General features: G+C 52.3%; 13 protein-coding genes and 3 long non-coding RNA genes across 49 annotated transcripts; 6 read left to right on the top strand and 10 right to left on the bottom strand.

The window, feature by feature from the left end:
* Positions 1-9392: 9392 nt before the first annotated feature.
* LOC115615270 lies at positions 9393-15225 on the bottom strand. Of its 2 annotated transcripts, none has more exons than XR_003994008.1 (5): positions 14739-15225; positions 14366-14530; positions 12108-12280; positions 11372-11579; positions 9393-9486 (listed from the first exon to the last, which is right to left on the bottom strand). It is a non-coding gene; the product is annotated as an uncharacterized LOC115615270 (long non-coding RNA). The 2 variants fall into 2 exon arrangements; XR_003994007.1 differs by having other exon boundaries at positions 11372-11734.
* A 98-nt stretch (positions 15226-15323) lies between these two features.
* Positions 15324-22254, top strand: DBNDD2 (dysbindin domain containing 2). Of its 2 annotated transcripts, none has more exons than XM_030503211.1 (4): positions 15324-15531; positions 20105-20260; positions 20735-20878; positions 21657-22254. In XM_030503211.1, the coding sequence occupies exons 1-4, from the start codon at positions 15489-15491 to the stop codon at positions 21866-21868; spliced, it is 555 nt and encodes a 184-aa protein (XP_030359071.1). In that variant the 5' UTR covers positions 15324-15488; the 3' UTR covers positions 21869-22254. The 2 variants fall into 2 exon arrangements, with proteins under 2 accessions (XP_030359071.1, XP_030359072.1); XM_030503212.1 differs by lacking the exon at positions 15324-15531 and adding an exon at positions 19838-19964.
* LOC115615269 lies at positions 18120-20837 on the bottom strand. Of its 3 annotated transcripts, none has more exons than XR_003994005.1 (3): positions 20709-20794; positions 20429-20534; positions 18120-20238 (listed from the first exon to the last, which is right to left on the bottom strand). It is a non-coding gene; the product is annotated as an uncharacterized LOC115615269 (long non-coding RNA). The 3 variants fall into 3 exon arrangements; XR_003994006.1 differs by lacking the exon at positions 20429-20534 and having other exon boundaries at positions 18120-19746; positions 19835-20238; positions 20709-20793; XR_003994004.1 differs by lacking the exon at positions 20429-20534 and having other exon boundaries at positions 20709-20837.
* Positions 22255-23826: 1572 nt separating the features above from the next.
* Positions 23827-29316, top strand: PIGT (phosphatidylinositol glycan anchor biosynthesis class T). The gene is made up of 12 exons (XM_030503214.2): positions 23827-24154; positions 24497-24674; positions 25515-25642; positions 26106-26206; positions 26363-26449; positions 26721-26808; positions 26896-26993; positions 27261-27426; positions 27531-27731; positions 28245-28410; positions 28546-28629; positions 28765-29316. The coding sequence occupies exons 1-12, from the start codon at positions 23971-23973 to the stop codon at positions 29015-29017; spliced, it is 1734 nt and encodes a 577-aa protein (XP_030359074.1). The 5' UTR covers positions 23827-23970; the 3' UTR covers positions 29018-29316.
* Positions 29317-32406: 3090 nt separating this feature from the next.
* BLCAP (BLCAP apoptosis inducing factor) lies at positions 32407-40702 on the top strand. 3 transcript variants are annotated; one of them, XR_003993958.1, is made up of 2 exons: positions 32407-32682; positions 39034-40699. XR_003993958.1 is itself a non-coding variant. In XM_030502947.1 (2 exons), the coding sequence occupies exon 2, from the start codon at positions 39122-39124 to the stop codon at positions 39383-39385; it is 264 nt and encodes an 87-aa protein (XP_030358807.1). In that variant the 5' UTR covers positions 32537-32686; positions 39034-39121; the 3' UTR covers positions 39386-40702. The 3 variants fall into 3 exon arrangements, 1 of the variants encoding a protein (XP_030358807.1); XM_030502947.1 differs by having other exon boundaries at positions 32537-32686; positions 39034-40702; XR_003993959.1 differs by lacking the exon at positions 32407-32682 and adding an exon at positions 32922-36281.
* Positions 40703-45389: 4687 nt separating this feature from the next.
* Positions 45390-75098, bottom strand: SRC (SRC proto-oncogene, non-receptor tyrosine kinase). Of its 4 annotated transcripts, none has more exons than XM_030502950.1 (14): positions 75045-75098; positions 61407-61482; positions 57582-57831; positions 57280-57379; positions 56825-56842; positions 53433-53531; positions 52398-52501; positions 50851-51000; positions 50419-50574; positions 50089-50268; positions 49934-50010; positions 49397-49550; positions 49118-49249; positions 45390-48679 (listed from the first exon to the last, which is right to left on the bottom strand). In XM_030502950.1, the coding sequence occupies exons 3-14, from the start codon at positions 57820-57822 to the stop codon at positions 48471-48473; spliced, it is 1620 nt and encodes a 539-aa protein (XP_030358810.1). In that variant the 5' UTR covers positions 57823-57831; positions 61407-61482; positions 75045-75098; the 3' UTR covers positions 45390-48470. The 4 variants fall into 4 exon arrangements, with proteins under 4 accessions (XP_030358810.1, XP_030358809.1, XP_030358811.1 ...); XM_030502949.2 differs by lacking the exon at positions 75045-75098 and adding an exon at positions 74434-74730; XM_030502951.1 differs by lacking the exons at positions 61407-61482; positions 75045-75098 and adding an exon at positions 74434-74728.
* A 7714-nt stretch (positions 75099-82812) lies between these two features.
* On the bottom strand, positions 82813-92075 carry MANBAL (mannosidase beta like). Of its 8 annotated transcripts, none has more exons than XR_003993963.1 (6): positions 92025-92043; positions 90254-90302; positions 89319-89483; positions 88821-88903; positions 88280-88474; positions 82813-85284 (listed from the first exon to the last, which is right to left on the bottom strand). XR_003993963.1 is itself a non-coding variant. In XM_030502965.1 (5 exons), the coding sequence occupies exons 4-5, from the start codon at positions 88427-88429 to the stop codon at positions 85177-85179; spliced, it is 258 nt and encodes an 85-aa protein (XP_030358825.1). In that variant the 5' UTR covers positions 88430-88474; positions 88821-88903; positions 90254-90302; positions 92025-92075; the 3' UTR covers positions 82813-85176. The 8 variants fall into 8 exon arrangements, 6 of the variants coding, with proteins under 6 accessions (XP_030358825.1, XP_030358829.1, XP_030358827.1 ...); XR_003993962.1 differs by lacking the exon at positions 92025-92043 and adding an exon at positions 91257-91948; XM_030502965.1 differs by lacking the exon at positions 89319-89483 and having other exon boundaries at positions 92025-92075.
* A 9470-nt stretch (positions 92076-101545) lies between these two features.
* Positions 101546-106358, top strand: GHRH (growth hormone releasing hormone). The gene is made up of 6 exons (XM_030502972.1): positions 101546-101631; positions 102391-102522; positions 103383-103487; positions 104085-104222; positions 104556-104652; positions 105469-106358. The coding sequence occupies exons 1-5, from the start codon at positions 101552-101554 to the stop codon at positions 104617-104619; spliced, it is 519 nt and encodes a 172-aa protein (XP_030358832.1). The 5' UTR covers positions 101546-101551; the 3' UTR covers positions 104620-104652; positions 105469-106358.
* Positions 106359-108652: 2294 nt separating this feature from the next.
* RPN2 (ribophorin II) lies at positions 108653-128945 on the bottom strand. 2 transcript variants are annotated; one of them, XM_030502961.1, is made up of 18 exons: positions 128654-128945; positions 128374-128573; positions 126655-126750; positions 125788-125963; positions 124514-124589; positions 123993-124127; positions 121227-121403; positions 120726-120844; positions 120215-120320; positions 118307-118398; positions 117359-117473; positions 116505-116699; positions 115906-115992; positions 115274-115369; positions 114030-114105; positions 112981-113110; positions 111103-111188; positions 108653-109034 (listed from the first exon to the last, which is right to left on the bottom strand). In XM_030502961.1, the coding sequence occupies exons 1-17, from the start codon at positions 128727-128729 to the stop codon at positions 111137-111139; spliced, it is 2004 nt and encodes a 667-aa protein (XP_030358821.1). In that variant the 5' UTR covers positions 128730-128945; the 3' UTR covers positions 108653-109034; positions 111103-111136. The 2 variants fall into 2 exon arrangements, with proteins under 2 accessions (XP_030358821.1, XP_030358822.1); XM_030502962.1 differs by lacking the exon at positions 111103-111188.
* Positions 128946-130368: 1423 nt separating this feature from the next.
* FSIP2 (fibrous sheath interacting protein 2) lies at positions 130369-136398 on the bottom strand. Of its 2 annotated transcripts, none has more exons than XM_030502963.1 (7): positions 134829-136398; positions 134417-134542; positions 134053-134214; positions 133609-133698; positions 133143-133282; positions 132764-132896; positions 130369-131217 (listed from the first exon to the last, which is right to left on the bottom strand). In XM_030502963.1, exons 1-7 carry the CDS (start codon positions 134946-134948, stop codon positions 130492-130494), a joined length of 1497 nt encoding a protein of 498 aa, XP_030358823.1. In that variant the 5' UTR covers positions 134949-136398; the 3' UTR covers positions 130369-130491. The 2 variants fall into 2 exon arrangements, with proteins under 2 accessions (XP_030358823.1, XP_030358824.1); XM_030502964.1 differs by having other exon boundaries at positions 134859-135314.
* LOC115615140 (centrosome-associated protein CEP250-like) lies at positions 135406-165455 on the bottom strand. Of its 8 annotated transcripts, XR_003993961.1 has the most exons (31): positions 165221-165455; positions 164500-164556; positions 163749-163828; positions 163005-163170; positions 162180-162286; positions 161009-161236; positions 160312-160408; positions 159733-159831; positions 158580-158741; positions 158102-158280; positions 157583-157765; positions 156403-156547; positions 155987-156133; positions 155573-155803; positions 153967-154160; positions 152654-152781; positions 152294-152463; positions 151622-151765; positions 150861-151162; positions 149477-149636; positions 148509-148821; positions 148151-148278; positions 147772-147892; positions 146003-146157; positions 142363-145083; positions 141177-141329; positions 140677-140763; positions 140475-140525; positions 139372-139483; positions 139152-139252; positions 138080-138112 (listed from the first exon to the last, which is right to left on the bottom strand). XR_003993961.1 is itself a non-coding variant. In XM_030502955.1 (30 exons), exons 1-30 carry the CDS (start codon positions 165335-165337, stop codon positions 137825-137827), a joined length of 7008 nt encoding a protein of 2335 aa, XP_030358815.1. In that variant the 5' UTR covers positions 165338-165455; the 3' UTR covers positions 135406-137824. The 8 variants fall into 8 exon arrangements, 6 of the variants coding, with proteins under 6 accessions (XP_030358815.1, XP_030358814.1, XP_030358813.1 ...); XM_030502955.1 differs by lacking the exons at positions 139152-139252; positions 139372-139483 and having other exon boundaries at positions 135406-138112; positions 142363-144541; positions 144647-145083; XM_030502954.1 differs by lacking the exons at positions 139152-139252; positions 139372-139483 and having other exon boundaries at positions 135406-138112; positions 142363-144312; positions 144409-145083.
* A 1442-nt stretch (positions 165456-166897) lies between these two features.
* On the bottom strand, positions 166898-181665 carry LOC115615145 (sacsin-like). The gene is made up of 7 exons (XM_030502973.1): positions 181613-181665; positions 181161-181248; positions 180887-180989; positions 179895-180041; positions 178203-179529; positions 177879-177967; positions 166898-177227 (listed from the first exon to the last, which is right to left on the bottom strand). Exons 1-7 carry the CDS (start codon positions 181633-181635, stop codon positions 167116-167118), a joined length of 11889 nt encoding a protein of 3962 aa, XP_030358833.1. The 5' UTR covers positions 181636-181665; the 3' UTR covers positions 166898-167115.
* Positions 181666-183927: 2262 nt separating this feature from the next.
* Positions 183928-186519, top strand: LOC115615148 (osteoclast-associated immunoglobulin-like receptor). 2 transcript variants are annotated; one of them, XM_030502985.1, is made up of 5 exons: positions 183929-184368; positions 184459-184494; positions 184694-184963; positions 185201-185485; positions 186029-186519. In XM_030502985.1, exons 1-5 carry the CDS (start codon positions 184335-184337, stop codon positions 186238-186240), a joined length of 837 nt encoding a protein of 278 aa, XP_030358845.1. In that variant the 5' UTR covers positions 183929-184334; the 3' UTR covers positions 186241-186519. The 2 variants fall into 2 exon arrangements, with proteins under 2 accessions (XP_030358843.1, XP_030358845.1); XM_030502983.1 differs by having other exon boundaries at positions 183928-184494.
* Positions 185447-212312, bottom strand: L3MBTL1 (L3MBTL histone methyl-lysine binding protein 1). Of its 7 annotated transcripts, none has more exons than XM_030502976.1 (23): positions 212142-212312; positions 209291-209474; positions 208881-209043; positions 206538-206761; positions 205668-205812; positions 205379-205517; positions 204596-204719; positions 203919-204006; positions 201495-201586; positions 200774-200878; positions 199761-199896; positions 199163-199263; positions 198005-198156; positions 196999-197075; positions 196502-196587; positions 195887-195997; positions 195495-195609; positions 195154-195253; positions 194078-194275; positions 193707-193753; positions 192649-192806; positions 191425-191487; positions 189416-190455 (listed from the first exon to the last, which is right to left on the bottom strand). In XM_030502976.1, exons 3-23 carry the CDS (start codon positions 209017-209019, stop codon positions 190321-190323), a joined length of 2535 nt encoding a protein of 844 aa, XP_030358836.1. In that variant the 5' UTR covers positions 209020-209043; positions 209291-209474; positions 212142-212312; the 3' UTR covers positions 189416-190320. The 7 variants fall into 7 exon arrangements, with proteins under 7 accessions (XP_030358841.1, XP_030358836.1, XP_030358837.1 ...); XM_030502977.1 differs by having other exon boundaries at positions 209291-211473; positions 211656-212310; XM_030502974.1 differs by having other exon boundaries at positions 209291-211730; positions 212142-212245.
* Positions 208094-215941, top strand: LOC115615149. Its single transcript, XR_003993965.1, has 2 exons — positions 208094-208128; positions 214485-215941. It is a non-coding gene; the product is annotated as an uncharacterized LOC115615149 (long non-coding RNA).
* A 2498-nt stretch (positions 215942-218439) lies between these two features.
* Positions 218440-223169, bottom strand: SRSF6 (serine and arginine rich splicing factor 6). Of its 2 annotated transcripts, XR_003993964.1 has the most exons (7): positions 222899-223165; positions 222528-222676; positions 221445-221712; positions 220976-221103; positions 220539-220747; positions 220122-220211; positions 218443-220001 (listed from the first exon to the last, which is right to left on the bottom strand). XR_003993964.1 is itself a non-coding variant. In XM_030502982.1 (6 exons), exons 1-6 carry the CDS (start codon positions 223003-223005, stop codon positions 219638-219640), a joined length of 1047 nt encoding a protein of 348 aa, XP_030358842.1. In that variant the 5' UTR covers positions 223006-223169; the 3' UTR covers positions 218440-219637. The 2 variants fall into 2 exon arrangements, 1 of the variants encoding a protein (XP_030358842.1); XM_030502982.1 differs by lacking the exon at positions 221445-221712 and having other exon boundaries at positions 218440-220001; positions 222899-223169.
* Between the last annotated feature and the right edge of the window lie 39187 nt (positions 223170-262356).

Below are 262356 nucleotides of genomic sequence, written 5' to 3' on the forward strand. Positions count from 1 at the left end.
GGTGGAATTCAGCCCTGCCCGACCTCAAGATGCCAGCGGCAGCAGGACACGGCTGCGTGGCCACGTCTTAGAGCCGGGTCCTTCACGGGTGAGCCCGTGCGAGAACCTGCGTCCCACGTGCAGCAAAGGCAGCGAGGGCAGGACAAGATGTGCTGCCAGCAGTGCGTGGCGAGGGCTGCCTGCTGGACTAGGGCTCTGCAACAGCTCCGGACCCTGAACTAGCATGTCCCAGTCTGCATTTGCACGCACACCTCATGCACAAAGTAGCACCCTCTGCACCCCGTCACCATTCTCCTGCTGGCAGCTCCCCCTCCCTCCCCGCTTGCCAGGTCCCCACGGGTCAGCACCAGCGGGTGACCCTGGCTGCAGCTACCGAGCTCTGGTGTTCCCAGCCAGCTCTAGCCCCAGACCCTCTTCCATCCTGCGGGACCAGGACCAAGGGTCTCCCAGGGAGGAGGGGAGGGAGGGGGTCAAAGACTTGGTTTGGGCAGCAGGATCCAACAGGATGCTGGGTGCAGGCTGCTCCCTGCAGCGACCTGGCCCTGGGCACACTGTGATTCTGTGAATCCATGACTGATTCCTCATCTGTGGACATGTTTTCCCCCAGCTTGAGGAGCAACCTAGGAAGCCTTGCTCAGCGCTGGTGCAGGCGGTGCCCAATGGCAGCACCAGACAAGGGGCCCTGCATCCACCGAGGGGTCGGTATGAGCGCCCAGATCTCTGGTCCCTTGCCCGTGCCCAGCCGTGCCCGCAGCTGCAGAGAGCCTGCAAGAGCCGCTCTGCTGGGGCAGGGTGCCCGTGTGAGGACAGTTGGGGTGCCCCCACACCCAATGCCAGCATCCCTGTCCCCCTCCACCCCTGGGAGCCTGGAGCAAGTGGACGCCATTTGACTGCCAACCGCATGTGTGCTCACACCAAAGGCAAAGAGAGACTGAGTCAGAAAAACATTAAGAAATGTATTTACAAAACAACAAACAAAACAACAAACCAAAAAACACAACAAACTACAACTCCTCTACTTAACACTACAACTATTCTACTTAACACTGCAACTATTCTTCGAAAAACAACAATCTTCAAAAAAACCAACAATCTTCTGCAAAACCCAACAGTCTTCTAAGAAAAACAATCTTCTACAAAAAACAACTCTTCTCTATAAAACTCCATCCATTGCCGCCAATTCCCGATGTAGATGAGCCCTGGAAAAAAGCAGCACAAGGTCGTTTCAGTGAGGCTACTGATGGTCATTGTATTTGCCCCAGCCCTGGGACACGCTGGGAAGAGCGGAACTCTGCCGCAGGGCTCATCCCTGGCGGGGCTGGAGCCGGGCTCTACACGATGAGACTTGGCTCACGTGTCCCAAAGGCAGTGCAGGGCAGCGCGGTGGTGGCGCCTGTGCCACCACGATGAGGCCACCGGGCACCGTGTCCCTGAAGCGGGGCAGCCGCACACAGCCCCAGCCCAGCGCGGCAGGAGGGGTCCCTCCCTCAGTGGCAGCAGGGGATGGGGGCACGTGCTGCCTTACCACTCCTCAGTCCACCTCCATCGCCTCCTCCTCCTCCGCATCCACCTCCATCGCCTCCTCCTCCTCCACCTCCACATCGACTTCCATCTCCTCCTCCTCTTGCAGCCCCACTTTGGTCCTGCTGGCAGCCTCATCCTCCAGCTCCAGCACATGTTGGAAAAGCCTAAGGCAAAAGGCAAGCAGAAGAGTGCATTGGTGCTGCCCAGACCAGCCAAGCACAGCTGTGAGACGGGGGTGTGGGCACCCCGGTCCCCTCTCGCTGCCCGGGCAGAGCCGTGGGGCGCTGGGGCCCCGGGCACATCCCCATCAGGAGCTGTCGGGAAGCAGCACCCACCAGCTCTGACAGGCTGGCGCGTGCAGCTGGAGGATCCTGCGCCTGCTGCGCTTCAGCACCTTGCGGAGCGGTAAGGGCTTGAGGACCTGCCAGAGCAGAGAGGGCAGGGGTGAGCGGCCGTGCTCCCTGCCTGCGGGACCCGGGCACAGACCCGGTCCCGCACCTGCCTCGGCACCCACCAGCCCCTTACTCTCTGTAGGCAGCTCTTTTTGTCCTCGCTCCGGCAAGGGCTGGGCTTGGCCACCAGCAGGACGAAGGAGGTCTTCTTTTGGGGCTGCATTTGGTGGTGCCACGATAGATTTCAAGGGTCAGGGAATAAGGGAGTGGGGCAGGGACCAATCGGAAAAAGCTGGGACTAGGAAAGAAGGGCTGGGACCAGGGCAGAAGGGATTGGCATAAACAAGCGGGAGCACGGGAGAAGTGTGGGGTTCAGGGACGAAGGGCTGTGTTGTTCTCTGGGCACGGGCGGTTGCCGGTGTAACGCAGCCGCGACATCACACCGGAGTTCCGGAACTTCTGCACATCAGGGGATGGGAACGAGCCCTGAAGTGGCTGTGGGTTTATGGGGCACATTGGGCAATCGTTACGTTACCCCCTGGGATGACGGAGACACACTTTTCTGCTTAAACAGTCAATAAAATGGGTGAAGGCTGCGCTGGCCAACTGGTTGTGGCCAAGAACATCTCCTTTGCTCTTTCACTGTCCTGCAAGCAGTGAGTGAGCGACCTGAGCAGTGCTGATGTGCTGCAGGTGGGATGCAGCAACGGGGGTGGAATTCAGCCCTGCCCGACCTCAAGATGCCAGCGGCAGCAGGACACAGCTGCGTGGCCGCGTCCTAGAGCCGGGTCCTTCACGGGTGAGCCCGTGCGAGAACCTGCACCCCACGCGCATCGAAGGCAGCGAGGGCAGGACAAGATGTGCTGCCAGCAGTGTGTGGCAAGGGCTGCCTGCTTCAGGAGGGCTCTGCAACAGCTCCGGACCTTGAACTCTTATGTCCCCGTCTGCGGTAACATGCACACCTCATGCATGCAGTAACACCCCCTGCACCCCATCACCGTTCTCCTGCTGGCAGCTCCCCCTCCCTCCCTGCTTGCCAGGTCCCCACATGTCAGCACCAGTGGGTGACCCTGGCCCTGGCTGCAGCTACCAAGCTCTGGTGTTCCCAACCAGCTCTGGCCCCAGACCCTCTTCCATCCTGCGGGACCGGGACCAAGTGTCTCCCAGGGATGAAGGGAGGGAGAGAGGTAAAAGATTTGGTTTGGGAAGCAGGATCCAACAGGATGCTGGGTGCAGGCTGTTCCCTGCAGCCACCTGGCCCTGGGCACACTGTGATTCTGTTATTCCATGACTGATTCCTCATCTGTGGCCGTGTTTTCCCCCAGCTTGAGGAGCAGCCCGAGAAGTTTTGGTCAGCTCTGGCGCAGGCGGTGCCCGATGGCAGCACCAGTCCAGGAGCGCTGCATCCACTGAGGGGTCGGTGTGAGCGCCCAGATCACTGGTCCCTCGCCCGTGCCCAGCCCTGCCCGCAGCTGCAGAGAGCCTGAAAGAGCCGCTCTGCCAGGGCAGGGAACCCATGTAAGGACAGTTGGGGTGTCCCCGCACCCAGCGCCAGCACCCCTGTGCCCCTCCAGCCCTGGGAACCCAGAGCAAGTGGACACCACTTGTCTGCCAACACCGCGTGTGCTCACAATAAAGGCAAAGAGAGACTGAGTCAGAAAAACATCAAGAAATTTATTTACAAAACAACAAACAAGAGAACAACACAACAAAACAACACAACAAAACACAACAACCAACAACTCTTCTACTTAATACTAAAACCCTATTACTTAAATCTACAACTCTTCTACATAGAACAACAATCTTCTAAAAAAAAACAATCTTCTGTGAAAACAGCAACTCTTCTCCAAAACACTCCATAATCGCCAGAAAATCCCGATGTAGATGAGCCCTGGAAAGAAGCAGCGCAAGGTCATTTCAGTGAGGCTACTGATGGTCATTGTGTTTGCCACACGCTGGGAAGAGCGGGACTCTGCCGCAGGGCTCATCCCTGGCTGGGGCTGGGAGCCGGGTTCTACGAGATGAGACTTGGCTCACGTGTCCCAAAGGCAGCGCAGGGCAGCGCGGTGGTGGCGCTTGTGCCACCAGGGCGAGGCCACCGAGCACTGTGTCCATGAAGCGGGGCAGCCGCACACAGCCCCAGCCCAGCACGGCAGCAGGCGTCCCTCCCTCAGTGGCAGCAGGGGAAGGGGGCACGTGCTGCCTTACCACTCCTCAGTCCACCTCCATCGCCTCCTCCTCCTCCGCATCCACCTCCATCGCCTCCTCCTCCTCCACCTCCACGTCCACGTCCATCTCCTCCTCCTCTTGCAGCCCCACTTTGGTCCTGCTGGCAGCCTCATCCTCCAGCTCCAGCACATGTTGGAAAAGCCTAAGGCAAAAGGCAAGCAGAAGAGTGCATTGGTGCTGCCCAGACCAGCCGAGCACAGCTGTGAGACGGGGGTGTGGGCACCCCGGTCCCCTCTCGCCGCCCGGGCAGAGCCGTGGGGCGCTGGGGCCCCGGGCACATCCCCATCAGGAGCTGTCGGGAAGCAGCACCCACCAGCTCTGACAGGCTGGCGCGTGCAGCTGGAGGATCCTGCGCCTGCTGCGCTTCAGCACCTTGCGGAGCGGTAAGGGCTTGAGGACCTGCCAGAGCAGAGAGGGCAGGGGTGAGCGGCCGTGCTCCCTGCCTGCGGGACCCGGGCACAGACCCGGTCCCGCACCTGCCTCGGCACCCACCAGCCCCTTACTCTCTGTAGGCAGCTCTTTTTGTCCTCGCTCCGGCAAGGGCTGGGCTTGGCCACCAGCAGGACGAAGGAGGTCTTCTTGTGGGGCTGCATTTGGTGGTGCCACGATAGATTTCAAGGGTCAGGGAATAACGGAGTGGGGCAGGGACCAATCGGAAAAAGCTGGGACTAGGAAAGAAGGGCTGGGACCAGGGCAGAAGGGAATGGCATAAACAAGCGGGAGCACGGGAGAAGTGTGGGGTTCAGGGACGAAGGGCTGTGTTGTTCTCTGGGCACGGGCGGTTGCCGGTGTAACGCAGCCGCGACATCACACCGGAGTTCCGGAACTTCTGCACATCAGGGGATGGGAACGAGCCCTGAAGTGGCTGTGGGTTTATGGGGCACATTGGGCAATCGTTACGTTACCCCCTGGGATGACGGAGACACACTTTTCTGCTTAAACAGTCAATAAAATGGGTGAAGGCTGCGCTGGCCAACTGGTTGTGGCCAAGAACATCTCCTTTGCTCTTTCACTGTCCTGCAAGCAGTGAGTGAGCGACCTGAGCAGTGCTGATGTGCTGCAGGTGGGATGCAGCAACGGGGGTGGAATTCAGCCCTGCCCGACCTCAAGATGCCAGCGGCAGCAGGACACGGCTGCGTGGCCGCGTCCTAGAGCCGGGTCCTTCACGGGTGAGCCCGTGCGAGAACCTGCACCCCACGCGCATCGAAGGCAGCGAGGGCAGGACAAGATGTGCTGCCAGCAGTGCGTGGCGAGGGCTGCCTGCTGGACTAGGGCTCTGCAACAGCTCCGGGCCCTGAACTAGCATGTCCCAGTCTGCATTTGCACGCACACCTCATGCACAAAGTAGCACCCTCTGCACCCCGTCACCATTCTCCTGCTGGCAGCTCCCCCTCCCTCCCCGCTTGCCAGGTCCCCACGGTCAGCACCAGCGGGTGACCCTGGCTGGCTGCAGCTACCAAGCTCTGGTGTTCCCAGCCAGCTCTAGCCCCAGACCCTCTTCCATCCTGCGGGACCGGGACCAAGTGTCTCCCAGGGATGAAGGGAGGGAGAGAGGTAAAAGATTTGGTTTGGGAAGCAGGATCCAACAGGATGCTGGGTGCAGGCTGTTCCCTGCAGCCACCTGGCCCTGGGCACACTGTGATTCTGTTATTCCATGACTGATTCCTCATCTGTGGCCGTGTTTTCCCCCAGCTTGAGGAGCAGCCCGAGGAAGTTTTGGTCAGCTCTGGCGCAGGCGGTGCCCGATGGCAGCACCAGTCCAGGAGCGCTGCATCCACTGAGGGGTCGGTGTGAGCGCCCAGATCACTGGTCCCTCGCCCGTGCCCAGCCCTGCCCGCAGCTGCAGAGAGCCTGAAAGAGCCGCTCTGCCAGGGCAGGGAACCCATGTAAGGACAGTTGGGGTGTCCCCGCACCCAGCGCCAGCACCCCTGTGCCCCTCCAGCCCTGGGAACCCAGAGCAAGTGGACACCACTTGTCTGCCAACACCGCGTGTGCTCACAATAAAGGCAAAGAGAGACTGAGTCAGAAAAACATCAAGAAATTTATTTACAAAACAACAAACAAGAGAACAACACAACAAACACCACAACAAAACACAACAACCAACAACTCTTCTACTTAATACTAAAACCCTATTACTTAAATCTACAACTCTTCTACATAGAACAACAATCTTCTAAAAAAAAAACAATCTTCTGTGAAAACAGCAACTCTTCTCCAAAACACTCCATAACCGCCAGAAAATCCTGATGTAGATGAGCCCTGGAAAGAAGCAGCGCAAGGTCATTTCAGTGAGGCTACTGATGGTCATTGTGTTTGCCACACGCTGGAAGAGCGGGACTCTGCCGCAGGGCTCATCCCTGGCTGGGCTGGGAGCCGGGTTCTATGAGATGAGACTTGGCTCACGTGTCCCAAAGGCAGCGCAGGGCAGCGCGGTGGTGGCGCTTGTGCCACCAGGGCGAGGCCACCGAGCACCGTGTCCCTGAAGCGGGGCAGCCGCACACAGCCCCAGCCCAGCGCGGCAGCAGCCGTCCCTCCCTCAGTGGCAGCAGGGGAAGGGGGCACGTGCTGCCTTACCACTCCTCAGTCCACCTCCATCGCCTCCTCCTCCTCCGCATCCACCTCCATCGCCTCCTCCTCCTCCACCTCCACATCGACTCCATCTCCTCCTCCTGCAGCCCCACTTTGGTCCTGCTGGCAGCCTCATCCTCCAGCTCCAGCATGTGTTGGAAAAGCCTAAGGCAAAAGGCAAGCAGAAGAGTGCATTGGTGCTGCCCAGACCAGCCAAGCACAGCTGTGAGACGGGGGTGTGGGCACCCCGGTCCCCTCTCGCTGCCCGGGCAGAGCCGTGGGGCGCTGGGGCCCCGGGCACATCCCCATCAGGAGCTGTCGGGAAGCAGCACCCACCAGCTCTGACAGGCTGGCGCGTGCAGCTGGAGGATCCTGCGCCTGCTGCGCTTCAGCACCTTGCGGAGCGGTAAGGGCTTGAGGACCTGCCAGAGCAGAGAGGGCAGGGGTGAGCGGCCGTGCTCCCTGCCTGCGGGACCCGGGCACAGACCCGGTCCCGCACCTGCCTCGGCACCCACCAGCCCCTTACTCTCTGTAGGCAGCTCTTTTGTCCTCGCTCCGGCAAGGGCTGGGCTTGGCCACCAGCAGGACGAAGGAGGTCTTCTTGTGGGGCTGCATTTGGAGGTACCAATCTGGGATCCAAGGGACAGGGAATAAGGGAGTGGGGCTGAGAGCAAGCGGAAAAAGCTGGGACTAGGAATGAAGGGCTGGGACCAGGAATGTAGGGATTGGTGGACAAAAGCAGGAGCACGGGAGAAGTGTGGGGTTCAGGGACGAAGGGCTGTGTTGTTCTCTGGGCACGGGCGGTTGCCGGTGTAACGCAGCCGCGACATCACACCGGAGTTCCGGAACTTCTGCGCATCAGGGGATGGGGACGAGGCCTGAAGGGGCTGTGGGTTTATGGGGCACAATGGGCAATCGTTATGTTACCCCCTGAGATGAGAGAGACACGCTTTTCTGCTTAAATAGTCAATAAAATGGGTGAAGGCTGCGCTGGCCAACTGGTTGCGGCCAAGAACATCTCCTTTGCTCTTTCACTGTCCCGCAAGCAGTGAGTGAGTGACCTGAGCAGTGCTGATGTGCTGCAGGCGGGATGCAGCCACGGGGGTGGAATTCAGCCCAGCCTGACCTCAGGATGCCAGCGGCAGCAGGACACGGCTGCGTGGCTATGTCCTAGAGCCGGCTCGCTCATGGGTGAGCCCGTGCAAGAACCTGCGCTCCATGTGCAGCAAAGGCAGCGAGGGCAGGACAAGATGTGCTGCCAGCAGCGTGTGGCGAGGGCTGCCTGCTTCAGGAGGGCTCTGCAACAGCTCCGGGCCCTGAACTAGCATGTCCCCATGTGCATTTGCACGCACACCTCATACATGCAGCAGCTCCCTCTGCACCCCGTCACCATTCTCCTGCTGGCAGCTCCCCCTCCCTCCCCGCTTGCCAGGTCCCCACATGCCAGCACCAGCGGGTGACGCTGGCCCTGGCTGCAGCTACCAAGCTCTGGTGTTCCCAACCAGCTCTGGCCCCAGACCCTCTTCCATCCTGCGGGACCGGGACCAAGGGTCTCCCAGGGAGGAAGGGAGGGAAGGAGGTCAAAGACTTGGTTTGGGCAGGTGAATCCAACAGGGTGCTTGGTGCAGGCTGCTCCCTGCAGCGACCTGGCCCTGGGCACACTGTGATTCTGTGATTCCATGACTGATTCCTCATCTGTGGCCGTGTTTTCCCCCAGCTTGAGGAGCAGCCCGAGAAGTCTTGGTCAGCGCTGGCGCAGGCGGTGCCCGATGGCAGCACCAGACAAGGGGCCCTGCATCCACCGAGGGGTCGGTGTGAGCACCCAGAACTTTGGTCCCTCGCCCATGCCCAGCCCTGCCCGCAGCTGCAGAGAGCCTGAAAGAGCCGCTCTACCAGGGCAGGGAGCCCGTGTGAGGACAGTTGGGGTGCCTCCGCACCCAGCGCCAGCATCCCTGTACCCCTCCAGCCCTGGGAACCCAGAGCAAGTGGACACCACTTGTCTGCCAACGCCGCGTGTGCTCACAATAAAGGCAAAGAGAGACTGAGTCAGAAAAACATCAAGAAATTTATTTACAAAACAACAAACAAGAGAACAACACAACAAAACAACACAACAAAACACAACAACCAACAACTCTTCTACTTAATACTAAAACGCTATTACTTAAATCTACAACTCTTCTACATAGAACAACAATCTTCTAAAAAAAAACCAATCTTCTGTGAAAACAACAACTCTTCTCCAAAGAACTCCATAACCGCCAGAAAATCCCAATGTAGATCAGCCCTGGAAAGAAGCAGCACAAGGTCATTTCAGTGAGGCTACTGATGGTCATTGTGTTTGCCACACGCTGGGAAGAGCGGAACTCTGCCGCGGGGCTCATCCCTGGCTGGGGCTGGGAGCCGGGTTCTACGAGATGAGACTTGGCTCACGTGTCCCAAAGGCAGCGCAGGGCAGCGCGGTGGTGGCGCTTGTGCCACCAGGGCGAGGCCACCGAGCACCATGTCCCTGCAGCGGGGCCATCGCACACAGCCCCAGCCCAGCGCGGCAGCAGCCGTCCCTCCCTCAGTGGCAGCAGGGGAAGGGGGCACGTGCTGCCTTACCACTCCTCAGTCCACCTCCATCGCCTCCTCCTCCTCCGCATCCACCTCCATCGCCTCCTCCTCCTCCACCTCCACATCGACTTCCATCTCCTCCTCCTCTTGCAGCCCCACTTTGGTCCTGCTGGCAGCCTCATCCTCCAGCTCCAGCACATGTTGGAAAAGCCTAAGGCAAAAGGCAAGCAGAAGAGTGCATTGGTGCTGCCCAGACCAGCCGAGCACAGCTGTGAGACTGGGGTCTGGGCACCCCGGTCCCCTCTCGCCGCCCGGGCAGAGCCGTGGGGCGCTGGGGCCCCGGGCACATCCCCATCAGGAGCTGTCGGGAAGCAGCACCCACCAGCTCTGACAGGCTGGCGCGTGCAGCTGGAGGATCCTGCGCCTGCTGCGCTTCAGCACCTTGCGGAGCGGTAAGGGCTTGAGGACCTGCCAGAGCAGAGAGGGCAGGGGTGAGCGGCCGTGCTCCCTGCCTGCGGGACCCGGGCACAGACCCGGTCCCGCACCTGCCTCGGCACCCACCGGCCCCTTACTCTCTGTAGGCAGCTCTTTTTGTCCTCGCTCCGGCAAGGGCTGGGCTTGGCCACCAGCAGGACGAAGGAGGTCTTCTTGTGGGGCTGCATTTGGAGGTACCAATCTGGGATCCAAGGGACAGGGAATAAGGGAGTAGGGCTGAGAGCAAGCGGAAAAAGCTGGGACTAGGAATGAAGGGCTGGGACCAGGGCAGAAGGGATTGGGCATAAACAAGGGAGCACAGGAGAAGTGTGGGGTTCAGGGACGAAGGGCTGTGTTGTTCTCTGGGCACGGGCGGTTGCCGGTGTAATGCAGCCGCGACATCACACCGGAGTTCCGGAACTTCTGCGCATCAGGGGATGGGGACGAGGCCTGAAGGGGCTATGGGTTTATGGGGCACATTGGGCAATCGTTATGTTACCCCCTGAGATGAGAGAGACACGCTTTTCTGCTTAAATAGTCAATAAAATTGGTGAAGGCTGCGCTGGCCAACTGGCTGCGGCCAAGAACATCTCCTTTGCTCTTTCACTGTCCCACAAGCAGTGAGTGAGCGACCTGAGCAGTGCTGATGTGCTGCAGGCGGGATGCAGCCACGGGGGTGGAATTCAGCCCTGGCCGACCTCAGGATGCCAGCGGCAGCAGGACACGGCTGCGTGGCCACATCCTAGAGCCGGGTCCTTCACGGGTGAGCCCGTGCTAGAACCTGCACCCCATGCACAGTGAAGGCAGCGAGGGCAGGACAAGATGTGCTGCCAGCAGTGCGTGGCGAGGGCTGCCTGCTTCAGGAGGGCTCTGCAACAGCTCCGGACCTTGAACTCGCATGTCTGCATTTGCACGCACACCTCACACACACAGCAGCTCCCCCTGCTCCCCGCCGCCATTTTCCTGCTGGCAGCTGCCTCTTACTCCCCACTCTCCGGTTCCCCACATGACCACATCTTCCAGCCGGGCCCGTCCCAGGGGAGCCCGTGCAAGAACTTCAACCCCATGTGCAGTGAAGGCTGCGAGGGCAGGACAAGATGTGCTGCCATCCCCAAGGCAGTGCAGGGCAGCATGGTGGTGGCAGTTGTGCCGCCAGGATGAGGGCACCGGGCACCATGTCTCTGCAGCAGGGCCCACCTCTGCTCCAGGCCCAGCCCCAGCTTCAGGCCCAGCTCTCCCTGCATCCCTTCCAGCACTTCTTCCTGGTAGCTCCTCCTATTCCCTGCTTGCCCTGTGTACCCCAGCTGCCTCTTGCCCTGGGATGTGGCCATCGTGGCTCACACCAGCCATCCATGGCTCTCAGGCAGTGGGAGGACAGGCCAGTAAGTGCATTCACTGCAGAGGCAGAGCGGGAGTGTTCTTGGCTGCATGTCTAGGGAGTGGGGCCTGGGAGCCAACTACCCTTATCCCACTACCAGAGTCCCTTGGGAATGGGAGTGAAGGATGCTCTGCATGGCAGCACCTTCCGGCTGCTCTTAGACAAGAGGACAGCCAAGCTGGCCCTGCTGCAGGGCTACTAGGCTGGTAAGAAGCAGCATGGCAGAACAGACCATTGTCCTTACCTAGAATGGTGGGTCAGCACCTCCTCTTGTCCTCCACAGTGCTTCTGGTCCTGGGCATCTATCACAGCCCTGTCTTGTCCTCAGCACCATGCTGGGCATCTCTCAGAACCTTCAAGCTGAGGTTTGGTGCTTGCTGTCAGTCATGCTTCTCCCTGGTCTGGCACTTGTTCCATGTCACTGTCTCGGTGTGCTTCCCTGCTGCCATTCCCTGCTTGCAGTACCAAGACGACTGTGAACAGCACTTCGCCAAGACAGGAAAGGTGTTTTCCTCCAGCCACGTTTAAGCACAGAACAGAGGCAGAGCATGTGCTGTAGACATCAGGGGCTGGAGGCACTCGGTGCTGACAGCACGGTGAGCACTGCCTGTGGGGCAGTACTAGGCTCAGGGCAGCCTCCAGGCACAGCGGCTACCTGCAGAAGGGGCTGGGGCACCTCTGACCCTGAGGGCATCCCCCCAACCAGGAATATTATGGACTGCTTGCCCCTGGCTTGGTAGCGGCTACAAACGAGCTGAGCTGAGATGGGGCCAGTCTGCAGGATGCTGGGGCTGCCCCCAACATGCTGCCTGTGCCCGCCTTGGCAGCCAGGCACTCCTCCCAGCCCCTCACCTCTGCCTTCAGGCAGCACTGACCCTCTGCAGCCATGTCCCGAGGCTGGTTCTGCAAGGAACGGCAAGGAGAAGCCAACTGCCAACACAAGGGGTGTCCCCACGATGCCCACACCTGTCCCTACCCACCTTTTTGCCTCCATTGTGCTGTCTCCCACAGGACCGTCCCATGTGTTGGTCTATTCCTGGCCACTCTGCACAGTGGTCACGTACTGACAGCGCTGAGACGCATCCTGTGCCGGTGGGCTCTGGTCCCTTCTGCTGCATGGCCTTTCCACTGCTCCTACAGCACTGCCCAGGGACTGAAACAGGAGATTGGAGGAGCTGCAGGTGGAGGATTTTGTAGAATCATAGGATCAACCAGGTTGGAAAAGACCTTTAAGATCATCAAGTCGAACTGTTGACCCAGCACTGCCAAGGCCACCACTAAAGCATGTCACTAAGGGCCTTGTCTACATGGTTTGTGAACACTTCCAGGGACAGTGATTTCCTGGGGTGCACGGCAAGTGCAGAGCTGCACCTCAGCCTCTGTCTGGCGCAGGGCATCTGGAGGAACCTGTGTGCTGGCTTCGCCTACCTAAAGGTCTACCTTGGGGACCAGGACAGGCAGGTGCATAAAGTACCATCCTATGGAGAAAAGGGAACACTATGGGAGCTGGGGACCGTCTGACCACCCTGCCCAAACACACAGAGTACATGGCAGTCACCAACACAACCAACCACCATTTGCACTCCCACAGCTCTTGTTACCCAAAGCAACTCCATGGACTCTGCAAATGTTGTTGCAGAGCGGGACCAGCCAGCCCTGAGCAGCTCCTGGCCTCTTGATGGCTGCATTGGTGCCATTTCTCAAGGCCATGTACGGAACAGCGCTGCAAACCCCGGCCAAGCAGCACCTCGGCGCAGCCCGGCTCCCCCTGCCTCCACTCTGGCCCTGCTTGTTTCTCAACAGCCACATTCCTCTGAGGGTGTTTATGGCTTTTCTGTCTCCCCACTGTCCCAGGCTAAAATCGACCCTTTTAAGGGAGCCACAGGACCACGGGTTGCTGGAGCCTTGCCTGCTGCAGGCTGCTCCCTCGCAATATATTGCCTCGTTCACTGGGAAAGCAGCCTTGCCTTGTTTTTCTCTTGGCTCCACAAGTTACTGATGGCGTCAAGCTGCGGCTCACTCCCAGCCCCATCCACACACGCCTCCTAGAGAATAAGATCTATTTTCACCAGCAAGTGATTCACCTGCCTGGCACTGGTTCACCTTTCCCTTAGCAGCCAACTCCTCCCCAGCTCCATCCTCAAAGACAGCTCCCTGACTCACCACCCAAACCTCTAATAGATGAGAAACCTGACCGGGAAGGGCAGGAGGAACAAGTCGCATTACATTTTCTCCTGATGACGGGTGTACTTTGATGCTGGCTCCCCTGGGGACTTTCAGCAGCAGCTGAACTCTGTCGCGGAGAGAAGAGGCATCATTCCTACCTGGGCTTGTGACCTGGATCTCCAGGGGACACCTCCCAAGGACCTGGTCATTTGTGGTTAGGGCAAGGGCTGTTGACACAGGACAGTGTGCTGTCAGCCTGCGCTGGAGGCACAAGGGAGGCAGGGGTGCTGCGTCGGCTGAGGCAGACCCTGCAGGTGCCTGGCAAGGCTTATTCTTAGAGCTCCTCACTACAAGGGGAGACTCTCCACTGACTTCAGCATCACCTCTGTCTTCTCTCGCCTTTTAGCCAGGAGCAGGCACACTTGGCCACAAGCAAAAAATCATTATGTGGAGCTGGCTTGCCTGTGTTGGGTTAATTGGAACAAAATGTGTACCCTGCTGAGCAGCACGGCTTGTGCTGAAGAGCTGGGATGAGTCAGGCTCCGTGCCGATGCTATCGCTGCCTCTCCAACCCGCTCCCACAAGGCAGGACGGAGGGGCTGCAGCAGTATGGGTGCATGTCACCCTGAGCAAGCAGCACCCACACACCCCATCCCGCAGTGGGGGCCACAGTGAGTCCAAGGGAACTTGGGGTGCTCCACGGGACACAGGAACAGTCTCCACGCCTTGCAGCAGTAACTGGTGCCAATTGACACAGACGTGTCACATAGCAGAGACGTGAGGTAGTTCCCCAGTCCTTGCCTCCCCGCCGACAGGGCAGGGGGTCAGCAGGGAATGGCTGATGCTGCCCAGAGGCCATGGCAGACCACACGGGGCTGTGAGCAAGCCAGAGCCGGCAGGTACCGGGTGGAAATTTGCTCCTGCAGCTCCTCAGAGACCATGAGCCCCTCTGCACTACACCAGCCCTGGCTCCCTAAGCCCTCCAGGACTAAGCCATGGTGCTGGCAACACACACTCAGGGGGAAACCATCAGACAGGAAGAGGGTGCTTCTGGGTACCGATAAACACTCACATGGGCAAAGTTCGTCCCTTGTAATCACCACGTGAGCTGAAGCCAGCAGCTACGGACAAGTGCACAGGGTGAGGGCACCAGGTCCCCAGCACAAAGCTGGGTTTCAGCAGCAGAGCTCCCAGGGGAAATGGAGGGGACAGCAGAGCAACAGTAGCTAAAACAGAGCTGGGACACAAACAATAGCCAGTTATCTTTAGTCATCCAGACAGCGAGAGAAACACACTGAGAACGGGGCAGGCGGGACACGCCACAGACACTGGAAACTCCCTATCAGCCAGAGAAAAGGGCAGAGTGGATGTTCCCCCCCGTCCCGGCTTGGCAGTGAGCGGCTGCGGGCAGAGCTGGCGCTGGGCACGGCGAGGCACTGACTCACCCTGCTGAGATACAGGAAGGAGGCGGGCGGCCAAGTCCACTTCTCTGCCAAGGAGCAGCCCTGATGTGCAGAGCTGAACGTGGGAGAAAACACCCCGGAGTGGGATCTGCTGGGGGATGAGGGTCTCAGAAGGCTGGAGGTGGGCTGTGAGGAACCCCACGGCCCATCCACGCAGTGTGCTGTTGTCTCTCCCGCATGATTGCGTGAGCTGGGCATTTAGAGAAGAAAAGCATAAAAAAGAAACCCAAGCAAGAACGGTGACAGTGCTCCCTACCCAGACAAAGCCCCCTGCCTCCAGCGCTGCCCACCCTGCCCAAACAGCACCTTCAGCCGGGCACTGCGGGGCACAGAGCGCGATGCATGGGGAGACCCCTCTTTGGGGACCACGGACCCTGCATGGGGACGCTCTGTGTGCCCCGGGAACGCAGAGACGCTCCGTGAGGACCGAGGACTGCGCCACGGACTCTGCTCTCCGCGGGGACCCTGCACGGACACACCCCCCCCCCCCCGAGGACCGGAGCTTTCCCCCACGCAGGACGAGCGGCCGTGGGCCGGGGTCGCGGCCGGGCAGCAGCCGGTAGGCGCCGCCGCGATGCCGCGGGGTTGGGCGCTCTGGCACCGCCCCGCGCAGCGCCGAGCACCGCCCCGCAGCGCGCAGCATGGGCGAGCGGCGGCCGGTGGCGGGGGGGGGCTGAGCCGAGCCCGACTGCCCCGGCCCGGTCCGGTCCGGTCGCAGCAGCCACCCGCCGCATGTCGGGGCCCGGGGCGCAGAGCCGCAGCCGGCGGCTGCCCGGTAAGTGCCGGCGCGGGGTGTGCTCGGCGGGAGGAGAGCGGGGCGCTACATCGGGCGGGCAGGGCTCGGGCTGCCCATGGCCCCTCGCATCCCCCCCGCAACACCCGCCCGATGCCCCCTGCAAAGCAGCCGGGCCCCTCTTTCCACCCCGGAGCCCCCCGACCCCACCTGCTCCAACCTGCTGCTTCCCGGCCGCTCTGGGCAGGAGCTGCCCGGGAAGCTCTGTGCCTGGGATGGGGATGCTGGGACGGGGAGACACCTGCCTGGGATCTGAGCTGGGGACCTGTTGGGTAGCAGGCTTGTTGTGGAGTGGCATCGTTAGCCCTCGAAGCCCTGAGCCCTCCGTGGGGTGTAGGGAAAGAGGAGGCTGAGCAAACCCAGCAAGCAGGGGGGGTGAGGGCAGCCGAGGTAATGGGGGCTCGCATGGGGACAGCCTGCCACGATCCGGGCCCAGGCTTAGCACACCGTGCCCTGGGCATCATGCTGCCCTCCTGGGTTTCTTGTCTTCATGCTTCTTTCTGCAGGAATCGAAGCAGGGCCCCGTAATGGCAGGGTCTTGTGACACAGCCTCTGCCACTGGGGAAGGAGCTCTGGGCGCAGGGATATTTTTAGTGCTGAGACTCAGGGGATTTGATGATCGCCCGGAGGAGTGCAGGCGATGAAACCATGGCACAGACAGGGGTTACGAGGTGCCATGTCCTCCCTCTCTCGTTCCCCCTTTGCTTTTTCCCAGCAAGTGGCTCTGCCAAAACCGCTGCCTCCCTCGCACTTGCCTGGTGCATTTCCTCTCACGGGTGCTACGGTTATTTTTTGCTGTGCTGCAACACGAGGTCAGATGTGCTGATCGAGAAAAGACTGTGCAGGGAATTAACACTCAGGCAGCCGGCATGTCCGGGCATCCTGTCTCCACACAGCCCGCTCCTGCCTTATTCTTTGGGGCATTCCCAGTTCTCCACACCAGCTGCTTCTCCAAGGGCTAAAGAAGTTCAAAGCCCTTGGGATTTACCCTTGTCCAACAGCGGTTTTGCTGGGGCAGGGCAATAGGGAAAGGTCTGCGATCTCAGCAGAGCCTCCTGGAAGATGCTGTGGCAGCTGAGGAGCTGCATCTTCCTCCTACCCGACCTTCTCTTAGCATTGCACACAGGGACCGGGAGGGCAGGATGCAGTCCGGCAGCAGTGGGGTGCCCCACTTTGGAGGAGCGGAGTCAGGGATTTCGGCTCTGGGAAAGCACAGGGAGGACAAAAGCTGGCAGGGCCAGACTGCCCCAGCTCTTTCATGCACCGGGGAACTGGACCATGCTTGGAGTGACCCCTCACTTGAACTTTGCTCACCTCCCCATCAACCCCTGGAGCTTGCCACAGCCCAGATTATATTTTAGGACCTCCTTTAAATCCCTGCCGAGCTGTGGCCTTAAGAAAAGGCCATCCCCATTCTCTCTTGGCCTCGTGCCTCCAGTAACAAACCCTCTCCCACTCCTGAATACACCCCTCCTGTTTGCCAGCACAGAGGGGGTTGTACTGGGATCCCACGGGCCAAGGAGGAATGAAAAACACATCCCCTCCCAGCGGAAACGCACACAGATAATTGAACCGTGCTCCGCTCCTAGCCTGGATGCTGGGTCGGCAAACACCCTGAGCTGGAGCTCCCAAGCACCCTCAAGCCCTGTCTTACCCTCACCCCATGCTAACTGCACCCCAGGAATGCTCCTCTCCCAGCCTGCTTCAGCAAGGGTGCAGATGGGAGAGCTCACAGCAGTTTGCTTCACAGCCTTTCCCTGCTGCGGCGGTGGCTGTGAGCCCAAACCATGCAGGGGCAGAGGGACCAGCGGGGCTGGTATCCTCACCCACAGCCCACCCTGGCAAGGAGGAAATCCCTGTCTGCACCTCCTGGAGGGATTCTGCCCTGCCCGCCCAACCTCTGCACCAGCGCCTGGCCCTGGTTCCTCTCCAAGCTGCGCTGGCTAATAAGCTGTGAGAGCCGGAAGGATCTGAAGGCAGCGGGGCGCTCGGTGCTGTGGCAGCCGCGCTGGGCGGTTCAGCCAGCGGGGAAGAGCCTGGCTCTGAATGCTGATCAGCCTCGGCCCCTTTGCTGTAGTAATAACCATGACAATAGTAATAAAAGCCAGGCCACCAGCAGGTACCAACAGATCCCCCACAGTGCACAGGGGCCGCATTGTGCGTGTGAACGTGTCCCGCGGTGGGAACATGCCAGCGGGATGAGACAATCCCCACGACTGACAGCCCGGGACTGTGAGCGGCCGTCACATGGGGAAGGGCCGCGGCAGGGAACGCCACTCTCCTTTATTTCCCCGGCAAGGGCTGCTGAGAGGTGGCTACACTGGCAGGGCTGTTCGCATCCCCCAGGCCCGGAAGAGCCTCGGGAGGGGGGAAGGCTCCATCCCCAACTCTCACCGCAGTCATGGGTCAGGCAGGGCCAAGCACAGCCCAGCTGCCGGCGTTCCTTACATAATGGGATCTCAGTGCTCGTGCCTGACTCCCCAGCGAGAGCTCAAAAACAAGTTCATAAACAGGTCCTGCTAATTTTTCCTGCAAGAGAAATCCTGGCGCCCACAGGAATGCGGCATTCCTGACTCTCCCCAAGCACACTTACCCTGAGTATCGGTCACGTGCTGGGGAGAGGTGGACAGTAAGAACATTAATGGCACAGCTCAGCCACGCTCACGGCGCTCGGGACAGCACCTGCCAGCATTTTGGTTTATTTTGTATTTGCACTGCAAGAGGATTTAGAGCCTCTCCTCCTTACCTCCACACTGCCGTCCCTTTGGCACGATGCTGCACAGAGAGCCGGTCTGTCGCCCCAAATCTGAAGCCAGCACAGCCTCTGCCAAGTCCAGCCTTCCTGCAGCTGGAGCCTGATGGAATCCCCTCAGTGTGGTGAACTGCTACAGTTTGCCATGGATTTGGCACAGCTGGGCTGGGAAGCAGAGCTCTGCCTGGGACAGTTACAGGGGTGGCTCCAGCTGCTGAAGTGAGCCACGTCCGTAATCAGTGCTCTGGTCACCTGCTCCTTGTCCTGGTTCCATTCTCTTGCAGATAGCACAGGGGAGGTAGGAGTTTTTTGCTGTACCCCAGTGGCACTGGGCTGCAGCTGCTGGTCAGCCTTGTGAGGAAAGCTCCACCAGCACAGTGTGTCCCTCACCGCAGCCATCAGCCTGCGCGCTGCACAGCACACCGAGCCTCTGCACCAGAGCAGGCACCCAGTGCTTAGGTCAGACGTGCCAAGGCAAAGGCCCCTTCAGGCAGCCCAGATTGCTGCCCTGGGCATCGCAGGAAGACACTGAGCAGCCAGAAGAGGACCAGAATCTCTTCAAGAAAGGACATGGTGACTGGCCCTGAGTCACGGCGCATCCCGGCGCTGTGCTGCAGGCACAACCCAGCCTCCTGGGGCAGGCGCCTGCAGAAGATGGGGTTTAGCTGAAGGATGCCCCAGAAACAGGGTCCAGAGGAGCCCTGGGGAGGGCTCTCAGGAAAACGTGACGTTGTTCTCCAGGACACCTCACCAGGCTCACCACCTATCTCCCATTTGGGTCCTGTGCTGCTACACACCACTGACAGGCAGCCCCCCTGCTGTCCTCACCCCACTCCTGCCAGACAGGGTGGGGATGCTGCTCCGGCCTGGAGGAGCAGAGCGTTTGGGCCATGCTCAGGCAGAGCAGAGGATGTTTGTTTGGTTTCCTTAGTTACTGCACTGCCTGCTCCACTAATCACATTTTCCTTGTGCCGCTAGGCCAAGAGCAGCAGAGAGGAAACCGGGAATGGCTGAGGTCAAACACCAGCCTGGGAACAGCCGGGGCCACCAGCTCTATGTCATTTGGGTCCTCACTGTTGTGGGTACCCAACCCGAAAGGGAGGTACAAGGCCCAGGGATGCAGCAACAGCCCGAGGGCTCCCATCACTCCCTCTGGTGTGAGCCGGGCCACAGGCACCGGCGTTGAACTGCAGGAGGAATTACAGGAATGAAAATGTTTGTAGAGGCAGAAGCCAAGCTGGCTGTGCGGGCGGGGATGTGAACAAGGAGCCTGCGAGCGTGGGTGCGGCTGTATTTATAGTGACGGTGGCGGCAGGGGTGTGCGTGTGCGGGGTGATGGGTTGCTGATGCCTTTTATTCCTTAATACATCCCAGAAAGCCTTGGAGCACTAATGCCAGTTGTCCCTGGGAGTTTCCTCAGCTTGTTAGCATTCACAGACAACCCTCTGTTTTATAGCAAGGAAATTGAAACTTGAACATGTGCAAACCATGGCTGATCTCATAACACCACCCTTTGACCCCTTGATAACTCACTTCAACAGTTGTGAACGCAGCATATGAGCTCCTGACTTCTGGCTGCTCTGCATTTCAGAAGCGAGATCTGCGGCTCCAGCACAGCAAATGCTGGTGATGCTGCCATTCCACCGAGTAACATCTATTCATGGTGACTAAATCCATGTGCGCTCATAAAGCTGAGCAGAAGGGACTCACCTACCCCCAGCACAGCCCTATTGCATGAGCTGGGACAAGCAGAAGGGCTCGGACAGCCCTGCCTGGTCCAACCCTCCTCACCTTTCTCCCCAGCCAACATGGAGCAGGCACAGCGGGGCCTGGACACCGAGCAGATGCAGCAGCAGCAGCTGAAACTACGTGACCGGCAGAAGTTCTTTGAGGAGGTTTTCCAGCATGACGTGGATTTCTTCTTCCCTATGTCTCACCTGCAGATAGAGCATCGGAGACGTAAGTGCTGGGGGCGCCAGCACGGGGCCGGGGGTGTTTCAGGGAACAGTGACACAGGTGATAGAGATCGGTGGGACGTCACCAGTCTAAAGGCAGCTGGGGACACGCATGTCTTGCACTGAGACAGGACCACACAGGCTGCCTGTGGGTGTGCTGTGCATTACTCACACCACTTAACTGAAGTCACTGCACATGGGTACCCAGGCTGGCACCCCGCATAGTCACTGGCTTCAGACAGGCTCCTCCAGACAGCAGTTTGAGGCAGGGACAAGGACTGCAGTCAGACTGCAGGAGGTGATTCCAGAGCAATGTTTTAAGGAAACATGATTTTTCTGGGGGCCCCTTGCCAGCAAATAGGATTCAGTTCCCCAGGGCAAGGCTGGCCTCCCTCCTCAGGGTCCTGCCTGCACAAGGCTCATGGTGCCCTTTGCCTGGCACTAGCACTCACCTTTTTGCTGGCCTCTGTGTATTCAGCCCCCTTAGGCAGCATTTCCTCCATGGAGGTGAACGTGGACATGCTGGAGCAGATGGACATGATGGACCTGTCAGACCAGGACACCATGGATGTGTTTCTGGGCTGTGGGACAGAGGAGAGCAGTGTTGCTGGGCCCCTGCCAGGTACGTGCAGTCTCGAGCCTTTTGTGGGCCAGACTGGGAGCCTTTCCAGTGCCCACATCAGCTTGTTCCTTAGCCCTGGCCACCCTGCGTACAGATACACACACACTCATGCAAAGACACTTGGTGCTGGCGTCTGTGAGGCTGGAGGGACCTCAGCCTGGGCTGATCCATGTCAGTATCTGCCTCCACAGCCCAGAGGTGCCGACCCCTGTAAATACCTTATGCTGCAGAAGACAGGAAAGCCCAGGCACTTCCCAGAGTTTGTGGGTCAAGTTCTCTTGTCCTGAAGCTCCTCTGGAGCAGCCAATGCCTTGTCATGATCTCCCTGGTCCCCACCGCACTGCAGAGCTCCCTGCAGCGAGTGCGAAGGCTGCAGGACCCCTCCACCTCCCAACCAGATCCGAGGGAGCTGGGCTCGGGTCCCACAGGGTGCAGCACCTTCCTCCACACACACACAAGCTGTAGTGATTCACTGAGGTCAAGCCGAACATCCCCTTGCCTGCTGCAGCCAGTGGCCTCACACAGCGTGGCTCCAAGCAGTGTTTCACGGCAGATGGAAAAGGCTCCATTGCCAAAACCAGGGAAGGAATGTGCAGCACTACCCAGAGCCAGGCTGAGGGTGTGAGGTGGGGAACAGCTACAGCAGCCGCATGGGGAGCACCCAGGAAAGCATATCCTGCCAGGGAGTAAGACACGTGTTGAAGGCGCTCTCCATGAAGCTTCGGGAGCAATAAGCCTCCAGAAGCATTTTTCTTTCTCTTACCACACTCTCTTCCAGGGGCAGATGCCAGCCAGTGCCCAGAGGAAATCACCCTGCAAGTGCCCAACGCAGCCGAGAGCAAGTCACGCATTTCTTCCACATCCTCGGTCTCCACGGATCTGAATAGCCTGGACACCAGCGAGGAGGGGGCCGAGACCCCGGTGGTGCAGTCAGATGAGGAGGACCTGCAGGAGGACAGTCCCAAAGAGCAGGTGGCAGCAAGAAGCTAGCAGCCAGCTCTGCCCTGCTCCCAGCCTCCTCGTATGGACCTGCCAGCCCAGAGGAAGGAAAGCTGCTGGCACCCAGTAAACCCCTTGCTGGACTGCTGCCCTGCAGGACGGGAGGGATGGTTTTCCCCTCCTCTCCCTCTGCAGGTTCTCCTGGCAGCCAATGGAGAAGGAAAACGGGGTATTGTAGGTTCCCAAAATTAACTCTTCAGGCTTTGCTGCTAACACTCCCCGCTTCACTCCCCTGAAATGCTCAGCAACCCACAGCCCCACCATTCCCAGAAAGCCATCCCTTGGGATCCCAGCTCCCCCTGTCCTACTGACAAAGATCCTGTCCAGACAAGCATTTAACGATGGCATACAGAGAAATAACACTCCAGTCTAACCAACCAGTGGGTGTGTGTGTTCTTGGGAGGAAACAGCACTGGGGGTGAGGGTTAGGTGGGGATTGCACGAGGGAGAGTGGTGTCAATCCAGCGTGCAAAGGGTGCCACGCAGGAGCAAATGAAGCCGCCTGTTGCACAGCTGAGCTCTGGCACGGGGCAGGAGCAGACAGCACGGGCCTCGACAGAGAAGGGTGGCTGTTAGCAGAGCAGGTCACTGTGCTGAGCAACTCGGGTGCTGCCTCCAGGAGGGAGAGCACCAGCAGCTGCAGTACAGACACAGCTGACCTCCACAGGACTGCTGGTGGTCTGTGACTACTGGCCATGAGCACATTGCGGGGAGAACATCAGCATTTAACGATGGCATACAGAGAAATAACACTCCAGTCTAACCAACCAGTGGGTGTGTGTGTTCTTGGGAGGAAACAGCACTGGGGGTGAGGGTTAGGTGGGGATTGCACGAGGGAGAGTGGTGTCAATCCAGCGTGCAAAGGGTGCCACGCAGGAGCAAATGAAGCCGCCTGTTGCACAGCTGAGCTCTGGCACGGGGCAGGAGCAGACAGCACGGGCCTCGACAGAGAAGGGTGGCTGTTAGCAGAGCAGGTCACTGTGCTGAGCAACTCGGGTGCTGCCTCCAGGAGGGAGAGCACCAGCAGCTGCAGTACAGACACAGCTGACCTCCACAGGACTGCTGGTGGTCTGTGACTACTGGCCATGAGCACATTGCGGGGAGAACATCAGCATGCACAGCACCAGCAGCCACTGCTCCCCCAGTACAACATGATGGCAGCAGCCCCGGCTGGAGGAACAAAGGAAAAGCCATCAAATGAAGCCACTTTGTAGCCCACTACACTTGCTCCCTGCAGGACAGGTCAAGAGGAGCCAGGCACAAAACTGGCAGAGGCCTGCTGCTGCTATCAGTGGCTGCAGGCCAGGAAAGTGCTGTTCCTGCTCTGGCTGTATCAGCACAACCATGGTCACCCCCTCGAGGAAAAGAGCCTGGGAGATAAACGACAGGAGCCAGGGAATGAGCTCCTCATCCTGGCTGCTTCCCAGGGGGGTCAGACCTTACTACACTCCTTCCTGCACAGCCCACCCTCGGTGAGACCGGCTGGAGCACCCCGGGTTGTCCGGGAATGACTGACTGGAGTGAGGCATGAGCTCCACCAGCTGACCCCCAGCCCTGCCTCGCTGCTGTCTGCTCCCTCCCGCGGTGGCCCCAGGCTGGCAGCTGGTGGAAGCGGGGTGCTTCCAGATGGCTCTGCGTCCGGAGATAAGCGCTGCCCTCCGGAACGGAGACGTCAAGGGGCGAGTGAGAGCAGACAGCGGCGGGAAGGGCTGAGATAGGGAATTCACCCTGGGATGGGCACGGTGGTGACAGAGCCCTCGTGCATGGCAAAGCCTTGCAGCGAACCGCCCGAGCTCGGGCCGCACCGGAGCCTCCCCTGCGGCACCCGGAGGAGGGAGCACCCCACGAAACACCCTCGCTCCCGAGCCGGGGGCAGGCACAGCCGGGCAGGCGATGCCCTCCCGCCGCTGGCCGGGGCAGGCTCCAGCTTCGCTCCCCGCCGCGGGACGGGGACCCTGAGCCGCGGCCAGGCCCTCCCCGTGCGGGAGGAGACGAGCCCGGGCTTGCAGCGCCGCGGATCCTTGGCAACCCCGGAAGCGGCCGCCATCGGCCGTGCGGCAGGAAGCGGAAGTCGGCGGCGGTGCGGTGGCGGGATGCTGGCGCTGGCGGTGCCGCTGCTGCTGCTGGCGGCAGCGGGCCGCGGGCGGGCGGCGGCGGCGGGGCCCGGGCGGGACGCGCTGCGGGAGGAGCTGCTGCTGAGCCCGCTGCCCGCCGGCGACGTGGCCGCCACCTTCCAGTTCCGCACGCGGTGGGACGCGGACCTGCCGCGGGGCGCGGGTAGGGCGGGGCCCGGGGGGGCGGAGCTGTGGAGCGGGGTGGCGGCGCGCACGGGGGTGGTGACGGGGGAGGCGGGGTGCGGTGGCGGGGTGCTGAGCGGGGCAGGGCGGTGGGGCGGAGCTGAGGGCTGCGGTGGCACCAGCACGAGTGACATCCGTGCGGTGATGCCATCGGGCTGCTCGCGTGAGCAGGGGGTGACGTCATGTTTGGCTAGGTCCTGGTGTGACGTCAGGGGGATGAGGTGTCCCTGCTCATGGCAGAAGGTTGGAAATGGATGATCTTAAGGTCTTTTCCAGCACAAACCGTTTCTATGAGCTGGACAGGGGCTGATGCTGGCTGCAGTCTCTCACTACAGGCTCTTCCCGAAGGCGCTGGGGCGGCTGGTGGCGGCGCTGGGCGTGCGGGAGCTCCACCTCGCCCTCACCCAGGGCTTCTGGCGCACCCAGGCCTGGGGGCAGCCGCCCCTCCAGGCACCCGCTGGTGCTGAGCTCTGGGTCTGGTTCCAGCCCAGCGTCACCGAGTAAGTATCCCGGCCACAGGTCTGTCCCTCCGGGTCCCCTCTACACCCACTGCTCTGGGGAGCTGTCTCCCTCTCATGTCAGGCAGCCAGGGTGCGTGCTGAGGGCTCCTGAGTTGCAAAATGTCTGCTGGAATAAAGAGCCTGGAGTGCGAGGAGTAGCTCTAACAGAAAGCAGAATGTAGCCCCCAGCTCAGTGCATGGGGCAGGGTGTGGTGCTGAGGGCAAACCCTTGTTCACTAAAGGAACAAATAACTCCCTTATGGGCTCTGTTATGACAACCCTCTTGCTGTGCTAATATGACTGGGTTATATGTTAACCTCTCATCGGTGACTCACTTCCTTTGGCTCCCATCCAATGCCTGGCACCATCTCTCTTATCACTCAGCCCCTCTTCCAGCCCCAGCAGCTCTCTGTGGACTCAGAGCTCTCTCATCCCTACAGATGGCCTGTTCTAGGTCTGCTGGTTATGTCAGCCTTCAGAGCTGCACCATGGTGTTGCTTTAGGTCTCACAGCCCCCTCCACATACACCATATGTCACCTCCCGCATGCTTCCTGCTCCCCTAGCCTCTCACCTCACATACCAGCTGCACCCACTACTGTGTCCCTGGCTGAAGCCCTGCCAGCCCAGGGGCTGCCCCTGTCCCCCAGATCTCACACATGAGAATAAAATACCAAGAGAGCCAGAAAGTACATGACGTGCAGCCTCTACCTGCATGCTCCTTGTACCTTCTGAAAGCCAGAGTGGGCTCCCCAGTGTATTTATTGAATGTTGCTAATTTCACGCTTGTAGTTCCAAGGATTTGAGCTGCTGAGTAATCTCTGGTATCTGTTCTCACACAGTGTTGACAAAGCCTGGAAAGAGCTGAGTAACATCCTCTCAGGAATATTCTGTGCTTCTCTCAACTTCATCGATGCAACCAACACAGTCACTCCAACAGCATCCTTCAAACCCCTGGGCTTAGCCAATGGTGAGCCTGGCGCTGCCCTCTCACTGTTGCCTCTAGCTTTAGTTCTGCCCTATGCCATTGCAAGGAGTCCAGGTCCTGCAATAGGTCTGGGGCTGTACAATCTCCAACCTCTTCCTGGAAGCATTTCCTCTCCCCACAAGTGAGGCTTGGATTTGAACAGAGAAAACCCACAAGCAGTACATGGCAGATGCTCCCAGGCCCTTGTCTGTGTCTGAAAAATATTTTATGAAACAGGACTAGAGGATTTAAGGACTCATGAAAAAAACCTGATAGAATATACCCTTATCTGTTCTTTCCAAATCACTCTGAACATAGTGGGATCTATGCCTGATTGAGCTCATGGCATTTTGGGCACATTGAGAGGGTTGTGGGCTGTGGGGTTCACTGAGAGTGGAAGAGGTCCTGCTTCTGTTCTTATGCCTGTAGCAGTACCAGCATGTTGACCCTCCACCTCCCTGCCCAGGGACAGACCACCATCTCCTGCGATACGCTGTCCTGCCCCGGGAGGTCGTCTGCACTGAGAACCTCACACCTTGGAAGAAGCTGCTGCCATGCGGCTCAAAGGTAACAGCAAGTCCTGCTGCCTCGCTGGGCCACTCCTGATGGAGCTGGGTTCCCTCCAGCGATCCAGGAGTGTGCACTGAGAAGTTTCAGCAGGGCTTTTCTCTCAGTGGGAGCAGAGGATAGACCTAGGCTGAGTTTCTCCTTCTCTCCCTGCAGGCTGGGCTGGCTGTGCTGCTGAAAGCAGAGCGCTTGTTCCACAGCAGCTACCACTCACAGGCAGTGCACATCCGCCCTATCTGCAGGGTAAGCACAAGGCTCAGGGCTCCCTCCTTTAACAACACCAAGAGAAAATGCAAAGCCTTCTTGTGGCACTGTAAGCTGGGCAAACACACTGGTTTGCCCAGCTCTCCTGTGGTGTGTTCATCACTGTGTCTAACACAACTGTTGTCCTGCTTCGCTGGTCTCACCTGCGTCCCGATGGGATTCTTGCAATCCTGGTGGAGTTCCAGCTCCATCCTGCTTTCCTGCCCCTTTGGAAGGTGTGATCAGAGCCACCTATCTCTCTCTTGTCCAGGATGCCTCCTGTCTGGCTGTGTCCTGGGAGCTCAGACAGACCCTCACTGTGGTTTTTGACACCTTTTCTAGCGGCCAAGGAAAGAAAGGTAAGCTTGGCAGCTCTGTGCTGTGCTCCTCCGGTGCCCCAGCCTGCAGCACATCACTCTGCCTGCCACTAACTTTGCTTCCTGCAGACTGGTCCCTCTTCAAGATGTTCTCTCGCACACTTACTGATGCATGTCCTCTGGCATCGCAGAGCAAAGTCTACGTTGACATCTCCCCTAAGAACAAGGTAATGCTTACAGACTAGAGAACACCCCTGCTTCTCAGATCAGCCACTTTGCGTGGCTCAAAATCCCTCCACCCAGCATGGTGGGGCCCCCCAGAAGCCCTCCAGGGGGGTTCCCTCAGGGCAGTGGGGATGAATGTGGGGTATAGTAAGACCACTTGAGCTGGCTGTTGGGTGGGAAAGCTCAGGGCTGGATGGAGTGGCTTTGCCCCAGTGCTGCCAATTCCTTCAAGGGGCACTTTTCCTTTAATGGTCCATTTGTTTTCGTAGGAAAAGGAGTTACTGGAAGTAACCCCCCTTCCAACATCTGTATACGAAGCTATTGTCCAGGGAGACAAGAGATCCTATGCCGTCTACGACCTACTGAGCCCCTCACTCTTTAATACCTCTCGCAGCCTCAATGTGCAGTTCAAGTGGAAGCGTCCCGAAGACAGCTGTGAGTGACCAGAACTCCGTTCCACCTGCATCACTGGCCAGGGCTTCAGGCCTAAAACTCACGTGGAATGGCCCCCCATTCCCATCTCCTTTTCTCCCTTGCAGCGGAAATGCCGATACCTGTACTCCATGCTCAGCGCTACGTGAGCGGGTACGGGCTGCAGACCGGAGAGATCAGCACCCTCATCTACAACACCCACCCATACCGGGCCTTCCCTGTCATCCTGCTGGAGACTGTGCCCTGGTATCTGCGACTCTATGTGCACACTCTGACCATCATCACGAAGGGGAAGGAAAACAAGCCAAGTAAGTAAACCCTGCCAGGAGCACATGCCACCCAACTGATTCCCTTGGCACAAGTGGCTCATTCCAGAGATGGTTTAGTCCCTCCCTTGGGCCTCAGTGATCAGGGGGAAACTGGACTGGGAAACAAAACATCTTAGGATGTTTTCCTAACCTTCCCTTCAGTGCTCACAGCAGATGAGACTTTATTAAGTCTGTTTTATAAGAGGCTCATGGATTGTGTTTCATAATCCAACAACGGTCTAAACCAAAATGAATTAATTTTTGTAGTAAAGGAGACTAAGTTTAAAACTGATGACTTATTTTCCATTTGCATCTTTCCTTATGAACACCTGACTTTGATGGATCATCACATTTAGCTTTAACACATGTTTTTTGAGCTGTTCATCTTCACTTGCCCAAAAAACCTTTCCCAGGACAGTGGAAGCAGGAGCTCCCATCCCATGGGAGATGTCTGGGCAATGCGAAATGGGACAAGGTCTCCCTGGTGCCACTGACACATCTCTTTGGGGTTAGGTTACATCCACTACCAGCCAGCTCAGGACCGGAGACAGCCTCACCTTTTGGAAATGCTCATCCAGCTGCCAGCCAACTCTGTCACCAAGATCTCAATCCAGTTTGAGAGAGCCTTATTGAAGTGGACAGAGTACCCACCAGATCCCAATCACGGCTTTTATGTCGGGTAACACATACCTCAGCTCCTCATCCCCTTCTAGGCCTGTGTAGGACTTGCTGCCCAGGTCTCTGGGGACAGGGAAAAACTCTTGCCATCTCTTTGCTGACAGGACTGACACTAACATGTCCTTTCTCTCCCTAGTTCATCTGTGCTTAGTGCCCTAGTGCCCAGCATCATTGCTATGAAGGACATGGACGTGGAGGAGAGCCCTCTCTTCACCTCACTGTGAGTGTATCTGTGCTGGGGAATGGGGCTGTACTTCAGCACTGGTGAGCTGCTGGCTGCTGTCATCCCATCTGGGGAGCACGAAGCAACACTCCTGTGTGGGCTGACACTCCCTTTCCTGCTTCCACCTTTCAGGTTTCCTTCCTCCGATGGCTCGAGCTATTTTGTGCGCCTGTACACAGAGCCTCTGCTGGTGAACTTGCCGACGCCAGACTTCAGCATGCCCTATAATGTCATCTGCCTGACCTGCACCGTGGTGGCAGTGTGCTACGGCTCCTTCTACAACCTGCTGACCAGAACATTTCACGTGGAAGAGCCGAGCCGGGGCGGGCTGGCCAAGTGGCTGGCCAACATCATCCGCAAGTTCAGGGGGGTGCCCCCTCTTTGAGAGAAACCAGGGCAGCCAGTGCTGGCTGTGGGGCTCCATGGGGAGATCCAAGGAGCAGAGCGCTGCTGTCCCTTGTCTTTGATCGAAGCAGCCTGCTCCATTCTTCTGCTTGGATCTCTCCTCAGGATCCAGCAAGCTGAGAGATTGGTTCCATCGCTAAGATGGGAAATGGCTCTAAGCCCATTGACTACTGAACTGCACTGCTGTGGGATTGGGAAAGGTGTAGGACTTCTGTTTGGGAGAGGGGTAACTTATATGCTGTGAACGATGCTGGAAGTAAACTTGACCGGTTTTGTACATTTGTGCTGCTCTTGTATGGTTTTACTTTCTCAAGCCTACATGCAGATCTGACCCTCTAAGACTCTGTGAGCCACTAAGTCTCCAGCATGCTACCCAAGCCAGCTGGGAGGAGATGCAGACGTGGGAAGGGATGTGACTGCAGCAAAGAGATGGGTTCATCTGTCCTACCACTTCACCTTGCACAACTGCCACATTTCACAGCTCCCTCCTTCGATGCTTCACCACATTTGAGCCAGTTTAAATTAATTGTTGGCCATGGCGTGTACGTGTGTCCCCTCTTTCTCAGGAAAAAACTTCCCTAGCAGCATTTTGAAACCCCTCCACCTGATCACCCCTCTGCAGCACAGGATCCTCCTTTGCCCCCTTGGTATCATTTCTGCACATCTCCCCAATGGCTCCCCTGCACCCTCAGTGTCCTCAAAGCTTTCAGGGAGCCTCTGGGCTCAGCAAAGCCCAAGTGCTGAGCTGCAGCCAGACAGCTTTTTTTGGTAGGGACACACAGCTGCCTACAGGCAGATAAACAATGCACAAGGAGCCCATTAGAATAAATATTACTCAGAATCAAAGCAAAGCACAGCCAGAGGTCCTTTAAAAGCTCCCATTTGAACAGAAAGACCATAAAACCCCCACTGCCTCCTGTCCTGCATAGAACAGTCTGTTCTCACTGGCCTGGGATTACCTTTCCCTTCCCTACCAGAGATGCCCTTCTCTCTGCAGCTCCTTATGGATCCGCTCCACTGGATGGCTCTCTGCAGCCTGCAGAGCTGCCAAAATATCAAATATGTGAGTTCAGGAGGATCCCTCTGTCCCTGCTTGCTAAGCAGGATGCCATGGGCCTGGGAGCTCACGCTGGTTCCAGCCACGGGACTGCTGCTATGGCTCTGCCAGCCAGGCTTCAAGTGCTAAACGGAACTTCTCTATATAGAAACTAGAATTCAAACCAAACCAACCCCAAGCCAGTGTGCAGCTCCTGCAGAAGCAGAGGGGAAAGCAGCCAGGAATCTCGGCCCACACTGCAGTTTGCAAAAGGAGTTGAAGACCTAAAGTTGTTTCAGGTTGGGTCCAGTATAAATCATGCAGACTGCAACCATCAGCATGGACCAGCCAAGGTCCCACCAACCTGGCTCCCAGAGCATTAGGTGAGATCTGGCAAAGCCCCCCAAGCACTGAGGCCAGTGCCCACGGGCACAGCTGGCACCACAAGCCAAAAGAGACAAAAATAGTGCAAGAAACACAGCACTGCTGCAGGAAACAGCATCCCTGAGTTGAGGAGGATGAGACAGCCTGTGCCAGGGCCAGCTGGGAGCTGCCATAGAGCCGGCACCAGCCAAAGGGTTTGTGGCTGTTCATGTGCAGTGCCATAAAACAGGAATTTAAACAGCCTGTAATGAGCTCAGCTCAAAATAACAGCAGGGCAGGAGGGAAACCATCCAGGTGGGATTCCTGCCTGTTGGGCCATTGAGGGAGTTGGTCTTATCACACTCATCAAACGCAGGGAACAGCCAAGCAGAAAGCCCTACGGGACATGCAGGTGGCTCTGTAACCACGGCTGGGTGGGTTTTAAACAGCTGGGGAAAATCCAGATCTTAGTGTTCAGGGTTTTTTTCATGGACTATTTCACTCCTTCCCCTGCATGATCCCCTTGGGTCAAGCTGTGCCTGGTAACCTGCTGCTGGGTGTCTGCAAAGGGAAGGGCTGGAGCACCCGCAGCAGCCCAGGCTTTGCTGCCAGCACAGCGATACTCAGCCAGTGCCACAAATAGAAGTGTTTAAGGGAGCTGTGTCTGCTCTATGTCTCTTTGAGACCTAGCCTTAGGAAGGGTGCAGGTGCCCACCCTACTGCACCACTGAAAACTGGGGCCCTTAGGGCTGGATGGGGCTAAATCAGCAACTGCATGCGCGACAAGGAAGCAGCATGTAAGCAACCTAAGAATGTATGTGATGCAATGCGAGAAAGCATGGACTTGGCGTGGCACGCCAGTACAACACTGTGAGCATGCGGGTACAGTGTGCAGTGGTGTGCAAGGACACATGCCAACTGCTACACAAGGAAAAGTCTGCAGCCAGCATGCAGCCACATCACAAGAGAGCCAACACAAAAGCAGGCCGCCCAGCAGAGAACCATGAGCTGCATGCAGACATGCGGTGCCCTTCCACATGCAAGAAAGCAGGTGAACAGTGTGTAAAACCCCACGTGCGGCGCGCCATGCAGCCAAGGTGCCAGAGCCACACTGTGCCATGCAGCTGCAGCAAACCCTGTGTGAGGGAGCGTGAAAATGGTACTTTAAATTTAAAAGGGGGAGGGACGAAAAAGCATAAATACATATATTTGCTGTGAGGCTGTGAAGGCGCTGGCACAGGGTGCCCAGAGAAGCTGTGGCTGCCCCATCCCTGGCAGTGTTCAAGGCTAGGTTGGATGGGACTTGGACAACTGGTCTAGTAGAAGGTGTCCCTGCCATGCAAGGGGTTGAAACTGGATGAGCTTTAAGGTCTCTTCCAACCCAAACATTCCATGGTTCTGTAATTGTTTAGAAAGGAAGGAAACTGGTGAGGCCACACCTCGACTCCTGTCTTCAGTTCTGGGCCCCTCAATACAAGAGACATTGAGTCCTGGGCAGGTCCAGGAAAGGGCAACGAAGTGGAGCACAAATCTGATTGAGAAACGGCTGAGGGCACTGGGGTTGTTTAGTCTGAGAAGAGAAGGCTCAGGGGGGACCTTATCGCTCTCTACAACTGCCTGACAGGAGGTTGCAGTGAATGTGGGGTCAGTCTCTTCTCCCAAGTAACAAGTGACAGGACAAGTGAACAGCCTCAAGCTGCACCAGGGGAGGTTTAGATGGAGCTGAGGAACAATTCCTGCCCCAGAGGGTGCTCAGGCATTGGAAACAGGCTGCCCAGGGCAGTGCTGCAGTCACCGTCCTGCAAGTGTTCGCACACCGTGTATCCGAGGCCTCAGTGCCATGGGTTAGCGGTGGCCTTGGCAGTGCTGGGGAACGTTGGACTTGGTGACTTGAAGCTCTTTCCATGCACGCTGGACCATAAGACACAACCCCGCCGCTCGCGGCGCGCACCGCTCCGCGCACGCGCACTGCCCCCTCCCGCGCGCACGCGACTGCGCGCCGCGGGGCTGCCCACGGCGCCGCCTGACGGACCGGCGCGGCCCTCCGCCGGAGCGTGGCCGGTGCGGGCGAGCGGCGGGGCCCGGTGGACGCGGCGCCCTGCCCGGGCGCGCAGGCGCGGGCGTCCCCTGGGCGGCCTCTCCCTTCCCTTCCCTTCCCGTCCCCGTCCCTCCTCAGGGCGCGGCGCGGACAGGCCCGGCGGCGGAGGCGGCCCCGGGATGGCGGCGTGAGGCGGCGGCGCCGCGCCGTGAGTACGGGCCGCGGGGGGCGGAGGGGAGCGGCCGAGGGTTTGGGGGGGGGGGGGGGGGGGTGTGCTGGGGCCCAGCCTGGCCGCGGCCGCCGGCGGCGACGGGGAGAGGAGCCCCCGTGGGGCGATCCGCATCCCGGCTGGCCTCGGTGCCCGGGGGGGACAGTCGGTAAGTCTGGGGCCGGGAGGCAGCGCTCGGGGGTGCCGTGCGGGGGGAGCCGCGCTCCCGTAGCAGAGCCGGCTGCAGCCCATGAGAGCACCGCCGCGGCGATGTGCCCCCTGCCACAGGCTCCTCTTCCTCCCTACCACCTCTGCCCTCGTCAAGCACCTTCCCAAAAGCAGACCCAGGCCCGTTTCCTCCCAGAGCAACACAAACTCACCTGACGTCCTTCCATCCAGCAGCGCGCTGCTGCGCCCGGCCAGGCACCCTCCCTGCGGATGCTTTGGCCCAGCGTACAAGCCCTTTTGTTGTACAAGCATTGCTTATTACTCCCAAACGTGCAAGAGAAGGTGAAAACAAAGCTCTTAGATGCAGCCCCACAACACGTCAAACCCTCCTGTGCTTTATTTCCCCTGTACTCAGACATTGCAGTTGATCTTGAAAATACTGGATAGCAGAGTAACCTTTGCCTTTCTTAACTTACATGTTATAACGCCCCAGAACCTCTTGGGCAGTGCTGCATTTTTTGCCTTTCTTTACCTGAGATGCAGAAAACTGGCCTTTATCAGGCTGTATTCAGGCTTCTAAAGCCCATCAAAGGCACAGAGAAGAGATCCAAATTAAAACGAATTATGTTTTCCAGGGAACTTGGAATAGGCCTGGAATTGGTTTATCTCTGGCAGTTAAACAAATTGCAGAGGGTGGGAATGAGGACCACTGAGAATTAGTAAAATTAGTACAAAGGAAGTAGTGGAGACTTCAGATGACAGCTGTTGATGTTGACATCTCTTCCCACCACAGAGCTGGATGACTTCAAGTTCTGCTCCTGTGATTTACTGTGCAGAGAAACAAGGATCATACCCTGCCTTCCTGCTCACAGGTGGGGTTTACTCACCCCAGTGCTGGCAGGGCACTGCACTACCTTGGACACATGCTGATCAATCCCCAGTAATGGAGCTCATGAGAGCAGCTATGGAAGCAGTGAAGACAGTGGCTCAGCAGAGCCTCTGCTTTTCATGAAACAAGTTGCTTTGGCTTGTCTCTAACTTGAGAAATCAGAACACTTCGTAACCCCAAGGCTTGGTTAGCCAAGGATTTGCCGCTCCTTTGGAAACTGTCTGCAATTGTATTGCACCATTTCTGAGCCTACATCTAATGTTCAGGGCACAAACTTAACAGAGACTGGGCTGAGGCCTTTGCTAAAAATTGAAGACTCGCTTTTTCCAGCTGAGTCATACCAGCAGATAAAGCTTAAAAAAAAAAATAAATAGAATAAATAGTAGCAAGGCCAAAAATCCTGATACTGCAAATAGGTCTTAAAGTTTGACCAGTTATGGTGCTTGAGTTTTATTTGAGAGAAGGGGTTGGCATGTGGAAAGCTGGTCTGCTGCTGAGGTTCAGCTAAGAAAAGCAACCTTGTCACTTGATAGCTCTTTGACCTCTTCCCCCCCAAATACTGTTGATATTGTGTATTTTTAGTAGGTTTTTGGGTGCTACGTGGTGTTTGAACACATGCTGGCAGTGTGGAGCACTGCCCACACACATTGGTTCACAGCATGTGGCTGTGACAGGGTTTTTGATTTAAGCAAACTGTACTACAGGTGAGCCTTATAGGTAAGAAACTCAGTGCCGGTCCCTGAGGCTTACTCTTGCATTTATGTGCATTGTGTAACCTCAGAGATTTTTATCTAGACCATGTGGCAGAAACTTCAGCTTCTGGGAAAGGGGGAGATTGGCACCCCCCAATAAACAGGTTACTCAGTCTTTTATCACAGCCCTTTTGGGCTGCCAGCCTGGGTGACTGTTTCTGTAGCATCTGCTGGGGAGGTGCCTTGTGGACAGTACTGGCTTAACAGCTGCCTTGGTACGGTCTGAACAAGCTTATCTTCTACGTGCTTAGTGAAAGCTGGTTGATTATTCTTCCCTATCAGGGTAAATGGACTGCTAAGGAATTAAGACACTCTGAGAAAGGTACAGACTTGGTGTTGACATGCTGATGTATAAAAGCTGTGGTGTAGGAACACTTCTTGGCCTCTTAATTGCTGAATTATCTTGTAGAATATCAAGGAACAGCTTGTGAGTTCCTCAGATGGATTTACACTAAAGTGTGACTGATGCATTGCAAAGCACTACAGACTCAGGCTGTGCTGCTCGCTTTTGACTTGTCATAATTAAAGTTTAGTTTCTGTCTAGGAAGGGTTTGCAGCTACCCTCACACTGGGATTGGAAAATCCTCCCACAAACATATGCCAGTGGGACTTGCTGGATTTGAATGAGTTTGGGAGGGAAGATGACAGAAAGAAGGGCTGTCAACACGAGGGAAGCTGATTAATAAGCATGTGGAAAAGTATTGGTGTTTGCTTACTAGTGAGGTGAGCAGGGAACCTCCCTGGAACGCCTGCAGGAGCTGGCAGGGAGGAGGCTCTGGCAGCACATGGAGGTCAGGGAAAGCAGCGGGAGTGTCGCCTGTTCTGTGCTGCTGAGGGGTCTGAAGTGAGTTCAAGTGGCTCCGAGAGCTGCAGAGGAGCAAGAGGAGGCAGCAGTGGGGCGGTGAAAAGGAGCTGTCTGGTAAACATGAGTGGCCGCCAAGTCAGATGATTGAGCGGGAGCACGAGAGCAGTCTGGAGGATAGCAGGACACCAGCCTGGCCAAGGAAAGGGATGATGAGTCAGGCAGGGGGAGAACAAGAGCAACTGGTTGAGGAAAAGCAGGATGTGGTTGTGAAACAGGGAGCTGGTAGAAGTACTGTTGGGTGACAGGTTATTATTTGCTGTGGCATATGGTAATCTTTAGCCTGGATCATCAGGAGGGGACAGAGACAACAAGGTAGGAATTTTTAATTTGCAGGTTTCACCTTGCTTGAGAATGGAGGCAAAACTGGATGTTGTGTGGCTTCAGGAAGGGACTGCCTATCCTGGACACCAGGGAGACCAATGGTTCCCTGCTCAGTAAGAGTTATAGCAGGAGATGCTGCTTCTCTTTGATTGATAGCATGGAAAGAGAACTCTGTCTCACTGCTAGGTGTATAAAGGAATCTTGAGTGAGTAGCTCGGAAGACTCTGTATGTTACTAATGGAAAGTACATGAGGAAGATAGAGCTGCAGACGTCTCTAGAAGTAGGTACCTTGTCTAGGAACAGCTGTGGGATACAGCAAAGGCTCCTCAAGCTTTATATGGTGGATAGTGGAGAGGCACATGAAAATACAAGCAAACTGGCTATAGATACAAGACTAACTTCAAACATTTGCATTTGTCAGAAGTCCAAGAGGTTTGAACGGCATTAGCGTTGAGACTCAGTAAAAATAACCACTATTAAATGGTTCTTTCTTCTGCAGTGGTTGTACTGATTGCTACAAGCAACTGACTCTGGCAGAAAATACCAACATTTCAAAGTGTGTAACTTGCGTGAGAGAGCTTCGTGTTTGTAGGAAGTGTTCAGGTAATTTTACATGCTTAAAATAGAATTATCACTTCAGCCTTTGCTGTGATGAGGAGGCCAGACTGGAGTGAAATGCAGCTGCATCTCAAATTATAATTACACTCTTAAACTGTAATCAGTTGTAAAGTTTAGGGGCTAAAGGCTCAGTAATGACACGTTGCCTTATTAAAGCTGGCTGATTTGTGACATTAGGCCTGGAAGATTCTAGAGCTATGTTCCAGCCTCGTGCTCTTCTGACACATTGTCTTAGGTTGTTTTTTATCCATTTCTTTAGAGACAGAAAGCCCAAAGCAATTGCCTGTGGGCACTTTAAAGCTTCAAGAACGGGTGATGCAAAGACTGCCACACGTGTCCAGCTACAGAGTCAAGCTGATGTGACTTCAGGGCTGGACCTAGCAAGAGTGTGACATGATGTTTAGGCAGTGTTTGTAGTGCTAAGTGTTTGGAGCACTTGGGAGAGAAAGACTGTAGGAAACTTCAAGGAGGGAACATTTCAGGAGGATTAAGGCAGCTGCAGATCATTGACTTGGTACAATCTTGTTGTATTCAGTTCAATCTGAACTAAGAAGCTGGGTGGTGGGGTTTAATTACCTCCCTGTTCAAATGTTTGTTGTTAAATCTTTTCTCTCCATTATTCCCCTGGGATAAAAAAAGTTACTTAATACTTCTGCAGTACTTTTACTCCAGAAACATCTCAGCAGTTCACAGAGGCTAGCAGACAGGATGGTTTGTTATGAAATAAGTAACTCATATTTCCAGTTTATAGATGGCAGAAACAAGCTCGGGACTAGACTTCCCCTTAAAGCGAGTGACCTGCATAAAACAGGACAAACATTGGGAGTTTTATTCCTTTGACTCGATCCATATTTCAGCATAAAGTGACTTCTTACTCTTTGGCTGCCTTAACTGCAGCTTAGTTTTACTAATTGAACCCAGGCTGCCCTCTCTGCTGTAAAACACTTTCTTGCAGGAGCACCAGCACACCACTTTCCCCAAATACTCTTAATCTGTTTGCCTTGGTGGAGATCCTGGCCTGCATTCTCTCTGACTAATATTAAAATAGCTCCTGCCGCTAAGAACACAGTGCATGGCAGCGTGGTTCCTGCTTCTGACAACAGAGCTGCTTCGTACCTACGAGCTCACAGAGCTGTGAGACGAGTCTGACCTCAGTGGTTTTTTGGAAGAGAACCACGTGTGGTTTTCTCTTGGCTTTTCTGTGCAATCCCTCCTTCTCCCTCCCTTGGCCAGGAAATCCCTTCTCCTGCCAACAGGAGCCAGTGGAATGTGCTGTTTGTTTACCTTCTCACTCTTTCATCCTACTAACCTTCCCACCCCCCAGATGTAATCCTGACAGGCTTGGCTCAGCCCTGCATCCTTCTGACAGAGCACTACTCACTCGAGTATTTCAGGGAAGGGATTGCTACAAGAAGCTGTTGTGCCCAGACCCTGCATAGTGAGGGTGAGGCCGTGGCATTCTGCAAGGCTGGCACTGTCCTCTGCCTGTCTTTGTGTCCTGCCTGGCAACTTCTTCCTTCAGCACTGCTGATGCCATCATGTGCTACAGCATAGAAGGGAAGAGCTTCCCGAGCTCTTTGCTTTTCCAGCATTCCCTTGCATGGTTTTTCCTTTCTGAAGTAATAAACTAGGAGTACCCTCTTCTAGTGGTTTCCCTCCAGCTTTAACTGAGGGAAAATTGCCAGTTATTCCCTCCCAACAGTACTGGTATCTTCTAAGCTGGTATTGCTACCCCAGACTGCAAAAATCCACTCTTCTGCCCCCTTTGAATAGTTCTTGCTCTGTATAAACACCTTTGTAAGGCATTAGTATTTTTAAAGCCATCTGAAATTCCTGGATGAAGGTGTTTGTACTGCTTAGAAGAAAACCGCACATGCTTGGTGTAGTTGATGTGGTTGCTAAAGGCAGAAGCATGTTTTCCGGACCTGTTGTGTGCTGCCATCCCTGCCACAAGCCCTTAAAGCCCACTGTTTCCACAGGGGTTTATAATAATCCAAGTGAGGAAATCCTGTGTTTATAGCACTTACGAAAATTGCCATTTTGAGACTGTCCCCTCTTTGATCTATTCACATACTTTGTCTTATCTGACTTTAGCTAATTGGCAAGGACTATAAATCCTTAAGCAGGGACTGGCCTGCCTTTTGTTTTGCAGCCTGGACACTGTTGGGGCTTTCCTGGGTAGCTACATGCATAGCTTGAATTTTATGCTGTCCTGCTGGAAGACTTTATAAGGGGTACGTGCCTGGGGAGGAAGCAGTTTGTGCACTTCACACTTCCTAGACACTTCTTACACTAATGCTGCCCTAACACTTCTTTGTAGCACCTCATAGTTTACCCCTCGGTTACGTTGCTTTATACATCACACAGGTCTTTGGATGGTCTTGAATGAATACAAGTGTAAGGCAGGTTGTGGTAGCTTGTTTTCTTTTCCATTTCCCCCTCTTCCTTTCTGTTCCTGCCGTATACTAAAGAAAAGGGTCTCAACTGTCAGCCTGGGTAAAAGCCTGAGGAATTAGCACAGAGGGGATACATTTCTACACCAGCAATAACTCTGTCCCCAGCTGAGTGGTTCAAAAAGCAGGAAACTTTCCACCAGCTCTCAGACACATCAGAATTTAGCACTGGGAGTTCAAGCATCAGCATATGATGCTTGGGAGGAAATGAAGTGTAGGAGAAGAATGTCTGTTGATTTTTTTGCTGTATTTCTCTGACAGTGTGACATTTCCCCCCTCTACAGAACAACCTGTCCATCAGGGGAGTTGCTGGAGACTGCTCTGGAGCACATCTGATCACTGCTGCCACAAGGCCCCAACCAGCCAGCCACAATGTACTGCCTTCAGTGGTTGCTACCCGTCCTGCTCATACCCAAGCCCCTCAACCCAGCCTTGTGGTTTAGTCACTCAATGTTCATGGGCTTCTACCTGCTCAGTTTTCTCCTGGAACGGAAACCATGCACAATTTGTGCCTTGGTCTTCCTGGCAGCTCTATTCCTCATCTGCTACAGCTGCTGGGGGAACTGCTTCTTGTATCACTGCACAGGATCCCAGTTGCCGGAATCAGCTCACGATCCCAGCATTGTGGGCACCTAGAAAACGATCGTCTTCCAGTCTGCTGAGGGCTCGTGTTTTGCTTTTCAAAAGGGGTTAGGGCTAGGGAGGAGGGAGGGGGTGTTAGGCATGTGACTGGAGTAAAGACAGCCTGTTTCCTGTAACTGTGTATGGACTGGAGTGGTAAATTCCTCCCACTCTGCCTGTGAAATTCGACTTGTTTACTGTGTGAACTCTGGCAGCACCACCTGCTTTTTTAGAAGCAGATATCTTTTTTTTCCTTTCCTTCCCATATCACTGGGAAGGGACACCAGCCCCTTCTGACTGAGCACTGGTGCAGGACCGAGCTGCTGGCCTCTGCCCAGCTGTGTGTCACTCACTTGTCTGAGTTAGGCCATGGTGGTCTAACTCAGGGCTCTCGACCCGCTGATTCTGCTCAAGTAGCTACAAGATTCTCTCCATCTTTGTGGGGAGCCAGTCTTCCCACCTTGCTGCTGCAGGGCAAGCTCGACAGCTCACTGATGCACTTGGCCAAAAGCTGCTGGAGCCAGAGGCAGTTGAGTCACCTCCTCCTGCTCAGCCTGCCAAAGAGATGCATGCACTGCCGAAGTGCTTTCTGAACTACTTATGCTCCAAGATCATAGCCTGAAAGCCTCAGTTATGCTGCTGCTTTTATAAAGCCTCACAGGTAGTGGAGACTGACTTTTTTCCCTCCTTCTAGATTTCCAGGGTTTACCAAGGCATCGGCTGTTGGGACGAATAACGAGTATGCTGCAAGATGCAGGGTTTTTTGAAAGCCACTGTGAACCTCACCCTGTAAAACTCATGCTAGTCCAAAAGGCCAGGCATGGGCAGGGCCGGAGAGGATCCCAAGGTGGAGTCATGGCTTGAAGCAGTAAATGCTTCAGCCATTTTCAGTGGTTTTGGGCCGGGGATGACAAGGTGCTACTGACTGGAGAGGAGGCCTGAGGAGTGCCCAGTGTCTCCACCTCCCTGGCAGAAGGGCTTCAAGAAGCCATGGTGGTGGTGATGGGTCAGTCCTACAGCCACAGCTGTGCAGAGCCCCATGCTGTGTGCATTGCTCTGTGCAGCCGTGGCTCCTGGGGAGCCCAGCCTGGAGCAGAGATTGGTTTGTGAGAAGCCTTAGAGGGTAACACAAAACACTGTCTCTAAACTTTAAAGGTTTCCCTCCCCTTTGCCATCTGTTTGTCTTTACTTCAGCCTCGGAGTGGAGAGCAGCAGAAGTGGCTGTTGCTGTCCTGAGGAAGTTCAAGCTATGAGGTTGTGAAACTTCCAGAGTATTGTTTGTTCATTGCACAGCTGTTCAAAATGTTTAATAAAGCTTTATAAACTTTGGTCTGTGGCCTCCTGCCCAGCATGATGCATTGGCTGCTCATTGCGAATGCCTTAGCCCAGCAATCATGTGTCTCTATTGTTCTGTTCCCAGTACAGTAACCCCTCTCCAGCAAGAGGCAGAGCCTGTTTGCCCTGTAGCTCCCAGTACCCACTCTCCTTGTTGACTGTTTAACCTGACCATGGGTAGACTGAGAACCATACTGGTGATTCTAAACCAGACTCATCTTGCACACAACACAGGAGGTTGCTTCTGGTTGTATCTCTGCACTTGAGTGACACATTCCCCCTTTGCTTACTGCTAAGTTAAACAACAGTTTAATTGCTGTGCCCTGGACACTGCTAATCTCCGATGCCAGCTGTAAGAGTGTTACCTACCCAGCACCTACGTGGTGTGAGCCCGTCCCACAACGCCACGTTGTCCTGACCTGTCCCCTGCTGTGGGCAGAGGCCTTGAGGGCACCCAGGAACACCTCAGAATGTTAAGAGAGTGTGGGAGCTGTGCTGCTGGAGCCGAAACCAGCTTCCTCTACCTTTGCCCCAAAGCCCTGAAGACCAAGTCCAAGTTGGGAAGGTTCAGGGTATATTAGTGTTTACATGCTTAAAAACAAGTGTGTGCCACATCACCAAGAATAGAAGTGGCAGCTCTGTCACCTGCCAGGCCAAGGGAAGTCCCAATAGCTGTCGTATCAGCTACAGCATAAGTAACAAACAGGAATGGAGAGGGCATCTCATTTGCAAGCTTCAGCAAGACTCTGGTTTACACTGAGCAACTTCTAAGTTTAAATCTAATTCAAGCTAATGCAGTCGGTTCCTCAGAGTGCATTTTGGGTGCTAACTAGCCAGATTGCACTCTGCAGTGATTTAAATAAATCCTAGTCAAGAAGCCAGACAGTGCTTTGGCTGAGAGCTTTGTGCACAGGGTTCAGGACAAGGCTGTGAGCTTTCCCTCTCCAAGACCCATCTTGAAGACAAAAGCGCTTCAAAACAGGGAGGCTGCCAGTGACAGGAGAGATCTGGGCAGACTGATGGGCAAGAAACCTCTTTTGCAGCCCTCCCACACAAGTGTAGATAAAGAGCACTCTTTGATACACACGCAGCCCTCCCAGCACACTGTCTTACCCTCTTTAGGGCACTGAGATACCATCTTTGTTTTAAAGATAGAAAATTAAAGCCACTTCATCATGGTCAAGACAGAAAGCCTCAGGCAGAGTGAGGAACCCAGCCAGGGCTCTCATCCCATGCTAATGCCCTGCTCGTCCTTCTGTATAAAGGGACCATGAAAAACCAGCCTGTGACTGCAGAACAGGTCAAACCCGATGGCTTTTGCAAAGGAGCATCAACAGCTTTCCTGCTCGTGCACCACAAACTGGGCTGAGCCCGCACAGACGCAGCACTTGTGCTCTCGGGCAGGCATTTGCTGGCTATGTGGAAGAAATGAGCTGTTAAGGAGAAATGAGATGTTTTGCCTTGGTCTCTGCCAGAAGAGCAATGGGGGGCTCTGTCCCCCAGTATCCTGGAGGCATCAAGGGGTCCCTACATGGGGACTGCACCGGTGGGCAGGCACTGCAATGGCTACACTAGTGAGGCAAAGCAGTGGGGTCTAAAACACAACCATGTTGTGTCAGGTCCCATTGAGCGTGGACACTGCCCGCAAGGGCTTTGGCACAGAGTGAGTCTCATCTCCTTGCTGTATTATAAAAAGCATCCATCTGCCTGATGCTCCCTAGATACAGAAGCCTTAAGCTGTTCCTTTGTCCTTCCATTTGAAGGAGAGATCATTTTCTTTTCTAGGTCACACAACAGATCAGTGGCACAGCAGGGTCAGGAAAGGAAAAACAAACCAAACCCAGGCTCAGATCCCTAGAAACAGACACAGCTTAGCTCAGGCAGTGCTGGGCTCCTCACTGCAGCCTCGAGGTCTGGGGTCTTGTCACTTCCCTCCTCACCACTTGTCAGACAGAAGCAGCATCCCCAAGATGAACAACTGGGACATCACAAGGCTTCCCATGGAGAAGGTTTGGCCGTGACTACCAGGCTGGTATGGCTTTTGGAACCCTAGATCTGCAGGACATCCATGTCTCAGGGGCTAATATTTGGCAGTCAAGCTCTCCGGCTCCAGCCCGCTCTCCCAGCATCTGCCAGTCCATCCCTGGATCTTGCTAGGCGATTAGTGCCTCCTGTCTGAATGCTCTCCCTGCTTACCCTGAGACAAGCCAACAATATGGCCTTATTACTTAGCAGCAGGTAGAGCAGAGAGGTTGATGCCATTGAGGAGCTGTTTGGGCTGGAGGCACCCACCAGCCAGCTCAGAGGCTGCTTAGTCCAGAGGTGCAGCCCTGCTGGCGATAGTGCCAGGCTCCCACAGCCTCTAACCTCATCCTCTTGTGCTGGTCCAGCCAATGCCCCCAGCCAGGGAAGCCACAAACATCACTCAGGGCCACGGAGAGCCCTGCCCTTCCAGCATCCTTTGGTCTTTGTGGTTTCCTAGCCCTCAGCCGCCATAGAGGTAAGATACACATCAGGTAAGGACTTCAGTCCTTCCCTCTGGAGCCTGGAGATTAACTCTTGGCAAGAGGGTTTTGCTACTCCTCTGAGCAAAGGTAAATCCTCTGGTAGGAGGGCAAGGGAGGACAGATGGCTTAGGTGCCACCCAGACCTGCTGCTCAAGGGGATGACCCAAGCGCCTGGTGCTGGGGCTGTGAGCAGCCCTTCAACAAACACCACCCTGCTCCTGCCCCAGAGGCCTGCTCCTGGGTCTAGGCTGTGTGAGAGACCGCAGAGCTACACCACAGCCCAGGATTTTTGCTCTGGGGGATTCCTCAGCACATGGAGCAGTTTAGGGCTGCCCCTTCCATACTCAAACACTTATCCTCTGGGAGCCTGGATCAAGAGCCAGGACTTTATGGCGTTGGGGAAAGTGAAGGGGATGTTCAGACTCACCATTTTAGAAACCCATTGCCAGCACAAACTGCCTAGCACAGGACCCCCACTGCCTCGCCAGGCCTGGGGGTAGCCACAGCCCCCAGCCTAACACCCAAATCCTCTCCCAAGCACGAAGCAAACAGCAAGATTAAGTCGGTTGAAGGAGGCACGTGGTGTAATCCCCCGGCGCATCTGCCCGGCTCAGGCTGGGGGTGCCTGGCAGGGGCTCCTGCTGGTCCAAGCAGATCCCAGGAGCGATTCCCACCTCCCTCCTCCTGGCTCAGCAAGCCTCTGCCCCTCCAGGCTACCATCACTGACCCCCTTCCCACCCTGTTTCACAGGGCTGGCTTCTGCAGAGTGCTTATAGCAGAGAGGGGTGTCACCAAGGGGCTGACTCGATAGCACAAGAGCCACGAAGCATAGCCAGGGTGGGCTGCAGGTACTGCCAACTGCCCTGACCATCTTTTTAAGATGCTTCAGCTGCCACCGAGGCTGAGGAGCAGATATGGAGCAAAAGGGACAGCGAGAGAAGGAAGCAAGCGATGCCTTAAGCAGTGCTTGGAAGTACTGAATCCATCCACCTCATCCCTTGGGCATGACCCACTACAGACACTCACGTTGCGCCAGGGCTCGGGCTGGACTGCAGCACCCTGCCCTCCCCACAGCACCCCTGCCTCTTCCTCCTCCTCTGCACACCCTCCCCATGGCTGCCCTGGTCCCCAGCAGCAATGCCAAAGGTGCAAAACCAAAAGCTGGAGGAGCCTTGGCTGCAGCTCCTCTCCCAGGCATGACCTCACCAACCCACCCCTGCCCGCACATCACACGCAGATAATCCCTCAGTCACTCAATTGCTTTAGAGAGAAGCAAAACATAAAGCATTAAACATTTAAGGTAATAAGACTGAGTTACTTACCAGACTGAGGAGGAGGAAGGAGCAGCCAGACCCAGGAGTTTGGAGCACTGAAACCACCCTAGACCGTGGTGGTGGTGGTGGTGATGGAGGAGAAACAGCAGCAGCAGCCACCACCCTGCTTTCAGAGGGGCTGTTCCCCCCACACTCTGCTATATATCAATTACTTAATCACAGACTGAGGGATCCCAATCAGCACCTAATTACCCTGCCAAAGCAGGCCTGCTCCTTGTAGTTGCTGATGAAGCAGATTGTGCTGAAGGGAGGGCTGCCCCTCATCCTCTCCCCCCCCAGCCCAACTGATGTGGGTTGGCAGCCAGGCCTGCTACCTATTGTCACCTTGTCACCCACAGCCCTGTGGGGCTATGGGCAGGAACCCGGGTGTCCCAGCGTGCAGAGGCTGGGAAGCACCTATGGATCCCTCGTGGCTAATGCTATGTGCTGGTGATGTGTGCCACAGCATTGGCACTGCGGCTGGAATCCCATCAGTGATGCAGGCTGCACCCTAGCTCAGCTTGGAACACATTGGCTCGATTCTGCGCCCACCATGGCAGTGCTTCCCCACCGGAGCAGTCCAGGAGCTGCCCCTGTCCCTCAGAGCAGGAGGGACATGAGGGATGAGGCTCCTCTTGCAGGAGCAGGCACTGGGGCTTTTCCAGACCACAAGCCCATGTGGGCAGATGGGAATGGTTCCAGCAGCACAGAAGGGGCACCAGATCCCAGAACCATTGGCCAGAAAAAACCATCTGAAGCACCAGGAGCCACCCACAGGCAGTGCACATGTCCCGAGAACCACCAGCTCCCCTCACAGGGATGCTGAGACATCCTCTCATACATGAGCTACACTTTTTTGCTGTGTGTGTGAGGTCTGTTTGTATTTAATTATCAAATTGCAAAGTATTTACATCAACATTAGAGTTTCAGAGCATCTCCACCCACCACCCACAAAGCTGGACCTTTCTTATAGGTTTTTTTTTTTTTCCAAAATTTTATTATTATCCAAAAAAAAAAAAAAAAAAAGCTAAATATTTTACGTAGACACCAAAAAAGGCAGGTGGGGGGAGAGGGGAGCTGGGGAGAGAGATACAGATCCACATGTTCTCTGCATAGTCGGTTGGAGATCTTACAAAACACTGCTTAAAAAATTGCTATCAGCAGAGGAGAGTAACTTGTAGGACATTATTGACCCCGGGAAGCCAAAGAGCATCCTCAGTTTGGGGCTCCCCTCTGGAGTTTGTTGGCTTAAAAAAGAAAGTGGCAGACATCAATGGTGATGGAGCAGAGGCCCTCAGTCCCTGGAGCCTCTGGGTCGTGCCGGCTGCAGTGGCGAGTCCGGAGATGCTGGGTCCCACAGAAGGATGGATGGACACACGGACATGCAGACACGCAGCCCCAGCCTCGCACAGGAGGGCTCCTCCAGGATCACTCTGCTGTCTTCAGCCCCAGCACATCTCCTTCGTCAGAGCTTGCTGAAAGCCATGGAGAATTAAGCCAGCGCGGGGTGTTCCTTGCGCCAAGGCTGTGTTCCTGCTCTGCTGCTTGCTGGGAAGAGCCAGAGAATGAAACCACCGGATTCAGCCCGCTCCCATCCCGCTGCGCTCGTGCCAGACCCTGTATGTGCTGCAGACAACCAAAGACCAAACTTAACATGTGCGTTTGCCTTCTCTCTCCCCAGCTTTCAGGTCAAATCTGGCTTCCATACGTTAGTTTTAAGAGGTTTCTCCCAGGGATGGGGATTTTGTGTCATTTAGGCAGAGCTATGGCACAGCCACCCCTCGGGACAGGGCTTCTCTGGCAGCGCTGATGGGGATGCGGCAGCCGCCTGTCCCAGGGATGCAAACATGGAAAGACCCGGAACATCTTGATTTGGAAGATCTCTGCCCAAACACGGAAACACAGGCACAGCAAACCTGTGAGCAAGTGTGGGGAGAAAAGGCTCCAGGTCCCCAAATGATTAAAAACCAAAAATCCATTAAACCAGTCACTCTTCTCCAAGCCAGCAGGATCTCTCTGTCCTGCTGAAGTCTGTTCAAGCTGATTTTGAAGGTTTTACTCATTAAAAAGGAGACACCAACCAACCAACCAAGCGAGCACTTGGTTCATAAATAAGTGGCGGGGGAGCTGTGGGAGCAGTGGTGTGCCTGGACCCTGCTCTGGTGCAGGTCTGGGAGGCGGTTTTGGCCACCCCCCTGCCCATGCTCAGCTCCTACCTGGCTTTCATGGGACACTGGCACTGCAGCAGGGGTGAGTGAGCGGTGGTTTGGGGTTTGCTGCCTGCAAGGAGGCTGTGCTGGAGGGAAACCTCATCCCACAAGCAATGGGGAGGCGAAGAAAGCCCAAGGACCAAGAGGTAGGTAAAGCTGCTGGCTTCCCTCCCTGGGTCCTTCCCACCAGTGCGTGCCAGCACCTCCTCTAGTCCCCATTCCACCCCTGGTCCACGAGAGCATCCGAAGAGCACCCAGGCTGTTTCTGAGCCAGGATGCCCAGGACCCAAGAGGTGTGGCAGCAAAGCCTTGTGAGCCACCATGGTGAAGGGTTTCCAGCTGGGAATAGCCACAGGAGAGGGGAAGAAACAACACATGCAACGAAGTCAATGTCTGGGAGGGTGCAGGGACCGCTCGGGGGCTATGTACAAGCAGGTGCTGGACAGAAGAGCGCAGGGGCTGGTGCCACCCCACCGGGGTTCAGCCCCATGGGATGTGTGCCCGGGGGCGAAAGCATGGCGAGCCACCGACCACCGAAACAGGGCTGAGGCCTTTGGGAACAAGCAGTGGGAAGATGAGGATGCAAATGGTGCAGCACAGCATTCCCCGGGACTCTCCTCCAGGATGGCAGCCCATGGCTGGGGATGCTCCTGCTGCATGGGAACTGCAGCCCAGTGGTTGAGATGTGAGGGGTAGAGGGAAGGCAGCTAAAAACATACGGCGTGGACAAAAGCATCTGTGAAAGATGAGTATTTCCCCCAAAACACTCGCACACCCTGAAGAGCCACACGTGCCATGCACCCAAGCCTGTGGTGGCACCGGATTTGGTGGCAGGGCCAGCCCAGGGGATGCTGCTGGTGGCAGAGCTGGTGGCAGAGCTGGGGAGGGCGGCTGGGGGGGCTGTGGTGAACTTCCCAGGGACGGCTGGAAGACCAGGAATGCTCAGTGGGATAAAATGCCACCAGGGTGACCAGGCTGGCTGAGGGTGAGGGCTGTGCTGGCACCCCCCTGGTGCTGCTCCCAGGAGAGACAGACGGGTCCCTTGGGGGAACAGATGCAGCTGGAAGATGTGAACATGCACCTGGGTGCTCCCATGGGATGGTGTCGGTCACCGGAGCCATGAGCAGCCACATTTCATACTCCCAGTGCCAGAGGATGCCCGAGGAACGGGGACCACCAGTGTTCCGCTGCCACCCAACACCGATACATCACCCCATCCAAACCAGCCCGGGGTTGTGTCTTCCCTGTGGTGAAACATCCCTGCCAGTGCCCTCAGGAGAACCGGAGCCGAGGATGGGGGTGGTGGGGTGGGTGAAGGGGCAGGGAAATTTGTGCTGATTTAAAAAGGGGGTGCAGGAGACCGGGGCCATGTGTCCGAGGTGGGGTGATGTTGTCCCCCAGTTCCTCCAGGCTCACCCCAGAGCTGCTGGGGTGGGAAAGGTCTCCCAAAAGCCAAGTCTCTCATCAAGAGATGCTCCACTTGCCCTCCAAGCCGGCTCTGCCGGCACCCACAGGCTCCTCTTGCCAGCGGGACGGCGCCGCTTCATTAAACATGGGCCAGAAGTCTTAATGAGCGATGGGGGGACCCAGCACCTCCCCTGGCCGCATCCGGACATGATGCCCCATCCCGCCTCAGGGCTGCTCCACAAAAATCCAGCCCCTTGTTGGGGAGGCCAGCCCTCGGCGCCCCGCGGCGAGGACGACAGCGTCCTTGGTGCCAGGAGGAGCTCCGGGTCTATAGGTTCTCGCCGGGCTGGTACTGGGGCTCTGTCGAGGTGAAGTAGTCCTCCAGGAAAGCCTGCAGGTACTCAAAGGTGGGTCGCTCCTCTGGGTCCTTCCGCCAGCACTGGCACATGAGGTCGTGCAGGGACTCAGGGCACTCGGGCGGGCAGGGCATGCGGTACCCCCGCTCTACCTGGTCCAGCACCTCCCGGTTCACCATCCCTGAATGCGGCCAGAGGAGATGTGGCATTGATTAGAGTCAGGCCAGATCCTGCACCACACCTTTCCTGGAGGGCATCATGCTGAGATGAGCCTTACAGGAAACCCTGGTGACCCCCCAGCCCAATAGCACTCATCCCTGCCAGCCCATCACCTTGCTTTGGGATTGTAATCACGTTGCTTGGGGATTACAATGGGACAGGGTGGCTGTGACCCTGCTCACCCTGTCCCAGCAGAGGAGGATGTGACCTGGGCAGGAGCAGCTCAGCCCCGAGCCCATCATCCCTGCCCAAAGTGCAGGACAAACTTTGCACCAGCTTGTTCCTCTGCAAAGATGGCTCTGGGGCCACCGAGTGCTGGGGGCAACTGCTGGGGACAGGCAGCCAGTGCTGGGACACTGCAATGGGGATGGGGCTTCCACCAGCAGCTACCAGCCCTCACCTGGGTATGGCACTCTGCCCTTGGTTGTCAGCTCAGTCAAGAGGATGCCAAAGGACCAGACGTCCGACTTGATAGTAAACCTGCCGTACAGAGCAGCTTCGGGGGCTGTCCACTTGATGGGGAACTTGGCACCTGCAGGAGAGGCAGGGTGAGGGGCTGCAACCAGGGCCATGCGCTGCGTTGAGATGCAACACACACCCCTGGGAAGCAGGGACCAGTGGCCACTGCTCCAGTGCCAGGGCATGGTGCTGGTACCCCCCTGGAGCGCTGGGCACGCACCTTGCCGAGCAGTGTACTCATTGTCCTCGATGAGCCGCGCCAAGCCAAAGTCGGCCACTTTGCACACCAGGTTCTCCCCCACGAGGATGTTGGCCGCCCGCAGATCCCGGTGGACATAGTTCATCCTCTCCACGTAGGCCATGCCAGATGCAATCTGTGGGGACCAACACATGGGGCACCGAGGCTGGGGGGATGACACGAGGGTCCCCAGGGAGCACCCAGCACTGCCAAGGTGAACAGCTCTGCAGCAGGACCCCACCTCACATGTGGGAACAGCCAGTTGCTCAAGAAAACCCACATGGATACAGGTTTGCTGGCCAGGGAGAGCTGGCAGCAACAGGAAAGGGCAAAACGATGGTCCCTGCCTGCAGCCTGGCTCTAGGCTGAGCACCCATTGGGGACAGTGGCACCCACCCCAGGGAGGCTGCAGAGCACCCCACCACCCAACAGGCCATAGCCACAGCAGCCCAGCGAGGTGCTCGGGCAGCCAGTGCCCTTGGAAGGGGATGCGTGAGGCCTGGGGATGCACAAACCCACCTGAGCCGCCATATCCACGAGCTGGGGCAGCCGCAGGTACTTGCCCATCTCACCCTTCAGGAAGTCCAGGAGGCTCCCTGTGGGGAAGACCATGGTCACAGCAGTCCAGAGGAGCAGAGCCCCTCAGCCTCCCCTGGCATCCCTCCTGCGCTCACCCTTGCTCATGTACTCAGTGACAATGTAAATGGGCTCCTCTGAAACCACGGCATAGAGCTGAACCAGCTTCTCATGCCGGAGCTTCTTCATGACCTGGGCTTCCTGCAGGAAGGCCTCTGGGGACATGGTGCCAGGCTTCAGCGTCTTGATCGCCACCCGGGTGGTGCCGTTCCAGGTCCCTATGGCACAGGACACGCTGCTCAGGACACGTGTATGGGGCAGGGGGCCCATCCCTCGCCTGCTCCCCCACCCCACTGCAGGCTCTGGGCACCTGGGGAGAGGATGCGGGTGGTGACACTGGGGGACAGTGGGGTGGGAATGGTCCTTACCCATCCACACCTCTCCGAAGCAGCCCTGTCCCAGCTTGACCTCCAGCCGCAGCGATTCCCGGGGGATTTCCCAGGCATCCTTGGCAAGGCCTTGGGTCTGCGGCTTGGAAGTGGGGCAGACATTGGTGAGACGATGGCACAAGCCGTCGGCGTGTTCTAGCACAGGAGGGGACAAGACCAGGGTGACACTGGGGCATTTAGGCACATGACATCTTTACCCCCCATTTCCCTGTGAAGCACCTCAAAGACCCATACCCAAACCCTCACCCTCTTCCCTAAAACTCAACCAGCTTTTCACCAGCATCCCCCTCAACTGCTTTGGGGTCCCCCAACCCCACATTGGCTTCCCAGCAGCACCTATCCTGCAGTGAGGGCAGGCACAGCACCCAGGGTGTCACCCAAACCCCAAGGGGATCCCAAGTGACTACTCACTGGAGTAATAGGCCACGAGCTGCTGCAGGCTGTTGAACTGGGTGCGGGAGGTGATGTAGAAGCCACCACTGTCCAGCTTGCGGATCTTGTAGTGCTTCACGTTGAGCCCCTTGGCGTTGTCGAAGTCAGAGACAGAGAGGCAATAGGCACCTGTGGGGAGGACCAAGGGGCTGGGGGAATGCACCACAGATGGGTGCTCCCCATGGGGTCCTGCCGGGGGATTGGTGCAGGGGGGTAGGACCATGCGTGCAGGCTGCTGCTTCCCCCCAGAAGCAGAGGTTGGGGAGCAGCTCCTCATGCCAGGGAGGGATGGCACATACCCCCGGCTACAGCCATACCAAGTAATCACAACCTTCAGCTGCGCCCCCTGCACAGCAGCTCTGCCAAGCCTTGCCCCCAGCCAGGCTGGCACAGAGACGAGGGTCTCCTGCAGACTCCCCACTGCAGAAGGAGGTGGCTGTTGGGTCATTCATCTGGGCACGGGTGATCCCCACTGCTCCTCCAGCATCCCCATGGGCCATGCTAACACGAGGCATCATCCCCTCTGGTCCCCAGAGCCCTGCCAGGTCCCTCTCCCCAGTGCACAGCACCACAGACACTTCCTCCACAAGGAATGCTGCTCCTGGCCAGAACCCACTCTCAGAGGAGCCAGCATGCAGGGATAGAGCATGTCCCTCACACTGGCACCAAACCCACTGGGTTTGGGGGGGCCCAGCAGGAAGGTGAGCAGCTCCCAGGACACAGGGATGAACACGGCTCTGACAGCAATGAGGGGACACAGAAGCAGGGGACAGGACCAGGCTGGGGGGAGCTGCTGACCCACAACCCCAACATCTCAGAGGGGAGCCAAGGGGCTGAGGGGCCAAATTCCCTCCTCCAAATCCCACTGATGGCATCACTTTGGCAGCTTGTCTCTCCTCTGGCCACAGGAGAGCAACACTGCACTCCACAAGTAACAGAAAGGAAGATTTATGCCACTGCTTGAATGAGCTGTTTCCACCAGGATAAAATAAATAGTGGCAAGCTCAAGGCATCAAAACAGAAAGGAACATCAAGAAGCTTTTCCCAAAGGTGCCTTTTGGAGACAAACTAAACCACATTTGCAGGTAAGAAACAGCATCCTCAGGCAGCTGAACCATGAAGAACACAACTTGCACTTTTGGGGAGCACAAAACAACTATGAAGAATCATTAGACTTGAAAGAAGGACCTAAAGATTCAGCAGTACTTCTGCCTGGTTGCCCAGGAAGCACATACCCAAGATTTTGCCACTGAGGACTAGGAAAAAACAAAAACCATCTACTTGGGGGTGTAAAAAAACACCTCCCAAACCCCAAAATCAAACAAACATCACAAAACCCCACCAAAAAACAGTAAAAAGAGCATCCTGCCTGCTGGTTTTGTCTACAAGGTTCGACACTTCCTCTCCCTCGCTGTGCGCTCCAAGACCTGGGACTATGCAGTGACCGAGGAGACTGGTGTCTCTGTGTCGTGCTCCCCATCCCCTGGAGGGGGGCTCCTCAGGCTGGTCACCCCATCCCCGCTCACCTTTCGTGGTCTCGCTCTCCCGCACCAGGAAGGTTCCTCGGGGGTTTTCGGGGTTCAGCAGCAGCCGCTCGGACTCGCGGCGAGTGATCTTCCCAAAGTACCACCTGCAAGAGCAAAAGCAAGGCAATGGCTCAGCCCCGGCACCACCCGCCTGCCCATTGCCTGCCCAACAGCAGGCTCAGCCCTGGCCTGCCCACTGCACATTTCAGAGACCACAGGCTGCATCTCTGGGCTCGGGATCTGGGTACCCTGGTGTACCATAGGGGGTACCATGTTGGGGTGCACCGTGCCCACATACAGCATCAACCAAGGAACAACCTGCACCACACACCACAGAATGCCTGCATGACAAAAGCCTCCCCAAATGAGGGGCTCCAGGGACCCCGGAAGCCCCCTGAGATCTTGCTGGGGGGATGGCATGCTGCTGCCTGGGGATGGGTGAGGCGCTGGCACAGGGTGCCCAGAGAAGCTGTGGCTGCCCCATCCCTGGCAGTGCTCAAGGCCAGGTTGGACACAGGGGCTTGGAGCAACCTGCTCTAGTGGAAGGTGTCCCTGCCCGTGGCAGGGGGTTGGAACTGGATGAGCTTTAAGGTCCCTTCCGACCCAAACCATTCTGTGATTCTACGACATAGGTGGCACCTCCTGCTTTGGGAGTTAGGGCCCCTGCCTGCTCTCCTGTGTGACAGTCACCTCTGTGCCCAGCCTGATCTACACAGGCAGAGCCAGCAGCATCCTCATACACGGATGCGTGTCCATGCAGAAGAGTAAAAACCAGACCAAAAGCATAACAGGTCCGCCATGGCCCCTGCCATGCCACTGCTCATCCCTCCACCGCGCAAGCTCACTGCACCTCTGTGCTATGGGTCTTAAAGAAAGGCTGGAAAACATTTAAGGGGGTTGCAAATTCCAAGCAGGTAAAAATAATAAAAAGGAAGAACCCAGGGGCCTTGCCCAGGAGAGGGGCAGGGGGAGGAGGAGTGCTCAGGGTATGTTTGCTATCGCTTGTCTTTAAACTGTCTAAAAGATGGCAATTACTCTTCAGCCTGGATGGAGTCTGAGGGTGCGACATAGTTACTGGGGATGTAGCCCGTCTGTCCTGTAGTGAGGGAATGAGCCAGCCACCAGTCACCTTCCCTGCAAGAGAACCAAAACACACTCAGTGTGAAGCCAGGAGCCACTCTGGCCAGCCCCGCAGCCCCCAAACCCCGGCCAGGAAAGCTCCTCCTGCCAGCCTCTGCCTGTGGCTCCGTTTGGTCAAGCTCTGGTATTGGGGCCACCCATCCACGTATGGGATGCTTTAAACTTAAATCAGGCAGGGCAGCCAGTGAGCCAAAGTACCTCCAGAGCCACGTGAATGCCAGCGGGGTCTGGCTGGAGGTTGAGAAGCATTGGGGATCCAAGGCAGCAGGGAGCAGCAGGCAAGGGGAGGAAGGGGCAACAGAGAAAAGCAACAGAATGATGGCAATAGTTAAAAAAAGCACCAGGAAACACCAAGTTTGTTAAACACAGGCTGCAGAAAAGCCACAGACAGGGCAGAGGTTTGGGCAGGCAGGTGAGACCTGCCCTGCAGTGATGCCCCGTGTGGATGCAGTGAGCTCCATCCAGCTCGGGTCCCACTGGGACAGGCCCCTTGCATGGCTGCAGCCCCTGACGAAGGGCTGCCCCGCAGCTTCAGCAAGGGCTGCGCTTGCACAATCGTGAATGCAGCTCACACGGAGCCACGCACTCCACTGCGCTGGTCCTGAGCACGGCTCTGCCCTGCAGGAGCCCCTCTGCCATCCCCAATGGCCGGGGCTGACCCACCATCCCTCCTGCCCCAGGCACAACAGCCCCAAGCATGTCCCCAGGAGCTGGCAGGGTGTGGGAGCCTTCTCACTGCTCTGCCCTCCTCACTGCAGGCTCCTGCACAGCACAGGGCAGGAAAGGACAATAAATAAAGAACAACAGGACAGCAGGAGGTGGCTTCCCCTTCCCCATGGCCAGCAGAGCTTCCTCCCACCACCTGCATCTGCTCGCCCATCAAAGACAGAGTCAATTTATCCTGACCAGGAGGGAGACGAGGCTACGGGAAAACTGCATTTGTGGGAACAGCACCACAAGGATGCAAGAACTTGGCAGGACAACCTCCACGAACACTCCGCAGAAAAGCCTTAATAACCTCTATCACCACTAAAAGATTCAGCAGATCCCACATCCAGACCCATCCCCAACCCCTCCATCCTCGCTCCAGACACACCAACAGCTTGTGACTTTTGCTTATCCCAGCTAAACCAGTGATGCTTTGAAGCAGATGGGAGAAGCTGGACACAGCTCCCAGCTCCCTGCGATGGTGTCGAGGTGGTGAAAGCGGGGACCCTCCAGGCACCATCTCCCCCCCAGAGATCAGGGCTCTGCTGCCATCCTGGAGCCCACTCCCAGCCCTGCAATAGCCCCAGATGGTGTTTTAGCTTCTTCCAGCCCCAGCACATCTTGTGGCAGGTAGCTCGGGCTCCCTAGCCAGAGCTGCTGCCCCAGCCACCTTCACTGAGGTGGCTCCAAAGGGGACAGGAGGCTGTTTGGGCTCCATTCCCATGGGACCAGAGCAAACCTCTGCTTGAGAAATGTCCAGCTTTTGACTTGTGGCTTTATTCCAGCTTGGGCTGCGGGGCTGCAAGCTGGGAATTCACAAAAACAAACTATTCCAAAAATGTCTCAGCAGGGAAAAAAATAATAAATAATCATCATCATCAAAACAAAGCATTTCAACAATTCCCTGCACAATCTTACCCAAAATACCCCACCACATCCCTGCTGGCTGCCAGCTGGCTGGGAGGAGACCTCCTCCCATTGGAAATGGTACCATGAGAGCTTTTCTGCCCAGGGGGTGTATGGATTCAGCCCATCCAGAAGGCTGAGTGAGGGTCACTGCAGACAGATTGAGCTTTGCTGGATTGCTGCAGCGACACAGAGGCTTCTCCTCTTGCTGAGCACAACCCCAGCCCTGTTAGAGCATCCAAAACCTGCAGCCTCCCTGCAAAGCTGCTGGTGGCCGGTCACCCCCATGGCCATAGGCTCCTGCAGCCCTTCCCAGGCTGACCCCAAGCACTCTTGGACAGCCCAGGGCACCCACTGTGCCTTGCCATGGAGCCCAGAGGAAGGGTACATCCATCCCATGCCTGCCTTTTGCTGTCCCCAAAGCACAGCAACCCAAGCGGCTCTAGGACCACCTCCAGGCACTCAGTGAGAAGAGACATTCACCCCCCTGAGCACTGCAGCGACTGCACAGCTTCCTGCACCGCCTCTCTGCCTGTGGACATCCCACCCGCACAGCCATAGCAGACACCAGGAAGGTCAGCAGCCAGATCTGCACCTCCACTGATGGGCTGCATTGCCAAAAAGAGCCCTTTTGCTCACCAGGGTGCTGCAGAACCCATCACATCCCAACCCTTCCCTCTGACTGGCCTTTGACAAACAGTAACAGAGAAAAAAGAAGGATGGAAACCCCAGAAATGGTATAAGGCATAAAGAAAAAACGCTCATATACAGGCCCAATCTGGACCCCCAATGGGCAAAGCTCACTTTGTAACAGCCCAAACCAGAACCCAAGCCTGGGGCCAATACGCTGCTGAGGCTATGAAAGCAAGACACACCAAACCCCCAAATCCAGCCTTTTCCTGAAGCGTTGAAGCCCTGCACATCCTGGACTTCATGGATTAGATGAATCACCATTAATAAACAGCATTGAAACAAGGAGAACAAGGATCAGATTGAAAATATGTTTGTGCAACACTGCCCAACCATTGCAGAAATATCACCCCCGGGATGTTCCCTTGTCTTTCCAACCTTTGGCCGTGCAGAGCTGTTTTGGGTGCCCAGGTTGGAAGGAAGCAGTGGAGGGGCCAGCAGGAGCTGCAGACCCCATGTATGCCATATGCCAGGACTGAGCACATGTGGGTTTAATACAGGATCATGTTTAGGAGCATCTTCCAGCCCTGCTCTACGAAGCAAGTGATGGGTGTGCTGCTACGACCAGGATGGAGAGCAAACAGGCAGGAGCCAGATCCCTAAGGAAGTGCTTGAGTCCCCTGAGCCACTCACAAAAAATTGAAGTAACATTAAAAAATGCAAAAATAAAAGCAAAAAAGGCCAGGAGGGAGCAGAGAGCCAACTGAAAAGGGACTGCAGCGGGGTGCCAGGCACAGACAAGGAAAGCAGGCCAGGTTCAGAGCTCCTGGACACAGTGCTGGATGAAGCAACTCCCTGGCACAGCAAGGGGCTCCCTGCTCTGCCCTGGTTACTCAGGGGGGACAAACCAACCAACCACAAAACCATTGGGCAACCATCTCCTCCCAGCCCCGCTGCACCCAACCTCGCCCTATGGGCAGCAGAAGGGCTTTTAGCATTTAAGATTGCTAACAATAATAATAGTAATAATCTGCAATACACACCTGACATCCACTTTTCTCCTAAACGACAGCATGGCACAGAGAAGAGAAAGAAGAGTCAAGGCTGAGATCGGAGACACCGTGCAAGCACAGGGGAAAGCACCCGCGAAGCTGAGAAGTGTCCAGGCAAAGGAGAGGGAGCTGAGCGCTGATGGGGACAGGGGACCAGTGGGTACATTGGAGGGCACAGACTGGCCAGCCAGCAGAGGAGGTGGCTTGATCACAAGGCTGCAAGGCAACAGTGACCAGCAGCAGGGCTGGGAGGATGTGGGAGCAGGTGAATGATCGCCTCCAGCACCGGCATCCTTGGACAAGTCACTGTGTCTGTGCGAGTTTCAGCACATCCCTCTTTGAGCACCCATCCCTGGGAGGGCTGGGGCCGGGCTCGGGACTCCGCAGGAGGGAGGAAGGTGGCAGCTCATCCATGCGGGCTCTGCTGCAGGGACAGGGACACTCACGTGTTGTTGACAATCTGCAGGCGCTCTCCCTTCTTGAAGGACAAGTCCGTTTCGGTCCGGGACTCATAGTCATACAGGGCCACGAAGGTGGTGACTCCACCTGTGACAGAGAGCAGTCAGGACAGGCACAGCCACCAGACCCTCCTCTCCCACCATCCCCCCACCAGCCAGTAAGACACAGATCTGCTCCCCCTCCAGCTCAAAAGCAGGAGACCCCATCATCACAACAAGCAGCCGGAACCAAACCCACAAAGACCCAACCGAGACCCTCCCCACTGTGCCGAGCCCCAGCCCACACTGACCCGCCAGCGCCCCGGCACGCTGCGGTGAGGTGACCGTGTCGGAGGTGTTGAAGCCCCCAAAGAGCTTGGACTCGGCAGCCATGGTCCCAAAGGAGCGGCTGGGTGTGCGATGGGCATCGGGAGCAGCCGCCTTGCTGGGGGTCTGTGAGGCTGGGTAACCCCCATGGTGGGTGTTGTCGGTGGGCTCTAGGCTGCGCCGGCGCTGGCTGGGGTCTTTGGGCTTGCTCTTGCTGCTCCCCATGGTCCCGGGCTGGAGGAGACAGACATGCAGAGGACTTATTACTATTATCATTATTATTATTATTATTATTATTATTATTATTGTTATTAAGAAGTTGCTTCCCAGGACTTGCATGACAGACACCTGCCCACTAGGAAACAAAACAATCTCTGGAGTCTGTTCAAGCACCAGCTGCCGGGCAGTCTGGCCATCCTGCCCTTGCCCTGGGATAGCATCGTTCCTCATTAACACCAAGCCACCTCCTGCATGGCCACAGCAGCCAGGAAAACACTGGGAGCAGAGAGGGAAGCATGCTTAGCTGTGGGAGTGCAGAGTGAGGATGCTGAGTGTGGAGCATGGACCGGTGCTCGGGAGCATGGCTGCTCCAGGGCCAGGCACTCACCACGGGATGGAACTCAGCATCCCATATAGCCACCCTTCCTCCTACACGAGGGTTTCTACCAAGGCACAGACAGGAGAAGACAAAACCCAGGCAAATATTCATGAGTTTGGATTACTCCAACTGCAGATATTTGGAGAACCCATAGCTGCATCACTTTGCTTGCTCAGGATGGGGATTTAAATGCTGAGGATGTCCCTGTGAAGTCCAAAACATGAAGCAACTGGGATAAAAGTTGAAATCAGGAGCAGTTTCAGGCAGTTAGCAGCTGGGATCTTGTCTTTATATATAGACATGCCTTCCTTTCCACTCAAGATCATGCTCTATAAATACCTTCAAGGTAATGATATAAATGAAGGAAGGGAATTATTTGCAGTCTCTAAAGATGGCAGGATACCCAGCAGTGTCCTGAAGCTATGGAAGGAAATATTTACGCTACATCACGCATGGCAGGAGGGAAAAGGGAGGTGGAGACAACCAGGGAGGAAAATGTCTCTGATAAGAAAAAACAAGCAGGGAAGGAACGGAGGAGGCAACCGCTGCCTGCGGGGTGCAGACCTGGATGCAGCCACCTGTGAGGCTTTGCCAGGGGCTCAGCCTCACCCAACAGATGGTTCTTCTAACCCAGCTTTTGACATAGGCACAGGCTCTGAGTGGGGCTGGGGCCATGGGGCAGCTCCAGCAGATTCCACAGCCCGGCAGCAGTGGGGCATAGCCCCATGGCTCCTGCTGCGGGGAAGCTTAGGGGTGCCAGGCACAAGCTCTGCTCCCCTCCCAGCTCCCCTGGGACAATCAGGGCTTATTCCCAAAAGACCCAACTTCCATGTGCTGTTTTCCAGCTCCCAAATTGCACAGGGGACCAGCAGCATTCCCTGTCCCCTTTCCACACAGGTTCACTTCATCTGCAAGCATGCTGATGGGATCAGACCTTGCCAGGATCTGGGAATCAGAACAAAGTGATTTTTCAGGCTGGGGAGTCACTCCAGTGAGGAGCAGAGCTGCCCTTCCTCTTACGCATGCAGGCAACGAGGAGGGACTGATGCCTCTACCTGCCACGGGACACGGCCCACGTGTATCTGTGCTGGGCTTTGGGAACCTCGGAGCAAAGGGAAGGTCAAATATAAGCTTTATGCTTGCAAATCGTCACTGCCAGCAATCCAGAGACAGATCCCGTGGCAAAGAGGAAGGGTTTGTCCCATAAATAAACATGCTTTTAAAAGCCTGGTGCAGAAGATGCTAAAGCAGAACTGCAGAGGGAAAGCAGGACCTTAGAAACAAAAAGACAAAGCCCCCACTGGTAAGGAATGCGATCCTCCCCATGGAATCCTCCCCTTCCCTTTGCTCACCTCCACCCTGGGCTCCGGTACCCGCTGGTGCTCCCGGGATGCGCGGGGAGGAAAGCAGGACACGGCGCAGCTGTGACCGTGCAGCTTGTGACTGCCCACGCGACCGTGAGCAAGGGGCAGAGCTGCTCAGAGTTTCCCCTGAAAGCAGCACTTCCCCAGGCAGGAAAACACCCAGCCCGGGCGGTGGATTTAGCAGCACTTCGGGGACACGAGAGTCCCTTGAGCGCACCCTGCGGGGCTGCCAGCCTGGGCCAGCAACTGATTTACCAGTGTCATGAGACAAATCAATAGTATAAAATAGTCATTATAAGAGATTAGCCAGGAGCAGAGCACAGGAAAGGGAGAGTGGATCCCCCAGGCACTTCCCCAATGTCCTCAAAGGAGGGGGGTGCTCCCTACACACCCATTAGCCTGCAGGCGCAGAACATGCATCTTTCAGGCATGTCGTGGCCAGGGACATCACAGACTGTGAGTTCATCCCTCCTTGCACAGCGGTTTTGGGAAGGGACAGCTCTCTACGCACATCACAAGCTCTCAGCTTGTGCCTCCTTGGCAAGGGCTTTGCTGGGTCTGTGCTGGTCACCAAACCCTTGGGGCTTTGGCTGCAGGAGCCCAAGATGGGAGAGAAGGAGGAGGCACAATCCCATGGTCCTCTGGGGAAGGGGCTGCAGAGCAGCGATCCCTGCTCTGAGCTCTCCTGTTCCAAACAGCTTTGCACCTAAACACCTGCACACACTTGCTTCAGTTTGGCTGGTGCAAAATGCAGGCTGGCAACCCCAAAATGTGCCCAGAGGCACTGGCAGCCTCGCACCATCCCCGCTCTGAGTCCCAGAGAACTCAGCCAATGTGACCATGTAGCTTTAGCCCTGTGGCTGCCCCAGGGAGAACATTCCCAACCTTCACCTAGGGAGGAGTGGGGGGCCCCAGAAACCCCCTGCAGTCCCCACATCGCTGCATTGGCAGCTGGCAAGGAAAGGGTGCAAATTCCTCCTGGAGGACTCAGGGGGTCGTGCAAGAGCCTGGCAGAGGAGTTATTAAAGACAGCAGGAATGTGCTGTGCAGTCAGGTCCCTGGGGGGGCACCAAGGAAAGACCCCCCTGCCTCCAGCAGAGCTGGCAATGAGCCCCCCCAGAGCCAAGGGGCAGAGAAGGAAGTTAGTAAACCCACTGCCTGGTGTGGCAGCTCCCAGCACACTCCAGCAGCATCACTGGGAGCTGTGGACTGCAAAAGATACTCACCATCAGCGGCTCCACTGTATTTATGTCTAATGTGGGGTATTTCTATATGTAACAGGCTGCAGGCATGCCCAGCCAGGGCAGCCCAGCCAATGCCTGGTGGGATATTTCCCTGCTCCCAAGCTTTCCACAGCCAACAGTGCTGGGATGGGGGGCTCAGCATCATTCCCATCCCGGCCAGTGCCTCGGCTTTCATCAGGGCTTCCCCTTGCAAGGCTTGTGTGGAGACAGGCTGGAGCTCAGCCAGCATTCCCGGTGCTCGCCTCTGACTGATGCGAGGCGGCGGAGGGAGCAGCGTTCCTGCGGTGGGGATTAGCACCCCGGGCACGTCGCAGCCTGCAGGAACTCCCCTGCTTTCCACTTCGGGGGTCAGCGCCAGCGGCAAAGCACAAACCACCGCGGCGCTGCGTTGTGAGGCCTCAGCTCTGTCCCCCATGCCGGGGGGAGCTCCGAGGGATGGGAAGGATGAAGGGAGGGTTGTGTCACCCAGCACCCAAAGGGACTGTTGCAGAGCACCCGGCACCCCAGACCGGAGCCCCCCAGAGGGCGTGGAGAGGGTTTCCCTTTGCTCATTCAGCAAAGCAGCCTGGTCCCCCCCTTCCCGGGCCGTCGGAGATGTCTTACCAGTGCTTCCCGGCTACAGCCTCGCCGCGGGGTGGGGAGGGGCCGCCGGCAAAGTCAGCGCAGCTCCCGCTGCAGCCTGCGAGACAGAGGGGACGTCAGCGCCCGCAGCGCCCGCAGCGCCCGCAGCGCCCGCAGCGCCCGCCGCCCTCTCCCCCCGCGCCACGGTCTGGCGCCCAGGGCTCCCGCTGCCTTCCTCCTCCTCCTCCTCCTCGCCATCCCTCCAGCGCGGGGCCGGCAGCTCACACCAGCGCGCTCTGATCTCTCATGTGTGAAGAGGGGACAATTCTCTGCTCCACTTCATCAAACCCACCCGGGGATGGGAGAGGAGGCGGCTGGAACTACCCCGAGTGATGCCCTGGGGTGAGAAGGGGAGCGCAAGGCACTCCCAGCCCACCGAGGGGTTTTCTGGGGGGGGAGCGAAGCCAGTTCCTCTGGACACACCAGCATTCCCAGCCCTGACTCTTCGGACAGCCAGGACCGGTGGCAGAGAGGGTCGGCCACTAACCGGGGACCTTGTCCCCAGGGGTGAGAGTCACCTTCTCCATCCCCAAGAACACACACAGATGCTACAGCAGGCACCATGCAGCTCGTGCTGCTCAAGCTCTGACTCAGCCAGAAAAGCACGTTTTAACCAAATTTTTCAAAAAGGAAAGTTTTGTGCCACAAACGTGCGCGATGGGGGGACGCTTCTCAGCAGCAGTGGCTCAGGGCAGAGATTCAGGTAGAAAGCAGAGCAAGGTAATCACTCATCTGGCTCTGCCATCCCCTCCCAGCCCCCAGATCCTGCAGGAACTGCCCCTTCTCCCCCCTATCCTACCAACAGCAAGATCTCTCCAGCCAGCCCTGCTCACCCAGTGCTGGGCAGAGGCTTCAGCTTGCCTGGCATAAGGGGATCCAGCCCCTGTGGCACCCCAGCTTCACATCCCCAAGCAGCATCCCACAGGCTCTTGTCCCAGCTGCAGCCCAGGTTTCACATCTCACCCAGGGGGAACATCCCAGACAGATGGGGACAGGGCAGGCAGGTTTTTGCTGCCCTGCCATCTAACCCTGCAGGGAGCAAGCCTGGAAGCAAAAGCAGCCGCAGCCTCCTGCCTTCACGCAAGGGCCATCAACCTTGAAGGCGTAGCAAGGAGAGGGCTCATACAGAGACAGTAGCAAAGAAGAAGGAGCTGCTGCTCCCCCAGCACCTAGAGCTGCCATCGCTGCCTCCCCTACTCCAGCCCAACCTGCTCAGCCTGTGCATTACCCAGATCACAGCACACAGCCCCACAGCACACACCCCAGGCTTGTTATGCTGCAAACACCGTCAGGTGACGGTGGAAGCCACCAAGCAGACCTCCGTGGGGTCAGTGCCATGCCAGGCAGCCCCCCGTGTCCCTCTTGCTGGGTGGGTGCTTGGGGTGGTGGCTGTCACACAGAGGATGTGCCACACCACAAGTTTATTTTGATGAGCTCCCCCTGCCCCCTGCTAATAAGTTTTGTCACTATTTTTGGTGCATTTGATTAGGATAATAAGCAGCAGCTGATTGACAGCTCTGTAAGACTTTGTATGGTTTGTAATTTGTACTTGACTAATATTCAGTGGCAATAATTGCACAGCAGGGTGGGAGGTGGGGGGGAAGCTGCAGTCTCAACTCTGGGCTGCAGCACATACAAATAAGGCTGCGCTGCGTATGCACGTGGTGCTCGTGTCCCCGTCACCCCTGCACGCTGTGCCACTGGGCTCCCGAGCCTGTGTTTAGATAAACTAGGACCAAAAAAAGCCACGAGACAAACCCAAATATGCCACATGTTGGGGTGGTGAGGTGCAAGGTCCTCCGAAGGGAAAGGGACAGGTCCTAGTGTGGCTGCCAGGCGGATGGATGCAGTTGGCTCTGAATGGGAGCATGAGGGATGCAAGTGAATCCGTCCACCCGGCAGCCACGGTATTTAGTAGCTGAAAGTGACTGCTGTGGCAGAGCAGCCTGCCAGCACTGCCATCCCCACCTCTGCTGCTGCCTTCTGCATCCAGAGTCTTCCAGGTCCCCCATTCCTATGGGATGAGCTGCAGCCAGAGGGGAGAGTGCCAGGGCTGAGCCCAGGGCAGAGACCGCAGCAAGGAGGGAGCTGCAGCAAGAGGCCACCACCGCCCTCCCCTCTCCAAAGCAATTAAAAATGAAGCACACTCGGCTGCACAACTCAGCTCTGATCAGACCACGGCACATGAGACAGCGGCATCCCTGCCAGGCGCTGGGAATGCCGCCTGACCTGCCCAGCATCCCCACTCCTCCGGCACCCGCATCCGCACAGCTTGTCCCCCCCCCCAAAATTAACTGCAAGTTGGGATGCAGGAAAAGGCTTGATCCTCTGCCCTACCTCCCCACAGCAGAGATGCTCTCGCAAAGGCACAGTGAGGGAACCAGCTTCTCCCTGGCAAATCCCACTCTGGCTGTTTTCCACTGCGCCTGGATCGGATCGCTCAAGGATACTGGCCATGGTAACGCCAGGCTGATAGTGGAGCTGGCGGCGGAGGGGGAAGCGATCTTATCTTCTTTTCAAAGACACTAACAAAAGACACTGATTGGGAGCAGACACAACACAGCAGCACGGCTTCTGAGAGACAGAAGCAGAAACCTTGGGAAATGCTGCGACAGGCTGGGGCCCAACACCAGACACCAAGCCTTGGGGAGGGAGATGTCTCTGGCAAAACAGGCTCCATCCTGGGGGCTGCAAAGGAGCCAGTGGGTGCTGAGCAGGTGGGATAGGGTGCTGGGGGAGAGGTGGGCGAGGGGCTGGGGGCACCAGTGTTCACCCACTGCTGGTGGGAGCCGAGGCTTGCAAAGCCCCAGCGAGATTAATAACATCAACTGTCTCACACCAGACTGAAAAATGAAGCGTGCAGGATGGCAGCGAGACAAAGCAGCCTCGCAGCACCCAGCCCACAGCAGCCCACAGGCACCGGCGATGGGAAGCAGCAGAGAGCGGCGATCCCAAACCCACCCAGACCCACTCCACGTCCCTGTGCACACAACCGACCCCCTCCCAGCAGATGCAGGGTCCAGCCAGGGCAGATCCATGCAGGACAAACAGAAGTCATCTACGAGGTGTGCCACTAACAGCAGAGATGCCAGGTCAGAGGCAGGCAGCCAAGTGCCAAAGGGCACTTCACTGCCCCCTGTGTCCCCCAGCACAGGCAGCACAAGGCGGCAGTGATGCCCCTGCACCCAGACAGCAGGTCAGCACCATGGCAGGGGTGATAGACTGCTGCTTGGTTGGCACTGCCATAACCACAGTGAGATGGTACCTGAACAGCCAACACCACCCTGTCCCCCTCCTCACATCACCCCCTGCTCCCTCCCCACATTTTGGTAGGAGACGCAGCCCCGGACATGCTCGTACAGCAGCCTCCCCTTTGGTCCCAGGGGATGCTACTGAAGTGTTGCCTTTTCCCATGGCAAACATCATGGTTGGGGCACCGGCTCAGGCACCAGCCCCTCCTGCTACCCAAATACAGCAGGTCACCGTGTCCCCCACGGAAAAAGCAATTCCTGCCCCATGCTATTGGGCTTCTCTTGATACAAGAGGGGGAACACAGAGGCACATCTCTACCAGCCCCACTGCAGTGGGGCACCACTGCACCACCTGAGTGGTGCTGGTGGAAAAGGGGGAGCTGCTCCTCCAGCCCCACAAATGAGGGTTTGATGCTGCAGATCCTCTCTGGGCCCAGCTGACACAGCGAGGGCACGCCTGGGTTGTGCCTCCAGCCCTTTTCCTCCACAAGGACACTCATTTCTAACTTGCATTGACTCAGAACAGAAGGAGAGATGCAGAGATGCTCAGTTCATCTCCCAGCTTCAATTCAGGGACCAAGGAAGCCGCAGGCAGGTGACACCCACTTTGCCCAATGACTGCATGTCAAAGGAACCTGGATTAAGGCATCCCAGCTCATGGAAAACTCTCCCAGAGGAAAGGAATCACTGGTGGAGGACAGCAGCACAGCTGCTGCATGGGGCCCAGTGACACACTCCCCACATATGTAAGTCCCAGCCCCTCCCATTGACCCTGTCAACTCCCGTTAAATTTAAAACCATCTTAATTAAAGCTCCACAGCCCAAGTAGCTGGGGCCACTGGGTCACGAGAGGGGAAAGGATAATTAAGTCAACCACCCAAATTCACCCCCTTAAGCATGGGGGAGAGTCACGGTCAGGAGAGATGCAAAATGCCTCCGAAAAGACATGTCAAAACAGGGAGTTTAAAAGACCAAACCAAACCCCTGAGAAGCACAAAAGCAGGTTCTGGATGTTCATCTGGCCAAGAAACTGGGAAACACCAAACACAAACAAAGCTGTTTTCTCGCCCAAGGGACGAGGAGGAGGAGGGAGGGTGACCATTGCTGTGTCACATCCCCATCACCGCACTGCAGCAGACCTGGGGACCTACAGGGCTACATCTTCAGTCCCCCGGCGTGTGGATGCAGACAGCCTGGGCTGACCCACCACAACGCTCACCCAAAGCCCTGCACAGCAGGTCCCTGGGAGCTGGCAAAGCTTGGCATGCTCACAGCTCCCTCCAAGGCAGTGGGGTTTTAATGTACATCGATCCCCAAGCAGCGTGGAGGGCTCTGGAGGGAGCTGGGAGTCACCTTTCCTGACTGGCATGACACCAAGCACAGCTTGTGGGAGCTCCCGGCTCTCCATCCTTGGCATTGCACACAGAGCTGTGCTGTGGGGCTTACCAAGGGCTGCATGGGGAGCCCCTGCTGCAACATGGGAGCCCCATCACCCCTTTCCACCCCTGTGCAGCAACAAAGCCACCCCCAAAATCAGGGCTCCCACAGCTCTGCCAGCCCCATGCCTGGATCCAAAGGAGAACCCCCATGTTCATGGTGCTGCTAGAAAGTGTTTGGGGTCAGGGAGGAAATGAAAGACAATTGAAGGCTCCTGGAGCCCCCACTGTCCCCTGTTATCCATGCAGGAGCTTTGGGACAGGCGGAGAACGAACACACAGGTCCCGCAAACCCAGCCAGAGTCTGCTGCTTGCACACAGGGAGGAAAGGGAAGCACCTTGCTTCCCGGCCAACATGTACCCCCCATCCCTTTGTGCACTGCGAGGGCATCCTGGCAATTAGAGATGGGGAAATAAAAGCTCTCTCACCAGGAGGGTGGTCCAGCACAGGACCAGGGCTGGAGAAGTGATGGGATCTCCACAGGAGATGCTCAAAGCTGGCTGGGTGCTGTGCAGCCTGACCTTGCTGGTGCTGCTCCGGGTCGGAGCAGGGATGCCTACAGGTGCCTCCCAGCCTGACTCAGCCTGCACTTCCAGCATTCCCACCAGGACACCAGCCAAAGCCAGGAATTGCCCAACCAGCTCCAGGAAGTGCTTTCCAAAGGCACACAAAGCCTTTGGCCTGGGTTAACCTGAAGCCGGCTTCTCCCAGACAGGTGATGAGGGCACTGCTCTTCTCCTGCCAAGTCCAGGAGAAGGAAACAGAAAGGAAATGCTTCCAAGGGCAGGAGCGCCTGCGGGGCCAGGAAGCACCAATGCGGAGCAGGGAAGCACCAATATCGAGCCAGGCCAGCACTAGATGCTGGAGCTCCTACCCACCAGGAGCCATGGGGCGATGCTTCCCCAGAACAGCCTCTAGCTCAGCACTGGGGGTTCAGAACCCCTCAAAATCTGCCTTTTTAACATTAGCCCCGCCATGAGCTCCCACTGCCTGCCATCTAATTCTACAGGTTCCCACAGCCCCATCGCATAAACACTGTTCCCATCCTCCTCCAGGAGAAGCACTGGGATGAGGGACCAGCCCTGCTGAAAGGGGTGACAGGGACGCGGTGACGTGAGCTGGCCTGAGGAGGAGGAAGGAGGATTTCTGTTCCTCATTTCTGCAGCAGCTCCTGTGGCTTCAGGAAATGGAGTTTGCTTCTGCTTTCTGGAAGGGGACATCTGCCCAAGGTGCTCCCTGGGGATGGGCATAGCGCAGCACCCAGCCCATGCCCGGCTCCCAGGGAAGGGGCAGCGGGAGCGGGACGTTGATGTGACTCACGGGTGGCTCAGATCAAGCCAAAACACCAGTGCCACCAGCGTGAGGGCTGCCGCACCCAACAGCACCCAACAGCGCTGCAGCAATTTCACCCCCCAGGTGAGGATGGCAGCGCAGGCAGGCGGCAAATCTCCAGGGGAAGGGGAGGAAAGGGGCAAGGAACAGGCAGGAGGCAGAAAAGCTCCGGATCTGAGCAAGTTCCAACCTCCCGTGGCCACGCTGGCGTCACTGCTAAAACATTTCCACCTTCAGAGAAACCAGCCCATCCAGTCCAGCAAGGAGAGGAGCTCACCCGGCCCCCCGGGATGGAGCTGCAGCCCCACCGGCCCTGCAAAGGGGTCCTGCCAGACCCCCGTGGCAGGAACCTCCCATCAACCCTCCTGACATGGAACAGGAACTGAAACACTCACTGGCAAAAAAGGGACAATGCAGGGGTGGTATTTGCACCCTCAACACAAACTCTGTGCATGGGGCCGGGCATCGTCCCGCTCGCAGCTGGGAGCCACAGGGACTCAGCAGGACACATGTCAGGGTTCACTGCAATGGGAGGGTATGAAGGAGAACCCAAGCAGAGGATCCTCCACCACCAATTTCCAACACTTCCCACTTTGCAGACCCCTGAACAGTTTCAAATAAGCAGGATCCCAAGCAGCAAATTTATGTCAATTACAGGCTTATTTTCCTTGGTTACTCTGGGGCATCTGCCCAACACAAGCCACGTGCTCCAGGGAACTGTGGGGCCACCAGCCCTAAGGCACACATGCTACGGGGACAGTGGCTGACTGTGGGTCAAGGCTGAGTGATCAGGATCAGCCTCCAGCAATGCACACTTGCCTCCTGCTTTCACCTCCACAGGCATGATGAGACCAGGAGCAGCTCCTGCAGCAGTGGGCACAGCTCAGGACCATGGCTCTGGTCTCAGCACCGTCAGATCCCACATTAAGGCATGCCCGGAATGCCTGGACTTCACAGAGCCCCAAGAGATGCTGGTCCCCACACGTGCCACTCCCATCTGCACCACCAAAACAAAGCAACTCGCTCAGGATGCGTCAGAGGAAGCAAGCAGGGAGGGTCTTGAGGGGCAAACGGAGAAGATCAGCATTTCCATACCCAAAAAGCTCTGCCAGATTCACCCCATCACTCCTGAGGGGAGTGAGATGCTCAGCAGCTCCGCCGGGAGAGGAGCCGGGCGGGAGGTGCAGCCCCAGACAGTGCTTGTGATAAACAGCCTGAGCAGATGAAAAACAAAGAAAAACGCTGAGCTGGTGTCTTTTATCCCTGCCTTTCCCGGAGGGGAGAGCCCGGCTCCACACACCTCCTGGTCCTGCACCGTGCTGCCGTGGTGGTGGGGAATGGACACCAGCTATGGGTGAGGTGGATGGGACCAGCCATGGGCTGCAGGCACCGGGCAGTGGCATGGGATGAGCTGCACGTGGACCTTGCACTCTTTCACAGCATCTCTCGTGCTGCTCTTCCTACCTGGAATAACCATATTGAGCTGGAGCTGCCCCCCTCCCCACCCTTGGGCAGAGCCTGCAGGGATGTGATGAAGGGACAAAGGGATGAAGGGATGAAAGAACAAAGGGATGAAGGGCATCTCCTCTACTTTCCATCACTTGTGGCTCAGACGGCTTCAGCACAGCCCAGATCACAGCACGAGAGCTATCCCCATCCCCAAGCACTACGAAGGGCTCAGATGTGTACATGCACACACGGCTGTGCACGTGTGAAGGCAGGAGGGGTGAGCAGGCAGCTCCTGGCAGCTGCCCCCATGTCTCCCTGCCCGGCCCCTGCACCCTTTCCACCCCACACACTTCCAAACTCAACTATCCATGATGTTGGAGCATGAAACTCATCCTGCTGGCAGTGACTTTTGCAGTTGCACATGCACACATCCCTGTCCCATGACACCCTCCCTGCCCGGCGCAGCAGGGTGCTCACTGGCAGCTTCCCCTCAGCCACATGGAGCCTTCCCGACTCCTTCCCTGCAACGTTCCCCTGATGGGCAGGGGAAGGAAAGGGCCCAGCTGAGCAGGGAACAATTCCAACAGCCCTTTCATGGTGGTTTATTTTGCAGAAGTCACCAAGCTCACGCTTCCTCCCCGGGAGCTTCCAGAGCCCCACGGCACAGCCTGACCCCAATGCCACCAGCTGCCACTCGGCAGCACCACCGAGCTGCAAGGGCTGGTTTTGGCTGGAGAAGTCAGTGCTCAGCCAGGCCACGATCTGAGGAGGAAGCCCTCAAAAGCACCGTCCGAGAGCCTACAGCCAAGCAGGTGAGAAGGTGGTGGCACTTCATGGAGATCAGATCGTATTTGCCATGCCTAAAGAAGAGCTTTGCCCATGGTGCGTGCACAATGTAGGGCAGTGCAGCTGGGGCTGGTGGGAGAGGGGGAAGCCTCGGTGTAGAGCCTCACCAACCTCTGACAGCAGCTTCCCAGGCATTCCCTGGGGAAACTGAGGCACGTGATGCTCCTTATGAGGTTGGGAAGCAAGTTGGAACAGTGAAACCCAGACATGGTGCTGCACCTCCAATCCCAGGACCCTGCTAAAGGATGCCCCGAGGTCAGTTTTAGGATTGATTTAGCACCAATCCCACCCCATCACACTGCTCCCAAACCGGGGCATGGCATGGGAAAGGGGGCACATGGCTCAGGAGAGCCTGGACTTGTCAACCTCACCCATGGAGGAGAAGGCAACAAAGCAGTGACCATCATTGCCCAGGTTTTTGGTGGCTGAGATTGCCAAACACCACTGGGAAGGCCGGTAGCAGCCACACTGGTGGAAGCTATTTTGCAGCACACAGTCAGGTTTTCCTCCATCCATTCAGCCCTAACACAGCAGGCTCGGGGCCAGCCGAAACCTCACGGTCACGGGAGCAAGACCACAGCAGGTCAACCATGGGACGGGGCTGGGAAACTTGGGGCCAGCCTCCAAGACTTGCAGTGTGGGGAAGGAAGCACAGCACAGCCCGGGTCACAAGCGTCCCCCTGTCATGGGGGGGCAGAGGTGCTGACCCAGCAAAGCCCTTCACTGCAGACCCCAGAGCCACCGCGGTGCCCTCCTGGCACTGGCACCAACATCTGCTTGGACACACATTCCCCACTGTAAGGCGAGGGCAGGCTCGCTACACATCCCCTATTTCTTGTATTTTTGCCTTAAATGCTCAGTTCTGTTCCCCAAATTCCTCCAGATGACCCCATCGATCCCACACACCAGGCTACGGGTTACCTTGGATGCTGCACCTCCACCGAGACCCCCTGGAGCCAAGGGGCTAGGGCAGATTTCTTTAAGGTCTAAACTAAAATCAATGACGAGCCCCCCCCTTGCCAGCCCTGCCAGCCCCCAGCCCTCCCCACCACCTCCCTGCTCCGCAGCCAGATCCATAGCCTGAAGGGAAGTCAGTGCAAGACGCAGATTTGCAGGTCCTGGTTCCTGGCCCAGGTTCAAACCACGTTTGTTCCTGAAATCTGTTTCAGGGCTCTATTTTCAAAGCACGTGTGTGCAGAGGCATGTGCAGAGCAGAGCTGGTTCCGCTGCAGCCAGCACCAAGGTCGCCTGTGCCAACACGGGGCCAAGTCGGGGGCCTGGGTCAGGCAATTCATGATACTATTTTTTCCCTCCTAAGCACACTCTATACCAGCCTATCTCACAGCTTCTGCCCGTTTAAAAGACGAAGGACCAAAGGCATGACTATTTTTGCGAGGCCTGCCTGACACACTGCACATTTTTTTGCTCCCTGGGGGAGTTTGTCCCCACCACCCGCAGCTACAGGCGGTTGAAAAGAGGAATTTGGACTGGAAACAGCAACAATCCACACTCCTGTCCCGGGAACAGCCATGCAGGGATGGTTGTTTCCATGCAGAGGTCCGAGCTGCTCTCTGGGCATCACATTAAAGGGATGTCTCCCACACGGAGCAGCACGGGGATGTTGGTCTATGGGATGGAGGCTGGACGTGTCTCCAGGGCGAGATGTGGAGCACTGCGGAAGTGAGCTCAGATGGGAAATTGTTCCGTGAGATAAAGGAACAAGTTGGAAACCGAGCTGCAAAATAGACAGTACAGGAAACAATAGCACTTCAGATAGGCTTTCCAGTTTCCCCCAGCGATGCCAGGAGCTCGGCGCGTTGTCCAGTGATGCTCAGGGGTTCCCCCCCCCACTTAGAGGCACTGGGAGGAAGCTCAGACTGTTTGCTCACTCCTACCTTCTCTCTTTCAAGATGTTACAGGCATTTGCTGGTTGTTAAAATGAGAGGTTAAGGACCAAGTCCTTCAGGTCTTGTTAGATAAAGAGTTTTAGCTCTGCAATGACTTCAAAGGCCAGGCGTGATCCTGGCACCAGCACCAAGGAGAGGCAGGCGGGATGTCAGAGGCACAAGGAGCCCCACAGTCCATCCCCTCCTCGCCTTGGTGAGCCTGTGATGCTGCTTCCCACACTGGCTAAAGGCCATCATCCTCTCTGAGCCAGTGATGTCCCCTCTGTGCTCCCAAGGCAGCAAAGGAGCCTCTTGCCTCTGCAGCAGAGCCCCCACACAGGTCAGTCACCACAAACCACAGCTCTTCTCTTCGTTTGGTCCCCCAGGGACGGCCCTTTCTGCCTCCCCATGGTACCTCCATGATTTTCCATCACTCTGGCACAAAGTCATTAAATGGGCAGAGCTATCGTTAGGGCATCTCCATCAACACAGGGAGCACTGCAAGGCCACTAACGATCGAGACAGGGAACATTGGACCTCCCTTAGCTGCTGCTGCGCCAGCCTGTAAATAACCCATCTCCCAAATAAATAAACACAAACACAGGGCTGTGTTTTGGCAGAGCCCCCAATGTGGGGTGTTTGGAGAAGCCTCTGCCCTGCTGCTCCCGGGTCAAAGCGTGGAACCAGGAACCGACCCTCGATCCCTCAAGCAAAGTGCCCTTCTCTGACAAACCAGCATTAACTGGCTAATGATTACAGAGACGCAGCTCCCTGGGGAGCCACGCAGGAGGCTCCTCTCAGAGACACCCAATGGCCAAGGTTTTGCTATGGGCCGGATCCTGAGCCAGCACAAAGTGGTGCAGAACAGTTGGCTTAGCACAGGGCAGCCCAGGATCACCCCTCTGGCTGAGAAGGTGTCAGGAGCAGCCTCAGTGGAAAGAACAGACAGGATATTGCTTGAAGTGCAAGACTGTGGATATGCCCCTGCATGTCCCCATCCTCACGCCTCCCTGGAGAGCCCTGCCAGCGCCTGCCCTTGTCTGACCAGCATGGGGGGTCTGGGTGTGTGTTGAGGTGCTGGGTGCTGAGAGGGTCTCCTCCTGGCAGGGATGAACAGTTTCCCACTGTTAATGGGGTTTGCCATGACTCGGTTCTCCCACCAGCACACTGGTCACTGCGGGCAGTGCGGATCTCCTCGGCTGACAGCCCTGCAGCTCCCTCCTGCCATAACCCTCCTGCTCTGGGGAGCACCAGCCGAGTGGGAGGAAGAAAACTCAAGTGTTTATTGCCACCTTCCCGCAGCTCGCTTCACACGCAGCACTGCTGGGTATGTCCTGTCCTGGAACACGTGCTCGCTCCAGGAACACCCCGGGCTCTGAATCCTCCACTGCCCCCAGCTCCTAGTGCCATGGGGCAGTGGGTCCTGTCCCAAGGGACACACCGACACTTCATGTCCCTTCCTTCACATGGCTCCTGGGGAGCCAGGAGGATGAGCAAGCCAATGGCACACAGGGCAGCACAACCCACTCCCTACCAGCTCCGACCTTTACTGCTGCTCCACAGCAGTGGGACCAGGATGGGGATTGAGACCTCCGGGCTCCGAGTCCAGGGGGCTGAGCCCTGGCACGCCACAGCAGCCCCGGGGCTGAGGGAGGGCTGGGGAAGCAGCGCACTGTGCAGGGCCAGCAGAACGCAGGGAGCTGCAGCAGATCTCCACTCGTTCCCAGCGGGCTCGCAGGAGGCTGCACAGCTCCCCGAGACGATGCTCAGCACCAGACAGGACCACACCAGGGTCAGCGCCACGAGATGCCACCTCTACTCCAGCCCCTATCCCCAGCCCTGTGCAGTGGGCCCAGCCCCACAGGCTGCCCCTCATGCCCGACCCAATGGCCCCAGGACGCAGCACAGCCTGCCCGAGCTCCTACAGAGCTCCTGGGCAGCGAGACAGGATGAAAGCCCACCCTGACCCCACGGTGCTCTTCCGTGGTGCCAGGGACTGTGACAGGGACAGTGGGGACATGCCAGTGCCACCACTCACAGCCACACATGGGGGTTGTTGGATCGCCCAGGCTGTGACGAGGGAACTTCCCGGGTGGATAAATCCTTTAATTAGGCAAAGCAGAGCTCTGCAACCCCCCAGTTCCAGTGAGGGGCACAGCGAGGCGCCCGGCCGGACACAGCTCCCCTGGCCCACCGGGGCTGGACACGAGCCCCAGAATTACCGGTGAGCAAACACAAGGGAAGCAGATCAGGAGACATCAAAGCAGGGGGGCGATGAATATTTCATGTCCTGGCCTACATACAGCCCGGCTGTCCCCGCCCTGCGCTCCCGGGGGTCCCCCACAGCCCCCGATCACAACAAAGGGGAGTTGCGGGCAGGCGGGGCCGCCCCGCCGGACCCTCAGCATCTCCGGCCTGGCCCGTGTGCGCCGCGCTGTACAGCGGCATCCCCCGCCAGACCCACCGCTGAACCCTCCCAGAGCATGTTCACCCGCCGCTGGACCCACCGACACCCAGAGCCAGACCACGAGCATCCCCGCCGGGACGCACAGCCGGCTCACGGGACTGCGGGCACCCCCCCGCTGCCAGACCCACAAGCTGCCCCACCGGAGCTCGGGCATCCTCGGCTGGACCTGCAGCCTCCTTGCCGAACCGCCAGCATCCCCGGCCGGACCCACAACCAGCTCACCCGCTTGTGGGCATCCCCCCGCCAGCCCCACACCCGGACCCGGTGCAGTCCCCGCCAGCCCTACACCCGGACCCGGTGCATACCCCCCTCCCCTCCCGCCGCTGCCGCCGCCCGCTCACCTCCCGCCTGTGCGCGCAGCGGGGCCGACCCCGCCGCTCGCCTCCAGCGCTCGGCCCCGGCTTTGTCTCCGCGCCGGGGGCGCGGCCGCCGCCCCCCGCCGCCGCCGCCGCCGCCGCCGCGCTGGGAGCCCGCCCCGGGCCGGGCCGCGCCGCGCCGGGCGCTCAGGGTAGCGCCGGCGGCAGCAGCATCGCGCAGCGCCGCGGACCCGGCGCGCTGCTGCCTCACCCCTTGCACCGGGGCGGGCGGGCGGGGGGGGGGGGGAGCCCACGGGGAGGGGAGGGAAAAAAAAAAAAAGAGGAATATGGCAGCAAACCGGAAACGGCGGATGGGGGAGAACAGGCGCAGCCCCTCCCCTGCGCGGGTTTGTTTTTAAGGGAGAAGGCTCCGGGCAGCCGGGCTCCGCGGGGCGCGCAGGGGCCGAGCCTCCGCCGGCGCAGGAACCGTCTGGTCGCGGCGGGGACACGCGTAGGAGCGGCGGCGGTCCCGGTCCCGGTCCTGATCCTGGTCCGGGTCCCGGTCCTCTGAGCGTGAGGTGCTGGAGGGGACTCGGGGCTCCCCGCGGCCGTGGGGTTGAAAGCAGCGCTCCCCGCCCCGGCGCTGTTGTGTTTACCTGGAAGGCAGAGCCGGTGACGGGAGAAGGGATTTTCGGGAGGTTAAAGCCCGGCTGGTCTGGGGTTTGCTTTTTTAAAGAGATCTGACACACTGCGAATAGCAGGGAGAAACGCTGCGCTTCAATCTGTGCATCGCCATCCCCAGAGGGACACCTCGCTGCGGTCCCGGGGGCTGCAATAAACGTACCCCCGTCTCTGAAGTCAGAAGAAGGCAAAACTTAAGCGTTGAGGAAGAGCAGGGCAAGACGGACTGTGTCCAGGGCCTCCCTGGAGCACCCCGACTTGCCACGGGGCCCTTTGGAGGCAGCAGTGTGTCCCGCTGGGGCATCTGCCCCGTCTTTGGGTTAAAGCACCCCCAGGTCACCCCTGCAGCCAGTGCCAGCCCCTGAAATGAGGCAGAATGGAGCTGCGGGTGTCACTGGGGTGCCCCGTCCCTGGCTGAGAGCACCCCCATGTGCAGGGCTGGGTGAGGCGTGTGTGGGTCCCCCCACAACCCACTCAGGCAGGTGGGCATGTGGGGACAGTTCCAGCCATCCCTCCCCTTGCTCCTCAGCACCTTCCCCTTCCAGCACTGGGAGGACGTGAAAGGTGCTCAGCTCTCCCCTGGCACAGAACAGTTCTGGAGTGCAGAGAGCAATGCCGGGGTGCACAGAGCAGTTCTGGGGTGCACACACAGGCTCAGGGCTCATCTGAGTGTCCCAACACCTGCACTGAGCCCGTCGGGGCTGTGTGACCCGCTCAGTGGCGCTGCCAGCCCTCCCACCTCTGCTGTTAGCGATCCACTGAGCGATCCCTGTCACTTCATCCTCCAGGAAGAAATGGGGTGAAGAGTCCGCTCCTCAAGCCCCCATTAACCAGTTTCTGAGGCACGCTCGGCCGCTGGCCGGCTCCAGTGACCCTTGGGCTGCATTCCTACAGCCAGCACTGCCTCCATCATCCCCTGCCCACTCCTGTGACCAACCCTCGGAGCCACTCCGCAGGGATGTCTTTAAAACCCCATTACTCTGAGCACGACCCGACACTTCAGAAACCATTGGGGAAGTTAACAAGTCGCAGGGAACTATGTGCTGGAGTTTTTGTTTCAGTTTCCCACCCCCTCCTTGACTTATTAACAAAATATTTCCCATGACACTGGCGAAGGCCAACGAATCCATGAGTCACCCGGAACAAGGAGTCACGCACACACCGATCCATCAGCCCTGGCCAGCACTGCGGAGGGGCCCTTCCCTGGGAGGAGCTGCTGATAAGGGCCCTACAGCCGGGCTGAGCCGATGGTTTCACACTTTCCTTCCAGCCTCTCGGCTCCTTCCCGGGCCTGGGAGAGGGAGTCCAAGCTCCCCACACCCGTTGTGGGTAGCAGCCCTGCTTGCTCCTTGCTGGAGCATCAAACTGCAGCCTGGTTTGTACTGAGGCTTTTTGGGGGTGTTAATTCACAGGCAATCCCTCTGCTATCCGGCTAGCATGGGGATGTGTAGGGAGGGATTCCTAACAACCAACATGGGATTAAGGAATTAGCCACACAGTGTGGGTACTGCTCTGCTCATTCATACTTTGGACATACTGTAGGGCAAAGAGGGGGCATGCCGGTGCCTGGGGTCCCCCGTGCCTCCTCCTGCTGTGCCTGCACAGGACACGGGACCCTCCGCTCTCGCTCCTGGTCCAGCAGCACCCGCTCCCGCAGTGCCAGAACTGGAGCGAGGAGCCGCTGCCGGAGGGGAGCGTGCCCCAGGGGAGCAGGGACCTGGCCCCAGCTGGTTGGGATGACTCAGCCTCGCCTGGATCCAGCCCCACGTCTAAGATACAATTATGACTTATAAATATTTGAATTTTGTTTTCCTCTTTTGCAGCCAGCTCCCTTTCCATAGGCTACAATCGTTGTGTTCCTCTCTGGTGGCGCTGGAGACAGCAGAGGCCTTCTGCCTTCAACACACCGGACCCAGTCCACCACATAGTCTCTTCCTCAAAGAAGAAGATGCCAATGTGCAAAACGGCAAATAGACAGTCTGTAAACACCAGCCTCTTATCTTTTGGGCTTGGATTCAGGAATGTGCCCTCACAGGACTCTGACATTAAACATGCAGTGCTGGCGATAATGCGATTTAAGACCATTTAAGTTTAAGCAACTCAGTGCCCTTGGGTGCAGTGACAACACTCCCCAGCCACCCGCTTTCCCTCCTGCCCCACTCTATGTACCTTTAAACAGTCTAATGCACAATGATTCTACCAGAGATTTCACTGTCTTACTTCAGAAACTTATTTTCTTGAGATGATTCTTCCTTTCACTCTTAAATAGCACCGATACAACCCACCGCGGGGAGAGGAAGAGGCCACAGAAACTGAAAGCCAGGTACTTTCAAATTAAAACCAAATTATTTCTGGTGGCTCAGTTGAGCACGTCTTGAAATGATATTCTAAGAAGAAATCAAGATGGACTAAGGTATTTCTGTGCTTCCCTGCTGACTTTTACACAAGTTCCATCAGGGAAAAGAAGACTGAGAGCACAGGCAATGCACTGTCACGTCATGAGTAAGTACGTGACTCCTTCCCCTGCCGGGTGAGTAGATCAGACTGCTCCACAGGGCTCCTGAGGTGTTTTCTGGATCCAGTAATTGATCTGAGCCCTGACCTCTCCAACGTAGCTGTGGATTTACAACAAAACATCTATTCATCTCCAGCCAGATTTATTTTTAAGCATCCCCTTGGCAAGCGTGAATACGTTTTGTGTAATGGGTTCTGCTCCTGAGGCGAGCTGCGCTTGGTTCACTGCAGATTCCAAATATATTTGCACAAATTATTACTATTAATAATTTAATGGTTGTGTTTGAGATGCCGGACAGATGCAGAAGCAGCCCCGGCTCTTGCCCTGAGATTTTACAGTCACTGAGCTTTACCACCCTGCAAACAGTGAGGGTGTGATGGCAAACCATCAACACCAGCAGCCCCGTGAAAGAAGCTGCTGTTACAAGCTCAGGAGCTGATTTCCTAAGGGGGATTGACCAGAATAATTCATCCACTATGAGCCATTTGGCAATATTTCATGGTAGAAATGCTAATTCTGGCCATTCTCTCTCACGCTGAGCATCGGGGATGCCGGAGCCGAGCGGCAAACACCAGCGTCCTGCAGGTTATAGGATACAAAGGGGCAGCTGAGAAGTCACTGGTGGGGGGGCTCAGGACAGCTCAGGCCAATCTGCCGTGCAAGAGGGGCCCTTTGCCTCAGCACCGAGATGGCCCCAGCCAGGAAGTGTCACTACAAAACTCCCTGGGGGAAAGGACTAGAGAAAACCACTGGCTGGTGGTGTGCCGATGTTTGATAAGGAGGCACCAAGTTCAACAGCTGTGGGAGGAAATGATCCGCATGTTCAACAGAGGCCCAACATTTCCCATCAGGTTTCTGACTGATAAAATAGGATGTTTCAATATAATATGAAATAGGTATCTTGGAATAGCTCATTTGGGCAAAAATCCAACACTTTCTGCCTCTTGCCTCAGCTCCACAGAAAAGCCACACGCAAAATATCACCATTTCCCAGCGGTGGAAATTCTGCTTTTTGGCCAGTCTTAGTATCAATAGAAAAGAGCAGCTCAGAAAAGCCCAGGAAAACTTGTCCAGATGAGATTTATAGCCCTCGTTCCAGCTTGCTTTGCCGACAGAGGGATCACTGGCTGGCACAAAGCTCTGGTAGCCACATCCAGGCGGCTCTGCCCAGGGGCTGCAGCATTCCCTGGAAGCAGAGGTGTCCCAGGCAGTCACCCCAGCAGCATCCCGCTGCTCACCGGCCTGTGAGCGGCTGCAGCCTGGGCCGAGCTGAGCTGTGGCAAACACAAGGGTGTTTCCTCTTCATTCATCCAGTCTTGGTCCTTCCAGCGAGGGATGGGCGAGGGAGGCCAAAGTCTGAATCTGAGAAATTTAAACCATACGACGTTTGGGTCTGAGCTCAGTTTGAAGTGAGCTGACTAAAGGGGAGCAGAAATGGTTGCGGCTTCTTCTCTTCTCTCAAAACCTGCTCCCCCTGCTATTCCCATCACTGCAGAGGCCTGAATCTGTGGGAGCATCTGCTTCAGACACCCGAAGGAGCCACCGCAGCATCACAAGTAGCTGCTCTGTGGGGACCACAGCCATGAGGACCCTCCTCTCCCGCGCAGACCCCGGCAGCCACGGTCCAGCCATTCACTGCAGAGAGGCCCCTTGATGTGCAAGAGCTGCCCTCAGGAGCCAGGGGGACACAGCCCCACCAGCTCCATGCGAGTTCCTGCCTGCGCTGCCAGAGCCGAGGCACAAATACCAGCAGGAAGCGTCTGGAGCGGGTTCCCTGAGGGAGGGAGCGGCTTTGCCCTGCGAGAGCTCACTGGTGCCTGTTGTACTCTGGACTTTGGCTTTTGGCAAGGTGAACTCGCAAGCTTGGGCTGGCTTTTGCAGAAGCAGCAGCCAAAGGGAAGGCAGTCGGGACAAGCCTTGGAGCCAGGGACTGCTGGGTTGTAGCCTCAGCTTCAGCAGAGTATGAGACATCTCAGGCCATTGCTGATGCCTTTCCATGGCCCCAGTCCATGAACTGGGACTGGCTGAACTTGACACTTAGAGGAGCGGGCACCTCAGAGGCTGGGACAGCCTTCTGGCAAGGAACAGTGTGGGTTTCATAAATAACGAACACTGCTTTTAGCATGTAAATAGGACTTCTAGTAGAACACGGTACTAGGGACACAGCTCCCTGCCGAGAACTGAAGAAGTGAAAGCCCTTCAACCCCCTCCATCCACAGCATCCCCCATTCGGGAGTTGAGCTCTGCAAGCACGAAAAGAAACATGAACCAGGCAGGAGTTGGGTTTAAAAAGCAAAGCAGATGTGATCCAAAGGAGGTTTACCTTGTACCTAGCAGCCAAAAAGGCTGGACTTAAGCCACGGAGGAACCTGTCAGCTTCTCTCCTCTGGTCTACGTCATTGTGGTCCCGGTAGGACTGCGGTTTCCTGGTGCATGGCTGCTCACGCCTCCAGCAAGCAGGGTGCAAGGAGCATCAAAGCCACATCAGGGCCTCCAGGCACTAAATAAAAGCAGGGAAGCTGGGAGAAGCGAGCACTGCAAGAGGTTTGGGATTGCACAAGACTAATCTGTCTGTGCTGGCAAGGAGGAGCAGGATGTGAATGGGTGAAGGACGCGCAGCACTAGAGCACTCACTCATCACAAGAACTTGGAATCATAGAATCGTATCAAAGAATGGTTTGGGTTGAAGGGACCTTAAAGCTCATCCAGTTCCAAACTCCTGCCATAAGCAGGGACACCTTCCACTAGAGCAGGTTGCTCCAAGCCCCATCCAACCTGGCCTTGAACACTGCCAGGGATGGGAAGTATAATATTTAATTGCTTTAATTCCTCTTGGCTGAGAGGGAGGCTGACGTGCATGGCACAGCTCCCCGGGTAGCCCTGGGGCTTCCAAGGCGGAGGAGAGATGTCCTTCCCCAACAGTTACATCTGCTGGTTGAAGAAATCATCAGGGAAGAGAAACATGCTAAAGGGGCTGATTACAAGGGGACACCTTTCTCCATTCTGGGTGCTTCTCCACATGTTCCTTCTTTGCTTCGGTCCTTGTGACAGCAGGTGAGATCCACTGTCCGCCACTGGCAGGTAAAATTTGGCTGCAAGGACACAAGAACTGCAATGGACATGAGTATACGGAGTGGAAGCATCAAGAGGGGGCATGAGGGGCAATTATGGTGACAGAAAGGCCATAAACTGGGAAGAATCATAACGAAATGAGGAAATCAGCTGAATTTCAAGGGAGAGGCACGAAGCTGAGTTCATTGCCCTGTGATTGCCAGTCCCAAGCAAGAGACATTTTGATCAGCTACTGCACACTGGCCCATGTACCAAAAGCCAGAGAACATCCCCCAAAAAACACTCAAAAGCCACAAACTACCCGAGGAGACGAAGAGGACCTTGGACCCGCAGTAACTGTCAATTTAAGAAGAAATGCAAGCACTGATTACAGCCCGTGTCTCTTGCCAGAGAGAAAGGGAATGTTTCCCAACCAAATCATCCCTTCTGGCTGGAGGAGGAGGAAGAGGAAGGTCAGATCCCTTCCCGGTGCCAAAGCTGGCAATCAACCTTATCACCAACCAAGCAGCCATGCTCTGTACTCCAGCACTCTCCATTCATCATCCCATTTTCTCGCTGCAGTCAGTCTCTGATGCCTCATGAGATTAATAAACAAACAACTAAATCAATACAGTCATCTCGATCCCTGCAGGCCACAGGCTGTGAACAACATAACTTCTGCCTGAAAGAAGTATCAGCGTAAGAGAGGCTCCCAAGAGAGAAGTCCAGCACTCCAGATCTGTCCAAAAATCAACACATGCACACAGGTGAACAGTTCAGCAGTGCCCTGGGAAACAGGGATACTGAGCAGGTCCTCCCCTCCTACAGCTTCCTTATTTTCTCCTCAAGCATCATCAGATCCAGCCCTGACCCTCTCTGAAGTCCAGCCACTGAAGGAATATTTCCACATTCTTCATGACAGGCTGGGAAATAATCTTAGTTATTGACTCGACAAGGGCGCTGCTCTGCAAACATCAGTCCTCCTCAAAGACAGCCTTGGGCTCGCCAGTTCCTATCAATAGGGAACCTCACCAGGACCTCTCAAAAGCAGAGAAGCGTGTGTGTGAGAATGAAAGTAAATTAGGCCTGAACAAGATTAACAGGGATTTAATTGAACTGTGTGAACTGGAACTCCAGTCACAAGCTACTTATTAGCCTGTCTCAAGGGACTGTGCTGCTTGTGCCAGAGGAGCACAAGGATGCATTGTGAGCGTGGGACAGCTCAAGGGGATAGCAATGGCCACAGCTCTACAGATGAGCGTGGCCAGAGAGGCAGAGCTGTAGGAATGTGATCAAAAACGAAGCAAGGAATTCTCAACTCCCCATCATGTTTCTTCAGAGCTGAGGCTTGGCCTGTGGAGGGAGCAGAACTTCATGACACACATTAGCAGATGAAACTCAGCTCTCAGCCCAGCTCCTGGGCCTTGGGTGGCAGAGCAAGGTGCTGCTCGTCCCATGCTGCCAACTGGCTGGTATCTGGAGGCAGACCTTTGAAAACCTCCCCTTCACTAAAATTGACTTAAGGAGGCCTTCAACTCCCTTTGGGATGTTAATTACAAAACAGCCTGGAGAAAAATGCTGGGGAATTAAAGGAGTCACCACACTGGTCCTTCTCTAGCTTTGGTTTTCTGGTGAGGAAACCAACAGACGCTTGCCAGAGCTTGGCTCCCCACTCTGGTCTTACCACAGCCAAGAAGAGCCACCAGCCAGCTCCACACTCCTGCATGTAAACCTGAGCTACAGCCGAGGGGCTACTGAAAATCCCTATTACCAACCTACTGAATCCCATCTAATCCCCTGCCTGCATTATTAACAAATGATGCCTTTATTACTGCTACCTTCATGGGGGCTCTTGGAGCCAAAATCTCTCATGAGAGGCAAATTCATTTAGTCCTTGCACCACTTCCTCCTTCCTTCCCAAGAAGGTGAAGCTGTACTGGGAGCTAGTTGCCTACTTCCACGTCAAACACAGATACAGATGCACACATGCCTGACAGTATTAACTAACCAATTTCTCACAGATTAAAGGATCTGAAAGGCTTTCCCTTAATGGATCATTTTTATGAATAGGTTATTTATGTCCCTGTGTTCCTATAGTGTGAGTTCTGGCAGCTTTCACAATGAATGCATGGAAAAGGCAGCACAACTTTAAGAAGAGATTTCTTTTTAAACAAAGAGATTCTGATTGTATTTATTACACATGTCAAGAGAAACTAAAACACAGGGGATATTCATCATCTCTAAAAACACACTATAAATTCAGCTAACAAAAGCATTCAAATAGGTATAATACTGTTAGGAACAGACTAAGACATTTATCTTAATCCCTCCTCCCCCAACAAAACCAAACGCCAACATCCACGATTTCTACTTAGCAATGAGTAAACCAGCCTGCAAGCAGCTAGATGTAGAGGTGGATGTAGTAGCCTGCTATTTCAGGTAACAACCACACAGTGCTCACTGCTAACTGGTTCTTAGCTGTAGAAGCACTTCTATATTTTGGGTAATGTGTGTGCTACTCTTTCAATAGTTGCAGTTCCCGTTAAAACATTAACCCCTGCCTTCAGGCAACCTGCAGAAAACCAGAGTCTTTTAGATAAAACCACCACCATCCTCTTTCATTAAAATGCAAGAAATGATCTGCAGTACCTGTCCAGGGCAGTGGCCACACTCTTCTTTCCCCTGCAGATTCCAGACAGGAACACAGGTCCGTAATGGAAACTTATAACACAATATTGTTCTTTGTTATTTGCCTGGGAAATGTCTGTAATGTTTCTTTGTACTGACAACTCAAAGCAACTGTAGACTGCTTGTGTCTCCCATGCTTTGTTCTGTCCTCCTAGTATTGCCTTTATGTAGCTCAAGAGAAGGAAGAAAAAGAAAATGCTGAATTTAAAGCAGAACTCTAAGCTGGATTTTAAGCAGTGCACCTTGGTGTCAGCGTTCTGGTTAAGGGAAGCAGAGAGCCTGGAGCAGAGGAAGCAGTGAGAGGTTAATCAAACTGGTCCTGGGATCCATCTGTCTCACCCACCAAAACCAAGAGTGAGCAGAGGACATGGCTGTTCGAAACACTGATGGTGTAACTGTGGTGTTCAACTCCTGTTAAAGAACACCCAGCACAACACTGCTACCATATCTGGGCTCCCAAGGCATTTGTAAATTGAGGATGGGAGGCTATGTATGCAAAAAGGATCGCAGACTTCCAGCCCTGCTAGAGAGAAGCCTGTCCTTCAAAGCTGCTCTGAACCCTGGGTGTGCCTACAAGAGCAGGTTCTCCTCCCATTGACTCATTCGTGATCAAACAAACCAAGATGTGAGCTGGCATCAGGAAGCTCGAGCTGCCCTGCAGAGACTCTGTGGCTATGTCACCACCTATCTCTTTCCAGTCCTGTCTAGCCATATTTAAATCTAATACTAGGTTGTCCCTGGGCCTGGAGAGCTAGAGCCTGAAGGAACATTGTGTATATGTCTCTTGCCATATAGTCATGGTACACAGGCAGCTTGCCACCCCTTCTACCTCCTCAGGCTGAGATCATATTTAACTTCAGGGAGAATTCAGCAAGAGGAGATGCAGCAGACTGCAGCAGGTAAGGCTGGGAGGGAGATTGCAAATGCAACAAGCCCCAGCCATGTTGAAATGGAGCATGTGGTTAGCACTCAGCTGCCTGACAGGAGGTTTATCAACAGTACAGCCAGGCAGTGCTGTTTGATACACAACCAATTCCCTGCTCCAAGACTCCCACCTCAGAGCAGCTTCTCTCCAACACACAGTACTTGGGAAATGAAACTTGAGAACCCCATTAACACACACATTAAATTTTGCACCTTCCAGAATCAAACTGTTCCCTGCTTTTTGTAGTCCCCACCACAGCCTCAACTCCCTGAATTGTACCTGCTTTCCAGGGTGGGAATGTAAAGGAGAAGTGCATGGGTGGGGAGTGAGAAAGGCAGCGACGCTGGGGAAATGAAAGCTTTCATCTACTGCAGTCTGGGATCTGATGAGTTATTACCTAAAGAATTAAAGAATATGACAAAGACATTATTATTAAGCCATAAAATGCAGCTATGTATTTCAGACTAGATGACAACAGAGATGAATGAATACAAAGCTGTGTATTGTGGTATCCTTGATCCATTTGATCCCTCCGCCTTCAAAAAATACAACACAAACCAGTATCCAAAGGAGCAACCTGTGCTACACCTTCCCCAGGGACTGGACCAGGAACCCCAGCCAGCGTGGTGGAGCGAGGACAAGAGGCCTCTCTACCCAGCAGAAATGACAGAAGTCACTTTAATGGTGATTGACACATTAATCATGTCAAATGAAGTCCTGGACATATGAAGTCCTCTTTGCTTGTACGAAATCTATGGTAGAATCCCACCCCTTCCGCTCTTCTAAGTTCCTTCTCTCTTGTCTCCAAAAGGTAAAATGTGGCAATGCCAGAGAACCATTTAATCTAGTTAGTTGCCTTTGATGTCATCTCCGAGGAAGCGTGATTATAGGTGATTATTTTGCCTTTTGAGGCTCATTGGTCATGCCTTTATCGTTTCTTTTTGGTTTCCTTCTTAGGTTTCTTGCTTATCTGTGGAGCAGTCGCCTTTGGCTTCTTCACTGTCTCTGAATTCTTGGGCTCAAAACTGTCCGAGTCCTACAAGAATCAATTGAGAAACAGTCAGTAACTTGTTCTTATGATTTGCTGACAGCTCACTTTGGGAATCTGAGTACAAGCCAAAGGAAGCAAGTGCTGGGTATCCCTGTTGGAACACTTCTGTACCAAACTGAGTCCACATTTAATGAGACACAAGTGGCACCATCTCTGCTTCTCCTGCATGTGCTTTTTGATGTGTGAGTTTATGCACACAAGCAGCTTGTTACCAGAGAAGCCGTTAAAAGCTGAAGTGTCTAAACCAGCATTTGGAAAAGAAAAACAAAACCAACTTTAAAGGCAAGAAAATCAACACTAAATGAAAACTATTCAAATTAGGAAAGAGAGAAGATACCACATAATCACCAGTGTGCATGGAAACATTCACGGGTATTTCTGCTAAATGTTAATCATTATCATGGGCAAGACAAAAAAATCTTCCCCCACACAGTAGTAAGAATGCAAAGTTCAAAGCCTCCAAACTGAGCCCCAAATCCAGGGAGGGAATTGCAGGCAAAGCTTTTTTCACCTGGACTAACAAGGATTGCTTAGATATGCTGCTTGTTTCCTTCAGGGAAGATGACAGATAGTATTTCAGCCCTGGGAAATAAAGTCTAGTTATCTTGTAAAAACACAAGGGAACAGCGCCAGTCTCATCTGAGAAAGCACACACATGCAGATTGCCTCCTTTCATTAAATGCATTTGAGTATAAATATTGCTTTAGCATCTTGGTTTCTATCAGTCAGTGTGTGCCAACTGGAAAAGGACACACAAAAAACGGCTGAGCAAGACGTGCTAGTTTCAGGCTTCCAAGACAGCGCTCCAGATAATGGAGGGGGAGGCGAGCATCTGACAGTATCCTTTTAATCAAAGAGCTTGGTTCAAACGTCTCTCAAGTTACTGGGCTATTAAGAGTTCACATCTGTGTGGCTTTCCAAGGAAGGAGACTTGGCTGGCTTTCCAAGGGCTGTAATCAGCACACGGGGAGCCAGTAGGCTCTGGAGGAATGGAGCAATATGCAGTTATTGCCCAGGGATGCGGCTGCCGTAAAGTGAACACTGCTGCCTTCTAACGTTCAAACCAAGGTAGACTTCAAAGCCCAAAGCCTCCAAGACAGATCCTACTATCCTACCCAGACACAAGCATCATTCCCAAGATCTTGAGGGGGAGGCTTTGGAGTTCACAGTCTTGTAAATTAGTCATATGGACAGTAAATCTGGAGAAGGTAAAAAGGAGAGCAAGCAAACATCAAAGCACACTTGCAAACTCAAACAGTAACAGGTCTTTGAGCTTTAGCGGTTTCACTGGGGGCCTGGTCTTCGCTTTCACACTTCAAATTAAAGCTCTCACTCTTCCCAGCTTTCAAGAATCAGGCTCCTCAGTGTTTCACCAATGTTTATCAGGGGAAACCCTGATAACAGATGGGTGCAGGTGGCTGTAGAATAACAGTGGAAGACTTGCAATGCCACAGCATCGTGACCAGCAGCCGTGACCATCATCTCCCTGCTGGGAGCTGCAGCTCCTGAGCAGGACAGAACATTACCCATGCTGGGGCAGTGTCACTAATCCAGTACATCACTGCAACTTCACATCACACCAGCAGTTAAAGGTGAAAAAGTTGGGCCATGAACTGCATCCTTCACCCCATGCCTCGCCCTCAGGCATTCCGTTCCCCACATAGGCTGAAAATTTCCATGCTTCCTTCTGCACAGGAGGCAATAAAGACAGCCTGAAAACCACTTCCCATGCTGAGTTGTTACTGAAAATACACCACAAGCATTTAGACAAAATCTGTACCAAACCACCAGACTTGCAGCCTGATCACCAACACTGCAATCCCTGTCCCCAGCACCACAGGCACATGGAGCTCTTTGATCTGAAAAGCCCGGGGGATGCAGGTCATCCCAGTGGGGCCCAGTCTAGAGGAACAGGAATCCTGTAGCTCACTTCAACCTTTCACTTGAACCTTCTCCTGTACCAGCTGCATCAAAGCACCCTCCACTTGCTGGCATGGGATTGGGTGTCAGTACTGAAAACTGCCTTGCTCACTTTGGAACGACAGACTGGTTTGGGTTGAAAGAGGCCCTAAAGATCATCTAGTTCCAACCCCCTGCCACGGGCAGGGACACCTTCCACTAGAGCAGGTTACTCCAACCTGGCCTTGAACACTGCCAGGGATGGGGCAGCCACAGCTTCTCTGGGCACCCTGTGCCAGCGCCTCAGCACCCTCACAGGGAAGAACTTCTGCCTAAGAGCTCATCTCAACCTCCCCTCTGGCAGGTTAAAGCCATTCCCCTTGTCCTGTCCCTACAGGCCCTTGTCCAAAGCCCCTCTCCAGGTTTCCTGTAGCCCCTTTAGGCACTGGAGCTGCTCTAAGGTCTCCCCTTAAGGAGCCTTCTCTTCTCCAGGCTGAACCAGCCCAGCTCTCTCAGCCTGTCTCCAGAGCAGAGCTGCTCCAGCCCTCAAAGCATCTTCGTGGCCTCCTCTGGACTCCCTTGAGCGGGTTCATGTCCTTACATATCTTAGATATCTTGTATATCTTAGAATATATGCGAAATATCCCCTGTATCTTGTTCCCAACAACTGGACACAAAATAGAGCCCAAAGTCATTTCCTGAAGGGCAGGTCCTGCAAAGGGGATGCTCTGGCAATTAATAAAGCAAATCAGCAGTAGGACAGCCTGGTGTTGGGACTAAAGCCACTTCCTGCACAGTCAGGAACATCATGCACATTTAGCACACCTTGCCAGTGCTTCAGGTCACTTTTTTCCCTGATATTTAGAGAGACCCTGGCTCAGGTCTTTGTTCCTGACTTTCTGATATGGGGGTAAATCACAGGACAAAAGCTGGAGGTGGGAAAGCTGGAAGGAAGGAAATAGAACAATGAAGCTGTCATCAACCCCAGGGGCAGACCACTGTGTCTCCATTAGCTACTCAAAGTTCCCTCCCATCCTACTTTCTCCATCTCTGCCCATCAACATTAAAGAGCACTGCTTACTGTCTTATGGGACTTGGACACTGGCAGGATTATGGCTAGCACACAGATAAGCTGGAAAATGGCTCCAAAGAAGAGTCCGTAGCGTAGCACGTTCTCCATGAATGTGGGCTCAGGGATTTCAGGTGGGGAGAAATCCAACTCAGCAGCCATGGTGGGTGCACCCTTCTCCTCTAATGCTCTCAAGAAGACTGGTTACTACAAGGACGGAAAAAAAGAGCAATTATTTGCATCATGCCTTCTGGTATTCACTTGCCATTATCAAAAAATGACAGACTATCTCATGCAGGTTTGTTGAAGATACCCTTGATCTACAGAACCAATAACAAAGAGGGAAATGAGTGTTACATTTTATTTGGATGCTTCTTTTACCACCCGCCTATGTAAATAGTGCTTCAATGCTAGTATCAGTCCATTTGCAGGTGAGGGGAAGACAAACAGAATACGAACAATGTTCATGAAACAGTAAAGGAAGAGCTTAAGAAGTAAGAATATATTTCTCCCCGACTTATATGCAAGATGATTATTACCCATTTTCACTTACATTGTATATGTGGTCACAGCCTTGCTGGTTTAGATGGTGTACAAAGCCGACTGCTACTTAAATAAACCACACAGAAGGTAGAACTGTTGAAGAGAGAGGATGAGTTATGTGGTTAAAGTTAAGCATGGCTTTAGTGGCCGGTTACACAAAGCCCCATATACCTTGAGATGGTCACACAGGTAGTTTGTGGCAGAGTTAAACATTGACCTCCTGGGTCCCAAGCTAGTTTCTCAGCCACAGGAGCATCCTTTCTTCCTTCCTTTATCTTTTGCTAATGGAGTTGTCAATTCATTCTATGAATGAGTAATGGCTTTCTACATTAAGGGAGAACTCTCCTGCCACAATTGCTGGAGCACACCACAGAAAGCCCCAAAAGGGAAATTCGATTAGTCTGAGATGCCATCAGAGCTCAGCTGTGATTACTGTCTGAATCACTTCTCCTGACCTGTATGAGCCTGGTGCATACTTATTGAATCAGCACTGCTTATTGATACTTACAATCCTCTGTATCACTAAAGTTTGGGTGTGAGATTGTGCTCATGCACGTTTCAGCTGAATGGTGGTGATCTGCCTCCTAGAAATTATCTCCAAAGCAGGCTCTGTATTTCTCAGGCGAGGAGGAGATTTCTACACGCTGCAGATGTGACCCAGCTCAGAAAGATGCTAAATTTAAGAGTATAATTTGAGTAAAGTTACAGTTGATAAATTTAAGACGATTTAAGACAATTTGATGCTATTGCATAAAAGGCAAATGTCATTTGGCAAATGTCATCATATACTAAAAGGAGTGGTACATAAATGGCAAGAAATTATTTTAATTCAGCTGAAATACAGGATATTATTTTGAGTTTTAAAAGACAGGGGAAAATTCCAAGCTGCACAAGCTGCAGCCACTGGAAAGCAGAGACTGTGGAACCCCTGTTAGTGGTGATTCAGAAGAGCAGATCAGATCAGCCTTTGCCTGGGATGGGGTATGAGTGTATATAATCCTGCCTCTGAATCAGGCCCTAAGAACAAGTGTCTTCTCCTGGTCCCTTCAGGTCTGGACTTCAGTGAAAGGGCTGGGTTTTTTCAAATCCTGATTAAAACTCAGTAAGCAAGAGCCATGTGGGACCTGTGCATGAAGCCAGAATACACACTGGGCCACTGCGGCTCAGCAAGTCCCAAAACAGACCCAAAGACTGCACAGGACATACCACAGTGTCAACAAAGCACAAATGTGGCTCTTCCCTAACTCCTTTTAAAGTTAAAAAGGCTCTCTCCTCCAATCCACTAAGGCAGCAGTTCCTCAGCAAGAAACAGAACCATGAAGAACTTCACCCTTGAGTTGCATTTTATCACAACGTTATTTATTGGGCTCTCTCTTGAAAACATTATTCTTGCCCACCCCCTTCCTCAAACAGCACAGGAAGGGATGTGGCTTCATTCCTCACCTGGAGTTTTCCCAGGACAAACTCCTGCTGAGAATCCTGACTCACACACCTGAAACACAGCACACAAAAATAAACCAGAACAGGAAACTGATACAGTGAAAACAAATAATCCTCATCTTCTGCAAGTCTCCTCGTCCTTTCCCCTTTTCTGTTTCACTTCCCTTGAGGGGATTAGTAATTCTCTAACAAATCCCAGGTGACGTGACCAGCATCAAGAGCTCTCAAGCAGGCTGGGAGCAGCTGCCACTACCATTTTAAGCATTACCCTGTGAAATATGCTCAGAGAAGACCTGACATCATGCTCCAACTAGTCACAGAGTGTCCTTGCTTGCACAGGAGCCACAGCAGGCAACCCACATTCTGACCTATCAGTGGAGCTGAAGTAATATTAGCAAAATTCTTCCCTGTTTTAAAACTCCTGTGGTTAACACAGCACCCAAACCTGCCCAGGCAAGGAGGCTGAAGCTTACACACACAAGCAGGCCAAAGCTGAACCTGGGGGAAGCAGGGCTCAGCCTTCCCCACTGAACCCAGAGCGTGCACAGTGTGTTTCCTCACTGCAAGCACAACCTTACACTGTGCCTTGCAGTTCATCCAGCAGGTCCCTGGATGATAATGGAGTTTTCCTCTCTGTTCCCAAGAAGCTAACAGTTTCACCACCTCTTCCTTGGCTGTTGCTTCTTCTCCACAGGTTGTCAACCACCTTTTCCTCAGACCACCTCACCTATTAACATGGTTAAAGTAATTATTCTTAAATTGCATTTCAAGACGGGTACTCCTATGTCAGACCCTGAGAGGACACTTCCCTCTCACCCCTCCAGCTTACTCATGTGGTCTCACAGCAGCTACCACCTCTCCCCACAAGCCTGGTCATCTCACTGGAACATTACAGCAGAAACAGGTCACAAACACTTGCACTTCGCTACGGGAATTGATTTTGACTATTTGTTTAAAAACAGTCTTGCCTTCATCGGGGTTTTACAGCAAACAAATGGACATTTACCCTGCACAAAAGGACTCTCTCCTCAGGCAAATATCTTCTGTCCTCACCACAGGACCAGTGACGGGCTACAGGCTTGGGCTGCTCCTCCTCAGTAGGGTCCTGTGCACAGGATCAGACCCTATCATACATAACTGTGTGTTTTCAGGATCAGGGCCATAAACCAGACACCTCAATAGAGCCAGGGCACACCCAAACCTTTCTTTTTCCTGCCCTGTATTTCCCAGCTGGCATCTTCAAGACCTAGCACTATATAGATAATCAGTGTAGGACAAAGCTACAGGAGCACTTCAAGGGATAGACATTAGTTTCCTGCTGGGGTGGAAATAAAGAGCAACGGTATTGCTGCAGAACATAAAAGCTGCTGTCAAAGGATAAGGCAAGAAATGATTTAGTAGGTGCTGGGATGGAGACTGGTCATTATCGCCCTCAGGGGGGTCTGCGTGTGCTCAGCACCGCTGCGAACAACCATCACCGGGGCCGAGCAGCCCGTCCGCAGGCTCCCGGTCCCGGTGCCACCGGCCATACCAGGGTCCGAAAGGAGACGCAGCCGTGCGGCCTCAGCGCAGGGACACCCACAGCTCCTCCTCCCCTCCCGAGGGCACCGCGCTGTGCCGCTTCCCCCCGCGCCCAGCCCGGCTGCGGCAGCAGGAGCGGCCGCCACGGAGCCGGCGAGGCTGCCCCCGGTGATGCTGGAGGCAACGCTTCAGCACAACCCCTTCCACCGGCACCGCCGCTCCGCACCTCCCGCCCCGGCCCCGGCCCGCTCACCGCCCCGCTCGGCCAGGCCTCACCGTCCCGGAAGTGCTCCCCGCCCAGCCGGAACCGCGCCTCGCCCCTAGCAACCGCCCCGGGCACCGCGTTGCTAAGGGCGGCCTGCGGGCAGGGTCCGCCGTCCGGTTCCTCCCGAAAGGGTCCCCACAGCAGCCAAGCACCCCATGGTCCATGTACTCACCCCCTAAATCAATGCATTTTAATCCCCACCATCAATAACGTGGCCTTTCAGTCCTGGCGGGTTTCTCTTTATCCACGAGGTTTTGCTCTGCTCCCTTGAAGCGCTCTGGCAGTAATAATTAAGACACACTTTGGTCTTGCCAGAGATTAGTTTTATTTTTAATGTTCCGATTTGGTTTCCAGCTCTGAAATGGAGATGTCTTGATAAGATGGAAAAACAGCTTGTGCTCTGTTTGGCTCGTTTGTGGTATTTAAAGAATCTGATTTGTTTTGCCCTTTTCCCAACCCTAAAATGTCAGGAGTGCCAGGTTAGTTTTGCTGCAGAGCTCTACTATCAGAAAGCCTAAATACTTTGGGGAAAACCTAATCGGTTGCTTATCTACCGAAGGGAGTGAGGTTTGGCATTTGAAATGAAAGGCTTATCTAGGCTGTTACCAAGCATTTGAATTAAATGGGTATTAATGAAAACTATTTTCAAAGGTTTTGAGCAATTGGATTAAAAACCTTTCATCCCTTTTACTGCAGAAGACTTTACGGACAACTGGAGAATGCACAGGGCTGCAAGTTGCAGAGGCCAGAGACACTTGTACAATGAAACTCTTCTAGCATAAAAACACTAAGAAGAAAATGACTCTTAAATAATTACCAGAGCTTTCACTGCCCCTGGTGAGCGGCTGCACTGGGTGAGGGATGAATGCAGAGCTCAGGGAAGGTGGTAAATCCTGCCCTTTCAGCTCCCAAACACTGGCTGTTCAGGGCACAAAGATACTGGGGAGGGAGAAATAAATCTTGTGAATATCTGGAGAGATCCTATCAGTTTGGATTAAATGGCCAGATTAAATTCCTCCCAGTGCACTGAATTTGGTGGTGCTGCTGTCCACACACACCTTCTCACGGGCTCTGATCTTCCCACTTTGACGTCTGCCCACAAAGGGGAAAACACACACTTAGATTGCAACTGATACTGCATGTTTTCCTCATTCTCCTCCTCTCCCCCAACAGAAACGACACTACTTTAAGTAGAAATAGGTTAAGTGAAATTTGGAGATTTTATACAGCTCTTGCCCATTCCCTCTGCTGCTACCCAGCCCCTGAGGCTGTGGATTCCAGCAACACCAGCTCTGCTCAGGAGACACTCACCCTTCCAACCGCAAGCAGGTGGTGCCATTAGCCTGCTACGGCTGCCTGTCACCAGCACCCCACTGCCCCATTCCGTTCACCTGCCTGGGGAATGATAAAAAAGGAAGCTATTTATACAAAAAAAAGAGAAGATATTTTTCCAAAGCCCACGAGATGTGGGTGGGTTTCAAAGCTCAGACTGATTCAACAGGCAGAAATGTCCATTTTGCCAGCACTCAATTTGACAGAGCTTAGGCACAAAGTGTATCTCCACATCCAAATCACCCTTAGCTTTTTTAGTTCTTTCTACAGTTCTTCTTTTGTTTGCACTGCAGTGTTTCCTGCATGTCTTTGCAAAGAGACCTATTTGTTATCATTCCTTAAACATGTACCATATCTTTGTGCACCACAGTCTTTTCATCCTCAGGATGCATCTTATTCAGCCAGGAAAAAATTAGTAACAACTGCTTTCACTTTTCAGCCCTTACTGGAAACGTGGCCTTCCTCATTCCCTCTCCATGACCAACATTTTACTTTCTTGGTACCAGTAACACATCTCACTCAAATTTTGTTTTTTATCAGAAGCTTTCAAAGCACGTTCCCAAGGTGAGCAGTAACAGCAGCATTTGGATTCTGATGGGAAACCAAGTCAGAAAACACACAGACCAACACCCAGGTGGGAAGTGGTGGCGCTGGGGTAATCACTACAGCTCTCTGAGCAGAGGGTGGGTGTTCACAGACCCTGCCCTACTCTGCTTCTCCATCCCAGAATACAAAGGTCCCAGTGATAGGCCTGAGGCTGGCTCTCCCTGGCTGTAATGTGCTCTGTGTTACCTTCTGGCCAAGGCTCCTTTCCTGACTGAAATGAGAGTGGTAAGACCAAAGAAAAACTCCTTAGTTACTGAGATTCACTTCTGCCATCTGAGGTCTGGCAGCTGGGATTGCAAGAGGAAGGAGGTGGTATTTAGAGAGCCAGAAATTCAGGAACCAGTAACTCTTGAGCCTACAGCTGAGTGTAACATGCTGATGTCTGGCTGAAAGTCTTGGCACTGCACTTGGGCGATGCTGAAATGCTCCAGCAGCAGTGCTAGGAAGTAAACAGCGCCAGGCAGGTACGAGCTCTATAAATGGATCTCACCCACAGAGCTCCTCAGGCCTCCTGACAGATACACACCTCGCAGGCTGGTGCCATTTGTTCCATTGTACTCTCAGTGACACGTTAATGTTTGAAGATGAAGTAGGCTTTTCAAGCAGGCTTTAAGCACTATGAGACAGTCCTTTCTAACAGCACTTCTTGCACATTTTAAATTACCGATTTATTTTGCCTATTTTAAATCTGATCCCTTGCTTCAGACTCATCCAGAGGGCCTCCCTACTTGAGATTATTTTGATAAATGTTTGTATTCAGCTTCCGACCAATCTGAATTCCTCAAGGGAAAATTCTCCCCAGGAAATCTACTGATCTTCAAAGGGTTGAGTCAGGAGGATCTGAAGATCCAAATCCCCACACTTTATCCTTCCAAGGTGAAGAAACCAAGCCTCATATGATTTTCTAATGGCAAGTCTCACCTGCTGGGTTTAAATGTTGGGTCTTCTGCTTCTTTCTTAGAAGAAATTGGCAACATGTGACAAATCCTGTCTTTCTCATTTTATATTTCCACAGAAATCACAGAATCAGAGACTGGTTTGAGTTGGAAGGGACCTTAAAGTTCATCTAGTTCCAACCCCCTGCCACGGGCAGGGACACCTTCCAGGTTGCTCCAAGGCCCATCCAACCTGGCCTTGAACACAGCCAGGGAGGGCGCAAAAGTGATTGCAAACCTAGGAAGGGAAGCTCCTGTGTATGCACTGGTGATGGACAATGTAATCAAGTGACTGATGATCAACTTACTTATGCCTTAGTTTTGCCACTTGGGATAAGATATTTGAACCAAGATGTGTCCTATCCTTCCTCTAAGATGGCAAACCTAGGCAAAAATGTAACTTTAAATCTTAAGCAGTTCTGTTTAATTTACCATTAGAGCATTTGTTAGTAAGTTAGTCACCACTACATCTCTCACGTAAAGAAAACCAGAGAGAACAGTTGTGTGGGGCTCTACCAGGAGTGGTGGAGACTGGAGGAGCTGGGGACCAACAGCCACCATCTGTGCCATTTTGGAGAAGTGTAGAAAAGCTTTTGATAGCTGAGAATATGGAATAGTTTTTTTGCCAATTGATGAGTTACTTTTTGCTGTCATTAGTTTCACCTCACAAGGTGACCAGGACCATTTCACATCCTGCTCAGCTTATCTGAAGCTCTATGTTCTGCACCTGGAATAGACAGGGGCCATTTTTTAAAGCATGGCATGGAGGCTGGAGGAGGTAAAGCTAAGAGGAAATCAATACATGGGAAATTGCTGCAGGATCCTCACACTGTCCTTTGTCAGCAAAGGATTGGCACTGAAATAAAAGGAGCTGGTATGTGCTTCACCCAAGGACCCTACAGAGGTTAGGTCTGCATGGATGTGACTGTGATCCAGCAGTTCCAGCAGCAGAAGGTGCCTGTGGCAGCTCGTACCTCGCTGTAGACTCCATTGGGCTTGCACCCGGTCTGGGCTTGGGTTAGAGGGCAAATAGACAGTTATCCACCATGTGTTGCTAACCTGAGGATCTGTGGGAGGTAATCTGAGTTACATACCTGTGTTTTGGGAGCCAGTGGATGCTACCAGAACCAGCTGTGGTAGAGACCATGAGAACCAAGACCACAGTTGCCACCTCAAATACACACTGCAACATGGATGGATGGATGGATGCAAAACTGACTTCAAACAGCGCTGGATCCTATCACAGTCTGTAGCATCTTCATGCAGAGACATTAGCAGCCAGAGCACCCGCTGTGGGACTCAAGCAGAGGCTGAACGGCTGGCAGTAGTGGTGATCACAGCCGTTCCTGCTGCAGCAGAAGTAGCCTCAGTAGCCAGAGGAAGAGCTCATGGCATCTGCTGGAGGAGCTCCACAAACGACCCTTCTGGGTCCTGGGAAGATACAAAGGTTTCGCCTGAAGCTGGGACAGGAAATCCCAGGGACAGAAGAGCTGCTCTATTTGTGCTATTTCAGAACTCCTAAGCTGGATACACCCGACAGAGCCTGGAGGGGTTTTAGACATTTCTGCTGCCTCCTGCAATTAATGAGAAGTCATAAAGAGAGCTTGTTGTGTGAGTCTTGCTGGGTCCTGCTGTGCATGACAGGGGCCCAGCCCAGGCAGCACAAGGAAACCCCTAGCATGATGGAGCTTTACACAGCCGCCTTTGAAAGCAGCTCACTTGAGACATGAATGTGGATCACAACAAGCTGGGCAGCAGGCAGCTACAAACAAGTCCATTATAGACTGATTCTCCTTAATCTAACAGATATTGCCCAGTATCTCACAGCAGCTTTGTGTAAGGCCAGGCAGCGAGAGATTTAGCTCAAAACCACACTAGAGGATAATACCTTGAAATAGTGTTTGCTCTCGACTGGTTTAACAACATGGTCTGATTCATCTGTTCAGCCAGTGTAGCACCAAGACAGTGGAAGAAAAATAAGTCATGCTGAAAAATTGGTGCAGCTGACCTCACACATGAGAGAACATGAACAGATTGCTTCCAAAAAGCAGTTTGCAGAGACAGAGCACAGGGATTTTGGAAAACCGCCTCTGTGCTACCCAGAAATCCCCTTTTCCGGTGCTCACGAGTAGATGATACAAATGCTATACCTGCCTGATCTGCGTGGTAGATCCTCTCCCCATGAACAGGCTGGTGCCATTCCTTTTATCAGCTGGAGGAAGGCAGCAGTTCTTGCTTCTCTTCCGCTTGTTGTTCTGTTTCTGGATTCCACTAGAAGGGCCCTGGTCAGCTGCTCAGTTCAGGGTCAGCTCGAGCTCCTGCTTTGATCCATTCAACCTTTTTTCATGATTTCTCTGCAAAGTGGCCTGCTCCTGACTTGATACCAAAGGGAACGCAAGCCCTTGGAGCACTCAGAGCAGGGAGAGCCCGAAGGCATTGGTGCACAACTGTTATTTAACACCAGAGTCATCTGGCATGCTGAGCTCACTCAAGCCTTTCCAACTGTTGGGTTATTGCTTACTGAGAGCCCATGGTTTGGAAGGAGGATGTTGCTGCCCTAAGGAGTGAGCCATAATCACAGTGCTGATTTCCCATCTCAGCAAGCAGCAAAGGGGCAATGGCAGAGGGTTAGAGCAGCGCTGATTGCTTCTGCTCCCCTGCACACACAGGCAGCCACGTGCACACCAGAAGCATCATCCTTCCTTACAGCCCATCTCTGCCACTGATAGCTGTGATGAGCGCTCTGGTGCAAGATATGAGTCAGCTCACCTGCTGAAACTTCTTCCCAACATCGAGTCACGCAAGCCCCGAGACAGGAAGGTCTGGGTTCCCATCAATTCTGGGCATTATAAAGCCAATATGAAAAATGTAGCAGGTGGAGCTCATGCTTCCACCTCATTTTTCACTCCTCTGAACCATCCTGGTCTTCTTGGCACCATGGCTATGTGTTCTTTTTAATGGGGCTTTCACAGACCTTGTTCCAGGACTGAAAACAGCCGCCAGCGCATGCAGCACCCCAGGGAAGACCCCTGCCTTTTCCCAGAGCACATGGAGGGAGCAGGGCTCTCCAGCTGCTCCGTGAGCTTGATGTGAAGCCGTGATGTTTGTGAGGGACTGAAGCATGAACTGCCCCGCTAACGCTGCAGGTGTGAGTAACAAAGGAGAAGGAGGAAAAGGCTGATAATCAAAGAAAAAGAAGACAGCAAAAAGATAAACCCTCCCGAGCAGGCAGTGTGAGAAAGTATTAATGGTTAACACACTCTCATTGTGGAATAAAGGGAAAAAATGCAATTGCAAAGGGAAAGAGAAGTTTACGTTGCAAAGCAAGTTTGCCATTCACTCCACCACATTATTGTTGTTATTTGCTCTTCCCCCTTTGAACGATAAAGCATGCAAATGACCCTTGACTACAGGCATAACCCTCTGCCCACAACCTCCCTGCCTGTGTCCCTGCACACACACAACAAGAGGATGCTAAACACAGCATGGAAATGCAGGAGGACAATTGATTCTCTGACGTGTAGAAGCCCACAGGACTCCTGAGGGAGCACAGGTATAAAAGGAGGAGATGCACCTCGCTGGCAGCCAGAGGACAGGGGGGGAGATCCGAGAGTGTCCTCCCTGCTCAGCACGTGTCTGGTCCCCAAGACCCCCCAGGACCCACAGAGGCAGCTCTAGAGAAGAAGAAGTTGTATTTGCAACAGGGGAAGGAAGCACCTGGGCAGGAGCCGACCGAAGAAGCGCCTGTTTTCTAAGGGTAAGTGTGAGCCTCTGTACGTGCATGTAACAAGGTAATGGCTATTTGGAAATTGGAGACAGTGAAATTACACTGAAATGCAATCAAATTGGCATCAGTAATCAGCTTTGGCAGGTACAACAGCCTTTGGTGACAGCCTGTTGTACTATACAAGACTTCTCTGTACCAAGTTGAATGAACGAACAATAATTGAAACGATACGAAACAAGAACGAAACAATAATTGAACTATAGGATAAATGCAAACAAATAGAATTATAATACAGATGAGCCTTGTAAAAATGTTAGATGCTTACTGCCTGCAGCACAGTTCTCCTCTCTTGCTATACTGATGCAAGTTCCTTTTACACTGGAAAATGAAGAGTGTTTTACTCACCTGCTGATAAAACTGTGTTTGAGCCAAACCAAAGTACGAGGAGAAGCACAACAGTGTTGTTGCAGGTAACGTGAAGCCAGCTACAACGAGGCAGAGCAAGGCACTGAAAAGGATTTCTGCTTTTCTAATGTAGGATTTCATACTATAAAAGTCTGGACTTTACAAAACAGCAGGCATGGTAAATGCTTCGTTTCATCTACACAGTGGTATTTTTAAGAGTGATCAGATCAGGGTTTCAGAACCAGTAAGACAGAAGTTATCCACCTCTCCGACATCATTTCCACAATGCTGCTGTTAGTGCTGCACAGGGTGGGATGAAGCTATCACGCTTTATCTGCTGGAATGGTGCTAAAAGCTCTTCATCTTAAGGGGAATTTATTTATTAATCATTTTTGCACATGCTGCCAGAAAGGAAAGGAAGGTGTCCCTCACCTCAGGAGAATCGTGAAGGTAACAAGGTTTTGCAGAGCTGTCAAGTTGCAGGAGACACTTCAATTCGCAGTGTCTCCTCTGCAACAGCAGACAGCTCTGGGAAGGGGGTGCAGGACCCTGATTTCAGACTCCTTCCCAAGGGAAAAAAGCGGACAGAAATACCTCAAAAGCTGGGATGAGAAGCAGACTGTAGAGTTAAGGGAGAGAAGCCAAAGAGAGAGAAAACAGGAGGAGAAAGGCAAAGCCAGAAACAATTAAAAAGAAAAAACCAAACAGTAGAGAAAGAGAAAAGATCTCAAAGGGACAAAAAGTGGTTCTGGAGAAAACCCAGCAGGCAAAGCTGAGAAACCAGATACAGAGAGGAAGTGGTAATTGGGGCTGTATCCTAGGAAATAAAAAGGACTAGGTTTGCATTTACATGGATACTTCTCAGCTCACACAGCAGCTTTCCTGGGACTGATTAAATCTCCTGGTTGACGCTTTCTACAGATGCAGGTGCCTGAGTCTCCTGGTATCCCCCAACAGATGCTTTAGATCATCTCCTCTATGTGGAAAGATTGCATTTGGGATTTATCTTAGAGCTTTTTAGGGGAGAGCACAGAAGAGGCATGTCTTTTCAAGTTCAAATGAAAAAGAGGGCAAGCAGGAAAAGTGCACATTAAACCCAGAAGCCCTGCAGGTCTCTTAAAGTCACTTCTTTTGCTTCTTCTGAGCATTCCTCGGCTGTCTGAGGCAGCCAGAGCAATTCCATAACAGACCAGGTATCAGAGGGAGCCAGGAGTTAACAAGAAGCTCTGCTGGAGCCAGGAGCAATGGTGCTGCTCCCAGGGGAGCAGACAGGGAAGCTGCTAGTCTAATGGCTGAGAGCACAAGCAGCAGGAGGCAGGCTGAGAATGAGTTTGTGATAAGAAAGCCCATTTCTTAGTGCACTGCTTTTCCCCGTGGCTGTCCCTGCACTGCTGACACTGCCACTAATTCTGTTCTCTTTCACGGTACCAAGATCAGACCCACTTGCAAGACCCCCAGTTCCTTACTCAGCCTTCCCCTACAGTCAGGAGAGTGGGCAGCTGTGTCGGAGCAGTAGAACAGAGCTCACTGCTGATGTTTTCCATCAGAAGGGGTCCCCTCCTACCATCACCATCAGTAAAACCCACTGCTTGGAAAGTCTGCTTTGGGCAATTAGAAGCCCAAACAAACCCTTTCCATTTGGAAGCTGCTCTTTTTGAAAGAAAGTATTGTTATACATTTGGAAGGTTGTTTTTCTTTTCTCTTACGGAGATCAAACATCTTTCTGCTCCTTTCTTCTATAAAATAAGACAGAGAACAGTGAAACTTGATATTTTAAAGATTTCTATCCACATTCTTAAAGAATCTTTTTTTTTTTGAGCAAAAGATCAATCGCTTTCAGTTGAAACTCAGGAAGAGCATTCACTGAAATATTTTCCTCCCGTCCTTCGCTTCCAAAGACAAAAGCTCCTGGGGGTGTGCAACCTCAGCCCACTGTCCTGAGTCATTCCCAGCCCCAGGACACGAAGCACAGCAGTGTCTAGCAGAGGGCAGACACGGCTCAATTCCATCTCACCTTCCACCAAAGCTGGTGCTCAGGGCTGCGTAGGCACCTCACCAAGTGGTGGGGGGGCTCCTCTCAACACAGCAGCAGTCCAGCTCTCCTGAAGGGATGTGTTTTCTCCAGTCCCCCCCCCCCTACCCAAACACAGTGACTGAAGTTATGGTGGTTGGTTTGGCTAACCAAGCTCAGCCCTTTGATAAATGGGTTTGCCAGGGTTACCTGCGGGCCAGGATTATCCCTCTGCCCAGGGTTTTTACTTGGATTTCACTGTTTCTCCCCCATCTCAGGACATCCACCAAGGCCGCCCAGGCAGCTGTTAGGCACAGACCTGTGCCGTAGCCATGTGAGCAGACACACAGCCCTGGCAGAGCAGAGGGCAGGAGAGGTTCCAAAGGCTGCTCACAGATGGTCCTGTGCAGGCAGTGAGTGGCACAAAGGTGGCACTTGGCCTCCCCTCATTGCCACTGACTGACTGCTCTGCATTTCAGGTGACTCCAAAGGGTGGAAGATGCTGGATAAGGCCACCCTGCTCCTGTTCCTGCATTTAGTCACATGCTCCATCTCCTCTCCTCTCTACCCAGCTCTCAGGTAAGCTGCTGAGTGTTTTGGCCACGCTGCCACTCCTGCCTCAGCTCTGACTTGGTGCAAAATAAGCATGTGCCAAATTAAGGTTGCCAGCACTTTGGATGAACTCTGTGTGTGTTGGTGAAGCCTGTTTCTTTGGCCTGGCTTAATTTTCTGGGTACATTACTAGCCTAAGGGTGGTTTCCAAAGGCAGCAGGCACCTGATGGAATATTTCAGCCCAGTTGGTTTTAGAATTGAATGCTGGGTTCTGTAAAGGGAACTCTGGCAATCTCCAGAGCAGGCAGCACCTCCAGCTCCATCACTGGTTACAGCCTGTGCCTGCAGGTCACCCGCACTGAAGTCAGAACTGCAGATACTCTCATCCATGAACTCAGCAGCTGCCTAGTGTTCTTCCCACTACAAATCAATGGAAGCACAGGGTCCTATAATGGGGATTTGCAACATCCCATAGCAAATGCTTTAGCCTTGTGCAAAGCCATGGCATAACAATACCAGAATTGCTGGAATTTTGCTTGAGGGCGCTGGGAAGTCAGCGAGGGGGAAGTGTGTTTGAGGCAGCTCTATCAACCATCTTTTCACTGCTGAAATAGCTTCAGGGCAGATTCTAGTTGAGGAGAGTGACAACCACCAGTTGCATTACTAAGGAAATGGGGATGGCAGAAGGAGAAAGAAAAAGCAGACCAGGGAGCAGTGGTCAGGAAGACTGACCCCTGACTGGCAACTGAGCACATCTCACTGCATGCCTTGGGTTCCTCTTGCAGGTACAGTCCAGGGCTGGTTGCTGGCACGGCCGTGAGCTTCCAGCCACAGCACAGCAGCCCATTGCAGAGCCATAACCCCTCGGCAGAGGAACAGGAGGAGGAGGGTTTATTAACAGACCCCACTGAGAAAAGGTTTGTACCTCACCTCTCAGCCCTGCTGCAGCAGGAGTACGCTGGTTACAATCTTCCCCCAGCCCAGGAGTAGGCAGAAGGTTGCTCAGTCCCACCAGCACCGAAGTCCAAGCTCCAGCTGGGCCCTGCAACTAGAGCAGGGACTCAACCCTCACCATCACCCATGTCCAGCATCCTGCTGTCCCCGAGCAGCAGCGATGTACTGACGGGCATGGTCACAGACCCAGGGCTCCTGCAAGAACAGAATATCCAGCCAGGCCCTGGGAATCCATCTGCAGGTTGTTAGAGCCTGTCCCTTCCACCCCTGCCAGGAGATGGAGGATGGTTCATTCTCTCTAAAGCAGAGGACTCATTCTTACAACAGCAAGACCAGCCAAGTGGCTTGTGCTCCCCTTACCTGTGGGTATTTAGGAATCTGGGTCTAACCACAGGCTAGAGACCTGCTGGAGGCTCCTGTCACCCTGTCCCAGGCACAGCCCTCCCAGGAGGTAACGGTGCTGCTGCAGAGCACTGTAATGTCCCAGCCCCAGCTCTGCCCTCTCCCAGCCGGGGGTTCTCCTCTTTTCCACTGCTTTTCTGACCTCACCTTTGGTTTTTGGGCACTTCTCCTTCCTTGTTTTAGCATGGATACTGATTAACAGACATTTTATTTCACCTGCTGCCTCCATGCGAGAACTGAGCTCCCTCAAATCCTTTCACCCTCCAACACTAACGCAGTCCAATACCAAAAAGCATTTGCTGTGGTTTCCTGTCCCTGACAGCAGCAGTGTTCCATCTAGTGCATTTGGTTATCTGAAATACCCATTTCTCACGGTGTGCCTAGCTCAGAGAGCACACCCTGTGCTTGTCTTTCCCCGCAGGACGCAGCGCCACGCTGATGCCATATTCACTGACAACTACCGCAAGTTCCTGGGGCAGATTTCAGCCCGCAAGTTCTTACAGACCATCATTGGCAAACGCCTCGGGTAAGCCACAGCCCTTTGCTGGCCTAGGGCTGATGTTCTGCTTATTACACTGAGAGGTTTCTTTCATCCATGTAGCAGAAATAGGTGCCTTCTACTGCAACAGAAGCAAGCTCTCCTGCTGTTCCATATCCCAAAGAGCATCCTGCATCCCTATGTCTCAGATCCCCCTAATCACAACTATCATTAAGCAGCTTAATTAATCCTTTCCTCCAAGGCTGTGTCAGATCAGCTAAGAGCTCTACCGTAATACCAACAAGCACAAATAGTTGCAAAGCTCATTCACTAGCAGGAAACAGGTATCCCTGGCCTGCTTTGAAGACAAAAAACAGCCTCTCCACAACCACTCGGGGAGCTCTGGCTGGATAGATCAGTTCCTGCCACTAAATAAGACCAACTAACCACTCGAAAGCCAGCTTCACTCCCCCTTCTAACACAGGAGCAAATAGAGCTGACAATTCCATACTGAAATTCAGCAGAATGGCCCCAGGCTCAGACCCAGCAGGTTTCCTCACTGCGCTGCTCAGCCTGAGCCAATCTCTGAGCGAGGCACTAAAAAGCATCTCTGAAACCAAGATGTTTCTCATCTTTGCATGACAGAAGCAGTGCGAGCAGCCCAGGAGAAGGGGTGCACGAACTCCTGACAAGGCGCCAGTCTGACAGCATCCTGATGGACAGCCGCTACCACCAGCACATGGTGCTGCTGGACTTCCTGGGAGCCATTCTGCAGAACCAGAGGTAGGTGGGAATCAGTTTGTTATCTGCTCCCTGCAGGAAGAGGACATGGTCCTTATTGCTGTCTGGCTTCCAGGTATAAAGCTACTGGATTAAGTCTCATCTTTCAGGTACACTCAGGAAAAGAATAAAGCTCTTACCTGACCCCATAACCCAGCCCATCCCTTATGTGGGCAAGTAGGGTGCAGATACGAACATCCTGCTCTGAGCCAGCCTGCACCACATCACTGTGCTGTCTTCTCAACCCCATATTTCAGTAAAATACCAATGGAAAGATGAAGAATTTCTCCCTCAATCCCAATTCTACCATCACTGTCCCATTCTCTTCTTCCACAGGCCTCAGGACATCTCCAGCAGCCGGTTAGAAGGCTTTCCCAGCACCCTGGCTAAGCTCATGTAAATATTTCTCCCTTGTTCATCTCTCCATGCTCTGGTGAGTACCATTCCCTGCTCAATTCTGTACATAACACGCTGCTTCTGCACTGCTCAAGCTGTTTAAAGGCTCTCCTTCAGAGATACCAACTCCCACTGCTGCCCATGAAAGAAGGTGCTTGCTGCAATTTAAGGGGAAAAAGCTCCCACTCAATTTTGTCAAGTACCTTAAGTCCTGTTAGTCTGAACAGACAGTGTTGTGAAGTGCATGTGGATGGGTGGTAACAGGCTTGCAGCCTTGTAAAGCTATCTAAGGCTGTGTGCCCAAGTGTTTAAGCTGGCTAAAGGTAGACGAAAGTCTTCGCCCCGGAGCAGACTCTGCCTCTAGATCCCTGGGACATCTCAGGTTTTCCCTGCACTGAACAGGAGAGGAATTCTCACTGTTTTCTGTACCCCTCACGCCTGAAAGTCATCACCTGAACTTGAATTACACTCCAAACCCTGCCAGCCCTGGGGGGCTGAGAACTGGCAGACAGTCCAACCTTGGGAAAACCTTCACTCGTACAAACATCAGTTGTTCTGATTGAAGCAACCTCATCTTACTCCTCTGTCCCATAGAAATTAAGCCTGTCCAACCAACAATACAAAGGGGCATGGAGAGACCTGTGTGCATATTAAAGAAAAAGGGGGCTGGGAGGGTGGAAATTGTGCCTATGGATTCAGCTGGGAGAACGTGGCCTTTGAGCATCTCTCTTGTGATACTTCACTTGGTTACCTTCCCACAAAGAAGGTCAAAAAGCCTCCAAAGAATGAAAAGCCTTCTGTGTGTGCTCACAAAGTTTCCTCATAGTTCTCTTTTCCTCCTACTTCTGTCTAGAGGAACTCAGAGCTCACGGACCTGACTGTACAGTAACCTCCACAGCAATGAAGACATTCCCAGGTGTGAGCAGCTGGCAACTGATGCTCCTCAGATCTGTTCAAAGGAACTCAGTTCTGATGCACTGCTTCATTTACTCCAGTCTCTAGAGTCTCACTGCCCTCTCTAACTGCTGGTCTGCGTACTGAATCAGACAAAAACCCCACCTCCATGGTTTAACCTCGGGCTGCTTTACATACAAAACCTAAACCAACCAGTCCACTTGTGATCCTGGGGACATGCTGTCTACTGATTAAGGCTTTCAAATCACAAAGCATAGCAAAATTTCTGCCAAGTCATCATTCTGTTTGAGGGCCTGATTAATAAACGTGAAGCCACCCAAAGGCCCCTTTAGGCAACTTCGCGCATTGATTACAGCCTCCTCTAAATAGATGCTGATGGCACAACCACACACAGAGCTTGGTTCAGGGGGAGGCAAGACATGAATCCACATGTCTACCACCCATTAGAAACACTGCTGTGGGCTGCTGCTGTCTGGCTCCTTGGCAGCAAAACTGAACTCTAAAAAGCTCAGCTAAAGTTCCTGCTCAGCCTTGAGGGGTCCAAACTGAAGCTACAGCTCTGCAAGAGTTAAAGGAGATCCCTGTGCATCAGCTTGGGCTGGCACTGTTTTAATTCAATGTGCCAGCCAGTGGCTCTGAACACCATGGCAAGTTACAACTGTAAATGTTTATTAACCCAGTGCTCTCATGCAGCTCCTTCCTTCCCTGTCACCCCAGTTCTGTTGTTTGTGTAATAATTACGTCTTCATACATGTAAATAACATCAGGATGGGGGCTGCTTTCCCCCCATTAGCAAGAAATAAAAGTTGTTCTAAATAAACCTGTCCAACAGCAGGTCAAGATGGCTCTTTGTCTGTTGAGATCTTAGTTTCTTGGTTCTGGGACCGGAATGAAAGATGTCGCCCAAAGACAAGTGCACCGAGGATGACTCGGAGCTGTGCTAATGAAGGCACCAGGTACACCACCAATAACTTAAGCCAGGTTGGGAATAGTGGCATGCAAACATCTATTAAAGTCTCTGAAATCATCCCTCCTTGCACCCAAACAATTCCTTGATAGTCTGCAGTAGAGAGCAGCTCATTTTTCCTCAGGTGACCGTGTTTTAGGACAGGAAGCACGGAAATCAGCTCATACTTGCACCAAATCCCTACCACTTACACTCTGCCTGTTGAGGTTGCACAATTCCAGCACTATGAAAGTATCAGGAACTGCCCAGCAGGACTGGGAAGCAATGAGGGGATGCTGAGGGAGATCAGTGCAGCTGTGGCAGCAGGAAGAGCACCAGTGGGTAACCTGTCACCCCTCCCCAGGCAGGCAGCTGTCAGTGAGACACGAGCCATCCTTCTGCTGCACATACAGCTGGGCAGAGAACCCGCCGAAGGAAAACCAACCCTAGCAGGACTGGTTCAGAATGTGCTTGTGAATGTGCTCAGTAACAGCAGGCACACTTGAAACCATTAGGACTTACTCGCTCCAAGGAAAGGAGTTATGAAAAATGAAGCAGCTTCCTAAAGCAGTAAGTAAATGGGGTAGCGACAAGTTAAAGTTCTGTTAAGTGGCAGAAAAGCTGTATGAAAACACTGGATTGGATACTCCCAGTAAAATCAAAGTCTATCAAAACCACTCTGAGAGACCTAAGTCTGTATGGTAAATAGCTGGGTGAGTGCAGCTATTTATATACAAAAGGGACTCCTGTGAGTGTTCAGTGTGCATCAAAATGAGGAAATGAATGCTCAAACTCTGGGAGATTAAATATAAAAACAAATAAAGCAAACAGAAAATGTCTTGAGGAATAAAAGGCCAAAAGAATAAAAAACACCTTCCCTAACACAGAGCCAAAGAGGTAGAAAATCAATAGCAACACACACAGCTTAGAGAAGACACATCACATCTGTACTTGCCTTCAGTAACATATCAGAGCTCTACAGGCACAGGGAAAGGACTGCCCTAGCACGAAGCATCAGTGGAAAAACTTAACAACAAAGTGGGCAGTAACAAAATATGAGGCTCAAAAATGCTCACCAGGGTGAAAAGGAACTCCACAGTAAAACACTGTAAGGAGTAGCTTAATTATTTCTTGCTTAAAAGTCCATTAGTCCCACAGGACTTGAATGGGAGATGAGATCAGGTTTTGAAGGAGTGCAGAGGAGTTCATTAAACCTCTACGGCACCCTGTGTGATGTTCATGAGGAGCAAAGGGGTAGGAACTATCACAAAGAACAGAAACAGTGAGTTAAGTGTGAACAACTGCTGCAGGGAAGAGCCAAGATGGCTTTTATAGAGCAGTCAGGCCTCACACATGCGAAGTTCTTTGGAGGATTCGGCTCCACACCCTTTATCCACACGCCTGCTGGTTGATACAATTTTCTTGGATCTCCAAAAGACATTTGGTAAAGTTCCTTTGCCAAAAGGCCTTTAAAGAAACTAGTCTGACATGGGACAAAGACGCAGGGAGGAAGCAATTGCCAAGTATCCCATGTGGAAGTTGGTCATCAGGAGATTCTAGGCTTTGGTTATCCCTATCAGCATGTCCTTCAATACAGCCCAAGTGTGCTGCCTGAACGCTCCTTAGTAGTCTTAAAGGTAGTAATCACCTGAGAAGTTGGAGCTTGAGTAACTCAAACGTGGCCACATGGCAACCAGCAGATTTCTGGCATTGTTTCACAGAAGAACAGACGCAATAACCTCAATCAAACTTGTATTTGGAGTGAAAAGGTTACTTCCAGGGCCTGGAAAAGAAGTGAACTCGCACAAGGGATCCACCAAACCTGCCAGGGTCAGACATGGCCAGGCAGGCAGCACCACAGCTCCTGACACGGGCCAGGCCCCAGGGACTCCTCCTGCCTGAGCCCCAGTGGCAACTCAGCACAGCCCAACACCATCCTGAAGCCAGAGAGAAGAGCCATGAGTGGAGAAGTGCAATGACAGCGTGACACAAGGGATGGGCAGGAGTGGGAAGTCCCCCCCAATAAACATGTCCCTCTGGGAAAGGACATGAAAGAACAGGAAGCTTCACACACAGCAATGACTCACACACAAAATTACCCACCAGAAAAAGCTCTTTTCATTCTCGTGTGAGCCCAACTTCCAATCCCAGCCTCAGAGACAGCCAAAGAACACAATTCAGGACCATTCTTTCCTCTTTATTCACAAATCTTTCAGGATGAGGAGAGACACCTGGGAAAAGGTAGAACTCTTTTCTTTTTCCTCTTTTTCCTAAAGGAAATTCAAACGTCTTGGGAGAAAAAGGTGGGGGGAGGATCCAGGGAAGAGGATTTTCTGGATTCATATGAAAAGCTCCGAAGGAGCATGAACACAATGATGAAAATCAGATGTTAAAAAAAAAAAGTGTAACTGGCACCTTTTGGCTTAATAAAAAAACCAAAACCAAAAATCTGCTTCTGCCTTCCTCCTTCTGGTCTTTCACTTATTTATTCACCTCTGCTCTGAAGGCATTTGCTTTGTTTTTCCACATTTCTTCCATTCTTCTGGGACTAGTGTGTCCTGGAAAGACAAATCCAAGAAAAATTAACTCTTCCAAAGGCAACAAAGCGCTTCCTTGCACAGAGAAGTGTCCCCAGACCCCTCATTCGCTCTCCAAGGAAGTGTTTCGGATCAGCCTCTCAAAGGAAGCTTATGGGAGTGATAAAACCAGTACTGCAATGGAACAGAGGGCTGAATTCAAGGAGGATGGAAATGGTCAGACAAAATGAAGGGTAATCTCTGGTGCAAAAGGGATGAATGAGCCTTGTGAATTACAGAACTGAACAAAAAAGCCGGGCTGAATGCAAAGCCTGCAGGTAACTCAACTGCTCTTCTACTTCAAACAGGGCCGATCTATCTGCTTGGAATCAAATGGTCCATGTAAACCCAAAATAAAGAACTTTAGGTCCTCAAGAAGAGGAATTAGTCTGATGTGGGCACAGAAGACCCATCTTTTACCTCCCAAGATGCCAGAGACAGGCACAGCTATGGATGCTGAGCACTTGCCAGTCCATCCTTAGAAGCTGGTACCAATACACTCTTAACTGACATATCTGGGGCATCAGAAACCCCAGAAATAAGGAAAAGTGCTTGTGACTGCACATGGCAGCACAACGTAACTGATGGTTTGTGGATAATAAATTCTGTGCAAGATCTTCCAGGATTAGTCACAGCCCATGGGGAATTACGGAGTTAAAACACCATGTTGAGAGACAGAAAACATGCAAGCTGTGGAGAACAGAAGCGAGGCATTTGGTGACAGGCCACTGAGCAGCTGAAAGCCCAAAGCTATGGTAAAAAGAAGCATCCAGGGATAAGAAGAGCACCAGCAAACACAGCCGGGATGCAGCCAGCATTCATCTACTAGAACAAGTGACAGCCATCTCCAGTTCCTCTCCAGTTACTTGTCACAGCTTGTTCTGTGCTCAGGTACCTCGAAACACTCCAGGGAGGGAAGAGATAGCAGCAGGGTGTTTTTCTATGGGACATGATGCCAAATTCTCCTTAGGTAATTTTCATGACTCCATCTTCTATGTTATCTGAGCTGCAGACAGGAGCTTACACCACAGTGCTCATGGTTTCTGTGACACAGCCACCCACGATGGTTTTGTTTTACACCACAAAACCTGAGCTCTGTGTGTGCCTGGAGCACTATGAACACCAGAAAGCAGATGCTCATGAGATGTACCACTGCAGCACATCATATAGGAATTTCAGTTTCATCACAGGACTTCTCCCAGATGCTCTCTCCCTTCCCCAAAATAAAATGGTGCACTGACAGAGAAATGAAACCCCACATGCACATTCAGAACCGAGCAGCATGCAGAACAACAGGCAGTCCTGCCTCCTCTACCACTATGCATACAGCAAACTGGGACCTTACCTGCTCAGAATGAAAGGAAAAGGAGGGCTCTGTGCTGGTGAATGCTAATGGAGACTTACCAGGTGCTTGTATTCACTGGAGGGGGCTGACTGCTGCTGACTGAGCCATCATGACCAGTTCAGTGTAATGGGAGAGTGAGCCCTGGACTGGGTTGTGTTCTCAGCTGAATGAGGTGGTGCTGACCTGACTCTGCTGCTCACAGAGATCATTGCCACCCCAATGAGGATGTAACTCAGCAGTCAGAGTGCCTGGCAGCTGAAGAGCCAGAATACTGCAGATGGGGATAGTGAGTACCAACAGCAGGATGGGAACAGCCCAGGTATCAGCCACTTCCACCATGTTCTCCTCCAGCCAGCATTACTAATAATTTATTTACAGGAACAGTATTGCTTAAACCAGGTTTATTTCATCACCTGACAGCTGCTTGGTGCCCAGGACAGCATATTCAGATGTGCACATATTACCGTACAGGATTCAGAAGATTAAGGAAATCACACAAAGACAATTTAGTCTCAAAGGACACGTACTGCTAATATGCAAACCCAGCTGCAGCCAACGACACCCGAGGACTGATTTAAAGCCCAATAAGCAATGTTGGAAGGAAGCAGCTTCAGCTCAGCTCTCTTTTTGTACACAGAGTGAGTGATGAAGTGAAATGAAACAGGCAGCATGCCCAGGAAAGGCAAATTCCAAAAAGGCCCTTACTTCTAGAAGAGCTGGTCACTAGCAAAACCCCCTTTTACCGCAGCGTTCTATACTTTGCCAACCTACTGCTCTGCTCTGCAGCGATCCTGCCAAAAGGAAAGAGGAAGAAAGGTTCAGAGAAGACAGGAAGGAGGAAAGCAGCCCTGCTCCAGGAACCAGAGCCAGTGATAGAATGCAAAAAGCAAAACCAGGCCTTCTGGTAACTTCTGTAAAAAGATGGTTTATACAGTCCCCTTCCCACACCCGCCAGCGGTGTCCATAGTGGAAGAGCAGCTTTGTCTCAAAGTGCCATGTAGTTAATTACCAGTGCACTTCAACATCTGAGCCAGGCTAGCAGCACCTCACAAAAAGATGTCTTTTTGAACTTCAAAGGCGTGTACAAAGGGTTTAACTTTAGCCTAAGGTAGAAGTTTTACTTTCAAATTTGCCATTGTAGTTGCAGCTTCATGTCGTTCACAGTGAAAAAGCACACGGACACCCCCTGCAGTGTTTTGAAGTAGGAACCAACCACCTGCATTTATGTGTTAACAGAAGCCCTGGTTGAGCAAAGACACTCAGAAGTAAGCTTCATTGTATTATTTCTCCCCAAATCTGTATCTTAGGTGATCTGTAATTAACAATGATTTTATCATTACTCTCTAAATTACAACATAGCCCCATTGGCAACAAAATCCCAATAAGAACTGTCATACTAACAAGGGAAAATGCCACAGTGGACAGGGCTGGACATCCAAGGGAGCAAGGCTGAGCAAGCTGGGAGGATGGTATGGAAAGGGTTAATTACAGTAATCATCCTCCCTGCTGCAGCCATGCAAGTAGAGATGTTTTAAAGACAACAAATCATTGCAAACCCTCTGAAAGTCATGTTCTTGTGTTTGGGGTTTTTTTCCTTATAGCTCTTATCGTGCTTTTAATATGGTGTAATCAAAAAAGGGAGAACCCAGAGGTACCTATGCAAACAGGTATGCGAAGATAAACAACTCCTAGTGGCTCCAAAGGGGAAAGTAAGAAAAGCACAGGTTTGATGGCAAAGCAGGCCAGTAAGATCATCTTCAAAGGCAAACTCTGCATTAGTACAAAAGGGCTAAAACGTTAAGTCTCACATGGAAACCCCGCGTGGCAGAAGGGAAGAAGAGGGAACAGTCTGACCGCTAATTAATGCGCTGTATTGGCAGCCTGGGTCAGCAAACTGGCCACAGGCTGTGTAAGCCATGGCACATGCACCAGGCACTGCATGGCAGAAGACTCAAGTGTGAAGAATCAGTCCAACGCCAGCACAGAAATGAATGCTGTAGCCCTGACATTCTCCATAGTTTTGCTTGAGTGTGTTGCCCTTTGCTGCTGACAAGCAGCTGCTTCCCTTCCTCTATAATCCCCCTGTAGGGAGGGGAAGACAGCAGCAAGATACCCCTATCTTACCTTCCTCCTCTTAAAACTTATCTCACAAGCACAGCTACAGAAGAGTTGGGCCTCTTCTGCATCAACACTGGCTTTCATTATCTAACAATATTGTGAGTGCTTGATAGATCATGTAGCAAAATGAATCTGTCAGTGAATGGGTCTTGCTAGATGTGTTTCCCATGTCAAAGTGCACATACTTCCACCCTGTGCCTACTCTGTGTGCCTGATCACTTCAGCAATGGCCATGTGGACCATTCTCCCTAAAGGAGCTGTACCACAGTGACAGCACCTCACTGCCCCAGTAGGTTCAAACCCTTATTCTGCAAACAGGAACCGAGCAGCACATCCCACGCAAGATCCAGGAACCAAAAGCAGTGTTCATTGCTATTTCAGCTACTGACACATGGTAGCATCAATGTCATCTCCTTCCCACTGATTTTAGAAGCAGCTCCCACCAACACATCCACCCCAGCTTACCGTTTTACTGCTTTCTGAGCCAGCATCCTGTTGCCTGCCAGGAATGTGACACCACCCAAAATGGCCAAGTACTTCAGAGTCTGGAACATGTTGAGCTGAGTCCAGTAGACATACATGAGTCCCAACATTGCTGTGAAAAAGCAGACAGAGCCTGTGGCTGCAATTGCATTTCAAAGAGCAACCGTTCGTTATCCTCAGAACACTTGTTATGTTGTACTGCCAGGCTGAAGCATTTGGTTTCTGCCTCATCTCTGAAGTTCTGACATGGCAGATCTGACACTACACATTATTGCCAGGGAAGGGAAGCATCTGGGTCTCCATACTGGAGAAAAACGTGACACTGACAGCTTGCAGCCAACCCTCTTGTGGCAGAATTATGTATATATTCTAGACATTAAGGGCTACTAAAAGGAGAGGATACTCTGGATTTCAATAAAGAATATTAACCTTTGCGTATCTGTAGGAACTTACAGTTTTATAAAGCTTCCAAAAGAAAATGGTTTGGATTAAGCAACACACTGTCACTTGGGAACCAGCAGATCCAATATTCTCTCAACCTGCTACATTTTTGATATTCTACCAGGACAGTAAATACCTGTGCAACCAAGGGCACAAAAAAACTGATGAAAAAAATTGGTCCAGCCAAAGAACAAGAACTTTCCCAGAAAGAGCTTTAAAGAAAAGCTGTAGCTTTTCACTGTAGACAACAGTCCTGCAGGTTTCAGTCCCCACAGAAACTCCCTGTTACAAAGGATAAACATGCAAGAAAGAAAGTGTGATCTCTGGAAATAAGAAGTTCTATTAAGTACAGATAAATGGTGTGAGAGAGGAGCCTGGATAATGACAGCTGCCACAAGCTGATGGCCAAAACAGGTTTGTCACCATATTAACAATGATGAAAAGCAGGAAGGCAGATGAAAACAAGAGAACAAATGTTATGCTATTATGTCATTATAGTTAATAGACCACAAGCCCATTAACCACGAGGGCTTTCATCTGTAACTCTCAGGTGAGAAGGTCAAACAAAGCAGAAAGCCTCCGACACTTACCAGCATGTCCCATGTGAAAAACAATGGTGCTGGGAGCAAAGCTGAAGTTGGAGATGTTGGCACCTATCTTTATCCACTAAAAGGAAAAGAAACACAACTTGAATTACAACAGCTCTGTAAACACAAGCTTTCATTTTAAAATTCAGTACCTCTCAAGCCTGTTTAAGTTCTTCAATCACTACAGTGTATTCTCTACAGAAGCACTTGTTTAGTACTACAAGAGCAGAGAGTAGTAATTTTGCTAAAGAGAGCACTGTTAAGCTCCTCTAGTGAAAATTTCTCCTGCTGTTTCTGAATGCCCAAATGCAGTTTCTCACTCAGGTTTCTTAAACTGACAAGAGTATGTTGCTCCAGATCTACATTTTTCAGAAAAAACAACATTGCTATTTCTATCCTGCTGAATTAATTTCAATCAAAAAGAAGAAAAAGGCAAGGTTCCAGTTCTGCACTCAGCAAAAGAACAGCAAGAGATACAAAACATTTGCTCATAAAACCCTTTTCAGTTTCTAGAGGACAAAAGAGGAAGGCATGAAGATGGGAAACAGGTGCAGTATCAATGGGATTTGTCACTGAAGTGTCATCGACGTGTATATTGTGAACTCCAGAGACCAGTGGACTCGACTATTTGAATGCCAGCTTTTGATGACACTGCGAATGGGAAATCACTGCCAAGCAAACAGGGATCAGTTTCATCCTCCAAATAAGGAATAGTTTAAGTTGCCTACATGAGATTCTGTATTGCATTAAGTTCAAAACACTGATCTGACACTACAGTGAGTAGCACTGGATGTTTCAACTACAGACACACAAATACTAATTATGTCCATAACTGGGAATCCATCTGATAGGATTAAGTAACACACATTTGGTGATGGATATATTAAGCACAAGGCAGAATCACTGCTTTTTTCCTGTGTAAGTCTAACATTAGTTATAATTTAACCTGCCCACTGTTATTCAACATCCCAAGCAGATGCACACTGGAGAAACTCACCCCTACTTCTACTCGCCAGCAGTGTTTTTCTGCTTTGACTATAAGCTCAAAGAAACCCCCCACCCAACAGTTTGGGAAAGAGACAATACCAGACCAACACTCTGCACTGCCATGGTGAGCTGTGACTGCAGCACTGCTGTGCTAGTCATGATTAACCAAGTTTTAATAAGGAGTTTAGCTGGCCAACCTCCTGAGTGACTTTGGACTGGATGGGAAAAGGTGGTGTTCTTCTGTGGCTCACTTCACTCACCAGAATGAGCAGCAAAAGCAGTGGGGAGAGAATCAGTGCTGTGAAAGTGTTCGATACCACGGTGGGAGGCCTCTTCTCAGGTTCCCTGAAGAGGTGCTGCAAACAAACAAAACCAATTCATAAGCAGGAATATTCCAACAGAGCAGCTTCTCGGCTCCCCAGAGCACCAGCTGCTGTTCCCAGACGTTCCTTTGGATGACAAGCATTCCTCTTAAGGCAAAGAGACTTTAAAGTAGTGTCTATTCCAGCCTCTGCACATTTAATCTCTGGCACAGTTCACTTTTCTTTGCACTCACAGAAGTACTTGTTAGCTTGTCATCAGCACAGATGGCTGGAATGAAGCAAAAGACATCTTCAGAAGCAGATAGCTCCTTACCTAGTAAAATTTACATGTTTGAGTCTTTTCAGTGACACTAGCTGCTCTCTCACAGGTAGGACACACAACTTAGTTATTCATACTCCAGAGGAATTCAACACATTTCCTTCCATTAAGCAGTAGCTCTGCTCTTCCTTTATTTACATCACTTACACAGAGTAAGACATGACTTTTCAAAAATAAATTACAATGAGAACAAATAATCCCAGTAGGACTGACCTCCATCCCCACACATTGGTTTTGGTTTTGACTGTACCTGGATTTCAGGTTTGGGAACAAAGAGGTTCTTAGACTGGACTGTGGATGGTGCATCCTCTTCTGGGAACGTGATCACAACATCAGCCTGAAATGAAATCGTGCAGCTTCATGAAGTTTGATCTTAATGTAATACGAGTTTTATAAACCCTATTCCATTACTGTGGCCTATTTCCTTATTTGTCAATCTCCAACTGACAGGATTTTTTAAAGGAAACTAAGAAAAAGCCACCAGATTTTTTTAAGCAGCAGTTTCTCCTAAACAGAGGCAGCAACAGAATTTACCCATCTCTAAGAACTGGACTCATTTCTAGCATAAAAGGCTAAACCTTGAAGTGCTTGCTGTGAAATTACCAAACCCATAAATGTTCTGAAGCTTCTGTTCCACCAGGAATGAATGTATGTTTATTTCTGTCTTGCTTTGATGCTTACTTAAAACAACCAGCAAACCTCAGAGCCCATAAATGGCCAAAAGGATTCTGGTTCACTACAAAGAACAAAATATATTTGAGCTTTTTTCCTTCCAGGCCTGTACCATGCCCTGCTCTTAAGACTGCCACTAATCTCAAAACCACATGGCCACGTTTCCCAGCTACATACCACATTCCACAGGATTGGATTTTCCAGGGTGGCATCTCCAATAATCAAGTAAAGAGTGTAGGTACCAGAGGCAGAGTCAAATTCAGTCTTTCTTTCAGAGGTATCCAGTTCAAACTTGTAAACGTTCTTGCTATCTGGTTCTGCCACAAACACCACCTCCTGGCCAGTCTTTTGGTTGTGAAGTCGGACAAAAGTCTGAAAGGAAAGATAGTGACAGTTATGGAATATCTCACAGTGTTTACAAGTGACAGAGAAATGAGAGATCCACCCCCAAATCGAAAAAGCACATTAACAGAAGTCAGAGTACAAACTGGGAGTCCAGGTGTCTGCAAATCAGCAAAGTTCTATGTCTCTTTGAGTAACATTAACACAGGAGCAGACTGGCCAGCGGCCCACTTGGGGTAGAGGGTAAAATACTGAGTGTTACTCCACAGGATATATGCAGCAGCACACAACAGGGATGTAGGCACAGATGGGTTTTGTTGGAGTTTTCCCCCTCCCCTTTTTTCTATTTTATACATAAAAAATACGATTTTAAAGGAAGTCTACATTCAGTGACTTTTCCAGCAAACAATCTGTATTTAAATAATCAGAAGTGTGCTTTTACCTGCATTCATTTTGTGGAGTTAAATAAGACACAGCACCAGAGTCAAAAGAGGCTTCATTTAACAGACAGCCAAACCAAATGAACCCAATCCGCTTCCCATCTACCAAGACCAGTGATCTTTCACAATCCATGTCTGAAACATAAGGCTTCCCCAAACCTATCAAATCTTTTCAAGAGTAACTGTCACCTCGGATGCTTCAAATTGGAACATCTCAGTGACACAGCAATGACAAAAGCTTCTCCTAACCTGGTGAGGGATGAGTTCAGCTCCGCTGTTCACGTCTATCAGCTGGAAGGATAAAGCAAAATTCTGGTGGCTGTCAGCAGTGAATGAGCCCTTGGCTTTGGCTGGGTAAGCTACCCTAGGAGGGAAGAAACCAAAGAGAATTGAGGTGATCTTCCAGGAAAATCCTTGGTCTTCAAAGAACCTGAGGCATGCAAGCCTGCCTGGCAGTACCGCAGTCTACTCAGCACAGATGAGCTATTTTATCAAGTCAGGTGAACTAACAGGTCTTTCTCTTCCACCATAAATTTAATGAAAATAAAGGAGTGGAATTTATTCAGTAGGCTTTTTGAGAGCTTCACACCTTGCCCATTTTCAATTAAAATGGTTGTTTATTGTAAGGTTCAAAGGAACACCAGAAGAAGATTTTGCCCCACTTTCCATTTAGCCAAGGTTATGCCATGACCCAAGGTGTGACAGCAGCAGAACAGAAAACACAGACACTCAAACTTCAGCACAGAGAAGGGCCTCAGTGAGGCTGTGCAGCCAAGTTCCATTCTATACATTATATTCCAACTGATGCCAGTTAAAAACTGATTACATTAAATACACCTAGCAATGGTACAGCACACCCCCCAAACACAGTGTACATGTTGCTTCAGAGCATCTCTATCCAGAACCATTAACACAATTCTTTTAACTTGCTTTTGCTATGGAAAAGTACCAACAAAGGAAGAGAAGACTCAGGTTGCCTGGCTTCTGTCAGTACTTAGTTCAGTATCAAGAACAAAACCCACCTATAAGCAGCATTCTCCCAATGAACTCACAGGTTTAAGAGAAATAGCACATGTGTAACTAGTTATTCCAATATAAGATTCCTCTGGTTTAGCTGAAGTGGGTAAAGCTCAGAAGACCTCCAAGTCTAGAGCCACAGCTGCCCCCCAAAGGATCACACACATCAAGTCATCCTACCTGGTTGTTTTTGGTGCAATGCTCTGATCTTTATCCACGGTAGAAAGATCCACATTAGTAATCCCAACTTCGGTGGAAACTTTTACTTTCAGCTGCAACAAAACACAACAGAAATTACTCAGAACGCTCTACATATACTAATTATGGTCAAGTTCACTGCAGAAGCTTTGGCTCTTCTGTCCCCTTCCCCAGAGAGGAAGGTAGAACAAAAGACAGAACTTAATCAGAACAGAAGGATTTACAGCAATTCTCTCAAACATAAGCAGTTACTGCAGCCTGTAGGTTTTAATGAGCATATTTGTTCTCACAGCTTACAAATGCTCCCCTGGAGAACTCAAGTTTCATTGCCAAGATATTTTTCACCATCAACTACAATTAGTTACTACAGGTTTACTTGTGTGAACCTGCCCCACGCCCTCACCCCAAAAAATAATTCACAGGGAACCTGTGGGAAAAGTATGGAAAAACATGAACTAAAACATTCAGGCCAGACTTCAAACACAACAATCTTGGTGGTTCCTCTACAACAAAAAGTGTCATTTAAGATAGAGGTTACCCCTCCAAATGCATCCATTAACAGGCGGACTATTGAGGCTAATGTTAGTAAAGCCTTAAGTTTGTTCCAAGATGGGAGCAAAGAAAGATGGACTAATGAAATATTAATGTTAGAAAAGGTACGTGAAGGCAACTCCGAGCTGCTGCACACAGCCCCTCCAGCTGAACACTACACAAACATCTCACAAATATTTTAATGCCAGGAAATGTGGTCTCTGCTGGAGTAATAACCCACTGGTTTAGCTCATTACTGTCAAAGCGATGGTGCATTAAGGACAATTAATGCTAATAACAGTAAGGAAAAAAAGCAGCTCCCCAGCAGCCCTCCCCCGTACCAATGTGTCTTATTAGAAGCGGTTCCCACAGAGCTGCCCCAGTGTTAATACATTCCTCCCGGGACCTGGGGAGGAATGTGTGCCAGCAGCCAGCTTCAGCAGGGCCAATCAGTTCCCTTCTGACACTCCTAAGTGCCATTACTACTACAACGACAACATCAATTTGATACACAGAGTAAAGGTCAGCAGTTGTAAATAAGCATCTTCCTCCACTCCAAGCTGGTTGTGTTGGATGACTTTAACAGCTAATCTTCTCCTTGAACAGGTGATTGAGGATAAAAAACACCCTGGGAATAGACATCACTGGAGAAGAGAATGCTCAGCTGTTGATACCAGGGTGACTACATGAATAGTTACAGATGTCATGTTGTTCTCACTGTAACAAACTTGAGGAAAGTAAAACCCTGAGTGTTTATATAAACTCTTCTTCAGAAAGGTGTGGTGCAACAGCCTTTGCCACCAAAAAGGGCGTATTTATGCATGAAATGAAGACTTCATTTGCATTTTGCTTTGGACACTTTCTCCACTACCAAAGCATCACCATATACACAGTTAGGAGATGCCAAAAGACCTCCTGGACTCTTTTCTAGGGCTCTAGAGCTTATACAGGCGAACAACAAATGCTCAGCTTCTGTCCACTGGGAATCACCAGACAATTGCTAGGCAAGCCTTGAGATTTACATACTCAGATCTTGGGTGCTCTGAAGAACTAACATTCTCAGTAATGGTTTTTGCATGGCTACTCTGGGCTGCTCTATAAACACTTCCACTGCTAGCCTTTGTTCATACGCTGTCAGATCAGCATCTAAGCGGTAAGTCAGGTTTGGAATTTATACAAATCTCTTTTGATCATGTATTAATCTGGTTACTGGTCATAATCCAGTCAAAATCCAGTCCATTACAGAAAAAGCAGGTGATAAAAATGCCATGCAACTGGCAACATCCTTAATGGGTATAAATAAAAAGCTGTTTCAGTGAATAGGCACAGAATTAAAATGCTATCAAAAAGCATACCCACCTCAACCTTGTTAGCAATAAATCGCTTATCTCCATCAACACTGATGGAGAAATCATAATACCCACTTGCAGGTTTCACACTCATGAAGTTCAGCTCAAAGACGTCTCTATAACAAAAGAGGCAAAGCGTTAAGTATCCTGTAGGACACTAAAGAGGTAACAGCTTGCTACTAAGAAGTCTCCAAATATGCCAGATTAAGCAGGCATAAAGAGAAACGCAGCAGAAAACTAACGTCACTAAGTGCAGTGGAAAAAGAATTCTTCAAAGTTCCCCTGAGGTCAGAAGAACATTGTAATTTCCTCCTCCCAATCAGAAGAAAAAGCAACAGAAATTCACCATCGCTACCAAACGTGCTTAGTCACCCGTTACCAACAAAACACAAGTAGAGCATTCAGTTGTCCATCATACAAACATTTCTCTGGTGGAAGAACACACGAGGAAAACAAGTCCAATGCTGTTTGAACACCACCTGTTTGCCTTACAAACTGTAAATATAAGATGATTTTCTTACCCTGACAGAGTAAATGCTGTCTGTTGAAGGACAGTGGCTTTGCTAGATGCAGACTTGGCGTAGTCGAGTTTTACAGAAGCCTGAGTCAGTGGCTGGGACATAACATCAGTCACTTGTAGCTACAAGAGAAAACCAAGAATTTCCATGAAACCTGTTGCCCCAGAAGGAAAGCAGAGCACGGACAACTCACCACCCCCCTGTATTACACACCCAGAATTCTCCCCTGCTCACCATCCCAGATTCACCTAGTTCTTTCTAACATAATGGGAAAGCTGAAGTTTGAAATCAGCAGAGCTGACTTCCACACAGTGCCTTCTCCACGCTAAGCCCTGGGTAAGCAGAGGCTCCTAAGAATCACTTCATAAAAGCACTAAAGCCCCACATCTGGAACCACAGGCCTGGAGCTAAAAAATGAAGGACATCACCTCACACATTCAGTCAGCTTATACCTACAGCACTAAAGACTGACCCAAGAGATGAGACTTGAGGTGAAGGACTCACCCTGAGTACAGGCTGATGGTGAGACACAGCTGCAGGCCCATCAGGGATGACAATGACAGGCAAGTGGTAGCGGTTCCGGGATAAGGAACCTGCAGCACAAGCAACGCTGAAAGCCTCCGAGAGGGTCTCAAAGTTCTTCTTGCTAAAAATTGCATTCATCAACTGGATGATTTGATCCTGAAAGAGAAAAAGCAAATTACATATAAGCATCAGCACCTTACCATTTGAGCTGGTTTTGGCTGAGATAATTTTCATCATAGCAGCCAGTATGGATTTGTGTTTTGGATTTGTGCTGGAAACAGTGTTGATCACACAGGGATGTTGTTACTGCTGAGCAGTGCTGACACAGAACCAAGGCCTTTTCTGCTCCTCACCCCCCCAGCAAGGAGGCTGGGGGTCCACAAGGAGTTGGGAGGGGACACAGCCAGGACAGCTGACCCCAACTGACCCAAGAGATATTCCACACCATATGGGGTGATAGTCAGCATATAAAGCTGGGAGAAGTAGAAGGAAGGGGGAGATGTTAAGAGTGATGGCATTTGTCTTCCCAAGTCACCATTACACATGTTGGAGCCCTGCTCTCCTGGACATGGAGGAACACCTGCCTGTGGTGAATTGATTCCTTGGTTTGCTTTGCTTCTGTGTGGAGCTTTTGCTTTACCTTTTAAACTGTCTTTATCTCAACCCAGGAGTTCTCTCACTTTTACTCTTCTGATTCTCTTCCCATTGCACCGTGGGGGCATTGAATGTGTGGCTTAGTTGCCAGCTGGGGTGAAACCATCACACCACAACATTGCAAGCTGGCTCAGTATAATGTTATTAATAAAAACATCATTCATAAAGGCTGTTTAATTTCCCACTTGCTTTAAAAATAGCTCAAGTTATGAGGCAACCCCAAACTAGCTTCCTTTTGAGTATCACATTAGCATTCTTATTCTTGGCTGGGACCTTCCAACCACAATCACTGTAATTGTGCTAAAAACTTGCAACACCAGAATGTGGATCTCTCTCTTCAAACTCCATGTTTCAGAATGGAAAATACCATCAGCTCAACTATCCAGACCGTGTGCAGCAGCAAAAAGACAATCTGGCTCCGGGAGCTGTACAACTGCCTTTGCACAGTGGAGAAGGTCCTTGCTACCTGCCAAGCTGGGAAGGCCAAGGAGCAGTGATGCAATGCATCCCAATGGCTCTGGAAGGAGCCAATGCAGGCCCATGCAGGCTTATCCCCTTAGGCTCAGCAGCATCCTCAAGCTATGAGGATTCGCTTTAAAGCGGTACCCCCAAGAGCACAGAGCCAGCTCTGGCTCTGGGATGTGCCAAAACCGATTTGTTCTCTCTGAAGTAGGAGTGGGACCACATTCACCAGCTCGTTGTGCAGTGCAAATTTGTAAGGTTAGTGCATCTGTGCCACACTGCCCAGGGTATCCCATATTATTCAGATTCTTCCATCGCTCCTTGCTAGTCCAGAAAACAGAGGGATTGGTTACCTGTACTTTGATCCAAGCAAAGAACTGTGGGCTAAATTCTAATCAGAAATGAGAATAAAGAAGAAAATCAAGCAATAGGCATACACTTAGTAACCTACAAAGAATGCATTGAAATCCACTGCCTCTCAAATTTTCACTTACCTACTTGTATTAATGAGCACCAATGTACATCACAACTAGAGAAAGCATCCAGACAGATGCTACAAACCTCCTGCATAGTGCAAATCCTGCTATGTTCTTCATTTATATGAGGGCATGGCACAGCTCCAGACCCTGATCAGCATCTGACATTCATTTAAATTGGGGAGGGAGGGGGAACTATTTTTTCCAAATACTACACATCAATTTTTAAAGAGTTTTGTGGCATTCTGGAGGCACTCTCACCATTCACAAGAGAGAAAGCTTTAAGCCCCAACAATAGCATTTCTGGCAGCACAATTCTGAAACAACACTAAACAATTGTCCTTAATTGGTCTTTTTTTAAACATCAATTGGACGCTGACAGTTTGAATTGTGTGTAGCAGAATCACCACCTCAAAAATGACATCAAAATGACTTTGCATTAGTCTGTTTGGCAGAAGCATGGAAGAGAGCCAAGAACGAACTCAGATGTCTTATGCTGGGTTCTGTCTCAACGCTGCCACTTTGGCTTGTGCTTTAGGGAGCCGCTATTCTCCATCACAAGTACAGCTAAACTCAGTTAACTTGTGAGGAAAAAAACCCACTAAGTGGATAGCTTCCAGTAACGATTTCTGGCTTTACTAAGCTCGAAAGGAATTTCTGAGAGACTTTCATTTTAGACAAGTTTTTGCACCTAGTTTCCTGTTGGTGTATGGTACTAAAGCTGTCTCCCTTTTGGGCACCCCAAACTAGGGTGCCTGCATTTCCTCACAGGTAAATAACATTTACAAAGTGCTTGGCAACGCTGGAGAGTGCCAGGTAAGTGTCAAATACCAGAACAAACTCCAAAACAAGAGGCTTTTTTTTAACAGCTTGTCTCAATAAACAGAAGAAAAACTATGCCTTGCTTGCAATTTCCTTTTGTACATGTGAAAAACAAACCAAATTCAGGCAGTGATCTTGAAGGTGCAACTTCCTCCTGGATTCTGTTCCTTTGCATTCCCTCTCAGATGTCCCTTTTCACTGAGTGTCCTCATTATTTTCTCCCAGTAGAAATTCTACCCAGTTATAGTGGCCTCCTGCAGTGCATGACAAAGTCTAGGCAGATCCTTTTCGAGAGCTACAGTGTGCAAGGGAGGAGAAGGCAAATACAAACCTCCTTCATTGCTGGCTCTGTACCCACATGGTCTGACAGTTTATAGGCAGCAGCCACAAACAGTGCAGTAGTCTCAATTCCTTCTTCAAACTGCAGATAAACTCCACCCAAGTCATCCAGGCGAGCAACAAGATCCTGACAGAAAGAGTTGTTAAAGTTTAAATTGCGTTCTAGTAGATCCATAGAAGTTAACTCTACTGTTAGACCTGTAATCAAGAGTATCTGCATGGGATCACTGACTTATTTTGTAACAGTCATTTGGAAACAGGATTTAAAAAGAAACCATCAGCCTTTAGTGGATTTAATTGTACTTAAAAGCCATGACTTTCTGTGTTTCAGCCCACTGTGAAACAGTTAGAAGTCCAGAAGAAATATCTGCTTGAAAGAGCCAAGCCAACCCACATGACGCAGGCAAGGAACTATCAAAGTTGGTTTTCATTTTGCATTTCACATTAGTATCTCTATTAGTACTACAGAGGTCTAAAATTCCTGAATAATTAGAGAGCACAGTGTGTTCCTACCTCTATCTCCTCAACAATGCCACTTAGATCTGCCTGTTGGGACAAGTAAGATGCCGTCTCCAAAGCCTGGATGGTTCTTAAACAAGAACAAACAAAACCAAACAATTGTATGATTTTTTTCCTTCCTTAAAAGACAAACATCATTTAAATCAAAGCAACTACAATTTCTGTTCTGAATGAAGTGTAAAACAGCTGTTACTGCATTCGACTCAAGACAATGAATCTGAAGTGATTTAGTGGGAACTTAGAATTCATTACAGAATGCCACTTCAGCTGCATCAGTGCTGCAATAAACTCACAGGTGCAAAGGCAGAGAAGAAACCAAACTTTGATCCCTGCACAGCACAACTCCCCCAATGTACTACTGAGGCTCCCAGGAATCCATTTTTTTTTTTCCCCCATCAACAAAGCAAGTTTTAAATATTCCCTTTCTTCCCCAGCTTTTAAGGAAGGCTCCATTCTCTCATTTCACAGTAAAATTACTTAGTTCTAAGACTTCTCCTGCTTACTGTCATGTTTTTTCACCTCCCAGTACAGGCATCCAGATGTACAAACAACAGGGCTGAGGAAGAGCACCAAGTCCACTGCAACCATAAATGACACAGAACCATGGCTGGGTGTTAAGCCAAAAATTTGTTGTGAACTTTTTTAAAACAGGAGGCTTCTTTGGGATATGTCGTCTTCAGCGAGCACTACTCTTGAATGCAGAAAACAGCCCCAAAATAATTTTTCATGCCCCCAGAGGGACAAATATGAGCTGAACAAATCATAGAATCCCAGAATGGTTTGGGTTGGAAGGGACCTTAAATCTCATCCACTTCCAACCCCCTGCCACAGGCAGGGACACCTTCCACTAGAGCAGGTTGCTCCAAGCCCCTGTGTCCAACCTGGCCTTGAACACTGCCAGGGATGGGGCAGCCACAGCTTCAGCACTCTCATAATAAAGAATTTCTTCCTAATCTCTAATCTAAATCTCCCCTCTTCCAGCTTAAAACTACTCTCCTTTGTCCTGTCACTACATGCCCTTGTAAAAAGACCAGATTTCTTGTGGACCTCCTTTAATTATTGGAAGCCCGTTACAAGGTCTCCCTGAAGCCTTCTCCTCTCCAGGTTGAACAAACCCAGCTCTCTCTTCATAAGAGAGGTGCATTAAATGAAAGCACAGCACCTACTCTACTACACCCATATTACAAAAATTAAGTGTTAAAATACTCTTTACTACTGCCTAAAGGACAAACATGCAACAGTGAATTATTTCCAACTGAAAGACTTACGCCAGCACATTTTCCTCTTTGCTAAGACGAGCAGTAAGAGCACTAAGTGCTTCCTGAGATGCCAAAGGAAGGCCAAAGCCACTCAGGGCCCCAACGGCGTGGAAGATCTGGGTGATTGAGGAATCCTCACTGACAGCTGCAAGCAGCAGCTCCCTGGTCTCATTTGAAATGGTAACCTGAGGAAAAACACAGGGAACACTGATTTACACTTGAAAAACCACGGCCTTCTAGTCACCACTGATTACTTCCTGGAGCAATGTACTTCATTGGTGAACTCCTGGAAGCTTTTGGGATAAAGCCCTTTATCTTTTATTAGTTTCATTAATTAAATCCCAAAGTTTTGCTGTCCACAAGTCAGGATAATCTAAGAGTCAGATTTATCCTGATAATCTGCTACTGCTTTTCAGCTGGCATCACATCCTTGTGCAGCAGCACCAGGACTGCTGAAAAATGGGGCTTAGATAACCCAGCCACAATGCAGCAAGGGTGGCCTGCATTTGTATCCTTGCTGTGGTTCACCACAGGGTTTACATCCAAAGAGCTTCTCATCTACCTAAAGAGTTTTTAATTGATGCTGTGAATTCTATTAGAATGTGCTGGTTCCTTTTTTCTCAGCCACCAATATTTAATCAAGTAACATCCCCTCAGAATTACTACGAACCAAGTATTTGCTTTGTATTTTTACACTCTGCCTTGAAGAGAGTGCTCCCAGACACTTCCTAAGGGATTTACCTAAGACACAACTGAGTACAACTCACTCAAAGAAAGTAAAAGTAGAAGTTATGCATAAAATAAACCAAAGAAAAATATCAAGGCAAATATTTCACTGGTAACATCTGCCTTCGGGGCTCAGGGCTCCAAACCCACCTCACAGCCAGCCAGGACCCGGATGGATTGTGCAGCATAGAAGAGGGAATCGACGCTGCTGGAGTCCACATGAGACTTGATGAAATTGCATGCAGCCTGTGAAGAAACAGAAGTTAACTGACAGCAACAGTCTCAAAGCCACTAAGAAGATATTTAAATGGTACTCGGAGACAATTTCCTACACACTGCTGTGCATTTTTAGACGGAACAAAAGGCAAATCAAATCCGTAGGAATATTTGCAATCCTACTCTGCACAGAAACAAAGGTGGTTCCTGCTATAAAAGAGAAATGATTTTCACACAAACCATACTGCAACCAGAATTCAGATTTAAATTTGAGTATAATTCTAAAACCCATCAAAATTGAAGTCCTGTGGGTATATTTAGTCAGGAAAACCTCCCAGGATAGAGAGCAGATGAACAGGAATTCTGTGGGCGAGTTTCCTTCCCAAGTATACAACACACACAATCATTAATGGAGGCAGAATGTAGAGTTTCAGAGCATAGTCGGGTAAGCAGCTACAGTGTGAAGGCAAGCAATGAGACTGCTCAGTAATCTATAGACAGGTCACTAACTGAACACTAGACAGATGGATCATTAAAACTGCATTTTAACCAGGAAACAACCAAGAGTTTAACTGCTCATACATAAATGACAGGGTTTTGAGTATGTGGAGCATAGGCCTTTACAAGCAGGACAGGATTTTCATGCTACAGTTACCCAGGAACACCAAGAGATGTTCAAATGTTATGCTTAGCTATTATTTTTACTACCTCTACCTTTTAGTCTCACCCCACTAAGAGGTACACTGTCCACAAAGAAAGCCGCATCACAAACCTCAAGCAACAAATAACTAATTCCTCTTTACCTGCAGAAGCAAAAGCTGTGTTATCACTGCCAAAACTAGGAAGTACTAAAAACACAGCCACACTGACATAAACAAAAGCAGCAACTCTCAGCCTTACCTGCAGGAGACCAGTGGTGAACTGCAACACCTTGAGGAGCTTCACAGTTTAACAGTTTGTGGTGCAAAGGCACAACACTCAAAGAGAAACAAAGTCCAAGTGGTTTAGAACTACTGAACTAGCTGAATTTCTGAGGAAAGAACAACCTTCCATTCACAGCTTCGGTGCACAGGTAGGCACACACGCGCACAGAAGCAGAGATGCCTACATAAGCAAGTTGTTACAAGGACAGCCTTTACTAGGTTTAAACTAGAAATGTTCAGAAGCATGAAAGGGCAGTAAGCATCATGCTGACGCTGCACGCCTTTGCTTCTAGTCTGTGCACACAGGAACATGTTTTATATGCAAAAAGAATGAGATTATGGGACCTGGCTGAATTCAGCGTTCGAACTGGAATGGAATAACGAGCACTGCATTTAACAGGACAGCAAAGCAAACACGCTGCAGGCACAAATCTTTTGCACAAAACAGAGAAACAAACTGACAGCTGTAGCAAAGTCACAATAGGTTACGGAGAGACAAGCCCCGAAACCACCATTTACTAAGTGTAAGAGAGCCCCTGGCACGTTACTGCCCAGACAAAGACACAATTTATCCCAACAGCACACCTTAAAGGTTGCCAGTATTCACCACTGCTTGCCTGTGATGCTTGCAAAGGACACAACGCACATCCATCTGCCTAACGCTTCCCTCACGGCCCTCAAGCAGAGCTCGCCGCACAGATCACTGTGTCTCGCACAACCAACCGCTCACCTTCTCGTCTGCCACCCGCACCCCCAGGCTGGCGAGGCCCACGATGGAGTAGAAGGCGGCCTGCACGTCGGCGAAGGGCCGCTCCAGCGCCGCCCGCAGCCGGGCCAGGTCGCGGGCGGTGAGGAGGTGGCTGGGGGACAGAGCCTGGGCACCGGCGAGGAGCAGGAAGCCGAGGGCCGCCGCCAGACGCAGCCGCGGGCCTGCGGAGAGAGAAGCGAGTTACCCCCGGGCCCTCCCCGCGCCGCCTCCCGCCGCCCTCCCGCCGCGGCCCGCGCCTCACCCGGCGCCGCCATGATGCCGCCTGGGCCACGGCACCGCTTCCGCCCCCCGCCCCGCCCCGGGCTGGCCCGCACCATCGCGCCCGCGCCACGGAGGAGGCGGCGGGGACAGCGCGTTTCTCGAGGGGGCCCCAGCCCCACGGGAGCCCGCTCCGGACCCCGCGGAGCTGTGACAGAGAGCAAACCGCGGGGAGAGAGGGCGGGAGGCGGGAGAGGAGCGGGCGGCCACAGGGCCGCCGAAGGGGAGGCAGCGGCGGCTCCCCTGCGCGGGGGCAGTGGTACGGGCCTCCCGGCGGCCCTCGGCAGCGGGCGGGGGCGGCCCCTGGCGGGGATGTGGGCTGCGCTGATTGGCCGAGCTGCGCGCAGCGCGCCATGGCGCAAGGGAATGGAGGCGCTGCAGGGGCCCCACCGAGTGTTGTGTCCGTCCTGTTCCATCCCGTCCCATTCCATGTCATCCCGTCCCATCCCAGCCCATTCCATGCCATCCCGTCCCACGCTATGTCATCCCGTCCCATCCCAGCCCATTCCATGCCAGCCCGTCCCATGTGATCCCATGCCATCCCAGCCCAGCCCATCCCATCCCATGCCATCCCGTTCCATTCTGTCCCATGCCATCCCATCCCATCCCATATCACGTCACATACATGCCATGTAACACCCTGCCATGCAGTTTCACGCTGCACCATGCCGTGCCATGCCTGTTGTGCCATACTGTGCCACAGGCTGTGTGCCGGGCAGTGCTATGTGATGCCATGCCAGCCCGCACAGCCAGACCTCAAATTTCACCTTAGCAAGGAAAAACGCACGCCAGAAATAGTAGGCTGTTATTTTAGGAGCTGATGGATCACCAGTCTCCCCTCTTCTAGTTTAAAACCCTCACCCCTCATCCTGTCACAACAGGCCCTGCTGGAAAGTCTCTCCCCATCTTTCTTACAGGCCCCTTTTAAGTACTGAAAGGCTGCAATAAGGTCTCCCCAGAGTCTTCTCCAGGCTGAACAAGCCCAGCTCTCTCAGCTGTTCCTCACAGGAGACGTGCTCCATCCCGCTGATCTGTGGCCTTGTCTGGACCCTCTCCAACAGGTCCATGTCTTTCCCGTACTGAGGACTGGGCACAGACTCCAGATGGGGTCTCACCAGAGCAGAGGGGCAGAATCACCTCCCTCGACCTGCTGGCCACGCTCCTCTGGATGCAGCCCAAGATACAATTTGCCTCTTGGGCTGCAAACACACATTGCCGGCTCATGTCCAATCTCTCACCCACCAATACCCCCAAGTCCTTCTCCTCCAGGGTATACTCTCAATCCCTTCATTCCCCAGCCTGTACGGATACTCCAATATCCATACAGGGGGGTTGCTCCAATCCAGGTGCAGGACCTTGCACTTGGCCTTATTGAACCTTATGAGGTTTAATGGGCCCACTTCTTGAGCTTGTCCAAGTCCCTCTGGACGGTATCCCATCCCTCGTGTCATCTGCACCACTCAGCTTGGTACCAAATGGCGGGCAGGGAAAGGAAAGAAGGAAGAAGTGGCTTTGGGATTATGCTATGCTCTTTTTCCTAACAGTCACCTGCAATACCCCGTTTCATACTGCAGTATTATTTGCATTTAAGTCAAGAGTCCAGTGGCTTAGCTGTCAGCAGTGTCAAGTCTCACTGCCTTTTCTACTGACACCAGCAGGATAACTACCTGGCGTGAATAAATAGGCACAAGCAAGCCCTTGGGAACAAACGGTTTATTCTTCATCCTATGGAACTGCTCAGGGCCTCTGTGGCCCTAGAACCACATACCTCTTCGGGTTCCCAGCTACTTCCCTCTTTAATGAGTTGGGCTGCAGGGGCTCCTACAGCCTGTGCGGGGCTCCTGCCTGCATAGGGGGCTTTGGCATGTGCTTACTTTTTTCCTCCAACTTCTTCTTCACGGTTTCCAGAACTTCAAGGACAACTGCTCTGACATACTCAATCTCTGCATCCTGCTGCTCAGCTCTGGAGACAGTAGCAGGGCTTTGCATGGACGTTGCCTCACTTGCTCCTGGGATCTGCTGTTCCGGTGGTCTGTGTGATCCTGGTCTTGTCACATCCTGACGATTCAGGAACTTAGAAAACGGACAGCATCCTACAAAGGATGACAAGATGGAGCTAACACTTTCAACAGCCTCTACGGTCGTTTTGTCAATACAAGTCTGCAAAGATACTCTGCTGGAAGCTGCTGGTTCTTCTCCAGATTTGCCCGCTGTGGAGGCTCTTCTGGCAGCAAGCCCTGGCCCGCTGGATGCCAAGTGCTCCAACAAGATCTCCAACACTGTTGTCACAATCTCCTGAGCCACCAGTCTAGTTTTGTCCTCAACATTCACATAAATCTGCAAAAACTCTGCTTCACTGGTTCTGGCAAACAACCTTCCTTTCACCCCATGGGAAGCCTTTCCCAAGGCATGGTCAGACTTATCCTGTGCTGTCATTATCTGGACCTTGGCCTCAGCCAACTCTTGAAGCTCCTCCTCTTCTTCTGTCAGTATAAGCTGCAGCTGGGATATGTTCTCAGGCGCTTCTTCTCTGGCACACTCGGAAGGCTAAAATGAGGAGCAGATGATGAGCGAATGTGTTCCTTCACCTTGATCTGCTTTCCTCTTCCTCCTCACAAGACCCCTGCCCAGACAAGGTCTCAGCAATCAAGCTTGAAAAGCTCTGGTTTCTCCATAGGCCACCCAGCACACAGAGCTTTCTGGTCTCCCGCAGCCAAGAGACAAGTGTGAGCACTCCTCAGAATCAAGCACTGCCATTTCACTTAGAGCAAAAGGCACTGTAGCCCCACTGGACCTCAGCATGTGAACTATGTGCTGTGGACCCTGAACTGGAAGCTAGTGGCTGCCTGGGTACTGCTGGTTGTGGCTGGAGGACAGGCCCTTGCGCACAGTGGGTACCCACAGGAGCCAGTACTTCCAGTGGGCTCACTGGCTCCAGAACCAGGATGCGCTGGGCAGAGTCAAATAGAGGTGGGAAAGCCGTGGAACGTACTGCAGCAGGCTCTTTGCTCCAGTCTCTTCTGCCATGGGTCTCAGCCACTCTCGGGGCACTGCTGCCCTGTATCAGGGCAGCCCATTTACCCCTTTTTGAGGCCAAATGCCAAGAATGGTTGTTTTCAGAGCAGAAATGTGACCTATCCTTTTTCTTGTGGCACCTGGTTGTTACCTGCCAGCCCAAGGAAATATATTGGCACTGGTGAGGCTGCACCTGGAATCCTGTGTTCAGTTCTGGGCCTCTCACTACAAGAGAAGCAGTGAGGTGCTGGAGTGGGTCCAGAGAAGGGCAACGGAGCTGGTAAAGGGTCTGGAGCACAAGTGTGATGAGGAACAGCTGAGGGAACGGGGGTTTTTTAGTCTGGAGAAGGCTCAGAGGGGACCTTATCGCTCTCTACAACTGCCTGACAGGAGGTTGTAGTGAGGTGGGGTCAGTCTTTTCTCCCAAGTAACAAGTAATAGGACAAGAGGAAACGGTCTCAAGCTGCACCAGGGAAGGTTTAGATTGGATATTAGGAACAATTTCTCCACCAAGAGGGTGGTCAGGCATTGGAACAGGCTGCCCAGGGCACTGGTGGAATCACTGTCCCTGGAAGTGTTCACGAACAGTGTAGATGAGGCCCTCAGTGACATGGTTTAGTGGTGGACTTGGCAGTACTGGGGTAACAGTTGGACTTGATGATCTTAAAAGGTCTTTTCCAACCTGGTTGATTCTATGATCCTTTGGACAGGAGGCAGCCTGAAAGTCTACCACAGGCTGCCAGCCTCCTGCAAATCTGGGAAGAGGCTGCAAGTCATGAACAGCAGCAGTCTGAAATTGTCCTCTCCCATCATTTGCCATTTTGCAGTTTGATAGCCTGAGTGCCATGGCAGAAGGAGCTAAACCCTTCACCCTGGCACAGATACCACCCCAGGCAAAGCTTAATGCGCCCCCCGCTTCTTGGTCTCTGACTATAACCCTCTAACAAGGACATGTCGCACACCAGCACAACCTCCTCAGCACCAAGCAGTGCTCGCAAGCACCCTCTCCTGAGGCCTAGGTACCAATGCACTGCTGCACAGCAGAGGTGATCCCCAGCATGCAGCAGTTCCTACTCACCAGGCACTGTAGCGTGCTGACTGTGTCTCTCCTCTTTCCCAGATGCTCTTTGCAGCCGACCCACTGGAGGAAGCGTTGCTCTTTTTCCAGTGCCTCTAGTCTACCAATCTGTTTCTCGATGACAGCAAGAATCCTGTCAAGAGAAAGGAAGGCAGCTGAGAAGGAGCTGCTCTGTCTATCTTGCCCATGCCGATTCCATCATCCTGCTCCTGGTTGCTTTGTTCTGGCAGCCCCCATAGCAAATCCCAGCTGCCTGTCCAAGGCTCCAAACACAGACTGCACCAACATGTTCACGGCCTTCCATGAGTGAGGTTTGTTCACTTTCTCTCAGGGACCACGGGCCCCCTTCAAGAGCGAGTGTTACTTGGCCTTTTCTTACCTCTCTCTTCTCTTCCTCTCTCCACTTGGCAACCTCTTTCTTTGCTTGTGCACCAGCCACTCTCGCAGCTGAGAAACATGCAGCTCATCTGGCAGTTCGGAGGCATCCTCTAATTTGTCCAGTTCTTGCCAAAGCTTGTGCTGAAAGGTGACACGGGTTGTGGCTTACTGTTGCTGCAAAAGTGTTCATGCCTCTGCATGCTGAGGCATCCCATGGGCCCAGGACAGCACTCTGCTTCACCCATGCGACCAGGGCAGAAGAGAAATGCTTCTCTCAGGACCCTGCGTGCTTGTATGGACCCTTCCTGCCCATGCCCAGCCCTGCACCCTGCACCAGCTCAGCTAGCAGCAGCACCCAGCCAGCAGCACAGCCCTCGCCTCTCCTGCACTGGCCACCTCCCCACGATGCCACAAGCCCTTGTCACCATACCACTGACCCGTGTCCATGAACACTGCGCTTTGCCTACCTCCTCTCGCCTGAACGTGTTCTCTGCGTCCACCTTGAGCTGGGTCAGATAGTGCCTGTACTCATTGAACTGCTTCAAACTGCAAATCACCTATGGAGAAATGAGGGCAGAAATCGCCCAGGAATTGTCAAGCCAGCTACACAGACTATTCCTCTGCACTCCCTTCCCTCCCTGGTGGCAATCCCCCCAACCCAGGGCTGAGCAGTGCTCCTCATCCTGGTTGCCAGGCCTCGCACCGGCTGCCTCCTAAACACTCAGGCAATGCGGGGCAGCCTGAGCAGAGCAGGAGTGGGAATTGCCAGGGGGATGCTGGTGCTACTTGTTCTCCCAGGGACATGAGCCCCACAGCCCTGTGCCCTCCACCAGCAAGCAGCGGCTGCAGCAAGTGCTCTGGGAATACCGCTTGATGGGGGCTGATTTTATCAGCCCAATGTCCAAACCTACTTTGCCATCATAGGTGATGTAACCCTCTCTCTTTAGCATCTGCAGGTGGTCCTTGCGACGGTGGTAGGCCTGCAGATGTGGGTCATGCAGGCTGTTGTATTCCATGCTTAGCAGGCGGCAGCAGGGATCTTTCAGGTTGAAAAAACCAGGGGACTGGAAAAGCTGCAAGAGAGGTTTTCCAGAGTATGAAGGAGGGAGGAGAGAGCAGCAAACAAGTACCAACAGCTCCGCACCAGGGTGCCAGGAGCTTCCCTCTCCCCCCAAGCACCATCAGATTGAAGGGCAGGTGGCCACAAGGACTCCTTTGAATGATGGGGACCCCACAAAAAAGGAGAGATTTCCAACCCCTTTCCATTTCCTTTACCTTTCTCCCTAGTATTGTCCTGCAGAAGATGGGCTTGGTGCCAGGGTACACAGGGATCTTGACCCCAAGCGGGAGATCCAGCAGCTGAGTATGTCCTTCTGCCAGTAAGAGTCTCCTGTTCCCGAGCTAAAAAGAGGGAGGCATCAGACATCACCTCCATAAACCTCCCACCCAGATGGCAGTTGCTAGAAAGGCCCTCAGAAGACTCCAACCAAAGGAAGCACCAAGAGCACCCCAATCAAAAGCTACTCTCCGCTTCCTCACAACTCCCATCCCTTCCTCAACACCTCCCGCCTGCTTAGCCATAAGCAGAGCTGGGCAGAGAGGCAGGACTCCCCGAAAACTCTCCCCAACCACTCTTGGACCCTTCCCAGCCCCCCGAGCACATCAGAAAGCCTTAAAGCAGTCTCACATGTCCCGGGCTGCTGGGCCAAGTCCTCACCGTCAGCCTCCTGCTCATGTCTCTCCGCTTCCCCTCTGTGCTCGGCTGCATGTCTGTGTCTCCATGGCCAGCAGCAAGAGGGTGCTCCATGGCTATTCCAAGTGTTCTCCTGGAGCTGTAACGCTGCGCTGGCACATCTCACTCCAGAGGCACCCAGCAGCAGCCACCACAGATGCTGCTATGTGGAGTAGTTGCCCATTGTTGCATTGTTGTGTTGCCATGTCACCGCCTGGCTGCCCCAGGGCCTGCCTGAAGCCCATCTGGACACGCATTTGGGACACCCATTCATGTGCATGTGAATAGCATGAAATAGCACGAGAACAAATAGTGGTCCTGCTCGGTCAGGAGGCTTTGGACCAACTGTAGACCGGGGCTGCTTTGGAAGCTGCGAGACTGGAGGCGAGAGTGCCTGCAGTGCTCCCTGGCCCGAGTATATGCAGTTTCCCATGCGGGCACTAAAGAGCTGCATTCTGTAGAGAAACTCAATCAAAATGGATAGAAGCTTTATCATCAGCATGTGAGAAGTAAGGCGATGCCCAAACCCAGGTCAAAAATGAACTCCTGAGATTTTATTGGGAAGACCAGACTGAATTCCAGGAACCTCTGCTCCAGCACACACAAGCCTTTTGCCTTTTGGCAAGGGACAAAGCAGATAGCCAGAGTGGCTGGTATCTACACAGCAGTCTGGGGGGACCAAGTCACTCTTGGACTCCCCCCAGGAGGTGGCACACAGTGCCTTGACATTCTACATTGGTAAAGGATGGTTCCTCTCTGCCACACTTTGCCTTCCCCCCTGCCCTTCTGTTGCCCCTTTCCTCTCGCACGTTCCTTCTGCTCTGGCAGGACTCCTCCACAGGCCACAGTCTGTAGACTCAGAGGTACCATCACTGCTGCCATGGAGCACCTCTGGTGCAGAGCGTGTCCCCATCAGTGTCCCCTTCCACGGGCTGACCCCATGTGTGAGGCAGCACCCTCTCCTGAGGCCTGAGTACCAACGTGCTGCTTCAGAGCCCCTTAACAATGTTCCCAGGGCTCTGCAGCCCTTTTTGATGCTCCCAGACTACTGCTGGCTATATCACTACTGGCAATCCTGGCAATATAGTTGGACTTGATGATCTTAAAGGTCTTTTCCAACCTAGTTGATTCCATGATTACCGGCACTCACATGGACCACTAGAAGCGAGTAGTAGTGGGACGTACTAAACTGGGCAGCCTCTTGGCAACATCTCTGACCTGAGCTCAGGGTAAGCAACATAGCTCCCTTGAGCGGGTGAGGCTGACAGATGGGTACCTCTGTACCTTTCAAGTAGAGTCGCCCACTACTATCACCTGCCCCCTTTTCTTGGGAGCACTGGTAGCTCTCTTTATTGGTGGGGCAATTGGCTGTTCTGTTGTGGCAGGTAGCACCTTGTTAGCCCCCTTACAGAGCTGTGAAGCAGTTCTGAGTGGGGATGTCCGGCTTTGGAGGAAGCCCCTTGCTTTTATTTGTCCTCTTCCTCCTCCTTTTGTTGTTTATTTCAGATACAAGTTCCCAACCCCCTGGATTAACACTCTCCCTCCTTTCTGTGTGTATCGGGGGGACATTTGGAGGGTCTGCCCAGTGGTCCCCCACTTGGAGCCACCAGTGCAGCTCCCTCTCAGCCTCCCTGCTATCCCTCAGCCTTTTTGACTGCCTCCTGCAGCTCAGCCACGTCGTGCTGCATCATGGCCTGTGTGCCCACTCAGACTGCAGCATCTGCCCCATTTGCCTGCTCAAACCGCAGCGTTTGTCCCGTTTGCCCACTCGAACTGCCTCGCCGCGCTCCCAGGCAAGCATTTTATCCATTTGGGAGTGGTGTTGCTCCTGGCGCCGCTCCTGTCAGTCACTGCTCGCCGCAGCGGAGCTCCCGGCTCCCGTGCAGGTCCCCATGTGGACTTTAGTTCCCCTCCTGGCTCTTTTCATTCAGCAGAGACTCTTGGCCACCGTTTTCCCCATCAGCTCCGGTGCTGGAGGCAGGGGCTGCCTTGGAAACATCGAGACTGTGGAGGCAAGGGTGCCAGCGGTGCTCCCTGACCTGAGTATATGCAGTTTCCCACATGTGCACTGAAGCCACTTGCTGTGGCTCTGTCGGTACAATCCTGGGCCTGCTGAAGGCCTTCTGCTGCCTCCTGGGCACCTTGCTCAGTGCCTTGCAGGAGGGATGGGAGGAAAGTACCTGAGCTCCCGTTTCAGTTGTCCTGCTTCCTTTGAAGGTGTGACTATTGCAGGGAGGCTGAGCAGTGGCAGGACCTTCCTTGGTTGAAGTTTCTCTGATGCTTGGGTTTCCTTTCTTCCTCTAATACCTTCCTTCATGGTTTCCAGAACTTCAAGGACAATGGTTCTGGCATACTTGATCAGTTCTGCATCCCGCCTCTCAACTCTGGAAACAGCTTTCTGAGTGCTCTCCTTGGCAATCTCGCACCTCACTTGTGAAATATCAGCAGCATTTTGCAGTGGTTACAACACAGGCAGCTTTGCTCTCTTCCTTTGCTCTCCTGAAGAGAGCAGAGGAGCAACAGGACATCATTGCGAGCAGATTTCTGCTAAGAGCCTGTGCAGCGTTTTGGAGAAATAAGTGTATTGAAAAAATAAAACCAGACACAAAGTCTTTGCATACAGTACAGAAACTGTATACACAGGGCCAACCTGGTGTGGAAGGCTGTGTGGAGACTGACAAGGTATGCTATCATGGAGTGCTTTGGAAAAAGGAGGAAATTTTACCTGCTCATCAGGTTCATCCTGCTTTTCCAGGCCTACAACCGACCCCATCTACATAAGCCAGCACCAGTTTTGTCCCACCACTGCTTCTGCTGGGGAGTCTGCAGTGAACACTGAACTTATATCTTACTTTGGGACTCATGCCTTGAACAAAGCCCCCTGCCACAGTTCACCTGCTACAGCAGGTCCCTGACTTGGCTGTTACCGAGGCCTTTTGCTGCTGGTTGCGTTAACTCAGGTCATCACTTGTGCCAGATCTGGCTGTTGAGTGCAACAGCTGTGTCTCAGGAGACTGATGGTCCAGAGATATTAGTGCCAAGCTAAGGTTCAGAGACTGACCCAGCTTCTGAGTCTCTGCCTCCAGAACCGCAGCTTTGGGCTCCCTGAGCACCGCTGCTAAGGAGTAAGATAGCTCTTGGTGAAGGTCCGACAGTTCCTGGCTGGTCTTTGAACAACACTCAATATAGTCCTGCTTGTATTTTCGTTCTTGTGCCAGCTGTGTCTGCAGAAGGGACACCTGAAAGAGGCAAAAGGCTGAGCTCAGACAAGCCCACGCTGTCTGGACCATCGATAGCTGCATAGTACCGGCTGTTGGAAAGATGCACCCTCTAATTCCAGCCCTGACACTTTGTCCTTGTGGAATGGGAAGTAACCGGTTCCCAGAGTCACTCTGCACTGAACTGAGATTATCAACAATTCCAAGTTTCTGGCATTCCATTCACATGTATGACACCGAGAAATTACATGTGTATTAAAGAGGAAGGTTCCTATGGGATTTAGTAACCCAGCTCTCTTTTTTCAACAGACAGATTTGGGCTACTGACACTTCAGTGCCACAAGCTTCTTCCTCAGTGGGAGTGCTACTGCTTACGCAAGGTACTGAAGAACTGTGCTGTTATGAACAAGTTTGAAACAAGGCTGTGTTATGAACAAGCTTAAAAACCTGACAGCTAACACACAAAAAGGGAGCAAACTCTCATTTTTCCTAACTAAAGCATTTCACAAATGAGCAGAGCATAATGTGATGAACAAAGCCCAGGAGGAAAATGATCCTCAAAGGACTGCCGAGACCTTGAAACTCCTCAAACTCAATTCTTTCCTGGCAACACGGGGTTGTGCCTGCTGGGCCTTTTAGTGGGAGAGACCCATTGCTCTCATGTGCTGTTGGGTTGGCAGTGCAGTGCCAGCAGCTCTGGCATGTTGCCCTCGGACTGCTCGGGAGTGGAGGAGATGCACACAGAAAGTAAGACATCACAGGGATGTCTTACAACAAACAACATGCATAGGTTAGGGAACACCTCCACTGAAGGGAGGGACAGATCTGAGCTTCTCTCTGAAATAGTAAGGGCACCTTTGGGAAACTGGGCTTGAAAAACCCTCCCATGCTCAGGTAACCCAGAGTATGAGTGGGAGAAGTGGCCATCTGCTGCAAAGAGCACCTCCCAGGAAGGTGGAGATAAAGTTCCAGTTCTGCTGTTTACCAGCTCTAGAGGAGTGCTCTAAGTAGCCAGCTGAGGACTATTTTTGGAGCAGAGCACCTCACTTTTCCTGCTGACCTGCTGAAGTAGGTCCACAGTGCAGGCAGGCACAACAGTCACAAGGGGAAGGAGCTTCAGATCGTTTTCTGCAGCAACAGAACTTCAGACACTGAGGCTTCCTGGTGCAGAGGAATATATCTTTATCTCATTAAAATATACCTTGGTGGCTACAGCAGTGTTCTTGGCTCACTCACCAGAGCTAAGCATCACACACTTTACTCACACAAGTCTTACATACATTTTGCTCTGACCACCTGCGAAGGTTCACCTCCTCGGGGACACCAGGGTGTAACAGCCCCAGAAAAGTACATGGAGGAGAAGTCTGGCGGCTGCTGCTACTGCCAGTACCGCTGTCAAAGGATGCAATAGGGTTCAGTAGCTGGAATGTACATTCTTACACAGATAAAATGTCCCTACAATGCTAAGGTTTCTGACTCTGTCCAATATTGGGATAGTGATTAGCACAGAATAGCATTACGAGACTAACAACTGCCAGAAGGCTATAAGCTCTGGCACTGCCTCAGTTCCCTGGAGCTCTGATAGGATGCGAGTTCCACTGTTAATTGAGCCAAGGGAAAACAGGAAGAGTCAACAACATGAATAAGACTCAATGGGAACATCGTAGAATGGCTATGGTTGGAAGGGACCTTAAAGATCATCCAGTTCCAATCCCCTGCCACGGGCAGGGACACCTTCCACTGGAGCAGGTTGCTCCAAGCCCCTGTGTCCAACCTGGCCTTGAACACTGCCAGGGATGGGGCAGCCACAGCTTCTCTGGGCACCCTGTGCCAGTGCCTCAGCACCCTCACAGGAAGACCTTCCTAATATCTAACCTAAATCTCCCCTCTGTCAGCTTAAAGCCATTCCCCCTTGCCCTATCCCTACACGCCCTTGTAAAAGGTCCCTCTCCAGATTTCTTGCAGGCCCCCTTTAGGTATTGGAAGACTGTTATAAAGTCTCTCCAGAGCCTTCTTTTCCCCAGGCTGAACAAGCCAAACTCTTTCACCCTGTCTTCATAGGAGAGATGCTCCAGCCCTCGGAGCATCTTTGTGACCCTCCTCTACACCCTTGGAACATTCTCTATTTTCTGTCAAGTTCCAGTCTTATGCATTTCCTTCCATCCCTCTCCCATCCTGCCTGACCTTTAGGCAAGTCAGAGACTAGACCTAGGTGACTGATGCTGTCTGGCCATGGCCAGCAGATGTGTCTGACTGGGTATTTCCACTGCCTGGTGTAATCACTTCCTGACAGCCAAACAAAACTCGGGCTGTAGCATCGTGCAAAGTTGTGCCCATCAGTACAGCCACAGCAGCTTTTGATGAAAGCTTTCCTGCTCCTCACCTGGTTCTGCAACTCAGTTAATCGTCGACTGCAGTGTGCATGAGACTCCTCCTGTGAAGAAAACACAAGGATTTCTTTTCAGTCTCCAGTTTGACCAGGGCCATTGTCTATATTCAACTTCTACTAGGTCTGCCTCTGGGATTTGCGATCATTCCCTCATATGGCCAGAGCCTCTTCCCACTAAGTGAGACCCTGTTCTCACCTGTTTTGAAGCAGGCATCTTGTGCTGGTCAGATGGCAGAGACCCATCACGGTAAAACCTCTTCAGCTTCCTCCGTTCACACTCCACCTGCACGTTGGATAGGAGAAAGGGTTACAGAAACCTGCCACCAAACAAGGAGCAAAAGGACCTCCAGATATCATGGCAAGGAGATTTCTGCTCAGAGACTGTTAATTGCACCAGGGAAAGCTGGGACAGAAAGCTACTTGAAGTAGACTATGGAAGAGAAAGAGCAAGAGGAAATAATTCTTGTGACACAAGAGAGTGTAGGGGAATACTGGGCAAGAAGGGTGGCACCAGAGCAAATGTGCATTTGTGAAGGCAATTTGGTGCCAGAAGAGAGAAAATACAAAAGTTTGTGTCCATAGGGAGAAGTGGGAGAGGGAAGGAAACAAGCAGGGGACTCCAGAGTGCTGTCTGTGGAATGTGTTATGTTCCAGCGGACCGTGAGGCTTAGCATAGGCAGAGAAAGCCCGTTTTACCTGCTCAAGGGTCTTCTTGAGCTCTGCATTGAGTTGCTTCAGCTCAGTCTTCTCAACTTCCAGCCTTGCAACTTCTTGCTGCAGACGTTCCAGCCGCTGTGACAGGAGCCTCTTCTCCGAGAGCCATGATTGCTGCTCTCCTTCTGCAACAGCCTGAGGGGTATTCAGAGGAGATTATGTGAGCTGGTGCCACATGAAGGTTACATGGTTGTTAGAATCAGCAAGTTGGGGAGAGTGACAGGACTCAGGACTGGAGAGTGCTAAGTCTCTTCTTCTCCTGGTCTACAGGCCAAAACAACACACACTCTTCCCAGGGGCCCTCCTCCAGATCACCTTGGTGAAATGGAGTTGTTTGCTCTGCTGATATATATATATATAGTGCTATAAATAGTCTTGATATCAGCACTATAATGATCTATATGGATGCAACTGAAATCTCCCATGGTTTTCATGTTTCCTGCCCTTGTCACTTCTCTGCTTCAACAGAGAAGAAATTCACTTCTCCATCAATAGATCCCAATACCTGTCGCCATCCTGATCAGGCTTGGAGTAATATTTATCACGTAATGTATAACGCATTTTATTAGTAGCATTTTTTATATGTTTGTATACTAACATAATGCTAAAAGTATTGGCAGTCCCAGGCAAGTTTGCAGCACAGGCCGTTGCAGCAGTTCCACTGGCAGTACCTGGGTCAGATCACCATGGAGAAATCCACACAGATTTGCCTTTCTGCATTTTGGACTGTGGCACAAGTACACCCTGAATGTGCAATAAAGCCTTTAACCTGACCTGGCAATGGTACGAATTCCATTGTTTTTAATACACTGGAAAACCCGTACCTCAGACATCCACATCTCTGAAAGCATCCTCTAAGACCATCAACGTAGCTGCTGCTCAGCCATCAGTATTAAATTCTAATTTTAGCACATCAGTCTGGCCAACTGAGCCCTTCCCTTTCCATGCCAAATCCTAACCACGACATGCTGGCTAAGCTTGCTGAATAGAAGAGAACCAAATACCCATCCCCAACTTTTGCACCTGAGTTAATTTTAACAGCAAGCTCCCTTTTTGGCCAAGCAGGTTGTATGTTCATAGGGAGATATATTCCCATATCTTTAAGGGAAATATCATTGGAATCCTTTACAGGTGTTTCAGTTGACTGATGAACAATCACAGTGCCTACCTGGTGATGAAACCGGTCTGTGTCCCTCTCTGAAACCGCGCTCCGCAGGATGGCAATTTCTTCCCTCAAAGTCCCATTGGCCGTTTCACACTTCCTAAGGGCAAGAGTCAGGGCTTGTGCCTTCTCCTTCCATTCAATTTCTCCACTTTCAGTCTGCTTCAAAATAGCAATCACACGCTCCAATTCTTTCCCCTTTGCCTTTCTTTCATCTTCCAGTTGTTGGGTTAGCTCCTTCTGCCTTTGCAAGGAATGGTCTCTCTCCTGGAGCACTCTCTTCTTCTCTGCTTCCACTTCCTCCCATTTTTGGAGTTTTTGGATTAGTTTCTTTAGAGTGTCCCCTTCATCTTTCCATTGCAAAACTGATGTGAATTGCTTTAGGAGTTCATTCTGCCTCTGAAGCTCTTGTTCTTTTCCTGTCAGAGTCTTCTCTAAATTCCTGACTCTGTCTTGCTGGTACTTTATCTCTTCATTCCTCTTTGTCAGAGCCTGCTGAACATGCTGGAGATCTTCCTGAAGAGCTCTTACTTCCTTTTCTAACTCCTTTTGCTCACTTTGAGCCTTGATCTCTCGTTCCCTCTCAGACAAGGCTTCTTCCAGGACCTTCTCTTGCTCTCGGTGATGTCTAACGACTTCGTTGCTCTCAGTTAGCCTAAGCTGGAGATTCTGCAAGGTCTTTAATTCCTCTTCTTGGTGCTGGAGTTTTTGCTTCAGAGCTTCATTGTCTTCATCTCTCTTCCTCACCACTTCCTCAAGAAGATTCACTTGCTTCTGGCATGATGTTAGTGCTACTTTCATGCTTTCACCCTGAAGCTGTAACATGTTCATTTGCTCTGTCTGTTTGAGGAACTCTGAATGCTTCTCCTTCAACATCCTGCTCATTTCTTCTAGATCCTGCTCTAGGCTCTTGGCCTGCTTGCCTTCTAACTCCTTCTGCTCTTGAAGGTCCTGCACGTGCTCTTGCAAAGACACTATCTCTTGATCTTTAGCTTCTAGAGAAGATTCAGCATGTTCTAGTTTTTGCAGTATGGCTTTACTCTGCATCGCTGCCTCCTCCTTTTGCTGCTGAAGCTTACAGACAGCCTCCTCCAGAACCCCTATCCTCTTTTCTCTTTCTTTCAGAGTCAGTTCTGTAGCTTGAAGATTTGTTTGCTCAGCTTCACGCTTTGCCTCCTTTTCCCTGCATGCCTCGCATTGCTTCCTGAGGGATAAAATTTCTTGTTCCTTTTCTTTTAGTATCACTTCAAGATCTTGCAGAATTTTCTTCTGCTGTTCAGAGTCTTTTTCTTGTTTTTGGAAGGTCTCAATCACTTCCTTCTGAGATTCAATCATGAAATCCTTATCTTTCAGCATTGCCTTAGTGTATTCTAAGTCTCTGTGTAAGACATTCATCTCTTCTTCTGTTTTTTCCTCATAGCTCCTTGTCTGTTGCTTTTGGATGTCTATGAGTCTGTCGTTTTCTTTTAAGGTTTCTAAGGTCTGCTCCAGTCGGTCACGGAGAGTCCTCAACTGCACTTCCATGATTTCTTCAGCTTCCTGGATTTGCTTTTGTTGTGACTCAAGCTCTTGATCTTTTTTAGATAAAGAAAGTGTCATCTTTTCAACTTTACCATGAAGCTCTTGAAGTTGCCCCTCTTGCTGTTCCTTGTGCTGCTGCAAGAGTCTTAACTGATCCCTTTGAGAATCACACTCACTCTCTCTGTCCTGAAGATCTGCCCTCAGGTGTTCAAGGCTTGCCTGCAGAGATTTCACCTGTTCTCTGTGCATTTCCAGTTCTTGGATTTGCTGAGTCAGAGACACAAGCTCTGAGTTTTTCTCCTTCAAGTTTCCTTTCATATGATCAAGATCCATGAGCAGATTTCTCACTTGTGATGCACCGTGTTGTTCTAGCATCTTTATTTTCCCTTCCTGGAATTTGTTCTCCTGGTCCCTCTCCTCCAGCTCTTTGCTCACCTTGCTGACAGCAGCCCTCTGCAATTCTAACTGCTTCTGCAGCTCCTGTATCTCTTCTTGCTGGGACCTGATCTCCAACTCCCTCTCCTCCAGCTCCTTTCTCACCTCAGTCCTCTGCATTTCTCGCTGCTTCTCCAGCTCCTGTATCTGCTCTTGCTGGGACCTGATCTCCAAGTCCCTCTCCTCCAGCTCCTTGCTCACCTTTCTCACCTCAGTCCTCTGCATTTCTCGCTGCTTCTCCAGCTCCCATATCTGCTCTTGCTGGGATGTGATCTCCCGGTCTCTCTGCTCTAGTTCTTTGCTCATCTTGCTGACAGCCATCCTTTGTTTTTCTTGCTGCTTCTCCAGCTCCTGTATATGTTCTTGCTGGGATGCCACCTTCTGTTTTTTCTCTGTTATGTCCTTAATAAACTGATCGAGAGTAGCTTTATGCATTTCTTCCTGGTTTTCCAGCATTCTCATCTGTTCCTGGTATAACTTCATTTCTCCCTCCCTCTCTGACAGGACGGCACACGTATGAGCGAGAGTCTCCTGCAAAGTTTTTACCTCTGATGCCTCTTTCTGGAGCATCTGGATTTTCTCCCGCTGGGTTTCTGCTTCCTCATTTTTAATTTTTAAGATAGACAATGTGGTTTGAAGCTCTTGTTCGAGGCAGTGATTCATATCTGCTGCTGTGTTTGCTCGAGTTTCAGAGGCTGTTGCTGACTCCTGAAGAAGTTTTATCTCATCTGCTAGTTTCTCTTTAGCTGCTTGCAGTCTGTCCCGTTCGTGCTGCAAAACAAGGAGAAAAAGGTTCAATGATTCCATTTATACGTGTTTGCTTTTCATATTGGGTTTGACTCCCACTCCAGTGGCAGTCAAGGGCTGCCTGCTCTCTCCCTGCCTCTTGAGATGCTGTAGACCTTTCCTGTGCCACCCTTTACATTGCATCTTTCCCAGCTGACTCAGCCAGTTCTATCTTCCTTTTTGCCCTTCCCTGAACCTAGCTCCAGTGTGTTCTTTTGGGGAGGAGCTGTCAGAACTGCAGCCAGGATTTAAAGTCCAGACTAACCATGATTTAGGCAGTGGCTCGATGATGCCACTCTATTAGGAAGGAAAAAGAGAACACTTCATTTACCTTTTTATTGTTTGTTTGAACCTCTACTGTGCAGAATTGTCATGGTTCCATCCTCTAGAACCTCACTGTCCTCTCTTGAAGGAGTAATGGTCAGATCACAGTCTGTATTGTGTGTTTGAAATCAGGTCTAGTTTTCCCCTTGCAGACATACATATTTAGCTGGATCAGCACTTTGGTTTCTCAAATCTGTCTTTCTCCCCACTGTCTGCTCTCAGATGGGTAACACTGAACAGTTTTCTCTATTAGCAGACTTTGTCTTCTCACCTTTTTCCAGATCAATATTTGGAAATCTAAATATGGATTTTGACATAAATACTTGGACAAACCATGAACTGTAAATAGAGACAAGTTTGAAAATTACTTTCACTAAAGCTTCAAGGCAAAAATCTTCAGAATTGAGGAAAATAAGCACCCTGAATCATAACTGGGTTTTATGTGATTGCGGCTTCTTTTCCTACTTATTCAGAGGAATGCAATTGGAAAAATTAAACTGAAAAACTTGCTCCTTAGAATTATTGACAGAAGGCCAAAGAAATGTAAGAAATGGCCCTTTACAGCATCTGCCAGCCTCACCAGGACATCCTTTCTTTGCTTCTCAGCGCTCTCAAGTTTCCTTTCCAAAGATGCCACCTCTTGACGCAGAGTCATAGCCTCCTCCTTTAAAGCAGCAGCCTCTTCCTGCAGGACAGCTTGTAGAGAGTTCTTCTTGTGTTCTGCCATCTGTGTCTCTGCAAGCAGTAAAGGTGAAGGTGAAAGGGAAAGCAAGACCAAAGGACAGAGAAAATGTGATTTTCTTATCTGTCTGCCTGTGTTTTCCAGGCCCTAAACCCACAAGGACTGCCAAAACAGACATAAATTAAGGAAAATTCAGGCAGAGAAAAGAAGAATTAAAGTGGCAAGGTTCAGGAGAATGTGAAAACATGTTTGCTCTTCTGCTTGTTGAAAGGCCAGGGCTAAGAGCATGGCAGCACATCACCCACAGCGTCAGATGCAGGTAGAATTGACATCAATGAAACAAGGACAGAGACAGTAGATGAGAGTCAGATCTAGTGTCCTAAATGAAAAGGAAGAAGCGGCAAAAGTGAAGACTATGACACAGTTAATTGACTGGGAAGACTTGAGAGATGTTATAGAGAAGGACAGACATCGATGTTGTACTTGAAGATGCACTTTGGTATTTGTCCAAAAGAACGCTAAGGGATTCTAGTCATACTCAGTGATACCAGGACAACACCAAGGCAAGAACAATTGAGTATCACACCAGCACTGAGACCTGAAGCAAGGACTACACATAGACAGGAACTAAAACTAAACTAATAGACAGGAACTAAAGATGGAAAGAACTAAGTGGGACAAGCAGGATCCATCCAGTGACAGAATTTAAAGTCTACAAGCTGTTATCATATGTAGTAAAAACTATAGATGTTCCAGAAAAAGTGATGATCTAAGGCTTTGAAAACTGCCCTGTAAAGTTTGAAAAATGATGGGTAGTTCCATCTCAGAGAGGGAACAGGAAGAAATGCTGATCAGGTAAAGGTACTACATGAGTAAGTGACAACCTGCGGGGGAGGCACTGAGCAATGCCCACATTTCCCTGTTCCTGTAGTATGAGACAAGGAAAACAAGATAATGAGATGAAAAAGCAAATATGATGGAAACAGTGGGAAAACAAGGACAGAGAAAGGAGCAGTGATACCTGTCCATACGTGATACAGAAAGGCCAATAGCCTGGAGATTAGAGGAAGAAGTGATAGCTACACATGAAAACAGTTTATAGATAAACACAATGTAAACATGGTACCAAAGGCCTAAGAAAGAAGTGGCCAGGGAAGTAAAAACCTATGTTTGCTATGGCAGTGAGCTCAGACACAAGATCAGTATCAGCAAGAGAACGGCTAAGAAGGATGGAGGAGCACTAGGTACCAGAGAACTAGGAAAAGCAGCAGAAGGCAGGATGCAGGAACATAGGAGCTCAACACTGAACTAACGCTCTGTGAATCTGCCATCTAAGAGGAAAACAAAGTCAAGACAGAAAAGGCTTTTGGTAGGTTGGTGCTTTTAAAGAGCATATAGAGAAGGATGCTGTGAGGCATCAAGCTGCACCTTCTTAGCAGTGACATGGGACCTGAAAGGCACCATGTCTGCACCTTATCACCAGCACCATACTGGATCTTTCTCCATGAAAAGCCTTCACGTGGTTCTATAGGTGGTTCTATAGGTGAGTTTCATACTCGTTGTTCTCCTCCTCTTCCCACACCCAGGCACTGCGTGTTTCCCCTGCCTGGTATCAGAGATCCCTGCTGGTGAGACAGTTTCAGTGGGTTGGAAAGGAGGAGCTGTACCTTCCTGGCTTTGAGCCAACTGTTTCTGCAGCTCTTGATTGTGGGCACTGAAATGGTCCCTCTCAGCTTGCCTCTCGCTCAGCTCCAGCTCAAAGTCCTGGATCTTCTTCCTTGAATCATTCTGGAAGGGGTAAGAAGAGAAGCATCACCTCACAGAGCAACTGCTGGCAGGAGACAAAGATGTGCAAACACTAAGGTAGAAATAGCCACGGCAGAGGGGACAATTGGACAGTAAGTGTGATCATGATTCTCCTTTCTCCCTACGGCAGCAAGCCAACTTGACCTACAAGAATTTACACCCATTCTGGCTTTGGCAATCTGCTTGTCAGTTCAGTCCAGCAGAGTTACAGGATTTCTGGATGCAAGAGACATACATTACCAGATCAAGCTGAGTCTGCTTCAGGTGCTGACGCAGGTCTTGTAGGGCTGCTGCCACTCTGTCCACTGTGAGCTCTGCAGGGAGGTCCCTGGCCTGAGAAACAGCCAGATCCCAGACATGACCCTGTTCTGAAGAGAGAAGCCATTCTGTTTCAAGATTTAACTGAAGGGTCTCCAACACACGAGGCCTCTTTATCCACTGGAGAAGGTGGCAGTGCCTTTAAGACTTCCCAAGGCTTGAGTCAGCCTAAACTGAAAGGATGATTCTGTCATAGCAGGATTGCAAAGAACCACCCTTCCCTCCATCTGCTCTCCTCTTTGTGCCCCATAGACTTGTTAACCCAGCCTCCCACACTCGCCTGAACTCCAAGTGACCAAGTCTCTGCTGTCACAGATCATGCGGTGCAGAACCAAGTGCAGTTTGTCCAGCTGGGACTGGGCTTCACAGTGGGCACTGTTAGCCTGCTGACACTCCGTGGCCAATGCCTTTGCTCTGTTCTCTGTGCTACAAAGCCTCAGTTGCAGTTCAGACATCTCAGCCTCCAGCACGTGCAGAGAGTCCCTCAAGCACCGCTCGCCTGCTCGGGACTCCTCCAGATCCTGCAGCAGTTGCTTCTCCCGAGCTGCCAGGCCAGCCTCCTTCTCCAGCACCACTTCCTGCAGTGACTGTATCTGTAACACAGATGCACAGAGCCTCAGGGACGGGGCTGCTGCTGAGGCAGCAGAGCGGGAAGGAGAAGGAATGAAGGAGAAATTACTTCAAGCAAAAAACACATTGGAAACAGAAAGCTCAAAGCCAAGGATTCACACGGAGCAAAATCAGCTAGAAACAGGTATCTAGAAGCTAAGGGGCCAGAAATAAGTTTCCCCCATCCCCAAATGAATAGCCAAACTGTCTGGCTTTCATGCTTTCCAACCTCAGAAATGAAGCTCTCTCATGTGTGGAGGTGGGTTTGTGGGGAAAGGGAGTTGGTTAGAGGGTGAGGTGGCAAATCAAGCATCCCTGCATGGAGGGTGGGGCTTCCAGGGATGCTTGGAAATAGAAGTAAAGGGGAGACAATCAGCATCCTTTATGGTGCATCTCCAAAAGGCCAGATGATCTGAGAAGCTCCAAAGGAGTCTTCCATTCTCCTCAGAGAGTTAATGCCATAAACCATGAGAAAACAGAGGAAAACACAGGCAGATCGTAGCAGATCCAGCGTTGACCTCGAAGTCTCTGGGCAGAATACAGGAGTGTATGTTGTTGGGAGGGAAAACAAGCCAGGGCCTACAAGCTGAAGGTGGTATTCTATGTCCCTGGAGAAAATAATACTAATGCCCAGGTCACCTGGTTGTTGAGCTCTTTTATTTCTCTTCTGTGGTCTGAATGGAGCTGCTGGGCCTGGTGAATAGCAGAAAGAAGCTGAGACACCTCGTTATGCTGGGCAAAGTTCTTTTCTTCCAGGGTTTTAAGGCTCAGCTCCTTCTCTTCCAGAGACAGTGTCAGCCTGAAAGAGAGAGCATGCAACTCATTACTACATAGTATAACATTTAATAAACTCTTCGGACTTCCACCACCAAGTGGAAAATTGCTTTGTCTGAGGTTTGTCTACACAACTAGGCTGCTTGTTCAGTCCTAAGCCACGCTGGCAGCCACACACAAGCATGCACCCACTCCACCTTTTTCCACAGAAGAAAGGTGAATTACTGGCTAGCTTTTGTGAGATGAGAACGTGAATATAAACACAACAAAGTCTTGAAATGAAGACATTAGGGAAGAGGAAAGTTTTTCTTTTGATTAATGAGACTCCAAATGTCAATAATGAAGAGACATTTTCTTCCCCTAGCTTGTATGTCCTGGTAGGAACAGCAGCAACTGACAGCAAAGTGATCTTTGGGGAGTTTCATAAGATGTGCCAGCACCCAGATTACTTTCAGCTCTTTCAGCTGGAGAAATGAAGGCCAGTACTAGAAGTGGAATGGAGGCTTGGAGGAAATACTTAGATCCTTATATAAAAGATGAAGGAAGCAGGAGTGCATTTTCTCTGTCTTCTTCAGTGAAGATACGTGTTGAAGACTGGCAGCACTTCACCAGGTGAAGTAGCCTACCTAGCCTGTCTCTTGTGTCTTACATTCTGCAGACAGTGAGTAACATCTGTAACTGCTGAGGCTGGCAGGGACCCTGCCTGAGCCCCTCCAGACACCTCTTGGGATTTTCCGAGGAGCAAGGAAACACATCCAGTAAGAAGCACCCTTGTTTCTTGGGTGCCTCAAAGGGGAATCCAGCTCAGTTCAAAATCATGGTTTTAAGATGGCTTCTGCCAACCAAAGGTGTCAGGGTGGAAGACTGATACAGATTCCTAATATTTAAAGTTTAATGGACCTGAGGTGGAGCTGATGGATCTATCTAGCTCATTATACTGCAGCTTTTCTTGCCTCCTTTGGTGTGTTTCAGGTGTGAAACCCCTGAAAGTTCCAGTTACAGTATTAACATGCTGATTTAACAGAATAACACCTTTTAAGGAAAGGACTACTCCAAAAGCCATTGTCTTCAGAAAAACTGACATTGAAGGATTAAAAGAAAATGAAACACATCAAGAGAATGAGACATCTACATGGATAGTTCAGAACTCTGCTTTTTCAGAAATGCTGCCACAGCCACTTTTATATGCAAAGATCTGAAAAGAGGGAATCCATTAAACAGACTGGAGAGTCTCAAGGCTTTCATTTACCTGGCTTTTTCGCTCTCTAAGACCTTCAGCAAAGCCTGAAATTCTGTGTTGTGATGCTCTACTTCTTCCCATCGACTCCTTTCCCCCTCCAAGGACTGCAGATACACTTGCAGCTCCTTGTTCTGATGTTCTACCTCCTCCCATTGACTCCTCTTCTCCTCCAGGATCTTCTGGAGGTGCGCAACCTCCATCACCTTCTGTCTTGACAGTTCTTGTGCCTCACTCAGATCTTGTTGAGCTTTGCGGCCAATCTCTTGCTGGGAGTCCTCCGAGGCTGCTAGCTGAGATGTCAACTCTTCCACCTCAAGTAAAACATAACAAAGCAGTCAAAGACTACAGCTTGTCGCAGTCAGCCATATCATACACTGTGAGGAAAAGGAAAGAACAACTTTACATTTCACCCTCTCATGAAAATACTAGATCCACAATGGATAGAGCCAACTTGTTGAAAAGTCTGAGTGGGTTACCATGTTCAACTGCAAAAACACCTTAAAAAGCAAGGCTAGCAGCAACAGGCCAGCAGAAATCCATTCTGATGATGGATTCATTCTAGCAAACAGGCAAAAGGACTACACCAGGGCAGCAGCTGAGATTCAGCTGACCAGTAAGTCTCCTTCAGAGCAGTGGAGATGGAGACCACACGATGATGGCAGCACAAGGGATTACTCCATCAGCCTGCTGTCTTCAATGGAAAGGCAAGAAGGAGACCAACCAGAGACCACCTATTTGATGACTTGAGTAGCTATTGCTGTTTCAGTCACCTGTTTTTGTAGAGCATCCCTCTGCTGAAGAAGGATATTCACTTCTTCTTTGATGGTTTTGATTTCTTCTTTGTGCTGCTTCTCCACTGCCTTGATCTTACTCTGAGCTTCCTGCAGCTCTGCTTGCAGCTTTTCTGTGATGTTCTGTAAGCACAAATGGAGAGCAAGTTACAGGGACTGGCCATCAGTTTCAACTTTCTCCTCAGTAAAGGAACCAGTACCCTGATGCTTTAGTCACAAGACAGGCCATGAACTTAAGTACCAGGAATAAGGGGCCTGTTCCAGATGCTTCAAGCCCAAAGTTAACACCTCTGTCAACCACGTGAAAGGACAGAAATAATGGAACAAAGTTTCTGTGACAGCAGTTGCCACCAGTGTTAGGAGTCACCAGCAGTCTGGTAAGACCCTACCCCCTTGCTGCAACCTTCTTGTTGCACTTGTTCAACCTTGTTGAACTCGTCTTAGGCCCACACTGAATCTGTGGCTGCATTTACTGCCCCACCATAGGCCTGTGGGTCTTCACATGTCTTCAAGTACAAGCCATTGGCTCTGCTGCCTGGCCTAGCAACATGTGGCTTATGACAGATGCCATTTCACACCTTCAGGCTATTATTCATCTAAAGCCAGCCCACAAAGCTTGCTTGAAGAATTCAGAAGCATACTGGTCCCTACCAGGTCTTGCAGGAGCTTGTTTATTTCCACTTCATGATCAGCTTGACTAAGTTTGAGAGTATTGTCATACTGCTGTTCTGTCTGCAAGAGCTGTTGTGTCATGTCTTCCCGTTCCTGCCTCATCAGAGATCTCTCTGTTTCCAGCTCCCATTGAAGGCACTTCACTTCCCCTGCAAACACAACAAATGGCAAGATCCAGAGTCTACAAAAAAATGGTTCTGACTTTACTGAATTTGAATTTCAGTGCAGGAGGGATCTCCCTCCAGCTCCTTCACTCCTCAGAAGCACTGCAGAGAGCTATTTTATACCATTTTCTCTGGCCAGGAGGGTCACCAGAAACAAAGCACATGAGGCTCTCACCTTGTATCACCTCCTTGGCCTGTGTGACTGTGTGTAGCTGGATTTCCAGCTGACTCCTGGAAACTTCCAGCTGAGATAAGTGCTGCTGAGCCTCAAACAGGCTGGATTCCAGGGTGTCCTTCACTGACCTGCAAGTTACGAATACGGAGAGAAATGAGTTTCTTGCTCCTGACACCCACAAGGAAGTTACTCCAGTAAGAAGTCATCCAAGATCCCTACCCCTGCGTACGGAAAATGAGTTGCATGGGAAGTTGTATACAGGGAGCATATTGTTACCATTTAAAATAGCAATGCAGGCCCCTCCGAGGGAATGCCCAGGCCTTCCTTGTGACCCACAATACACAGTAAGACCAGTTGAGTTGGATCTCAATAGCCAAATCTTAAATTGTTGTTGTCTGATCTATGATACATGGGTAGCTCTGCCCACAAAGTCTGTGCCAGCAAGCAAAAGCCCAGGCTCTGCTCACAGCCTTACTCCCCTTCCAAGTCGCTGTGCAGGGGGACAGAATGAGTATATCCCTGGTTGATTCACGACTTTTTAGTGCAGTTCATAGGGTAAGTCTAAGCAGGTAATTTTCCAGATTCCATCTATTTAAAAGAGACTAAAGAAATACATCAGATGATATAGTAAAATCTCATGCTTGCAGCAGCATTTGAAACAAATCTGAACTAGATTTTATCTGAACAAGGACTACCCGAGAGGAGAGACAGGCATCCTTCAGTTTAAACTGCTGGAAGTTCAAGAGAAAACTTCCTCCTTTTCTCCAAGCATTGCTAACCACGTAGGCAGTAGCCCAAATGGCTTGTCACTAAAAGAGAAGCTCTCTTTTCTGTCACTAAAAGAGAAACTGCAGAGGCAAATTGTTACTCCCATAGATTTCAACTGCTGCATATGACACACAGGACTCTGGAACAGGAGCTGAAGTGGCCTCCCTGATCTAACAGAGCATCCTGTGTGCCAGGTTCCTACAATACACAGCACTGCCTCACTAGTACAGGGATGCCCTCAGGATAACATACTTCAGGGTAAAGGGGCACCCGAGTGATACCACAAAATCCACAACAGAAGGATTTCACATGAGCTCAAGGCTCAGGAGAGCTTTGTTAGCTTCAGCTGTCAGAAAAATATCGCTTAAATCATGGTACACTTTTTTTTCCCCCATTTTGCTCAAGATTCTTCCATTTTCTGTCCATGGAAGGTAAAAACATCTAAGAAGCACACAGGATGCAATCAATCCTTGAGTAATGATCCCCACCTCTATAACTGCAGACCTGCAATAATATCCCGCCTAGGGTCTCCTCCCTGCCTTTACCTGGCCTCTTCCAGCTGCTCCGAAAGGCCTTGTCTGTCCCTCTCCAAGGCTGCCAGTCGCACTTCTAGGGCAGCCTTCTCATGCACCAGCAATTCCTTCTCTTTGGACACCTTGGCCAGCGCGTGCTCTTGGCGAGAGGACTCCTGGCGCAGCTGCTCCAGGTCGCTGCTGGCCAACTCTTGCTGGTGGTGAACCTGAAAACAGGACAAAATACAGTGAGTTGTGTGCAGAGCCAGTGGTGCCACTTCTGAATGAGCCAGAGGAGGAAGGGCTCCTGTACTGTGGGCTGAAAGCTTCAGAGCATCTGCTGTGTAGTGCACTAATACCCTGGGCTGCCAAAAGGGAAGTGCCAAAAGGCACGGTTAACTTGAAAGTGATGAGTAAGGCCATACTGCGTTGCCTGGGACCAGACAGCTCCTTCAGGGCAAACATACATACCTCAGACTAAGTGTTTTCATGCAAAAAAACTGCATCTTCCAGAACTGCCACCCTGCAAACTAAAACTCTATCAGAATCTATTCCCGTGCTGGAAAGTTTCATGAGAGGTTGAGCAAAAGCAACTGCTCAGAATATCCAATCTAAACCTCCCCCAGCACAACTTGGGGCTGTTTCCTCTTATCCTATCACTTGGTACTGGGGAGAAGAGACCGACCCCACCTCACTACAACCTCATGTCAGGTAGTTGTAGGATGCAAGAAGGTCTCCCCTGAGCCTCCTTTTCTCCAGACTAAACAACCCCAGCTCCTTCAGCTGCTCCTCAAAAGACTTGTGCTCCAGACCCTTTACCAGCTTCATTGTTCTTCTTTGGACGTACTCCAGCATCTTAGTGTCTCTCTTGTAGTGAGGGGCCCAGAACTGAACATGGGATTCAATGTGCAGGCTCACCAGTGCCCAGCACAGAGGGACGGACAACCACCTCTCTCATCCTGCTTGCCACACTATTTCTGATACAGGCTACGATGCTCTTGGCCTTCTTGGCTACCTGGGCACAAGCTGGCTCATGTTTAGTTGGCTGTTGACCAACATCCCCCCTCAGGTCCTTTTCCCCAGGCAGCTTTCCAGCCCCAAAGCTGCATGTATGTCTTAAAATACAATTTCAACAGTTTCAAGATGTCATTCCCATTCTTTGCAGTACAAGACAGCAGACGTTGACTTACAGCTCTGTCCTGCTCTCTAGGCTCAAACAAATGGAGTTTTGAAAGTAGCAGATTTCACAACAAAAAGCATAAATAGAAACATGCAGCCCTGGTTTTTGCTTCAGAAAAAGGATTCAGAGCTACACAGTTTGTTTCTTTTGCCACAACAGAGTCATAGCCCCACTCAGATTCACGGACAACACCATCACCTCTTTGCAGCTTATCAAAAGCCAAAAAAAGAGGTGAACGCAGACAGGTGGATTAAAAGAATCCATAGAAGCAGAGGACAACTCAGGGAACTGCACAACAGCTCTGAAGGCCATCAACATGTTTCCAACAAGAAGCAACCAAAAGCCTTGGGACCTCCAGCACTACCAAGTGTCTCCTTGACAAAAGCACTGCAGAATGCAACAGATACAGCTTCACTGAGCCAAAAGCCCACCCAGAAAGCAACAGGTTTTTGGTCTCACCTGATTGAGTTTCTCTTGGGTTTCTGCCTTCTCCTTTGCCAGACTCCTCAGCTCTACCCGCAGCCCCTCCTGTTGCTCCTCTGCTTTCTTCAGCAATTGCTCCAGATGGGTTTTCTCTGTGCTGAGCTCTTCATTCGTTCTTTCACAGAAGCTCAGCTTATCCTGGCCAGAGATCTTTGCTCTCTCCATCTCATCCACTTTTGCTGACAGAGCTTCATTCTCTTGCTCCAGCTACAATCACAGAAGCACAGAGGAAATAAAACACAGTAACATTTACTCTGTAGGAGGTTTGGCTTGAACAGAAAAAGGAACATTTCCATATTCTGGCAGTCATACTGTTGGAAGGCAAGAAGCCTGAGAAACAGCAGCAACTGGAGACAAACTCCTGGCGAGATCTTTGGCAACTCTGCTCACCTGCAGCACAAGTTGGTTCAACTGCACTTTATCTGATGCGAGAGCTTCATTGATGCTGCTCATCTTCACTGTTGCAACATGTAGATCTGCTGTTTCAGCACTCAGCTTATTCTGAGCCCCTGTCAAGTCTGCCACTGACTGCTCTGCCTGAAGAGACAAAAGAACATGACAACAAAGGCAGGAAAATCCCTGACTTCAAGCAGCAGCTCCAGATCCCCCTTTGTGTCTCTGATGTACTCCCAGTTCAGCATTCCCAATAAGCACTACCCCAGAGAGCCTGTATGGTGTGATCACCATTTTCCAAAGGGGAGAACAACATTTTCCCTGTCTTCTACTGCCAGAAACAGCACCTGTGATGGTCTTGCTATCACACCTCCCTCTCCCACAAGTGCTACCTAGGAATAAGGTGATTATACCTTCTCCAGTGCCATGGTAAGCTCATGTTTCTCCTGCTTCAGCAGATCCCTCTGAAGGTGCAATTCCTCCAGTGTCTCTCTCGCAATTAACAACTCACTCTGTAACACTGAATTTTTTCCTTCAAGTGCAGCTAAGTCCTTCTGCCTATGAGAAGGGGAAAGACAAACAAGTTTTTAATGTAAAATACATTCTCATTTCCAAAACCAAGATACATACTGTGCCCAACGCATGGCAGTTTGAATGACTTCTAACAACTTTCTGCGTACACCTAAAGAATGCTGGAATTTCCTGACTAGAGCTACATCGCTCTTTGTCACTGATGGAGGTGAAACATTTGCCATTGACAAAGTAAAACAAACTTCCAGAAATCACAGGACGTTTCCAGAAAGTTCAGATATGCTCAGCTTAACAGCTTCCTGCCTGTTAGTTCTTGCTCTCCTTTTTGAGGTATTGGCTACAAGACTTTGCAAAGTTCTTCTCTGGAAAGAAGTCTGACTTTGGAAAGGCTGTCTTTGGGCGAGACAGACGTTTTAAGTCAGATTTGTATTCCCACAATTACTCAGAAATGATGAAAGAGTCCGGAATCTATTTGGGGAAGCGGTGTGTGTGAATTTCCAATCCAATAATCAAAGGGTCACAGGATGATTCAGGCTGGTGGGGACCCCAGGAGGCCTCTAGCCCAAGCTTGAACTCAAGACAGCTGTGGTCAGCTATGGCATCAGTCCAGGTTGCTCAGGTTCTATCCAGTTTGGTCTTCCAAATTTCCAGGGATGGAATCTGCACAACCTCTCTAAGCAACCTGTTCTGCTGCACGACTGCCTTCATGGTTCAATTTTTTGTTCTCCTTAAATCCAGTATGAACCTCTCTTGTCTCCACTTGTGCCTGTCACCAACTACCCTGGTCAGGTTTGGAATGATTTTTTTAAGGGTCATAAAGGAAGTAAGAGGAGGCAGCTGTGCTGTGTGTCAGGAGGCAGCTGTGCTGTGTGTCAGGAGGCAGCTGTGCTGTGTGTCAGGAGGCAGCTGTGCTGTGTGTCAGGAGGCAGCCAGACCTGCCCATGTGCTCCCTTCACACTTCTATGCTACAAATGATGAGCATGCAAAATTTATCATCTTTATGGTGGGCCTCCTAAAGCCCAGCAGCGCCCACCCCTGCCCAGAGAAAGCTTTAACACTCACAGGAGCTCCTGGTCACGATGTGCTCTCTCCAGTGCCTGCTGCTGCTCCACCTTTTCCCCCTGGGCTGAATCTTCCTTCAGCTGCAGTTCAGTGTTACTCTGACGCAGACGTGAGGCTTCTTGCTCTGTTACTTCAAGCTGTCGCTGTAGCTCTTCCCTGGTTTTCTCAAGGTTTGCACAGTCACTGCAGAGACAAGGCTCAGTTAGAATGAAGCAGCCTGAAGAGTCACAGATCCCATTTTCATCGTTGCAGGATGGAATTGTAGGGAGCACAGTAAGGAGGAACTTGCTCTTCCCCTCACAAGGTAACTGAAGAGGGAAAGAGAAAGGAAGGCAGGCTTTTGCCTTCATTCAGTGGCTAGGAAAGGGCACCCAAAGAACAAGAACTCAGAGAAGCAGCACGTCAACAGGGAGGCATACACACGGTAGGGCAGGCAAGTTCTTTGCCCATAACACCCATGAATGCCCAGAAGTGGAAGCAAATTGCCTCTAGAACACAGGAGAAGGAGGAAACACTCACCTTCTGAGTGCTTCTACCTGAGACTGGAGGTGCTGCTGGTGGCTGCTGGACGTCTTGTGTTCCTCCTCCAGTTGCTCAAGCCTTTGCTGCAGCCTCCTGCACTTCCCTTCCTGCTGTCTGTGCTGGTGCAGCAGGTCATTGATAGCGTCCTGCCTGGCAGAAAGCTCTTCTTTTAGGGCCTGCAAGGGATGGGCAGGGAAAGAGCACAGACAAGTAATAAGGAGCAGGGAAGATGGCTCCAGACAGATGAGAGAAGAAGCAAGCCTCACCTGAAGGCAAAATCTATGACAAGGGTTGAAGATCAAGGAGAGAAAAGCAGTAGAGCACAGAGCTGGTGAGACTGGCAAGACAGTACAGCACCAAGAGTGGGAAGGCTTGAAAGAAACCAGCTAAACCGGCTAAGCGGAGGAAAGATTTCAAGCTGAGGCATTAGCAGCTGAGCCTGTGACCAGTGGTGAAGACAAGCAGAAATTCTCACCTGTGTTGCCCCTCGCCTCCTTGCCAGTGCTTCCTGCACCAACACAAAGGCATGCTCTGCATCAGTGAAGCTCAGAGAAGAGAGGATGTTGCTAGACTCGACATGAAGGGAACTGTCAGCAGAGGTAATGCTGACCATGCTGTCATTGTCATCTAACACCACCTGAAAGCCCAAATCAAGCTGTTATTCTTTTTCATTCTATTTGCTTTTCTTTACCTAGTTCTCCTTTTCCCCCCCACTTCACCACAGAGTCATTAAAAACTCAGTTCTCTCATTCCCTCAGTCCACAAAGAAGTTTTGTCTCTACGGCTACAAGTACTCCAGGGATTTCTGAATACAGCAACTATAAACAAGAAGAGACAAGTGTGAAGTGGCTGGAGGCTGCCTGAACACCCAGTTTCTTGATGCTTTCAAGAATGATTTTGGTTTCCTTCAGTTTCTTAGAGCCACATACACAAGCACTAGATCAACACTGGAAATAGCAAGGAAAGGAAACATTAATGCTGCCCAGGGAAGAAGGAAGCTGATGAATACTGGAAAACAGCAGTGGAAAAGCTAATGTTTAGAATTACTCGGAGCAGTAGCACAAGAGGATAAATACAACTACATAAGGGGGACAAACTGACTTTGTGAGAGGCTGTGTAAGAGATCTGACATTAAACTTCACTCCAAACAGTGAAGTTTAGGACTAAGTTAGATCAGTTGCAATTCTGGGGAGATAATAATGGTCAATGAATGTAGTGTGAAGGAGCAGAGTTGGCCAGTGCATCGATTGAGTCAGTGACCTTTTATAAAAGTCTGAGGAACAAGAAGCATTGCTCAAGGAAGGTGAGGGAAGCATCCAAGCAAAACTGGAATACAGATGTCAAGTAGCCAACTCAGAAAGCACAGTCCAAGAGAGACTTCAGCAGGACGGTGAAGGCAAAGGTGCTGAAACTTCTAGCCAACGCAGCCTGAAGTGTTGTCACAGGAAGCCAGCTTGGAAGTTATAAACAGGTTTTATGTCAGAAAAGCGGTACAAAAATGAAACAGTCAGTAGCAGTTAACACAGACAGTATACAACACAGATATCTAGTCCCTGGGCTAGTCTGTTGCCTTCCTCAAGTGCTTTCAAATCAAAGTTACAGGGATGTGGTCCCAACTCTGTACCTACCTCAGTTATAGCTTTAATCAGCTTCTGGAGGGAAAGATTCTCTTCTTCGGCACTTTTAATCAATGAAGCTTCATATTCTTTCTCTAACCGACTTGCTTCCTGAGAACAGAATTAAGGAAAGGGTGGGCAGGGAAGAGCTGCTCCTCTCTGTAGCATTCCCATCCTCCGTAGCATTGTCACGCTGACAAGCCTCAGCCTAGCAATTCCAATATAGTCCTTCCCACATCTATTCAATTTCTTCTTTGCTAAAACTAAGAAGAGAAAGCCCAGCAGCTAGTTCTTACAGACTGCTATGAAGCTGTCAGTTCCAAGGAGCTTCGATCCCCAGAGATATAAATTGCAGACAGAATAGCACTGCTGGCACCTCCCTGAGGAAGACACCTGCCTTGTGTGCAGCTCCCCTGCCACTGCCTGCACCTGACTCCACATGTGCCATGACACAAGGAGTATTTGGGCAATGTTCCTGATGTTCCCACACAGCCAGCATCTTTGCCACTCCTTCTCTTGAGGAAGCCACACCTCCTTGCTAAGGCTAAAGAGCAAACACTGGGCTATCTCCCAGATAGAGGTAAAACATACTAGAAACTCCACAGTGTTGTTCAGTGTTTTCATGGTCTTCTCCTTCTCCTCGTTTTCCTTCTGAGAAAGTACAAGCAAGGCTGAGAGCTCCACCACCCTGAGAAGAGAAGGTCCATGTGCCATTCCAAAAGCATTGCCCACCATCACCTGTTAAAGAGCTAAGCAGCTCCCAGAAGCATAGGGGAGAAAGTTCAAGCCAGAAAACACCACAAAGGCAGCATTCATCTCTACAGGTCAACATGCTGGAGGTTGCAAAACGGCACTTCTGGCCCCAAAGGCCTTCTGTACTGACAGCTCCTTGCAAGACTGAGCACAGAGGTGCTACACGGCTTATGATGACCCTGGGCAAATTCCTCCCAACTCCCTTAGCAGAGCCCTGGGTAGCAAAGGGCTGTACAAGAGACAGCGCTCTCTTTACACGAGAGTAAATTTCTCAATTTCTCACCAAGAATCAGTTAAGAGCAAAAACATTGTAATATGCAATCCCTTTCCCAGTCTTGTCCTACTCAGAGGAGCTGCTTCTGTCAGCCAGACATTTTTTTTCTATCCTTTCTGTTGAAGGCAATAGTTTGACTAGGGACAGAAATAAGGCTGTGCCGAATGGCTGTGTTTTAAATGTGAACACAACTCATGTATGAATCCAAGAAGCAGCCACAAAAGATAATGCTGGCAACAGCAAAGTTGAAAACACCGTTACCTGTCCTGAAGCTCCTTCTTCTCCAAGTCCCCCTTAACTTGTACACACATCTCTTCCTGACTCTTCTGGTTTATTTTCTGTCCTGCTTGCTGCTGTGCCTGATCCTTCAGGACAGGTCTACCCAGAGTGATGGACTCCCGGAGCTGTACGCCACGGTTTAGATGGGAGCAGTTTAGAAGTATAGCTCCAGAAAGTCTCATCTGCTCTGCCTTCAGCTCTGACAGATCTCTGAAGAAGAATAGAGAGCAAGCTAAGGTTCACATCATCATCTTTATCAGCTGACTCACTTCTGGAAACACATAATTGTGCAACAGTAAAAGCTAGCAGGAAACAGGACATCTTTGTTGAGGACAAATCATTCATCTGACAATCTGGGATCAGGACACATCTTGACAGTTGAGCAATGACTACCGAATAGCTGAGAAATGAGTCTCTTTTCTCCTCAGAGGTAAGAAGCAGTGTATGGCACAGCCAGAAGGCTTCAAGGACCTCTAATTACTCTTACTAATTGTTGCTCCCGCTCTATCTTATTAACAAACTCCAACTATCATTAATAGATATAAGGAATTTTACCAAGGCCCCCAGCTTTTACACCTAGGTGATCAGCCTTAAGCAACCTATTAGCATCAACACTTGGATGGCTAAGAGGCTCATGATGACATCCACACAACAAACATTTCAGGAAGGTGGTGTAAGAACAAGCCTAAAATGTTGTAATAAAAAAAGTACAAATAACACAAAAATTAACCAGTGGGTCAGGCATACTCTACACATTAAGGAAGGCTTGTAATCCAATAAGATAAATGTCTGACAGTAACCCAGAGTTTGAAATTGCATGCTGAGACCACAAGAATGTACTATTACAGTTACACTGGTTTTGTTTGTGTAGAAGGCAACGGTGAGAAAGGAACCCCAGAGAGCCAAAGAACAAGAAAACAAAATAAATTGAATCAGTGCCTCTGCACTGCTTATAGCCCGAGCCCTCCAGTTTTATCTGAAAACCAGCATCAAACAAAATGATTCTGAAAATAGCCTAAAGCATAGTCAATCAGACTACCAAAGGAGAAATCATATCTTTAGCTGCAAGTAACATAACACGGAGGCTCAAAAAGCAGGTGTAAAGAGAAGCTGCTTTTTTCCTGCAAGAATTCCAGCCTCAGCTTCCACTCACCGGTCAGTGGCAGTCTTCATCTCCAGGAAGTGCCGGCGGAAGGTCACCACCTCACGCCACAGGTTGAGTAGACGGTTATGTTCACCCCTTACGTAGTTGTCATAAAGCTAAACATGCAGAGACAAGACGAAATGCCAGTTTAGCCTTCACTGCTACTGTACAAGTCTTTCAGATAGAAGAGGGTACAACCATTTTCACCAGGTCTCCTTTAGTAACTCTTGCAACTGGGGCATCAAGGACTGAACAGGCACCACGTAAGGACCCTCAGTAGACCTGTGACCTGACTTCAAAGAAGGGAACATCCATGCTTCTCCTGCAGGAGTGGCTACCAGCAAAGCAAACTGATCTTGATTCTTCATCTCGCCTTGCAGAGGTGTCTACGGTCTTGGTGGAGGAAGACAGAAATAAGTCCCTCCAAGAGCACTGCCAGATTTACTTACAACAGGCTATGGGTAAGGGAGGACTGTTCTGTTTTTTCTGTTGGCTATTCTGACTTTGAAAACACACAGACCTCTCTGGTCTCCACTGCTGTAGACAGAGATTTAGGAACTATTAAAAAGAAGAGTATTCCTGTGTGACTGCCCTACAGTGCCCAGCAACAGTGTTTTCCTTCAAGAGCAAGCAGTATAGTCACAGCAGGTGGGCATCTTCCATCACCACAATGTCCTCAGACTTCTCCATCTCACACCCGTCTTCTGCTTGTCAACACCAATACATCCTTAGTGTAGCCACAGCTTTCACACAGCAAGTTCTCTCTGCCAGCAATAAAATGCATTCCCATTCCACCCTGGCATCACGTCTGACATTCCCGTAACCTGACTCTACCTCACGTTCACTGCGCCATTCACTCTCCTTCAATTCCAGCTCCTCCCGCGCCCTCATCCAATCTGCCATCAGTTTTCCAACATCTTCTTTGAGGGCTGAATTAATCTCATTCGCTTTATCGAGGTGCTCCCGCAGGAAAGCATTCACTTCTGCCAGATTCTCACGCCTTGGAAAGGGAGAAACAACGAGGTCACTGAACACTGCTACCCACAAGCAGCATCGCCATAAATTTCCAACCCCCTCAACACCGACTTTGTTTTCAAACAGAGGAAGTAAAAGTGCTTCCTAGGATTAACTAAGAGCTCTCTGTGATGGCAAACTAATTTGCTTCTCATTGCTTTGAGTCTTCATAGTTGTAGATTTCCATCTATAATTTCACTTTCCCCTTTTCCTCTTCAACTTTGATGATGCCAGCACTTAATGTCTTGCCTCCCCTTTGTGCTGTCTGGTTGCTGGATGCATCACCTTTCTCTAGCATTGTCACTTACTGAATCACAGAATAATTTAGGCTGGAATTTAGGACCTTTAGAGGTCACCCAGAATAACCCCCCTGCTCAAAACAGAGCCATTCAGCACACAATGCTACAAATGCACCACAGAAACAGATTGAGGACCTGTCTCCCTTCAAAGCGGCTTCCCCACCTGCTTCCCTTGGGGAGACCAGGCAGCACTGATAGGTAGGTTTTCCCTCACTTCCAGGAGCATTCAGGATACCAAGTACGAGGGAACACTTCTTCCTTTTACCTTTGATGCTCCTCTTCCAGCTGAAGCAGTGCTTTCTCCAGGCTCTGGTCGTCTTCTTCGCACCTGCCTGGAAGGGATCCCTTCGGAAGAAAGGAAGTGTTAAATGTTTAGTTAAATTCTTGTATTCCCTTCACTACTGTTAGCATCCATCGCTTTCCTCTCCATTTGTTTGGTACCCCAGGAGCTCGTGGCTTCTTCCAGGCATAACAGTGCCATGACTATAGAGAGGAAGGGAGTTACTCAGTGAGTAGCTCTCCTCAGTCTCCCACGGTTGCACTCTCCAGCTAGGTAACCTCAGCTCATGACCTTGAGTGCTCACTTAAGACTTGGAGCCTGGGAATACTCTCCTACCCTTCATCTCTCAGGTTTACTTTAGCTGTGAAGCAGAAAGCAAGCACAGAGCCAGCTCTGTATGTTGAACGCCAGCACTCTCGCCTTCCAAAATGCTACGCTTCAACCAATTCTTTTTCAGAGACAGAGAGAGAATGAATGTAACAGGCAGTGTAGCCTAAAACTAAAATCCTTCTTGACAGGGTTTTCTGGACTGGCATTTCTGAGACTACTGCTTGCTCTAAGAATATCAACTGGACAAAACACCAATGGGCAAACTTAGAGCACTTCTTCAAACCCTCAGGTAGCACAATCTTGTTTTCCCCTGTCATTGCTTTGGGGGGCTTTTTATCTGCCTTAACAAATGCTACATACACTATCTTTAGTTGGATACATACACTATCCTTAGTTGCACACTCACCCCTCCTGCTTCCAGCTGCTGCTCCAACTCTCGACACCAAGTCCGGTACTTGAGTACCTGGATGGATACATGGAATGAAGGTGAGTAAATTCAGCTTGTAAGTCAGCTCCTCCTGTAGTAGCTTTTCTCTTAAGTCTTTACAACCCAAGCACAGCACATTTCACAGTGCTATGGATAGTCAACAAGTCATGATATAGGGATGCTTCACTTTATCTCATAGTAAAGACATTGAGACAGGGTTTCTTTACCACATAGTGCTTGTTGCTCACCCTAAGACAGCAATGGCAAGGGGAACGATGAGGCTGACTTAGCCATGCCTGCCCTACGGCCACCACGTACCCCAAATAGGCACGGCCCGACCTCCGCCCGGCTCCGGCCGCCTCCTCGCCGCCAGCACTCCCGCGCCCCGCGCGGGCCCGGGGCCACTCAAAGCCACCCCCTGCAGCCTCGACTGCTCCCGCGGGGACAGCGAGGCCACACGAAGGCGTTTGCGAGGCCGGCATCTTTATTCGAGTACGGCAAAGACCCAGCAGAGGCTGGGGGAGGCGGCAGCGGCAGGGCGGGCCGGGCCGCGCGGAGCAGGGCTGTACCCGGGGTCTCCCCCGAGCTCCGGGCTCGGCGCCGTCCCGCCCGCGGCTGCGCCGGGGGGGGGGGGCCCTGCGTTCGCCGCCCGCGCCCTGCGGCCCGTCCCCGCGCAGCTCCCCCCGGCCCCGCTGCTCACCTTGCCCTGCAGCTGCCGCACCAGCACCTCTTGCCGGCGCTGCGCCTCCTCCGAGCTCCGCAGCCGGCGCCACAGGGTCTCCCGACCCCACTCCTCCACCCCGGACTCCGCCGCCATGACCCGCTCGGGCCCGCGCCCGCCGCCTGCGCGACTCCGCCCCGCTGCGGCGCCCGCCCGCCGCCTGACCGGCCCCGCAGCGGCCCCGCGCCCTGCCGCGCGGCCTGTCCCGCGCTGCGGCGCGGCACCTGCCGGGGCGGGCAGAGCGGCTCCCGCTGCCCGCCGGGGCTGCTGCGGTGCTGCCGCCGCGGAGAGCGCACTCCTGGTGCTGGTTTTGCACCAGGAAGAGCGGAATTTACCGCAGAAGAAACTATGTAAATATCTGTCAAGGTTTAGAACTGTCGAGTTTTCATAGAATCCGAGACTGGTTTGGGTTGAAGGGACCTTAAAGCTCATCCAGCCCCAACCCCCTGCCACGGGCAGGGGCACCTTCCACTAGAGCAGGTTGCTCCAAGCCCCTGTGTCCAACCTGGTCTTGACCACTGCCAGGAATGGGGCAGCCACAGCTTCCCTGGGCACCCTGTGCCAGCGCCTCAGCACCCTCACAGGGAAGAACTTCTTCCTTATATCTAACCTAAATATCCCCTGTTTAAGTTTTAACCCATTCCCCCTTGTTTTGTCACTACAGTCCCTGATGAAGAGTTGCTCTCCGGCACTCTTGTAGGCTCCCTTCAGATACTGAAAGCTGCTCTGGGGTCTCCACACAGTTTCTCTTCTCTAGGCTGAACAGCCCCAATTTTCTCAGCCTGTCTTTGTGTGGGAGGTGCTCTAGCAAAGGCCAAAAGGCCCCAGAGCAGGAGAGTAACACACTCAGACCTGTATCTCATTAGCAAGAAGTTGACAATGAAACTAACTTTAAAGGTGTCCTGGAGTGGATTGCCTTCATGATAATACTAAAAATGACACCCCCTTGAGATAAGAGACCCCTGCCCACAGAGACCCTTACTCACAGACCATGTGCAGTAAAATAAATCCATATTGTGTCTTTAAACAGAGAAGGTAAGAGCCAATGAGTGTAAAATGCTGACCAATCACTGTACTACCTAATAACTTCTGTGGATAAATCTAATGAAGAATCCGGCACGGGGTGTGCTCCATTTGTGGAAATACACCACCGAGCACCCTGCGCAGAATAAACAGTGTCTCCTCTCTGAGCAGACTTGGAGTGTGTTTCCAGAGTTCCCTTTCAAACAGGCAACATTCCGGCAGCGGTTTGCTCCGATAAGTGCTGCGCAGAGACCGTTACCGGCCCTGGAGAACACTGGGGACAGAACACGCTGCCCAAGGAGCCTGGGAGAGAAGCAGCAGGAGGGAACAGCCCCGACACCAGTGTCGGCTGGGGGGACGTGGGGACACCAGGACTTGAAGGGTGGGAGCGCAGTGAAAGCAGGGCAGGCCCATTGCTCAGGGAAACCAGTGGAGCAGCTGAAACTTGCTATGAGAAGCTCAAACTTCAGCCCTTGTCTGCCATTGGCGCAGGAGTTCCAGTCTGGTACAAGAACCAAACATACGTAGATGGAATTACTGACTCTTTTCCTCCCTGGTTTGCAGCAGGAAGTGGCCAGACTGCAAGCAGTGAGAGAAAAACTGTTATGGGCAAGAAAATGTCACACTGACGGGACAAGGTACTCTGTCGGTTAAGCTTTATTTCATGAGCTCATGAAGAAATGCCACAAACAAACATGACAGACTAGTCTATTACACAAATTCACTTATTCACCACTAAATCATAAGGTTTCATAACTTGTAAGCCATAGCTCTTAATTTGTGGTGAGGCCATAACAGGCCCGTGGTGGTCCCGTGTCCCAGCTGGTAACGCCTCCTCCATGGGGACATCCTCACATGCTGCCCACGTGTTCCTGCAGCCTCCCCAGCACTCCTTGCACCCGCTTCAGTACCTCCTCCTCATCCACACTGTGGAAGGCCTCAGTGGGTGTGATGGGGAAGGGATGGCAACTCGGGTACTGTGTGGCTTTGCCATCCGCCCCATAGCCATGCAACCACTCCACCTCCTCTGCCAGGCCACTCAACTTTGGCTCTGCCACCTCCAGCCACTGGGCCAGCCCCACCAGCCCTGTTGGGGCCTCAAAGGCTTTACCATGGCAAAGTACAGCAGCCACCAGTGCCTTCTCCAGGGCCTGGTGCACCTTGAAAAGGACCCAGTTGTAGCACGAGCACCTGGTGTCATTACGGGCTGCCTGAAGGTCACTCTCGGCCTGCCGCAGCCACCGCTGGGCTTCTGGGATGGATGGAGTCAGGGCCATGGCTTCCCCATGGCACAACCAGGAGACATGGCCTTCCTGTTCCCAGCAGTGGTGCTGGGCAGCACTCAGTAACACCTTTGGCTGCTTGGTAGCACTCTGTAAGGTTGCCATGCTGTGACCTGCATTGCCCTTCACCTCTGGCATCAGCCTGCGGCAATCCTTCCGTGGCTTCCCCCTTGCCACAGCCTCCTCCTGCAGCCTCTTCTCCAGCACTGGTGCCATGACCTCCTCTGGCTCCGGTGCAGCACCCACCAGTGCCACATCATTCTCCTCCAGAACAAGGGCCACATCCCGTGGCTCCTGGCAGACCAGCATTTCACGCAGCACTGACAAGGCGTGTGCTTCCAGCTGTCCACCCAGGATCGTATTGATTTCCTGCGCTAGTGTCTCCAGGACCCTCAGCTGGTGCCGGTCCAACACCAGCTCTGCATGCCGGATATAGAGGAGCCGCTGGGCACCACCAGCCAGGCACACATGGACAACCCGTGGCTGGGAGGTGCCCTCTACTTTCACACCACGGTGCACCAGCACGGTGCGGATGTCCTCGCAGCACTGCACTTTCAGCTGCTCCAATGCAAAGCCACTATCCCCTTCCATTCTTCTCATAGCCCTGTGGCTCTGCCACTGGAGCAGGGACTCCAGCCCCATCCTAAACCATGGTGACACCAGGAGGGTCTGCAGCCACCTCTGCCCAGGGCACTGAGAACCGTAGTAGCATGGCCTCAGACTGCTCTCCAGCTGCTGCTCTGTCACCTCTGAGAGTGCCCGTGGCTGCAGGCGCTGTGGTAGCATTTGCAGCAGCCACCAGGCATTGACCCCAATCCCCGGCAAGTCAGCCATAAACACAAAGGTCTTCTCCAAGACCTTAGAGGTATTTGAGGACACGCAGTCATTGAAGTATAGCCTGTGGGATGGCTCTAGGCAGTCAGCAGTGCTCAGCAAGTACAGCTCAGACACACTGGAGAAATCAGGGGGCTCCACTGCCTCCCGCAGCAGCTGGAAGAAGTGGCGTGTGGCCAGCAGGACTGCCTTCTTCTGGACGGTATTGAGGGTCCCACTGGCATGGCTCTCCTGGTGGATTTGGGCCAGGACACGGCTGTAATGAGTCAGTGTGGGGAGCAGGACCACCCCAAGGTGTTGCAGGAGGTCTCCATAGACACTTATGTGGGGGTCAGGTGTGAGGAGATAGGGATAAAAGTAAGCCTCGTCCGGGAGTGATGTCACTACTTGCCTTGGCATGGCCATGTCCCCTGACTTGGTCAGCACCACAGGCAGCTCAGTGAGGTGCCCTGCGTCCACCTCTTCCAGATGGGTCTGCAAGAAGTTGTACACCTTCTGGAGCACGTTGGCCCGTGTGTTCACCTGCTGTGGCGTCTGGCAGGCTACCCTGCACATCTGCTCCAGGTTGGCCACCACCAGGGCAGTGGGTATCTCTACAAGGACTCCCATGGCCTCCAGGAGATCCTTCTTGAGTGCCAAGGACTCTGGCAGGATAGTGGCTGATGTCCACAGGAGCTCAGCCACATCTTGGCAATGGTAAACACTGCCCTTCAGGGCCACAGGCTTACTGCGGGCTGCAAAGGGGGGGTGGAGGTTCATCAAGTTTGGGGGGATGTCCGGTGGAGGCAGGAAGTGGATTGAGGCAATCTGCTCCAGGAAACTATCTGGGGTTTTTCCTTTGGGATTGTCCAACAGGGTATTAAGCTTGTTGAGCATCGCCTGCTGTCGCACCAGCAGGTCTTCAGCATGGCACCCAGCCTGAGTGGCTTCTTGTTCTATCTCCAAGGCCAGTGCCACAAAATCCTCCACAGAGAGGCTGGTGTGAACACCTACCTGAAGCAGAAAATTCTCAGCATCTTGCTCGTTGCAACCTAGCTCCTTGAAGAAAGACTTGGGCACAAAGCGGTGTTGGAGCCGCAGAGTGCTGAAGGACTTTCTGTTGACATAGAAGTAGGAGGCCAGGTGCAGCACACCTTGTTCATCAGGGATAAAGGCCACAGTCTGAAAAGCTGCCACAACAGCGTTCTCCAACTCAGCATCACAGATGTGTTTCAGCTCAAAGAACAAGCGCAGAGCTTCCATTAGCTCTTGTGCTGTGAGCTGGGGCAGCCGGGGCAACACCACAGTCTTGAAGAGCTGCTTGTCGTCTGTGACCTCCCACTGCAAATCCTTGGCCAGCAGTTGGTGGATCTTGTCTGCTGTGAGCAGCAACATGTCCTTCTCCACGTTATACAGGGCTTCGACACCCTGGGGCAGTTTTGGGAATTGGCTGTTGAGCAGCAGCACCTTGCGGTAGGGTGCCACGGATACGTAGTCCCCATTATACTTCTGGAAGAGAGGCAGGAGCTTGAGCTGCTGCAGTGCCACCAAATCCAGTTTTCCCTGCACAGAGTACAGCAGGACAGTCACATCCTTCTCTTTTAAGTCTCTCCAGTGGAGATGAGCTCTGGTGTCTGCCAGCTGTGAGACCACAGCCCTGGGCTCTCCGGCTGACAGTGTCCTTTTTTTCAGACAGCTGTAGGCAAATGCAGTAGGCAGCAGCAGCTGCCGGAGCACAGGAATGCCCAGTTTGTGCAGCACCTTGGCCACATCTGTCTCACACTCAAAAAGAACATTGGGGAGGGAGGATAGTGGCAGTAGGTGCTTCGAGTCTGGCTTATTCCCCTGAACAGGCAGCACTGCCACATCCTGGAGATGATTCATGAGTGACTGCATCTTTGCCTCCGACTTCTCTTGGGCCACTGTGCAGACCACAGTACTGAAAAACTTCCACAGCTCCGTGAGCCACTTATTCCCCTCTGTGGTCCAATTCAGGTGAGCCAGTGCCTCCTGGATGAATGGTGTGGCCTCTGGGAAGTCAAGCTCCTTCACAAAGCAAGACGGGATCAAGCCAGAAATTAACTCGTCGGCAAAGCGGTGGCACTGGAGGGGGAAGAGGTGGGCAAAAGAGCTGTGGAAGACTGGGTGGTGGGTGCTGAGGGCATTCAGGCAGCCATCTTGTGTGGCCAGCAAGGGCAGGCCTTCCAGTTCTGCCCTGTCCACATTCGGGGTCTCCAGGCAGTGTGTCAGCAGGATGGTGCAGCTCTTTGGGGTTCTGAGGGGTGTCTCAGCCAGCATGCAGGGCACGGGGAGTGCCAGGGCCTTGAGGAAGTGCCGTAGAGAGGCTTCCCGGAAGGCAACAGCTTCCACATGGGCTTCAATGAACTCCTGATAAATCTGCTTCAGGTGGATGAATGGTGGCACCAGGTTCATGTTCAGCCGCTGCAGCACCTCCTGGAGAGCTGGCTTAAGCATTGTCTGGAGGAAGTATGGCTCTGTTAGCACATTCCCACCACCTGGAGATGCCCAGGTCACTGTCACCGGGCTGTCAGGTAGCTTGCTAACAGTCTCAATGTGGTACACAGGCACCAGACGTGCATGACTCAGGTGCCTATAGACGTTCCTCACCAGGTCCTGAAAGGTGGGTAACACCTCTTTTACAACAGGGAAGAACTGGAGGTAATGGAAGGCCAGATGCTGCTGGCAGACCTTCAGGGACTCGTACTGGAGTCCTTCAGGCCCCAGGGCTTTCCACTGCCTGGTGAGAAAGGCACAGTATAGCGGAGCCACCAAGCGCCGGAGCAAGAAGCCATTCCAGGCTGCCTCTGTGCTGCTTGAGTCCTGGCGGAGAATGCGTCTGGCTGCATCCACAGAGAAGTTGGCATTGATGTGTACAGGCAGCCCTGTGGTCAGTGGCAGTGGGAGGGTGCAGAAAGCTTTGCCCGTGAATTTGTGCAAGACCGATGGCTTCAGGCAGGCAGCCACAGCCCCATAGGGCAGCCGTCCAGGCACCGGAGATTCCTCAGCCCCCTCCTGCACCCCGATCTGGGAGATCACTCTCCACACAGTGCTGGTCCTGGACTTGCTGGTTTTGACTGTCATCATATAGGAGACAGAGGTGGGGCTGTTCCCATCTATGTCTTGGCTCAGTCTTGCTTGATAAGCCCGTCTCAGCTCTGCATCACCATCTGTCAGCTTTGTGTCCACTCGCAGCCTCTCCAACAATTGATCCCCGTCTGGAGGGATCTCAGAGAAGACCACAGTGCGGACATGCCGGAGGAAAAGCACCAAGTCCTCACCTTCCTCAGCCAGTACTGTCTCCATGGCCATGATGTCTTGGTCCCGCACGACTGTTCCAGACACCCTGGAGAAGATAGCCCCAGTTGCAGTGCGGAGGGGCAGGCGGAAAAGGACACCCTGGTTCAGGTTGAAGAGAGAGGGTAAGAAGGTGCCATAAATATCTGGAAAGCTCCTCTTGAATTCAGGGGTGACAGCGAACATCCCACCAGGACTCTCAGTTGTGGCTGTGGGCACGTAGCAAAGATGGGGATCGAAGACACACAGGGCACTGTCTCCAGTAAGGAAGGCTGGGCAGTCAGTAAAGTGATAGACAGTGTTGAAGCCAAGGCCATATTTGCCTGTGACATTCTGCTGGCCTTGCTTGCCACCCACCCCCAGAAGCTGAATGCCTTCAATGTCCTGCTGCTGGAAGGGGCTGTCATTGTAGATGCAGAGAGCAGGGCCCTGCAGCAACCTCCATTTTTCACTGAAAGTGGCATCCGCTGGGTGCTGCCGCCGGTCCCACACAAAGTGCACAAGCCTTGCACCAGCATCGTCTGCATTCTGGATCAACTCTTTCACAATATCATGACCAGAAGCTGGATACTCACCCAAGATGTTCTTCAGCCTTGTAGGCAAGTCTTCGCGGGCACCAAATGGCTGTGCCCAGGGGCTCAGGCCTGCGATGAGTAGTTGGCTTTTCTCCAGTGCTCGGAGGCGTGTGGTAGGCACATTGCAGCGCTGGGCTGTGGCTCGGGATAGCTGTTCATGGCACAGCAGGACATCTCTGTCCACTGGCATCCATGGCATATCATTGAAGTGGAGCTTGTCCTGTGGACGCAAAATGCCCTCCTGGTCAGGTAGAAAGAGTCTTTGGGTCTGGTAGGCATCTGGCTCTTTGTTATCTGACATCAAGCCAACAGACACCAGCCGCAAGGCCAGAGCCAGCTCCGTGGGAGGCAGGGGCTCTCCAGCGTGCATCTCTGCCAGGGTGCAGAGGACTCGGGCATAATCATCCCAGGTGAATGTGTGACGCAGCCCCACACACTCCCAGAGTTGCTTGTAGGGCTGGTACTGCTCTGGAAGCTGGTAAAGATATGGGGCAGCCTCAAATGACAGTTTCTCAGCCACAGCCATGACTGGCACAAAGTGGGAGCCCACCAAGATGAAGGGCTTCTCTTGGGCCACTGCAGAAGCCACCTCACCCCAGGTGGAGTGATCTTTCTGGAGCAGTGTGTGCAGGTACTTGTAGCAGCAATGGGTGCTGTCCTGCAGGTTCTTCAAAGGGAGAGCATTGGAGCTGCAGCTCAGTGCCTGCAGCTGCTCAAGGACCATAGCTGCTGGTAGCTGCCGGTTCAGTCCCAAGAAGGATTCAACTTCCTTGGGGAGGCTGAAATTTTTCCCCAGCATGTTAGGAGCAAAGGTAGGTTGGATGAGTCCCACTAGTGGGGCTTGGAGGTGATGGTAGAGCTGGCCAGCTGGCAACAGCACATGTTCACCAGTGGGCAGTGTACCGGGGAGGAAGGGCACAGACTGGAAAGCTGCCTGCATGGTGTTGTTCACCCTCTCCTCCACTGCGTCCTGAAGCAGCTCAAGGATGCAGGCAGCCCTCTGGTAGCCTTTGGCATGGTCCTCAGTCCAGATAAGTTTCACTGTCTTTGCCCGTTCCAGCAGCTCTGGCAGGGTCATTTTGTCCTTAACCATGCCCAGCCTCTCCAGTTGATTTAGTCTTTCTGGGGAAAGGAAAGCATCCCCAGTGGGGAAGCGCCCATCCCTAGGGTCATATAAAGAGGCAGTGCGGCCTCTGGGATGCACCAGGCAATTGATGAGCTGCAGGTGGCCATGAGGGGTGGCAGGAATGCAGGGCACAGTCTGCAGCACTTTGTTGACATCATGATGGAACATATCCAGTGCATGGAGAAGCAGAGGGTCCCGGTCAGCAACAGAGAGGTCTTTCAAATTGGGAAGCACAAGCTCACAGTAAAAGCGGGGCCAGTCGTAGATGCCAGCATTCACCGCCTTCCCAAGGCCCCTCTGCACCTCCTCTGGCAAGGCCACAGCTAACAGGGGATGGGGCAGGGTCGCAGCAAAGACACGCTTCGCTACAGCACCCAGCTCGGGGTGTCTGACCACAGCTTGGTGCAGGAAGCGAGCGTCCTGCAGTGAGCACCATGAGCGGCCATCAGAAAAGAGCCTGAGGCCATTCCTGGATGCCACAGCTTGGTAGAAACCAGTCACAGCCTCTGTAAAGGGGTAATGGGCAGTGTTAGCGTCCGGCCAGAAGATGTGATATTCATAGTTCTCCAACTCACCTGCCTCATGCATGGAGCGGAGGTGGTTCAGTGCCTGGAGCCAGGCAATGGGCACGGCATTGCGGAGCAGCATCCGATTCCATTCACCTCGCTCTCCTGTGTCCCACAGCCCCTTGCGGTTTGAGAGGATGCTGAAGGACCCATGCACATGGATTGGCAGCCCTGAGGTGACTGGCATGGGAAGGTGGCAAAAGACTTGCCCCTCCTCGGCACCCAGACGTGGCACCCACTTGCCATCTGCAGTAGGGGCAAGGGGAAGGGCCACACCAGCCATGGGAGGTGGAGGAGGGTGCCCTGCCTGTGTATTCTTGCGAAACAGTTCCAGCACCTCCCCATCACCATGACACACCAAAACTAGGTAGTGCCACATGGTCTTGGATGCTTCCTCGCAGGCTGTGAGCTGTTCAATGGCTGCCCAGCTTGGGGCGTCCTCAGGGGTGCCCAAGTCTCGGATCTCTTTTCGCCGCAGCGTGGCCAGGGGCATAGTATCCTCTGCAGAGGTGGCCGTGTCTGGCAGCATCTCCAGGGACATCTCCCTCACCCTCCGCAGGAAGAGCAGCAGGAGCCGGTTAGAGCCAAGGAAGCTGGTGCCAAGGGACTGGATGCGCTCTTTACCAAAGGCCTCTGAGCAAATCTGTGATGTCACAGCTTCCTCCTCAGTGCGAAAAGGCAGGCGGAAAAGGCTCCCTGGAAAGGGTCCTGGCTTAGGCAGGCGGCACCCAAAGATACCATGGTAGGGCCAGAACTGCTCAGCAAAAGCACGGAGGATGCGTGGTCGGCTGGAGAAGTCCAGACGGATGCCAGGGCAGCCAGCCCTGGGGATGTGCTTGCCCAGATGGGTGCCATTGGGATCAAAGATGAGCAGTGTTTCCCCACTCAGCACTGCCGGCACATCTGTGACACGATAGACAGAGCAGAAGCCCAGCCCAAAGCGCCCGATCTGGCCTGCCTGGCCCTCCTTTGTAGCAGCCCCAACCCGTGTGATGTTACGGAGGTCATCCTCTGTGAACAGGGCATTGTTGTAGGCCCAGAGGGCTGGGCCATGGCAAGCAACCATGCCGGGATCTAGCAACCCAGAGGTGGCCTTTCTGCAGCATCGCAAGTCCAGGAGGAAGCGGCACACAGTAGCTCCAGCATCCTCTGCATTCTGCACCATCTCTGTGAAGAGGTCGGTTTCCTCACCGTACTCCCGGAGGATGTTGCGGAGCCGTAAGGTGATGGATTCTGAGGGGCCACAGGCAGTGAATGGCTCTGGCCCCAGCACCCGTGTACTGAGCAGCTCCGTGCCAAGGAATGTGGCTATACTGGATGGCACTGCCTCATGCACCACCTCCTGAACATCCTCCTCTGCATCCAGCTCCATATCCAGGTACACAGTAGTGGCAGCCGGACGGAGGGCAAAGCCCGACCCCTCCAGGATCCTCACAGGAACTGGCACCATGCCCTCGCCCCGGTGCCCCCGACTTTTAAGCCACTGCAAGACAGCTACAACCACCTGCAACTCTGCTGCAGTGCCAGCTCTGGAGCTGCGTGTGTCTATGTCCTGCCCAAGGCAGTGCAGAGCTGCGACTGCTCTCTCCTCACTTACCCTCATCTCCACGCCCCAAGCCCTAAAGAGGCAGCTGTAGGGCAGGAAGTCAGGGGGGACCCGGGGCACCAGCGTCCCCAGCTCCAGCTCCTCAGGATAGCCCAGCACGGCATCACGGGGCCGGACAAACCCAGCTCCAGTCCACACCACAGCATCGTCCGGGGCAGTCCCAAAGATCTTTAGGTTTTCCTGCATGTGCTGGTAGACAGGCCGCAGCGCGGCACCTACCTCACCCATGTCCCTGCACCCTGCCAGCTTCCTCAGCTGCTCCCACACTCTCTCTGGCGGTGGAGTCTGGCTCAGCCCCAGCTTCTTCTCTGCCTCTGGCCCAAAAGCATCAGTCAGAGGCATGGCAAGCCCCACCAGGGGCTGGTACTGGGTGGACCGCAGCTCCTTGGGGGACAGGAAGGGCTGCCCAGGCTTTCCAGTGCACTTGGAACGAGGCACCCACGGTAGGGCCTGGAGCTGCCACAGCTGCACAGTGCTGAAGCCGGACAGTGCCTTGGGGTGGTTGCAGACCTTGATCAATGCCTGAGCTCTGTCTAGAGCCGCCTCGTCACCCTGCCTCATGTGTGCTGCAGCCTTTAGGATGTCGGAAGGCAGCAGGCACCCCTCACCGTGCCGCAAGCCCAGGGTTCTCAAGGCACGGAGGACAGGCGGGCTGCAGAAGGCGGCTGGAGGAAAGCACTCGGGGCCCAGCAGTGCCTGCAAGGTGCTCTCGCAGGGGTCGTAGAGGTCTTGAGGACACGCAGGGCCATTGGGGGTCTCCAGGAAAGCCAGCTTGCTGCAAGCCTGCTGGAGCAGGGCGCTCTGTGCAAAGAGGATGTCTCCGTTCCGCAGCACCCAGAGCAGCAGAGCCTGTGTCTCAGCTGCCCGCCCTGCATAAGCACCTATGGCCACAGCTCTGATGGCCTTCAGCATCACTTGGACTACACTGGTGAGGGGCTTTTGGAGCCTCTCCAGGAGCCGACGGTCAGCTTCGTCTCGGCACTGCAACACAGCCTCTGGCAGCACCACATCTCTGGGCAGCCTCAACTCTGGCTCCATTGCCAGGGTGTCACCAGCCGGTACCAGCTTCGTGGGCTGCGGAGTGGCCAAGCAGGGCAGTGGGGTGAAGAGGGGCAGAGCAGCCAGTGTGTCCCTGTCCTGCTTTGTCAGGGATGGGATGTCTGCCAGGTAGAGCCGGAGGGTGTCCACATCCGCAGCAGGCAGCGAGGCCAGGCGGGAGGCCACAACTGCAGCCCCCTGCCTGCCCAGCGCCCGCAGGGCATTGAGTGGGGATGGAGGTAAGACATAGTGGGACAGGTAGCGGTGCCATGTGCCTGGAGGCACCACTGAGCAGCCCAGGACCTCCAGCACAGAGCCCACAGCAAGCGGCAGGCGCTGGTCCTCCCATGCCTGGAAGATAAGACTGGACTGGGGAATCAACGGAGCCAAACGGATGCTGGGGACATCCAGTGGGGAGAGGGCGATGAGAGGGAGCCCCTCCACAGGGCCCAGGTCTTCCATGTGGTGGGCCAGGAATTGCCACAGTGCTGGGAACCAGGAGGCTGGGGGCTGGGGGGGGCCTTGGGCTGGGTACCAGGTCACTGGGGTTGAAGACTGGGAAGTCCAGGCAAGGGGCAGAGCCAAGCGCAGGGTCTGGGCAGTCACGGCTGGGTCCAGCAGAACCAGGTTGGGGAAGAGACCTGTGTGCAGGAGGCAGAGGCTGGGTGAGGAGCATGTGGGACCAGGGACCTGGAAGAGGGGACCCAGGATGTGGGGGAAAGAACCTGAGATCTGCAGGGGATGGGGGGGGGCTATACTGGTGATAGGAGGACCTGGGCTCTGGAGGGATAATGGATGCCCTGAATAGGAGGAACAGTGGAACCCCAGTCTGGTGGCAATAGAGAAGATCTGAGAGGGAAAGAGGTGTAAGAGGGACCGGTATTTGAAGGCACAGAGGTCCTTGGCTGGGGAATACAGAGAGACCCAGGATCCAAAGGAGCACAGAGAGGATGGGGGAGTGTGGGAAGAACAGCAAGGACGGCAGGGTACCCAGAGATACAGGGAAATGCAGGTAGGAGAGGTGGCCCTGCGCTCAGGCAATGCACCGCAACCTGGATGAACAGTGACATTTGGGATCTACAGTGCTGCTGAATGGAATGCTGGGAAAAGCCCAGGAAGTAGTCTCAGGTAGGGGATCAGGGACCTCAGGTGTGTATAGGGAGCATCACTGTGGTACAGGGAGATACTTGGGCTGCAGAGGAGTCCCAGGCTGTACAAGGGTGCCTAGGGGTATAGGGTTTAGAGGGAGATCAGGGGACCCAAAGGCAGTACAGGGACTCCCCAACTCTTACCCGCCTTGGCAATGCCTCGCAGGAGGCTGTCCAAGCCTGGCTCCAGGTCTGAGGGCAGGAAGGACCCAGCCAGGCTGGGCAGGAGCTCCCTGTGGAGACAAACAGAGGTGCTGGGGGACTAGAGGGGTAACGGGGCACAGGCAGCCTCCTGGCCCTGGCTCAGCTCCCGCTTGGTGATGTGGGAGAGGAGGGCAGTGAGGTGCCCAAATGTCCAGGTTCGACTGTGGCCCCTCTTTCAGCTCAAGAGTGGGAGCTGTGCCCTGGGCAACCAGCTTGTGTGCCCACTCCCGCAGTGAAAGGGGCTGCCTGGGGCCACGGACTAACCTGGGACAGTCGCACGTGTCCACATAGACAATGTCTGATGCTGTTCCAAAGGCCGTGAAGGTCCCATCGGCACGAGGCAGGAGGGGAAGACCCCGCAGCTCAGCGTGGCACCCGTCCCCGGCCACGTAGCGCAGCAGGGCCAGCCGATCCGCATCCGGGATGCCCACAGCGCCGTGGCTCCGCAGCACCTCCCGCACGTGTCCCGCCGTGGCCTCCCGCATGCCCTGTGCCATCCCCAGCGCCAGAGCCCTCCTGACATGGGCCGGGACCTCAACCACGGGCTCCCCAGCTGCCACCAGCAAGGTCCGGACCACGCGCTGTGCGTCCCCCGCAGCCACAGGCAGCAGCACGGCCTCTGCAGCCCGCAGCCGCCCCGCGGGCCCCGCTGCGGCTGGCACCAGGGTGCGGGCGGCCGCCAGCCCCCGGCAGACGTGAGTCACCAGGCTGCGGGTACGGCCACAGCCGGGCGTGCGCTCGGGGTCTGGCCACATGCTGTAGGCGTCGGTGCCGGGCAGGGCCACGGCCACGGCAGCCATGTGGCTGTAGACCCGTGGCAGGAGGCCAAGCAGCAGCAGGGTGTTCCAGCGGGCATCTTCCTCACCCTCCTCACCCTCCTCGGGCCAGCGGAGGTGGCGGCGATCGTCGGAGAGGGTGAAGGGGGCACTGGCATGGACGGGCAGCCCTGTGGCGGTCTCATCGGTGGCTGGCAGGGGTAGGAAGCAGCATAGCCGCCCTTGGCAGGGCCCATGAAGGGGGTGCGCCAGGCTCAGCTCGGGGCAGCACCCCAGCTTTGCCCCCAGTGCCACGGCCGGACCCTCCGTGGCCCTGCCCGTGGCCACCAGCCACTCGCTCCTGTCCCCCACTCCATCCCCATGCAGGGCCACCAGGCACCACGCCAGGCTCAGCCCTTCATCACCTGATGGCCCTGGGACAGGGAGAGGCTGAGGGGATGCCACAAGGGTCCCCATGAGTGTCTGGACCCCATCAGGGGCCACATGGCGCAGGGTCACGCGGCGGACGTGGCGGAGGAAGAGGAGGGCAAGAGGGGCCTCAGTGAGGAAGGTCTGGAGGAGGTTATGGATGCGCTCGGGATGGGAGACTCCTGCAGCGATTCCCGAGGGCTGCCGGCGGAGGGGGAAGCGGAAGAGGGTGCCCTGGGGAGAGCCACGGTGCTGTCCCACAGCTTCCAGCCCACCCCAGAAGGGCTCGAACAGGCCAGGAAGGTCCTGGGCTGCAGAGACATCCCAGCGGGCGCCGGCACCTGGCAGCACCCGGCATTCGGGGTCCAGCACCCCCAGGGACGGGGGGCTCAGCACACCTGGGAGGTCTGGAGACATGGGAACCATGAGGCCTTAGGGATGGCATGGACACCACCGCCTCCTCAGATTATCCCAACCCGTGGATGTCCCAAGTGCCCACCCGCTACCCTCAACTTCAACCCCACAGTGCCTCCCATGAGCTGAAGCTTAAACCCAGTTCATCAAGCCTCCCGCAGTTTGCCCCTGCAGCCCTGCTCTCCATCGCCACCCAGCCTCCCCCCAGCATCCCGGTGCTTCAAGAGTCCTCACTTCAGACACAGCCCCCCATTTCACACAGCCCCAGTGACCCCCCATCACCCACAGTTAGTTCAATGCCTCCAGTACAACCCATATCCCCAGTTCAGTTCCAGTTGAAGCCTCCAGTGCCACTCACCGGTGAGGTGGTAGACGGAGGTGAAGCCCAGGCCAAACCGCCCCACGGTGCTGGGGTCCTTCCGCTTGTGTGACACCCCTGGGCTCAGGATCCCTGCCCAGTCCCGTGGCGACATCAGGGCATCATTGTAAGCCAGGAGAGCTGGGCCTGGGGCGTCAGGACCATGGGTTAGGGGACACTTGGGACATGTAGAGTTATAGAATCATAGAATCATAGAATGGTTTGGGTTGGAAAGGACCTTACGATCACCTAGTTCCAACCCTCCTGCCATGGGCAGGGACACCTCACACTAAACCATGTGGCCCAAGGTTCTGTCCAACCTGGCCTTGAACACCACCAGGGATGGAGCATCCACAACCTCCCTGGGCAACCCATTCCGGTGCTTCACCACCCTCACTGTAAAGAGCTTCTTCCTTATATCTAATCTAAACTTCCCGTATGAGTTTGAAGCCATTACCCCTTGTCCTACCACTACAGTGCCTAAGGAAGAGTCCCTCCCCAGCATCCTTATAGACCCCCTTCAGATACTGGAAGGCTGCTATGAGGTCTCCACGCAGCTTCTCTTCTCCAGGCTGAACAGCCCCAACTCTCTCAGCCTGTCTTCATACGGGAGGTGCTCCAGCCCTCTTATCATCCTCGTGACCTCCTCTGGACTTGCTCCAACAGCTCCATGTCCTTTTTATGTTGAGGACACCAGAACTGTACACAGTACTCCAAGTGAGGTCTCACGAGAGTGCGTAGGGGGAATTGCGACCCACACTCAGTGTCCCCACAATCTCAGTCCCCCCTCCAGGCGCTAAAAAGTCCCCCCCAGTTCTTTCTGTACTGAGTCCTCCCAGTAGCCTCAGTGCCCCCAGCACACCCCAGAACACCTCACTGCTTCCAGTTCTCCCAGTCCACTCTGATTGCACTTCACCCATATTCCCCCAGTCCTTCCCAGTGCCGCCCCTGCCCTTTGTCCAGTCCCTCCCAGTGCCCGTAGTGCCTCTCACCCTGGGTGCCCTCCAGCCCTCCTGTGGTGATGTTGAACTCCCGCTCATCAGACACGAACACGACCTCCTTAGCGCCGGCATCGTCAGCGTTCTGCACCAGCTCCTGGATTTGGGATTCAGGGATCAGTGCCCGGACACCTGAGCCCTCGCAGCCTCCAGAGTAAAGCACCGACCCGCTCTCCCAGCAAGGTCCAGGGGCTGGACAAGGACCACCCTGTGCCCTGCAACCCTCTGGGCTCAAGAGCGGTGGGTTCCACCTTGAGGGGGGTCTCACCTTGAGGATCTGCCCCCCATCGGGGTACTTCTGCAGGATGCTCTGCAGGTAGTCAAGGAAGATGGGTGCCCGCTGGCAGAATGCCTCCCTGCAAAGCAGAGAGAATGAGGGGCTCCGTGGGTAACCAGGACCCCCATGTCCACCTTGGATCCCCAGGATGTCCCCTTCTTTGGGGGTGTCAAGGGCCCTATCTCCTCGCCGGACTCACTGAAACAACCACCTCCAAGGATGCCCCCCACACCTCCCCAAGCCCCCATCTCTTCCTGGGATGCTCCAGCAGCTGAAACTTCTCTTCAGCCCTGCATAATCCCCACTTCCCACGGCAACACTTTGGGTCTCCCTGCCTACCCCTGAGCCTCCCACCCCACCGACAGCCCCCAGGGACCCCCGGAGCCCTCCAGCCATCCCCCATGTCCCCCATTGCCCCCCAGTGTCCCGCTGGTCGCGCTCACGCGTTCGGCTGCTCCATGGCCATGACAGGCACTGCCGGGGGGGGGGCGGTCCCTTCGCCTGCAGCCGCGGCAGTTTCGTTTCTCCGCAGCACCCGCCTCTCCTTTCCGGGTTTTTTAATCCCAAAATTGCAGCAGGGGAGGGGCCGGGACACAGGGGGACGGGAGGATACAGTGTGTGTGCAGGGCAGGAATATAGGAATATGGCTGTGGGGCCGTGGGGATTTGGCAATGGTGTGGGATACATGGGGATACGGCTATGGGGCAAGGACCATCAGGCTATTGCAATGGGAATGTGACTATAGAGTGGGGGCCATTGGGTGATGGGGTATGGCTGTGGGTTGGGGACCATGGTAATGGGGCAGTGGGGGCATGGGAATATGGCTATAGGGATGGGGCCACTGGGGTATGGCAGTGGGTCAGAGGTTCATGGGAATATGTCTACTGCACAGAGTACTGTGGGAGCATGGCTATGGGACTGGGGCCATGGAGCCATGCCATGAGGAAGGGCTTTGAGGGCATGGTTATGGGGCAAGAGCCATAGGAATATGATTCAGGGCATGCAAGACCATAGTGGTGGGATGGGGTCCACTGGGGTATGTGGGCCCCACAAGACCATGGGGATAAGGCTATGGGGCAGGTGGCCATGGGGCCATGGCAACGCGGTGGGACCCATGGGTGTACAGTTATGGGGTGATGGAGTTACATGGGATATAGCTATGGGGTGGAATCGCTGTGAGCAGGGGCACATCACCATGGCGTGTGGGGACATAGTTGGAATTGCTATAGGTCAGGGACACACTGACATGTGGCTATATGGTGGGGGCATGGAGGACATGGCAGTGGAGTGGGGAGAACATGGAGACATGGAAATGGGGTAGGGAGGAAGTGGAGCATGTATATGGGGTGATGGGTACAGGTAGGACATAGCTGGGAGGGGACAAATCTGGATCATGTCTGTGGGATGGGATTGCTGTGGGATGGAGGAGACGTGGCCATGGGTTGAAGGGCTGTGGTGGGATTGGTGAAAGGGAAGGCTTAGCTGCTCTCTTCCAGCTCCCCATGGCCCTGGTCAAAAGGTAACCATGAGCCCACCTGACTCCTTCAAGCAGGTCACCTCTCAGAGGGATGTCCCTGCCTGGTGGACCTGGGTCCCCATGAACAGGCAGCCAAGGACATCCCCCAGTCACAAGAATTGTGTGGGGACTGGGGGAAAGGGAGGATACAAGGACCTGGAGGGCACTGAGAAAGGCATCTTCAGGGCCACAGGCAGTGGGGAACAGTCCCACAACCCATCCTTTCCCTGATCTCCTCGCTCCCACATCACTCAAAGGTACAAGCAACTTCCCCTGTTTAATTAACCCTTCGTTATTGCCAAAGGGAACTCTGTCCACAGCACTGGCCAACAAGACCAGGCAGCTGAGGCTGGAGGCCAGGCTCCAGCTGTGCTGGGGGGAGCAGTTACTTGGAGTAAGGACCAGGGGAGGCCAGGATGGGTGAGGAATGGGGCCAGCCCTGTGGATCCAGACCTACAGGTAGAAAATATTGCTAATGTCGCTGTCCCTCCTCCAATGAAGGACACTAAAGGCCAGGTGGAATGAAAAGGGAGGAGGCCAAAAAGAGCCAAAAGGGAAGTCAAGTCACTTCCTTCCTATTCCACTCTGTGGCGTCACCAAACCTGTGCCAGAGCTGTGGGGAAAAGCACATCCTGGACATAGCCTGTGGCCAGACCAGCTTTAAGCTGATAGAGTGGAGATTTAGGTGAGCTCTTAGGCAGAAGTTCTTCCCTGTGAGGGTGCTGAGGCGCTGGCACAGGGTGCCCAGAGAAGCTGTGGCTGCCCCATCCCTGGCAGTGTTCAAGGCCAGGTTGGACACAGGGCTTGGAGCAACCTGCTCTAGTGGAAGGTGTCCCTGCCCATGGCAGGGGTTGGAGCTGGATGAGCTTTAAGGTCCCTTCAACACAAACCAGTCTGGGATTTTATGACCCATAGAATCCTTTCCCTCTCCATCAGCTGGTCTGCACTGTGGCAGGGGGCACCATGCAGGGTTTCTGAGCATGACAAGGGGGCATGACATGGCACAGAGGACTTCCCCAACCTCAGTGAGAAAGATCTGACAACAAATGGAGTAATAAAATACCTGTTTTAGTGGAAAAAAGGGAGAACAAAGATTTTACGTCCCTTCAGATGCTGGGGCCATCTCCACAAATGGGGTCCATCGGTGCTGCAGGAGAGGGGGGTGTCCTGCCTCCAAAGGGATCTAGGATTTACTTGCATTCTACATCCTCTTTTTATTCTGTCTTACTAAACCAGCAATTTTATGGTGTCACGTGTTGTTGGACCCTTCTCACCAAGACTCAGAAGGAGTCCTGCAGCTTCTCCCCGCCCCAGTTACAAAACATCACCCTATTTCACAAAGGCTGAGAAAAACCATTTCCCCATCAAGTGACCAGGACCAAAAAAGAAACGAAAAGCCCAGAGAGCTTCACTCCTAAGGTCCGCAGGATCCTAAAAGCACGTCGTCACAGATGCCCGGCTCTGGATAGGTGATTTGGACACTCTGATTCCAGTTCAACTCTGATCCCAGCCCTGCAATTGTGTCCACAGAAGGGACAGAAGGTGGTTTGTGGCAACAGAGGGATATCAGAACCCACAAGAAGCTGCTCAGTGCCTCCAGTCAAAGCCTTCCTCTGCTTGAGCTGAGGACAGAGGGAGCCAAGAGGGACATGGAGCTGCCTGTGAGCCGTGTGCTGGCCTTCGGTGAGTGCCAGGGGCTGTGTGGGCTCTCAGAGGGTGACGTGAGGCATCCGGAGACTCCACAGAGACGTTACACAGCTGCTTCTCCTGCAGGCGCTTGGCTGGTGGTACAGAGCAAGGCTGCAGCTGGTGAGTACCATGAGGAGGTAAATGGGGAGTTTGGACACATCTCTGATCCCTCACCCATATCCCAGGGCTCTTCCCCAGCACCACAGAACAAAACTTGCCCCTGTGTGGACATGGGGCCTGAAGCCATCTCCAGGCTCACCACGGGGCAGCAGGCGCTGGGGGCTCGTGTCTGCGTGGCAGCATCTCTCTCCCTGTGCAGGTGCCCCCACCATCTCTATCTTCCTGAAGCCGCCTGGGGTGATCCCACCAGGAGGCTCCACTACCATCTGCTGCCATTGCCAGTGTGACGATGGGAATGTTGTGCTGTACAAGGATGGCCAACAGCTCCGTATCCTGGAGCTGCGTGACGGCAGGGCCGAGTTCCCCATCTCTAATGCCACCCAAGAGGACGCAGGTCCCTACAGCTGCCATTACCTGGCTGGAGGCACTGTCCTGGCTCGCAGCGAGACCCTGGAAATCATGGTGGAAGGTGAGGGATGTGCTCTTACCTCTTCACGTGGGGTCAGGCTCCACACGGATGCACGTAGCCACTTGGCTTCCCCATCCGCATGGTGGGCAGGGTTTTTCCCTTCCTCCCTGGCTTGCAGAGGTGGGGACCATCTTTACCTCTGCCTGAGTGAGGTGGTGGGGTCATGGAGATGCTGGTGGCTCCCAGCACCATGTTAAAGCCCAGCACACCTTCTCATGCCCTCTTCTCTCCCCATAGAGTTCCATCTCCCCAAACCTGTCCTCTCTGTCCTGCCTGGACTTGAGGTGGCTGCAGGAGCTTATGTGACTTTCCGCTGCACCATCACACACGCCAGTGCTGGCTGTTTCCTGTACCTGGAGGGCCAGGACAAAGCCCTTGACTTACTTCCAAAGGATCAAGATGATTTCAACCTCTCCCGTGTGCATAAAGGCAACGAGGGCCGCTACAGCTGCCAGTGCTTCACCAAGGGTGCTTTGTGGAACTGGTCTGATGTCAGCAATAGCCTGGATTTGGTGGTGAAAGGTGAGACATCCTCCCCAGCTGCATCCAACTCTTCTCTTCCTCTGTTGCCACATCCTGGGAGAACTAGAAAAGAGGATGCGGAGGAGGGAAGCAGGTGTAATAGGGCTCCAAGCAGATGATTACAGCTTCCTTCAGGCATGTGTGAGCCTTGCCAGCTCCTCAGACACCCTACAGATGACCTGGGCAAGGGTCCCAGGGACAGTCGTACACTTGTCACAGCCCTGTGGCACCATCTGCCTGGCACGGGTGGGTGAGGGCCAGCTCCATGTCCCTGTCCTCCTCTGTCACTGGTACCACTGGGGGGGGCAGGTAAGAGGCTGTGGGTATGGGGTGGCCCAGGGGCAGGCATGAGGGAGGTAGAGCCCTTGGGGCTCCTTGTGAACCCTTTATCTCTCTTTAGCCCAGCAGTGTCCCCTTGTCCATGTGTCTGTCTGTCCTGGGAGCCCCACGTGTGCCCCTTCTGTCCCCTTGGGTCCCCTGTTTCCCCTATGGGAGGGCTCCTTGTGGGGGTCCCCAGTGACCGTCCCTTCCTGTCCCCTGCAGATTACACCTGGAGCAACGTGGTGCGCCTGGCCCTGGGCGCTGCCGTCCTCGTCCTGCTGGGGCTCATTGTGGCCGAGGACAGGCACGGCCACTGCTGCATGTGGCTCGGGTGGGAGAGGCGGGCGCGCTGCTCCCTGCGCCCAGAGCTCCCCACGACTGGGAGCAGGATGGGAACACTGGGATTCCTCCAGCATCTCCTCACAGTGCGATAAACCACCACCCCCCATCGGCTGGCTCCGGAGGCACTGGGCAGGATGGGAGAGGGAGACCTCATGGCAGGGGGTGCATGCAGTGTGTGTGCCTGTCCCTTCCCGTCTGTCACCAGGGCTGAATAACCAGTGTCCAGCTGCAAAGACTTCCACCGCTCACAGTCGTTTATTACTTTAAAACACTGACGAAACACATCACGCTGTCATCTATATATATAAATTTACTTTCAGACAGCTATAAATTTATATATATAGGACCTTTAAACCTCTTTATACTCAGGACACAAAGTTCCAGAATAGCTTCACTGGCTACAACAAAAGTAGTTTCGTTATGAAAACACAAATATCAAAAATGGGGGGGGGGGGGGGGGGGGAAGAGAAAGAAATTAAAAAACAAGTGCAAAATGAATGAAAGTGCAAAAAAGCTTTTGCTGCCAGAACCAGGCTCCTGCCCCAATGCACCTTCCCCTGTGCCCCCTCCAGGGACGAGCAGCCACCGGCCCCAGAGGGAAGGGGTGGATTAGAGGAAGGGCAGAGCTGCAGCCCCTGGCACCTTCCCTCCCCTCCCAGAGGCTGAGTGAGGAACAGGGGAGCAGAAGTGGCCAAGTCACATCCCTCTCCCAGCTCCCTCCTCCTCTCCAGAGCCCTCGGTCGCACTCACAGCTCTGGCTTTGCCGCTGCAAAAACTCTGCCAACCCTCTGCCGAGGCCATGGGGAGGTTTCTGTCTTGTCTCAAAGTGCCTGTGATGGACGTGGAAGGGACCAGGGGAAGGCAGAGGCCGGCCTGGCCACCCTCCTGGCTGCTCTCATGGGAGATGGAGACCTTGGCCTCGCACCACCACGATGCTGCCCATTTCCATGAGGAGGGAGAAACACCTTCCCCAGAGGCTCCAACTGCTCCCATGCACTGGGACAGCCGCAGCCCCCGAGACACTTTGTGCCCGAGTGTGGAGCACATGGTGGGACATCTCCCAAAGCCAACAAGAGCAGCAGAAGCACAGGCTGGGGGGCCTCCACCCAAAAAGCCATGACTTGAACAAGTCTTCATTGACATAGAAATCTTGGCTGCAGCCACACCTCTCAGAAAGAGCCCAGAGAGGAACCTATCGGCCACATTCAGCCCCACTGTCCTTCCCCATGACCTCAGTGACACGGCAGTGAACATCCCCCTGAGGAGTTTGGTTGGGCAACAGGGGAAGGATGAAAAACTTTGGTGCTTCTGCCTTGGTCACAGCTGCCCTCGATGCTACCTGAGGGGGGACTCCCAGTCAATGCTCTGTGGAGATGGAGGACCTGCCAAGGCCAAGGGGGCAGCAAGTCCTTCTCCTGACTTCCTGCTGGGACCAGAGACAACTTCTGCTCACAGAGGACACATCACCCAAGACGCTGGCTCAGAGCCTGCTGCCTCCACAGCCACAGAGACCACTACATTAAAACCGCGACGCACCAACAGGAGGGGAAATGGTGTTGTGGTACTTCCACAAACACCCATCCACACACACACACGCACACACACAATGCTTTGAGTTTGGTTTTAAAGAAAACAAGAAGAAGGTTCTAAGTTTTAACAGTAAATAGCCCTTGACCACCTAAAAACCCTGTAACTCTCACCCAGGCGAATCCAGAAGCTTTGTACCCAAATGGCTGAGTCGGCCCAAGAGAGCCCTGGGGTCCAACCGCACAGCCGGACCCCAGAGCCAAGGGGAGCACCTCGGCAGCGCTGTCTGGTTTGTGATGCTCGCTCAGAGGGAGGTCAAAAGAGCCCAAGTAAGGCAGCACCCCATGGGCAGAGCTTCCTGCTGGTGCCCAGGCAGAGCACGGCTTTATGGCACCCAACAGCAGAGCAAGAGCTGATGGTGTTGGTTGTACTTGCGGGTCAGCCGTGGTGTGGCTCATGGCTCCTCTTCCCCTTCAGCAGGGATCTTCTGAGCTCGCCACCACCTCTGCTCTCCAGGGCAGCATGAGGCTCTCCATCCTTCACGCTGGTTTCAGATCCAACACCAGGGTAGCATCTCCTCTCCCAGCACCCAGGGGCAGGGCTTAGTCCCTCCCCCAAGAGGAGGAATGAGTTAGCATGACGGCGTGGAGCAGATGAGAATAGGATGCTTTTGTAAGATGATTCTTCACAAGCTCAATAACCACATCCTGTGAAAGGAGCTGTTCCATTCCAGATCACACCTGGAGAGTGCCAGCACTGTTCACACAGTCTCACAGCTGAAGGCCCCGGGGCTCCTCTTCTTTCACCCCAGCACACAGTGGCCCAGAAAGAGACTCCCCATCAACTGAAGAGACCAACGTCAGGACCATTTACTGTGGATCAAGAGTGACTTGGGGAGTGAGTGTGGGAGCCAGAGATACGGCTGTTATTCCCGCTCCCCCTCTCTCCACAGCTGGCCACAATGCAGTGCTTGAAGAGATGGAAGAACATACAAAAGGAAAGGAGAGGGAGAGCTGCCTAAATCAAACCCAAGCATTGACAGAACAAATACACAGACTAGTTGCAAGTCCTGTGTGAAGAGCAAGCAGCAGACGTTTCAAGAGCAGGTCAAATGTGACCCCAAATATTCAGTAACAAAGAGTCAAAGTGCTACATTTCCATGGGAAGCCTTGAACAGATCAAGCCAGGTGTGACAGTGGCTCCCAAGGCAGTGCTGCTCCAAAACACATTGCTGGTGCACTTGCTAAGGTCTCTTTATCCCTGTCTTTGGGCACTGGGAAAGGGGGGAAAAAATGCTTTGCTACTGATATGTCATTCTTGGGAATGAGAAGGAAAGTGGATGTGGGACTCAGATCACATCACTGTAGGTCTGCCAGGACCCCCAGGCATGGTGGCTTTCCTGGCTTTGGAGTCCTAGACCCCATTACAAGGGACGGCATTCCCAAAGCACCTGCACCCTTGTTGAAAAGGTGTTACCTTACTAAAGGGACAGAAAGCAAGCCAGTTAACTGCTGAACCTCTTTTAGCTGTGCAGGTAAGGGATCCAGGCACAGCAGAAGATCCTGCTCTTCAAACAGCAAAACCTGGGGGCCTTGTGAGGGCAAAAAAGGGTGAGAAGATGGCTTGGCAGGATTGAGCACCTTCAGAAGCAGATCTGCCTATGGAGGAATGGATACTTCTTGTCCTTGGCAGCTGGCTCTGCTCTAGAAAGGGCCTTGTTCCCAACACGTGGAACAAAGAGGGCCCAAGTGTCCTTTGCAGAGCATTTCCTAACTGCTGCAAGGGGAACAAGTTAATCAAGCATCCTTTCTCCCAGAGATGTGCTGGCCGAGACAGCCTGAAACCCAAGAGGAAATAAAGCTTGTTCTGCACCCACCAACCCACCAGGACCACCACCCTGTGGGGCCCTGGGGTGCTGCATTACTGTAAAGAGGACTAAAGCAGAGACACTGGTTGTAGGCAGAGCAGCAGCCAGGACACGGTGCTCCCTGGAAGGGGCAAGAGTTGGGCCACTGGTTCCCAGTGCAGTGAAGGAGCAAAGCAAAGTCATCATCTGGCCTTAAAATGGGAAAGTCAAAAGAATTCAGAGACAAAGGCAAAGTGAGCAGAAGCTCCTCGAGAGTGTCCCTGGGAAACGATGTCAGCACAAGCCCCCCCAGAGGAACACATTGGGGTAAAAAAAGAAAACCTCTCTCAGCTGCTGAGCAAAGCCAAGACCGGCATTTAAACGGGTGCAAGGACAAATGCAGGCAGTCAGTCCTTCCCTTACCTGGGTGACCTGACTGATGGTGTCAGCCCCCAGCTGCTACACCCTCCACACTGCTCCCCTGTCCCTCAACACCCCCCGAACTGGTGCAGTCACAGTGGGACAGCGGGCGCTGTTGTCACACTAAGAGAGGCCAGTCCCACATCAACCCTGCAGCACCCCCGAGGCTTGGGGCCAGCCTTTGTCTGGCGCTGGAGGAGAAGGGCAGTGTGGAGTGGAGAGGAGAGGATGGGAGATGGACTGGTGGGAGAGCAGAGATGCGGCACCCGAGAGGACATGAGCAGGACATGACAAGCTGTGGTCGGTCAGGGGGAATCTCCGTCCTGACCAGTTTGGCAGCACCGGTGCTAAGGGAGGGTCCCAGCTGGGCGAAGAAAAGTCACTTTAAGGTGTCATCAGCATTCTTGAACATGAGGATGGCATTGTAGATCTTGAGTGCGGGGCCCAGCTTGACACTCATAATCTTGACGATGTCAGCCTGCGTCAGCAGGAGGAAGGCCTCGCCATCGATCATCTGGAGAGGAGAGCAGGGACAAAGGCACTCACCGAAAACCCAGACTGTGACCTCCTAGGGACAGCATGGGCACGACCTGGGGACATGCACAGTCACACTCACCCTCAGCCAGGTGCCACAGATGATGCCAGGGGGTAGGGCAGGGGCTACCCACAGCACTCCCGTGCTGCTGCCCCAGATAAATCAGAGCTTGTGTGTCCAGGAACAGGGCACGGGGGAGAAAAAGCCCTTCCAGGGGCTGCCCCAGGAGTTCACTCTGCTGCCAGCCTGAGCTCCTGCTGTCTGCACAGCACACAGCCAGCAGGCAAGCTGGTCTGGACAAACATCCATCCATCCATCCATCCATCCATCCATCCATCCATCCACCCATCCATCCCCTGCTCCAGGTCCTGGCAAGTGTGGAGGCTGCCCCCAGCACAGCTTTGCAGGCCTTAGCACAGGGGCCATTTGCTATGAGGCTGGGGTGTACCCAGTGTGCCCAGGATCAGTCTGCCCTGGGTGCACTGCACATGTTGGAAAGCAGCTCCTCTGTGTGTCTGTCCACAGAGGGGTCTAATAACAACGAACCTGGCTGACACACAGCAATGCACCTAACTGCTGTGCTGGTGAGAGGATGCAGATGGGCAAGGATGAATGAGCGAGGAACGAGCAGCTTCCCTCAGGAGGTGATGCTGCAGCACCATCCTCCTCCTGCTCACCCACCTGAGCCTCCTCAGAGATGCCCTCCCTCACCCATGCCAGGAGAACAGGGCAGCACAGCTCCTTGAGGGTCAGCATCTCCCCTCTTGCCACCACATCTGCACACTCCAATGCAGTGGGGCTGCTGCCCCCAGGGCTGCAGGGTGGGATCACTGCTGGCTGCTGGCTGTGCTCTCAGCATTCAGCAGCAGTGCACTGGCCAATTCCTCCCTGCCCTGCTGGCAAACAGCCGTCCTTGCCCACCTGCACTCATCCTCCAGCACTTCTCACCTCATCCTTGAAGAGCTTGGCTTGGTCCTCACAACCAGTCAGAGTCTGAACAAAGCTAAAGACCTTGGAATAAACAGAGAAAAATGTCAACACAGAAGCAATGTTTCTGGCTGGAGACCCGCCATGACCCCACATCCTCACTTCCACAGAGGCATTTTGTGCCCTGTAAGGTAACACGTGGCTGTTAGGGCAAAGGCTGCAGTTGCAGCACCCTCCCATCCCTAGAGATCACTCTTGCACCAGGGGACAGGCGGTGGTCTCCTCCAGCCCCAAACCAGCAAATGCTACAGCAGCTTCATCTCCAAGAGGGCATCTCCAGCACAGTGAGACGATGCCCACAGAGAGGCAGGAGAGAGGCACGCAGGAGGGTAGTAGGGAAATGAGGCAGGGCTGGCTGCTGGGGCTGGTGCCAGAGTTCCAGCTGCCCAGGTGCAGGTGCACAAGGAATTAAATGAAGATGACAATGAAGAATGTGAGGTGAAGATTTCTCTTTCAGAGGGGGAAAGGTGGACCACCTTCTCAACAGCCCACGGAAGTAGCTGCTGAAGCCCGTCTATGCCTGGTGCATGTACCATGGTGCTGCACAGCCAGGCAGAGTGCTCCCAGCCATGCCAGTGGGTTAGTGTCCTGGGTTCAGCTATAGCAGTCATTTTCCTCCTTCTTAGTAGCTGGTGCAGTGCTGTGTTTTTTAACTTTCAGTCTGGGAACGACGCTGATAACACTGATGTTTTTAGTTGTTGCTAAGTAATGTTTATTCCAACCACGGACTTTCTCAGTCTCATGCTTTGCCAAGGAGGAGGGGAAGCCGGGAGGAAGCAGAGACAGGACACCTGACCCAAACTAGCCAAAGGGGTATTCCATACCACAGCACGTCATGCCCAGTATATAAACTGGGGGGAGTTACCTGGAAGGCCCAGATCACTGCTCGGGTCGGGCTGGGTATCGGTCGGCAGGTGGTGAGCAATTGTATCCTCTCCCCTTGTTATTTCACTAATCATTATTATCACTGGTGGTAGCAGTAGTGGTTTTGTGTTATACCTTAGTTGCGGGACTGCTCTTATCTCAACCCGTGGGAGCTACATTCTTCCGATTCTCCTCCCCATCCCTCCGGGAGCGGGGGGAGGAAGGGGGGGAGTGAGCGAGCGGCTGTGTGGTTCTGAGTTACTGGCTGGGCTCAAACCATGACAGTTAGGAGCCAGCAAACAGCCTTTAAAACCATCTTACCTCATCGATGGTCCACTTGGCCACGGTGCTTGCTGTGATGCCGGCCACCCCGGGCAGGAGCTTGCAGTGCTGCTCCCAGCAGAGCGACAGGGAGCGGTCGGGGTGTGCAGACAGGGCAGACATGAAGAGCGACTGGTGCATATTGTCTGAAGAAATAGCTGGCAACAAAAGTGCAAGATGTGATCCAACATAGAAGAACAAGAACATCCCATCCTATCCTACAAGCCTCGAAAAGGGCCCAGGGCTAGAAGCAGATGGACTCATGGGTCCAGGTATCAAGAGCTAGTGGTTTTCCCTTGAACTAATAGAATATCAGCATATCCAGATGTTCAGTTTGGTGGGATTGTGGATGGCAGAGGAAGAAGCTTAGAGACAAGCTTTGTCTTGCTGTCACCACCTTCAATCATTCATTTTCCATTCTGAACTAGATTTCAGTGTCAATTTTCCCACCGGAATGCCATCCCACATCATTCAGTTCATTTCATGTTTTCAACAGAGCTTTTCCCTTGCTTTCTGCTCCAAGGAGTCAAGAATGGCTCGCAAGAAGAGATTCTCTTCATTCAGCAGGGTAGGCAGCAGGACAGCCCGTGGTAAAGGTAAAATGGATTCTGGCTGGAATAAATGCCAGTCATCAGAGCTCGCTGCCAAACAATCTGTTCAGCATCAGTTTCTGTGCAGCAGCAAAAATATGGCACGTCACTACCACATGGATATTTTGGGGTATGGCAGCCACCGGATGAAGGCACAGCATCCCTGCCTGAAGAGGACAAAGTGCCAGGGAAAATGCACTGCCAGGAATAGAGGAGCCTAATTCCCTGCCCTAAAGCACTCAAAGATTCACAGACATAAACTAAGAGACATGATGAGGGACCAAGCAGAGCTTTGGTAACAGGCACGGATGATCTCTGTCAGATGGTCAACTTTGGTAGTTGACCACAAGCTCCTCAGTGGTGCTGACCTGTGTGAGGTGTAACTGAGTGAGCCAAGGGAGACCTGCCTCCAACAGCCACCTTTGAGCCCTGCTCCTGCAATGACACTGTGAGGAGGACAGCACTTACTCTGGAAGTCTTCCTGCTGGATCTTCCGGTACTTTGGAGGTCGCCCTCTAAAGAGACAGGAAGACTGATTTCCAACTGGGTTTGGACTGGCCCGAGGGCTCTCCTCCACACCGCACAGAGCAATGCCTTGGCAGTGGGAGCAAGAATTACCTCTTGGACCCTGACCCAAAGGATTGACAGCTAAAGACACAGAACATGGGAAGAAAAACCAAGAGAGGTGCCCAACAGAGCTGGGAAGACAAACGCCAGCTGCCAACAAGCGTGCTCCCTGCGCTCAAGGAGCCTCTCCAGCCTGGCCATCCCTCCCAGCGATGGCAGTGGCAGCACAGAGGCCCTGTGCTGCTGACGGGGCTCACCAGGGCTGCCCCTACCTCCCATGGTGCCGAGACTTCTTTCGCTGAGAGAAGCCAATGAGGTTCCTCTTGCGAGCCGAGGCCTCGGTGTCGGACAAGTCTGCTTTAAGCCTGCCCTGGTTCTTCTCTGCCAGCGGGCACCCTGAGAGGCAGTAATGGGCTGTGAATCTCCCGGTCACGTGTCCTGACCCATCGCATCCTGGTGTGGGGCACTTCCTAGGGGACAGAGGGGAGGGAAGCATCGGACCAGGCTCAGAGCAGCTTGTTGGGGGCACCCCTCTGTCCCCAAGCACAGGAAGCTGTAGCCCTGGCCATAGAAGATAGAGTAAAGATGTGGTGAACAAAGTCCCAGTGTAAGGGTGCTGGGGGCATGGGCAGGGTACACCCAGTCCCACCTTCTCCACTGCTGTCACAGCGACCCTGTGCAAGTCACCACAGTGCTGATCCTCCCTTCCTTGCCCCCACAGGCATCCAGATGAGAGTGAGGAGGAAGAAAGTGTCATGATTGTGGCCAGTAGGGAAGCCCCTGGGAGGCAGATCCGCCTTCCCCATCCTCACAGATGCTCCACCATGCTCATTGCTCTTGATGCCAGCCTGCTGTACTGGGGTTGGCATCACACTGTGCCTGGTTTCCCCTGGAAAAGGCCACCCAAGTGACTGACTGAGCTATGGGAGATGCACTGCTCCTTCTCAGGACTTCCCAAGCTCGCAATCTCACAGTGAAAGGCATCCATGAGGGGTGGGAGGAACATCATCCTTGAAGCTGGTAGCAGCAAACAGCATCTTAGGGGCACTGTTCCCTAGGTAGCCCATATGTCCCCACGGGTAGATGGGCACATAGGGCACTCCAGGGGCTCTGGGTGCACAGGACAGACATGGAGTAGGAGCTCACAGGAGTTACACCAGCCACAGGCTCCAGGCTGCTTTGGGGCCTGGCCTGTGGAGAGCAAGTGCTAATGCTCAGCATGGGGCAGAGCGAGGTATGGGGTGGGTGCAAGGAAGGGCTGGTTGCTGGTGTGGGTGGTGGGGATGGAAAAGCAGAGGAAGGGCCATAAGGGAAGCTGTGCCCCTCTGAGCTACACCGGGGAGCTCACCTGTGGTGAAAGCTGTACTTGGAGCTCTTGGTGTGAGGGATGCTCTTGCAGCCCAGCGTTGGGCAGCCCCCATGGGCAGAGGAGGCTGGTTCCTTTGGCCCTAGACCAGGAGCAGAAACAGGAGAGAGACTGTCATGGCTGCAGCCCCAGGCAGAGCCAGGGCTATGCGCTCCCTGCCTGCCCCCAACAGGGAGGAGTTTTCCAGTTGACAGCTCCACAGAAAAGCGCTTCCTCCTTGCCCATCCTTGGGTCATTTCTGTGCATGGGCAGGTGCTGGTGAAAGTGGGGATGTGGCACGCTTGGGCCCCAGCATGAGGGACTGACCCAGGTACAGGACTTACTGAGAGGGGGCTGCAGTGGGTGTCCAGTTTTTGAGCACCAGCCTATGGGGTGGATGTCCGGATGATCTGCATCAATCCAGAAATCATAGACGTGACTCCAGCCATCAAAATGGATCTGGGGAGAGACAAGTAGAAGGGTCACCCTTCAAACCTCAGGGCACCTCCATGAGGAGTTCTGGAGCCTTCCAAGCTGACAGCAAACAGCAGGATAGAGCTGAACTGCAGCACAAGGCTCTCCTCTGCTCCTGGAGCCAGGCACTGGGACCTGCCAACTTCCACACAGTGTAATTCCAGAGACCTCCACGCACTTTGCCACTGGAACTGGCAGTGAGGTATGAGCAAGCCAGCACAATGCCTGGACACAGGCTCAGCACTGATACTCCAACACCCACCTTTATCCTGTGATCTTCCACGTCCTCCACACTGGCCACTCGGATGAAGGATGGAGTCCTCCTGTCCACTGCCTCCAGCTTCATGTTGACCAGGAAGCCGTGGGGTGGACGCTGGGGCCAGAAGAACTCAGGTGAGTGGGGAGCAGGGTCATGCTTCTGGCCCCTGCACCCCTCAAGCCCAGCTCCCAGCCCTGGCCTATCCCAGTAAGAGCCATCCCAGCTCCCAGTGGCAACAGGAGAGAGTGGCTGCAGACCTCCTGGATACGAGCTGTGTTTTAACAAGATGTGAAAGCTGTGGGATTTTGGGGCTCTATCTTGCAGCCCCACTTGGCTGGTCACAGCTGCTGTTGCTGCAGTTAGAGACAACAACTATCAAGCAAGCCTAAATGATTTCCAGCTCCTGTCTAGCTGAGGGTATGGTCATACTTCCCATTTTTCCAAGAACTGTTAGCACAGGATAGCCCTGACTTCTGAACCTTGAGTGTAGATCTGAACCTCAGGTCTGTGGCAGGAGTAACCTGAACATTACTTGACTTTCATAAAGGCAAAGATCTGACAATGAAGAAAACCCAAATCTCTGCCTGGGCACAGTGCAGTAGATGATGTGGCACTCACCACTTTAAAGGCCCAAGCTGGGACAGCAGATGCTCCAGTTTCCTTCAGGTACTTTTCCCAGGTGAAATTGTCAGGGTCAGGGTAATCTAAAAGCAGGGAAAACGCAGAAGGTGAATGCTGCAGGAAGATAGCAAATACCCCAGAACATCCTGCTGCTTTGAAGGACCATCCAAGCCTGAGCCAGGCACACGGGAACCTGAGAGACATCAAGAAATGCTACTATTTACTCATGGACCATGAAATCCAGGGTACATGGAAGCATAAGCATCTGGGCCTGCACAGACAGCTTGGGTGCTCCTCGTGTCTCCACTCAGCCCAAGACAACCACCCAAACACGTGTGCAGGAGCCTTGGCAGGAGCATGGCTGTGGCCTTGCTGAAGGAAACTGCCTGGGCCTGCAGACAAAGCAAAGGCCCCAAGGTTCCCCACACCACCCTGGAAGCCTGTCCCCATGGGGATGCACCACTGAGGGCTGTGCTCCCAGGCCACCTACTCACCTTGAGGAGGTGTGAGGGGTTTGCCGTGCTCCTGACACCATCCAACTGGGTGGATGTAGGGACTGCTGGGGTCACACCTAGAACACAAACCCAAACTCTTACACAGGGCTGAGGTACCTGGCTCAGCACAGACAGCTCGGGCATGCCCCTAGGTCTGCACCACCAGCAAAAGCCCTTGCATAAGTCAAGGTCTTCTACAGCACCCTTGTTCCTGAGTGACCGAGGGAACCACAGGCCCTGCAAGGCAAGGACTAGGGCAGAAGAACACAAGCTCAGAGGGGCAGGACATGATCATGCCCTGGTTTCAAGCCCTGCTGCAGAGCTGCCCTGGGAACAGCAACTGCTTGCTGCAAGTGGGGAGACAGGCCATGCCTTTCAGAGCTTGCAGTGGTTGGAGCTGGGGAATCTGGGGGGGCTCTTGTCCTGGTCATGGCTCCCAGCAGGTCACAGCACACTCAGGTACTGCTGCTTTGCTAGGACAGAGCAGGTAGCTGCCCAGCACCACCGAGTGAAGAGCAGCTGGGGACAGACACTGCTGCAGCCCCAGGGCAAGAGGAGGACAGAGGGCTCCAGCGAAAGGAAAGGAGTTGCTCTCAGAACCCTGATTGCCCTAACTGGCCATTCTAGTTGGCCTTAACCAACCTCAATTTGGACACTTCCCCACCCTGGCCACAATCCCCTGCCTACAGAGGTCCTTTAAGATCAAACCTTCAGTCTCTGTATTGCCCTCTGCCTCCCAAGAGGATTTCAGGGTGAGCCCACAGCATTGTGATCATGTCTGACTGCCCCACATTAACTACAGGGTGATGGCAATGTCTCAGGAGGTGACATGGAACAGGTAAAGGTTTGTGACACAGAACAGAGAGGTGACCCTCTGCTTCACTGGTGACCTATGCAGCAGCATGTTGGGATTGTCCCACTCTTTCCCAAGCACCCCATCACTCTTGCTGAAGCAGTGGCAGCGTGTCTCCCAGCACTGGCACCCCAGGAGCCTCTGTGCACTCACCAGTAGTCATAGGTATCATCCCAGTTGTCAAAGTGCACCAAAAAGCGATTGTCCACCACGTCAGTCACTGTGGCAACACAGATCAGGGAAGGGTTCATGCGGTCGACAGCTTCCAGCTTCATGCCCACCTCGAAGCCCGGGGAAGCCTCATGCTGGGGGGACAGAGGTTTCTTTCAGAGCCACAGTCCCAGCGCCCTCCTCACCACTTCCCTTGCCCACTGCCCAAACCCTCCCTGGCCTCCAAGCAGGCCCAGGACCACTTAGGACCCCAGAAGGGCAGTGCTCTGCTGTGCATGCAAGACAAGAGGCAGAGGGTAAGTAACTCAGCTTGGCCAGACAAAGAAAGAGGAAAAGAAATCTTCACGCCCTCAGGATCTTCAATAAGCAGTAACCTCCAAGAGAAAAAAGTCTCCAATTTATACCAATTCAGGTTTTGTCACAAAGGATTTGTTTGCAGTCATGAACCTCCAGTGTTAGCAGCAAGCAATGCCCTAGGCTTGGCAGGAGGGGCTGGGAGGGGACCTTCACCCTACCTTGCCTTTGTTTCTTGGGCCCAAAATCTGGGCAAAACGCTGCCTCACACACACTAGTGGGATTGTTGCAGCAATGAACAGGAGGTTTAGACACAATAAATAACTTGGAGAGGCTGATTTACCAATAGATTGAGTTTCCTCTGCAGCTGACAAAGGAACCATTAGCATTTTGCACTCTGCTATATTCCCACTTTCCTTGCCCAAGCTGCCATATGAAGAAATAAAGACAGAGACAGAAACAATGAAGACACAAAACAGAGACAAAAGAATTCTACTTAGAAAACTTTAACTGAGGGGTTTTGGGCAAAATAATTGTTGAGAGTAGTGGTTACTCCTCCTCACCAGTACTTTTGCAACAAATTTAACTGTCCTGGATGAAACAGTGAATCAGACCAATGCCAATTTTGGGCACACCAAACTAGCCCCCAAGCTAGAGATCCCCAGCAGCAAAACGTGCCACATCTCATTGAGCAATGCCAGCAGTACACTCTCTGGCCCTCTGCACCGTGGGCTTGAGAAGTATGGGGTGGACAGAGAAAAGCCCAGCACAGGCAGAGGGATTCTGCTCAGCTGGAGGGGAAGAAATCACACCTGAACCTGGCAGGAAGGAGAAGGTGCTACTCACAGCATTTCGGACCATGAAGAGGTGCTTAGGAGCTGCCTGAGCCTTTGTTATCTTCAGGTAGTTTGTCCAGCTGAATTCTTCTTCCTTATAACCTACAACCCCTCAGGAAGAGAAATGAGAACAGCAAGTTTACAGAGAGCACCTAAGTGCGTCATGAGGCTGAGCCTGCCCATCCCCAACCAGCCCTCACCCTGCCAACCATGTCCTGCTGTGGGCAGATGGCATCTACAGCAGCCCTGAGAAACCCAAAGCCTGTGGCTTAGGCCCAATGTTTGATTTGAAAGGAGTGCTGGGAAATGTAGAGTGGAAATCCAGAGCTCAGCTCCTCCCTGGAGAGCATCAGTCCCATCTGCCCTGGGGCACAGCTGCTGGCTCCAGCCTGGCACTGGGACATCCAGGGTGACAGAGCTTTGCCCCAGAATGGGAGCGAGCAGAGATCTTTAGCATGATGGGTGCCTGAAAGGTGGTCCTGTGGAACCCCCCCTCAGTACAGCAGCATCCCCTCACTGGCCCCATCTCCAGCTCTACATTTAGGGGCCCACTGCTCATCCATCTCCTTTCAACAGGAGCCACCAACCGAGACTTGCTAACTCCTTACCTTTCGGGGGCTGGAGTTTGTGCCCAGTCTCCTCAAACCAGCCAGCAGGGTGGATGTCAGGGGAGTCAGCATTCAGCCAGAAATCATGGCACTCCGAGTAGCCATCGAAGTGCAGGCGCATCCGGAAGCCGCACACCTACCAGCAGGGAGGGCAGCAAAAGGAAAGGACCATGGAAACCTCCTGCTGTCCCTGGCTGAGCACTGCACACACCTCTTCTCCTGAATATTATCTCAGCATATCATTTAGGGAAGCAAAGAGTCAATCATAAGCCAGTGCCCAAATGAGGAGGTACATGCCAGTCCCAAAAGGTGTCCAGCATGGAAAAAGGCAAGAGTAAGGCCACCACAAGCAAGCCCTAAGAAGGGAAGTTCAGGCTGGTGTGTAAATGCCATAGGGGGGCACCTTGCTGTGTCCAGCAAGTGCAAGGATTACCTTTTCCACACCTGGGGCAGATGCTGGTGCAGGGATTTTGGCTAAAAGCCATGTTGGTTTGGTGAAATCTCTCCAGAAGCAAGAATAGCAGCCACTGTGTATGGCTGATCTCCCTGGCTGCCTGTAGAGCACTGCAAGGCAAGGCTGGTTTGGCTGCCACATGGCTGAGTGCAGAACCCCACAGACAGAGGGCCTCCACAGACCAAGGAAAAGCCATGGGATGCCTCCACACCCTCCACCTCAAGAGCTCAGACCTGTCTGAGGGGCATCAGCTCGAAGATAAACTGTTGCCACCACCATAGTCTCTCCCCGCTGTGGCCCTGCTGTGCCAGGGTGATGGAGAGACCAGCTAGGCTGGGGCATGACAGCAGCTCTACAGCACTGTCTCCTGCCCCTGTGAACTGGAAGGAAAATCCTGTTTAGTTGGCCAAGATGCTGGAGCACCAGCTCATCTCATGCAGTAACATGCAGGTGAGGGGCTAAAGCCAGTCTCCTCCACAGGCCACTTTCCCCCCTCCAGAGCCTCCTGCCATGCGAGACAGAACCAAGGAACATGGGTAATGTCCCGGAGGTGCCTTACCTCAGCCACTGTCAGGATGAAGTACATGGATGGGTGCTGTGGGTCGATCCCCTCCAGCTTCATCCCCACTTTAAAGCCATTCTTGTGCTGGGAAGCTACTTGGTACTGGAAACAAAAAAATTAAACTACAATGTAAAAAATAACAGAGGTAGAACCATCCCAAGGAGCACCCATCAGGCAACGGGAGCTGCTGGGACCAAGAGATCGTGGGCCACACTTTATGTTGCCATCCAAATTTTAACTCTTTTCCTGGAGAAAACCACATTCTTCCACCTCCTTGTGGGTTTGTGTCTCTTGCTACTGGCAGGGCAGGGTGTCCCCGGGGAGAGAGGGACGTGGGCCTGGCTCCTCTTCTACCCCGGCTATCAGAAGCCTGGGAGCAGGGGTGCAGTGCAGCAATGTGGCCTCAGGAGAGCCAACACGTGGCTTTGAGGAAGGGCTGGAAAGGCTCCAGCACCCTGCCAGAGCCACAGGGGTGTCCTAGCCAAATGTGGGGTGCTTGGGATGGGAGACGGCACCCTGCTGGGGAGTGGGACCCAGGGCAAATCAAAACTGGAGGCTGACTGGTCACCTCCAGGTGAAGATGGGAGTTTGCTTATTGCTCAGAGTCCTGCAAAACAGGGAAGCAAGGGAGAGAGGAGAAGGAAGAGGGGCGGGAAAAAAACAGGGAAAGAAAAGAGAAGATGAAAGAAGGAAAAAGACAGGAAAAATCCCAACTCACATCCTGGAAGAGATCTAAAGGGGCAGCGACAGCTTTCTGCTCCTCCAAGTAGGACGCCCAAGACCAGCCTTCTTTCTTCTCCTCACTGGCACCTGAGCGCAGCACAAACGCACACACAAGAGGCGCTGCTGAGGGTCTGCTCCAGCCCCTGTCCCTGCCTGCCTCGGGGCAGTGTGCAGGGCAGGTCCTGCTGGGGCCACATCCTGCTCTCATGCACAGTCCTGCATCCCTGCAAAGCTCAGCGCCATCCTAGAGAGCCCATACTCCAGCAACCATGGAGGGACAGAGCCAAGAGGCCCCCTCTTACACAGGTCCCCATGACCCAAATGTCCTCTTTCACCCTAGTAAGGCACCTGAGGAGCCTGAGGGACAAGCCATTCTGTGCAAAGCATCAGGACACCTCTGCAACCAGTCCTCCTCCAGCCAGCACATCTGATCACGGCACTGATGGGTTTGGGAGAGTCAGTGGGATCCATACAAAGGTCTGGGAATCACTCCCAGCTGCAAGGGGCATCTGGCCAGTCAGACCAGCAGCCACCACTCCAGAGGCACCAGCTCTGCTATCCTCTGCTCTGAGACAACCACCTGAGCCCCCCTTGGCACACCAAGGCCACACTGATGCCCTAGAGATGCATTTAGCTATATGGTATTCATGAAAAGACAGCATCATCTCTATAGGCAGGGAGGTGACCCTTCGTTCCATTGACTCTTTTGGGAAAGCTACAAAGGCCTTGCCCGAGGTACATGAGAGAATCCAAGTCTCTTGCTCTCCAGCCGCTTTCTTTCCCTGCTTTGTAGCACCTGAAGGGACTCCAGGAGTGTTGTGCCTATCCCAGCACTGAGTAATTCACAGCTACAGGTCAGCTGTGACAGACAGCCTTGGGTAGGGCAGGCCAGAAACACAGGGGAAAACCCAACTCCTTCCTCCCTTGGGCTTAGGGGAAATAGAGGTGGAAAAAATAGGAACTTGTGGGAGAAATTAAAGCTGAGCTTGACTGAGCAAGGTTATTAACCCAGATGCTTTGCTAACACTTAAGAGTGATGAACATAGAATCATAGAATGGTTTGGGTTGGAAAGTACCTTAAGATCATCCAGTTCCAAACCCCTGCCATGGGCAGGGACACCTCACGCTAGACCATGTTGCCCAAGGCTCTGTCCACCCTGGCCTTGAACACTGCCAGGGATGGGGCAGTTACCACTTCTTTGGACTACCTGTACCAGCGCCTCACCACCCTCACAGTAAAGAACTTCTTCCTTATGTCTAACCTGAACTTCCCCTGTTTGAGTTTAAACTCATTCCCCCTTGTACATCTTTATTATTCTTTAGGACTTAGAAAAAGAGTGGCAGGCATGTTTGGGGAATCTGTAAGTACAAGCTCTGTGCTTCTGGAGAATGACAAATACACCTGCAGATAGAGCACACACAGCCTCTGCTGCACTGAAGCATCCAGGTGTGCATTTTGTTTGCTGATATACTTCTAAAAGAAGAGAGAACACTGAAATAACCAGGCTCAGCATTGCTTACTTGTACAGCAGGGAAGGCTCAGCGCTCAGACTGTAGAGAAAAGGACCTGGCAAGTGAGTATGAGATCTCTTTTTAATAGAGGCTAACTCAGCGTAACATCAAGGGTTAACAACATCTGCCCCCTGCTACTGTCCCTACATTTGGCTATGGAGAGGAGTATGAACCTGGAACAGTTTCATTTTAAAATTACTCTGAATATGACCTTTCACTATTCAAAGACAAAAGGTTTCCCAGACATGTTTATTTTTAGTATTTTCCCAGTTTTTCCTTCCCCCTCACCCCCTTGCACTGCAGGGATAAAACCAACCAAGCAAATGCTGCATCCTCAGCTTGTCTCCTTCCCCTCTGTGTCAACAGCTCTGCATTGGAGATCTCCTCTGATATGGTCCAGGAATAGATCCCCATGAGATGAGACAAGCCTTCAGCAGCACCAGACCTATGGGAGCAGCTCCCAAACTTGTGAGCTCCCGAACACGTGAGGGAAGTTCCCCACAAGACCGTCCAAAGAGGGAGTCAAAGCCAGATGTGGCTCAGAGTCATGTTATTGCTCAGGATAGTGCCTCTCAGAACAAAAACTGTATCCATGAGCATGTAATAAATTCAGCTCCCAAGGGGAGGGACCAGAGAGCACTGTACAGTACGGCCCAATGCCTGAAGAAGACACAGCCATACCTGTAAGGGTGCACCCTTCCCATGGAGAGAAAGAGAGGAAAGGAGAGAAACGGAAAGAGACAGAAAGAGCAGGATCAAGCAAGCAGAGGAGCTTACAAGCCTTCAGGAACATGTTGCACTGGGTGTTTGACTCTGCTGGAGCACCAAAATGCTGTCCCAGCCCCACAGCAGGACCCCACAGCTGTGGTGGGAGCACTGACCCCACCGCCTGCCCAGCCCTCCGTACCGTGCTGGCTCCCGTTCCACGCGTCAGCCTCTGGGCTGCTGATGGCAGAGTCCTCGGTAGAGTTTTTCCTCTCTTCCTGCTTCTCCTCCTAGACATGAGAGCAGACAAAACAGAAACCCATCACGTTGGAGGTCTGCACAGAGGTTTGTGCTGTGTGTTGTATCCTTAGACCAGTGCCAAAGGCCATACTGTGCCTCTGCAATGCCCACGCTTTGACTGATGCTTGTTGACCCAGAAATAGGCAGCCAAGAGGATCTGATGATGGGAGCTGATTTTCATGCTGACCAGTAGCAATCACACCTGGAGTGGATCTGCTACAGTCAGGGCTGGCAAGCAGAGCTTCCCTGCCTTGTCAATGCCACTGTCCCTTCCCCAGGATACACATCACACAGACAGACACTCTTACTTCAACATTTACTTTGGTGACCCAGACTCAAACAGCAGTTGAGCGTGCTCAATACCTACAGCCCAACCAGGACATGTCTAGCACTGCCCAACCCGAGCTGCTCAGCGTGCCCAATAGCCAGCCAAGTGTCTAGAAGCTCTGATGCTCCACACATTCAGGTCTTTCTGTCATTAACAGCCAACAGGTTACCCCCTTGGCATATAGCTGACATAGCACTGAAAGGCACCGATGAGAACTGTGTGCACACACACCCTCCCTGCCCTCTTCCTACCATTTGCTCTGATTCATATTCTTCCTCTGAAGGGCTCTGGTAATCCTTCCTCTTTCGTTTCTTCACTGGCTTGAGGATTTCAGTGGCATTGGTGCTGCTGGCAGAGTTTTCCACAATGACAGACCTGCAAGGAGTAAAGGAGAGTAAACCACTATGGCACAGTGGCAATGGCTGGGGTGTCAGTAAGGGAGTGACTGCTGGAGAATCCCCGTCACCCCATTTCTTACTCACACATGCTCCCATCCCTCCTGACTAATGTATGCACTCCTTTCAGCACACAAGTTGGCATGAGGTTAGAATCAGGGTACAGACCAGAATCATCCTCATACCCTTGGGTGTCAGAAACCTGAACCCAAGGATGGATCAGAAGTGATCTAGTTTTGTGGCAGGGCTCTAAGCTGCATCAGAGCCACGCAGAGAGGCTGCAAAACAAGTCCCAGGAGTCACACATTAGTAAGCAGTGGGGCTGGAAATGCCCTCGTGACCCACGCTTCCCACTGCTGCTCTGCCTGCAAGCACCCACTGCAGCAACCTCCTGCTCCAGCACAGACATGTTTATGAGGCCACAAATTGAGCAGGAGAAAATCTGGTTCCTGTGCTTCCTGCTGTCCCTGGGACAAGTCTTTATCCCCCTATATTGCAGCCCGGGCACTCTGCCTACAGGAAAGAGGGGAACAACTGGGTTCCCCTCTTTGTCCCTTGCTGGAGCATGCAGACCAGGGGACAGAGGGCAGACAGATGGATGGATATGGCTCTGCAGGGAGCAGACTCTCCTTCCTTTACCTCTCTTTGAACTGCTGGTGACAGTGCTCGCTGCAGAAGCCTCTGCCTTCCCGGGCTCCATCTGAAACGTGCCTCCGGCCACAGGTATCACAGTGGCACATGCTTTCTGCTGTTGGAAGCTTGGTCTGCTCCGGCACATCTGAGTCAGAGAGAAGAGGAGCAGTGAGGCACAAGGTGCAGCAAAGGAAGGAGAGCAGGAAGCAGATGTGTGCCTCACTCAGGGCCTACACCAGACAGCACCCGCTGGATGATGGTACCCACTCCAGAAGTGCCACCACAGCACCCTTACCCTGAGCCACAGTAGGATTGTCCCTGCTGGTGGGTGCCACCTCTGAGTCCCCATCTTTCTCTGTGTGAGCCTCCTTTATAGCTTCCACTGGAGGCATCTTATCAGCACTCACCACCTTCAGCGTCCCGTACTCATTAATTCGGAACTATATCATTGAACCAAAAAACAAGGAAAAACAGTTAACAAGAAGGATAGAAATGCAATTTGATAGCTAGTGGGTGCACGTGAGCTCTGAGAATGAGAGGGACATGGTTCAGGCATTAGTGCCTCCAACAACAGGACAGCTCTTAGATGATCTTTAAGGTCCCTTCCAACTCAAATCATTCTATGATTCTATAATAGAGACAAGCACAGCACCAAAGTCTCCGGTCCTGCTGCCCCTCCCCGCAGCCTGTGCTGGTCCCCGAGCCTGCCAGGGCAAGCACGCTGCCTGCCTTGGGTGAGACCAGCACCAGCGGGCAGCACAAGGGGCAGGGGGATGGCTGGAGGATGGCTGGTGAGTGTAAGGCCACTGTTTCCAGAGTGAGTGCAGGAGCTCGGTGAGAGCCAACTCCACAGCACAGCTTGGAAAGGAAACATGCCCTGCACAGCAAGCACCAGCCCTCTGCCCCCTGTGCAGGGCAGACCTGCTGCAGCCCCCCAGGCACCACGTGTGCTCTCTCTGCTAAGGTCACAAGATGGCAGGGGCATAGCAATGGGGCACAAGAGCCTCAAAGAGCCAGAACAGCCAAGGGATCCTCCAGCTGGGGTGCAGGTACTGCATCCTGACGGTCCCTGCCTGGCACAAGTTGGGGGCTGCCACTTACAAAGGCAAGCAGCTGAGGGAAGTGGTGAGGGAGGACAAACACAGTGGCCCAGGGCTACACTTACCCGCAGGTTACTCCCAGGCAAAGTAGCCACCCCATCTTTCCACTCCAGCACACGGACTGTGCTGCAGGTCTGCACCCCGCTGATCTGGGGAATGACAGTAGCTGTGATGGGCTCACTCCCTGCTCCCCTCTCTGGCCTCTCGGCCCCTGTGCTTCTCTGTGGCTCCCGGGGGAATCGCTGGATTTCTAAGGTGCTCGTGGGAAGGCTGATGGTAGCGGCATTTGCTTGAGAAGAGAAGAAAGGAAACACAACCAGAGGCATACACAGAACACTGAACTGATGCAAACAAGGTTCACAGGCAGCACAAAATGACAGAGGACAGTGTCTCCCAGCTGAGAGCTCAGTGCTGTGGGCTACAGCACCCACAAACAAGCAGCACCCAACAAGATCTGCAGCCAGCAATGGCCTGTGCTGGGAGATGGCACCAACACTATCCACATTAAAGGGTTCCTTCTTCAGCCTAACTTCAGACTGTTCCCATGACCAGATGCCCTGACGTGGCAGGAGTGTGCTGGTGAGCTCCTGGACTGCACCTTCCAGTTTAGTTTCATTTCAAAGGAACACACTGTGCAGGCCAGGGCCCCTTCACAGCAGGAACTGAGGCACCAGGAGCAGGAAAAATTGGGAGATTTGCTTCTAAAGAACACCCCTGATCTCACCTAACACACATCCATGCTTTGCTCACACTAAGACACTGGTCAGCTGGGCTGAAAATTACTCTCCCAAGTTTCAAGAAGGGTAAGAGGAACAACCCTGATAATCACAGGTGTGTCAGTGCCACTTCACTTGGTAAAATTATGGAGAAGGTTATTCTGAATGTATTGAAAAACACTTAAGAGACAACGCAGTCACTGGTCACGCCAACACAAGCTCATGAGGGGAAAGTCCTGCTCAGTGAACAATTTCTTTTTATGACAATAAACCACCCACTTGACCACAAGAAACCAGTAGATGTGGGTAGTTGGGACCATAGCAAAGCTTTTGATTCCATCTCTCACAGTATCCCTCTGGATGAAATGTCCAGCACAGAGCTAGACAAGTCCATAATATGCTGGGTTAACAATTGGCTGATGGGTTGGGCTCAAAGACTTACAGTAAATGGGGTTACAGGCGGCTACTCACCAGTGGGGTTCCACAGGGCTCAGTTCTAGGGCCAGTGCTCTCTAAAGGTTTTGTAAATGATCTGGACACAGGAGTTGAATGTGCACTAAGTCAGTTTGCTGATGATACTAAACTAGGAGTTGTAGACTCCCCCGAGGGTAGAGGCCTTACAGAAAGATCTGAATAGACTAGACAGCTGGGCACCAACACTGTGACATTTAACAAGAGCAAGTGTCAGATACTGCACTGGGGAAAGGGCAATCCTGGTTATATGTACACACTGGGGGAAGAGAAGCTGGAGAGCAGCCCTGCAGAAAGAGATCTGGGGGTCTGGGTTGATGGCAAGTTGAACAGGAGTCAGCAGCGTGCCCTGGCAGCCCAGAGGGGCCGTGTCCTGGGTGCACCAGCACAGCACCACGAGCAGGTTGAGGGAGGTGACTGTCCCACTCTCACGGCACTGGTGCAGCCCCACCTCAAGTCCTGTGTGCAGGTTTGGGTCCCTCAGTAGAAGAAGGACGTCAGACCACTGGAGTGTGTCCAGAGGAGGTGACCAAGGTGGTGAAAGGTCTTGAGAGCAAGACTTAGGAAGAGTGGCTGAGGCCACTTGGCTTGGAGAGGGAAAGCTGAGGGGTGCCCATATCACAGTCTACACCTTCCTCACAGCGGGGCAGCAGAGGGAGGTGCTGATTTCCTCTCTCTGGTGACCAGCCATAGGACATGAAGAAATGGAATGAAGCTGCATGAGAGAAGTTCAGTTTGGACATAAGGAAAAGATTCTTCACTGGGGAGGTGGTCAGTCCCAGGGCAGTGGTTATGGCACCAAGCCTGTCAGAGCTTAAGGAGTGTCTGGATGATGCTCTCAGCCATATGGTTCTGTTTTAGGTAATCCTGCAGGGAGCAGGGAGTTGGACTCAATGATCCTTATAGGTCCCTTCCAACTTGAGATATTCTACAATTCTATGACAACACAGCAACCTGGGAGCCCACATGCCCTGCAGAGCAGGCACACAGCACACTGTGCTGCACTGGTACAAGGCCCCAGACATCAGAGGTTTGGTTTAAAACTCAAGAGGTTTTGACCAGCCAAGTGACGTGGGATGGGCACCGAGAACCTCTAAGATGGCAACAGCAGCACGGCTTTGCCTCCCAAAATTTGGGAGGAGCACACATATACAAGGAGTGTGAGGTATCAGTGTGGGCAGAGAAGGCTGGGGAGGCCCCAGTTCAGACAAGTCTGCATACCTGGTATGATAAAGGCAGTTGTTGGCAGGTGGGTGCTCTGCACAGTGCTCTCGGTGGTGACCACGTGGACGCTGACCTCCCCAGCAGTATTCCCCTTCGTGCTTCTCACAACCTCCATCTCTGCTCTGCTGTCCATCATCTTGCCTGGGCACAGAGCGAGACACTGTAAGACAGCAAGACAGAAATGAAGTTGGGTGCAAGTACAGACATGAGAAAGGAATGAGAAAGAGACTCTGGAGGATGGTCCCCTCCCTTTCAACCATCTCCCAGCAGAAACCCCTGTAAGACATATCAAAGGCCCATTGAACCCAACAAAGAACAGTAGGAAGGTTGGTACCAACATGACCTAGTAAAGCCCCTGTTATGAGATCCCAGCTCAGAGCCTGCAAATGCCAAGGGGTTTTTCTTACCTGGCACCACCATAAGATGGTATGAGCACAGCAGGTCCAGCACAAGCTATGGATGCTCTTGGCTCCCACTGACACAGGCTGAGGGAGCAGAGGGTTAGCAAATCCTACCCTGGAACAGACCGAGGTTCCTCCACTTCCCCTTCCAGTTCTCCCACTGGGCAGTCACCCTTGATCTTCTAACTGCCTGTAGGAGAGAATTTCACAAGTGGCAGGAGTTAACCAGGGGGGGAGGGAACATGAAGTCCATTGGATGCAGCTGAGTTTCTCACAGGGCTGCTGATGGGTTCAACCCATTTAGCCATGACTTTCAAGAAGTAGGCAAGGTCCTGAGGGCACTACTGGGCTTTACTGCTCCTGACCAACCTCCCCTGCACCCACAACCCACCATGTCAGCCTCACCACAGCCTGTCTGTGCTGCACTGCAGCAGTGCTGGTCTCCAGCCACTGCCTGGACCTGACCTGCTGGCTGGCATCCTGGCTTGATCTCAGACCTTGCCTGGCGACCTGAGCTCTAGGTGGACCTTGCCACAGTGGCCCTGCCATCTGCCTTCCTCGGTTCCCTGTCCTGGGGTAGCACCTGGCCCCTGTTGTGCCCCAGCAGGCAGGAATTCCACTAACACCATACAGAGACTGAAGAATGTGGGAAGAGACAGATTTAATAACCCATTTACAGCCAATCCCCCGAAGCACAGCACTGCTGATCTTCCACTTCTTTACTAGTTTATCCTCTCCCTTGAGCCAAGGCCCATCAGGCCCTATCACCTCTCCACTGCACACCAGAATCCTTTCTCTCTTTCCCACAAGAAAACCTCACTCCTCTACTCCTCCTTTTAGTTGTTCTGTCCATGTCCAAGCAAGCAACATCAGGGCTGATCTGTTAGCACTGATGAAACTCTACAGGGTGAATTAGGAAAAGATGAAGACTGAGATAGATGGTAACTAAAAGCCCCTGATCTAAGTTGTTTGGTTTGGTTTTCAATTAAAGCCACACAATTATATTTGTACAATTATAAGACAAACCACCATTTCAAAGGCAGAAGACGACAGTAGCTCAGAGGAACACACACAGTACGACAGTGGGAATCAGCCTGTAACAATGGTGCCTACAGCAGGATGTTGTCAGGAGAACTGAAGGAACTAACCCAGCTGGACATCAGACTCCAACTAAAAGCCAAAATGAATTTGGCAGCCAACCTGTCTTGGTGCATCCTAATACCCACTAGGAACCTATCTGCATTCTTAGGCACTTAAACCCAATATTTATCCTTGATTCATCACTTGCGTCAAATGTTTCAGGGACAACTCCTTGTTTTGTGTGAGCTGTTGATGCTTTTTATGTATTTATTTAAACAGAACTTGGGACTGGAAATGCCTAGAAAAGGAAGAGAAATAACTAGATCCAGTGCTTAAGCTGGGTGATGCTCAAACTCACCTCTGTACAACGCTCTGTGATGTTGGCCAACACCCAACACCAGCGCCCTGGACCAGGGGCTTGGAAAGCAAGCATTTTACACGCAAACCTCCAACTCTGCTGCAGTCTCACACCTGCCCTCTCACAAACCACGGCAAATGATGATCTGCTCTTTGGAGAGAGGAGGGATACACTATGTGCAAGAGGCCATAGAGGAGCATGGAGAAAAAGTAGCTCCCAGCATAGATATGCTGTACAGCCCCATCAACACCTTATAAAGGACAGCCTGGTCAACATATGCGTTTATTTTAATCTCAAAACTGGCTTAAATAACTGTACTTTAAACAATATTAATATGTTTATTGGCTTTGTGGCTTCTCAGATTGTTAAGTATTCCTGAAATCTGCACTGGTATATGCTGGGAGTCACCCATTTGGAAAGCTAAAGCTTGACAGAAAAGGACTCGGGGGTCCTGGTGGACACCCCATTGAATATAAGCCAGTAAAAAGGTGAATAGTGTCCCGGGCTCCCTTAGAAGTGTCACAGTGCATAGAGGGATCCTTCCGTCTGCCCAGCACTGGTGAGGCCATCCCTGGAATGCTGTGTGGAGCATCCTCTCCATAGCCTGGGCTGTATGTCCTGTGTCCTGCTAGGCTGGACTTACACCGTCCACACTACAGCACCCTTTCAAGGACTGCAACGGTGTCATCTTCAGGCTCCAGGTCAGCACGTGTTCAAGAAACATCAGAAGGAACATGGTCAAGCGTCCACCCTAGAAGGGGTTTCCAAGCTCTGTGTGTGTCCCAGAGAGGATCCCTTGGGAAAGCCAGGGATGAACAGCTCCATCCCCTGTCTCTGCTGGACCCCGCTGGGGCAGCGCTTCACCCCACACACCCCCAAACCGGGACCAGTGCCGCCGCACCAGCACAGAACTTGTCCAGCGGAGCTAAGCACCTGCGTTTCTTTCTCTCTAGTGTTCGGTGAGATACCGCCACAGCTGGGCGTAGCGGCTTGACAAAACACACTTGGCTGCACGTAAACGTTACACTCCTGAAACGACCGGTCACAGCGGGGCCGCCGGCCCCCGCGGGGCGCAGGGCACGGGCAGGGCACGGGCAGGGCACGGACCGCCCCGCTCCCGCCGCCAGGTCGCCGCCCCCATCCCGGCCCCCGCTGCGGCCCGGCCGGCACCGTCCCCCCGCCGCCCCGCTCGGCCCGGGCCGCGCCGCCCGCCCGCCCGCGGTGCCTCCCGGTGAACGGCGGCCATGGCGGAGCGTCCCTCCCCCGCCGGGCCCGGGGCCGCCCCGCTGCGGGGGGCGGCGCGGAGCGGGCCCGGCCCCGCCGCCCCGGGCCCCAGCCCCCGCTCACCCAGCCCGGGCCCCGCCTGTGGGGAAGATCCAAGGCGGCGAGGCCGGGCGGGGAAGGCGCCTCGCTCCTTACCTCCGCGGCGGGGCCCCGGCAGGCCGCTGACTCCCAGCCGCAGCCGGGGCTGCCCGGCGCGGTGTGCGCTGCGCAGAGCCGCGTTCGGGCGCGCCCGCACCGCACGGCCCGGCCCGGTGCTGGCGGGGGCTGCGAGCGGGGCCGCACCGGGCGGGCGTGCGGGCCGGGGGGGGCGGCGGCGGGGTTGGGGGGGGGGGAAAGCCGGCGGCGGGAGGGGCCGTGCGGGAGCGCGCGCGGGTGCGCGGGTAGGGGGCGGCAGCCGGGCCGGTTGGAACGCATGCACTTAATGAGCGCGTCGCCATGGCAACCCGCGCATTCCGCCACGCCGCAGTGCCGGGGCCTAATCCCGCCCCAGGATTTCGGGGAGACGGGGAAGGGATGGGGAAAGGGGGGTGTCGCCATGGCAACGCCCGGACAGCGGAGACACAGCCCCCCCCCCCTAGTCCCAGGGCACCCCCTGCTCTCTGCCCGTTCCGGGCAGGGGGGGCGCTGGGGTCCTGGGGAGGGATGTTGGCCCCAGCGGCTCCACCCGCACCGTGTGCGGCGCTGGGAGGAGGATGGAACGCGGGGCTCCGCTGGTTTTCTCTCCTGGGTTAGACGGGACAAGCTTGAAAGGCAGAAGCTGCTTGAGTGACTTGGAAAGACACTAACAGTGACCTGACCCCCTCTGGGGAGCAGCCGGACTCCATCGCTGGGGTCGTGTGTGCTCTCCCCAGCAGCCGAGACCCCTCAGTGCCCCAGAACTTGCCTGAGGTAGGTATGGGCTGCCCCAAGCCTCTCCTCTGCAGCACTCATACCCCAGGCCTGAAGAATGGCTGGAGAACATTAACACGGAAATCCCCAGATCACTGGGAAGCAAAAGGATCCCTCAAACTTGTTCTCTGGAGGAAGTGCAGGACTTGCTTGTGCACAGGGCAACAGTAGTGCTTCCTAAGTGCGGAAAGTGGTCAAAACCCAGGGCGGCATACCTGCACACCCATTAGTATTTTACTGCCACACAAGTGTGCGTTTCAGACATCTATTGCCTGTCCTGCTTATCCACAGAAGGTGGGAGTGGAAGGAACCAACACTAGAAGCACAAGGACCAAAAAACACACAAGAAGCTGCCAAGAACAGCACTTGATGTGTGTTGGACTGGCCAAGGAGAGGCAAGAGCCTCTCAACTCTGAACAGCTCACACCGCAGCAAGCTCCAGCTGTGCCGAACCCAGGGCATGGAGGGTTCTCACTTGCTTTGGGGAAGAGCAGGAACAAGCTCTTTGCTTCTAGCATGAATATCTGTCAGGTTTTTATCACCTTGAGTTTTGTGGTGTTGAATGTTTAATACATTGAAAAAGGCGAAGCCAAAGACTGATGAAGCAATTACATCCTGAAAATCAGGAAGTAACAGGCATTTCCTTTGCTGCCATTGCTTTCTTCCTCCTTTTCAAATATAGCTTCAGTGGCACAGGATAGAAAAACGTCTTCTCATATAAAGCCCTTTCTTCTGCAGTGGGATCAGGAATCAGGAGCGGAGTGGAACTCAAACACTTGAAAAGCGTCCCAGCATTCATGTTTTCCCATCGTTTTCCTGTTCCTGGCTATGCTTGCCATGAAAAAAATCATGCATTCAGAATGATAAATTCCCGGGAAAGATACTTGAGGCAAAAAGAGAGGAGACATCCCAGGCTTCCCAGTGCGCTCGCTGGATGGTGTAATACCAGAGTATTTCTCCCTCTTGTGCCTCAACTTCCATTTCCACGACCTCTCTTATAAAACATCTTAACTTATACATACAAACTGCAGGATTGGGAGCAGCCACGCAGAAAAGAGATCTGGGTTGATGGCAATTTGAACAGGAGTCAAGGGCCAGCCATGTCCTGGGTGCACCAGCACAGCACCACAAGCAGGTGGAGGGAGGTGACTGTCCCACTCTGCACGGCACTGGTGCGACCCCACCTCCTGTGCGCAGCTTTGGGCTCCTCAGTAGAAGGAGGACATCAGGCTACTGGAGTGTGTCAAGAGGTGACCAAGATGGTGAAAGGTCTTGAGGGCAAGACTTAGGAGGAGCAGCTGAGGTCACTTGGCTTACTCAGGTTGGACCCTGGTGTTACCTGCAGAGCTTTCCCTTTGCTATTTTCAGTGCTTTGGACTGAAATCACTTGCCCAAAGGCAAAACATTGCTGCAAAACTTAAGGCTTTGCTTTTAAAATGTAAATTGAATTAGACCACCCTGAAAGAAGTCACTTTCTGTAAACAAGAGGATGTAGCTGTTGAGTCAGAGAATAACCCAGAATCATGTCTAAAACTTGACTATTAGTACAACCTGTTGTGAATTACATCCTAAGACATGCATTAGCTGTAGACATCTTCCTGTTGCTGCTACTTTTTCTGCGGTATGGATCACACCAGCTGCTGTGATTCATTCCTTCCTGCATAGGAGCACGGCCACGTTCATCCAACCAACTTAGACACATTATTGACAGATGTTGCCAAAAGGGTACAAGTTTATGAGCCACCTCAGAGCAGTTTATTTAAATTCTTTATTGGATTATGAAACAACTGAAACTTCCCCTCGACATGTACATACACATTTAGCAAAAATAATAATGCAGGAAGAAGCTTTGATAGTTGAGATCCCACATTCTGCTATTTGCTTCTTTCCACCCAACCACAAAACAAAATGTGGGGGGAAAGGGCTGATCACAATGTTAACAGATACCATTATGACCCCAAGAAGAGAGAAAGTTCTTGAACTGTTAATAGCTGCCACTATGCAAAGCAATATCTGTTTTAATTTTGCTTCTCACCTTTTAAAGTAATGCATTCTTATTCATGTTGAATAGACATTACAAAGCACTCAAGAAACACAACCAGGATCTGCTAATCCCATTGCAGGAACTTTTATCTTCTACTCAACATTTGAACTATGCATCTTTCAAATGATCGCAGCATTTTGCATCATCTCTCAAGGACATTCCAAATGTCCATTCAGCTTAATAGTTCAGGATTTCTAAGCTCCTGAGCTGAATTCCCAGCTTTTGCTCTTTATGTCATTGGTCTATGGATGCAATGTGGATGTTCCAATGCCAACGTGAACTAGATTGAAGTAGGAATTGGGAACAGTTCAAGTTAGTCCATGTGTGAGTAATAAACCCAGCAGCCATGTTTTAAATGCCCCTCCCCATGGCTCATGCAATGAGAATTACAATCTTGTTTGGGATGGGATCATCTCCCAGTTGCGAATTAACTCTGAAACTGCAAAATTTAGAGTTGGAAATGCTATAGTAGGAAAAAGGAGTGTCATCTAGTCCAGCCACTTGCAGTTTAAGCACAGTAATATTGCTGGGTGAGATACTTGCTTTAGTGTACATCAACCACAAAAACCGTGCTCTCCCTTACAGTGAGCCACTGCACTGTACCTGCTTTCTTAGTGATGTAAACAGCCATTTCAAAGGGCATGTTTGGTGATAGCACATTGTAAATCCTCTTGTGCCTACCTGTAAAGGCTAAGGTGAGCCTTGCAGGGCCTTCGCATCCAAATGGAAGTGAGCACCTCTATTCTCTGCCCCTTCCACTGCCTTTGGGGACAACCAGATTACCTTCCTTGCCAGCTAGATGTTCACCATCATCACCAAACCCTACAGCACTACCTCATTTCATGCTTCAGAGCTGAAATCGGTCACCTACCTACATCAGGAATAATCCTATTTTGCAGCTTGCTTCCTCACCAGCCCTGGGCGCATCAGGGATTTGTTCTCTTCTCCCTCAAAGCACTGAGCTGGAAGCAAAAGCCTGGAAGAAAACACCCTTTTGAGCAGGGAAAAAGAACTCTCTTTTTTGACCTGACACAGGCAGTCAAGGAGATGAAGTTCAAAGCACACAAATGATAGGTCACCCAGAAATGCCAAGCAAGAATGAATTTGGTTTAGTACCAGTACAAGGGGCACAGATTTTGGATTCACATCTAAGGTGTTGGGTAGCTTCATGAAGAGCACTCTGACTCACCACCTATGTGGAACAGAAACACATTCCTACTATCTGCCAGAGTTTGAGTGAGACACAGTAAAGCAGAAAAGGGATTTCACCATCTGACCTTCAAGCAGGAATGTTCTATCAGAGGAATCACGAATTCTAATCAGACACCAAAATACAGGAAAAATAGGTATTTTTCAAAGATACGAAAAGGGTAAGAACAGCCTCCAAATACAGCCTCAGATCCTAAGCCTCCCCTTTAACAGCAGTGTTGATTTCTCCTTCACAATTTGCTACAGAACATGAACATTTTAAGTCAATCCTGCACTCCACATCTGATGAGAAGGCATATTTCTATTTAGCCTTTTTAAGAACAAATTTTCATTGGCTATACCAAATGCAGAAAACAGTCAGGATGCCCAATACTTCAGCACACCCTGAAAAGATGGCTCCACAGCTCCACACTTTGTAACCAAACTGGGATGGGACCAATGCCAGACGGTTTTGCCATCAACTATTGCTACTACTGCAGACCAAAGCAAAGCACATGCTGTAACACACAGCAAGCATGTGAGTCTGTAGTCTTCTACTCTTCTATGAAGACGTTTATCCAAACCACACTTCCGTAACACATACAAGAGATCTCAGGCATAACCATACTTGTGATCACACACACCAGACCCAGACTTCCACTCCTACAAAAAGTGGTGCTGACAGAACGAGAGGCATTATGGTGTGTGGGGGTTTTACTGGTTGTCACAAGCCTTGCACTTAACTGCACTGAGTCAGTACCTGGCGCTACTGAAATCCTACCAGCTTTCCAGAGGAAGCAAATCCACAACGGTGCAAGCCACACTAGGGAATTCCTTCGCACAGCACAGGGCTGTTTCTCTCACACAGCAACCAAGGGAGACATCGTATATGGCTCCAGTAAAAGAAATCCTTGGTATTTAAAGGAGGTACAGGCAAGTTGCTTAAATCCAATCTAGGGCCTCTCTGTAATTCATGAATAAAGATGACTCCAGATATAATTATTGTCATAACAACTTCATTTCAGAAAGCTAAGAATATAGTTGGGACAATCCACTGTTCTGCATCCTTACCCAAGACTGGGGTGCTACCAGCCAAGGCCTTCTCATGCTGGCACTGGAAGTCAGGTTTAGAAACAAGCCATTACCAACATCTATGAGCATGTGCAAAAAGTAGTTGTTACCATCATGTTTTTATTACCACAAAGACATACAGTGATACTGAGAACAGAGCATGTATCCTTTTTAATCTGCTGAGCTCAATTCTTGTTCTGAGTGCAACACGTACTGTAGTGATGACCCCTGGAAGCAAATCAAAGAGGAGCAGCTCTCCATGGAGTCTGACATAAATAAAATCAAGGGACATAATGCTTTTGCGACAAGTTTAAGGGAGGTCAATATTTCCACAGGTGTAGCTTAGGGCTGTAAACCTGTATTAAACTATTCTTGCAGTCTGACTTGTGCAAAGTTCCCAGTACTCCTCCACACCTGAAATCCAACGCAGAGGAGGCATTACCTGCACTGATCAGAACTGCAGCATTTATTTCTTCTAGTCATTATGCTAAAACACACCTTAACTAAACCAGCTTCAGTTAAAAAAAGAAGAACCACTTATCACAAATTAACCCAGGAGTCACCTCATTCCAGGTGCAGGCACTTCAGCAGTAATACCCTGTGGATTTAGTCATGCCAGAAATACCTGCAAGACTCCATAGTTGTAGGAGCAATCACAGGGAAGCTTGGCTCAAGGTTTCCATGTGTGGGATAGAAACAGCATGGAAAACTAATCACAGCCATTCAGATTGCATCACGAATGTGAGATTATCAGGCAAAACTAAGTTTGCTTATCCTGGGATCCCTCCTCATGCTACCACAGCTACTTACACACAGCAGGCAAAGGCTCCAGCTTTCTAGATATGATCAGGAAAAGGTTAAGAAACTGAGAATGAATTTTCAAGAGAACTCTTTGCATTGTGAAGCAATTCCAGGACAGAAAAAGCTGGCAGAGTCGCATTTGAACACGCATTCGATGTGCTCCTTGTGCCTGATGCAATTCAGCTGCACAGAGGTGCAAAATTCTGAGCAGTCAGAGGCGCTGCTTCCACATCCAGTCACACTCCAAGGAAGGACAATGCGTTAGGCCAGAGGGTGCTTGGCTGGCTAGCTGGTCTCAAGCACAAAACCAATCTCCAGAGCTCCCAAGTCTCTTACTAAAACAAAGAAGTTACTCCAGCAAAAGAGGTAAGTAGGATAAACTGTGATTTCCCCAGCATGAGGCAGAAAAAGAATCCCATTACACTGCAATAAACACAAGAGTTCGAGTCACCAATTTAATTTTATACAAGTCAAACTACACGTTGTATAAAGAGTACAAGGCAGTTCTAATGTTTACTATTGCATGTTACAAAAATCAATTTAGCTAGAAAGGGGAATTTTTTGGACGAGTCCTATTCCACAATTTAAGTGAGTTGGCAACTGTGGTTTAGCAAAGCCTTTGTTAAGACTAGAACTCTAGCTCAAAGATTACATTTCCCATAAAAGTTCAGACTTACACACAATAGGATTATAGTTCTCCTAGTCTGAAGCAAAAACGTTAACATAAATGAGTCAAAAAGGAGGGAAGACAGTGTTATTTTACCTAGTTTTCATATCCAATAGGTATTTAGAGGCTGACAAACCATACAACATACTAGTGACTTGGACCACATCCAAGGGACACGAGTGTCTGACAGCGGAGTGACACTGACACTCAAGCAAAAACATGTCAGAAAGCTTTCCTTCTTTCAAGTTAGAAACACAGGGGGGTTCAGCAATACTGTATGATACAGGTTCCAGAGTACCTTTATTACCTTTAATACAGTCACAGTATTGGGGGGGCAGCGGGGGAAGGGGGAATGTTCTTTTGGCAAGTTAAGATACAACAAACACGCTCCAACTTGGGTTTATTGCTCATCTAAAACTCTTCCCAGTTTTGTTACCGGTTTATGTAGTTTGCAGCCTGCTTCCACAACTTAAGCTGAAACACAATCCTCTGAGCTGGCCAGCAAGGCAATCCTGCCCTTGGCAGCAAGCTGGAACCTCTAAGCTAATGATACCCATAGTTCTAAGACCATGAAGCAAAAAAAAAAAATAGGAAAAAATAAAGATACTTTCAAAAAAAGCCCAGATTTAAGCCTGTTTATATTCAGTTTATTTTTTTTTTTTTTTATAAAAAACCACTTTGTATTTAAGAGTAGTTAAGTTACTCCTGTGGAAATGCTATAAAATCAAAGTTTTAGCTGAATTCCTACAAAAGGGGGAGGTTTAGTGCTTTATACCACCATCCGAGCTCTTTATTTTCCAATTTGGGATACGAATTAAACCTTTATGCCTCAACTTAGTTCTTAGGCCATTTGCTCCTGCAAGAGAACAAAAAAAAAACCCCCAACTTCTGAAGTACTAACGTAACACTAATGGCCTGACAAGTAGGAAAATGTTCCGTAATAGTGTGCAATGTAAGAGGAGAGTTCTAGTCTTAATCTCTTGAACTAGATCTTGATCGTGAGCGAGATTTTGAACGAGATCTGGAGCGGGACCTCGATGCAGCTCTTTTGGGTGGTGACTCTGAACGAGCCTTGGCTGATGGCTGCTGCTGCGGAGAATTGGAACGAGACCTACTCCTTGACCTGGACTTAGACTTAGCATCTCCTTTACCATTTTCTTTGGGAGATCGAGACCTGGACCTGGATCTGGATCGAGACTTCTCAGACTTCTCCTTGGATCTGCTGTGAGAGCGTGAGCCCCTGTCAGACTTGGGTTTTGATTTGCTCTTTGATCTAGACTTCCTGCTTTTAGATCTGGAACGTGAGCGGTCTTTGCTTCGTGACCTGGATTTAGAGCTTTCAAAAAGAGACAAAGTTTATTCTGCATGAACTGAAGTGTACTTACAGCAGTTGGCAATATCTACCAATGAATAAGCAGCAATTCCTGTACTAACAGAAAACAAGGGATCCACTCACCGCGAACGGCTTTTGGAGACACTACGGGACCTGCTGCGGCTGCTCCTACTTCTACGACTTCTGCTTCTAGACCGTCGCCTAGATCGTGACCTAGAAACATGGAGCATGTAATTTACCCCTTATTCCTTGCCTGGTGTGCTCTGCTATCTAACAGAGGAAAGCTGCTCAAGAACTTCTAAACAAGTATGGCCACATCGAGATGTACTTGGACCTGTCAATTAATTGCATCTGATGCTTCACATGTGAAAAAATCCCAAACCTGGCTTTGTTGTATCATGTAAAACAATTCCTTCTACATACTCAGACATCATCCTCTTCCAGCTGATTTGCTGAAGGCAACCATTGCCAGTAGGGCTACCCAGACCCATTTTTAGCCCAAATAACTTGATGCAGAGACTGCCTTGTCCCAAAAGTTACCTTGACCTGCTGCCAGAGTATGACCGCCTATGGCTTGACCGTGGCTTGTCTTCAACCAGCCTGATCTTCCTTCCGTTTATCTCTGTGCCATCCAGTTTGTCCAGGGCACGCTTCATGTCCGAGTAGGATCGGAACTCAATCACTCCTTCATTTGTACGCTCTTTGTGAGCATCTGCATAGGTTACCTCACCAGCTTGCCTCATGAAATCCTGCAAGGAGCAGATGAAGAGTTGCATAATCATTCCCCACACTTGCGCTTCACAAGGACACGAGCTTAAGACAAGTCTGAGCAAACACAGAAGCATTAATTGCGCGTAAACATTCATGCACCAATATCTCAATTGCTTCCCCCTAAATCAAAAGGAACAGCAATTTTAAAGGAAGCCATCGCTTCCTGCTAGTCACAACAAGCTCCATGGTGGAACGTTCATACATACTTTCAAATCCTGCCAACTACAGCGACTGGAAAGGTTTTCAACAATCAGTCTGTACTCTGTACGAACAGGCGGTCCGTATTTATCTCTTCCAGATTGTCTCCGACTGCTATATCCGCCACCACCCCCACCTTTATTGTACAAAGAAATAAAGTTAGATAGTCTCCTAGCACGAAGAAAGCTAAATGTTCTGAAAAAGTTAGTTAAACAGTTATATTTACTGGAGTAGGACTTTATTTCTCTAAGCCTCCAATAAACTTTGCAATTTTGCCATGATCTATATTAATGGCAAATCAAACAGACTAAAATCCTACAAGTCTGTGCTCCTAAGATCTGTTAGAGAGTGACTGCTCCTTATTAGATTCACCTTGCTAAGTTTTATTTTACAGAACATTGTAAAATATAAAACTTAACTGATTACATGCATTTCTACAATTTACAAAAACGTTTACTAGTTACACTAAGTACTTACATCACAGCATGAGGTTTTTGGTGGTGGTTTGGCCACAAAACACGCAAGGTAACAGTCACCTAGTTCAGTTTAACCAGTTTTGTCTAACCCTTGGAATCCTCACCATCACCCTGCGTCTAATGGCAAAAGGCTGCTGTCGTCATGGCTTCCGGTAAGGTCAGCCAAAGGGTCATAGGGCAAGGGTCACACAATGTATGGAAAAGCCATGGCCAATCAGGAAAGGCAGTCATCTTAGCCTCAGTGGACACAGCCTCAGCCCCACTGGTCACTTTTAAATTGAAACATCAAGGACTTGTTAAAAGGTTTGAATTGAACATGCAACAATTTTAAACAACATAACATTTGATTCTTTGTTAAGACAGAAACCCGCCCCCCCCAACACCAAGCTTCTAGAGATTAACAAAAGATGAGCCTCAGTACTTTGAAGTTACAGTACGAGGCTGGTTCAGCTCCGTAAAGCTCAGCTCAAGAAGCTACACGAGTGAGCTGAACGTAGAACTATTCACAATAAATATCCCCCACTCAGCCCAACAGATTCCTGCTTGAAAACCTCCCCCCACCCCTTCTATATATTCAACTGAAACATTCACAGCTGAGTGCTTCCACCCCAATTATGCAACGGTATTTATTAATACCAGTGATGCGACATCACTGCTTGATTTAAATGCTCCCCAAGAACACCGAAGCTCTTAAATTAGCAGAGCATTCCGCTTCTAATTCACGAGAAACCCTTTCTAGAAGGCCACAACTTTGCAGCCAGAATTGCCCTCTAATCACCCGAAGTATTTACCCTATTAAGTTTCTTAGGGGATACCCAAGTGCACGGCTGGTGCCAGGAACAACGTCTGCGGCGCTAGGCCTGCACACAGCCTGCTCCCTGCCGTGCACCGGGTACCCCCCCCGCGCCGTGCTCCCCGAGACAGCCACCCCCCCCGGCTCCGCCCCAGCCCGCGGGACTCGGTCCCAACGCTCCTTGACCCCCGGCTCTGCCCTGCCACACCGAGCCGAGCCGCCTCCCCTCTCCTCCTGCCCCTCGCCCGCCATTAGCCTCACAACCACGCAGAAAGACGGGCCCGTACTCACTGCGACTACTGTAGCTGTACCCGTCCCTGTCGCGGCGGGGGCCGCGGGCGTGCTCCACGATCACGCGCTCCCCACACAGATCCTTGCCGTTCAGCTCATAAACGGCATCATCGGCGTCTCGGGAGTCCTCGAACTCCACGAAGCCGTAACTGCGGGAAGAACAACGGCGCCGTCAACCGCCCGCGGCTCCGCAGCCAGGACAATGGGAGCCGGCCCCGCCGCAGCGCCCCCGCTCCCCCCGCGCCGCCGCCATCTTGAGCCGGGCGCCACGCGGCAGCGGCCCACAACATGGGGGAGGCCGGCCGGCCGGCCCCGGGCCGGGGTGAAGCACAGCCCGCGGGGGGGGGCTCAGGCCGCGGGACGGCGCTCACCCGTTTTTGAGGTCGACCTCGAGCAGGCGGCCATAGCCGCTGAAAAAGCGCTGGATGTCCTTCTCCCGGACGTGGTAGCTCAGGCGGCCGATGTAGACGCGCGGCATGTCCGCGGCGGAGGGGGAAAGGGGAAGGAAAGGGAGAAGAAGGAGAAAGGGAGGGAAAGAGATAAGAGAGAGGCGGCGAGAGGGGCGCGGCGCTCAGCCCCGCACGCTGCACCGCCCGCGGCCCGCTCCGCACCACAATGACGCGCCTGCCGCCCGCCCGCGCTTTTATAGCGAGGGGCGGGGCCCGGCGCGGACGTCACTGCGCAGCCGGGAGGGGAAGGGGAGCGCGGCGTGGACGTCATCACGCTCCCGCGAGCGGGCGGTGGCGAGGGAAGGGAGGGTGAGGCGGGAGGTGTGGGTACGCGCATGTGCGGGCCCCGCTGTACGTGCGCTCGCGAGGGGAGCGTTTTACGCGGCGCAGGCGCGGGGCGAGGGCGGTTGCGCTGCTCGGCTCATGCGCGATGGCGCTGCCCGCGGTCCCGTCGCGGTTCCGGTCCGTCCGAGCAAACCAGCCCCGACTTCCTGATCTTTGTGTCCTGGTTTCCCTTTAATATGCGATCTGAATGAGGAATGTCCCAATATATTAATAAACCCACGTTTTCAATCTGCTGGATTTCACATTGTATCGATATTTCATAGTGTGAACTGTGATGTGTAGGTTTGGTGCGGGTTACACATGTAAGGACACGTTTACTGCAGCTCTAGGTCCGCAGCATAAGGAGCTGGAGCTGTTGGAGCGAGTCCACAGGGATGCTGTGAGGGCTGGATGGAGCCAGGTTGAGAGAGCTGGGCTGGGTCAGCCTGGAGAAGAGAAGGCTCGTGAAGGGGAGACCTTAGAGCAGCTCCAGTGCCTAAAGGGGCTCCAGGAAACCTGGAGAGGGGCTTTGGGCAAGGGCCTGTAGGGACAGGATAAGGGGAATGGCTTTAACCTGCCAGAGGGGAGACTGAAATGAGCTCTGAGGCAGAAGCTCTTCCCTGTGAGGGTGCTGAGACGCTGGCACAGGATGCCCAGAGAAGCTGTGGCTGCCCCATCCCTGGCAGTGTTCAAGGCCAGGTTGGACACAGGGGCTTGGAGCAACCTGCTCTAGTGGAAGGTGTCCCTGCCCATGGCAGGGGGTTGGAACTGGATGAGCTTTAAGGTCCCTTCCAACCCAAACCAGCCTGTGGAGTCTGTGATTTTTCCCAGATGCATGAAAAGCAGCTCGTGGTCACCTAATGCTTCAGTGCTGTGGGCATCAATGTCAGTAATGCAACCACCAAAGACACTACGATTGCCTTCAGATTAGCTCAGATGTTGTGCTGAGTTAATCTGTAACAAAGGAACTGCTGAGTTTAAGAAGTGGGGGAAATCTTGATTCTCACCTTTTTTCTCATTTAATTAAAGCTTGGTTCATATAGTACAACAGACAATGAGTGACCTCTTTCTTTTCTGTTATAGTAGACATTGCTTGGAAGATTTCTTGAGTTCACTGAGCGTTTTCTGTCTGCTTTAGAAAGATTTATGCAGGTAAAGTCACTAATTTACAGCCCTGCTCTTGTCTTCTCATACAATATCACCAGGAGATACTCGTGGGTAAATTTAACCATTAGCCAGGCTGTAGTGTTCAGCAGCTCTGTGTAGAGAATTCAAAAGGGGTTTTTTTAGTCCTGAGCAGCCTGACACAGAGATATGTTGTGCCTCGCCCTGAGCCTACTGAAATAGAAGCCATCCTGGAAGAGCTGGGTTGTCTCTCGCACTCATGGTCTTCAACTCTCAGCTATTCTGTTTAGAGGACAAGCAGCAGTGCTTTCTCTGGAACAGGTATGTGGGAACAGTGTTATAGCTATTTATTGCTAAAACGTAATAGTATCTCTGAGCCTCTCCCATGGACAGCAATACCATTGCACTAAGCTTTGTATACACAGAAATAAAGGATGGATTCTCCTACCAAAAATGTGCAATATGAAAAAAATCCATTCGTTTAAGTCATTTGTGTCTTCTTTGAGGTAATTGCAGGTTGCAGTGCCTGACCATAAAGGTCTTCTCCCCACTACAGTTGTATCCTGTTATTTTGCACTCCTGTTCTCATGAGAGGATAATGATTCACTGGCCTAAATTTTAAAAACCTTGGATATGAGCATTCATCTGAAATGTCTGTGCTGGCACCTACGGGGTAGGAGAGCTGCATGCTAAGACTTGCTGGAAGCAACCCAATTACATAGTTCTTGCTAAAACATCCTGTGCTCAGTTGAAGATAGTGCATAAGCCTGTACTGAAGTTCAAGGATAAGAAGGAAAGCTAAGCGTGTTCTTAAGGGCTTCCCTGCACGAAAATGCTCTTCAGGATCAGAGCCTGAAATAACTGCCTTTCCAGAAAGATCTTTGATACTTTCCTCATGGCCCATAAAAGCTGCTCTCTCGTAGGTGATAACACTCATTTCAACATCTCTGCCTCTTAATATAAGGAATTTATTTCCCCCTTCCACAGGGAAAAATAAATTCTTCATGGCAAAAGCACTGCCTACGTATCCTCTGAGCTCTGAGACCTCAGCTGGTATTTATATCCTTGCCTTTTCTGGGCACATGATGCCCTAGAAATGGATGAAAACCAGTCTGGTCAGCTAAGGGCCGTATGGAGCACAGGCAGTCTCTGCACTTTCTGACCTGGTTTTCTGCATGCAAAGTGTGCATCCTGAGTGCTGGGATGTCAGGCAGCAGCAAACAAGAGCAAACAAGTGAGCCAGTTCTCCTGTAATGAGACAATCAGACAAACCCACTCCCAAAAGCAACACTGGGTTGGAAAAAGTCCCAAAATGAGAGCCCGGTTATATGATGGCCCTCTCTGGGAGGACATCTCAAAGCTCTTGGCAGGCGGCAACAGCCTTAGGGGGCTTGTTGGCTGGGTTAGGACCAGCCTGGTGCCTAGAAGGAGAATGACAAAACCTCTCCCTATTCAAAGGCAGCTTAGGGACCTATCTGACCAGCCTTGGCTGTAGTTAGAATGGTTAACCCCCTGCTGTCGTATGTCTTATGGTCTGTTGGTAATCCTGGAAGGCAAGAAGTGGCTGTAAAACAGTGGCATAGTGACCAGAGATGAACCTCACCTCTTACACAGTCCAGGCAGGCTGGTGGATATTGCTCAAAGGAGATGCAGATAAGATCCAATTACCTTCTTCATCCTTCTGGATCAGTTCCCTGATCCCAGTTCCCTGATCTCTCTCTGTTTTGTCCTATTATTTTGATGCCCTTGACGTAACAGTCCTATTTCTGGTGTGCATGAACACACATGCAGCTGCACATTCAATCTCTGAATCAATAGCCTTTCTCATACTCAGTGCTGTGAGTGCTCCTGACCCCTGGGAATCCAGGATGCATGTCTCAAATGCATTAGTTTTATGCCCTGATCCACCAAATCAACTGGCGCTACAGAACTGGAAATGAAGCTCTGTAGTTCAAACCTTTGGTGCTTTTTCCTGGGCACTTAAGTCAAAGAGAGAAATGGGGAAAGGGAAGTATTACAGTCATTTCATACCACTTGCATGGTAGAAGGTGGGAGGAGCATCATAAGAAGAAGTTACAATTCATCTTTTTTCCTCCTAAGGGCAAAAGGCTCTGATGTCTCCATACAAAGGTTTGAAGTCTGTAATTAATCACAATCTGTGAGACGTGAAGCAGAGCTCTGCTAACCTTTCATGGGCCTTTTATTGTTAGTCCGAGAAAAAGTATCACCTGTAATTTGTCTGTCTTGTTGAGGGCTAATATTTGGGTAGTGATTATTCCTTATAATCTGTTGTCAGAGGAGCCCTTTGTGTGAAATTCATGTTCTTTCTCCAGCCCTGCCAGCAGCAGGTATGGCCATATGCGAGTGTCTCATGAAAACAGTATAAAATATGCATATCATGAATTTATTATGCACCAGCTGTTTGTTGCAAGACTGGTGTGCCTCAGGATGCTGCTGTCAAGTGTCTGACTCTGTTACACTTCCCTCTCCCATCACCTCGTCCTCATCGCATCTCTCTGGCAGAGAACCCAATTCTGAACCCGGGTGCTGCTTGAGGAAAAATGGGCAGGCTGGCAGGTTTTCTCACCCTTTCCATAGCTCCTTTGTGTGAAGCCCATAGGCCCTGATGCTGAAAGGCAAATCTGGATGCACATGCAGAACATGGGCAAATTCAGTTCAGGTCTTTGGCATTTGGTAACTGCGATCATTGGGTATTTCACTGCAGACGTACCTGCATCTTCATTTTGTTTGTGGGGAACAGAGGCTTAGGGAGACCAGCGGCTGTGAGGTCTCCCTGTGGCTGTCCGCACGCCCTATCTGCAAGGGTTCCTTCTTGCACATGGCTCCTCCCCAAAATTCAGGGTTAAGGAGTGTTGCAGGAGATAAAGTTCTCTTCCATAAGATGGGGGAGGAAAGCAAACTGACAAGTGCTGTTGCAGAGACAGGCCACTGCAAGTCAGCATGCTTTAAATGGGCGATTTCCTATGGATTTTTAGTCCTCCAGCTGCACAAACCTGTTAAAACTCGAGAGCTCAAAAAAGCTGCTGCCATCCAGTCACAGCACAAACTAAAACCTGCCTCTAAGTGAGCCAAGGCACAGGAGATGTTAACAGCTCCCAGGAGCTGTTGTTCAAGCAGCTTATTCTTCTGCTGTGCCTCAGCAGCTCCTTTGTTCACTGGGTCAGCCTGGCCATGGGCTCCAGAGCATCATTCCATGCTTTGGACCAAAATGGGGCCTTGTGACATGTGTATAGAACTGCTGAACTGACCGTGACTGTTTCTGTGCATTAGTGACTAGAATGTGACTTTTCCCTACTGCTTTTATTGCAATATGTGAGTTAATGTCCTTATAAGCCCTGTGGCTCCCCTGTGGGCATGGTCTTTGAACACCCAGATCAGGACAGCAGCCACACACAGATGCACATGGGTTTAAGTGGCTTTCCTGATGTACATGCTATAGAATAAGGGTAGAGAATGTGCTGGTTTTGGCTGGGGTAGAGTTAATTTTACTCACAGTAGCTGGTATGGGGCCATGTTTTGGATTTGTGCTGGAAACCGTGTTGATCACACAGGGATGTTGTTACTGCTGAGCAGTGCTTACACAGAGCCAAAGCCTTTTCTGCTCCTCACCCCACCAGTGAGGAGGCTGGGGGTGCACAAGGAGTCAGGAAGGGACACAGCCAGGACAGCTGACCCCAACTGACCAAAGAGATATTTCATACCATAGGACATAATGCTCAGCGTATAAACTGTGAGAAGAAGGAGCGGGGGGATGTTTGGAATGATGGCATTTGTCTTCCCAAGTCACCATTACACATGATGGAGCCCTGCTCTCCTGGCCATGGCTGAACACCTGCCTGTGATGGGAAGTGGGGAATGAATTCCTTGGTTTGCTTTGCTTGTGTGTGGAGCTTTTGCTTTACTTATTAAACTGTCCTTATCTCAACCCAGGAGTTTTCTTTTACCCTTCTGATTCTCTTCCCATCCTACTGTAGGGAGAATGAGCAAGCAGCTGTGTGGGGCTTAGTTGCCAGCTGGGGTTAAACCGTGACAGTCCTTTCTGGCACACAACGTGGGGCTGGAAGGGTTCATGATACTGATTGGGTTTGATTGGAATATGCTAGATCAAATTTATAGCTGTTATTGCTGTTTAGCTATTAATTGACAGGCTCCTGTGCTTGCTGTGGGGCTTGCTTGCCTTACTGTATATAAGAGTCTAGTGCTTGTTAGTGGCTGCTTTTTGCTTCCAGTGCTTGTTGTCCTGCTGTACTGCTTATCATCCAACTCTGCTGTGCCTGGGAACGCTTTGATAAGAGCAGTGGCCGTGTGCCTGGGCTGGTAGATGCTCAGGGCGTTGCTGCTGTTTGTGTGATGCTGCACAGCACAGGCTGGAACTCCACTGTGAACCAGAGGCAAAGGGACTGTGACCTGTGGATGAGTCCACATGGGAGCAGGACACCCTGAATTATCTGTGGCTGTGGATAAGTCCACACCAGAGCAGGTATAACCCTTCTGATTCTCTCCCCATCCCATGAGGGGGGAGTGAGGCAGTGTGGTGCTTAGTTGCTGGCTCAGGTTAAACCACAGCACGTCACAAAATGCATGAGAAACGTTTGGCTGAACTTAGACTAAGAAACCTTTGATCTGGGCTGTCTCCAAGCCTGAATCCCCAACCCGTGCTGCCTTACAAGCATGTAAAAAATAAGTGATACTTTTTTATATGCCTCCTATGCAGCTCTTCCAGATACCCAGAGATGTAGAAGAGCAGGGCAAGCATTCCCAGCTTATTTCCCTTTCAGTGATTCTGCTGGTGAAAATCTCCAATTTAATCCTGACTCGCACCCAGTTCCGAGCAGGGCAGAGGGATGTGAACACAGACTCCAGTTTGGCCACAGGGCTGCTGGAGATCTTCCACACTGGGCAATTTTGATGATGTTAATTTTCTTTCACTATCATTTTCGTGTTAAAAGCATGTAGGGTCTTTTTTTCTTTCCTGCCAGCATACCGCTGCGATTCATTGCCACAATATTGAGCAATTGTACTGACTGCCCAGCAGAGGGGTGTAGAATCATGGAATCCCAGACTGGTTTGGGTTGGAAGGGACCTTAAAGCTCATCCAGTTCCAACCCCCTGCCACGGGCAGGGACACCTTCCCCTAGAGCAGGTTGCTCCAAGCCCCTGGGTCCAACCTGGCCTTGAACACTGCCAGGGATGGGGCAGCCACAGCTTCTCTGGGCACCCTGTGCCAGCGCCTCAGCACCCTCACAGGGAAGAGCTTCTGCCTCAGAGCTCATTTCAATCTCCCCTCTGGCAGGTTAAAGCCATTCCCCTTATCCTGTCCCTACAGGCCCTTGTCCGAAGCCCCTCTCCAGCTTCCTTGTTGGCCCCTTTAGGCACTGGAAGCTGCTCTAAGGTCTCCCCTTAAGGAGCCTTCTCTTCTGAAGAAGAAATTGGTAAAAAACCAATATACAGACAGCAAACCTGCTCCCGTTTCTCCAGTTTTCCCATCTTGCTCACTGGCAGGCAGCTCCTGCCCTCATTTCAGCCATGGCAGCCCAAAGGCAGGGGAACCCCAGAGTCACAGCACCCTGGGGCACTCATCCACAGAGTCATGGTGCTGGAGCCTGCCCTGCTGCCCCCAGGCAGCCATGGAGCCAGTGTGGGTATGTCAGGGAAAGAGGGAAGGCAGGGTGCTGGAGATGAGAAGCAGCCTCCCAAGCCACCCAGGAGCCTGTGGTGCTGTGGCCCAGTACCACTGTCCTGCTCTGGCCACAGCACTGGCAACGTGCCTTGCCCATCACTCTGCCTGTCCTTTGTCCCCACTGGTGACTGGAGCATGTTGTGACCTGCTCATGAGCGGTAGTGATGCTTTGCCTCCTCTTGCATCCTCTCCTTTCCACCTTTGCATTCCCGGCTGCTCAGACAGCTGCCTGTGATGTGCGTTCTCCTAATGAGACACTTTGGGGCCTTCACATTGCATCCAAATTTCCTTCTCTCCATCTGCTTTCCAGCCTCTGTCCATCTGCTCTCGGTTCATGTCAGGCCTGGCTGAAATGTGTCACCATGGGATGACTCTTCAGAGGTGCACAGCACAAGGAGCCCTCTGGGACACCCTGATAAGGGCTTGCAGCCCATCCCCAACGCTGCTGGTGCCTCCTGCCTGATCCGTGGCCTGCACCCAGCCCTGCCTGTCCGTGCAGGCGGTGCCTGTGTCCCCATCCTTGAGATGCACTGCAGCACCCAGCAGGGAGGGATCTCTGGGTAGGAGGTGGGAAGAACCTGGTGCAGTTTGCAGATGGGCCTCCAGAACCTCTGGTGTGAGAATGGTGATGTGCTGAGTCCCTTTGAGTGACATCCTGAGGGGCTTTTACCCCTCCTCCTGCCGTAGTCCTTCTCCCTGGGGTTCAGCACTTTTTATTCTGAATATAAAGCAGAAATTCTCCGGACTCCAGGAGCTGAATGAGTGGAGGGACTTGGCAGCACTGTCACAAGCGTTGACTCATTAATCTGACATCACAGAAAATGCTCTTTGCATTAAGGAGATTAATCACAGCTTTAAAAAAAAACCAAACCCAAACCTTTTTAACTTCCATGAATCCTCCCTGTGAATCCCTCTCTATGCTGCCCATGATACTTGGCCTCCTCGGCTCAGATTGCAGCTTATTTAGCGTTAAAAATCCCACTCCCAACAGTATTAATAAAACCTAACTGCTTTTGGGCTGGAAATTCAAAGAGATGATCTCCCTAAGAGAAGCAACCTGTCAGAGCTCCTTCCAAACCACAGGGAAGGAGCAGGATTTGCAAGGGGAGAGCATGAATAAAAGTGTTTCTGGAAGGAAGTGGAGGTTTAAAGCTTGGCAGCACAATGCCTGACCTGCTGGGGCAGCTGTCATGGAACTGGTGGCACGTGGAGGTTGGGCACGTGCTCTTCGCTCTGCCTGGTTGATGGGAGGTTCTTCTTGGGATGCCAGCAAGGATTTCAGCTGGAGCATCACGATGAAGCCAAGTAGGAGAGTGGGACCCTGGAGCAGTGTGGAGATCTGGTGGGCAGAGCGGAGGTGTTGGGAAGAGCAGGCAGGGAATGCCATGGTGGTGGATGAGGTGATGCCACCCTGCCAGGACAGGGCTGGTGGGCAAGTACAGGCATCCTGGTACACAGGAGCAGGGCTGGGCTCCACAGTGGCTTTTATGCAACGGCCCTTTATTACCCAGGGAGGAGCAGAGTAATTCATTCACTCTGGTAAGACTTCAGAGCATTCCTGTTGAGTGAAGAGACCAGCAGCCAGTACTCATCTGCTTATCCTGAAAGCTAAACATCTAATGAATGATAGAAGACTTTCACACATGCTGCAAGGATAAACATTATCAAATAATTTATTCTTAGATCTTTATACACGAGCAGAAATAGAGATTTATTCTCAGCAGTGCAAACTGCTTTCCATGAAGGTTGTATCTTTGGGCTTCAAATTAAGATGTCTTGAGTTTATTTTTCTCTGCCACAGCTTTACGTGCTCAGACTTCAGAATTAACCTGGTAAATCCAGCAAAACATCTCTGGGCTATGCCATGTGTGTGTGTGAGAGGGAGATATTTAATGCCACACATAACTAAATGGAAGAATTATTTTGGCGAAGGCAACTGCTTGCACAGTTGGGCAGGCTTTTGTGCTGTGCTTGCAGAGCCTGGGATGGAAGGTGCGACTGAAATGAGAACATTTTTGTACCTTTTAGGTGACACAGAGTAGGAGATCAGCACGTTTGTGGATGTTTCAAGGGAAACCTCTGTAAGAATAGTACGTTCATTTGCCTCTCCCCAGATTTTACGGAGTTGGTGGGTTTTAGTTTCCTTCCATTTTGAAGGCATTACAGCTTTTCAGAGATGAAAACAAAAAAGATTTGAATTCATGACTTAATTTTACCCTTTTCCCACAACTTGCTGGCTGGCTGACAAGCCTATTTATAAGAACGGTTTAGTTTCCACTGAGCACAAACCTAGGTAGAAGATTGCTTGTGAATCATTTAATGAGCTAAAGCTTGTTTTTTGGGTTGGGTTTGGGTTTTTTACAGTAAAACCTAAAATGTATCCATTATTCCAGAAAAAATAAAACCAGTTCTCAACCGTGCTTGCAGCATTTGCCACATGGTCTGAAGACACTGGAGCTGGCCACACTCCTGGCATCTTGGTGGTGCCTGGGTACCACGGGCAGAGCTTGCCCAGGCTCCTCAGGGCCATGGGCAGCAGATCAGTGGGTTTCAGCTGGAACCAGGTATGGATCTGAGACGTTCCATGAGATGGCAGAAAGGACTCTTGCTACCACTGTGGTGACCTCCCCATGCGTTATATCTGGTGGTGTGGGTGATGTGCAGGGATGCCTCGAGCCTCCGATCCTGCTCCAACAGGGAGCTGTCATAAGCTGGGCTAAGCCCTGGAGCAAGATATCCTGCAGTCCTCTCAATCAGGGCATTGCATTGGTGATCACCATGAGAGCCCCAGGACAGGCCTGACTGCTAGGGAGAGAGACACCACCTTTTAAAAGAATTCAGTATCTTTTTCAGGGAATTGACCCCCCAGCCACTTCTGAAAGCTTCTTAAATGGCCTGTTTCCACCTCTGCTTACTAGTCCTTGGGAATGAAGCCTGAAGTATCTAGTTAAGAGATTTAGGTGCAACTTGACCAGCTGAATCTAAGCCTTCAAGTCCTTATGGCAAGTCCGACCTCCCAGGGTGCACTTGAAGTTGCCCTAGGCCAGACCCTGGCTTATCATCCCTCTGTGAACCACTCTGGATACAGCCAGGCAGATACAGGAGTGTAAGGAGAAAAGGAGAGTGCAGGGGGTGAGAAGTGATGGCATTAGAGCTGAAGACACCTTAAGCTGTCTGTAGGGCCTGTGGGAAAGAAAAGCTGATTTTGTTTAGTCAATACAAGCACTGGAGTGGAGAGGCTGCATTTCAGCCCTGTGCTCCCATGCCTGGACAGGGATTGCTGTGGGAAAGCAAGCCAGAAACTGGCCTGGGCCCCACGTATCCTGTGCATTCTCTGGGATAAATATCCCTGAGGTGCACATAAGGGTAAAGTTCAGCCCAGAGGGTGACACTTCACAAGCAGAATGCTTCACTCGGCAATATGGAAAAGCAATCAGCCTGTCTTGATTGCGATTACCAGTGACCTTCCCTGGCAGCTCCCCTGCTCTTGTTTATGAATCTGGAGACATCAGCACCTTCTAATAATGCTGGGCTTGCTGGGAGGAGATGGAAAATAGATTGTTTGACTGACACTGCCCCATTTGCAAGCATTTAGCCTCCTCCCCTGCATCCTCCTTCAGGCACGAGGGAACTGGGCCAGCAGTGACTGAAGCGTGTGCTTCTCCTGGTCCATTGGGCTTCCTCCCGCAGCAGCAGGACTGGACCACTTTGGGATAGACACTAGTGCAAAAGAATTCACACTTGCAGATCTTGTCAGCACTCCCTCCGGGTTCCCTGGATGCCAGCAGCATGCTGGAAGACCAGGCATAGGCTGGGACTTTGTAGGCCACAGTGCTATACAACCACGGTAAAAAATAGGTCTGCTGTGCAAGCTGTGTAGGAGAGTAGGAGAAACCTGACAGTCAGCTGGCAAACACAAGCTCTCTCCTGCCAGGGATAATATGAGGGTTCTCTTCAAATCCCTTTGCCAGCAAAAGGTTTTCTCTGCCTGAGACTTTGTATTAGAGGGTTTGGGATCTTACCAAACTCTCTTTGGAGATCTCTTTGGAGTTCTTCTGTCCAAGCAATTGTTGGCTGCTGAATCAGCCTCTGATTTAACCAACTGACATGGGTTTTTCTCTTTCTGTCCCCACTGCTCTCTCTTGCAATGGGCTTGGAGCAGCAGCCACAGCTTTATCTCTGAAGCAATTTGCATGTCTTAGATTCTCCAAGAGCATCTCCCCAGGGGCGAGGTTTGCTGACAGTGAACAGCATTGATTTCCTCAGGTGACTGAAAAAAGCAGAGAGACCAAAGTAGCTCCAGCACTCACAACCTCAGTACCAAGCGAGATAGGACCTGTTAGAGGGGGCTGTGGTCCCTCCAGCTAGCTAGTGCTGACCCCAGAACATCTCAAAGTCTTTGATGAGGTAGCAGCACATGTTAGAGAAGCATGTTTCTCACGAGTACAAAGCAAGCAAGACAGGTAACAGCCAGAGGAGGTGATGGTCCTGTTCAGGGTTCATGGACCGCCAGGCTTGTGACCTCCTGAGCATCTTTCTTACGTCTTTGTCTCCTGAGGTGTGTGCTGAGGAGAGGAGGAGATATTGGAGAGTTCATTGGTAAGTCTGATGAGCGTGGAAGGCCACCACCATGCAGAGCTTCCCATAGGACAGGGGGGACTGTAACACCTCCAAACCCCACAGGGCTGGCACCAGACCCGAATGCAAAGGACACAAAGGAGGGATTTGCCCTTTCCACAAACCAGGCAGGAGAATGAGAACCAGGGAAATAAATACTTCCCCCTCATCCAGGAAAAGGGATAAAACATGACACATTTCTGCCTGCCATGTGTTTTAGGAGCCTTTGATGGCATATCTCCATGAGTGGGGTTTGCTCTTGCTCTCAAGACTGAAAAGAGCATCTCAGGATGCTCTTTAGGACTAGGGCAAACCAATAGGCCTCATTGGTACAACAAGGATGGTGGAAGGAGGGAGAGCTGTAAGTGGTGGCAGAGGGGATAGGTGGCATGTGGTGGGATGGGATCAGCCAAGCACGCCCTCCTGCTCTCACCTCAGACACTCACAGCCAGCTCCCCTCCAGCATCTACCTGTTCATGCAGAGTTAGCACAAATGATCAAAGCAGCCAGTCAAAACTCTTTATTCTTCCCTACAGACTGTTGGCGGCAGAGAGTTTGATCACTTTCAAGCGAAGAGGCAATTAACAACTAACTGAATTAAGTAGAAGGTGCAGTGTTTGAGCTGACTTTCCGCTGCTTCTGTGGCTGTCGTGAAGATTACTCATACCAATGAAATAATTGTTTCCATAGCAACTAATGTACTTCGGAGGGGAAGAACCGGAGACACAAATAACAAAGACAAAGGCCAAATCTATAATGCAAAGAGGCGTTTGCAAACAGAATAAACCACAGCGCAGCGCCTTGTGATGCCTTTGGTGTGTGCTGCCTCTGACACTGTATGGGAGGGGGTAAGGGGAATTCCACAAGCAGAGGAAGGTGGGGAAGAAACTGCGCAGGGCAAGAGGCTGTGTGGCTTGGTACAAGGGCCATAATCTCTCCTAGTGAGTTAAGAATGTTGTTACTGTAGGATGTCTGGCTCGGAAAGCTCCCCTTAAAAGCATGGTGATTTTAAAGTTAGTCCAGTATGTGCAGAAACAGCAAAGCAGAGATTAAATCTTCCCTTCGTCTCTGCTGTGGGATCATAGAATAGTTAGGGTTGGAAAGGACCTAAAGATCATCTAGTTCCAAACCCCTGCCATGGGCAGGGACACTTCACACTAAACCGTGTCGCCCAAGACTGTCCAACCTGGCCTTGAACACTGCCAGGGATGGAGCATTTACCACTTCTTTGGGCAACCTGTTCCAGTGCCTCACCACCCTCACGGTAAACTTCTGTTTAAGAACCTCTTCCTTATATCTAACCTGAACTTCCCAACTTCACCCAGATGAATGACCCACAAGTCTTTTGCCTTATTCTGGCTGCAAGTCCTGTTTTTATAGCCCTGAAATTCAGTGATTCCATACACAAGAGCAAACTGCCTCCACCTGCCAGCACCACCCTTCCTGTTGTTCAGTAAATTATAGGGACTGTGAAGGAATGTGCCCATGAGCAGCCTGGCCCCAGCCTACAGCGCCCAGCTCAGAACCCTCAGGCATTACTGCAGGTCCAAAATAGTCTTTATACCTATCCAGCCTTGTGGAGTCCATTAACTACAAAGGCCTGAAGAACAGGTTGAACGAGCAGCCACAAAGGCTGGCCTAGATATATTTATTCTTCATCAGTGCAGACGAGGGGGATGTTCTGCCCTCTAAGGTGTCCACACTCCCATAACCTGTTATGCAGCCACTGCTCAAGGAGAAGTCCTTCTTGTTTTCTGCACTACATTTTTGTCTTCATCTTTGTACCGAGAGCAGAGTAAATGTGGCCAGGGATGGGAATTTACCTGTGCAGCCATCCAGCGCAAGGCCTTATTTAGTTGTCAATTTTTGCTTGAAATGCACAAGCACAAGGTCTGAGCTCAGCAGGAACCCATTTTGCTGTCATGGCTTGGTCCCAGCACTGGAGCATCCCCAAGGAAAGAGACAAAGTAAACAAGAGCTGTGCAGGCATCTTTACAACCCCCTAGTACAAGTGAAGAACCAGGCACAGAAGGGTTGCAGATCTGGTTTCCAAAGCTCCCACCATCACTCAGCATCTCCCTGCTAAGAACCTCCAGCTGAGATCACGGGGCTCACTCAGACATCAGCTCCTTGTCATGTCATTTCTATTTTCTTTTATTTCTTCATGTTGATGGTCTCTCTGTCCCCAATCCCCTCTGATAAGAGAAAGAAATGAACTATTGATTCACATATGACACTCAGCATTTCAGAAGGGGAAAACTCTCCTATCCCTTGCTCTCCTATCCCTATTCCCCTTGCAAGTGGGAATAATCAGGCTTAAATGTTGTGATTTGTGCTCCACCTGGGGCTGGTTTGGACCTGAGTGGGGTATTTAAGTACAGGGCCGGGGGGATGGTTCTTAATAGAACAGTTCATGACTATATAGTGTATGAGCTCTTCCTGTATCTTTCCCGTGGCCGGGCACACCTGCTCTGCAGGTTAACTATCCTCTGGGTAAGAAAACATTAATTTGGCTGTTTCTATTCTTCCTCACTGTCATCTCCATGCAGGTGTCTGGAGTGTGGGACTCAGTTTTCCATGTGGACCCTGAGATTTTCAATGTATTTTCCTATTTTTATTTCCCCTTCTCTCCCACTGATTATTCTAGGAACAAAATGATTTTTTCCCTTTTCCTTGGCAAGTGCTCCAGGCCTGCTGCCTACCTCAGAGATGGGCCACCCAACTCACTGTGTGGACCACTGTGTAGCCCTGGGCTTGGGTCCTTATCTGGCTCTCTATCCCTGGGGACCCTTTGCTCAGACAAGAAATGGACCTTTGCATGCTCCACAGAGAACCTGTAGCACCCATCCATGGGAAGCTCTGCTCTGAGCAGACCTTGCATGGTCTCTTGCCCTGCAGAGCATCCCAGCTGTGGCTCAGACAGAAAGAGGAGGTGGGAGAAGTGTGTTGTGCTCCAAGTGGGGACTGAGCTCAAGGGTTGCTGCCCTTGGTTGAGAGTGGCTTAGCAATGTGTTTCCCTGCCTGCCAGAAACAGCCTGTGATTTTGACCCATAGGACTTCTCTGCAGTATTGTGGAGCTTCAATTCACCAGGATGCACAAGGTGCTTGGAGTGCCTGAGGAGGAAGGTACTTGAAGAGCAGCCAATTAGCTCGATATAATAAGTCTTAAATACTTCCCTTGTCATCCCCCTCTTCTAGCTGGTGCTGGTCTTTGTGCTCAGGCGTGCATTCAGGTTTCTATAGGCATTCACTCCTGTTTCTTTGCCTGTGTGATTACTTGTAATTCCTGTTTAAATTCTTCTCATTTTCACAGTGTAATTAGGCAGAGGAGTGGCTTTTGTTCTGCAGTCAAAAAGCAATTAGCTGTGCTTTTTGCTTCATAGTTGTTTTTTAATTAGGACTTTGTTGATGGCTTTTGTCCTCAGTAGAAAATAGGGGCTGAGGCGTTTATGTGCTGGAGGGGCTGCCCTCAGGGGCTACCCTTCCTGGTGAGGTGCAGGACCTGTGGAGGTGGCACAGAGGTGCTCCCTATTGCGTTCCCATCCTCTGCTCACTGCAACCAGGGGCCTTTCGCTTGCCCTCAGGGTTGATGTAACTTTCACTCACGTTTGGGTTTGCCCACTTTCCCTTCTTTAGGATGCCAGTATTTGACTCTAAGTATTTCCTGGCACCTTCCTATGGGGCTGAGGCATCTGCCTCCAGCAAGCCCTATCCCTTACTCCCATCTGTAACCATGTGCCAGCTATTGAGCTTCTGTCCCAAGGTGTTTGTGCATGGGTTGCATTGTGCATTTGGTGCCAGCACAGCTGAGGATAGAGACCTCTGCAGGAACACATGCTGGTATTAGGCAGCTCCCTAGGACTGAGAAGATGTGCTGTGAAATCCAATTGCTTCCAAAGATGCTTGTTATTCTGTAAGTGATAGCAACATCCACACATGTTGTGAAGGAAATGAGTACAGGCCTGGCACTTAAATCTATCACACCAGGACATGTGTAGTTGCTCTGTCCTTTGCAGGTCAGGGAAAGCCGGGTCCCCTGTGTCCTGTAAAGAGGCAGCTTCAAGTGAAGGATTCATTTCAAACGAGGAATAGTAAAAGGGTCCCCACTCGTGGCTGTGATAATGCAGCTCTCCTGATACACTGGGGAGGAGAGCACCAACCCCATGTGGTGGGTCTGGGCAGCAAGGCACCATGGCAGAGCTGTGCTGAGCACCAGCCTGTCTCTTCTCTGTTGAGTTTCCAGGGAGGGGTGGAAGTGAAGGAGCGGGGCTGGCTGCTCTGAGAAGCACCTCTCTGGATGGCACAGCCTCGGTATCTTGATTTTTAGAATCGTAGAATGGTTTGGGTTGGAAAGGACCTTATGATCATCTAGTTCCCACCCCCTGCCATGTGCAGGGCCCTCTGCTTCATTGTGCTTCATTTTGCTGGCTCTGCTCCCTTCAGGTAAAATCATAGCTTTTTGCATGCAAGTTCAGGTCATTCTTGATCTGTGCAGAAGAGATCTGTATCCCCCTTCCTCTGCAGCCCTCATTTCTAGCCTGTGATCTGCATCTCCTGCCCGTAGTTTCCATCCTTTATCCACTGCAATCAGTTTAATTGCAGCATAAGTGTGTGCACCCATGTAGTGTTTTGCAGCAGTATCTCAGTGTTTGGTGGAAAAAGAAACCAGAGGGTGCCCACATCCTCCATGGGAGCTGCAGAGGGTGCCTGATGTGAGCCCTGGCAGCTCTTGGGCATCCCTGGCACACATGCCCAGCTCTGCCCACAGCTGATTTCACTTCATCCCTGGCATGGCTGGTGGTGGGAGCCAGTTTTGGCTTTTCACCAGGCAGCTGGACCCTGGGAGCTGCTTCACCCACCAGCATCAGTACAACTCTCGTGCTACACCTGCCCTCCCTGAGTGGCTGCTGGGATTAACTGAGCACTTCCCCGTAAGGAGCACTGTCAGTGCTGTTAGGCAGAACACAAAATACAAGATGTCGTGCCTGCATTGATTTGTTCACTGTGTGAGCAGTGCTAAGCCAGGTGGTTTTGGGGCTGATTCTGTTGGAAGATGCAAGACAATGACATGTTTAAAATCCTTTCGGGGAGCTTGGCATGAGGCAGATGTCATGATGGGGAGGGCAGACAGCCACCACCAGCCCAGGATCCCACAGGGGCTGATACAGCACAGGGACAAGGTGCTGATGGTCACTCTTGCCATGGGGATCCAGGGGTCTTGGCTGACACATGGGCAGCCTCTCAGCACGCTGCCCCCATAGAGCTGCAGCTGAGGCCAGGCAGGGATGTGTCCATGACAAACCACCCAAACCATCCTCCCTCTGGCTTTTTCTTCTCTTTAAGGTTTGTCATATAATGGGCACAATTGTTAGTTCAATGTTAGATTCAATGTTATGAGCAGCAGGTTCTTTCAGATGAAGATTATTTGCATGTAATAACACAAGGATCCATCTGTGGACCGGCTCTCCTGGAGAATAATGACATCTCTCGCTGTGCAGGGAGCCAGGACAAAACCCACTCCCTGTTTGTAATCCCCTGGAAGCCACTAAATAGCACTTGAGCAGGGTGTAAGCGGGGCACGGCTGTGTGCCAGACCTCTCCCTGCAGCAGAGGATGTTATCCCAGATGCATTATTCAACAAAAGGTGTCAGTCCAGCTTTTTGCACTCGCTGAAAGCGAAATCACAGCCATTTGAAGCAGGCTTTTTGGAAACTAAAATTATCTTCACATCATATTTCTTCTCCAGTAATGCCAGCATTAAATTTTCCTCAAATTCTGAGTCAGACGTCAGGAAAAAGGGTAAAAATGTAATTGGCTCAAAAATCGTAAAATTTAGGAAAGGATCACGGTGTCAGGCTGTTTTTCTCTCTTCTACTGTCTCTAAGCCTTTAAGACACTCTGGAGCCATGGTTTTGTGTGGGGGTTTGCAAGGAGCTGTAGAAATTTCCTGTTCCTTTATGTTTTAAAAGGCCAGTGCTTACCTATTTTGGTGCCTGCAGTCATTGTCTGGCCAGCAGAACGCTGATGCTGCTGCAGGGGTCCTTCCTTCACCACTTCTTAATGTATCTCCTCTAATGATTGTAAAAGCTGAGTTCTTATCATGATAACCAGCAGCTGAATGTAAAATGAACAGAAACAAACCTGCCTGTTCCCTGATGATGGCAAGAAAAGCAGCAGCCATGGGTGCAGGGTTTCCCCTCCTGGGGTTTTTGCATCCTGGTGTCATCTCCCTCGTCTGTGTGCTGGCTGTGGTGGGGATGGGGATGTGGCAGGGAGGTGCTGCCTCCTGTGTCCCCCCTGCCCACAGCCAGGACCACTTCAACCATCCTGCCCTCCATCTGCTGGGGGAGCTGACTCCTCAGGCTCAGCATCTTCTCATGGCAACTCCTGACCATCTGCCTGCTCCCCCATCATACAGGAGCTCCCCGAGCCTCTGCCCTCACTCCTGCAGCAAACCAGCCCTGATGAGACAGCACATACCCACAGCCACAGGCTGGAGCTTGCAAAAGATCAAACCTGCCTCTTTATTTGAGTGAAGACACAGCAGGAATTGCCACTGTCTTTTCCAGAGCTGGTTTGCTGAACATGTCATCAGCACAGGGCAGTCTCTCGATCCGTGTGTGCTGCAATAGCAGTGCAGGTGTGCTATTTATAAGGTATAATACCATTTGATCAACTCCAGCAGTTGTGGATGAAACCATATCTGGCTCGACTTGCAAATGATAAGTCATGTCGAGGTGTTTTTTGGGGATGGATTTTTATTTTCTGTTAAAAATGAAAAGGAGGGTGATGTGATTGGAAATGTCAGGCTTTGTGTGGCGGGGGCGGGATGCCTGTGATTTCTCAGCCGGAGTAAAACTGTGTTATTGAGAAGCTCTAAAGACAGACAAGCTGAAAACATGGGGTTTTTTAAACAACACACAAGAGGTTTACAATCTGTCACATGCATCTAATTGGCTTTTATTATATGTGCATGCTGATAGCTTCCAAATATGCGCCCAATCATTCATCCCCTGCCGCTGCACAGAACTCATTGCCTCCTGTGGCTGCTGCTGCTGCTGCTAACCAGCTCTACTGCACCTCTGCTCCAACCACCTCTTCTCACCATTCCCCCTTGGAGATGGAGACCCTTTTCACTGGTGTTCATCATACTGCAGTAAGACTGCAAGGCCTCTAGAGTGCTGTGCAGAGAGAGGAATGGTTGTTCTTCTGGAAGAACTGTGATGTGAGGATAAATTAATGAATGATCAGAGAAGTGAAGTCATCGGCTGCTGACTGTTCGATGTGCCACTGCACCAAGGGAAGGATCATCTGCAGGTGCCAGAGAGCACCTTTGGGCCAGCAACACACAGTACAACCCCCTCTGTGGCTGTAACCTCCTTTGCCCACCCACATTTGCTCCCCACAACAAGGCAAAGCGCAACCCTCCTTCCATCTAACCTCTCATTCAGGAGGTCCAAATGATCTGAGATATCCCAGCTCACCCAAGACACACTTTTCCTCCAGGAATCTTCTCCGGAGCTGTTTCACTGAAATCAGACTTTTTATATGAATCGTCAGTGTCAGTGGCTTCTGGTTTTGAAAAGAGAAGTTCTTAAAAAATCCTTTCTTTAAAACACCTTTTTATTCCGAGAGTGTATGTTTCTATTGTGAAAGATATAAAGCAACATTTTAAAGTATCGGAAGGAAATGTACTGACTTTGTTGAAATATATAACTTCCAAAATGGTTTTTGGTTTGAAAATATGAATGTGGTTTTTATTCTTTTACCTTGAGGTTTTGAAGAGACTAAAGAAAACATCATGACAGTTTAAATTTCCCTGGTTTGGCCTAGAAGACAGAAGTGTTTTCCCTTCTGCAGGAGAAGCAAATGAAAGCCAGCAGGTCCTCAGTGCCAGCCTTTCTCATGACCCACAGCCGTGGGCAGCACTGAAGTGCAGCAGATCCTGGGGTGAAGCGTGAGGAGTTAATCCTGCCATTGAAGCGGCAGAAGAATTCCCCATCACACGGATCCTCACTGGCAAATGTCTCCGTGCTGGGAGGTTTAAGATGAAGAGTCAGACCAGCCTCTTGCAGAGGTGAAATGGATGTGGAAAGTGTCTCTGGGCTTCCCCTGAGAGGTGGGGTTCATGTCAGAAGTGCTCCAGAGCAAAACAAAGACCCTGTGGGACCTGCTTGTGCAGTGCTCTGCGTGGAGCCCGTCTGCTCCTGTGTACCCAGGGCTTGTACAAGCCACAGTCTCACTGCTTTCCCCTGTGGCTGATCACCCTGATCAGTGTGAAACCCACAGCCCCGCCCAGAGCTTGGCTCGCTGTGGCACGGGGCTGGGGTCCAGCAGCCGTTCACACTGCTCCCTGCTGGAGCCCCTCATCCCGCAGGCTGGCAAAGAGCAAAGCACTCCCCACTTACCCTGCAGAGGCAGGCTAGGAAGGCTGATGCAAGCTCAGAGAGCCAAGGGCAGCATCCCTGGGTAAACAGCACTCTTTTATTAGCTGAGGACAAAATGTGCATGTTCTGAGAACCCACACAGCGCTCTTGGTGCTCAGGGTTGTGTTTGCTCCACATCTGCACCCCAGGAGAGCGTGGCTGTCCTGAGCCATCCTGACCCATAGCACAGTACAAGCTGGGGTGCCTGGGGCAGGGATCGTGCTGGGCCCTTCTCTGTGCTTGGTGGAAGCCTGGCAGGCTTTGAAGAGCTGTATGAGCATCAACCTGCTGGCAGCGCTCCCGGGTGAGATGGGGACATGGTTGTCGGGGCCCGGCAGCGTTGCTGATGGAAAGCCTTTCTTTGTGCAAGAAAAGCTTCCAGAGCAGCTTCCTCCCTGACTCTCTCCTTTTCTATTTTGAAGGTGCTGCAGAGATGCCTGTGCTTTCAGAAGCCGTCTTGGCTGGGAGTTAACTTGAGGCCAGGCTGAGCAAATCTGCTGGAAGTGCCTTGGCAGGTCTCTTATCTGCCTGGTGCTAATCCCTCTAGATTGAGAGAGAAGGAAAATGAAGCAAACCTCACATCCTAATGACCAGGATTTGCTTATCATGTTTCCTTCTTTCCAGGGCTTCCTGATTTCTTTCCCTCTCACCTGTCAGGAAAGATAGCACTAATGCAGTGCTGAAATGGGCAGAGCAGGGTGAGAGTGGCTGATGCTGAGTCAGACATCACGTTTCAGGGGAGCTATGCCAGAGAGGAAGAAACAAAATCAGGTGGACAAAACCTGATGTGAGGCTCAAGGCATCTCCTGCCTCCTGTCTCACCTTGGGCAAGTCACTTCTGCCTCAGTTTCTCCTCTGGGGTGGGTTCACACTGAGTGCTTTCATCTGCCAGTTGAACTGGGGGCTGGAGGGCAGTGCTGCCCAAAGGGATCTGTGCTGGGATGATGAGGACTGAGTCTGGAGCACAGAGCAAACCCTGCACCCATCACACCCCTCCTGGGCAGGAGGGAAGGCTCATGGATGCCCTTTGTTTGTCTAGAGGCGATTTTTCCCAGTGCAATGTTAGCTCTCTGCCTGTTAATGCATCTGTGGTGAAAATTGGCTGCCAGACACCCAGGCAGGGGGCACAGGGATGGAGAGCAGCCTGGGGACATGAAAATGGAGCATGGGTTTAACCCTGCTGCCTTCTGCAGAAGGGCCCTTTCAAATGGCAACACCAGCTCCTCTGTGCTACGTCCATCTACCTCAGCCTGATGTGCAGACAAGCCCCCTTCTCCCCAGGGAGGAGGAAGCCGTGGGGTTCACTGCCCCATGGGGTGAGCCTGCTGCTGGTCTTGCTGTGAGGAAGAGCACTAAAGAAGCTCCCCAATGTCCAAAACCCACTCTGGTGTCTGGCTATGGAGAGCCCATTAATGTGATGCTGGCTCTGGCCATGATTGGGTGCTCCAGAGGAAGCTGTGGGCATCCCACATTAGCTGATGGGGAAAATCTGCATCAAGCTTTAGATGTCCTCTTGAGCTATGAGCACCATAGGAACTAGTTACAAGAGGTCAAGCACAAACACTATTGCCAAGAAAAGCAGAGGTAGTACAAATGACACTTTGCTTTTAAGAGCAATTAATACTTTCAAACACTAATGAACACCACCTCATTAATCCCACTCTCAACAACCAGTTACGTTCACTATGATTTTGTGCACTGCCTGCTACATTGCAAAATCTACCCTGTTTCACTGCAAAATGAACATCCCAATCTTCTAGTATTTTACTCAATTTCTGAGTTAGGATAGAATTCAACCAAAAAAGGCAAAGCACTCCTTTCTTCCTTGTCACCATCCTTCCTTGAGCAGAAGTGTTAGAACTGGCTGGCAGTCACTGGGCTGCTTCAGTCACGGTGCCATCCTCTTTATTATCTGGCCGATACCTCAGTGAGAGAGGAAGAAATCAAGTGCAAGGGAGCTGCTGCACCATGACCTTGCAGATGGGCTTGTTCATAGGAGATGGAGAAAGACCTATGCTTGTACCAGCACCGTTGCAAAGGGTGCACAGCCTCTTGCTGTGCCTCAGTTTCCTTGTGTGTAAAACATTGCTATGTCCTGCTTTGTTGTCAGTGTACATCACCATTGTGCTCAGGGATGACAGGTAAGCAGATCTCATTTACATTCAATGATCAAAGCTCCTATATTACCGGAAGTGAGGTCAAAAAAGGCCAAAGTTCCCTGGTTTTCTCATCAGTATTCCTGTTAATGACTGCAGTTAACCCCCTTTGCCCTCACTTGAGATGGATCTGGCTTTTTAGATGCTCTTTTATAGGCCTTAATTATCTATAAATTTCCCCTTCTCCCAGCCTGGAGGTCTGGCACATCTGAGCGGGCTTGCTGTTGTTTGTCTTCATTTCCATTCATGCTGTCTTTGCTGTGTCAGCCAGAGCATTAGTCAGCCCAATCTCTGCTGAGGGCCAGGGCTGCTCCCCCAGCCCTCCCTGCACTGCAGAGCAGCTCCCCAGGGCTCACCTCTGCTTCAGCCCAGCAGCCCATGCACTGCAGTGCATAGGGAGGGATCTGAACCCCTTTCCCTCCTTGCCCCTTTTTGTTATCTGACCTGCCTTTCTGAGAGCAAAGCCCTCTCCCTTCTCATGCACTTGTGATCCAGTTCAACATGTTTGCTGTTTTATGAACACGAGTTGCTCATACGACATATCTCAACCTTACGGGGGTGTTTTGGGGGTATTTTCAATGCAGACAAATGGGCTCTGGAACAGGAAGAGGGAAACAAAACACTTCCAGAGCCACTCAGCTGACGGCAGCCTAAAACCTTGCAAGGATCCTTTAGAAACGCTGCTGCTGCTTGCACATGTGCAGAGCAGCACTGAGAGCAGCGTGTCGCAGGGAGGCTCCTCTGCGGCAGGAGGAGTAGCCAGGATGGAAGGACACAATCTGTGTGTGTTCACAGCGTGGGCTGTGCTGGTCACAGGACCTGTGAGCATCCCTCCAGGGAAGGCTGGAGTTGGGATCCTGCATGCCACAGATGTGTATTGGCAGAGCTGGAGAAACGGAGCTGAAAACACCACCAGCTGACTATGGCTTTTCCCACATCACGGAGGAGCTGACAGCCTTTTCTTTACACATCTGGAGGTGTTAAGTGACTGACTTGACTCAACAAAGATCCACAGGATTGCTGAGGTTTGAAAGCAGGACTAAAGGTGTCCCATTCAACCCTCTGCTGAAAGCACAGTCAAGGAGAACAGGTTGGTCAGGGCCATATCCAGTTGGGCTTTGAGTAGCTCCAGTGATGGAAACTCTACAACCTCTCTGGGCAACCTGCTCTGTGTTCAACCACTCTCACAGTAAAACAGCTTTTTCTTATATTTAAGTAGAATTTTCTGGCCTCATCTTCTGCTTCCTGAGCAAGTGGTCTGCAGAAAACACCCACAACTGCATCACCCACATCAGTTTGCCTTCAAGCTGAGATACTCTAGAGTGGCTTGTTATACGCCCCAGGGCAGAGCTCCATGCATTCCTGCTGCTTGACAACTCTCTCCCCTTAGTTTCTCCTGCAGGAGCCCTCCCAATCCATGGAATGAGGCGGGGATTTGGGGAATAAAGTTCACAAGTGTCACAAAAAATGTGGCAAAGTGCCATGGGAACAAATGGACACAGGGACCCTTCAGCTCCAGCAGTGGACCTTGCTACCTTACTAACAGTCTCCATTTGAGCATGCAATTGCATTTCACATTGCAAAAGAATCAACTCTGACAGCTGACGTCTGGCTCTCAGTTTCCCTCGCATCTCCTTCTGTTTTCTCTATTCCTCTGGACTCTCATTCATGTCTTATATTTAACTCTTCCCTTGTTTTCTGACAGTTTTGATAGCTGCTCAAAAATGGCCGTATTCCAAATGTTATGTCTGCTTGTGTAATGCCTGTGTTTCCCTGCCAGATTTTGCCTCCTCTAAGTAGGATGCAGCTTTATGCGGAGGGTGCTGCACTGCTCTGCTTCCAGTGCCACACTGGGGATGTCACCATTGTGCATGCTGGCCTTCCCCACGCACACGCAGCCCCTGCTTTGGGTGATTGCCCTGGGAAGAGAAAGGACCATATGTTTTTCCCCCTCAGGATGTGGGAATGTTTACACAGATAAGGTGTTTTCCATTGATGTTTTAAAAGAAAGGCAGATTTATGTCTCCTTTTTTACTGGTGGAGAGACTAATGTACAGGCTGGGGAAGTGATTTGCCTGAGCCATCCATGAGGTCGGTGGCTTCCAGCCCCAAGCAGACCCTGCCATAGCCTTGCTTTTACAACCAGTAGATGCTACAGCGTGAGGACTCTTGGCTGTAATATAACAGGCATCATGCAGCCAGGCTCTTGAGGGTGGCTGGGGATATAAGAACAAATGTAATAAACGTGGTATGGGGACACCTGGAGACCATTCCTCTCTTATCCACCCAGACACAGCTGGCGCAGGGACCTGCACCTCCTGCTCTGCTCAGCTCTCCCAAGGGCTCTGCTTTGTATCAGCTTTCCCTGGCCAGATTGTGTGTTTTGCTGTTTTCCTCATGCCATCTGCAAGGCGCTCTCTTCCCTTGCTCTGATTGTGGCACACGGTGGTGGAGGAGTGATGGCTGGGCAGGCTCCTGGATGTTCAGAAAAGGAAGGAGGGACAGCCAGGTACACAGGGGCTCCCGGCTCCTTGGCACACATTTCCGTACAGTGTGGGCAGAAATGCAGTCCTATGGGTATGGTGGGTTTGTGTATCTGTGGGTACAATAGCTTGATGCAATGGGAAAAGAGAAGAAATCATGCCAAGGCACCCCTATCACATCTGGGGCACAGGAGCTGCCAAATCCTGCCTGCATGCTGTAAGAACACTCTGGGCTCTGGGAAATGCAGCTCCCATGGGACATGGCCTGGGCTTTGCATGGTCCTTCTTCAGTCCTCCTTCCCCTGCCTGCCCTCAGCACTAATGAGTAATACAGCATCATGGTGGCAGAGCGAGGAGGAAGGATCCAAATTTCTAAGGAAATTGCCTTTGTTTGCTCTCAGAGTTTCAGAAAAATGTGCTTTGATTCAAGAACAAGGCTGATATTTACCTTCTCTTCTCTGCTCTCAGCTCAGGCCAAAACTGGTGACAGGAAAACCAGAAAACCAGGGAGGAAAGGGATGAGCAGGAGGCTGAGGCAGGAACAAGAGAACAGGCAATGAGATGCTGGAGGATGGTAAAGAAGAAAAGCAGAATAGGAACTGAGCGTGGAGGCCTCCAGCCAAGCCACCCAGCACTCCTCTCAGCCTGTCTTTCATGTATAGCAGTGTTTGGGTTTCTCTAAACATAGAAAATTCCCACATAAAGAATTTTTTTATCTTATTACCAAGACTGCTAAGTACAACCCAAACTAAGAGACACTACACAAGAACAAATGCTTACACATTAAACCCACAGAAATCACAAGCAAATGCTGCTTGTTGATATAGAAATTTGTTATTTCTATATCAACCCCAGGAGCTCCTACGATGGTTGGAGGTAGTAGTGGGAGAGGAACCAGCAGAAATCAAGAAGAACCTGGTAAACTTGGGAGGAAGCCAGGAAGGAGAGTACTACATGGGTACAAGACTCAGAATCGTACATCAGCAGAGAAACATGGACTTGCCAGCACTCACATAACCTGAATTCTGACTCTGCATACCATTTACAGATTTAATTTCAATCTAGGATAGCTTTCTGTCTCTTTCTAGCCTTAAACATTCAGTGTTGTTTTGTCATTTGTGTGTGCTGGGTGGAATCCCCAGTTTTCACTGCTTTACTCCACTGCCAGCTCTGCATTTCCTCATGCGTTCAGATCCAGGCAAGATCTGGTTTTGTACCATGGATTTATTTTGTCCATGGGGAAGCATTGCTATTTGAAAGATATCTGGGCAACTGTCATCCTGAAGGTTAGAAACCTGAAGGTTGTGGCTGCCCCATCCCTGGCAGTGTTCAAGGCCAGGTTGGACACAGGGGCTTGGCGCAACCTGCTCTAGTGGAAGGTGTCCCTGCCCGTGGCAGGGGGTTGGAGCTGGGTGGGCTTTAAGATCCCTTCCAGCCCAAACCATTCTATGGTTCTATGAAACCTGTCTGACAGGCGCTGGCTCCTGGGCTGGGCTTTGCAGGGGCTGTGAGCTGCCTTTGGAGCTGCAGTCTTGGCCTGGTGGGAATGGTGCATTCTGGAATATCTGGTCTCTCTTGCAGGCACTGAGCCTTTGGCCACGACCTTTTAGAAAGTTTGGCCCAAGATGTCTCAACCTGAGCATTTGAACTTTGCAGCAGACAAACTTTGGGCCAGATTCTTCCATCTTTACCCATTTTCACAACACTTCTCAGCCCAGTAGCTGGCACAGCTCCTTGGCAAGGCTCTGCTGTAGCGTATCGCCTGTTCCAGATCCTGCTGAGCCAGATGTGGTGTATAGCAGATGATGTATCACCAGCCTGACCACGCAGCCACATCTACCCATGGGAGCTCTCTGGCTGGGAGGCAACTGCAATGTGAGTGTCGGGACACAGCCTCTGCATCCTGGGAGCTGATGGCAAAGTGGTGAAGTGAAAAATGAGGGATGACATGCCTCCTCCTGTCTGTGATCCTGGCCATACCTGCATTGCCACCTCCCTCCCCAGCTGCCCTGAGGCCTGTCCCTGCACCCTGGATGTCACCGCTGCCTGCGGTGGATCTGGAGAGGAGCCTGCAGATGGAATGATTCATCAGACATCCAGCCGCAGAGCTAATTGCTTCCTCTCCTGACTCCTGTATCCGGGAAGCAGGCTGGAGCTGCACAGCTCAGCCTTGAGTGTCCCCATAACTCGAGAGCCAAGACCTGAGGATGTATGTGCAGCCCAGGCTGGACCAGTGAGCAGCTTTCTGGCATCACTAGCCTGGCGCAGCCTTCCCCACTTCCCAGGGGAGATCTTCCCTCTCCCCCTCTGTCAGTGGCTCCACAGCCATCAGCCATCCATGGTACATGGCAAAGCTTAGCCCTCCAGAGAGCAGTGAGGGATGTGACCTGCATTTTGCAGCCTGCAGGAGCCCAGCTGATGAGTGATGCTGTGGGAATGGGTTTGCTACTGCCCTATATCCCCCCCATTCATTTACAGGGGAGCAGGAAATACATCCCACTTCATTTGGGCACCATCCCCTGCTGTGCCCAGGTGCCAGAAGGTTTGGCTGTGGGAGACCAGTCCTCAGTGCTGCGTTGCTGGGCTGGTGCCATGAGCAGAACAGCTTTTGCTCACCCGCCTAACAAACAGCAAGGCTGCCCCGGGGCCTTGAGCCATCTCTTTCCCCACTTGCTGGACGTCATGTGCGGAGTACAGGGATGCCTTGATGGAACAGCCATCTTCTGGGTATCCTGAGAGGAAGTTTAGCACCCCTGAGGAAGCTTCTCCGTGCTGGGTTATTCCAGCACAACCAAACACCTGAACTGGGACGTGCATCAGCATGTGGATGCAGCAGAACCAGCCAGCACCAGGACCTGGGCTGTGCATCAGGAGAGAACCAAGAAGAAAGAAGGTCCAGGAGCTGAAAGAGTTGGAGTAACAATATAGTTGTTCCTCTGGGTGTCGAGGACAGAAGGACCTATAGAAACCTCTGCTGTGCCCCTGTGCTGGGAGCACAGAGCCCACATGTCGCAGCAAGGGCAGGGATGGGAGTTGCAGGGTTGGGGCTGGCAGGCAGAGTGCAGCACTCTCAGGGATCCCTCCCAAGTGTTTTGCTCATCTCTGTGCAGCCGAAACCCATCTGCAATGAGGGGGTGGAGAGCCTGAAGCACAAGCAGGAAGCACTGTCAAAAAAAGCCTCTTCAGTGTTATGCTGGTGCAATCATGTCAAAAACCAAAAAAGGCATCGCCACCTGCAAAAGAGCAGGCGCTATCTCTGACAGCCTTGGAACTCCCACCACAGCAAGAGACAGGCGTGGGGCTCGTTCCTCAGTCCCTGCACTCTGATTGACCCAGTTGGACCCCCACAGCCGACAGCGCAGCTCAGGGTCTCCTGCACTCACCACCAGCAGCCCAGAGCCACCAATCCAGCCTCTGGTCCCATCAGATGCTTTGGGCGAAGCATGAGCCCATTCCCAGCACTGCCAGAGACACAGCCATTGAGCAGCAATGGGACCAGGCACTGAATCAGGCCCGTGAGCCCTCCTTGTAGCTTCAAACCAGGTGAAGATGAGTGCTGTAGACCAGGGCAGGGTTTCTCATGTGCCAATTGCATCTAAAGAACATTGCTATTTGATCCTTCCTGCTCTCTGCCTTCCTTGCCTGCTTACCCATACAAGCTCCTGCTGGTGCTTGGGGAAATGAAGGGCCATACTGAGCAGTCCCATCCCCGTGCCAAGAGGAGGTCTTCCCTGAGTCCTGGATGGTCTACAGGAAGACAAACTTGCTCTCTGACACTGCCTTTTTCCCCTAGTCCTGCCAAGCGATCCAAGCAGGCTGCAGGCAGCATATGGGGGCTCCAGGATCAGATCCTTGAAAAATAATCTGCTCCTTTCTCATCCTGGTGGCAAAGCACTGCCGACCAATCTGAGTCCTCAGCTCACCCTCTGCACAGTGGGTGACCCAACATCCCCAGCACCCTGGGGGCACCCAGGGTATCCAATGTGGTTCTTACCTTCCCCTTCACCAGCTGGATTTCAAAGCACTCACACAACATCCCTTCAAACCTGGCCTGACAGCAACAGGAGCAATATGTGCTCCATGCGCAAATCCAAAGGGATAACAATCCCTGAGGATAAGCGAAACCCTGATGACAGCTGGCATGGCCTGCAGAAGCCATTCCTGCCAAACTGCTTGTCTCCCCAGAGAGGATTTTCACTGGTGCTTTCTGGCATCCCTGACCTCGGTTCTACCTCCCAAGGGCTGGTGAGCTGCCTACAGAGCCTGTGTGCTCGTCTCTGCTCTTCCAGAGAAGTCATTGCCATGTTCTTGATGGCCAGGATAAGCTTTCTGCCTGGCATCCCTGGCACATCCCCTCTGCACCATGCAGTGGACCCAGGTGATGCAGTGCAGATGATGACTTCAGGAGCGAGCTGAGGATACCTGGCTTCTGAGCCCCAGCACCAGTGAGGCAAAACAGGACCAGAAACAGATGTGTCACATTGAACTGACCCATATTAAACGGTTTTGATCTGCTCATCAAACTAAACTACAACAGTTCTTTCTACCTTGGTAATACCTGCTGACTACACATCAAAAAAAACCCCACCTGATTTATTTTTCCAGCAGTAAAATGTGTGTTTTGTTCCACTTAACAAAAAAGTCTGAGATTTCCCTTTTTGAAATCTGGATAAACTGAGTTTAGGAAGTTTTGTGTAGCAAACCAAGGGCACACTGGGCATTGACAGCAAGGTGGCCTTCACAAGGCAGGGACAGCCACAACGCTGCTCTGCTTCGCCTGGGGAGGAATTTCAGCCAGAGATTTGAGCTGGTCATCACAAGGAGGAGGTAGGAAACAGGATAAAATCCAGAGGAGATGCTTACAATGTTGGGTAGAAGTTTGAAGAGCATGAGCTGCAAGAAGAGGAAGAGTGATTCTAATCTGTCCAGGGCTGGCAGGGAGAAGCCTGAGCAGGGTTATGAGAACAGCCTTCTAAAATGCTACAAATCGCTAGAAAGAGATTAGTGATCATTCATTCTCAGGTCTACCAAGGATATTTTGTGCAGTAATTGGCTTAATTTGCATCTAGAGAGATTTAGGGTTGGTATTAGGATTGCAAGGGGATTTTCCTTGGGCCACATCATGATGTGTCAAAAGCTGTCTGGGATGTAACTGCTGCAAAACAGCATGCAGAGGAGCAGCTCCCTGCAGTCCCGCTTGCCCTTTGGGGCTGCAAGGCACCCTGGAGGGACCCCATTGTGCCAGACACCATGGGGAGATGTCCCTGATGAATCCGGGCAGGGAAAGGCAAGGCAGGGCCATCTCCGAGCACCCAGCGCTGGGGGCTGAGGGAGCAGGGGAAAGGGGAGCAGTGGGTACTTTTGCTCCCACTCCTTAGAAGCTGCCTGCCTCCTTGCCATGGGAGAAGGAGGTCTTTGCCCAGTGGCAGAGGGTGGAAACTGTTTTGGTGAGTTTTCACTGAGTGTGAAAACCAGCTCCATATCTGTATCTCCAGTTCTCCCATTTCTGATGTGCCCCTCTGCCATGCTATGCTTCCCTCTCACATCTTTCTGTCACCCTGCTTTGCATCTCCTCCATCACCTTCTTTCTGCCGTACCCCTCCTGCTCTTCATCTTCCCCATCCCTCCAGCTGCACTCCTCCTCCTCCTTTCTAGTCTCCCCCTCTTTATTCTCACGCCTTCTCACACCAGCTTTTTCATTCAGCAGCACGCCATTTCCATTTGAATCGCTTTCCTGACTCCATCCAGGACAGGAGCCGAGCCAGGGTGCTGCATCCTGTCCTAGCCCCACATTCATGAGCATCACGTGGACGGTGCTGGCTGTCACCAGCAAGCCCATTCTGTATGCGTGGCAGCAGCATGCTCCTGCACCCTCCTCTCTGCCCACTGAGCTGAGCTGAACATGGATTACAGAGCACATGGAGAGGGAGCGATGGTGAGTCTTGGCTGGAGACAGACTGAGTGCTCCCCATTGGCATCCCCAGAGGGGTAAAAGGGCACTGGGCAGCCACCCATTTCCAGGGGATCTGCTGGGTCTGCTGGCTGCTCTTCCGAGGGTACAGGGCACCCATCTGCACCATCTCTGCCCATCAGTCCTTGTGGGCCACCCTAGGAGCCCCCTGCCAAACCAGGTACCACAATGGCAAAGGCAAGGGATAAGCATGGTGAGAAGGATCATCTAGTGGATGTCGGTAAGATCTGCTGGCTGGGGGTGGCCATCAGATGGTCCTTCCCACAGGCACTAGGTTTGCTAGGAGCAAAGGTCTGCTCTCACCAGGATGTGCAAGCTCGGGTGTTCACTGTGTGGCTGGGTGAGGGTGCTGGGCTCACCAGGACCCTGTCCAGGCTCTGGGGTGAGAGGTGCCCCCCTGGCTCTCAGTGGTCTGTCTGCACGTACCCCCAGATGCCTGCTCACACACATACAAATTCACTTCTTGCACATCAGACGTGTCAAGGCCCATCAGGGACCAGACTGCACCATGCACAGGTCATTGAGCTGGGCTTGGGACAGGGGCTTGGGACAGCGCTTCTGCTCCCCCTGCCCCCCCCCGGGGCTGCTGGCTGAGGTTCCCCAGCTCCTTCACCTGGAGTAGGAAGACCCAGAAATCCCATCCTGTGGATATCTCCGTGGACAGGAGAGGCCCTGTGTGCAGTCCCCAAGACCAGGACACAGTTGTCACCAGTGCATATGCCCTGAAGTCCCTTGGTCTAGAAGGCAAGGGGCACATGGCTGCGCACCCTCTCCACCTCCTTCTCTCTTCTCTTGAGGCTCACCCTTGTAACCTTGCAGTCTGCTCAGTCTAAACAAGATTTATTATCTCCCCAGCAGCAGGTGGACGCAGAGGCAAATAACTTCCAGCCTCATGGGGTGTTTCTTTCCTTCTCTATCAGGTGCTGGTTAATGGTTAACTTTCAGGAGTTTTCCTCCTGGCAAACAGGGAGTCCTTCAGCATTTTCTTTAACCTCTGGGTTAAAGCAAAACCAAGAGCTGGCTGGTACCTGGTGAACTGCTCTCCATGGCCAAGTGGAGCTGGTGCCCACTTTGCAGATACCTCTGTGTGCAATGGCAAACAGGCAGGGCAACACTTCCAGACCAGTACAGGCCATGGGCAACCAGCCACAGCCACCAGTGGCACAGGAGAAGGTCTGAGAAGGTTTAGTTTCATGTAGAGGATGTAGAAGCCTGGTCGAATGGAGGGCTACAAATGCAGCTGAGGACGTGGGGCGCATGCAGCGACCTGGTGGTTTGCCATCAGGAAAAGGGCTATGGTTCCCATTGGGCTGTAAATCAAAGTTCTGCCCAAGGGCAGGGTGGGTGGGAATGGGGTTGGTGCTCTGGTATACTCAGGGGAACCTCAAGCTTTTTACCACTAAATGCACAAGACACCTCACCATGCAGGCAGTTGGTGCTAAGGCATCAGGAGCAGCAGCTATGGCCATCAGCTCCTCACCACGGAAATAAAAGGGGTGTCCAGGTTTCTGCTCACTGTAAAAGCAGAACTGTTACCCAGAAGTTCAGTATTTGAAAGAGAGTCATATTCTGCTAGTAACAGTGCAGAGGGGGTAGAATATCTTGCCATCTTGTTTGTGTTTCACTGATGGCCATTCACAAACCCTTGGCTCGTGGTGACCCTTGGACCACACGAGCAGAGCAACTGGGCTGCCCTTGGGTGCCAGCAGCACAGCACAGCACCTCGGCCTTTCATCTGTGACTCATGTGTTAAAACATCACTTGATTTCCATTCTCTGTGCCACGATGGAGGAAGCAAACAGGCAAAGAGGCTTTGCGCTTGGGTTAGTCAATTTTCATGGCAATTTAGCAAGGCTGGTTGAGAGTCATTTTCCAGCTAATTTCAGTTTCTTTGCACTGCTTCTGAGCTCCAGGGCCTGGGCTGCAAATGTGACAGCAGGGAGCTGCTCAGAGTCTTGTCATGGAAAAAAGCTGACCTGGGAAACATTGTTATCAGCATTTGATAAGAGATGATAATGCTAATTTCGGTCCTGAAATCTCTCCTTAATAGAAGTGATCAGCTCATATTTATCCCAGCAATTACAGCTGCAAAGAGCTCAGGCGGTTAGAGGACATCCACCTTCTGCAGCTGAGAGAGAAAGGTTTAGATCATGAGAACCAATGCTAATGTGGCTTTTTGAAGGAAGTTCTCCCTTTGGAGGATAAATCAGCACCTATCTGTTAGAAATAAAGCCCTGTTCTCCCATGGGACAGGCTGCCCCACATCTGCCTGATGGATGAGTGTCTTGCCAGTCCTCTGATGCATCTGGCTTTTGTCCTTGCAGGAACCAGGAGGCAGGACCTGGCTCTGCTCCAGTGCCCAGTGTGGGCTTATGCTCAAGCTCCGACATTCTCAGTGGTATTTCTGAGGACGCCTGCAAGGGGCTTTTGGCAGAAAATATCCCTTCCAGGGCATCAGGTCGAGGTGGGCTCATGCATCCCAGCCTACGCTTGATCCCTGAATCCTTCTGAAGTGATGCTATGTGCAGTGTGACCTGCTGAGGTGTCACCATACATGTGCCAGGCTGTGATCATTGCTTGCAGATATTGGCAGCCCACATTTCTGCTCTAGCACGTGTGGCCTGAGGGCTTAGCAGGACACAAGGCAGAGCACGTATGGCACCACAGTGGGGATGCTGGAGATGCTGCCAGGGAGCTTGTGTTTCAGGGGCATGGGCAGACCTGCAGAGCCTTTGCAGGGCAGATTCTTACATTCTGCAGCAACAAGGAAAGAGTTTTCCAGCCGCTCCAGCCCTTGCAGCAGAGCAAAGCACAGTCCTTGGCTCAGCACAGCTCACTGGCTGCTTTCTGTAGCACCAGCCATTAACCTTTCAGCTCTGCCTAAATAAATCAGTGCGTCTGCAGGGCCTTTGGAGCTGGTGAGCAATGCCAGCCAGTGCTGCGGGTGGACCAGAAAAGTGAGGAGGAGTGTGTCAGCCTGGTTTGTCTGGATCCCATCTGGCCGATGGGTGATGTGTCACCCAGGAGGATCAATGCACACCATGCCTGCCTGCAAAGGTGCCCAGACACCCTAGAGCGTGGATAAAAAGGCAAGGACTGAATGGTGTTTTATGTGCAAAGCACCAAAGCTGAGAGGGCAGGATGAATTCGCCAGTGCTCCCACAAGCCAGTCCAACTGGTTTATGCAAAGAGGGAATCACTGGGGTTTCTGTGTTGGTGCTTGTGTCTGGTGCAGGTCTCACACATAACAGCCTCAATTTTAGCATGTCAGGACTTACAGACATTTTCAGCAGGTTTGCCACCCGGCTGAGCTCCTCACCCAGGGCATTTGGGGCAGGACCAGGGATGACAAGAGGTTCCTCCCGCACCTCCTCGCCTTGCCCAGCGCACACTGCGTCGTGGCCCTTTGCTCCTGCCAGCAGTGTGCTTTGGAAGGGGACCAAAGAGGTGTGAAGCCTCCATCACTCCAGTCCTTCACAGGCAGCCCCTCTGAGCCTGTACTCACCCCCATCCCCTTGGGCAAGCCCTGCGCTGTCTGCAAGGGGTCAAGCAAGACCACAGCAACCACAGGAGCCCCAGCCAGGGGGCAGAGCTGGCACCAGGGCCAGCTGCCCCTGAAGGCCCCATCCCTCCTCCTCCTCCTCACTTCTAGTCCCATTAACCAGCATCAGCTGAAGCTGGCAGAGGGCTGAAAACAATTTGCATCATCTCAGCAATGTAAATAAATACCCTGAAAAGATGACCCTGCCCTCAAGCCTGATCCTGTGCTGCTGGGAGAGGTTCTAGCTGGGTGCTGGACACCCCTGGCAGGGGTTGGCTGTGCACGGGTCTGTATATTCCAATATTATCTGTGACCCTGTGTGTGGTGGGCAATACTAAGGCTGGGACCTCACTGTGTGCTGCTGCACAGGGAAATTGGCTGTGGAGGTGTTTGAAGTGCTTGTGCAGCATGTGGGGGGCTGAGCCCTGGCAGCCCCACAGCCACAGTGGGGAGGCTGCTCTCTGTGCCCTTGGCCATGGGGTCGGGGGCAGCTCGTGCCAGAAGCTGCAGTGGAGGTTGCTCGGAGTCCAGGGAGGGAGGCAGGAATCTGGGACAAAACAGGGTTTGTTTCCCAGCCGTGACTCCTCTCATCGGCTCAGCTGCGGCCTTGTGTTCCCACGGCTCAGTGGGGTGGCATCCCTCAGGAGGATGCTCCTCTCATCCCGTGGCATCTGTGGGATGGAGGCCAAAGGTCCTGTGTCCTCACTGGAGCCTTGCTGAGGACCTGCCAACCCCCTTCTTGTGGGACTGGGCTCCATGCGGAGTGCTACCAGCCCAAGCTGCAGAGGAGGAGAACTCAGCAAGATCCTGAGGCTGTGAGCTGCAAGGGGCTGGGTGGGACAGATGCGGAGAAAGGGTGATCCAGTGCATTCCCAGGGCTGAAAGGGTGCAGAGCTCCCTGCATCATCCTGTCCATGGGACATCTGCAGGAGATCAGATGCAGGAGAGGAGAGCTGCTCCCTGGGTTTGGCCCCAGCTGGGGCTGGGCTCTGGTCTGGTCCCTGCCCTCCACCCATGGGTACAGCAGCATTGGTGGTACAGCCACAAGCCTATCGCTGGGGATTTGGCTGCTAATCCTCTCTGGAGGAGCTGGCTGTAATCTAGCAACATGGGCTCAGGCTTTTCTTATTAACTTCTCCCAGGCTGCCTGATGCTGCTGACCAGCACATTCAGCGGTGAGGGGCTGCCCTCCCCACACTTTCCTGGGAACGTGGAGTGGGCAAGTGGGGTGAACTACACAGCACCAGCACTCCCTGCTTTGCGCTTTGTTCTTCATCTTTCCTTGCCGTCCTCTTTAGTGCCAGGGGTTTCTGCTGGGGGTCTTGGCTGTTCTCAGTGGGCCAGGCTATTGTCACACTCATCTTTGTTCAATCCCTGCATCTTCAAGCTGGCAGTTAATTAAGCCGTCAGAGCCTTCCCTTTAATCAGAGCATGTCAGACCCGTGCCAGGGGCTCCCCTCAGGAGAACTCTACTTTCCTGGCAGCATCAGGATGGAAAGACACAGGATATCCCATTGCTCTGCCTGTGGCGCAGTCTGGGGCAGAGCCTCAGCCTCGCTACGTTCCTAAACAGGATGGGACTGATGCTCTCCAGGGGCTCACAGCCCACGGTTGCATCCAGCTGGTCTGTGCAGAAAGCTCAGCTAAGGAAGGAGGGGATCCCACAGGGCTCTCGCCTGCATGGGGCAGGATGTGCACAAAGGCTGGAGCCGCTGCTGGGCGCGGGACCTGCCCGACCCTTCCTCCTTCCCCTCACAGCCCCCAGGACAGGAATAACCCATTGCCAGTATCATCAGTCTCTTTGCTGGCGGCTCCTAACCCTATCGCTGACTCTCTCGGGACCCCACAGGTCTGCTGAGACGGCCACAAGTGCTTCCTGTGGTTACTTTGCATCTTGGCACAGCTCTGCTAGGGGCCATCAGGCAACCCACATCCCACCCCGGGTCTCAGGTCCTCTGCCTTTAAAATGGGCAAATATTCCTTCCTCCCTGTCTCCTGGGGGTGCTGCGATTCTTTCCACTGCAATCCTCCTACCTCTGCAAGGTGTCAAGGTGGGATGTGCAATAACTGTTACATGGGTCATTAATCACTTTGAGTTAATTATAAAAAATGCATTTCCTGCCCCTTTTATTCCTAGTTCTCCACCATGTGCATAACTAGCTGAAGTATGCCCAACTGTCTGAAGGTCATCAGGCATTGAACAGCATTTGGTACTAGCTCCTGTTCCTTGGGAAGTAGAGGATGAAGGCAGTGGGAGGCCTGCTCGTCCCCCAGGACTCCAGGGTTCCAGGCAGGCAGAGATAATAAGGGCTTGATCTGATGTCTCTGATGACATCTCAGTCCCAGAGACTTCTTTGAGCTTTGGATCCCATTCGAACAGCCTGGGGGAAGATGGCACCAAGAGCTGGAAATGTTTTCTTTGGATAGCAACATTTGCCTGGAGCTGTTGGATGTGGAGCAGCCTGAGCTCACCAGTATGTTCCCATCATCCAAGATGTGTGAAGGGCAGAAAGCACCCAGGAGCTCAATGCGAGGAGCTGTGCATTGAGCTCCTCTCCTGCTGGGTGGCTCTTTCTTGGAGCTCCCCTCAACCCGCGGGCACAGCCTTGCCGAGGAGGATGGAGCTGAGGAGCACACAGGGAGCGTCTCACTCATCCCAGCTGGCAGCCAGCTCCCTGAGCTGCACAAAGGGCCTTTTCATGCCCTGCATAAACAAGCGAGAGGCATGAAAGGTTGTTATCACAGAGCATCAGCACTAGCAGCAGCCCAGGCGGGGATTCCCAAAATAACTCTCCTCCCAAGAGCACACAGGCATGCACACCCCTTTTTCCATGCTGCTGGGCTTTAGGGAATAAAGATTTTGGGTGCATCCAGCTCCTTTGCTGAACCCTGGGGGCCAAGAGCTGGCTCATAGGCAGGGCTTGACCCCTGTGCCTGCCATGAGGCAGAGCTGGTGGTGCCACAGCACACGTGTGTGCACACATGGATATGTTCACCTCGTGATGGAAGTGAGGAAGAACACAACCACACTGCATCTTCTGCTGCATCCTTGTGTTTGTAAGTGATGAAGAATACTTTGCAATTATTATTAATAACTGCTGGTGTTTTTCCCTGACACTGGTATTCCAAGGGCCAAATAACAGTTTGCTCTGTGCTTGGAAGGTGAAGCTCCAAGGTGCTTTTCCTTGGAGGACACTTCCTTTTCATGGCTACAGCTATGAAGCTGGACCCCTAGCTGCATCCCCATCTCATCTATCTTCTCCAGGGAAGAGCAGATTCCCATTTAGAAATACACTCACTACTGGAGGATGCGCTGATCCTCTTTGCTTTCTATCCCATAAATCCAGGCCAAAGTCACTGCGGAGTCAAATTGTAAGGAGAAAACTTGCTGGGATAAAAGAGCTTGGAGGCTCTCATGGTGATCAGGCAAAGCCCTGGTGAGTGAACCTGTCCTAACACTGAAGCATGAAACATCTGCAGTTTATACCAGTCCTCATTTATTTGCATTGGCATTCGTGTTTTCTTATGTTGTTGTTTCAAGTTGTTCTGCTGGACAATGGGAATCTGGCCAGGAGATCCTCACTTGGGTTGTAAAAACAACCTGACTCCAGACAGAGGGTTTCCCATGGAGCTGCTTGGTGGTAACTGGAAGACAGTTCAGGCTGGGCTGTTTGCACCAGCACAAGAAGAGGAGTGAGGGATACACTGGAAGAATTTGTTCTACACATTCTTATCCCAGCTCCTTGGCTTGGCACAGGAATGCTCCCTGCGGTGGGTACTGGGGAACTACACCAAGGACATCTGTGCTCACAACTCTACCAATGGGGTCACCCACTGACTTATTGACCCAAATTCACTTAGAAGTGAATTTAACATTTTGATTTCCTAGATTTTCTTTTAGAGTGTGACAGAACCCATTTCATTGAGCAGAAATCACTGTTTTTCCTTTGAATGACCAGAAAGATGAAACCAGACAGTAACAGTCCTCAAGGCAGCGCATAGAGCTACAAGTGCAATTATTTTTTGCAATACTATGGTGCAACTATTCTCCTGTACATGTTCCCTACAACTCAGTGCAGCAGGACACGTGAGCGATGTCACACGCAGCACAGGTGAAGCACCCAGAGTGGAGGTGAAAACCATGCCTGCAAGGGGAATCTGAGCAGCCTGTTGAAATGCCTTTTATTTGTAAATGAATGCCCTCCCTCAAGCTTGGCTCCCATGTGGTGGGTTATTTTTTCCAAGAGGTTCCTGCTATTTACCCAACTTTCCAGCTGGGCTTCTCTAGTCACAAAGAGGCAGGACCTGCCTGAGTTTGTACAGTGAGTCAACAGCTCAGCAGGGGATTAGAGCCCACAATCCCGTTGGCATCACTGCCTTGGCTCGAACCACTGGACCATGCAGCCTCATTTTGTTCCTGGTTCTCTCTGCTGGTATGTGGTTTGTCAGGAAAAAAAAAACCCAGTGTGGCTAATAAAGGAGGCACTTTATAAAGCAGTAAAAAGAAGCCCTCCTCATCCCAGCGCTTTGTCCTGGTTGTGGTGATGTTGAGGTCAAGCTCCCCATGAGTGGGAACGCCAGGTTTCCTGAAGGCTGGTGGAAAGGAAGGTGAGGAGCAGCACTCGGCACAGAGCCCTGGCACCCACTGCTGCCAGACAGGCGACTGTGTGCTGACACACCGTGACAGCCACCACGGGCCAGCTCTAGCTTGCAGAGGACAAACAGAGGCAGCCAGGTCAGCCCTTCACTGCTGGGAAGAGCCCCTCAGCCTACCCACATTGCTGGAGACCTGCCTTTCCTGGGTCCAGCGCAGAGCTGCACCCTCTGACTTCAGAAGACCCAACGCAGGAACTGTTGGCAGATGTGCTAGTTACTAGACAACAGAGCAAAGCAGAGGCCCTCTTGGAGCCTTATGTGATGCAGCAAGTGCTAGGGGGCCTTGGGTACCAAATCAGGAGTAGCCACAGGCTCTGAGAAAGAGGAAACCAGCCCCAGCATTAAGCTGTGCGTGACACATCCCCTCTGTCCTTCGCTGC

The sequence above is a fragment of the Strigops habroptila genome, chromosome 13, assembly GCF_004027225.2.
Source record: "Strigops habroptila isolate Jane chromosome 13, bStrHab1.2.pri, whole genome shotgun sequence".
Taxonomy (NCBI): domain Eukaryota; kingdom Metazoa; phylum Chordata; class Aves; order Psittaciformes; family Psittacidae; genus Strigops; species Strigops habroptila.

Bases quoted from the DNA above. Each gene is read 5' to 3' on its own strand.
- LOC115615140 (XM_030502953.1), bottom strand. From the start codon at position 165,337: ATGGCGGCGGAGTCCGGGGTGGAGGAGTGGGGTCGGGAGACCCTGTGG. The intron at 148,279-148,508 runs GCGAGTGTGGGA...TTCTCTCTTCAG, and splicing joins CTTGGTCACTTGGAGTTCAG to AACAGGGTCATGTCTGGGAT. The intron at 145,084-146,002 runs GTGAGGCTGGCA...CTTGTTTTGCAG, and splicing joins AGCAAAGAAAGGATGTCCTG to CACGAACGGGACAGACTGCA.
- PIGT (XM_030503214.2), top strand. From the start codon at position 23,971: ATGCTGGCGCTGGCGGTGCCGCTGCTGCTGCTGGCGGCAGCGGGCCGC. The intron at 24,675-25,514 runs GTAAGTATCCCG...GTTCTCACACAG, and splicing joins TTCCAGCCCAGCGTCACCGA to TGTTGACAAAGCCTGGAAAG. The intron at 25,643-26,105 runs GTGAGCCTGGCG...CTCCCTGCCCAG, and splicing joins ACCCCTGGGCTTAGCCAATG to GGACAGACCACCATCTCCTG.
- GHRH (XM_030502972.1), top strand. From the start codon at position 101,552: ATGCTGGATAAGGCCACCCTGCTCCTGTTCCTGCATTTAGTCACATGC. The intron at 102,523-103,382 runs GTTTGTACCTCA...CTTTCCCCGCAG, and splicing joins ACAGACCCCACTGAGAAAAG to GACGCAGCGCCACGCTGATG. The intron at 104,223-104,555 runs GTAGGTGGGAAT...CTTCTTCCACAG, and splicing joins GCCATTCTGCAGAACCAGAG to GCCTCAGGACATCTCCAGCA.
- LOC115615148 (XM_030502983.1), top strand. From the start codon at position 184,335: ATGGAGCTGCCTGTGAGCCGTGTGCTGGCCTTCGGTGAGTGCCAGGGG. The intron at 184,964-185,200 runs GTGAGGGATGTG...CTCTCCCCATAG, and splicing joins CCTGGAAATCATGGTGGAAG to AGTTCCATCTCCCCAAACCT. The intron at 185,486-186,028 runs GTGAGACATCCT...TGTCCCCTGCAG, and splicing joins CCTGGATTTGGTGGTGAAAG to ATTACACCTGGAGCAACGTG.
- SRSF6 (XM_030502982.1), bottom strand. From the start codon at position 223,005: ATGCCGCGCGTCTACATCGGCCGCCTGAGCTACCACGTCCGGGAGAAG. The intron at 221,104-222,527 runs GTGAGTACGGGC...TGTACAATAAAG, and splicing joins GTACAGCTACAGTAGTCGCA to GTGGGGGTGGTGGCGGATAT. The intron at 220,002-220,121 runs GTGAGTGGATCC...TCTTTTTGAAAG, and splicing joins GTCTCCAAAAGCCGTTCGCG to CTCTAAATCCAGGTCACGAA.
- LOC115615145 (XM_030502973.1), bottom strand. From the start codon at position 181,635: ATGGCCATGGAGCAGCCGAACGC. The intron at 181,249-181,612 runs GTGAGCGCGACC...TCTGCTTTGCAG, and splicing joins GCCATGGAGCAGCCGAACGC to GGAGGCATTCTGCCAGCGGG. The intron at 179,530-179,894 runs GTGAGTGGCACT...CCATGTCTCCAG, and splicing joins CTCCGTCTACCACCTCACCG to ACCTCCCAGGTGTGCTGAGC.
- RPN2 (XM_030502961.1), bottom strand. From the start codon at position 128,729: ATGGTGCGGGCCAGCCCGGGGCGGGGCGGGGGGCGGAAGCGGTGCCGT. The intron at 120,321-120,725 runs GTAAGAAAATCA...CTTTTGTTATAG, and splicing joins ACAGCATTTACTCTGTCAGG to AGACGTCTTTGAGCTGAACT. The intron at 114,106-115,273 runs GTGAGTGAAGTG...TTTTCCTTTTAG, and splicing joins TGCTTTTGCTGCTCATTCTG to TGGATAAAGATAGGTGCCAA.
- SRC (XM_030502950.1), bottom strand. From the start codon at position 57,822: ATGGGGAGCAGCAAGAGCAAGCCCAAAGACCCCAGCCAGCGCCGGCGC. The intron at 52,502-53,432 runs GTAATTGCCATC...TTGCTCTTGCAG, and splicing joins GACTCCATCCAGGCTGAAGA to GTGGTACTTTGGGAAGATCA. The intron at 48,680-49,117 runs GTGAGGGCTGGT...GGCCGCATTCAG, and splicing joins GGGCAGAGTGCCATACCCAG to GGATGGTGAACCGGGAGGTG.
- L3MBTL1 (XM_030502976.1), bottom strand. From the start codon at position 209,019: ATGATGGACAGCAGAGCAGAGATGGAGGTTGTGAGAAGCACGAAGGGG. The intron at 205,813-206,537 runs GTAAGTGTAGCC...TCAATGATATAG, and splicing joins TGCCTGGGAGTAACCTGCGG to TTCCGAATTAATGAGTACGG. The intron at 192,807-193,706 runs GTAAGTGCTGTC...TTTTGTTGCCAG, and splicing joins CCAGCAGGAAGACTTCCAGA to CTATTTCTTCAGACAATATG.
- MANBAL (XM_030502965.1), bottom strand. From the start codon at position 88,429: ATGGCTGCTGAGTTGGATTTCTCCCCACCTGAAATCCCTGAGCCCACA. The intron at 85,285-88,279 runs GTAAGCAGTGCT...TGATTCTTGTAG, and splicing joins TGTCCAAGTCCCATAAGACA to GACTCGGACAGTTTTGAGCC.
- BLCAP (XM_030502947.1), top strand. From the start codon at position 39,122: ATGTACTGCCTTCAGTGGTTGCTACCCGTCCTGCTCATACCCAAGCCC.
- FSIP2 (XM_030502963.1), bottom strand. From the start codon at position 134,948: ATGGAGCACCCTCTTGCTGCTGGCCATGGAGACACAGACATGCAGCCG. The intron at 133,283-133,608 runs GTAGGCAAAGCG...GTCACCTTTCAG, and splicing joins ACACGTTCAGGCGAGAGGAG to CACAAGCTTTGGCAAGAACT. The intron at 131,218-132,763 runs GTGAGTAGGAAC...TCCTCATTTTAG, and splicing joins TCAGCACGCTACAGTGCCTG to CCTTCCGAGTGTGCCAGAGA.
- DBNDD2 (XM_030503211.1), top strand. From the start codon at position 15,489: ATGTCGGGGCCCGGGGCGCAGAGCCGCAGCCGGCGGCTGCCCG. The intron at 15,532-20,104 runs GTAAGTGCCGGC...CTTTCTCCCCAG, and splicing joins CCGCAGCCGGCGGCTGCCCG to CCAACATGGAGCAGGCACAG. The intron at 20,879-21,656 runs GTACGTGCAGTC...ACTCTCTTCCAG, and splicing joins TGTTGCTGGGCCCCTGCCAG to GGGCAGATGCCAGCCAGTGC.